General features: G+C 38.0%; 3 protein-coding genes across 14 annotated transcripts in view; 2 read left to right on the forward strand and 1 right to left on the reverse strand.

The window, feature by feature from the left end:
• Positions 1-50,340: 50,340 nt before the first annotated feature.
• Positions 50,341-186,224, forward strand: LOC111148270 (APC, WNT signaling pathway regulator). Of its 10 annotated transcripts, none has more exons than XM_022504738.1 (17): positions 50,341-50,585; positions 103,128-103,280; positions 112,620-112,704; positions 113,764-113,965; positions 124,524-124,632; positions 127,214-127,327; positions 138,810-138,893; positions 146,911-147,015; positions 159,768-159,866; positions 162,333-162,711; positions 164,629-164,724; positions 165,928-165,981; positions 169,634-169,773; positions 170,766-170,843; positions 171,130-171,246; positions 176,047-176,261; positions 178,558-186,224. In XM_022504738.1, the coding sequence occupies exons 2-17, from the start codon at positions 103,146-103,148 to the stop codon at positions 185,132-185,134; spliced, it is 8,589 nt and encodes a 2,862-aa protein (XP_022360446.1). In that variant the 5' UTR covers positions 50,341-50,585; positions 103,128-103,145; the 3' UTR covers positions 185,135-186,224. The 10 variants fall into 10 exon arrangements, with proteins under 10 accessions (XP_022360446.1, XP_022360453.1, XP_022360449.1 ...); XM_022504745.1 differs by having other exon boundaries at positions 162,636-162,711; XM_022504739.1 differs by lacking the exon at positions 50,341-50,585 and adding an exon at positions 96,430-96,443.
• A 10,208-nt stretch (positions 186,225-196,432) lies between these two features.
• On the forward strand, positions 196,433-203,198 carry LOC111148279 (signal recognition particle 19). Of its 3 annotated transcripts, none has more exons than XM_022504754.1 (5): positions 196,433-196,544; positions 197,398-197,473; positions 200,426-200,497; positions 200,598-200,709; positions 202,660-203,198. In XM_022504754.1, the coding sequence occupies exons 1-5, from the start codon at positions 196,504-196,506 to the stop codon at positions 202,791-202,793; spliced, it is 435 nt and encodes a 144-aa protein (XP_022360462.1). In that variant the 5' UTR covers positions 196,433-196,503; the 3' UTR covers positions 202,794-203,198. The 3 variants fall into 3 exon arrangements, with proteins under 3 accessions (XP_022360462.1, XP_022360465.1, XP_022360464.1); XM_022504757.1 differs by lacking the exon at positions 202,660-203,198 and adding an exon at positions 202,628-202,659 and having other exon boundaries at positions 196,447-196,544; XM_022504756.1 differs by lacking the exon at positions 200,426-200,497 and having other exon boundaries at positions 196,447-196,544.
• Positions 203,199-209,540: 6,342 nt separating this feature from the next.
• LOC111148377 (receptor accessory protein 5) overlaps positions 209,541-215,579 on the reverse strand; it is a 31,542-nt gene continuing 25,503 nt past the window's right edge. Inside the window, exon 5 of the mRNA XM_022504881.1 lies at positions 209,541-211,915. Within this exon, the coding sequence (XP_022360589.1) occupies positions 211,866-211,915 (50 nt within the window). The 3' untranslated portion in view covers positions 209,541-211,865. The remainder of the gene's footprint in view (positions 211,916-215,579) is intronic.

A 215,579-nucleotide genomic window follows, 5' to 3' on the forward strand; every position in this document is an offset into this window, starting at 1 on the left:
ATCCTTATATCAGATCAATTAGATTTTAAGCCAAAGACTATAATAAGAGATGAGGAAGGACACTATATCATACTCAAAGGAACTGTCCAACAAGAAGATCTAACAATTTTAAATATCTAAGCCCCTAACGTGGGAGCAGCCAACTATATAAACCAATTAATAACAAAATCAAAGAAACACATCGACAATAATACAATAATAGTAGGGGACTTTAACACTCCCCTCACTGAAATGGACAGATCATCCAAGCAAAAGATCAACAAGGAAATAAAGGCCTTAAATGACACACTGGACCAGATGGACATCACAGATATATTCAGAACATTTCATCCCAAAGCAACAGAATACACATTCTTCTCTAGTGCACATGGAACATTCTCCAGAATAGATCACATTCTTGGTCCTAAATCAGGTCTCAACCGCTATCAAAAGATTGGAATCATTCCCTGCATATTTTCAGACCACAATGCTCTGAAGCTAGAACTCAATCACAAGAGGAAATTTGGAAAGAACCCAAATACATGGAGACTAAACAGCATCCTTCTAAAGAATGAATGGGTCAACCAGGAAATTAAAGAAGAATTGAAAAAATTCATGGAAACAAATGATAATGAAAACACAACAGTTCAAAATCTGTGGGACACAACAAAGGCAGTCCTGAGAGGAAAATATATAGCGGTACAAGCCTTTCTCAAGAAACAAGAAAGGTCTCAGGTACACAACCTAACCCTACACCTAAAAGAGCTAGAGAAAGAACAAGAAACCCTAAACCCAGCAGGAGAAGAGAAATCATAAAGATCAGAGCAGAAATCAATGAAATAGAAACCAAAAAAACAATAGAACAAATCAACGAAACTAGGAGCTGGTTCTTCAAAAGAATTAACAAGATCGATAAACCCCTGGCCAGACTTAGCAAAAAGAAAAGAGAAAGGACCCAAATAAATAAAATCATGAATGAAAGAGGAGAGATCACAACGAACACCAAAGAAATACAGACAATTATAAGAACATACTATGAGCAACTCTACGCCAACAAATTTGACAATCTGGAAGAAATGGATGCATTCCTAGAGACATATAAACTACCACAACTGAACCAGGAAGAAATAGAAAGCCTGAACAGACCCATAACCAGTAAGGAGATTGAAACAGTCATCAAAAATCTCCAAACAAACAAAAGCCCAGGGCCAGATGGCTTCCCGGGGGAATTCTACCAAACATTTAAAGAAGAACTAATTCCTATTCTCCTGAAACTGTTCCAAAAAATAGAAATGGAAGGAAAACTTCCAAACTCATTTTATGAGGCCAGCATCACCTTGATCCCAAAACCAGACAAGGATCCCATCAAAAAAGAGAACTACAGACCAATATCCTTGATGAACACAGATGCAAAAATTCTCGCCAAAATACTAGCCAATAGGATTCAACAGTACATTAAAAGGATTATTCACCACGACCAAGTGGGATTTATTCCAGGGCTGCAAGGTTGGTTCAACATCCGCAAATCAATCAATGTGATACAACACATTAATAAAAGAAAGAACAAGAACCATATGATACTCTCCATAGATGCTGAAAAAGCATTTGACAAAGTACAGCATCCCTTCCTGATCAAAACTCTTCAAAGTGTAGGGATAGAGGGCACATACCTCAATATTATCAAAGCCATCTATGAAAAACCCACCGCAAATATCATTCTCAATGGAGAAAAACTGAAAGCTTTTCCGCTAAGGTCAGGAACACGGCAGGGATGTCCATTATCACCACTGCTATTCAACATAGTACTAGAAGTCCTAGCCTCAGCAATCAGACAACAAAAGGAAATTAAAGGCATCCAAATTGGCAAAGAAGAAGTCAAACTATCACTCTTTGCAGATGATATGATACTATATATGGAAAACCGAAAAGACTCCACTCCAAAACTGCTAGAACTTGTACAGGAATTCAGTAAAGTGTCAGGATATAAAATCAATGCACAGAAATCAGTTGCATTTCTCTACACCAACAACAAGACAGAAGAAAGAGAAATTAAGGAGTCAATCCCATTTACAATTGCACCCAAAACTATAAGATACCTAGGAATAAACCTAACCAAAGAGACTAAGAATCTATACTCAGAAAACTATAAAGTACTCATGAAAGAAATTGAGGAAGACACAAAGAAATGGAAAAATGTTCCATGCTCTTGGATTGGAAGAATAAATATTGTGAAAATGTCTATGCTACCTAAAGCAGTCTACACATTTAATGCAATTCCTATCAAAGTACCACCCATTTTTTTCAAAGAAATGGAACAAATAATCCTAAAATTTATATGGAACCAGAAAAGACCTCGAATAGCCAAAGCAATATTGAAAAAGAAAGCCAAAGTTGGTGGCATCACAATTCCGGACTTCAAGCTCTATTACAAAGCTGTCATCATCAAGACAGCATGGTACTGGCACAAAAACAGACACATAGATCAATGGAACAGAATAGAGAGCCCAGAAATAGACCCTCAACTCTATGGTCAACTAATCTTCGACAAAGCAGGAAAGAATGTCCAATGGAAAAAAGACAGCCTCTTCAATAAATGGTGTTGGGAAAATTGGACAGCCACATGCAGAAAAATGAAATTGGATCATTTCCTTACACCACACACGAAAATAGACTCAAAATGGATGAAGGACCTCAATGTGAGAAAGGAATCCATCAAAATCCTTGAGGAGAACACAGGCAGCAACCTCTTCGACCTCAGCCGCAGCAACATCTTCCTAGGAACATCGCCAAAGGCAAGGGAAGCAAGGGCAAAAATGAACTATTGGGATTTTATCAAGATCAAAAGCTTTTGCACAGCAAAGGAAACAGTTAACAAACCCAAAAGACAACTGACAGAATGGGAGAAGATATTTGCAAATGACATATCGGATAAAGGGCTAGTGTCCAAAATCTATAAAGAACTTAGCAAACTCAACACCCAAAGAACAAATAATCCAATCAAGAAATGGGCAGAGGACATGAACAGACATCTCTGCAAAGAAGACATCCAGATGGCCAACAGACACATGAAAAAGTGCTCCATATCACTCGGCATCAGGGAAATACAAATCAAAACCACAATGAGATACCACCTCACACCAGTCAGAATGGCTAAAATTAACAAGTCAGGAAATGACAGATGCTGGCGAGGATGCGGAGAAAGGGGAACCCTCCTACACTGTTGGTGGGAATGCAAGCTGGTGCAACCACTCTGGAAAACAGCATGGAGGTTCCTCAAAATGTTGAAAATAGAACTACCCTATGACCCAGCAATTGCACTGCTGGGTATTTACCCTAAAGATACAAACGTAGTGATCCGAAGGGGCACGTGCACCCGAATGTTTATAGCAGCAATGTCTACAATAGCCAAACTATGGAAAGAACCTAGATGTCCATCAACAGACGAATGGATAAAGAAGATGTGGTATATATACACAATGGAATACTATGCAGCCATCAAAAGAAATGAAATCTTGCCATTTGCGACGACGTGGATGGAACTAGAGGGTATCATGCTTAGCGAAATAAGTCAATCGGAGAAAGACAACTATCATATGATCTCCCTGATATGAGGGAGAGGAGATGCAACATGGGGGGTTAAGGGGGTAGGAGAAGAGTAAATGAAACAAGATGGGATTGGGAGGGAGACAAACCATAAGTCACTCTTAATCTCATAAAACAAACTGAGGGTTGATGGGGGGAGGGGGGGTTTGGAGGGGGGGTGGGGTTATGGACATTGGGGAGGGTATGTGCTATGGTGAGTGCTGTGAAGTGTGTAAACCTGGCGATTCACAGACCTGTACCCCTGGGGATAAAAATATATTATATGTTTATAAAAAATAAAATTTAATTAAAAAAAAAAAGAGTCATTTTCCTTTGTAGATGGTGCTCTATGTCCCCTGTGCCCTATCTTGTCAGGATATTGCTGAAAGTCACTGGGCCCATATTCTGCTTTATTGTCCATAGCACCAAATACCGGGCCCTCCATGTGTTACCTAGTTAGTAAATACTAGTAACTCAAAAGATAAGCCCATTAGCAAAGAATTTGACAGTTGAAGTGGTCAGAGGTTGTGAAATTGATAGATTGGGGCAATTTAGTTGCAACAATCCCATTAAAAACAAGACTAAGAGAAATGGTAATATAAAAAAAAGATGGGGTGCCTGCGTGGCTTAGAGGGTTAAGCCTCTGTCTTCAGCTCAGGTCATGGTCTCAGGGTCCTGGGATCAAGCCCCACATCAGGCTGTCTGCTCAGCAGGGAGCCTCCTTCCCCTTCTCTCTCTGCCTGCCTCTCTGCCTACTTGTGATCTCTCTCTCTCTCTGTCAAATAAATAAATAAAACACTTAAAAGAAAAAGAAAAAGAAAGGGACAGGACCTCAGGAGGTACTGCCTAGGATGAGAGAGTTAGGATGTGCACTTAATCAGACTTTTTTTTATTGTGGTAAAGTATCCATAACAAAATTGATCATTTGAACTATTTTTTTTTAAGATTTTTTAAAGTAATCTCTACACCCAACCTCACATATTCTAGAGGCTCATACTCTACCGAATGAACCAGCTAGGCACCCCTCATTTTAACTATTTTAAAATGTACAGCTCAGTGATATTAAGTACATTCAATTTGTTGAGCAACCATCACCACAATCCATCTCCAAAACTCTTTTCATCTTGTAAAACTGAAACTCTACACCCATTTAACAATAACTCCCCATTTTCCCCTTTGCCAACTCCTGGAAAAAACCATTCTATTTCCCAGCTCTATAAATTTGACTATTCTAAGAACCTCATATAAGAAGAATCATACAGTGTGATGACTTTTGTGACTGGGTTATTTTACTTAGTGTAATGTCTTCACCGTTCATCCATGTTATAGCCTGTGTCATAATTTCCTTCCTTTTTAAGGCTGAATAATATTCCTTTGTATGTATGTACCACATTTTGTTTATCCATGCATTGTCACTGGACATTTGAGTTGCTCCTACCTTGAGTTATTTTGAACAATGCCTCTATGAACATAGGTGTGTAAATGTCTGTTTGAATCCCTGCTTTTACTTCTTTTAGGTATGTACCCAGAAGTGGATTTGCTGGATCATTTGGTAATTCAATCTTTAATTTTTTAAAAATATTTTATTTATTTATTTATTTATTTGAGAGAGAGAGAGAGAGCACAAATGGGCAGAGGGGCAAAGGGAGAGGGAGAAACAGACACCCTGCTGAGCAGGGAACCCAATGCAGGGCACAGTTGAGGACCCTAATATCGTATCTTGAGCCAAAGGCAGACACTTAAGCTACTGAGCCACCCAGGCATCCCTAATTTTCAATTTTTTTAAAGATTTTTATTTTCTTATTTGAGAAAGAGAGTACAAGTAGAGAAAGGGCAGAGGGAGAGGGAGAAGACTCCCTGATAAGCAGAGATCCCAATGCAGGGCTGGATCCCAGAACCCTGAGATCATGAACTAAGCCAAAGGCAGACGCTTCACTGACTGAGCCCCTCAGGAGCCCCTCAATTTTCAAATTTTTTAGAGATTGCCATCCTGTCAAATGGCTGTACTATTTGACATTCCTACCAACTGTGCACAAGGGTTCCAATTTCTCCACATCCTTGATAACGTATTTTGTTTTCTGTTTTTTTTTATTTTTGTTTTATTAACAGCTATCCTAATGATTGTGAACGGGTGTCCTATTGTGCTTTGACTTGCCCTTCTCGAATGACTCATGATGTTGACCATCTTTGCATGTGCTTATTGGCCGTTTGTGTTTCTTCGTTGGAGAAGTGTCTATTCAAGTCCTTTACCCATTTTTTTAGTCAGGTGGTTTATTTTATTGTTGTTGAGTTGTAGGAGTTCTTTATACATTGTAGATATCAATCTTTTATCAGATACATGATTTGCAAATATTTTCTTACATTCCTTGGGTTACCATTTCACTCTGTTAATAGTGTCCTTTGGTGTACACGTTTTAATTTTGATGTAGTATAACTGATGTATTTTTTCTTTTATTGCTTGTGTTTTAGGGTCATATCCAAAACACTTTTGCCAAACCCAACATCATAAATATTTTCCTCTATATTTTCTTCCAAGAGTTTGCGGTTTTATCTCTCAGCTCTTACATTTAGGTTTTTGATCCATACTGAGTGAATTTTTTGCATATGGAATAAAGTAAGGGCCTGAATTCATTCTTTTGCATATGAATATCCAGTTTTCTCAACAATATTAATTAAGACTGTCCTTCCACGGCGCCTGGGTGGCTCAGTGGGTTAAGCCTCTGCCTTCAGCTCAGGTCATGATCCCAGGGTCCTGGGATCGAGCCCCGCATCAGGCTCTCTGCTCAGCAGGGAGCCTGCTTGCCCCTCTCTCTCTGCCTGCCTCTCTGCATACCTGTGATCTCTGTCAAATAAATAAATAAAATATTAAAAAAAAATACTGTCCTTCATTCATTGGTCTTGGCCTCCTTGTTGAAAATCATTTGACTGTATATGAGAGGGTATATTTCTTTTTTTTTTTAAAAGATTTTATTTATTTGTCAGAGAGAGAGGGAGAGAGAGTGAGCACAGGCAGACAGAATGGCAGGCAGAGGCAGAGGGAGAAGCAGGCTCCCCGCCGAGCAAGGAGCCCAATGTGGGACTCGATCCCAGGACGCTGGGATCATGACCTGAGCCGAAGGCAGCTGCTTAACCAACTGAGCCACCCAGGCGTCCCGAGAGGGTATATTTCTGAGCTCCCTTTTCTATTCCATTGGTTTACATTTCTGTCTTTATGCCACTGCCACACTGTTTTGATTACCGTGGTTTTGTAGTAAGTTTTGAAATCAGAAAGTATGAGAAAGTATGAGACCTTCTTCTTTTCCAAGATTGTTTAGCTAGTTGGGGGTCCCTTGAGATTCCACATGATTTTAGCATGGATTTTTCTATTTATGCAAATAACGTTGTTGGAATTTTGATAGAGGTTGCCTTGAATCTAAAGATTGCCTTGGATAGTACTGACATCTTAATAATATTACATCTTTCCATCCATCAACACTAGATTTCTTTCCATTAATTTGTTTTTCTTTTATTTATTTATTTGTTTGTTTATTTGATAGAGAGAGACACAGCGAGAGAGGGAACACAAACAGGGGCAGTGGGAGAGGGAGAAGCAGGCTTCCTGCTGAGCAGGGAGCCCGATGCAGGGCTCAATCTCAGGACCCTGGGATCATGACCTGAGCTGAAAGCAGACACTTAACCACTGAGCTACACAGGTGCCCTTAATTTGTTTTTCTTTAATTTATTTCAACAAGGTTTTATAGTTTTCAGTCTACAAGTCAATCAGATTCTTTTTTTAAGGAATTTATTTTACGAACAATATAATAACAACAGTATTGCAAATTTGAAAATAGAAGTTACAAAAAAAAAAAAAGAAGTTATTCATCCCAAACCTCACTTCCCAACAGATCATTTGACCTCACTTTTCCTATGTCTTCTTCTAGTCTTATCTGCACGTATGTATAATTTCAACATAATTGCAACCATTGCATGAATCCAATTTTGAACCTTGATTTCTACACTTACTATTATATTCTACTCATTTTCCATGTTGTCACATAGTCACTTCAACAGATGCTGAAGGCCCTGTACCAAAAGTTGATTCTCTCAGGAGGAGGAAGTACCACCAGTGGCCTGAGCTTTGGGTAGGAATAGAAATGGAAATCCCCTTTTTTTTTTCTTGTAATTTTCACAAAGTACTGGAAATAAATACTTAAAAAGCAGAACGAAAACAAGAGTTTTAAAGATTGCTCTAGAAGCCCTGTTTCTGTGCTTGAATGAGAATAGTCACAATTCAAGAAAATACATCGGCTGACTTTCCTGGTGCCTCCTCTAAATATTTTCTAACCCTAATAATTCTAACAAGTAGCATTTACATTTGGAATACATCTTGAAAGACAAGAGTCTCTCAAGAACATTTATTTGCTACACTTACCATGGCAGATGATTGAAATATATGTGCATCTGTAACTTCTAGTTACTCAATTTTCAATAGCTATTCAAGGATTCTATGAAATGGGATAAAACGCAATTAAGTTTTTATATGAAGAACAATTTTAGTGATATTCGATTTTATCACCTTTCTTGGAATGAAAAATTAAGTTGATGGTGTTGAGTGTTGAACTGGGAGGTATGAATTGGTTAAGACAGGTATGGGAAGCCTTGCCATGCCAAAGTTTATAATCAGAGTATGAACATGCCCCTACAGTAAAAGGCAGTCTGTCTCCTAGAATTATCTCTCCTCAAGTAGTTAGAAGGAGCCTGTACATACTTGACTGTACCGATGAAAACTCACAGCTTCACCTTTTCTTTTACAAGTTTATGCCATTTCTTGGATGAATTTGAGGACTGATGAAATGAATCCAAGCATAGGTCTTGGTTTCTTCCTTTTTCCAGCTGCCTACTACCCACCCACCCCCTTTTTTTCTTAATTTCTAGTCAAAAGATATTATGGACAAAAAATCCTACTAGGTATCATCCTCATCCTTCTCCTCCTCCTCCTCCACCTTTTCCTCTTCTTCCTTCTTTTTCTTCTCCTTCTTCTGAGATTATTATGCCAGTTTTAAAGCTCTTTATATAAATGCCCTAAGAAGTCACACTTTTCTACTGTGACCACTTTCTCCAGGTTCAGGAATCGAAACACTGGCAAAGCACTTGTAGTGTTCTTTTTAATTAACTTCTAATGTTTGTTTCCTACTCAGTTTAAAATGAAGTACTTTTTTAAACCAGAATATATTTTTGCAGTCTTGGATTAAAACTTTTTTTGACTCCTAGAGACCAGCCCTGAAAGATCTAAGACCTTACTTAAGAGGTTAAAATAACAAATACCCTTGTGAATAGCTACTGGAGAACTGGTTAGTTTAACATCTTAGGCCGGATGCCCAAGGTGGGCTGCTTCCATCTGTAGTGCACACACACCTTATTGTAGAGTGTAGAAAGCACACATTTTAGCCAGTCACTTTCAACATACACCAGAGAAGTAGATAGCTCCATTAGGCAATGTCAGAGAAGATAAATGTGTCAAATTACTTGCCAAAAATGCTTAGTGAACATCAGAGAGATGGGCTCTGCTTTTCAAATTATTAAGCAGGCTATTCAGAAGTACTGAAACATTCATTTTTCATTGCAGATTGTTGACTAGAAGCCAGAGACAGCTGTCTTCCTGTGATGCCCCATGGTGACGCCCACAGGAACTTTCCCCTTTGGTATTCAACCCGCTAAAAGGTGTGAAAGGATATGCATCATTTAGCAGCCCTGATATCTAGGATTTGACTGAAGAATTTTATGCACAGAAACCTATGGATCCTGGAAGGTCAGTTGTCTACTTTGAGATGAATTTGTTTCAGTAATATCAACTTGTCTGGTTTTCTCTGCACAAAAATCCTGAAAGGGATTATCACAGTCTGTACATGTATGTATGCATTTGTGTATCATAGTCTGTATGTAAACATCTTTCTGGAAGGCAGGGCCTGGATCTAAGCCATGATATACTTAAAATGTAGCATTTTGCTTTGATTCTATATGAGATAGAATGGAGACATTAACCATCTCTCATGAACTATTTTGAAAATGAGGTCCTGGGACACCTGGGTGGCTTAGTCAGGTCATGGGCGGCTGCCTTCAGCTCAGGTCATGATCCTGGGGTCCTGGGATCAAGTCCCACATTGAGCTCCTTGCTCAGTAGAGAGCCTGCTTCTCCCTCTGTCTGCCTCTCCCCCTGCTTGTGCTCTCTCTCTGTCTTTCTCTCTGACAAATAAATAAATAAAAAGAAAGAAGAGAAAAGAAAATGAGGTAGGTCCTAGGACTATCTGCATCAGAATCATCTAGCTTTTAAGAAAAATTCAGATTTCAGGGTCTCATCCCAGGTAGGGCCTGGGAACCTACACTTTGGCAAACACCCCAGGAGATTCTGATGCTGGTGACTCCATCATCTCTCAACTGAGGAACACTGCCTGGGGAGATAGCAGAGCAGCCCTCAGAGTCCTCCTTAGAAGATCTGAGCTCTCTTCTCCTCCTTGGTGTCCTTGGTGAAGGACAGAATTGAGCGTCAACACTGATGCAGTATTTTACACAGAAGTACTCGTTAAAAAAAAGAATTAAGTGCAATTAGTAGCATTATTTTGACCTCTGTCAACTTAGTCCTCTTCTTTTCTTATCCTGGTATTTCTTCAATTTTTTTCCACAATGAAATGAAGCCTTGTGCTCCAGCTGTAGACATGTTACCCTCTTTTATTTTTCACTGAAGACTGGAGAACTCTCTACCATGGCCACTATGTTTAGGAAATGATTCAATTATTATCTGATTATTCCTTTATTAGTAACTAATAGTGAGGGACTAGAACTAGAACTCCAGCCAGCTTTTTCCTTCTGACCACTGAAAACTTTGAAGAGAAAGCATACATACAATAGGAGAATATAGGAGGTATAGGAGTGTTTTCTATTTGAAAACACATCTTAGGAAACTTGGATAAATAGGTGGAGTTCCTCTTCAATAATTTTCTTATTGCTTTGAAACTCCCCACGTTCTCATCAATTTCTTTGCTGAGCAAATGTTAATTGTTGCCTCTGTTAGCTGTCACCCAGGTGCCCTTCATCTCTGCTAAGGGGCCTCCAGCTAAAATTTTCTCCTCCCTCCTATTTGTTCTCTTATAAAGCTTTGCCTGTTCATGTATCAATATAAATGCAGAAATCATATATAAAATATTATCAAACAGAATCCTGCAGCACATCAAAGAAATAACACACCAAGGCCAAGTAGGCTTCATTCCAGAGATGCAAAGGTGAGTCAATTTTAGGAACTCTATTAACTTAGTTCATTTTAAAAGGGAAAAAGCCAACTAAGATCATCTCCACTGACGCTGAAAAAACTCTTGCAAAGAACATCTGTTCTTCAGAAAAACTCTCAATCCTTGACACGATTCTGTATATCTATCTTAGACACAAAGCCACTGTCATATTTAATGGGAGCCACCAGAAACATTTCCACCAAAGTCAGATAAACAAAGGATATTTATTTACTCTTATTTCTCTTAAGAGGCATTTCAGGAAAATGATAAACTTTATGGACTTTGGTATTCAACCACAAGGTTCAAATCCCAACTTTGCTACCTAGGACCCATGTGACTGTGGGCAATTTGCTTAGTATTTCTGTGCTGAGTTTCCCTTTCCATAAATGTAGATAATGGTGAGACTTACTTCTTAAGGCTCCTTGCTATGAGATGTAAATAGCTTTATAGGTATAAAGTACTTATATACTACAAGGCATGTAAATACTCAATAACTTTCTACTATCATGACTATTATTTAACATTATTTTTTTGAGGTACAAGTCAAGGAGACAAACCAAACAGATAGGAGAAAGGAATTAAAAGTTTTAAAAGGAAAGACAAAATTACCTACATTTTCCATTGCTGTAATTATAAAACTGGGAAATCCAAGAGGATCTATTGGAAAAATTACCAAAAACTAAGAAGAAATTTCTATAAATAGTAAGTATAAAATTCACATTTAGAAATGAATAGATGTCATATATATGAAGATGACTTGAATTTTAAAAAAGGCATAGCATGTTCTTAAATAAGACGATTCAGCATCATAAAGATGTTAATCCTCCCTGTGTTAATTTATAAGTCTGACACTACCATTAATAAAATGCAAGGGATTTTTTTTAACTGAATAAGCTGATTCTAAATTTCACATGCAAATAATCATTCAGGAAGTTCCACAGAAATTCTGGAAAAGAAGAGAGTAAGTGACCATTTGTTCCATCAGATATTAAACATTATAAAACCTCAGTTTTTTATTTTTTAAAAAGATTTATTTATTTGACAGAGAGACACAGAGAGAGGGAACACAAGCAGGGGGACTAGGAAAGGGAAAGCAGGCTTTCCGCCGAGGAGGGAGCCCGATGCAGGGCTCAATCCCAGGACATTGGGATCATGACTGAGCCGAAGGCAGACGCTTAACCACTGAGCCACCCAGGTGTCCCTGCCTCAGTTTTCTAAAAGTATATACTAGCTCCTCCCTCGGACTAGGATCCCTGAAGGCAGAACTGTGTCTCCTCCCTCAGATTGGGCTCCCTGAGGCAGGGCTGTGTCTCCCTCTCAGACTGGAGCTTCCTGAGGGCAGGACTGTTTCCCCATTCAGAATGGGGCTCCCTGAGGACAGGGCTATATTTCCCCTCAGACTGGGGCTGCCTAGGGTAGAACTGTGTCTCTCCCCTCAGACTGGGGCTCCCTAAGGACAGGGCTATAACTCCCCTCAGACTGGAGCCCCCTGAGGATCAGCTTTTTCCTCAGATTAGGGATCTTCTAAGGTATAGGGCTATTTCTGTCCCTTGGTCTGGTCTTCCCAAGGGCAGAGGGTGAAGGGCTCCTATTTCATGACTCCATTCCCTTTTCTCTTTTCCTTTCCCACAATTCCCAGGGTGTATGGCCCCAGGAGGGCTTTGGCCCAAATGTACACACTCAGGTCAGCGCTGTCCATTACAGCCACTAAAAGTACCTTTACCCTACCCTTACTGAGTGGCAGCACCGGCCAGTGGGACCACATTATGGCTTTTCTGGGCCATAAGCACTTTTGCCTTTGTGGGCCCCTTCCTCCACAAATACCAAAGTTATGTTTTATAACTGTGTTGGAATAAAGATAAATATATTCATATTATATATGAAAACATTTTATTGGACTTAAAAATTATTTTTTCCTTTCCATTTTAAAATAAATTAAAACATTAGGGTGCCTGGGTGGCTCAGTAGATTAAGCATCTGACTTGGTTTCAGCTCAGGTCATGATCTCAGGGTCATGAGATTAAGCCCCATGTTGGGCTCTTGGCTCAGTATGGAGTCTGCTTGAAATTCTCTCTTTCCCTCTGCCCCTTTCCCTGCTCCAATTCACATGTGCTCTCTCTCTCTCTCTCTCAAGATAAATAAATAAAATCTTTAAAAAAAAATAGGACATTTTTATGGGCCCCTAAAAAACTCTTTTTAATTGAAAAAGTTAAAAGTATATACTAGCACACACATAGATAGATTAGTGAAATAGAATATAAGCCTAGAAATGAGCCTACACACATACAAAAATTTAGTGTATAGCAAAGTTGTCACGTAGAATCACTTGGGAAAGGTGGAACTGCTGATTTTTTTTTTTTAAATGGTGATGTGGTTATACTGTAGCCATCTGGAAAAAAATAGAAATAAATCCTGTCAAGAACTATAACAAGCCAGAGATTTTACCCTGCTTACAAGCCAACAAGTTAGCCTGCTAGGGTTTCAGATGCTCTCAGAAGACAGGAGACTCCTGGGTCAAAGACAAAAGAAGCATGAGCTCCAAAACTGCATCAGTTCCCCTTGCTCCCTAAGTCCCTGAGAGTGATGCAGAGATTCATCCGGGGGCATGCTACACACCACAGTGTCCCAGCTGAGGAACTCTGAGTTGAAGAAACCCTCCATCTTATACAGGGACTGCTAGCAACCCTAACCTAGAGAGAAACATCTTTATTATCTGGGATAGCAAACAAATGTGCCATTTGACCTGTATGGAGATGCTATTCCCATCTCCTGAGGCCAATCACTAAAAAAAATTCCTAAAAAGAGAGTTCAGAAGAAAAGCTATCTGGCATAAGATGCACAGAAACATGAGAGCTCCATGAACAATTGACTCCCAACAGATATGCACCTTTCCCCATCTACCAAGATAAATTCCAAGTGGATCAAAAAATTAAATGTCTACCAAAAAAGGGTGCCTGGCTGACTCAGTCAATAGAGCATGTGATTCCTGATCTCAGGGTTGTGAGTTCAAGCCCCATATTGGGTGTAGAGATTACTTAAAAATTAAATCTTAAAAAAAAAAAAAAAAGGAAACACTTGAAGAACCATAAAAGAGAAAAATAATCAAAAAAAAAAAAAAGAAAGAGAGAAAAAGAATCTTCAGAATAGTAGAGACCTTTCTAAACTATGACACACAAAAAAATTTAACATAATTTAAATGCATGCTAAAATCACAAAAGGAAGTCAAGAAACAAACTTGGAAAGAGAATTTACAGCTCATATCATGAACACAGAGCTAATTAACCTAATAAAACTGTTATAAATAAAATGCTAAGTGAAAAACCAAAACCCAGTAGAAAAATGGACAAAAGAGAAGAACTGTTCACCAGAAAAGAAAATGCAATGTTCTTAAATATATGAAAAGATTTTCAATTTTACCTATAGCAAAAGGGAGAACAGCCAACTAAAATTACAATGACAATATTTTTCACCTATTCAATTGGAAAAAATGTAAAATATTATAATACACTATAGTGTTGGCATGGAGAAATAGACATTCTCAGACATTGCTGGGAGAAGGTGAATTGGGACAATCTCTCGGATGAGAAATTTGGCAATACTATGAAAATTAGAAAGGTGCATATTCCTTACAATTCCATTTCTAGAAATTTACTCTGTAGATATACCAGTACACACGCAAGTGTATACAAATGATATTCATTACAATGTTGTCAGTAATGGAAAACTGTTGGAAGAAAAATCAAGATGGCAGAGGAGCAGGAGACCTAGTTCCTTAGTTCCCAGGAACTCAGATAGATAGCTATCGAATCATTCTGAACACCTGTGAACTCAACTGGAGATCTAAGAAAAGAATAGCTGCAACTCTACAAATAGAAAAGCGACCACTTTCTGCAAGGTAGAAGGTGTGGGGAAGTGAATCCAAGGTGAAATATGGGAAAATAAAACCGTAGGGGAAGGGAGCCTCTGTCAGCCGGCTACTGGAAAGTGGCAGAGCAGCAGACCACAAAATTGGAACTTTTAGAAGTCTGTCCAGGTGAGGGACATCCCTGCATGAAAAGAGCTCAGGTGGTGAAGTGGGGTGAAATCTTAGGTGGGACAATGTGGTCATAGGACCCTCAGGGTCACAGGAAGACTAGGAGTGCCTGAGTGGGGCAGAGTTCCCAGGCATCAGAGTGGGGAAGCCAGATGCAATCAGCAAGCCCAGGAGTGGGCTCTCAGCTCGGGGTTGCCATGAACCAGGAACCATAGCAGGGTCAGCCGATTGCTTTCTGAGCAGGGGCCTAAAAAGCAGCAGAACCAGCAAGTTTCCCCTTCCTCCCCGGGGAGAAGTGGCATAGCAGCATGCCTCCATAGGAGTCTGCAGGATTGGGAGACTTGAGACAGCGTTGTCCGTGTGCTTGAGATGGAAATGCCTTGGTCACAGGCCAGGTGGACATGAAGTACAGACTTGAGAGCAGGGAGACAGGAGTGATTGACTGCTTTTCCCTGAGGGCTCACTAAGGAGGGGGGCCCTGAGTTTTCAGCCCTGGGACCAGAGATTGGGATGCTGCCATTTTCATTCTCATTCTCTAAAGCTGCACGGAAAGCAGTCAGGGAACAAAAGCCACATGGAGCAATCCCAAGCAGATTACTTAGCTTGGCCTTTGGCAAGGGTGGTGCAATCCCACCTCAGGCAAAGACACTTGAAACTCAAAGCAACAGGCCCCTCCCCCAAAAGACCAGCAAGAACGTCCAACTAAGACCAAGTTTGCCAGTCAATGAGAACTGCAAAAGTCCAGCACTAGGGGAATATAACACATAGAATTTATGGGTTTTTTTCCCCATGATTCTTTAGTCTTTCAATTTTAATTTTTTTCTTTCCTTTTTCAACCAATATCTTATGTTATCAACTCTTTTTTAAGTCTTTTTAAATTTTCATTTTACAGTTACATTCTATTCCTTTGTTATATTTCATTTTATTTTTGTATATATGTAAATTTTTCTTTCTTTACAATTTTGGGATGCAGTTTCTTCTAACAGACCAAAAATACACCCAGAATCTAGTGTATGGCACTCAACTCTTCACCTGTCTGATCATATCCTCTTTCTTTTTTGTTTTTCTTCCTTTTTTTGTTTTGTTAAAATTTTTTTAAATTATTATCTTTAAAGTTAGAGTCTATCCTTTCAACTTATTTAATTTCTTTTTTGTATATATATAAATTCTTCTTTCTTTACAATTTTGAGATGTAGTTTCTTCAACAAACTGACCAAAATACACTCAGGATATAGCGTATTGCTCTATTCTGTTCCCCTGTTTATATTCCTTCCTTTTGTTGTTGTTGTTGTTGTTGTTGTTGGTTTCCTCTTTTGTTTTTTCTTGTCTTTAATTTTTATTTTTACAGTTACATTCTATCCTTTCATTATATTTAATTTTATTTTTGTGCGTATACAAATTTTTCTTTCTTTATAATTTTGGGATCTAGTTTTCTAGCAAATGGATCAAAATCCACACAGGATCCAGTGTATTACTCTATTCTGTACACCTGTCTGTTTATATTCTCTTTTTTCTTCATATATATATATATATACGTATATATACATATATATATTTATATTCATATTCGGTTTCAGTCTCTTCTGATTTGTTTAGTGTATATTTCTCTGGGGTCATTGTTGCCATTTTAACATTCTGTTCTCTTATTCATCTATTCTCTGGACAGAATGACAAGAGGGAAAAACTCACTTTAAAAAAGAGAACAAGAGGCTGTGTTGACTGACAGGGACCTAATCAGTATGGACATGAGTATGTCAGAACTAGGGTTTGGAATAATGATTACAAGGATACTAGCTGAGCTTGAGAAAAATATAGAAGACTCTAGGGGATCCCTTTCTGGAGAAATAAAAGAACTAAAGTCTAAGCAAGTCAAAATAAATAAATAAATAAATAAAGAGATGCAATAAAAAAAAATGGGAGGCTCTAACTGCTAAGATAAATGAGGCCAAAGAGAGAATTAGTGATATTAGTGATATAGAAGACAAAATGATGGAGAATAAGGAAGCTGAGAAAAAGAAAGATAAACAACTACTGGATCATAAGGGGAGAATTTGAGAGATAAACGATACCATAAGGCAAAACAATGTTAGAGTAATTGGGATCCAAAAAGAAGAGGAAAGAGAGAGGGAGCAGAAAGTTTACTATTAAAAAATTATGGCTGAGAACTTACCTAATATGGGGAAGGGAACAGGCATTCAAGTCCAGGAGGCACAAAGAACCCCCTTCAAAATCAAGAAAAATAAGTCAACACATATAATAGTGAAGCTTGCAAATCTCAGAGACAATGAGAAAACCCTGTAAGCAGTGCAGGACAAGAGGTCTGTCTTTCTACAAGGGTAGCAACATTAGATTGGCAGCGGACCTATGCACAAAGACCTGGCAGGCCAGAAAGGACTGGCATGATATATTCAGGGTGCTAAATGAGAAAAACATGCAGCCAAGAATGTTTTATCCAGCTAGGATGTCATTCAATGTAGGAGTAGTAAAAATGCTTTCAGGACAAACAGAAACTGAAACAAAAAGAATCTGTGATCACTAGACCAGCCCTACAAGAAATTTTTAAAAGGGATCCCTTAAGTGAAATGAGAGCCCAAAAGTAAAATAGACTAGAAAGGAACAAAGACAATATACAGAAACAGTGACTTTACAGGTAACACAATGGCACTAAATTCATATCTTTCGATAGTTACTCTGAATGTAAAAGGGCTAATTGCCCCAGTCAAAAGACACAGGACATCAGATTGGATAGAAAGGCAAAACCCATCAATATTCTGTCTGCAAGAGACTCATTTTAGATCAAAGGACACCTCCAGATTTAAAGTGAGGAAGTGGAAAACAATTTATCATGCTAATGGACATCAAAAGAAAGCTGGGCTTGTCATCCTTATATCAGACAAATTAAATTTTAAACCAAAGACTGTAAAAAGAGATGAGGAAGGACACTATATTATAATTAAATGATCTGTCCAACAAGAAGATCTAACAATTGTAAATATGTATGCCCCAACATAGGAGCAGCCAGTTATTTAAGCCAATTAATAACAAAATTAAAGAAACACATCAACAATAATACAATAATAGTAGGAGACTTTAACACCCTCCTTGCGGCAATGGACAAATCATATAACCACAAGATCAACAAGGAAACTAGGGCTTTGAATGACACACTGGACCAGAAGGACTTCACAGATATATTCAGAACATTCTGCCCTAAAGCAACAGAATACACATTCTTCTCTAGTGCACATGGAACATTCTCCAGAATAGATCACATCCTGGGTCACAAATCAGGTCTCAACTGGTACCAAAAGATTGGGATCATTCCCTGCATATTTTCAGACCACAATGCTTTGAAACTGGAACTCACTCACAAGAGGAAATTTGGAAAGAACTCAAATACATGGAGGCTAAAAAGCATCCTACTACAGAATGAATGGATCAACCAGAAAATTAAAGAGGAATTTTAAAAACTCATGGAAATAAATGAAAATGAAAACACAACCACTCAAAATCTTTGGGATGCAGCAAAGGTGGTCCTAAGAGGGAAGTATATAAGCAATACAAGCCTTTCTCAAGAAACAAAGAAAGGTCTCAAATACACAACCTAACCTTACACTTAAAGAGCTGGAGAAAGAACAGCAAATAAAGCCTAAACCCAGCAGGAGAAGAAAATTAATAAAGATTAGAGCAGAAATCAATGAAATAGAAACCAAAGGAACAGTAGAACAGATCAGTGAAACTGGGAGCTGATTATTTGAAAGAATTAATAAGATTGATAAGTCCTGGGGCGCCTGGGTGGCTCAGTGGGTTGAGCCGCTGCCTTCGGCTCAGGTCATGATCTCAGGGTCCTGGGATTGAGTCCTGCATCCGGCTCTCTGCTCAGCAGGGAGCCTGCTTCCCTCTCTCTCTCTCTGCCTGCCTCTCGATCTACTTGTGATCTCTGTCAAATAAATAAATAAAATCTTTAAAAAAAAAAAAAGATTGATAAGTCCTTGGCTAGACTTATCAAAAAAGAAAAGAGAAAGGACCCAAATAAATAAAAACATGAATGAAAGAGGAGAGATCATAACCAACACCAAAGAAATACAAATGATTATAAGAACATATTATGGGCAATCTATATGCCAACACATTAAGAAATATGGAAGAAATGGATGCATTCCTAGAGAGGTATAAGCTATGAAAACTGAAATTGGAAGAAATAGAAAAACTGAACAGACCCATAACCAGCAAGAAAATTGAAGCAGTCATCAAAAATCTCCCAACAAACAAGAGCCCAGGGCCAAACGGCTTCCCAGGGGAATTCTACCAAACATTTAAAGAAGAATTGATACCTATTTTTCTGAAGTTGTTTGAAAAAATAGAAATGAAAGGAAAACTTCCAAACTCTATCACATTACCTTGATCTGAAAACCAGATAAAGACCCCACCAAAAAGGAGAATTACAGACCGATATCCCTGATGAACATGAATGCAAAAATTCTCACCAAGATACTAGCCAATAGGATCCAACAGTACACTGAAAGGATTATTCACCACAACCAAGTGGGATTTATTCCTGGGACACAAGGTTGGTTCAATATCCACAAATCAGTTAATGGGATATACTACATAAATAAAAGAAAGGACAAGAACTATATGATCCTCTCAGTAGATCACAGTGTGATCTACTACTACTACTAAAACTCTTCACAGTGTAGGGATAGACGGTACATACATCAATATTACAAAAACCATATACAAAAAGCCCATAGCGCATGTCATTCTCAACAGGGAAAAACTGAGAGCTTTTCCCCTAAGGTCAGGAACATGGCAGGGACTCCCACTTTCACCATTGCTGTTCCACATAATACTAGAAGTCCTAGCCTCAGCAATCAGACAGCAAAAATAAATAAAAGGCGTCTGAATTGGCAAAGAAGTCAAACTTTCACTCTTTGCAGATGACATGATACTCTATGTCTAAAACCCAAAAGATTCCACTGCAAAGTTGCTAGAACTCATATAGGAATTCAGCAAAGTGACAGGATATAAAATCAATGCACAGATCAGTTGCATTTCTATCCACTAACAATGAGACAGAAAAAAGAGAAATTAAGGAGTTGATCCCATTTACAATTGCACCCAAAACCATAAAATACCTAGGAATAAACCTAAACAAAGAGGCAAAGGATCTGTACTCAGGACACTATAGACTACTCAAGAAAGAAATTGAGGAAGACACAAAGAAATGGAAAAATGTCCTGTGGTCATGGATTGAAAGAACAAATATTGTGAAAATGTCTATGCTACCTAGAAATCTACACATTCATTGCAATCCCTATCAAAATACCATCAACTTTTTTCAAAGAAATGGAACAAATAATCCTAAAATTTATATGGAACCAGAAAAGACCCCAAATAGCCAAAGGAGCATTGAAAAAGAAAACCACAGCGGAGGACATCACAATTCCAGACTTCAAGCTCTATTACAAAGTTGTGATCATCAAGACAGTATGGTACTGGCACAAAAACAGACACGTAGATCAATGGAACAGAACAGAGAACCCAGAAATGCATCCCCAACTCCATGGTAAACTAATCTTTGACAAAGCAGGAAAGAACATCCAATGGAAAAAAGACAGTCTCTTCAACAAATGGTGTTGGGAAAATCGGACAGCCACATGCAGAAGAATGAAACTGGACCATTTCCTTATGCCAAACCCAAAAATAGACTCAAAATGGACAAAAGACCTCAATGTGAGATAGGAATCCATCATGATCTTGGCCACAGCAACTTTTTGCTAGACAGGTCTTCAAAGGCAAGGGAAGCAAGGGCAAAAATGAACTACTGGCAATTCAAGATAAAAAGCTTTTGCACCGCAAAGGAAATAGTCAACAAAACCAAAACCGACAGAATGGGAAAAGGTTGTTTGCAAATGAGGTATCAGCTAAAGTGCTAGTATCCAAAATCTATAAAGAACTTATCAAACTCAACACCAAAAGAACAAATATTCCAATCAAGAAATAGGCAGAAGACATGCACAGACATTTCTGCAAAGAAGACATTCGAATGGCCAAGAGACACATGAAAAAATGCTCCACATCACTCAGCATCAGAGAAATCCAAATCAAAACCACAATGAAATACCACCTCACATCAGTCAGAATGGCTAAATTTAACAAGTCAGGAAATAACAGATGGTAGCAAAAATGTGGAGAAAGGGGAACCCTCCTACACTGTTGGTGGGAATGCAGGCTGGTACAGCCACTCTGGAAAACAGAATGGAGGTTCCTCAAAAAAGTTGCAAATAGAGCTACCCGATGACCCAGAAATAGCACTTCTGGGTATTTGCCCCAAATATACAAATGTAGTAATCGAAAGGGGCATGTGCACCCCAGTGTTTATAGCAGCAATGTCCACAATAGCCAAAGGATGGAAAGTGCCCAGATGTCCATTGACAGATGAATGGATAAAGAAAATGTGGTACATATACAATGGAATACTACACAGTCATTAAAAAAATGAAATCTTGCTATTTAGAATGATGTGGATAGAACTAAAGGATATTATGCTAAGTGAAGTAAGTCAATCAGAGAAAGACAGCTATCATATGATTCACTGATATGTGGAATTTAAGAAACAAAACAGAGGATGATAGGAGAAAAGAGGAAAAAATAAAACAAGGGGCACCTGGGTGGCTCAGTGGGTTAAAGCCTCTGCCTTTGGCTCAGGTCATGGTCCTAGTGTCCTGGGATCGAGCCCCACATCGGGCTCTGTGCTCTGCAGGGAGCCTGCTTCCACCTCTCTCTATCTGTCTGCTTCTCTGCCTACTTGTGATCTCTGTCTGTCAAATAAATAAATAAAAATCTTTTTAAAATAAATAAATAAATAAATAAAACAAGACCAAAGTCAGAGAGGGAGACAAACCTTAAGAGATTCTCAATCACAAGAAACAAACTGAGGGTTGCTGGAGGGGAGGGAGGTAGGGGGATGGTGTAAGTGGGTAACAGACGTTAAGGAGTGCATGTAATGTAATGAGCTCTGGGTATTATATAAGACTGATGAATCACTGACATCTACCTCTGAAACTAACAGTACAGTATATGTTAATTAATTGAATTTGAATTTTAAAAATGGAAATCAATCAATCAATCTAGGGGCACCTGGGTGGCTCAGTTGTTAAGCGTCTGCCTTTGGCTCAGGTCATGATTCCAGGGTCCTGGGATGGAGCCCTACAACAGGCTCCCTGCTGGGCAGGAATCCTGCTTCTCCCTCTCCCACCCACCCTGCTTGTGTTCTCTCTCCCACTGTGTCTTTCTCTGTCAAATAAATTTTTAAAATCCTTAAAAATAAATAAGCTAATTTTAAAAAATAAATAAATCTTTTAAAATTTTAAAGACTATTGGAAGTAACAAAATTCCACCAATAAGGGATTTGTTAAATAAATGTTGGTTCATTCATATACATAATGCAATACTCTGCAAATATAAAAGAGAATTAGGAAACTCTATGTGCATATATGGAAAAGATTTCTAAGATATATAATTTTTTAAGTTCATGCAGAAGACTATGTGCTATATGTTACAATTCCTATATTTAAAAAAGGGGAGGGGGCGCCTGGGTGGCTCAGTGGGTTAAAGCCTCTGCCTTCGGCTCAGGTCGTGATCCCAGAGTCCTGGGATCGAGCCCCGCATCGGGCTCTCTGCTCAGCGGGGAGCCTGCTTCCCCCTCTCTCTCTGCCTGCTTCTCTGTGATTTCCGTCTGTCAAATAAATAAATAAAATCTTAAAAAAATAAATAAATAAAATAAATAAAAAAAAATAAAAAATAAAAAAGGGGAGGACAGGGGTTCCTGGGTGGCTCAGTCAGTTAAGCTTCTGCCTTCGGCTCAGGTCATAATCCCAGGGTCCCGGAATCAAGTCCTGCATCAGGATCTCTGCTCAGTGAGGAGTCTGCTTCCCCCTCTGCTCCTCCCTCTGCTTCCCTGCCACTCCTCCTGCTTGTGCTCTCTCTCTCTCTCTCTGACAAATAAATGAATAAAATCTTTTAAAAAGGGGGGGGGACAAATTTATATTTTATTATATTTATATAAAATACACCTAGAAAGATTCATGAGAAAATAACAGTGACTGCCTTTGGAAAGGGGAATAGGGTGGCTGGGAAAGGATATCTTTCCACTGTATATCTCAGTCTGTCAGGATTCAGTTGCAAGTAATAGAAACCCTCTGGCTAGTTTTAACAGAAGTGCCTTTAAGACAAAAATTTATGGGCACCTGGGTGGCTCAGCGGGTTGAGCCTCTGCCTTCAGCTCAGGTCATGATCCCAGAGTCCTGGGATCGAGTCCCACATCGGGCTCTCTGCTCAGCGGGGAGCCTGCTTCCTTCTCTCTCTCAGTCTGCCTGCCCCTCTGCCTACTTGTGATCTCTCTCTCTGTCAAATAAATAAATAAATAAATAATCTTTAAAAAAAAAAAAAGACAAAAATTTATGTTCTTACAAAACCCACTGTTAGTGTTGGAAGAGCAGACTCTAGCATAGGCCCCCTGAAAAAGCTCCCAGATAAACACCAAATGCTCAAGGAAACTGCTAGCTCTTCCACTATCAGAAAACTGGGGTGAGGGCAGTGAGGGAGAGAAATTGATGGACTTGACTTCTGGTTCCAGGTTCATCCCGTTTAGTTTCATACCATAAATCAGAAGCCAGAGTCAGAGCCAGCACTGCTGGCCTGAGGAAAACTGGCTTAGCTGCGGTTCAGGAATCCACGGATACCATCCTCATCAGTAAAATGGGTGACTTCCATGCCATTTCTTTCTGCACATAACTTATTTCCAAATTCAAAATTTAGAAAAGTCTATTTGATTGGTATATCTAATTCATATCTGAAACTCTAGTTTCAAGGATCTATTTAACTGTAGTTTTCACTTTTCAGCCTCTAACTTGAACAAGCCCATCTATTGGACTGACTACAATACGACTTTTTATATCTTTTTTTTTCTAAGATTTTATTTATTTGACAGAGAGAGATCACAAGTAGGCAGAGAGGCAGGCAGAGAGAGAGAGAAAGAGAAAGAGAGCAGGCTCCCCGCCTGCCCCCAGGCTCCCCACTGAGCCACCCAGGCAGACCATGATTTTTTATATCTTTAAGCCACAAAAATGCATTAGCTATTTTAAAAAATTACATTAAAAATTAAAAGCTTACTGGGGTGCCTGTGTGGCTCAGTGGGTTAAAGCCTCTGCCTTCGGCTCCGGTCATGATCCCAGAGTCCTGGGATCGAGCCCCGCATCGGGCGCTCTGCTTGGCAGGGAGCCTGCTTCCTCCTCTCTCTCCGCTTGCCTCTCTCTCTACTTGTGATTTCTATCTGTCAAATAAATAAATAAATCTTTAAAAAAAAATTAAAAGCTTACTAAGTCCGGCTAATAAAACTTATTCATAATCACAAAAATAAAAACAATCCAGATGTCCATGCATTCGTCTGCTCAGGCTGCCATAATATAACAAAATACCTCAGACTAGGTAGCTTAAACAACAGAAATTTATTTTTTCATAGCTTTGGTATCTAGAAAGTCCAAGGTCAAGGTATCAGCCAATTCAGTTTCTGGTGAGGACTCTCTTCTTGCTTTGCAGGCAGCTGCCTTCGCTCTGTGCACCACATGGCTTTTCCTCAGTACCTGTGCTCAGAGAAGAGAGCTCTGGTGTCTCTTCCTCTTCTTATAAAGGCACCAGCCCTACCAGATTAGGGGCCCACTCTTATGACATCATGTAGTCTTAATGACCTCCTGAAGGCCCTAGCTCCAAATACTGTTACGTTGGGGGTTAGGGTTTCAACATACAAATTTTGGAAAGAACAATTCAGTCCATAGCAGTCCTTTAACTAGGGAATAAATACACAAAATCTGTTGTATCCATACAATGGGATACTACTCAACAATAAAAAGGGACAAATTATTGAAACATAAAACAACATGGATGAATTTTAAACGCATTATGCTAAGTGACGAAAGCCAGATTTGAAAGGCTATATGAGCCCATTTATACAATGTTCTGGAAAAAGCCAACGTATAGGAACAGAGAAGATATCAATGATTGTTAAGGAATGGAGAAAGGTTTGACACAAAGGGTTATGAAGGAATTTTTTGGTGTGATGGAATTCTTTTTATATCTTGATTGTTGTGGTAGTTACATGACTGCATTTGTCAACACAGAACTGTACACTAAAAGGGATGAAATTACAAGTTATATTTAATTTTTAAGACCAAAAAAAAAACCCTATTCTGTGTCCTATACCCTATCAACTCATCATCATATTATAAGGTAAGAATGTCTTATATTGATATAAAATAGTTCTTCCCTACCAAGTGTTTCTTATTTTTGCTTTTTGAATTTAACAGAACCTTCTAGGAGAAGATAATGACTTAACTACAGGGTGAATCTCAATAAAAGTTTAGGGAAAGATTTTTTGTTTGTTCGTTAGGATGTCCTTTGTGGTTGAATCCCATTAATAGAAAGTCACTTACATGGTGCTCAAGCCCACTAACTAATAATAAAGTAAGATTCTGTATAAACAGTCCTGAGCTTTCTTCTTTGGAGCCAGTTTTTAAAAGAATAAACAAAGGCATTGAAGGGTTTCAGAGAATATGAACCCAATGTCCTGTGTTCTATAACAACACCTGCTCAGAAGGGAACTAGGTTTCCATTTCTCGGTTGATCTCCTCCCTTCCCTTCCCTCCATTTGCCCGCTATCTGCCCAGTGTCCACATGGCAACCAATTATCATTTCTACCATGTTTTACCACCAATAAAAAAAAAACAAACTGGTGAGCAAAACTTCTGTTATAGCAACATTAGAAAAATTTTTAAACCTCACCAAGCAGGAAATAACAGATGAAAACCATTGTCTCTAATGGAACTTCTCTTAGAGAAAACAAGTAGCACAGCATTGATAGCCTATCACCCTGACGATGGAGAAAACGTGCAGACAAATTTCCGGCACGTGATTCCCTAGAGAGTTTCTCCATTTATTTGATATGCAGTGAAATTTATTTAAAATATTTTGAGGGTATCATCAGATTAAAAATCATCCAACTAGAAAGGTCAACCTGTCCAGTTTGAAAACGAAACTGCTTTGCTCCCAAATAAAATCATCCACCCTGATCCTGTCCACTTAGATTTCTCTCATTAATTCCCTGAGAGTCAGATTTGCACACTCTAGAAGGATTAGTATGAGTCTCTTATCCAAACTTTTGACAAGCTAGAGAATTAGTTTGAAAAGTAGGTGGGAGTGGGGCTATGCAAATATGCAGTTCCTAGAGAGACTGTGGACCTTTGTCCTTCCCCTCAAGGACTAAGCTTTGAGCTCTTACTGTGAGTCCAGGGGCTGTACATACTTGGGTCTGACCTGAACTGCAAGAAAGCCAGGTCACTGCCAGGAATAGCTCTCCAAGATGGCTGGGATTTAGACATGGCTGCTATGCTTGTTGTTCGATTTCTGTAGCTGCACAAAACAACTCTGCATTGCTTTGGTCAGGCCTGGGCTGCCCAGTGAGACCCGTAGAAGCATTCACTCCTCCCTACTGCTCTCAGCTACTCACTCATCCCTTGTTTTAGGATTCCTTAGCTGCTGAGGAACCTGGTATTCCACAGTTCATATTTTGCACTCCTGATTCCATCACCACACTTACGACCCCCCTCCTTCCTTTCCCGCGGATATATGCCGCAGTATTATGTCTGCACGGTCTTCCCCCAGGTGTATGCCCTATCATCCCAGTGAGTTCTCTAGGGACTGGAAAAGTGCATTCATCAGGATCTGCTCTGTGCTGCACAACTCTTGGATTCAAAAGGTTCTTCCTACTCTAAACCCCTTCTTAATGAACTTGAACCCTATTCCTGGCCTTCTATTTACACCAGAGATGAGTACTAGCTCATCAATACTCTGTTTCATTTTACTTAATTAGAAACAAGAAATGCATGGCATATTTAAGAAATCAATTATCTGCTTTTAAAAAAGCCATAGGGCAAGAGAGCTGCTCCTCCCTCAACTTCCCCCCCGCCCCATGGTCTGGTATGGGAGGAGAATTTATTTTTTAAGTTCCTGGGCCTAAGGAATTCTGCCATTTTTGTTGTAAATCACAGAAGCTGTGTGTGTTACTGTTGTAGATGTTATAATATAACCGAGTGGGGGAAATCTCTGTTTTTTTCAACTTAGGATCATTTTTAATCATGCAGTCTTGGCAGCTCCAGTTCTCAGCCATCCCTCCCTCTTACTAACAGCTTGTTCCTATTCCTAGCTTGGTGGGAATGTTGGCCTATGTGATATATTTTGGGAAAATCAGCTAGAGTCATTGAATGTACAAATGAAGCTCAATTTATAGAAATTTAAATTAAGATAATGCTAACCTTAAAAAAACTACCCAATCTTCCATATGTATGGAATACATATTATTTCCAAAATAAAAACCATTTTTAGGCATACCCTGTTTATTATGAACATCTTTCTCTGGTGAAAAGAGATTCTGTTTTTGTTTTACTTGACTTTGCTTGACAATAACCAGTTCTATAGTGAGCTTTCAACAAAGATCAAGGTACTTTCAAGCTGGACAGTATGGGTTCTAGATTCACCGATACAGGCTCTGCTTATGAGCTTCTGTGGCTGCTGGTATGTTCTTGAATTTGTCCTTGGTGGAGCCTGAAGCGGACATTCTTTGGGGCAGGCCCTTCATTTTCTTGCCAATTATTTGAGGCTTTCTCTGCTCAGTGCAAAGCTCCTATCACTCCAGTACTTAATGGCTTGACAAGGTGGGAATGTGGTTAATTGGCCTTAGCAAGGGCTCCAGAGGCCCATGAGTTCTAAACTCTTTTGATACAGATTAGACTACTCCTTGTTTGACGTTAGCTTTAAACCAAATAAACCAAGATAGGAAACTCAAGAAAAATATGATGTGATTCTGAATAGGATAGAGGCACCAACTGGCTCAAAGAGCCAACTTTTTATCCAGGATATCACATGCTTCCTAACAACCCAGTGGAGTAGGTCACTATTACAACTGTTACCCTGGAGATTAAGGTATGTGCACATTTCACACTTTACTCTACAGTTTTACCATCAGAAACTGTCTTTTGGGCATTGTCATTTGCTCTTAGTAAATGCGATGGTTTAATATATTTCTAGCAGCTTTATCCATATGAATATACTTTCCAAAGGAATTATTTTAAATCTCATCTGTACCTATAAAATGATGGAATGATGGTTATTGTTATCTGAGATAAGCCAGAAAGACCACTTTTGCTTCAACCAGCAAAAGTATGTCTGAGCAAAAATACAATTTTGATAGAACTATTTAGACCGTTTCCCTCAATTTTCAGAAACACTTGGATCCAGCTGATGCTTTGGTAGTTTTAGCCAAATGTAGCACCGGATGATCCCACCCACATGGTTCTCCCGGTACCTGGAATCCGAAGGAAAAGCTTGCCGCCGAGGAGCTAGTAGCAGAGATGAAATCCACGCCACGCTGCTGTCCTCCATGACGCCCCATCTGAAGGCTGGCTCCTCTCTTTTGTTTCAGAAAGCACAGGGAAACTCTGTGCCTTTCCTAAATTCCTAGCGTCAGGATTTGGTGGTTCTACGTAACACAGCCCTCACCCCATCTTTCCCTTCGCTGCTGCTTTCCTCCTTCCGCCAGCAGCAGGCAAATGGTGGGCATCGCATTTCTCTAAACTCAGCCCCAAATAAATTAAATTCTGGTACCCGAAGCAGCCATTTGGTCCCCTTGCTGAAGGCAAGTCCAGCATCTTCTTTACTTACCACCTGAAAAGACCATTTGTAATAGGGATCCGCGAGTAATAAAGAAACAATACATGCGAATAGTTTCTTATGGGGAGATTTTGCCAAAAAGTTCTACGTCATTCTTCTAATAACTTCTGTGAGCTAATTTGTGAAATGAGAGTTGGGTTCTAGGCACAATTCTTGGAAGTGAGGACAAAATTTAGGTAAATATTATGCAATTTACTTTGAAGCTTACTACTTGGTATTCCCTTCACTATCAGTTTTAAAAAACTGTTTTAAAAATACCGTGTTTTGAAGGGAGCTTTGTTTTTCTCAGCTCTTTCTCCCATCTGCTACATTTTGTAACAAAGCCATAATCGGGTGTTTATGATATTAGTTGCTGTGGAAATTAATTTAATGTTATGCTATTCCTGTCTTACAGAGACAGCATGGGTCAGCGAAAGAGTTTGAAACATAAGTATTCAACTACAGTAGACATTTGAAAAAAGTAAAACATTTAATAAATAGAATCAATTTTAGAATTAATATGCACTTACCTTTGTACTCACATTATTGCTTAGTTGCAGGGACAATTTTAAAGGATTAGACCAAAGCAAATTCTATTTGAAAAGACCCATTATTGGGGCACCTGGGTGGCTCAGTGGGTTAAGCCACTTCCTTCGGCTCAGGTCATGATCCCAGGTCCTGGGTTCAAGCCCCGCATCGGGCTTTCTGCTCAGCAGGGAGCCTGCTTCCCCCTCTCTCTCTGCCTGCTTGTGATTTCTCTCTGTCAAATAAATAAATAAAATCTTTAAAAAAAAAAAAAAGACCCATTATTTGAAAAATGAAATTGCATACAAATGAAGAGATGAAGCTATTGTATTTTAAAGTGACCTCCATCTCATGTCCCAGCAGCAAGTATTTTTGCAAAGATAACCGCCCTCTCCCTCAGAATAGTAGATTAGTCTCTCTAGGTTGGGGGGAGGGTGACTAAGCATTTAATGCAGGGGAAATGACAGAGCCCTGTGATAGAAGACACTTCTACCTTAAAAAATCATTTTCTTAAAGCCTATTATTCCTTCCACTAGAGTGAAAGGAAATAACGTCTTTCTTTCTTAGCACCTGGCTGTCTTCTCCTTCACTCAGCTAGTTCCTCCTCACCCCCACCCCCCTTCAGGCCTCTAGGCCACATTGACACCACCCTACACCCGCTGTTTCCTCTCCAGGACAGCTTTCACCCAATTGAACTTTCCCACAGGTCGGATGAGACTAGAATCAAAGGAGACTTCTCATTAGCAACACTGTGAATTTTGGCTCATGGTAAAGGAGGAGACCAGACTGAGAAGGAAAAAGTCAGACCAGCAGCTTGCTAGGGCGGATGCTTATACAGTCTTTCTCCATCTTGCAGTTATGACCTTTCTGCTTTGATGCCTCCAACTTCACTCATTGCCTCATTCCTGTCCCAGATTTGGTACCCTGCCCCTTTGCCACCCTTTGTCACTTTGTCCTCTTAGTGGCTGAAGGAGAGGGGAAAGCAATTTGCTATTTGAGAGGTTTGGCTTGGACTGTTTAGCAAATGCTTTTATTAAGATGTATTTGCAGGTCTGACGTCTTATCTCCTTGTTTTCCCCAGTGAGCTTCTCAAAATAAGTTCCTATCTTCCAACATATCATTTACAGGCTGGCACTTAGCATGCCATAAGTGCATAATAAATGTTATTTTTTTGGTCCTATAAAGATAATTAGTGGGATGTATAATGTGTCCTAGCCTCTGAAGAAGCTAGGTCATCATTGAACTACTGTCAACTGGGACAAGTTGAGAAGTTCTGGAGCCTCTGAGCCAGATACTCAGATGGGTGAAATGTGCCCTAGGCCTCCAAGTGTGGACTGCAGGACCCACAGACACTGCTCATACTGTCTAGTGAGCTCACATCTGAGTCATATACCTGTCCACACCAGGTGCATGACTTAAGACTTCAAAGGGAGAATACAATAGTGTAATAGAGTTAAAATTCACAATCAACAAACAACTCAAGTTAGCTTTTTTCTCTATAATTGAATTCATTTTAACTCTAAAACCCCCATTTTCAATGATGGGGAGAGACTCGGTCTTGTCACTCTCATTGCCGTTTCAAAGTTAGTCTCTTGGAGTAAATATTTAGTCAAATTAAAGACTTAAGCTCAGTCCATTTGGAGCTCACATTCAACATAACAGCTGTTCTCCGCTTGCAAAGATTCTCTTCTTCTCCTCCCCCTCTGGATGCAGGGGAAGAACAGCAAGGATGCGTCTGGTTGTGCCCCACATGACTCCGTCCTCTCTCTAGGTGACAATTTTGCTGCTGCATAATTTGTAGTCTGATGTCTTAATAGAATAAAGTCTACCACCCGCACCCTCCTCAGCTCTTCCTGGCTCTAGTGAAGAAGCTTGGAGATGGGGCCTCATCTGGGTCCTTTGGGCTGCCCTCCCAAGATCCTATGCTGTAGGGGCACCCTGCCCCAAGGCAAGATGACCCCTGTCTTGACTGCTGCTGGAAACCATAGGAGAGCTCTCTGTTCAGGCTCTGAGCACTGTCTCCAGCCTTCTCTCTGCTTCACTTACCACACGCCGTCTCCACTCTCGGATCCAAAAAACCAAAGGTCAACCGTCTGCTCTAGGGTTTCCAAGCTTATCGAGAGGTCTACCTCTTACAGGGAAAGGGGAGAGGTGTCTGAAGCTTGGTGGGGGGAGGCAGAAAGAAAGCCTGGGGCAGTGTAAATAGTCTCAGCTAAACTCTCTTGCCCTCTTCTTTCCAGATTTCTTTTCTTGACTCTTTTCTATGACCTGGAGATTTTAAAAAGGCATCCCTTAGCCCAACCTGCTCTTTATTTCAAAATCAAGTAACTTTGTAACTACTTCTTTGAACACAGGCAGCAGATGGGTTGTAGAGCAATCTTATAAATAAAACAAACAATCTAATTGCTATCGGGTACCATATTTTAAAATACTATTATTATTCTTAGAAATAATAGCTAAGGGGTGTCTGGGTGGCTCAGTCGGTTAAGCGTCTGCTTTCAGCTCTGGTCATGATCCCAGGGTCCTGGGATTGAGCCCTGTATCAGGCTTCCTGCTCAGTGGAGAGCCTGCTTCTCCTCTGCCTGCTGCTGTACCTACTTGTGCTCTCTATCTCTCTGTCAAATAAATAAATAAAATCTTTAAAAAAAAGAAAGAAAGAATAGCTAAAATCTAAATTCTAAAATTATTCCTAGAGAAATCTAGTATTTTTTTTCATTGAGCTTGCAGATTTCTTCAAAGCTTCAAATTCTGTCATTTTCACCAGTATCTGATGACTCATGCAGTGACTGGTTCTTGCTGATCTCAGCTTCTTTTCTATGGATGAAGGGGCAGCAATAGACATGTCTTTGATCATTAATAATTTCAGCACCTCTAACCCATCAGTTCCCAAGCAATTTCTTCCCAGGGTGCTTCTGGAATAGAAAGCTATGATCTGGAAACTAGTCCTGAGTACTTCTGGTATGTGGGGATAGAGGCTAGTAGGGAGTATTTGAGGTCTGGAGGATACCCTTTGCTCAACAGTGAATAAGCTAGGTTGCCTGGGGAAATACACAGGCTGTGGTTTGGAAGACCCTCAAGTGTCACCGGGAGCTTTGTTTCCTGGGAGTGGTATCCTGGGAGCCTACACCCACTCACTAGCAGTTTTGTGGGGACCTCAGGAAGTATCTTTGGTCTCCACAGTTGGAGGCACACAACACTTGGGTCTTCTTCTCCCCTTCTCCACTGCCCACTCCCTCCCCCCAGCACCAGCAGCGTCATGCAGGTGACCAGCGATAGCAATGACACCAGCCTTACCACTGGTCTGCTTATCTGCACAGTATCCCAGGACTTCACTGTCATATCTGTGGGGTTTGGTAACACTGGACATGCCCGAGAGAAAGAATTACTGCAAGGATAGGCAGGAACCACTGCATGTGACCCCAGGGACTCTCACCTGAGTAGCTCAAGCATGAAACTTTCCACATCCACCTGGCTGACTGGATTCATTGCATACAAAGAAGAACTAGAAGGTGGCCCCCTACCTCTATGCAGGTATAAAGGCTTTTGTCTGCAAATGGCAACAGAACGCACACCAGCTCCCAAGCTCTGCCAAGAACACAGCATCTAGTGATGCTACTGCTGCTCCAGGAAAAACGACTGTAGATGAGAATGAACAGAAGGAAGCCTGAAGTTCTCAGGCATGAGGTACCGTGCTAGTTATCATTTTATCCACTCTCAGCTCTGAATTCACCCTTCATTGACGGCTTTGTGATATTAGAGATGGACTGTAACTATTTCTCCTCTGCCAGCTAGCATGATGTTTAGTCTGTCTGTGGAAGGGCTCATCATCTAAGAGCTTGTGGTCTAGTGGGGAACTCACGAGCACACACATGCACACATACACACACATACAGACATGCTTCCTACAGGACACAGGGGAGATGGGACAGGGCACGAATCTGGACAGGAGACAATGGGCGGGGGTGGTAGGGGGGTGCAATAGCAGCCCAGCTGTACAAAAAAAGTGATTTTCCAAAGGGAAATAGGAAGGACTTCAAAAGGCACGGTGGGTTGAGGGCGGGGCGGGGGGGGGGGGGAGAGCTTTTCTGGTTCTCTTCAGACTCATGAACAGAGGTACTAAGTTGCCTTCTGTGGAGACATAAGCAAAGAGGTCCACACTCATTGCTTTCCATTTCATAAGGCTATCTGAAGGTCTCCAAGTCAGAGGACAGAAATTAAAGCCCCAGACTTACAAATAAGCCATCAAAATATAAGCCCCTGGACCCGTTCTACTGGTAGCGGATATTGGCTAGACTCTTAATTCTGAATCCAGCTTGCTTCATCAGACAAGGGGCAAAGCCTCCAAGAACCCCCAGGCTGTCCTTATCACGCTATAGCCAAGGACGCTTCACCTTCCTCCTAGAGCTCACACTCGTGCCCCATGAGGATATTCCTGGGAGGTGACTCAACCCCATTTATCAATCTCTGTTCCTCAGTTCCCTATTTGCACAATCCCTACACTGTGAGTCTCAGGGGTTTTAGTGCCTTACTTTTCTGCACTTTTGACCGCCTTCCTGCCTGAAAGAGACACGATAAAATTCCTAGATATATTTTCTTTAAAAAGAAAGCCACTGTAAATAATTATGAGGTAGAACTCACAAATGCACGAGTGCAGAATGGATAAAAATGTCAACTACTGTAATGTTATGCAAATAGGTGCTTGTGGCTTGTGATAAAAATTGCTGAAGACAGCTTCATGCAGAGATGCAAATAGTACTGTATTTCAAATAACATAGAGGTGCCAGTGTGCTCTGAAGAAACTAGGTTAGATGACACAAGAAGTAGTTCTAGTATTGGCAAAGTTTCTGATAAATAGACATGTGCAGAACTTAAGTAAAACTATGTCATGATAAATAAAAGTAAAAAAATAAAGAAACATTCCTAAATGTATATATCATATTATATAATATGGAATTTTTATATATAATTGCTAATTATAACAAAGTTTTAAAAAGGAGATATTTGACTGTTTGACTGTCTTTTTTCTGTATCCCTAGGAGTATATATTACATTCAAGTTGACCTAAAAATGCCTTTAAAATTATTTTATTGGAAAAAAATGGAGGGTTTCCTTATATTCAGGATTGTCTTGTATTCAGACATAGATGATATACAATAAGCAGGGTAGTTAGTAAAGAACCAAAAACTTGTCTCCTCTAGTTCATGGTAAAGCAAAACCAGACCTGAACCTCCCTCCAACCTTCCTGCTTCAAGAATTTACTAAACCCTGAGAAAGTGAGGATAGTGTCTGTGGCCCTCTGAGTTACCCCCTTTTTTCCAGAAAACAGTCATTCATAGTCGCTGACAAAGAAGGTCTTATTTAAAAATTCTAGCATAACCTATAAACATACATGCAGTCAACTGATTTTTCAACAAAGAAGCAAAGACAATTCAATGAAGAAACAATAGTCTTTTCAAAAAATGATGCTAGAGCAATTGGACATACATATGCAAAAAGAAAAAAGAAAGAACCTCTACTTTATTTTGTATCACATGCAAAAATAGATCATAGACAGAAATATAAAACCTGGAACTGTAAAACTTCTAGAAGATATCGTAGAAGAATTGTGTGACCTTGGGTTAGGCAAGATTTCTTTAATACAACACTGAATGGAATTATTCATAATCACTCCAAACTAAAAGCAACCCAAATGTTCTTCAGCCCATGAATGAGAAACAAACTGGGGCATTGTACATTGCAGTCTGATACAGCGATAAAAAGAAATGAATTACTGATACGTACAACAAAAAGATGTGCTCCAGCAAACCATTATATAGTATCTCCACTATACAGATAAAATAGATGGAAACACACCAGGAACATACATAGGTAATAACAAAATGTACTAAAATGATGAAAAAGTGATGAGTTTTGAGTGTTTATTACCTTTGCTTTCAATGTAATTTAATTGTAAGTTTATATCATTTAATTCTTCGTAATGACTGTGTTTAATAACCAGCTCAGGAAATTCCTGAAACTTAACATTTAGACCTCTAGCACTTCTTTGAGCTGGCTCCAGACCAAAAAGGATCTGGGTGCGTCTATGAACCCCTCCTCCACCACCAGTTCCAGGGCAGCAGTAGCAACATGAAGGGAGAGTGGGTGCAAACATATGTTGTTTCCCTGAGCCCCACTACTCTCAAAATGCTGCCGGAACTGCTTCAACCATATGGGATATTTCCCTGAGCTATTCAGATTAGTTGTCAGAGCTGAAATATCAAGGTCAACAGCCACACCATCAATCGTATGAGGAAATGGCTGTGGATTTCAGTAGAATAAACGTCTTGGTGTTCTTCAGTAAATTTCATTCATTAAAACACCCTGTAGGGTTTTTTTTTAAATGAGGATTTGTTGTGAGGGAGAAAAACTGTTTTTCCAAAATGCCTTTTATTTTTATAGAAAAATCTGGAAAGATAGTCATCAAAATGTTAACAGTTATGTTGGATGATGAATTTTTTTTTTCTTCTTGTGATTTTCTGTAGTTTCCAAATTTTCTGCAACAAATATGTAACACTATGGTAACACGAAAAAATTTGAGACAAATCTTTGGTAACTTGATATTTAAAATTGCAGTGGTGCTCTCATTTTAAAGACAGGAAGAATAAATAGCATTTTCGGTAAAAGAATGCCCTGGGAAACAGACATTACTATGTTCAGTTTCATTTAAGAGCCAGATGTCCAGGAATTGGCTATGGCTAATTATCAATTTTCACCCAGATGGAGTGTTCTTTCTTTTTTTTTCTCTGTCATTAGACGGAAAAGCACAGCATCTCTGGCCACTTACTTCATTACATTCAGTTACTTTAGTTGGAAAGCTTTAAGGATAGGTGGAGCTTAGAAAAAGGGCATTTTATTCTATTGTGAATGAAAAGTTGAAGCAGGTACAAGACACAGAAGAAGAAGAATGAAAATGTGTAATTGGTTATGCGATGAAAGATTTTCAAGCCTGCTCTTTGCCCAATTCCAGTAGTGTTAAAAATGGAATTCATACTGTCTTATATCTGTCTTCTTATAGAAAGCAAATGCTGTATAGCAGATCATCGTAAGACTTAGCAGCTTGAAACAAAAAAACAGCTCTTACTTCACAGTTTCCTTAGGTCAAAGAGTTGAGCATGATTTATGTGGCTACCTGTGGCCTGGGATCTCCCACGAAGCAGTTAGCTGCCAAGACTGGGGTATTCTCTAAAGGCTTGACTCGGGAGGGTCCGTTTCTGGGCTGCCTCACGTGAGTGGTGGCAGAATTGCATTCCTGGAGAACCAGTGGAATGAGGACCTCAGTACCTCACTGGCTGTTGGCCTGAGACCTTCTCGGTTCCCTGCCACATGGGCTTCTCAAGAGAGCAGTTCACAACATGGGAACTGGCTTCTTCAGAACAAGCAAGAGAAACATCTAAGACATTCATTCCCTGCCTCTTGGAGCTCATGTTCTTTATTGCCAGGTGCCCAAGGCCTCAAAAACATAGCTTCACATAATTGTGTCTAGTTTGGGGGTTATTTAAAGCATGGGATATATGTGGTACTTGTTTCTCCATCTTAACCGGAAGTAAAAACGTCGGAAACTCTCTTATTAATAATCTTATCGTACTTCTCTGCTAGAAACAAATTTAGTCTATTATATTTTTATGACCAAAAGGCAATGTATTAAAAAATTTATTCTTATTGATTAAAGAAAAATTATTAGCACAAAAAGTAAAATGTATTAGAAATCAGTGTCTTAATTTGCATAATGAGATGGACGGGGGGACATTTATAAGGCACTGGTTAATGTTAAACTATTCCCTTGCTTGGGATCCAGGGTGATAAATCACTGAAGAATGTTTTTCTTGGTGATGTGATGGAAAGCTATTGGAAAACTAGAAATGAGAAAGGAGAATCACTTTGACTCAGGTTGCTGCTTTGGGCAATTCAGTTTTAGAGTCTGGCCATATAGAATTTGGGAGTCTGAAAGCCATTTCCTTAAAACAGTTCCCTTACACATATTCTTATTTTCCATGTGTGCCATGATCTGAAAATGGTTCACCATTTTCAGGGAACACCAGTGTTGACAATACTCAATATCCCATTCCTGTTTCCCTACCTGACTTGCTAACCCCAATCTTTACTGGACTTCTCCAAGAAGAACTAGCAGCCACCGCTGCTGCGAAGATGGTCTTCCTCAATTTCCATTCTGGACTGGAGTGTCTCCTCCACCTTATTTCTTCCATCACTTTCTGCCTTCCTGATATTTGTCAAAATCTTTCCTCAATTGATGGAACACTCTCCCATTCTCAATATTCACGGATGTATTCCCTCCTATGAGCATTTTTTGGCATGGCAGAAGATGCAGGTTTTGTCATGAGTAGGTGTGAGGTTTGGGTCTTGTCAAATGCTTTTCTGCATCAGTTGATATGATCATATGATTTTGCTTCTTTAGACTATTGACGTGTAAATTACAATATAGATTTATATGAATTGATTTTTGAATGTTGAACCTGCCATGCATACCTGGAACAAATCCTGCTTGGTCATGCATTATTTTTAATATAAAATTTATTTAAAAATACAAATAAAAATTTAATTAAAAGGTATTTTTTAATTGTTGGATTTGATTTGCTAATATTTTGTTGATGATATTTGCATCTACATTTATGAGAGATGTTGATCTGTAGTTTTCTTTATCGTACCGTCTTTTTCTAGTTTTCGTATCAGAGTAATGCTGGCCTTACAAAGTTAACTAGAGAAATATTTCCTCCTTTTCTGTTCTCTGCAAGAGATTGTATAGAATTGGTGTTAATGCTTCTCAAATTATTTTATAGAATTCTCCATTTCTTTTTTCCAGGGAATTTTGATGACAAATTCAGTTTTGCTAATGGCTATAGAATGATTCTATTTCCTCTTCTCTGAGCTTTGGTTGCTTATAGTTTTTGAAGAGTTGGTCCATTTCTTCTAAGCTGTTAAATTCGTAAGTTTAAAGGTCTGTTTTCCCTTATTATTCCTTTAAAGGTTGTGGTACTGTGATGATCTACCATTTCGTTACTGATATTGTTAATTTGTTTCTTTCTGTCAGTCTTGCTAGAAGCTATTAGCTAGCTTTTTGTGGTTTTTTAAAAATTGTTTTCCTTTCCAATTTCATTTATTTCTGCTCTTATCTGTATCATTTCCTTCATTCTACTTGCTTTGGGTTTCTTTTGCTCTTATTTTCTCTGGTTTCTTGAGGTTACAGACTTGAGACTTTTTCTAACATGATCTTTCCCTCTTTCCTGAGGTAATCACATAATGCATAAATTTCCTTCCTGACACTACTTTAGCTACAAGCCACAAATTTTGGTATTTTAATTTTACTCGGTTCTGTATGCTTTTTATTTTATTTTTTTAAAAGATTTTATTTAGGTATTTGAGAGAGAGAGAGCACAAGTTGGGGGAGGAGCAGAGGGACAAGCAAATTCTCCAGTGAGCAGGGAGCCTGATGTGGGGCTCAATCCCAGGACCCTAAGATTGTGACGTGAGCCGAAGGCAGATACTTAATCAACTGAGCCACCCAGGCACCCAAGTTCTGTGTGTCTTTTAATTTCCTTTGAGACTTCCTCTTTGACCAGGTATGACTTTAAAGTGTGTTGTTTGTATAATTTTCCTGTGGCCTTTCTCTCATTGATTTCTAATTTGATTTCATAATGGTCTATAAACCTACTTTGTATGATTTCAGTTCTTTTAAATTTGTTAACGTTTGCTTTCTGGCCCAGCATGTGGTCTATTTTTTTTTAATAAAATTTTTTAAAAAGATTTTATTTATTTATTTGACAGAGAGAGAGAGATCACAAGTAGGCAGAGAGGCAGGCAGAGAGAGAGGGGGGAAGCGGGCTCCCTGCTGAGTAGAGAGCCCGATTCGGGACTCGATCCCAGGACCCTGAGATCATGACCTGAGCCGAAGGCAGAGGCTTAACCCACTAAGTCACCCAGGCACCCCTGCATGTGGTCTATTAACCAGCACTCAAAAAAATGAAATGGGCATTCTGCCCTTGTGGATGGAGTGTTCTATAAATGTCAATTAGATCCTGTTGGTTGGTTGTATTGTTCAGGTCTTCTATATCTTTGCTCATTTTCTAACTCTTAGTTCTATCAGTTCCTGAGAGGGGGATGTCAAAGTGCATGATTATGATATCAGAGATCCATGTTTTATGAAAGATCCATTTTGGAGCCATGTTTAGGAGAAAAAAAATAAAATTTGAAGGCAGACTTAGGTAAGAAAAATGAATATTTATTAGAATGAGGAAATAAATCACAACAAATTACAAGTCTTGGAATGCTGATACAAAATCCATAAGCATTATAAAATCAAAAAAACAATATAATGTATTTATTATTCTATTGCCCAACATACTTTTTTTTAAAGCGGGTTCCATGCAGGACTTGAACTAACCACCCCGAGATCGAGACCTGAGCTGAAATCAAGAGTCAGATGCTCAACAGACTGAGCCACCCAGGCTCCCCCTCTCCCACCTGCCATAATTTTTTTTTATTATAGTTGATACACAATGTTATATTAGTTTCAGGTGTTCTGCATAGTGATTCAACAACTCTGTACACTGTGCTATGCTCCCTACAAGTGTAGCTACCATCTGTAACCATATAATGCTATTAAAATATTAATATCTATACCATACACACACACATACACACACAGAGTTTATGCTATACTATACTAATATACTTTTCCTCTGCATTTTGGGTTTTTTTGGTCTGGCTTTTCATATGAAAATGATTTTATTCTATCAAATTTATATAGATTGAACAGAAAGCTAATTCAGTCTTTCTTCAAGCATCATTGATCAAAAAAATTGTTATTACAATGGGTTTTTTTTTTTTTCAGCTTGACAACTTGTTACTAGTAATAGCTTGTAATTCAAAGAAATTGTATCTGAAATACAACTTCTCCTTAGCTGGATCCCAAAAATGACTACAGCCACTCTAATGCTACCTGACACAAGGAAAACTGTGCCAGAGCAGAAATCAGAAGAGACAATGACCTTAACCAATACAATTGAAATATATTGCTTCTGCAGATTTTAGAAAAACTTACAAATACGTGAACATATTGCTAAGGCACCTTCTGGGACCTTGAAAAAGACCTGTGCAAGCAGGGGCCCTTGAAGTTTAACCTCCACTAGTTTCATAGAAAATTAAGCCCTACTGCTGGCATTTTAATAGGATACAGAAAGAAATAAGCTTGTTCCACTGTCTTAAAGCAGAAATTTCTTGGATTTTTAAAAAAAAATTTTATTTATTTATTTATTTGACAGACAGAGATCACAAGTAGGCAGAGAGGCAGGCAGAGGGGGGGGGGAGGCAGGCTCCCCGCTGAGCAGAGAGCCCGATGTGGGGCTCCATCCCAGGACCCCTGGACCATGACCTGAGCCGAAGGCAGCGGCTTAACCCACTGAGCCACTCACGCACCCCAATTTCTTGGATTTTTAAAAAACTTTTTATAATGAGAATTTCCGAACAAACATAAAAGTAATGAGAATAGTAATAATGAGTGTTCATAGTACTCATTATCCAATTTCTAAAATTATCAAATTTCTGTCTGGCTCAGTTGGTGGAATGTGTGTGACTCTTCATCTCAAGGTTGTGGGTTCGAGTCCTATGTTGGGTGTAGAGATTACTTAAAAATAAAATCTTAAAGAAAAGTACCAAATTTTTCTGATCTTGTCTGTTTGGATGCTTCCAGTTCAAGAAAATATGGGGGGATATATACAAAGATGAATGAGGGGCACCTGGGTGACTCAGTCACTTAAGCATCAGGTTCTTGATTTCAGCTTAGGTCATGATCTCAGGGACGTAGGATCCAGCCCTACATCAGGCTCCATACTCAGCGGAGAATCTGCTTGAGATTCTATCTCTCCCTCTGCCACTCCCCGCACTCTCTCAAATAAACAAATACACCTTAAAAAAAAAACAAAAACACAAAGATGAATGACATGTGGCCTCTGCCCTCATGTATGTACCCTATGAAGAGGCTGAGGCATGAATCCAACAATCTGTTTGTCATATTACCCAAAGGGGAGCTCTGGACCATAGAAGGAGAGACTGCCCCTAGCCAGAAATGGCCAGTAATGGCTATAAGGAAGAAATGGGCTACTGAGGAAACAAGTACATATTTTTATTTAAGTTCTTAATTTTCATTCAGTATCGTTAATGTATAGTGCTAAGTTACTTTTAGGTGTCCAATGTAGTGATTCAGCAATTCTGTACATGACTCAGTGCTCATCATGGTTAAGTGCACTCTTAATCCCCTTCACCTATTTCACCCATCCCCCCACCGACCTCCCCTCTGATAACCATCAGTTTGTTCTCCAGAGTTAAAAGTCTGTTTCTTAGTTTGTGTCTTTTTTTTTTCCTTTGTTCGTTGAAACAAGTACATATTTTAACTGGTCCAAACTGAGGCAGAATTGAAATATCTGAAATACATATTTCTAGCTTTTATTCTAGAGTATTCCTCTTGGCTTTGGGGAAATAGTTCAACCTCCTTACTGTTTATCTAAATCTCCAACTAGATATTCAGATTCATTCAGATTCAAGTAACACTTATTGAGTGCTTGCTAGCTGTTGTGCATTTCACATACATTATTTCACTGAATCCTCACAAGCCCAAGAGATAGGTATCATCATCCCCATTTCTGAATGTGAGAAGATTCACAGAGGTAGCTTGCCTAGGACTTCATAGATAAGAAGCCTAACTAAAATCCAGGACTCCTAATCCCAATTCTAGTTTTGTTTTTTTTTTTTTAAGGGTTTTATTTATTTACTTATTTGTCAGAGAGAGAGAGAGAGAGAGCGCACAAGCAGGCAGAGTCAGAGGGAGAAGCAGGCTCCCTGCCGAGTGAGGAGCCCCATGCGGAACTCCATCCCAGGACCCTGGGATCATGACCTGAGCTGAAGGCAGAGGCTTAACCGACTGAGCCACCCAGGCATCCCCAATTCTGGTGTTCTTAAAGTTACATCTACATCCGTGTGGTAACTTTCTTAAACTTTTCTTTCTTTTTTCTTTTTTAAAAGATTTTATTTATTTATTTGACAGAGATCTCAAGTAGGGGGAGAGGCAGGCAGAGAGAGAGAGAGGAGGAAGCAGACTCCCTGCTGAGCAAAGAGATGGATGCGGGGCTCAGTCCCAGGACCCTGGAATCATGACCTGAGCCGAAGGCAGAGGCTTTAACCTACTGAGCCACGTAGTTGCCCCTCTTAATCTTTTCAAAGTACTTCCCCAGTCAGTGGCTCCCAGTCACTACACATTAAAATTAAGTCTTTCATTTTTTTCCTGTAATCCAGTCTTGGTTTTCATTCAAGTGTATCTTTCATCCACAAGATTGCCTCTGAACCCCATTCCTGTGTTAGGGAAATGGCCTTCCTTCTGAAGCAAAACCCACGTCTCACTGTGGAAATCCAAGTCCGTACACTTATTTTGCTGGGTTCCCTATTAAAGCTATACTATCAAATATGATAGCCACTGGCCACGTAGCTATTGAACGCTTGAAATGCAACTAGTGTCACATGTTGAAATGATAATATTTTGGATATATTGGGTTCAATAAAACGTATTATTAAAATTAATTTCATTTCTTTCTATGATTTTATTGATGAGCCTACTAGGAAATTTAGGATTATATATGAGGCTTGCATTACATTTCTATTTCTGTATTTCTATATTTCAACAGCATCCAGCTAGACTGTTAACATATGATTGGGCTGTGTCAATCATTTGCCCCCAGGCTTGGGACTGAAAGCAAGTGTGGTTAAGTCACAGTGACCCTTTTTGTTCTATTGAGAGTAGTGGCAACAATAGAGACTATATCTAGTTTCCAGGTGGGAATGGCATCAGCCAGTGTCAAGGGCAAGTGCTGTTGGTGGTCCTAGTTTTTGTTATCTGTACCTCAGAGTGGCTGCAGGGGTGGTTTCTTGGGACTACTTCTGGGCATAATGTCCAGTATTGTTCCTGAACACCCTGCAGACATCCAGTATTCTTCTAATCAATCCCTTTTTGGCTAAGGTCCTTTATGAAGGCTTTCTTGTCTACCCTAGTCCACAGTGATCCTTCCTCCTTTTGATACCAATAGGGAATCAGGTCCAAAGCACACACTTGGCCCTTGGCCTGTGCTGGTTATCTTATATAGGAAAGGATCTTTCAGCCAGAGTGTGAAATTCCCCATGGCACTCGTGCTGTCTCTTACATTGTTGGTTCTGTGTAGCTGTCAGGCCAACTTTGTCATAGCATCTCTGGTGGAAGACGTGGTAGTTATCACTGCAGATCTCTGAGGTAGACTCAGCAGCTGTCATTATCCCTGTTCACACGGATGAGGAAGCTTGCTCAGTGGGGTGGAGTGACTAGCCTCAGGTCTTGCTGCTGGTCTGCTGCTAAATTGGGACAGTAGCCCAGACCTCACTGCCCCTCCCACCCCTTCCTTGTATTTGGGGCCCCCGCTGTATACATAAGATAATGTATTCATTTCTAGCGCTGCTGTAACAAAGTGCCATGAACCCCGTGGCTTAAAACAATGGAAGTTGATTGTCACAGGACTGGAGGCCATTAGTCTGAAGTCAAGGGGCAGGGCCATCCTCCCTCTGAAACTTGTAGGGAAATTCTTTTTTTTTTTTTTTCCTTGAAGATTTTTTTCATTTATTCCAGAGACGGAGAGAGCACAAGCAGGTAGAATGACAAGCAGAAGGAGAAACAGGCTCCCCACTGAACAGGAAGGCCGGGACCCCAGGATCATGGCCTTAGCTGAAAGTAGATGTTTAACCGACTGAGCCACCCAGGTGCCCCATCCTGTAGGGAAATTCTTGCTGGCCTTTTCCTAAATTCTGGTGGTTTGCCAGCAAGCTGTCCAGTTCCACCTTTGTCACCACACAGCTTTCTCCCTGTGTGTCTCTTCCTTCATATGGCAATCTTCTTAGGAGGACACTATCTATTGGGTTCGGGGTCCATTCTACTCTATTATGACCTCCTTTTAACTTGATTAATAACATAGGCAATGACCCTATTCCCAAATAAGTTCATATTCTTTAATACTGGAGGTTAGGACTTCAACATATCCTTTTTTTCGTGGGGTTGGGGGAGAGCATGTTCAACCCATAACAGATGGTCACCATAAGAGGAGAGGACACCACAGAAACTGAAGACATCGTCTTGTTTCTGGGATTTACTCCAAGGAAGAACTACACTACAGCGAGGTGGAAGGTGAGAGAGTCTTTTCAGGTGTGTATTCCCACCTACTACTGGGTTTGCATATGGACCTGCTGGGTTCACTTGACAAGTGTCTATTGTCATGAGTTATAGTCTATTACTTCCCTCATACGAGGACTGAACGGCCGCAGATGTAAGATAGCAACGCCATCCTTTCCTGTAGTTCTCCCCAGCTGTCCTGAGGCAGCTATCCTGTTTAGAAGAAAATGATGGTGTGTAATTCTGATGAGTAAATGGGATAAGTGATTGTTGGGGTGAGCCTGTCATTCTTTGCCAGAGAACTGTCTTTGATGTCTAAAGTATTACTTGGGACCTAGAAGAGAGAGCTAGCCATACAGAAACAAGCCTAACCAAGGGGATGCAGCTAGCAGTTAGGATATGCACCCATTTTTCTGGTATCTCTCTCTCTCTCTTTTTCCTTTGATGAAATGTAGAGAGCTTATTAATAAAAAGAAAAATAAATATCTAAAAAAACATGAAAAGGAAATGGTAAAATGAGCTCTGCTCTAGTCCAAAAGAAAATAATGACGGCAATTTCCAATCAGGCCCTTTGCGGAGAACCTACGAGAATAGCAATACTACCAGGATTCGTAAATGGCAGTCGCTGCTGTCTCTGAGGAACGCATAAATGATAGAGTCAAATCACCAGACAGGCCCAGCTCCAAATCCAGTTTCTCTAGATGGCCAGAGCATGGGCTTTAGGGTCAGTACCGTCTCTTAATATGTGACTTTGGGCAAGTGACTTAATCTCTGGATTTTTCTATTTATCAAAATGAGGGTTACTACCTAGCAGGACTGTGGTGAGGATTAAGTACCCAGCATAGTACATAGCACATAAAACAGGCACTCCATTAAATCGAAGCCTTCCTTTCCCCAGTCCTGCAAACATAGGCAATACAATCTGCCCACTGCCCCACCATCACTTACTCTTCTCCATCTTATTCTTTCTCCCCCTCCTCCCCTTTAAAGTTCCTATCGTAAATCTAGTTGAGGAGACATAGAAATAGGAAATGACTTGCGTTTCATTTTAAAAACTGCCAAGTGAAAAGCAATATTGAATGCCACTGACTACCTTACCTAAGTGCTGACAAACTTTCATCAATTCAGCGAACATTTATTATTTTTTTAAAGATTTTATTTATTTATTTGGCAGAGAGATAGAGATTACAAGTATGCAGAGAGAGGGAGAGGGAGATGCAGGCTCCCCGCCGAGCAAGGAGCCCGAGGCCGGGCTCCATCCCAGGACCCCGAGACCACGCCCCAAGCGGAAGGCAGAGGCCCAACCCACTGAGCCACCCAGGCGTCCCACAGCGGGCATTTATTGAGTGACCATCCATGCCAGGCATGGTGCTAGGCCCAGGGAGTTCATGGGTAAACAGAACATTGTCACGCCATTGTCATGGAGTTCACACTTTAGTGGGACAGTGAATATATAATTTAACAATATGTTGAATAGAAGTGTTGAGAGTGGACATCTTTGTCTTATTCCTGATTATAGAGGAAAAGCTCTCAGCTTTTCCCCATCAAGATGTTAGCTGTGGGTTTTTCATATAGGGCCTTTATTATATTGAGGTATGTTCCCTCCAGACCTACTCTGATGAGGGTTTGTATCATGAATGAATAGTGTATTTTTTTTTGAGGTGTGTCTGAGTGGCTCAGTTGGTTAAGCCACTGCCTTCGGCTCAGGTCACGACCGGGAGTCCTGGGATCGAGTCCCATATTGGGCTTCTCCTGCTTTGCAGGGAGCCTGGTTCTTCCTCTCCTTCTGCCTCTCCCCCTGCTTGTGCTCTCTCTCTCTCTCTCTCTGTCAAATAAATAAATAAAATCTTAAAAAAAAATAGTGTATTTTTTTCAAATGCTTTTTTTTGCCTCTGTTGAGATGATCACATGGCTTTTAGCCTTTCTCTTGTAAATACGATGTATTACACTGATTGATTTGTGAGTATTGAACCATCCTTATATCTTGGAATAAATCCCACTTGATCATGATGACTGATTTTTTTTCTTTTTAATGTATTGTTGGATTTGGTTTGCTAATATTTTGTTGAGGGTTTTTTGCATCTATGTTCATCAGAGATATTGGTCTGTAGTTTTGTGGTTTTTTTGTAGGGTCTTTATCTGATTTTGGTATCAGGGTAATGCTAGCCTTTTAGAATGAATTTGGAAGTTTTCCTTCCTTTTCTATTTTCTGAAATAGTTTGAGAAGAATAGGTATTAATTCTTCTTTAAATGTTTGATAGAATTTACCTGTGAACCCATCTGGTCCTGGACTTTTGTTTTTTGGGAGATTTTTCATTATTGATTCAATTTCATTGCTGGTAACTGATCTGTTCAAGTTTTCTATTTCTTCCTGATTCAGTTTTGGAAGGTTGTATGTTTCAAGGAGTAAACTCTCACTACTTCTATTCAACTACTTCTATTCTCACTACTTCTAGCAACAGCAATCAGGAAACAACAACAACAAAAATAAAAGACATCCACATTGGTAGGGAAGAAGTAAAACTTTCACTATGTGCACATGACATAATACTACATGCAGAAAACCCTGAAGATTCCACCTAAAACCTCCTAGAGTTGATAAATGAATTCAGTAAAGTCACAGGATGCAAAATTAATATACAGGTATCTGTCACATTTCTATACACTATTAATGAAGTAGCAGAAAGAGAAACTAAGAAAACAATCACTTTACAATTGTACCCAAAATAATAAAATACTTAGGAATAAACTTATTAAGGAGGTGGAAGACTTGTACTCCAAACACAATAAAACACTGAGAAAAGAAACTGAAGATGATACAAACATATGGAAAGATTTTCCATGCTCATTGGAAGAACAAGTATTGTTAAAATGTCCATACTATCCAGAGCAATCTACAGATTTAATGCAATCCTTATCAAAATACCAACAACATTCTTCACAGAACCAGAACAAATAATACTAAAATATGTATGGAACCACTAAAGACCCTGTATACCCAAAGCAATTTTGAGAAAGAACAACAAATTGGAGGTATCACAATTCCAGATTTCAAGTTATACTACAAAGCTGTAGTAATCAAAACACTAGGGTACTGGCACCAAAACAACAGACACATAGATCAATGAAACAGAAGAGAGAGAGAAATAAACCCATATATGGTCAATTAGTCTACAACAAAGAGGACAAGAACATACAATGGGGAAAAAAAGATAGTCTCTTCAACAAATGGTGCTGGGAAAACTGGAGAGTTACATGCAAAAGAATGAAACTGGACCACCTTCTTACACCATCCACAAAAATAAACTCAAAATGGATTGAAGACTTAAGTGTGAGACCTGAAACCATAAAAATCCTAGAAGGAAACCTAGGCAGTGAATTCTTTAACATTAGCTGTAAAAACATTTTTCTAGATATGTCTTCTCAGGCAAGGGAAACAAAAACAAACTATATCAAAAGAAAAGGCTTGTCACAGTGAAGGGAACCATCAACAAAATGAGAAAGCAACCTACTGAATGAGAGGAGATATTTGCAAATGATATATCCAATAAGGGGCTAATATTCAAAATATATAAAGAACTTAGACACTTCAAAAGCAAAAACCCACAAATAATCCATATAAAAAGTGAGGAAGAGGACCTGAATACACATTTTTTCCAACACAAACATACAGATGCCCAACAGACACGTGAAAAGATGGTCAACATCACTAATCATCAGGGAAATGCAAATCCAAACCATAATGGTTTAATGCTATAATGGTATAGCACTTCACACCTGTCAGAATGACTAAAATCAAAAGGAGAAGAGAGAAGTATTGTCAAGGATGTGGAGATATAGGAAACCCTTGCACTATTGGTGGTAATGCAAACTGGTGCAGCCACTGTGAAAATAGCATAGAGGTTCCTCAAAGAATTAAAAATAGAATTACCACCATGTGACCCAGTAATTCCACTACTGGGTATTTACCTCAAGAAAGCAAAAACACTATTTTGAAAAAATACATGCACCCTTATGTTTATTGCAGCATTATTTACAATAGCCAAGATATGGAAGCAGCCCAAATGTTCCTCTATATATGAATGGCTAAAGGTGTGAGATATATATAAAATGGAGTATAACTCTGCTGTTTAAAAAAAAAAGAGAGATCTTGCCCTTTGCAACAACATGGATGGACCTGGTAAGGAAGTTAGAGACAAATACCACATGATTTCACTCATGTAGGATTTAAGAAACAAAACAGTTAAACAAAGAAAAAAAGAGACAAACCAAAAAAAACCCAAAAACAAAAACAAAAAAACCAGCAACAGATTTTTTTTCTTTTAGAGAGAGAGAAAGAGAGATAGTGAGCCTGCTCATGAGCAGAGAGGGAGAGGAAGCAAGATAATTTTAAGCAGGCTCCACACTGAGCACAGAGCGTGATATGGGACTCAGTTGGGGCTTGATCCCACCACCCTGAGATCGTGACCTGAGCTGAAATCAAGAGTTGGATGCTTAACGGATGAAGCCACCCAGACACCTCCCAAACCCAGATTCTTAAATACAGAGAACAAACTAGGTTGCCAGAGAGGTGGATGGGGATGGGTGAAATAGCAAAACAAAAATGTGTAGTGCCATGGAAGAAATGATCAGGTGCAATAGTGGAAACTAACTGGAGAGCAGGAGTGAGAGGTAGTTTAGGAAGGATACGGCCTTTCTGAGCTGACAGTTACACTAAAACCTGAAAGATGACAAGCTAGACATTTACAGAACAATATTAAGGATCTTCAAGACTGTGGGATCAACACATGCAAAGCATAGGCAGTCAGGAAGTATTAGTATTTGGAAAGCAGTTGTGACAGTGTCAACAAGGCAGACAGGGCCCTTGTGGTAAAATCCAACTCCTACCATGGCCTCAGTGCCCTACCTAATTTGACCCCTGACCTTATCTCCTCCCACTGTCCATGCCACCTATTCTCTTTGTCCCTTTTACCTCCTGGTCTCATTCCCACCTCAGGACTCTGCTTTTGCTGTTGCTTCTGCCTGGATGTCTCTGACCCAGATCTTCTCTTGGCTCCTGGCCCCTGTGGTCACCCTCAGATCAGATGTCATCTCCAGAGAGAGACTGCCAATTACCGCCCTTCACTCTCCTTCATCTTTTGGTGGTTTGCTCTCTTCCTATCCCTTATCACTGTCAAACGTTAATTCTGTGATTTGTCTTTTATTGTCCATTCTTTCCCACTAGAATGTAAGTTCCATGAATTTATATTTCTTCCTGCTGGAGCCTAGGACAATATTAAGTATATAATAGAAACACAAATATAATTTGTTGAATTAATGTTGAATGCAATTAAGCTAAAGAGGTAATTAAAGGCAAAGAATAGGTAAAACTGTGTGAGACAAACGAGGACCTCCCAGAATAGGTATGCTTTGAATTAAAATGGGGGTGGGTGAGAGAGAGGAGGTGGTACGTAGCTACAAAAGAAGAATGAGAATTACTCGTTCATCTTCGTCTTTTTCGCTAGACTATGAGCTCCGTTAGGCTGGAACCAGGTTTTATCAATCCATCATCAGCACTTAGCCTAGAACGGTTCACACTATAGGCGCTCGATAGGTGTTTGCTGAATAACTGTGGGTGTGTAGAAAGGTTTTATTAATTGGGCCGCTAACCAGTCAAAGAAAGGCCAGTAGGTCTGGCGACTGAGATTCCGCATCCCAAGTAGCAAGCCCACAAGGGCCAGAACCGCGAAGAACCAAGGGGTCTGAGCGCTGCGGCAAAGCGACTGCGCATTCCAGCTCCTCCTTGCGGGGCTGGAGGACGCCGGCGATCCCCACGCACGCATGCGCGCTGCATTCTTCCCGCCTCCAACAAGATGGCGAAGGCCAAGTAGCAAGGGGGCGGAGTGTGGCCGCCGGAAACCCGGCCGCTGCTGGGGGGAGCTGCGGGCGAAGGCCCGGGAGCAGCGGGCCGAGGCTGGCACGATGCTGTTCCCGGGAGGCGTTGTTAGTTACTGCTGAGGAAGGTAGAGCACCGAGTTGCCTTCCCGGACCCCCGGCGCTCCCTATGTACGCCTCTCTGGGCTCGGGTCCGGTCGGCGCTTTGCCTGCTTCTGCACCACCCTCTACTCTAGGGTCCTGGAGCTCCGGCAGCGGCAGCGGCTGTGTCCCCCAGGAGAGGAAGCGCCCAGGCGGCGTCCGTACTTCTGGCCGCGGGGCGAGCGTCTGGCAGGTGAGTGAAGCGCAAGCTTTGGTGTCTTTGCCTCGCCGTTGCTCCAGACCTTAGTGGTGTCTTTGCCTCGCCGTTGCTCCAGACCTTAGTGGTGCTCGGCAGGACTCTGCCGCTCTCTTGTCTCCACGTCCCACCCTCTCCCCGCCCTGTGCCCCCTTTCAGGCCTCCAGTTGGACCCTGGCTTTGCAAGCCCTCCATTCTCACACAGTGGGTGGGGGTCGCGACGCCTGCTGCCCTCCACACCTTTCCTAGTTCCTGGTGAAGCTTCACCCCTCCAAGCGGTCTTTCCTTTGCTTTAGGTGGGTGGGTCGTTGCCCCTCCTATTTTAGTCGCCTCCCCATCTTCCTGGTTTTGACCCTCTTGCTTCCTTTAAAAGTTTAATTGGGGAGAATACCCGGTAGCCTCGTATGTAGACTTAAAAAGAAAAAGGTTCACCTTGATGAGGGAATCAAGTCCCCAGGAAACGGGTGGTTTGAAGAGTTGGAGACTCCTTGGCCCATTGAACTCCTGCAAAGTAGAGAATGGTGCCTGTGATGCAAATGATTGTTCGTGGAAATTAATCTCTAACTATAGTAAATCTTTGGTCTCCGAACTTTTAAGGCGGGGACTTACGTTTTCTAGATCTAGTGAAAGAATTGGGAAGTGTTCGTTTTAAAAAAGAAGGCTTGTGATTGTAAGATATGTAATAGCACAGGAAAGGTTAAATGATTGATTCTTTTATTCAGTGTTCGCTCAAATTGCCCAGCGAAGCTTTAGAAACCCGTATTGCACACGCTCTTTGTTTTATTTAGAAAGAACTAAAATGGAGAAAAGCTTTTTAAACTCAAAACCTCTCAAATTTCTTGGATTCTCCTTTGTTTCTATTAACAGTCGCTATAGGACTTGGTATTTTCTGCAAAATTTAGGCTGTGCCAGTCTCAGTTCTCCCTCCTTCATTACTGGGGCAAGGGTACTCGGAATTAATGGTGTAAGAAACTGTCCTAAATAACCTGGTATCTTGCCAGAGTTTATAAGGGCAAACTGCAGGATTGAAATGGTAGTGGAGGAAGTTGCCATGGCTGTTTTTCCCATATTTTCTGTCTTTCTGCAGTTATCTCAACTCTTTCCTTCTGTTTGGGCTTCATGCTGGGACTAGCTTCCCTCCTAGTAAAAAGATGGCTATCAGCAACGTTCATGTGATAGCCTTTGTCATTTACTTCCAAAGGGAGAGAGAAGTAGTTGGATAATTTCTCAAGAACCCCAAAATTGTAAAAATGAGATTATAGATGTAATTGATAGCTTCTCCTTTGAGATTGTAAATGGGTGGTCTATTTTATTAACATTAAATTGAGTAGTATCATTTTGTTAAAGCTATGCTAAGTGCCCTCCCAAGTTATTAAACACAGACTATCCTTGCCCTATTGGAATTCTGTCCTAACAATCTTTAATATGTGGGTTGTATAATTGGCCTGACAGATTTGTTTACTTTTCATTCTGCCTCATGACACATAATCTCTTTCCCTTTGCTGTAGACTTAGACCTCTTAATGAATTTCCTTCTTCAAAAAATTTTTTTAATTTCTTAAATTTAGAGATAAAATTGTTTAGTTCAAAAAAATGGGAGATATTCTTATGTTTGATTCCTATGGGCTAGTTCATTCATTTGTTTTTAGCCTTCATTTTTCTACAATCAAGGGCTGTACGTTTTTAGAGGGGGTTATCTCAGTTCTGTGCTTTTGACTGAAGGGATAGTAGGACTGCTGAGCTCCAGTCAATGGCTCTCTACCTCTGGCAAAATAATTTGAAGGATTATGTCAAAACACATCTCTGATTACAAACTGTTATTAAAATCTCTTACTCTTCCTCTCTTAGGGAACCTGTTTTCTCCTTCTCACACACTGTCTTTATGAACCCCTCTTTGTCTCTCTGTTCATCTAACCCATTAGCCTACTGCTGATTTCATTTGCCTCTCTAAACCAGGATCCCACAGTCATCAGATTTTACTAATGATGCCCCAGCATGCTTTCTTTTCTGTGGCTATACCTTTCTAGTCCCCAATCCAGAATGAGCCTCATCACTAGCTCTTTCATTTTGACCCCTGAGCTCCTGAAGGATACAAGAGACAAGTTGTGTGTGGATATTGGTTGGTTTTCATACCAGTTGGTGCTCTGCTCTCTACTGGGTCTTTAGTGTGATTGTGTTCCTTACTGTCTCATTTCCTGAAGGTTTTTAATAGCAAATAACTTGATCTCTTCCTTTCCTGAGAAAAATGTCAGCTGTCTGAGGTATATTCTTTTCTATCCTCAGTATGATTTCCTTATTTACTCCTGTCTCAGAGGAAGAAATGTCCTTCCCCTTTTTCAAGAGTAGTCCCCTCCAGATGTGTCCACAATCATCCCTCCCTGTCTTTCTGTAGAACTGTCCTTTATCACTCCTTCTTCAGTCTCTCCCTCTCTAGCCTATACATATGCTTCCGTGTCAAGGCTGCCAAATACAGTGCTATGTGTAACTCAGTGAAGCCAGTCTGAATTTTGAGCCTGCTGTGCCATTGTATTTTTATTCTTTAATTCCAGAAGTCTGGTGTAGTAGGAAAAACATTGACTTTGGAGCCAGATAAATCTGGGTTTGAAGTCTATTAAAACCACCTAGTGGCTATGTGGCTGTGGGCAAGTTACTACTCACTCCATTCTTTATCTATAAAACAGAATGTTAAACTTGCTTACAGAGTCATAATTGAAGGAGTTTAACACATGTTAAATGTCCACCCAAGTGTTTGGTACATTATGGAGTTCCTAATAAATATTAATTATTCTTTCTTTGCACTCTGTAGTCAGAGTGCTACTTTAAAAGTGACCTATGACTTCCTAATCACCAAATCTAATGGTCTTTCCTCAGTTATCCTTGGTTTCCTAAGATCATTTGTGAAATATACTATACAGGAATAAGATTATCTGATTTCTTGGTTCTTCTGCATTGTATGTCCTGATTCTCTTATGTCTCTGAAAATTTTTTCACATTTCCTGCTCTACTTCCCTCAAAACATAGCAGTTCCTGCATTAGTTAAGATGCAAACTGAATTTAAAAGCAAAAAGAATGTATTGACTTATATAATTGGCATGTGCACAGATAGAATTGCTTTCAAGAATAGGCTTATGTCATCAGGGCTGAAGTTCCATTTTTCTGCTACTATGTCAACTTTGTCCTCCTGGTTGCGCTTTATGCTCAGACTGGCTTCCCTCCTAGTAAGAAAAAAAAAATGGCTATCAGCAATGTTCGTGTGATAGATAGCCTTCTTTATTTCCAAAGGGAGAGAGAAGGATTCTCTTCTAGCCTTTTCCCAAAAGTCCTAACCTCTATTCTGATTGAACAAATGGAGAAGGTCTTGCTGCCAAGTCGGTCATAGTATCTTTGTCAAGAGGAGTGGAATTACTCTACTTGGCCTAACCAGTGGATGAACCTCATCTAAAATGACAGGAGGTAATCAGTGTACTCAAGGATCTCTGTGCTTTTCACTGTGTTCTCTTGGTGGTTGTATCCTGTTTTTAATTATCTAAATCGTCATTTTTGTGTGGATGTTTCTCCATTCTGCAACTTGACTTCCCACATTGCTTGCTGTATATCTCTATCTTAGATGTGCTATCATAAGCTTACCTCATACCAAACAGAATCACATGGAATTTGATTTTAATGCACCTACCCTCACCTTGTGTGTTTACATGTGCATGTGTGTATATGTTTCTCTTCCTTCTAATTTCCCTTTTGTGAACACCTCTCTCCCAGCCAGCCACTCTAACCCTGCAGTCATCTTGGTTCTCCCACATCAGCAGCTGTCAGATCTTGAATATATCTTATATTAGTTTGGCCTCAGGTTACATAACACTGAACAACAGTAAACAGTATTTCACATAAAAAGAAGCGCAGAGTTGGAGGATTGCTGGTCAGTCAGTGACAATGACCTTATATCAAGGGTTGAGGTGCTCTTCATCTTTATCCTTAGTGTGCTGATCTTTGCGCTTAGGTTCATCATCCTACTGCTGCACATTACTCTTTCTGCTCCAGACATCACAGTCTCACATGGCCGCCAAAGAATCCAGTCTCTTGATTAGGCAAATAAACCTTTCACAGAAGCCCTATGTCAGATGTCATGCTGGCATGTTCATGTCCTACTATCAAGGGGGCTGGAAAAACCTTTATCTGGCATTTCAGTGTAGGAGGAAGTTAGGTGAATGGCTAAGGGAAGGTGACCAATAATATCGGTGACATGTCTCTACAGTATTTTGTGGTATTAAGTTTAAATAAATAAGAATTTTCCAACAGTGGTATTAAGTTTAAATAAATAAGAATTTTCCAATAGTAGGAACAAACTTATAGCACCACTTACCCCAACAGTTGATAATAAGCCATGCATAGGATTTTGGCCAAACACTGAGGTAGTCATAAATCACAGATTAAAATTAGATTATGTAAAATTAAGATTATGTAAAATTTCAGTGATACATCCCTGTTCTTCTAAGGTTGATGTTTCTCTTTACTTTTTTTAAAAATTAAATTCAAGGGTCGCCTGGATGGCTCAGTGGGTTAAAGCCTCTGCCTTCGGCTTAGGTCATGATCCCAGGGTCCTAGGATCGAGCCCCGCATCGGGCTCTCTGCTCAGCAGAGAGTCTTCTCTCTCTGCCTGCCTCTCTGCCTGCTTGTGATCTCTGTCTGTCAAATAAAGAAATAAAAATCTTAAAAAAAATTAAATTCAATTAATTAACATATATTATTAGTTTCAGAGTAGAGTTCAATGATACATCAGTCTTTATTTATTTATTTATTTGACAGAGAGAGACACATTGAGAGAGGGAACACAAGCAGGGAGAGTGGTAGAGGGAGTAGCAGGCTCCCCACTAAGCAGGGATCCTGATGCGGGGCTCGATCCCAGGACCCTGGGATCATGACTTAAGCTGAAGGCAGAAGCTTAACGACTGAGCCACCCAGGTGCCCCAATTCATCAGTCTTATATAACACCCAGCACTCATTACATCACTTGCCTTCCTTACTGTCCATCACCCAGTTACTCCTAAGGTTAATGTTAAGTACATTTATGTGTACCTCGTGGAACCACTGAGAGAAATGGGCACATATAAAACCATTAGAAAATAGATTTGTTTTTTTCCCTTAGGCATTTAGAAAATATATAGGGACATTTTTGGTTGTCACAGTGGTTGTAAGGGCCTACTGAGAATTAGTGGGTAGAAATCCCATATACTAAAAGTCCTGTGATGTCTCCCACAAAGCAAGATTCATCCCTTCAAAAATGCCAGTGGTGGCCCTACACCTTGAAATAAGCAAATGCTTTGCTTTTTGAAAGAATTCATAGATACTCATTTGTTTTCTTATATTGCAAGTGACAGAAAACCAAATTCCGACTGCTTAAACAATAGAGGGAATGATTAGATCTTGTAGCTGAACTTTATCTAAGGCTTTATCTAGCCTGAAATCATCAAGGACTTGGCTCAGTTTCTCTGTGATCTGTTCAGCTCTGTCATTCCCCTTGTTTTGGTTTCATTCTGAGGCTAGCTTATCTTATGGTAGCAAATTACTGTAGCACTTTAAGACTTAAAACCCTCGTTTCACATGTAAAGTAAACTGAAGAATACCTTCTGTTACTTGATTTTGTATTTGTTGAGTATCATCACTACTAAAACTTTCCCTAAACACCTACCCCTAAAATGTCAGTCACTTCCCCTGTTGTGCTACAATTTTATAATCTATATTTTTATCTCTAGTATATGTTATATTCTGTAAGTATTATTTTTATATGTCTCAAGGCATTACCTTGTCTTAATTATTTTTGTATTCTTAATGTTAGAATACTCTGGCTAAGAGGTACACAGTAACCATTTATGGAAAGAATTAATGAATGACATAGGAAGGATGTGGGAAGGGATAGAGAATTGTAAGAGAGCCCCATTCCTTAGTTGTTATTGGACCCTGAATTATATACATTGTACTCCTTCTACCACCAAAGCATATATAATGCTTTTGTGATTAATAGAGTGTAAACTCATTTGAAAGCCTTACTGAACTCTAGTATTGTATTTTTCATTATTTTCTCAACAAAACTAAAAGCAATTGCCATCATTCATCCCATAAATATTCTTTTTATTTTATTTATTTTTTTAAGATTTTATTTATTTATTTGACAGAGAGAGATCACAAGTAGAGAGGCAGGCAGAGAGAGAGAGAGAGAGAGAGAAAGAGAGGAAAGCAGGCTCCCTGCCGAGCAGAGAGCCTGATGCAGGACTCGATCCCAGGACCCTGAGATCATGACCTGAGCTGAAGGCAGCGGCTTAACTCACTGAGCCACCCAGGCGCCCTCCAATAAATATTCTTGAAGGTCTCCTGTGTGCACGTAATGTGGCAATAATGGTGAACAAAACCGAGCCTGTGCTCTCTCTGAGCGTAAATATTGGTTAGGGATGACGACAATAAACATTATCCATATGAGCACACACACACACACACACACACACACACACACACACACACACACAGTAGTTAATAGGCTTTGACATAAATAAAAGAGATTCAATGGATAAAGAGTAACAGGATGCTACTTTATTTATTTATTTATTTAAGATTTTATTTATTTACTTGACAGACAGGGATCACAAGTAGACTGTGAGGCAGGCAGCGAGAGAGGAGGAAGCAGGCTCCCTGCTGAGCAGAGAGCCCCAAGCAGGGCTTGATCCCAACACCCTGGGATCATGACCTGAGCCAAAGGCAGAGGGTTTAACCCACTGAGCCACCCAGGTGCCCCAGGATGCTACTTTTGATAGATTGGTGAGGAAAGGGCTTTCTGAGAGGCCCTTTGAACTGAGAGACCTGAAGGAAGTGATGGGAGTAAGCTGCAGAGCTCTCTGAGGGAAAATGTTCAGGGAGAGGGAGCAGTATCTTCTGAAATGGAAGTATTTTGGCATGTTGGAAGAACAAAGGGAGGCTAGTGTGGCTGACGAAGAGTGAGTGAAGGGGAGAGTGGTAAGACAGTTGGTAGGATAGGCAGAGGCTAGATCAAATAGGGCATTGAAGGTCATTTGAAGATTCCATTTTACTCTGAGTGAAATGGAAATCATTATAGTGTTTTAAGCATGGGAATATCCAGATTTGAGTTGGTTTTGTTTTGTTTTGTTTTGGAGGATTATTCCAACTTGTGTTGAAAATTAAAGACAAGAATGGAAGCAGGAAAACCAGTTAGGAAAATCTTACAATAATCTGGTTTGGAAATGTGCTGCTTGGAGAAGGTAGTAGTGATTGGGGAGCAAAGAAGTTGTCAGATTTGTGATATACTCAGGAAGTAGAAAGGCACTTGACTGGCTCAGTCACGTCATGATCTCAGTTTCATGAGCTCAAACCCCATGTCGGGCTCCATACTCAGCCTGGAATCTGCTTGAGATTCTCTCCCTATGCCCCTCCCTCACTCGCACTCTCCCTCGCTCTCTCAAAATAAAAAAATAAAATCTTTAAAGAACAAAAGTAGAATAATTAGGATTTACTGATGGATTAGACGTGGAGTATGAGGGAAAGAAGTAAAGGATGACTCCCAAGTTTTTCAACATGATCAACTGGATGAAAAGTGGCACATTTTACTGAGATGGGCGCTGTTGGGTAGGGGGTAGGTGGAAACAGGTTTAGAGTTGTAAATCAGGAGTTTTGTTTTTGATGTGGCTATGTTTGAGATTTGTATCAAATATTCAAGACTTTGAATAGGCATATCTATTAGGAGTCCAAGGGAGAGGTGAAGCTGGAGGTATATGTTTGAAAGTTATCAGTGTCCAGATGGTATTTAGGGCTATGGGACCAGATGAGATCATCTGAGGAGTGAAAATAAGATTTGTGAAACATCTTGATATTAAAAATGGTTTCTTTTTTTTTTTTTTTAAAGATTTTATTTATTTATTTGACAGAGAGATCACAAGCAGGCAGAGAGGCAGGCAGAGAGAGAGGAGAAGCAGGCTCCCTGCTGAGCAGAGAGCCCGACGCGGGGCTCGATCCCAGGACTCCGAGATCATGACCTGAGCCGAAGGCAGCGGCCTAACCCACTGAGCCACCCAGGCGCCCCTAAAAATGGTTTCTTATATTAAAGGTTGGGAGCCATCATGTTAGATAGTAGTTACAGCATTCAGAATATGGCGAGGGTAATAAGTAATTCTTTGAGAAAGAAGTGGGACTCAACCCGGGCTTCAAAAAATAGAAAAGTCCTTTTCCTTCTCATTCGAAGCACAGTGCCTAGCATGTAGTAAGCGTTCTACAGGTGCTGGTGAATGAACAAAAAGCACTTAGGCTGGGGAGCAGCCTGAACAGAAGTTTGGCAGGAGGGAAGGCTAGAATATTTTAAAAGAACATCAGAGAACTAGAGGAAAAAAGTTTGTGCTGACAAGTAGTGAAAAGTAGGATTGGGTTAGTCTATTAAAAGCTTTAAATTGTAAAATGACAGTTATGTTTAACCCTGTAACTTAAATAATAGTTTTCAGTTCTGTTTCTGTTGTTTGCACAGTGCCTGGCCTCAAATAGATGCTCAGAAAGTATTGAATAAGTGAATGTGGAATTCCCAAGATGTAAGATTTATCTCTATTCTTTTCCTCTCACTAAAGTGTACTGGAGTGCAAACTACGTTAAGTCATATAGGGATGATCTTACGTTTGCTTCAGTTTATTATTATTTCTAATGCTAAGCATTAAACACATCTATACTTTATGATTGATAACAGATTACTTAAGACATACCTCACAACTGGTCAGAAAATACCAGAATATTGGCAAAACTGAGGTTCAAAATGGTTGCACCAGCAAGTGAGGAGCCATAATAATCTTTTTTTCAGAGACTGACGGTTATTTTGCTTTTACAAATAAATTTATTTATGATAAAATTTGTGTCATAAATATATTTATGTCAAAGCAGAAATGACTGCTTGAAGCCTGTTTATAGATCATTTTCTCTTTTAGCTGTTAGGAGCAAACTGGTTTAGAATTTTAGCCAGAAAACTGGAGATGAAATATCCAAATATTTGGAGATTGAATTTTTATTATTTTTATGGTTATATGATTTAGAACACTAAGTATAATTAGAAATCATTATAAATAATTAGCAAATTATAGACTTACACAGTTTAATCATTAGAAAATAGTTTACCTGAATAAAACCATAGTGAGGTAAAAATTGAGATTTTAGTTATATTTTGAAGTAATTAAAATAAGATACATAGGTTTGTGATTATTTTCTTCATTTCTTATATACCCCATTATTAAAGCTTTATATAGTCATTATAGGAAATTCAAGAAATAAAATAAAAAGTACAGATAATATGCAAAAGCTCATCATATAAAAAAACCAGTATAGCTTTTGTCTCCCCCAACCCATCTCTCCCTCCGTCTCATTTTGTCTTTTTTCCATGCCTAAGACATAACCCCCATTAGTTGTAGTATACATGTTTGTGTGTGTATATTTCCAATTTAAAAAAACATTAGGTTATGTACATTTCTTAGACTCCTTTGTAAATCTTATTTTTATTGACTGTATAATAATCCCATTATAAGAATTATTTTTCTTTTCTTTTTTTAAAATTTATTTATTTAAGATTTTATTTATTTGACAGACAGAGATCACAAGTAGTCAGAGAGGCAGGCAGAGAGGGAGGAGGAAGCAGGCTCCCCGGTGAGCAGAGAGCCCGATGCAGGGCTTGATCCCAGGACCCTGAGATCATGACCTGGGCTGAAGGCAGAGGCTTTAACCCACTGAGCCACTCAGGTGCCCCAAGAATTATTTTTCTTAACTACTCCCTGTAGTTGGTTATTTAGTTGTTTTCCATTTTATTTTCATGTGTGATGAACATCTTAGCATGTTATGGATTTCTTTTTTTCTTGGCCTTTTTCCTTAAGATGGGTTCATAGATAATGAAGTCACTGGATGATAGGCTGTAACATCTTTAAGGTTAATAGTTCATGTTGCCAGATAGGCCCAATAAATATTAATTGGTTTGAAATTAATCATAATGGGGGGAAAATTAGGACCTACAGAGTTGCTGAGCTTTAGTGATAGTCTTAATCAACCTTTTGTTCATCTCCAAGTATTTCTTTTTTTCTATAACACATATTCTAGATTGTACATAAAATGAGGAAGTTAATATGTTATTGTAAACACATATGAATTTATTACCCAGGTCAAGAAATAGAATGCTGCATCATCCCAGGGCTGCCCTCCCTGTCTTGTTCCTGATCTCAAAGAGAAAGCTTTTAACATTTCACTCCCAAGTACGTTTGCTGAAGGTTTGTTTTCTGTTTCGTTTTTTGTTAAAACCTTTAATACATTAAAGAAGTTCCCTGCTCAAAATCAATCTACAGAAATCTGTTGCATTTCTTTGTACCATAATGAAGCAGCAGAAAGAGAAATTAAGAAAACCATCCCATTTACAATTGCACCAAAAATAGTAAGACACCTAGAAATAAACCTAACCAAAGAGTTAAAAGACCTGTATTCTGAAAACTATAAAACTCTGAATAAAGGAGTTGAAGACAACACAAAGAAATGGAAAGACATTCCACGCTTATGGATTGGAAGAACAAATATTGTTAAAATGTCTCTACTACCCAAAGCAATCTACACATTTAATGCAATCCCTATCCAAATACCAATGGCATTTTTCACAGAAATGGAACAAACAATCCTAAAATTTGTGTGGAACCAACAAAAGACTTGAATAGCCGAAGTAGTCTTGAAAAGCAAAAGCAAAGCTGGAGGCGTCACAATTCCAGACATCAAGTTATATTACAAAGCTATAGCAATCAAAACAGTTTGATATTGGCACAAAAATAGACATGTAGATTTATGGAACAGAGTAGAAAATCCAGAAATAAACCCACAATTGTGTGGTCAATTAATCTTCAACAAAGCAGAAAAGACTATGCAACAGGAAAAAGTCTCTCCAACAAATGGTGTTGGGAAAATTGGACAGCCACATGCAGAAGAATGAAACTGGACCATTTCCTTATACCACACACAAAAATAGACTCAAAATGGATGAAAGATCTAAATATGAGACCAGAAACCATAAAAATCCTAGAAGACAGCACCGGTAGTAATTTCTCTGACACTGGGTGCAGCAACTTTTTTTCTAGATAGGTCCCCTTGCCTCAAAAGCAAAAGTAAACTATTGGGACTCCATCAAAATAAAAAGCTTCTGCACAGCAAAGGAAATAATCAACAAAACTAAAAAGCAGCCTACTGAATGGGAGAAGATACTTGCAAATGACATGTCCGGTAGAGGGTTGGTATCTGAAATATATAAAGAACTTGCACAACTCAACACCCAAAACCCAATAATACAATGGAAAAAATGGGCAGAAGATATAAACAGACATTTCTTCAAAGAAGACATACAGATGAGCGACAGATACTTGAAAAAATGCTCATCATCACTTACCATCAGGGAAATGCAAATCAAAACTTAACACCTGTCAGAATGGCTAAACTCAAGAACACAAGAAACAACAGGTGTTGTTGAGTTGTGGAGAAAAAGGAACCCTTGTGCATTGTTGTTGGTAGGAATGCAGACTGATGTAGTCAGTGGAAAACAGTATGGAGTTTCCTCAAAAAGTTAAAAATAGAGAAATACCTTACAATCCGGTGGTCACACTACTGGGTATTTACCCAAAGAATACTAAAACGAATTCAAAGGGATACATGCACACCTATGTTTATTGCAGCATTATTTACAATAGCCAAGATATGGAAGCAGCCTAAGTGTCCCTCCATTGATGAAAGGTTAAAGAAGTGGTGCATATATATATATATATATGCATATATATATATACATATATGCATATATATATATACATATATACATATATATATATGAATGATGAACTGTTATTCAGCCATTAAAAAGAATTAAATCTTGCCACTTGTAATGACATGGATGGAGCTAGAGAGTATAATGCTAAGCAAAATAAGTCTGAGAAAGGCAAGTACCATATGATTTCACTCATGTGTAGAATTTAAGAAACAAAACAAATGAGCAAAGGGAGAAAAGAGAGACAAACCAAGAAACAGACTCTTGACTATAGAGAACAAACTGAGGGGAGGTGGGTGGGAGGATGGGTGAAAAATTGTTGGGGATTAAGGAGTGCGCTTGTCATAATGAGCACCAGGTAATTAAAATAAAAACTAAAAAAAAAAGTTCCCTGCTGTATCTCATTTACTAACAATTTTGTGTTTTGTTCTGTTTGAATTTAATGCTTTCCTTTTTTTTTTTTTTTGCAACTTTTCATTGCCATATGAATTTTCTCTTACTTGTTAATATGTTGTATTTTATTTAACTGTTAAACCTAATCTGATTTCTGGGTTACATCTAATTTGGTTTTACTGTATTATCTTCTAAAATTATTCCTGGGTTCAGTTTATTAATATTTTACCCAACAGTTTGTTTTGCATCAGTGTTCATAAATGAGGTGGCCTATATTGTTCTTGTCAAGAAATCAATGTTATGCTAGTTTCATAAGGTAAACTGACCCTTATTTTCTGTTCTGGAAAAGTTTGTGTATGATTAGAATTTCTGTTCCTCAAATTTTTGCTGCAGTCTGGCAGGGAAGCCATCTGTGTTGGGAATTTTTTTGTGTGTGGAAAGGCTTTTAATTAATTGGATTTCTCCTTTCTAAGCCTATTCAGGTTTTCTGTCTCTTACTTATTTTGGTAATTTTTCCTCTAAGAGGTTGTCTTTCTCATCCACACTTTTTAATTTACCTTCACCAAATTATATACTATTGGCTTCAGGAAAGAATTCCTTTCTTATCTCTGATACAGGTATAAGAACCTTCTCTTTTTCCTTTATCAGTCTCAGCAGAGATTTTGTAGTCTTTCAAAAGAACTAAATTTTTGAATCTTGCTGATCTTTTTATTGCATGTTTGTGTTCTAGTGTGCTGATTTCTGCTTTATTTCTTTCCTTCTATTTTTTGGGGGGTTAATTTCTTACAGTTTTTTTGTTAATTTCTTATATAGTTCTCTACTTTTCAGCATTTCTTCCCTTTAACTGCATGCATTTAAGTCCAAATATTTCCTCTTAAGCACTGTTTTAGCTGGCTATATTATTCAAATTATGATATATAGTATTTTTATAATTCACTTAAAATGTTTTCTAATTTTTATTGATATAAAATGTTGACTTTTGGATTAATTGGAAGTATTATATTTCTTAATTTCTAAACACGTGGAGATACTCTAGTTATTTTTTAATTTGTTTTTGTTTTCTAACAACTGTACAAGATAATTAGAGAATACATTCTGTTTCAAGGGTCTGTGATTTCACACTTTTAAAACTTGAGATCTGCATTATGGCCCAGTATATTGTCTTTTTCCTTTGCAGTTGAATGCAGTGTTCCAGATGTTTTCATTGTGTCATGTTTGTTAATCTTGTATTTCATATCTTTAGCATCATTAATGATCTTTTTTTTTTTTTCTTTTCTCAGTTTTAAAGAAGGGTATGTTAAAATATCCCATTCTGATTGTGGATTTGATTTTATTTCCTCTTGTAGTTCTCTCAGTTTTTGTTTAATGTATTTGATGCTGTGCTAGTAGATACATGAAATTGCATAGTAGTCATATCTCCTTAGTGACTTACTATTATGAAGTGTTCCTCATTTATTCGGGTAGTGTTTTTTTGTTTTTTTTTTTTTTGTTTTTGTTTTTGTTTGAATTAAAGTTTAGTTTGTCCGAGATTGCTATAACAACACCAGCTTTTTTTAAATTATTGCTTGTGTGGTATATCGTTTTCTATTCTTTTATGTCCAGTCTTTTTGCATTCTTCTTTTTGGTGTGTCTCTTATGTGACAAGGTTGGATTTAACTCTCCCATCTTACTGTGTACTTTACCTTTGCCCTGTTTATTCCCTTTTCCTGTCTTTCTTGCCATTTAGATAAGTTGACTGTTTTTTCATTTCAGATTTTTTTTCTTACTATTTGGAAGTTACAATCTCTTTTTTTCCTCTTTTACTAGTTACTAGAATTTTTATTTGGTTCTTTTTCATATCTTCTGTGTTACTTTGTATAGTTTTCAGTTCCATGCAAAAATAGTTAAGTTTGACTTTTATCCCCTTGAATGTAGTATTTTTCAGTCTGTATCTTGTAATTCCAACATGTCAACTCTCTGTGGGTCTGATTCTATTGTCTGTTGCAGAAATAATTTGATGTATAAAATGAAGTTAATTTTTCTCTAGAGAAGTTTTCATTTGCCATTGCCAAGTGCCTTGGAATGTGAGACTACCTTAATCCAATTTCAAATCTTTAACTTTTCTGGGCCACCTTCCGGTTCCTTCTTTCTTGTCTTAGGATGCCTCCCTGTGGAGTCCAAGCCCAAAGCCAGTGGTGTTTTTATTACAGTCTTTACCATTGGTGGGTCCCAGATTCTGATCTTTGTTCCCCAGTCCTGGAAGTCAGACACAAATCAGAGTTCGGACTCTTAAATATTTTTGTTGACAAACCCATGGAAGACAAAAGTTGAGCTCACCTTTCTGGGTTTCAACTTTTGGTGGATTTGAGCTGGTTATTCATTCTTCACTATGTTGGTAGTTATTTGATGCTTTTAAGACTATAGTTTTAATATTTCGTCTGGCTTTTTAAATTGACTTCAAAAGGATAACTGTTTGAATTGCATAGTCTGCTATTCCCACAATCAGGAGTCCAAATATTTCTTTGACTAACTTGTTCAAGGAGGACTTGACATTTCTACAGTAGTCATTTCTTTGTGTTCAGGCCCTTTTTATGTCACGAATGAGATATCTGGAAAGGGTAAACGTTAAAGTATGGTTGCCTTTTAATACTTTAGCATTGTTTATCATATTATTCCATTACTTTGCAAAGCCCCAAGGGAAGGAGGCAGAGGATATTTTCTTTGGCTGGAGAAGTCAGAAATGTGTAACAAGGTAGTACATTGTGATAAGTATTGTCCTTTCCATGAGCGAAGAGATAAAATGAGAACATTTTTTTGAAGTGGACATATATGAAGAGGGAAGGAGAATGCACTGAGCTGAGGCAGGACTGCAAACATCTGTCCTTTAGTATTTTTGTTGGAAGTAGGGTTCATTTCCAATAATTGTGACAGCTTTCTTTATGCCATATGGTTGTTGTGATTTCTGTTTTTATTTTCCTAAATATTTTTGGTGTATCTCAGGGACTGAATGTGATTTTTGAACCTTTGAGCCCACATCTTTTAAAAGTATTATATGTATAATTTGCATTTGATTTCAGAAATTGAATCAATTAAATAGGTTAAACACACAAGTTAGAAATTTTACTAGGCAAACTAAACTGTAGTAGTCTTTGGAAGTTGACATTCTGTGGTTGGAGGGGTGTTGAAAATTTTGTGTAACATACCAATATATTTTTATTTTAAAGACATTTAACCTGATATTAATCACAGCTGTTCCCATGAAATGCCGTCTGTCACTTTGTGATTACTTAATAACAAAATATAAAAGCAGTTCTTTTTTAAGGAAACCTAGAATTCTTGTATTTGTTTACTTGATTCTTTTTTCTCTCTGCTAAAAGGAAATACTAAGTTTCTTGTTAATTATAGTTCCCTTCACTTCCCTTCTATGTCAGATTTAAACAGCTTCCTTGTTTTAGATTTGCTCATTTCCGTTCAGTGAACTGACGAATGAAGTGACAGAGAATTTTAGAACTGGAAGAGATTCTAGACAGCGAGTCTTTCATGTGCCGTCTGTTCCTGCCCCTCTCCCATTTTAAACATGTTAAAACAGAAGCCCAGGGAAGTCTGGGTGACTTGATTAGGGTTCCCTAGAGTTATACTGACCTAATATCCATATCTCTTCCTCTTTATAGTTTCTTGAGGTTCTTTTCAACCATATGATACTATAGCTATACCAGACACAGCTAAGATGATGATTTATCACCAACTATTAAGATCTGATAAAATATTAATGCATCTTGAATATCTATATACTTACTACAAATACCATTAATTTTATACTTTCTAAATTTAATTTGTGGAGTGTGGTGTTTAATTCCTTAGTTTACTGGCTATGACTAAATTCAGATATGAATTGGTCTCAGCCATTCAGTCTCAATATTTGTTAATGTCTGTGCTGTTCCTAAATTGGACTTTCATATATGTTTTCTTAAGATTTTTATTTCAATAATATAAAAAAGCAGCTCTTATGTTAGAGTAAGTACCTCCAGACAATGATGAAAGATACCATTCTACCATAAAAATATTTAACATACTTAGCAGTGTGCTTATTAACTCTTGTTTCCAAAATCTTGCAGTGCTTCCACGTGACTATAACACACATTTCCCCTATTATATTCTTTTATGTTCATTAGAGTTGGATTTTATTGCATCTATTTAATTAGGCCCATGACATTCTATTCTTCTTATTCTAGTCTTTTTTTTTATATTCTAGTCTTTCTTTAATTTCTTGTCTTTTTCTTTGTTATAGTTTCATTTCAGAGACTCTATCTTTTCTGATATTTCAGTAGTATTTCTTTGATAGCTCCTTAATTCTAACACCAAAGTTCTTCCCCTGTTTTCTCTAACATCAGTTTACACGTTAGCATCACTGAAAGGTGTAGCTATCAGTTAAGATAATAAACTTGGGGAAAAAGGTCACACTGGACAAAACCTACAAATGTATTTCAATTATTGTGCTCATTTGGTTGAACACTCATATCACATATATCCTAATGAATTACAGAGTGGCCTGAGTTAAAACAAGTTACAAATTTTCACAGGAAGTTAATGCTTACTCAAAAAACACTGAGAAAAATCTGTTCTGTTATACCAATATAATGTATTATGCCAGCTTTAAAATCCAGTTATTGCTTCACTTTAATACAGAATTTATATACTGTCTTTTGGAGGTATGTGTTGGTAGGATTTTCTCCCTACAACTTAAAGATATTTTATGATGAGTTACCACATGCTATGATTTTATATTAGTTTATATTGTACTAATGAGATTTTTGATTTAGTGTAGAATTAGGTCTTTGACAAAAGTTTAGTATCTCAATTCAGATAACTGCCTACTAATTAAATATTATTATTAGCACCATGAAGTCGGACTTAAACCGTGACAATTTTCTTGCCAAAATGTTAAATGTAAGGAACAGAAAAGAGTAACTGAATGGGGGGAAAAAAGCGTTCTCATTTTCTGTGACTACTCTTTGGTATACTGCTTTATACGCCTCAAAAAGCAGATTATTATATTCTATTCCTAATGTATCTCACTGTTATTGAGTTGCGAATTAAAATCTTTCACTTGTTTTTATTGGATGTTGATGAAGTTGTTGAAGGCCCTCTGTAAACCTAGTAGTGGAGGCTTCTGGTTTTATTGTGTTACCTATGTTCATCATTTAATTACCCTAATTTAATTAGGGTATTTTACATGATTTTTACCTAGCACATATGTCCTCATTATATTTGTCCAATTTTTATTGAAATTAAGGCCCAACCAGTGGTATAGGACAATATTTCTCTGTCAAAGATAAACAGATTTCTAAATCAGAAATAACTGACTTTGGTTCAGTGGAGAATGAAACCTGGAGTCAAATATTTGGCACTGTCTTTAGCTAGATCAGGACGAATCACTTAACCTTCTTGTAATTTAACTTATGTGTCTACAGAATGAGGGCATTCTATGTTTCAACTATGTTTTTGTTCCAAATATTTTTCTGAAATGGTGTAAGGAGCAACCATCTCAGGCAGCTTTTCTAAAGCTGATCTACATGTGAAATTTAAAAAATCATATGGTGTTTTTATGTTGTCAAAGCCAGATTGTTTCTTGTCATATTATTTTGGTTTCCAGAGTCATAAAAAGGCAACTTGCTTCTAGGCCTCAAACTTAAATGTAGGCACTATTAGGATACCCAGATAATATCTTACTTAGCAGGCTTTGAAAGAAAGGTATTGAGCATGGTTTTGAATAAATACTAAAGTTCTTTCAGGTGTCTCTTATTTTAAACAAAAAATAGAGCTTCGTTAGGAAAAGAGACTTTTTATTATCTTTGAGCAGTATTGTCTTGGAGTAGATATTACATGCATATAGCACACATTTTAAAAAGTGCAAGAGAGTATGTAGGAAATGAAAATAAATCTTGCCCTGTCCTTCAGCTGCCTGCATCCTCTCTGCAGAGGCAAACACTGTTAACATTTTTTGTTTAGTCTTTCAGATTATAGTCCACAGAAACCCATAATTTCACAAACACTATCTGTGGATATTCTTTAAGAAGACAAATACATATGCTAATATGGTAGAGTGATTTCTGTTTTCATCAAAAATTAACATTCTGGAACATAATACACTTAAGAATTTTAAATCAAAATAACTCTTATTTGAGCTCCAGAAGGATTTTTTACTTTAAAAGGTACTTTTAAAGTACTTTTAAGATACTTTTAAAAGGTACTTTAAAGCTACTTTTTTACTTTAAAAGCAGATACTTTAAGAGGATAAACAACTTTCTTTTAAAATCTGATTATCTGATATTTCAGTGTGAAAATCCTGCTGGTTTAGCGTTTAACAAAAGTGTTCCCAAGATTAAAAGTTAATTTGCGAAAATCTGACTAGAGTAGCTCATTTGCTAACCACACAGAAAGGTGGTTGTTGGGAATTTCCATTGTGGATTACAATTAGATGAGAGAATCTGTATATTCTGCTTATTCCCTCTCCACGTGAGCAACATTTGTTGACTTTACTGGGGCTAGAGGTTCTGCTTCCAAGGTCACTCACTCATTTGGCTGACAGGTTGGTGCTGCTTTGGGCCCCAGGTTGGCCTTTCCATAGGGTTACCTGAGTATCCTCATAGCATGGTGGCTGGCTTCAAAGTGAGTGGTCCAGGAGATCAGGTGGAAGCTGCAATGTCTTTTTTGTGACCTAGCCTCAGAAATCACTTCTACAGTATCTTATTCATGTATAGGTCAGATCTATTAAGCATGGGACAGCAGGTTCCAAAGGCTTGAAGACCAGCATTTTAAAGATTATTGGGGATAATTTTGGAACGGATCGAAGTACTTCCCAACCATAACACCTCACCCCCATTTAAATAAGGATTGGATCAGCACTCTTACATTTGATGTTTGTGGTAATCTCAAGGTGAATTTATACAAAAGAGCCTAAGGCTTTCAGAATGCTGTACCCCTTTCTATTATTTATGTGCTGTTCAGGAAAATGCATGTTTGTTTGCCAAGCTTTTTGTATTTTTTATTATGTTTGATGTTTGATGAGAAGGAAAATCACGTATAATGGGACTATCTAAAGATACTAACACTAGCTTCCTCTTAGAAATTATAGGATATATCCCTTACCTTTAACATATTGCTGAAATCTTTGCTATACCATCTATAGATGTAAATACTTTCATCTAGCCTTTGAATCCAGGTGTTGTCTGGAAATTGGAGTGGATATAGGGCATCTTGCACTCATAAAATAATGAAGCCTGACTATAAAATGCAGAAATTTAAGGTTTTGGCATATTTATGCCACTGGAATGGTATGGAAGAGTAAGGCTGCTACTATAAGATAAAACAGAAGAAAATTTTCCTGTGTGTAATGTTAGAGGAGTGAGAATTTGAAGATTTAAGTGTGGCGGGGTGGGGGCAGCGGGTGGGTGGCAGGGAGATTTGTGGATAAGTGTCTGTCTAGTTTAAATATCTCGGATGGGCACCTGGGTGGCTCAGTTGGTTAATAAACATCTGCCTTCAGCTCAGGTCACGATCCCACAGTCCTGGGATCAAGCCCAATATTGGGCTCCCTGCTCAGTGGGGAATCTGCCTCTTCCTCTCCTTTGCCCCTCCCCTGCTTGTGAGTTCGTGTGTGCTCTCTCTTTTATGAATAAATAAGTAAAATCTTTTAAAAAAATAAAAATGTCTCAGACATCCAAGTGACATATGAGATAGTTGGATATTCAGAGGAGAGGATTAGGATAGAGTTATAAATTTGAGATTTAGCATCATATGAATGTTGGTTAAAACCTTGGGACTAGGTGAGAAAACAACAAAGAGAAAGTAGCCCTAAAATACTCGCTGAGGCATTCCATTTTTTAGAAGACTAGTGAAAAGCAGAACCATTGAAGGAAATTAGAGGAAGGAGAAGCAGGAGAATGTCATACAGGCCAGAAGACATTATTTCAGGTAGAAGAGAGAGATCAAGTTTGTCTCCTGTTACTAAGAGATTGTATTAACAGTGGAATTTGGCTATATGGTGGTCATTGGTGACCTTGACAGTTGAGCTTCAAGATATTTTTTAAGATTAGGGAGGGTTAAAGAGTGAATTAGAGTGAGAAAATAGAGACAGGAAATGACAGTCACTACATCAGGAAGTTTCTCTGTGAGTAGAAAAGAAAAAGGGGCCATATTCAGTGTATGTGTGGTGGACTAAGGTCAAGAGAGGGGTTTTAAAGATAAGTGATACTAGAGCATGTTTGTGTGTTCGTTAGAATGATCAAGTAGAAGAGGAGAAACTGGTTATGCAGGAGAGAGAGGGGTTACTCAAAGACAACTTCTTGGAAACAAAGAGTAGTTGGAATCCATTGCCCAAGTGAAGGTATTGGTCTTTGATAGAAACAGGAGTGCTTTATCCATTTTAATAGGAGGGAAACAGTGTAGACTTGGTAGGGAAATATGAGAGAATTTCTCTCTAATGGAGTGAAGTAGGTCTTCAACTGAAAGTGGCCTGGGTTGGAAAATTTGTGTGTTACAGGTTTAAGGAGAGAAAAAAAGGTTTGAAGAAATTAACTCAGAGTGGGAAAGCAGGCTTTCTAGGAAACCCAGTAATCCTGCCAGGCAGTGTTGAGTATCTTAGCATGTTTAGAGTTGTAAATGTATGTATTGCTTCTCGACCTTTTGGCTAAGATCAAGTGTAGAGTTGTAAATGTAATGTGAAATGAGCCAGCTCCATTATCCCACCACCATCACCCCAAACACCACCCCCCCCAACCCCCACCACTCCACCACCTCAACCCACCCCCACCTAAGGGGATATGAAAGAGGAAAGAATCTCCCCTTGAGAAAGTAGCAAAGAAAGTGGTGTCATCAGATTTAAACTAAGATAATAAACTAAAATAAATGGGTTAAGATGTGCACTGAAAAGCTTGAAGTTTAGGGGAAGTTATTTGGTTAATTTGTTCATATATTTTTGACATAGTAGTATTAAAATATACTGTTAGACTATGTGAGTTAACATAAATTTCTGTGCTGTTATATTAAATATGTTAAACACTATATCAAACCTGCTGTGATGAGATTAAGATTTTTTGTCAGAGGGAGGTGGGGGGAAAATATTAAGAGAAGAGTATCTAGTATTCAAAAATCTAAACCTCCAGTATGGACCCACAGAAATAGTGTTGGCTGTTGTTATGGTTATGTTCCAGCTCTGCACATCACGATTTATTTATTTTTATTTTTATTTTTTTAAGATTTTATTTATTTATTTGACAGAGAGAGATCACAAGTAGGCAGAGAGGCAGACAGAGGGAGAGGAAGGGAAGCAGGCTTCCCGCCAAGCAGAGAGCCTGATGCGGGGCTCAATCCCAGGACGCTGGGATCATGACCTGAGCTGAAGGCAGAGGCTTTAACCCACTGAGCCACCCAGGAGCCTCATGCACATGACTATTTAATCCATAGGCAGTGTTAACTCGCATAACTACCATGGATAACAGTGAGTACCACTATTTCTATAGGAAAATGCCTTCAGCATTTCAATTTGGCATGCCAGCAACACCCTTATATTTTGTTGCCCTGGGGAAAGTTTCTCTCCTTCACTTACCATTCGCACCCCTTCCCCAAGTCTTTGCAAGGCATTTAAAGTGGGACTTTTAGTGGCTGCCTATCCCTAATCATAAGCAAGTGCAAAATGTTTTTAGAGCTTTATCATAAATATGGAGAAATAAAAAATGAGCAGGCCGGGGCACCTGGCTGGCTCATTTGGTTAAGTGTCTGCCTTTGACTCAGGTCTGCTGAGTGGGGAGTCTGCTTCTCCCTTTGCCCCTCATCCCATTCATGCTCGCTCACTCTCTCTCTCTCTCAAATAAATAAATAAAATTTTTTTTAAAAATGAGTAAGCTATCCTATGCTTGTTATTTTTTCACTTGTACTTTTAAGGAATATTCATTTCATTCACTCAACACACATTTGATTTCTGCTAGATACCTGAGACAATGCTTGTATAGTTAGGAAAATGAAAACAGAGATTGTTGTTCAGAAGCTCATGGTCTAATGGGGGAAATAGATCTAATTTTTTTTTTTTAAGATTTTTTTTTTTATTTATTTGTCAGAGAGGCAGAGAGAGTACAGGCAGGCAGAGTGGCAGGCAGAGTCAGAGGGAGATGCAGGCTCCCCGCGGAGCAAGGAGCCCAATGCGGGACTCGATCCCAGGACGCTGGGATCATGACCTGAGCCAAAGGCAGCTGCCCAACCGACTGAGCCACCCAGGCGTCCCGAAATAGATCTAATTTAAGTTGACAATTGATTTAACTTCTACAGGAGTTTAGAGGGAAGAGCATCTGATTATTTGGAATAAAGATAGCTTTACAGAATTGGATCTTGCCATATGAGAGGTAGTTCACTCATATTCCACAAACATTTGAGTAACTACTTTGGACCAGGCTACTGGATATTGAGAACACAGTGTTGAAATACAAGATGAGAGTCTTTTCTTGAAGGAGTTGGATCAGTAAATAAATAATCCCAAGTGTATGGTAAATGAAATAGCTGGTAAACTCAAGAACCTCTGGAAGCATATTGGAGAAGAGGGGATTCGACTCTGATAAGAGAAGGTAGAGAAGGCTTTTGAGAGGTGCCATCTACACTGAGTCCTAAAAATGGGTTAGCATTAGGTAGGTGAAAAAGTGGGGTTGAGTTGGTCATAAGTGCCTAGGAGTCTAGTTGGTTGGAGTATAGCTAGAATAGTTGGGTGCCCTGGAGTGGTATGAAGGGCTCATATCATAAGGGCCTTACACATATGTTGCTGATGAGCTTGAATTTTTATTTTGTCACCAGTTGAATGCTATGAAAGGTTGAAAATAATAATCTTGAAAGGCCTTTATAGAAGCTAACAATTATGGATTTTTGTTGTTGTTAAGTGTAGCTTAGTGCTTTTTTTGTTTGTTCATGTAGAAGTAGTACAGATCACTATTAAAAATTTAAGCAGTAAAGAAGGTGCTAGGCCAGCTCAGTTGGTAGAGCATGTGAGTCTTGATCTTGGAGTTCAAGCCCCATATTAAGTGTAGAGCTTACTTAAAAGAAAAAAAATTAATCAGTAAAAATGAAAGCACCACTCAATTTGACTCCCCAGAGGAACCACTGTTAAGTTTCTTGAGTAGTTTTTAAAACATTTCAAGCAAGATAGTGTTCTTAATACTAGAGTAGTATTAGACGAAAAAAAAAAAACCAAAAAACTGTTTCAAAAGAAGTGTCCAGGGACTGTAGGAAGAGGGTGAGAATCAACTGTCGAAGCTTCCAGGCAAAGAATATTTTATGTAGACTTTGCATAAAATAAATGGTTGATAAATCCAACCAAGATGTCTTACCACCGCGTAGGAGACTTTTTGTAAAGAATTTTGTATTCTTTTTGTAAAAGAGTGAATATCAGAGAGATCTCTTTTCTCTGAATGCAGTGTTTTATTGAGCAGATCTAACTGTTTGAATTAAATTACAGACCTTCAGGAAAAGATAAAGAAAATGCCTTTTCCATATTGTATTAGGTACACACTGGTTTGGGGTCAAGATGCTTATTGATTAATGCTGGTGTCTACTGAGAGAGGTAGTGGAATGTGCAATAAAATTTGGTCCAGTTCTTAAGAAATCTTACTTTTTGCTTTCATAAAAGCTATATGACACTTCAGATAATTCTACCCAATCTTGGAGGACTTGGCAAAGAAAGTTTTAAAAGACTTAACAAAGTGAGTGCCTGGGTGGCTCAGTGGGTTAAGCCTCTGCCTTCAGCTCAGGTCATGATCTCAGGGTCCTGGGATCAAGTCCCGCACTGGGCTCTCTGCTCAGCAGGGAGCCTGCTTCCCTCTCTCTCTTTGCCTGCCTCTCTGCCTACTTGTGATCTCTCTCTGTGTGTCAAATAAATAAATAAATAAATCTTAAAAAAAAAAAAAGACTTCCAAAGTAAATGTGAAGTTCTAGTTTTAAAAACATCATATTGAAGGAGGGGATTACATTTATTCATTTGCCCTGGTTTTCTTTTCTCTCTTTCCTCTTTTTTTTTTATTAGATTTTTTTTATTTGTTTATTTGACAGAGATCACCAGTAGGCAGAGAGGCAGGCAGGCAGAGAGAGAGAGAGAGAGAGAAGAGGACCAGGCTCCCTGCTGAGCAGAGAGCCCGATGTGGGGCTTGATCCCAGGACCCTGAGATCATGACCTGAGCCGAAGGCAGAGGCTTTAACCCACTGAGCCACCCAGGTGCCCATTTTCTCTCTTTCCTCTTAAAACGTAATATTAGGTATTTATTTTGAGTTCTTTTATTAGGTGATTCATTATCCTAAATCTTAAAATGAATCTATATGTTAGGTTCTTTTGGGGGTAGTTTAGGTGACCAGAGATTTCTGACTTGACTGACACAGTCCAGTAATTCTTGGACAATTTTTTTTTTGCTTTACTTAATAATCATATGTTTGGGTTATTTAACCTATAATAGCAAATATTTATCCTCAGGTATCCAGAAGTAAAATAATTTTATAGTCTGTATTTGGCTTTACATGTTTAAGATTCAGCATAAAGCAAGAGGAAGGGAATATTTTCAAAAAGGAAGCAAATTTTCAAAAAGGAAGCAAATTTAAAACTAGGCAATACTAAATGCAGTTGGTATATAAGGTGTTGAAAAGTGATTATTTCTTTATCTAAGGTAAGGATTTGGGGATATTAGTATGAGAATAAAACTCTTGACTCAAGGATTTGGTTTAAGGTTGTAATAAATGAAGTAAGTGCCATTATTAGGCTGTAACTTATTCTTTTATGTACACCAAGTTTTGTTTTTAACATCAATAAAAATTGGGTTTTTCCTTATTGATTCTGATGTATTTCAAGGTCCACTGTGTATATTACAAATTGATAAATGATCCATCAACTAATCTAGGTATTTTATGATAATTTAAATGTTAAAGTGATATTAATTTTTAATTATGTTTCCCTTGGAGAAAGTCTATTTTATTTATTTATTTTAAAGATTTTTATTTATTCATTTGAAAGAGAGTAAGAAATCACAGGAGAGGCAGAATCAGACTTGCCACTGAGCGGAGAGCCACATGTGGCGCTGTATACTGGGACCCTGAGATCATGACTTGAGCTAAAGGCAGACACTTAACTGACTGAACCACCCAGGTGCCCTGAGATTTTTTTTTTTTTTAAAGATTTTATTTATTTGAGAGAGAAAGCATGAGCAGGGAGAGGGGCAAAGGGAGAGAAGGTCAAGCAGACTCCCCACTGAGTACAAATGCTGGAGGGCTAATCTCACAACCTTGAGATCATGACCTGAGCCAAAATCAGGAGTCTGATGCTTAACTGATTGAGCCTCACAGGCACCCTAAAGATTTTTTTTTTTTTTTTAAAGTAATCTCTGCATCCAACATGGGCTTGAACTCATGACACTGAGATCAAAAGTCACATGCTTGACTGACTGAGCCTGCAGGCACCTCATGAAAAGGACTGCTTTAAAAAACTCATTCTGTGTGCTTCTTTTTCTTGAATTCATAGTGATAACCCTAAACATTTGGTGCTGTTTTGGTAACTGAAGCCCCTGAGGTGTTAGTGTTAAAATGTTACCTTTCTGAATAGGGTTTATAAGTTTGTATTTTAAGTTGTATATTGGGGAGCAATCTATAGTTATTTTTGGTTTTTGGTAAAGATCCAAGTTAACAACATTAAATAAGACATACTTTTTTAAGGGGGAAAAAAAAAGAGAAAACATGAAGTCTTATTTTAAACACTTAGTCTTAAAAAATTGATCAGAATTTTTTTTTCCCAAGGTGATAGTTTAAAACATTGGATGCCCTAAACCTGGAACTTTACCTGATTAGGTCATGTTAAGAATTTAGAAAATGGGGTGCCTGGGTGTCTCAGTCAGTTGAGCATCCGACCCTTGGGTTACAGCTCAGCTAGTGATCTCGGGGTTGTGGGATCGAGCTCTCTGTTGGACTATGTTGGGTGAGGAGTCTGCTTGGGATTCTCTCTCTCCCTCTCTGTCCTACCCCCAACCCCAGCCCCACACATGCTGTCTCTCTCTCTCTCTCTCTCTCTCTCTCTCTCTAAAATAATAGATAAATAAATCTTAAAAAGAATTTAGAAAACAAAATATCCCCCACTTATAAGCACATATTTCAGTATTGTATTAGTTGGATAAAATGGTTACTAAAGAATGGTTGCTAAAGATGACTTTGTGGTTTTTTGTTGTTCTGTTAACAACATAAAATTAATAAATAACAGTGCTGTCAAAATTGCTAAAATAATACCAAAAAAGCAAAATTAAATTTCTTGTAGACTATAAAATTTAATGTTTTTCCCTGCCATTATATTTTCCAATTGAAAAAGTCTTCGGTCATTAAATTGAACTATAAGTTAGTAGATATATATATATATATATATATATATAATTTCTGATTATCCTCTTGAGTAAGAACTAAAAACTAGTCTTCTTAATTTTTGTGGCTCTCGCCTCTCATATGTATTGTAATTTATTTGAAACACCTATATTTTTAATTGCCCATAAAGTCTAAATTTTTTAACCTAACAGACAAAATAAAAATCTTTGCCCTGAAGAATCCCTAAACACCTTTCAAAGCTAGTTCTGTTGCTATTTTCTATTTGAAATCTTTCTTGATCACCTAGCCAGAAATCATCTAATCTCTCATCCTTTGATACACTTTGCCTTGTATTAAAACTTTTGTTGTAGGGGCGCCTGGGTGGCTCAGTTGGGTTAAGCCTCTGCCTTCAGCTCAGGTCATGATCTCAGGGATCGAGCCCTGGGATTGGGCTCTCTGCTTGGCGGGGAGCCTGCTTCCCCCCCTCTTTCTCTGCCTGCCTCTCTGCCTACTTGTGATTTCTCTGTCAAATAAATAAATAAAATCTTAAAAAAAAAACCAAAAAACTTTTGTTGTAAATGCTTTAGGTCCCCTACTTGATTCTAAATTGATGTCCCACTCATCTTCATTTCATCTACATTAACACACTCAACAGTATGTATTGAATGTGTACTGTGCACCAAATACTGTTCTAGGTGTGAAGGAAACAGCAGTGCACAAGAATCTAGGTTCCTGTGCTCATGGAATTTATATTCCAGTTTGGCAAGCAATGAGGGAGACAGAAAAATAAATACATAGATACATGGATAGAACCTTTCAGATCTTAAATGATTTGAGGACAAAACAACATGCTGTGGTGGAAAATTTCAGTTCAGTACCCATGTTGATAAGGTAATCATGGAAGGTCTCTTTGAAGATAGGACACTTATGCTAAGATCTGAATGATATGTTGGAGCAGTCATTTGAAGATTTGGGAATAGAGTTCTTGAGGTTGAAAGAAAGGCCACACAAAAGCATAAGACAGAACAACAAGAGGGTGATATAGGGGAGAAGAGTGGGAATGGAAGCGGGAGCTAAGTTACATGATTTTATAAAGCAAGGTAAGGAATTTGAAATTTATTTGAATTTCATTGGGAAGTCATTAACTGCTTTGAGGCTTTTGAGGACCCATTTGATTACATTGGGCCTACTCAGGATCATCTTTTAAGTTTTTTTTTTTTTTTTTAAGATTTTATTTATTTATTTGACAGACAGAGATCACAAGTAGGCAGAGAGGCAGGCAGAGAGAGAGGAGGAAGCAGGTTCCCAGTCGAGCAGAGAGCCCGATATAGGGCCAGATCCCAGGACCCTGAGATCATGACCTGAGCTGAAGGCACAGGCTCTAACCCACTGAGCCACCCAGGCGCCCCATCTTTTAAGTTTTTATTTTAATTTTTTTAAAAGTAATCTCTATACCCAACATGGGGCTCAAACTCACTATCCCAAGATCAAGAGCTGCATACTGTACTGACAGCCAGCCGGGTGCCCCTATGTGTCTGTTTTTATGCCAATACCATACTGTTTTGATTACTATAGCTTTATAATGTTGTTTGAAATCAGGAAGTGTGGTGCCTCCAGCTTTGTTCTTCAAGATCACTTTGGCTATTCAGGGTCTTTTGTGGATTCATACAAATATATTAGCATTGTTTATTCTATTTCTGTGTAAAATGCTGTTGGAATTTTGATGGGGATTTCAATAAATCTATAGATTGCTTTGGGTTGGTAGACATTTTAAAATATCCTTCCAGTCTATAATCATGGACTATCTTGGTATTTGTGTTCTTTAATTTCTTTCATCAGCGTCTTATAGTTTTCAGTGTCCAGATCTTTCATCTGTTCAGTTAAATTTATTCCGAAGTATTTTATGCTTTTTAATGCAATTGTATATCTGACATAATTTTAATCCTCTTTAAGTGTACCACAAGTATAACTAACCTAGTTGTCGTTATCAATCATTGAGGTTGTTTTCTAACATTTCAGTAGTGTAAACAATACTAAGTATCTTTGACTATAACTCTTTGTGCATGCGTGTAATTCTATGTAGGATAATTTGTTTTAACTGGACTTTAGTATAAGCATTTTAAACATTTTAAGGACCTTTGAAACTACTGCCTATTTTCATGTATCCTCACTGACCCACAGTATTATTTTAATTTAAATTTCACCTTTAAAAAAAAAGAAAAACTTTTTCTCCTGTAAGCAGATGTCTCAGGCTGTATAGCACTCTAAATTAAAAGGCATTTCAAAAATGGCCTCCCTCCCATCATGCAGTAGGAACTTTGGCAGCAAAAGCTAAAGTAGTGCTTACTATTTCTCAGTCTTGGTGGCACATATTAATGCCTGGACCTCATTTTTTAGAGATTCTGACTTAATGATGTTTTAAATTCTTCCAGCTCTTAAAGTGATTCTACTGTGTAGTCACCTAACTTTAGAAACTTAGTCCCAGGGCTACATCACATTTTTTCCACCAACAGCGCTCAGGGTTTTTTATTTAAAGTATTCTGTTTCCTCTGTAGAAAGTTATATTTTGCAATAGTATTCATTATTCAGCATTTGCTCTGCTTTTATTCCATGAGAATGGCTGTATTGATGCCTTTTGGAGATTATTTTAAATCATTCCTTATACTAATATTTAGTGAATACCTATAATGCACAAAATATTGTGGTACACACCATGAGACATACAAGATAAAATCCAGTGTGACTCTTCTCTCAAGATTGTTATAGTCAGGAATGGGAAAGGAGATATGCATACAAAGGTGCAAAATGTGTGCCACAAAAGAGATGGTATCAATGGAGGAAGAGGAGGTGAGCTGATTCTAGATGGGATGGTAGATTACTTCATGGAAATATATATTTAACTTTGATTTGGACCATAGAACAATAATAATCCTTTACTTTAAAGTATTTTACAGTTTATAAAATTTGTTCAGAATTACACATTTGATCCTTAAATAGCTCTATATAATAAGCCAAACAGTTATTCTTCATTTTACAGAAGAAAAAGTAGCCACACTTTAGAATAGTTAAATGACTTATCCAAAGTCGTAGAGCTACAAAATGAAAGATTCAGAACTCTGAGACTTAGTCTTCAATCTCTATATACTGGAACCCTCTACTGTATCAGATTAGAATAAAGGCAAAAGTCCTACATGTAAGGTGACAGTATTTAGTTTGATTGAACTATTATTAGGATGCAAGTTCTGAAATAGTTAAAGATTAAGCTGTAGTGTGGTAGACAGAATAATGGATCCCGAGAGATGTCCACCTCTTAATCCCCAGAATTTGTAAATATGTTAGATTACATAACAAAGGGGAATTAAGTTTGCAGATGGAATAAAGTCACTAAAGAGGTAACCAGAAAATAGGGAGATTGTCCTGGATTGTTGAGGTGGACCAGTGTTAAGAGTCCTTGAAGTGAGTCTTTAAAAATGTAAGAGAGAAGTAGAATAAGAGTCAAAGAAAGAAATGACAGCAGCAAGATCAGAGTGCTACAAATTGAGGACTTGATCCACTGTTACTAGCTTTGAAGATGGAGGAAGGAGGCTTTGAACCAAGGAATGTATTTGGTCTCTGAAAGCTGGAAAGGGCAAGAAAACAGATTCTGCCGCAGGCCTCCAGCAAGGAGGACTGCCCTGTAGATACCTTGATTTTAGTTTAGAGTGAGACCCATTTTGAATTTCTGAACTGCAAAAGTGTAAGATAACACATTTGGTTGTTTTAAGCCATGGACTTTGTGGTAATTTGTTATGGCAGCCATAAGAAACAATACAGGTAGGAAGCCTTTTAGTGTAGGAAGTATAGGAAGACTAATTAATGTGCCATTCAGGGCACTCCATGATTAAACTCCAAGCTGTTTCAATGCCACTGTTAGCAGTGGAAAGCCATGAAATGTTCTTTGGGTGTAAAAAACTATTTTGGTATTTGCAGATTAGAAAGGAGAAAGATTAGAGGGAGAAAAACTACTTAAGCTTTAAATATTGGTGCTAGGAAAATTTATTTTGAGAAATTTTTCTCTTGAGGTGACAGAATATACAGATAAGTAGAAGATTTACTCTTACCTCCTACTTATTTTTTACATCACTAAAAATTCCATTGCCATTGTAACAGTTCAGCTCCTTCCCACATCCAGTGAAAAATATAGAAAAGATGGGAGAACTGGTCTTCGTAACCTATTAGGCATTTGAAATCTCATTTTATTCTCTTTTTTTTTTTTTTTAAGATTTTATTTATTTATTTGACAGAGAGAGATCACAAGTAAGCAGAGAGGCAGGCAGAGAGAGCCCGGGAAGCAGGCTCCCTGCTGAGCAGAGAGCGGATGCAGGCCTGGATCCCAGGACTCTGGGATCATGACCTGAGCCAAAGCAGAGGCCTAACCCACTGAGCCACCCAGGCACCCTCATTTTATTCTCTTATGCTTTTTCATTTTACTATAAACCAGTATAAATCTAAAGACCTGAGATTTCTAAATGAATCTGAGCTTTATCTGATTACTTAGCACCTGGAGAACTTAGATTTACACTAGTGTGTGCTTTTTCAATACATAGTTATTATATATTTTTTTTAAAGATTTATTTATTTATTTATTTGACAGATCACAAGTAGGCAGAGAGGCAGGCAGAGAGAGAGAGAGAGAGAGAGAGAGAGGAGGAGGAGGAAGCAGGCTCACCGCTGAGCAGAGAGCCCGATATGGGGCTCGATTCCAGGACTCTGTGCGGGGCTCGATCCCAGGACTCTGGGATCATGACCTGAGCTGAAGGCAGAGGCTTTAACCCACTGAGCCACACAGGCGCCCCATACATAGTTATTATTTTTAAAGGAAAAAAAAAACTTGTGTTAATATCTGCATAGGCATAAATCTGTTCTATTTCAGTATACTTGAGGTCTCCAGTAAAGAGAAAGAGTTAAATATTGATAAAGCACAAGAGTGGATTAAGATAACAGGAAGGAGCACAAATTTTAACTCCTTTATACTAGTTAATAATGTTGCCCATATTATTCTTGTCAGTTTTGGAAATCACAAGTCTTTTTTTTTTTTTTAAGATTTTATTTATTTACTTAACAGAGATCACAAGTAGGCAGAGAGGCAGGCAGAGAGTGGGGGGGGGAAGCAGGCTCCCCGCTGAGCAGAGAGCCCTATGCGGGGCTCGATCCCAGGACCCTGGGATCATGACCTGAGCCAAAGGCAGAAGCTTTAACTCCCTGAGCCACCCAGGTGCCCCTGAAATCATAGGTCTTAAAATTAGGCCAAATGTGTTAAAATGGAGTGCAAGATTTAAGACATTAAGAATCCTATTCATTTATTTAGTCATTAATTTTTTTAAGCTGCAGAAGATTTTCTTTATTTAAGATGAACCCATGTGTTCATATTTATAACATTTACAAAAACAGTCACATCTGATCATAAATGAACAAATACTTGAAATCACGGACATGTTTATCAGTGCATTCTTGCAATAGCCTTAACATACATTTATTTCTGTAGTATTTCACTTTAATCAGTAAATATTTTTAGTGCATACATATATATGTAGTCTTAATGCTAACATGTTTATTTAAATAGGAATGGCAGGAGCTGTATTCTGAGGTACATACAAACAAACTTGGAACACCAATTAATGTTTTAATGATCATTGTATTCAGACTTGGCCCAATACTTTTTGATTGTATATGTTTTTAACTGTTTTTAAAATAGCTAAATACATTTTAAAAATAAAATTCAAATCAGGGGCATCTGGCTATCACAGACGGTTAGGCATCTGTCTTCCACTCAGGTCATAATCCTAGGATCCTGGGATTGAGTCCCACATCTGGCTCCTTGCTCATCTGCTCATTGGGGAGCTTGCTTCTCCCTCTGCCTGCCACTCCCCCTGCTTGTGCTTGCTTTCTTTCTCTCTCTTACAAATAAATAAATAAAATCTTAAAAAAATAAAATTCAAATCAAACTTTTGTGCAATACTTAAAGAGAAAAGCTTACTGAATAATTCAGTTGGCAATAGTGTAAATGTGAAGTTTTTAGATTGGCTTGCTTTTAGATTTGAATTATGATTAATAGACATGTAATGGTCAGAGTTTTCTTTAAAATTTTGTCATTTGAATCACTGATTGACTTGAGCAATACGTAACAGTAAAAATTTAGACAAATATTTTAGCTACAAACTGGCTTACTAAATAACAGCTTGAATCATAGTCTGAGTCAAGAGTAATAGAATTGTTTCTTAGGATACTAAGAAGTTATTTTTAGGAGCTTCTAAAGTATATTCTTTGTTTTGAAGGGTACTTTTTCTTTCCAGAAGTTTAGGCCTTATGAGGAATTATCTATTCTGAATTTGTCACAAATGGTCAGTGACTATATAAATAATTAAGTCTTGTTCAGTGAATCATGCACTTTCAGTAAGAGACTCTTGAAAGCCTTTTGTAAAACTAAGTCATCCTAACGAAAGGACTATTTGAGATAGAGTCAAACTGATTCACATTTCCTTTCTTTCAAATATGAGGGAAATTATTTCTAAATATATTTAAACTTTTAATATATAATTTTTTCTAATTACTAGTAATATGTGGTCAGTGTTTGCTCATGTGTTCATCAAATACTTGGAAGTTATTTGCTATATATATGATAGCAGGATATCAAGATATACAATCAGGCATTATTAGATAGACACAAAGAAAAACTATTGAAAAGCACAAAGGAAAAAGAGAAAACTTGAAAATCCCAATTCCCAAGGATGACCACTGAGCACTGGTTATGCACACATCTATGAGCATTTTGCTATGTCTATTACTAATTCATACATTTTTTAATAAAATGGAATTACTCCAAATAGGCTGTTTAATAGCTTGCTTCTTTTTATGCTATTAGTTTTTAAAAATGAGAAAAGGTTATCATAAATAACATTTCCTTTAAAAACCTGAAGTTAAATATCCTTTTAAATTTGAAATTAGATCACAGACACCCTGGTCTTCCCCCATTTAAACCAGAATTGAAATCTACTTTAAATTCTTGGCAGTTTGAATTTGCCCTTCCAACTTACACATATTAGTAATTTAAGCTTCACATGGTTTGATTTCAATGAAATGTAGAATTTGCACTAAGAAGTTTCAAGTTGGTAGTAGCTGACAACACTTAACTGTGTCAGGGACTGCTCTGAATACTGCATCATTTATATTAACTCCTTTATTCCATATATCTCCCGTTTTGTAGAGGAAATTGAAGTACTGAGCCTTTAACTAAAGTCCACACAACTACTAAGTGGCAGGAGCAAACTGTGTGACTCTATGATTCTGATCTTAGCCACTGTATGCTTTTGTGGTGACTGTATTTTTCGAACATAGTTCAAGTGATTTACCCAACAAATCAGTGACTTGAAATGTAAATTTATTTGTTGTAATGCATTTAATAGAATTTTTTCTCTCTGTGCTGCAAATCTCAACAAATGAGATATAATTTATTAGTCACCCACTGACCTCCAGCATCTCATGCTAAGCTTTCTGCCCTGTAGACCTCCCCCACCCCACCCTATTATACTAGTCAGCTTCCTTGGCTTCGGTGGGTTGCCTAGGGACCCGGGCAGTGAGGGCTCACCCACCGCAGTGGATGCGGGCTGGGGTTCGACTGCTGTGCGGTGGGGCGGGGCTTGGTGCTCTATTGCGGAGTGCGGGTCGGGAAGCCGAGTGTGAAGCAGCTGTGTAATCCACTGGATGCGGACCAGGGCGCTCCCCATTCCCGTCGGGGACCCGCCGATTGGCTGGACGCAGGCACACGTGACTGACATGTGGCTGTATTGGCGCAGCCCGCCTGGGTGTCACTGGAGACGGAATGGAGGTGCTGCTGGGCTCGGAAATGGGGTAGGTGCTGGAGCCACGATGGCCCGGCTTGCTGCGGGGAGGCGGGGAGGCGGGGGGGGGTGGGAGGCGATTTTCCCTCGCACAGTCTGAAACCGGTGGCCTTCCCTTGGCACAGGGTCTGTTGCCACAAGTCAAGCCAGGAGGCAGGGGCGTCTCCCCCCTCCCCGCCTAATGCAGCATAGGAGATGGATTTCCTGTGCTTCTGATCCAGGGTTTTTGACAGAAGAGGAAGAAGGGGGGAGGGGTAGGAGTGTTAAGGGGAGTCTGGTGAGAAAGAGCTGTTTTTGAAGCTAGAAGGAGGTTTTGTTTTTATAATGCCTGTTGACAGAGTGCAATAACAGTATCTAAGGAAACGGGTAGAGGACAACAAAGAATGGAGCATATTCATGGCGAGGAGCAAAAGCTGTAGCCCATTGAAAGGCTTTTTTTCCTCCCTGGCCACAAGGACATATGCATTGGTAGCCAAGAGAGAATACAAAGCTGCTGCTGATGTCTTATGTGAACCTAGTGGACAGGGCTTCTTGGGAGAGGAGGAAGAGGAGGCGGCAGGTACTGCAGAGCTTGAGAGGTGGTTTTGGTTGATTGGAGAAATTTTGGTTACCAGAAGTGCCTGCTTTTGCAACACATCTAAATGAACTGTCTCTGAATAGGGTGGCAAAAAAAATTTACCAGCGTCTTTGTTAGTTACAAGTCGAAATGGTAATGGCTTTTTGTAGATGACTGCAGCAGTGCTCTTCTCCCTCTGTGAGGCTGAAAAGACAACTGCAGAGGAATAAGAAACCTTGCAGCAATGCTGGTGGTAGAAGTCCATTTACAAGAAGCCATGGTATATAACTGCAACCTAGTAGGAGGGAAAAAAAACAAAACATTTTTTTAAAGTAGGAAGAGTACCAGGCTCAAGTGTTTTGACAGTGGAATGTATGGGACACTTTGATTCTGCATCACTAAAGAGATGTTAAAATTCTTTGCTTTAACATAAATCCTATAGGAAATGTTAATAAATTATGTATGAAGCAGTGTGGCTCTTTTCCTTTGTTAGTGTAGCTTTATGCCATCTATTAGGTTATTCAGGAGTAAATCACCATAATGTGAATTACTTTATGAAAAATTAAAAATTATAGCTACAGATTTTTCGTAGGCTTAATATTTAAGATCTATATTAAGTAATTTTATATTGTTCTTTAGTTACTTTTAGATATTATTGAATAAACTCTAAAGCAAATATTTTAAATTAAAGCACCAAGATTTCTTTTTTTAGATACATTTCTGTTTAGTAAATACTCATAAGATATACTCTTGATACAGTGTTTTCATTGCACTTATTTTTTTCTTTTTCTTAAATATCTAAAAACATATGTTTTCAGATTAAACATGGTTTTCAATACTTTATATTTATGCTTATTATTGTAGCCAGCCTGCCACACCTCCCTACTCCCTGAATAGGATGACAGTGGCTTTGTAAAGCCCTCCAGGATCGGTGACAGTGTCTCTTAAATTGTGTTTATATAGTGGAAAGTCTTTAGAGAACCTGGAATTTTGTTTCAGTAATTTTTTTCAACATAATAAGGAATTGATCTTGAATAAATTAGGCTATATAGTGTTTCCACTGATAATTTTATTCTTTATTTAAACAATTATTTCTGCTTTAGGAATTACTTGATCATGGATATCAGGGTAATAGTCCTTAAGATCTCTTTTTAAAATCTGATAGAAACTGAGGCAAGAATTAAAGGTATCACATTAAAATTGCAAATGAAGTTTAATAGCTAATACTATTTAGTTCTTTGACCCTCAAGTTAGGATAGTCTTTGAGAGTTTATGATTATCTTCTTTTACTGTCTAAATAGCTAAGTGTAGCATTATTTTCATTTTAAATGTTAAGAGTATTATTATGTTGTGACTTTATCCAAGGTCATGTATCGCATAAGGATGTAAAGAATATAGGTCTATAAAACTATTTCATAATATATCTCATTACATAATGTACAAAATAGCATATAATAGAAATTATTTGAAAAGCAATATAAGTCATCAACAAATTATTAATTAAATGAAAAATAAATCTTACTTGGTATTGAGTTTTTAACCATGCTATAAGAATGCTTTGTAAAATACCTGATAGCAAGCAATTAGAGAGACAGCAGTTTTCATAATGATGTTTATAACATACTTTTTTAAAGATCATCTTATTAATTATATGCACACTTCTAAGTAGAATAACCCTAGATTGGGATATTTTCTGGAATTAACTAAGAAATAACTAAAATAAGAAAAGTTGATTTCTTTCCCCTTGTGGTATGAAATACCTAATAGAAGACTGAACTATTGGCTTTTATGGTCTTGGAAATTGAACTATTAAGGAATTCAGAAGTTAAATATTCGTAAGTGTGCCTATGAACTGAAAGCTATTTATTGATGTTCTGTGGATTTTTGTCTAACCATTTTTCTCTGTTTTTTTGCTGTCATTAATTACACATAATTTAGTCAGCCTTTTTATATTAAATGTTCTCCTTAATTTCTTAATTTTCACCTTCTCTCTCTCCTTTTTTTTCCCTTTATTTCTCTCTCTCACTCTTTCTCTCTTTTTTGGTATTATGATCTGAGTGAAACATTACATAGTACACAAGATGAGATAGGGCATTTTGGTATAGTACCTGAGGCTGTACATTCACTGTGTATTTGAGTAATTAAATGCCAGACCTATAAATTGTTTTGGAGAGTCAAATAAGACATGGAAATTTACCTCTAAGAAACATAATAGAACTAAGTGAAATGTTATTGCTAGTTAATTGATTGTTCATTGCTTTGGCTACTCCTAGGATCTTTAAAGGTTTGTATCATATAAAATATCTTCTAATTTAGAGGAATGTAGTAGTTTGCTATCTGAAACATGGTGCTTTGTAAAAATCTGCTTAGAATCACAGATAATTCTGAAAAGCAAATTATCTTGAAGGGTCTCGAATGTAAAATGAGAAGATTAGATGAAGTGATTTCTAGATCTTCTAGTGCTCACAGTCAGTTATCTGTGGCTCTTGATTTCTGCAGGGTCAACTTCTAGAAGGAATGTTATACCAGCTCTTTTTTTGGTATTAGTGGCATGTCTCATATTATGTATTAGATATGTTCTTGAAGATTGTTTTTTGTAAATCAAATCATGATGTCATCAGTTCATGTATGGCAAGCCTTATCTCCTTTAGTCTCACACCGTACTCCCACTCCCTTTTTTGGCACTCGTTCAAATGTATTCTTAAATATGAATCAGTTCTGGGGCATCTGGGTGGCTCAGTCACTTAAGCGTCTGCCTTCAGCTCAGGTCATGATCCCAGAGTCCTGGGATCCAGGTCCATGTTGGGCTCCTTGCTCAGCGAGGAGTGTGCTTCTCCCTCTCCCCCCTGCTCATGCTTTCTCTCCCTATCTCTCTGTGTCTCTCTCAAATAAATAAAATCTTTAAAAAATGTATGCATCAGTTCTTATGAAATATTTAGCATCATTTTGTGTGCCTATTTTTTCTGTTAATGAGGATTTTTATTGTGGTAAAATACACGTACATAAAATATACCATCTTAACCTTTTGTGAATATGTAATAGTTCTGTGGCATTAAGTACATTCATATTGTGAATGTACCGCAGTCAATCTCCAGAACTTTTTCATATTCCCCAGCTGAAAGTGGAGCCATTAAACACCAGCTCACCATTTCCCCCTGTTTACAACCCTGGCAACCACCATTTTTCTTCCACTTTCTATAAATTTGACTTCCCAGGAACTTCATAAAAGGGGAATCATACAGTATTTGTCCCTCTGTGACTGGCTTATTTCACTTAGCATGTCTTCAGGGTTCATCCATGTTGTAGCATGTGTCACAACACCCTTCCTTTTTAATGCACATTTCATTTATCTCTTCATCTGTGCATGGAATCTTGGGTCACTTCCACTTTGGCTGTTGTGAATAATGCTGCTGTGAATGTGGGTGTACAGATAATATCTATAAGTCCCTGCTTTCATTTCTTTGGAGAATGTATCCAAATTTGGCTTTTCTTTTTGGGGGGGGCGGGGGGGGAGAGAGAATCTCAAGCAGGCACCACAAACCTGCAATCATGTCCTGAACAGAAATCAAGAGACAGATGCCTAACTGACTGAGCCACCCAGGTGCCCCATCCTAAGTTTTTTTAATTTACATAATTTTAGAACATTTATGACTCAATATTATTTTTAAGGTCCATGTATTTTACTTTATATCTGTCTAGTTTTTGGTACTAACTCTTCTGTGTAGTATTATGTGATATCTGTGACTGTTCCTCTAGTGATGGTCCTAGATTTTTTCCAAACCTCTTTTTACCACAAAGGATAAGGTATACATCCTTCTATGTGACTTTTTTTAGACTATGCTAGTTACAAATCCACATAACAAATTACCTTAAGTCTTAGTGACTCAAAGAACAAATATTTATTATGTTAAAGTTTCTGTGGAGCAGAAATTCAAGACTGTCTTAGTCGTGTGGTCTGGCTCAGAATCTCTGATGAAGTCAACATGTCAGCCAGGGCCGCAGTCATCTAAAGGCTTGACTAAACTGGAGGATCCGCTTCCAAGATGGCTCACTCATGTAGTCTCTTCCCCTTGACTGTTGGCAAGAGGCCTCAGTGCTTTGCCATAGGCCTCTCCATGGAGCTGCTTGAATATCTTCATGACAGGGCCGCTGGCTTCTTCTCCTGATCTCAGAAAGAACAAGAAGTAAGCCATCTATGACATAGTCTCAAAAGCCACACTGCTACCATATTTTCTTTATTAGAAGTGAGTCATTATTAAGTCCAGCCCACAAGAAAGGAGATAAATTAAGCTCTACCTTTGGAAAGAATAGAGTCAAAGAAATTGTGGGTATATTTTTTTTTTAAAGATTTTATTATTTATTTGACAGAGAGAAAGATCACAAGTCGGCAGAGAGGGAGGCAGAGAGAGAGAGGGGGAAGCAGACTCCCCACCAAGCGGAAAGCCGGATGTGGGGCTCGATCCCAGGACCCTGGGATCATGACCTGAGCTGAAGGCAGAGGATTTAACCCACTGAGCCACCCAGGCGCCCCAATTGTGGGTATATTTTAAGATCACTACATGGCCAGTAAGAAGTTTCAGTGGAATTTTTTCCTAGGAAAGAATCACTGGATCATAGGGCATTTTTTCCCATTGCTGTTGTAACAAATTACTACAAACTTGGTAGTTTAACACAGCGCAAGTTTATTTTCTTATAGCCCTAGAGGTCAGAAGTCTGAAATGGGTTTCAGTGGCCTGAAATCAAAATAGCAGCAGTACTACATTTCCTCCAGAGGCTATAGGGGAGAACCTATTTTCTTTTTCTAGCTTCTAGAGGCCACCTGTACTGGCCTGTGGTCCCTTCCTCAGTCTTCAGTGCTAGCAGCATACTAAATCTCTCTCTGACCCTTTGCTTCTGGTTGTTACATATGCTTCTGTGACTCTGACCCTTCCATCTCCTTAGAAGAGCCCTTGTGATTACCTTAGGTCCAGCTATATAATTAAGGAGAATCTCCCCCATGTTAAGACCCTTAACTTAATCACATCTGTGAAGTCCTTTAATCATGTAAAGTAACACATTCAGGGGCTTCAGGGATTAGGATGTGGACATCTTCATGGGGTCATTACTCTGTCTACTATAGGTGTATATATACACAGTTCTTTTTTTTTTAGGCTGAAGTTTTTGAGTTTTGGTTTTGGTTTGGTTTTTTGGTTTGGTTTTTGAGTTAGTTATACTTTGGTGAATAATGTTACTTTTTTTTTTAAGATTTTATTTATCTACTTGACAGAGACCACAAATAGGCAGAGAGGCAGACGGGGCGGGGGGAAGCAGGCTCCCCGCTGAGCAGAGAGCCCGATGCGGGGCTCGATCCCAGGACTCCAGGATCACAACCTGAGCCGAAGGCAGAGACCCTAACCCACTGAGCCACCCAGGCACCCCGAATAATGTTACTTTTTTAGGTAAATTCACATTTTCATTTATCAGATTTTTTTTTTAAAGTATAGTATATAATGTCATTCACATGGTAAATAAATAGAACATTGAAGAATATTAAAATATATTTCCACCAGCTATTTTTAGATTCTTGGTTTTATTATCACTTAATCTGTGTCAGTATATTAACTAGTTCTGAGATAGTTTATAACAGAAAGTGAGAAACTTTAAAGCAACATGGCCTTATACCTTTTAGGCTTGTTGTCATACTATTTCTTTAGCTACTCTATCCAGACCTCCTCTTCCTCACATTGCAAAATCACCTAGCCACAATATGGTTTCAGTCCATATTTATGCTCTTACCCCTCCATATTTTCCCTAATTCCTCTATACAGAATTTCAGCTAAATTAAACTGCCATCTATTCCCCCAAATGTCATTTTTCCAAATTCTGAACTTTGATTTTGCTGTTTTCTGAAATACTATCCTCACATTTATGTTTATTAGCATTTATGCCATCTTTCAAGTCCCTTCTTGTTTTTTTGTTTTTTTTTTTAAAGATTTTATTTATTTATTTGACAGAGATCACAAGTAGGCAGAGAGGCAGGCAGAGAGAGAGGAAGGGAAGCAGGCTCCTCGCCAAGCAGAGAGCCCAATGAGGGACTCGATCCCAGGACTCTGGGATCATGACCTGAGCTGAAGGCAGAGGCTTTAACCCACTGAGCCACCCAGGCACCCCTCAAGTCCCTTAAATGCTTTTACATTCTTAATGCTTTCTCTAATTTTCTCAGGAAGGTGTAACTCCCACAGCATTCTCTCAGATGTTTTTAAATATAGATTTGCCTTTGAGTTATAGGTAATTTGTATCTTAGCCTGTGTCCCCTGTAAGTCAGAATCTTGAGACAAGGCTTTAGGTGAAATACTGTCCTTGGAAAGTGATCCAAGAGTAGAGGACTAGAAGGAATTAAGTAGTGAAGAGGGACAGCCAGCATAAGCATATGTCCTCAAGTTGATCATCACTTTGGACAGCTGTGGCTTCATCTGTCAGGACTTTTTGAGGAACCACATAGAATTGTCCAACTATAGGAAAGAATTAGATATACTAGCTTCCATCTCCTTTTAGTCAAGGATTGCCCCATCAAATGTTCATTCTTTTATAGGTGTGCATCCATGAATGTTGTGGACCCATACTGGGGTATCTTTAGGACAGAATGCAGAAGATACTTGGTGCAGCTAATGTGCCACTAGTTTACATCTGCAGTGAGCTGCTTGATGTACCAATGACTAGAGTTAAAGGAAGCCGAGAGAATGTTAGGTGGGACACAAACATCTGATATATTTGTATACTGACCCAATGTACTCTTGCTACTGTAATATTAGTCCTTTGCTAGATAATAAGATACTTGAGAATAAGGAATGTGACAACTTATCTTTCCCCCTAGTCTTATAAGGCACTTGTGATAGAGTACAGACTGATGGCTTAAAGCTATGGAAATCTAGTTCTGGAGGCTAAAAGCCCAAAACCAAGATTTCCTTAAGGTTGGTTCCTTCTGGAAACATTGAGGGAGAATCCGTTCCATGGCTCTCTCCCGAGCTCTTGGTGGTTGCTGGCAATCTTTGGCATTCCTTTGCTTGCAGCTCTCACACTCCGGTCTTTGTCTCCATTGTCACATGGTATTTTCCCTAGGTCTCTGTGTCCATTTCTTTACATAGCCTTCCTTTAAGGATACCAGTCATTGGATTTAGGGCCCACCCTAATCCAGTAAGACCTTATCTTAACTTGATTACATGTATAAAGCTCCTGTTTACAAATAAGGTAACTTTTCAGAGATATTAGCTACCTGTGACTCAACATACCTTTTTGGGGAACACAATTCATCCTACAGAGTCTCCTTATAATATGCGTATGATGTCTTGTGAATAGTAAGTTCTCAAATGTTTACTGATTTGAATTGTATAGCCACAGAGAGAAATCCATCATCTTACTATTTTAATGGGAAAGTCATCTTAGACATTCTTTGAATTTGTACCCTCATTTTCTCTCCTTTGCCTCCTGTGGCTGATAAAGCACTGCTTCAGTTTATTCTTGCATGTATTTGTCTTTTTGTGGCTGTCACAGAATAAAGCGTTTTGGGAATTACAAAAGCTAAGAATTCAATAATAAACCTTGTCTTAGAGGTGGAGAAATAAAACTCACTAAAGTAAAATGGAATAATTAGAGAATAGGTAAGCCAGGTTTTGTAGTATTTACTGTGTAGTCAACAGAAAGGCTCATTATTGGCTGGAGGGGACAGAAAGGTTTTATATAAGGCAACAGAACGGGGCCTTAAAGGATGGAGATACATTAGCAAAGCAGAGGGGAAAAGGAGGGGGTATTCAAAAAGTTGAATTGTGAACAAAAGTACAAAATAGTCTGCATGGAATAGTGATAAGGGACTTGAGGAGGGACTTTATATTGAGACCTAATAGAAATTAAGTTTGGAAGGTAGACGCTTATCAGGTATAACAGGTCATGAAAGACACATAATGGTAGTGTTATGTTATATTGTCTTTAAAAGCAGGAACATTAGAAACATGTAGGAGTTTGAATTCTGGCTTAGCAATTTGATTCGTGTTCTTAGGAAAGTTATTTAGCATTTTGAAATCCCATCTTCCTTAACTCTAAAATGGTAAGTGAGACCTGCCTCTTTTTTTTTTTTTTTTAAGATTTTATTTATTTGACAGACAGAGATCACAAGTAGGCGGAGAGAGGGAAGCAGGCTCCCCGCTGAGCAGAGAGCCTGACAGGGGGCTTGATCCCAGGACTCTGGGATCATGACCTGAGCCGAAGGCAGAGGCTTTAACCCCCTGAGCCACCCAGGCATCCCGCTGCCTCACACTTTTAAAGAATAAATGAGATATATATATATGACATATATGTGGGACACTTATACTACATAGCATATTGTAAGTATGCAATAAATGGTAGGCTTTCTGAGTTTCACATACCAAATACACAAAAAAAGCACATTATAGAGAATTTAAATGATAAAACTTTTTACACTTTTTCCTTTTTTTAAATTCCAGTGGGATATTTATGAAAATTAATCATGTTCTTGGCTACAAGACAAACCTTAAAAAATTTTTCCAGATAATAGCAGTTTATAGGCAGCAGTTGCCAATCAGTCTAATAAATAAGAAATTAGTAGCAATTAAAAAAATGACTCAAAAGTCATCTTATATACCTAATAATTAAGAAGGATCTTCCATGTACCCCCAGACCAAAGAGGAAATCTATTGAAATTATAAATTATCAAGAAATAAAGAGAAAAATACTTCTATGTAAAATGTGAAAAATGAACAGACTAGTAAAATCATAAAACGTGAACAAGTATGGTTTATTGCAAGAATGGAGGAGGATGGGTCAAAATGAGAAAATCTTATAATTGACAGCAACAAATTAAAAGAAAAAAATGCATAATTCTATGTTATATCAAAAGGTGTTATAAAAGCATTTAGAAACTACTCCTAATAAAAACTTAAAGGAAGGGGCCCTTGAATGGCTCAGGTAGTTAAGCCTCTGCCTTCAGCTTGGGTGTGATCCCAGAGTTCAGCTCCCTGCTCAGTGGGGAGTCTGTTTCCTCCTGTCCTTCTGCTCCTCCCCCTGCTCATGCGCGCGCGCTCTCTCTCTCTCTCAGCCTTTCTCTCAAATAAGTAAATAAAATCTTCAACAAAAAACCAAAAAACAAAACCCAGCACAACTTTGGGGCACCTGGGTGGCTCAGTGGGTTGGGCCTCTGCCTTCGGCTCTGATTGTGATCTCAGGGTCCTGGGATCAAGTCCTGCATCAGGCTCTCTGCTCTTCAGGGAGCCTGCTTTTCACAGCCCCCCCCCCCCCCCCGCCTGCCTCTCTGCCTCCTTGTGATTTCTGTCTGTCAAATAAATAAATAAATCTTAAAAAACCAAACCAAAACAAAAAGGAAAATACCTAAAAAATATTTACAGAAATCTTGAGTAAGACTATAAAATGGTGAAACACTAAACCATTCCTATTAAAATCAGGGATAAGATCACTACTCAACATTATTTTTGAAGTTTCCAGCAAACAATTAAGAAAAAGAAATGAGGTATAAATACTGGGAAAGAAAAGACAAAATATAATTTAATTATAAATTACATGATTATACCCAGAAAATCCACAAGAAAAACTATTAGAATTCATGGGATAATTTGAAAAGGTGGGTACATAAGGAATATGTATTAAATAAAATCAGTAGCTTTTATCTGTACTTAGCATTATCTGGCATGGAATGGTGGTGTTTATTCACAATTTTAAAAACCCAGGAATAAATTTGATAAGAAAAGACATAGAACCTTCTCTTGAAAAAAGCTAGAAAATTTGATTGAAGGACCTGAATTATTTATGACACAGCTAAAATTTAGCATCATAGAAATGTAATCTGTCTCAAATTAATATTAAATGTATACAGTGACTGTTTTAAGTATACATGAGAATATAGCATATGATAAGAATATATTTCTGGGGTGCCTGGGTGGCTCAGGCGGTTAAGCGTTTGCCTTTGGCTCAGGTCATGATCCCAGGGTCCTGGGATCGAGTCCCACATCAGGCCCTGTGCTCCACAGGGAGCCTGTTTCTCTTTTTCTCTCTCTCTCTCTCTCATAAACAAATAAAATCTTCAAAAAAAAATACATTTCTGTTCAATGGAAAATAAATGTTTTGTTTAATAAATAGTGCTGGTGTAATTGGTTATCCATATGAGAGACAATAAAGTTAAAGTACTATAGTCATACCATATATAAAAATAGAAATTCTATATGAATTAAAGATCTTAATGTAAAAATTGAATTTCTGATGCCAGCTAGTATACTAACCACTTGTATTTATCACCTCTTTCTCCTAAGACCCGTTTAACTGGTGGTAAAAAAAAATTTTAAATATATATACTTATAATGTCATAGAGTGAGAGGGAGCCAAATAGAGATTTGCAACAAGTTTCTGAAAGATGAAGAAATCATGGAAATTAAAAATGATTGCTGAAAATTAGTCAAAGACCTAAGACTTCCTAGTTCTCTGTTCTGTCCGCATAGCAGGTTACTTCCTGTTCTTTAAAAGTGAAATACTAATCTTGAAAAATTTTAATAGCCTTTGAAATTGTATTACCTTGGGGTGTTTAAAAGCCAGACTTGGGAATTCATGCTCTGGGCCAGGGCCAAACCATCACTGTTTTTGTAAACTAAGTTTTGTTGGAATGTGGTCATGCCCATTTTTTTAAAAGATTTTATTTATTTATTGAGAGAATGAGAGAGCATGTACTTGAGTAAGGAGAGGGGCAGAGGGAGAGGGAGAGAGAATCTCAAGCAGACTCCCTACTGAGCACAGAGCCCAATGCCAGTCTTGATTTCCAGGACCCCAAGGTCATGACCTGAACCAAAATTATGAGTTGGACACCAAACCAACTGAGCCACCCAGGTGCTCCTGGTCATGCCCATTTATTTATGTATTATCTGTGGCTGCTTTTGTGTTAGAAGCAAAAAGGTAGTTGTGACAGAAATCACTGGGGCCAAAAAGCCCTTTTTATTACCTGACCTTTGCAGAAAATGTTAACCAGCTTCTGTTTCACATAATTTTGGTGGCCATCTAGGAGCTTCATCTCACTTAGGATGGCCTTGGATGGAGCCTAACCAAATTAAGTAGCCATCTACAGAATGTAAGGAGGAAAGAAGTAGGCAAAGAATATAGCAGATAAGAAACTGAACATCATGACTTATTGGGTCTTAGTAGAGAATAGGAAAAGAAGTAGAATTCAGGATAAGAACCTGCATTGGTTGCTAAATAAAGAGAAAAGATTTAAAAATAGGTGAGGGGCTCTGCTTGGAATTAAAATTTTTTTTTGGTATATTGATTTTTTAAACTGACAAACTTGTTAAATTTTTATGTTTAGGATTTTTCAGGGGTGCTTTGGTGGCTCAGTCAGTTAAGCATCTGCCATCAGCTCAGGTCATGATCCCATAATCCTGGGATCATGTCCCATTTTGAGCACCCAGCTTCTCCCTCTCCCTCCGCCACATCCCCCTGCTTGTGTCACTTGCTGGGTCAAATAAATAAAATCTTAAAAAAAAAAAAAAGATTTTTCTGCTTTGTTTCTGCCTTTCTAGTCATTATTCTTTATAATAATTTACTCTGCTGATTAGAATTTCCAGGATTGTGTTGAATAAAAGTGTTTACTAGTAGACATCCTTAACTTGTTCTTGATTGTAAAAAGAATGTCTCAGATGCCTGGGTGGCTCAGTTGGTGAAATGTCTGCCTTCTGGTCAGGTCATGTTCCCAAGGTCCTGGGATGGAGTTCACCATCTGGCTCCCTGCTCAGTGGGGAGCCCACTTTTCCCTCTGCCCCTCCCCCCCACTCGTGTGCTCTCACTCTTACTCTTTCTCTCTCAAGAATAAATAAAATCTTAAAAAAAAAAATAAAAAGGAAAGTAAAAAGAATGTCTCTAACATTTCACTATTAAAAATGTTTACTGTACCTTTTTGGCAGTTTCCTTGTTCGCAGTTTAATATAATTTTTACCTTGAATAGCTAATGACTTTTGTCAAATGTTTTTTCATTGTCTATTGAGATGATCCTGTGATTTTTCTTCTTTCGTGTTTTTTTTAAAGATTTTATTTATTTATTATAGAGTGTGTGCACATGAACAAGCGCAAAGCAGGGGGAGGGGCAGAAGAAGAGGGAGAAGCTTACTCCCTGCTAAGCAGGGAGCCCAAGACAGGCCTCCATCCCAGGACCCCAGCATCATGACCTGAGCCGAAGGTGGACACTTGACCAGCTGAGCCACCCAGGCACCCCTTTTCTTTAGTATTTTAATGTAGTGAATGACACATAAATGATCTAATGTTAAACTATCCTTGCATTTGTAGAATAAACTCAGCTTGCTTCTACTGTAGTTTTTTTACTGTATACTTAATATATGCTGTTTCCTGATACTTCGTTCATGATTTTTATGGCAACATTCATGGTAATATTAGCCCTTAATTATTTTCACAGTACCTTTAACTTTCACATCTTGATTACATTGGCCTCATTGAATGCGTTAGGGAGTATTTCCTATTTGATTCTATTCTATTTAATTCTATTCTAATAATTTCCTATTTAATTCTAGGGAAAGTTTTTAAAGGTCGGAATGATTTGTTTCTCTAAATGTATGTGTTTTTGTGTGTTGGGAGAAGGGAGAAAATATTTAACTATGTTCTAATTTTTCAACAGTTATAGAATTATTAAGATTTTCTATTTCTTTTTAAATCAGCCTCCCACCCCCCACATTTTGTTCAAGTTCTTTGGTCTCTTCTCTCTGTGTAATCATATTTAGCCTTTTCAAAGAACCACCTTTTTGCTTTGATCTTCAAACTACTAAAGAGTAATCAATAAAAAGGAAGGCTGCTTCTCAACAGACCTCAAAACTTTTATTTCTAGAGGCAGTGACTATATTTTTGTATATCTTTTCAATGACATTTTTTATCCTTATATAGTTCTTTTATTTAACAGGATGGAGCATATGAGATGTAGTGACCTACACAGCATGCATGGTTGTATCCTACTTATTATGCTTTTGGTTTTTTGTTTTTTTTAAGATTTTACTTATTTATTTGACAGTGAGAGAGATCACAAGTAAGCAGAGAGGCAGGCAGAGAGAGAGGGGGAAGCAGGCTCCCTGTTGAGCAGAGAGCCCGATGCGGTGCTTGATCCCAGGACCTTGAGATCATGACCTGAGCTGAAGGCGAGGCTTAACCCACTGAGCCACGCAGGCACCCCAAAAGTTGTTATGCTTTTATACCAAGTGAAAACCTTCCCACTTGCTTCAAGTAACCTGTCATAGTAACAGACATCACTTCAGAGAACTCCTTGAAAGAGAGGGTATATTCCATTTAAATATCTTGAAAAACAAAACTGTTTTCATAATTTAAATGCCATGTAGTGTTCTTAAACATTTAACTCTCTTTTCCTTTTGCAGTTTAACTTAGTATGTAGTATGAGGAGTAGATGTAATTTTATCCTGTTTCTTATGGCTGCCCTTTTCCCTAATGTCGTTAATTAAAGTCCATCTTTTCATATGTATTTGCGATGCTACCTTCATTGTGATTAAATTTACATATATTTATTTCTGGATTTGTGTGTGTGTGTGTGCAGGCGTGTGTTCCCATGGTTGATCTATTCATATGACAATATCATAGGTTTTAAAAACTTTAGTAATTTTGAAATAACTTTGGACTTACAAAAGAGTTAGAAAAATAGAACAGTAAGTTTCTTTATATCCTTCACTAAGCTTCCTGGCTTCCCCTAATGTTAACATCTTACACACCCACAGTGCAAGTATCAGGACTAAGAAATTAATTTATTGGTACAATGCAGTTAACTATGTACTGTTTTATTTATAAAGGCTTTGTATAGTATTTTAGTAAGTGATAGGTCTGTTCCTTCTCTTTTCGTACTTTGCCTTTTTTGCTTATTTTTCCAAATGTCTAGCTGCAAAAAACAAATGGAAACAAATCTTACATATCACATTTATTGGGACCGCATAAGATTTATAAATTAACTTGGGGAAATGACATCTTCATGATACTAAATCTTTAGGTACACGAACAAGATATGTTTATAGTTTTCCTCATATATGTTTTGGACTCTTTTTGTTCAGTTTATGCCTAAGTGTTTTATACTTCTAAAAATTATAAATAGGATCTGTCCTTCCATTTCATCTTCTCTTATCTCCTTGCATATAAAGTAAAGATTTCTGTATATTTTGGACTTTGCTAAATTACTCAATTACCTTATTATAGTAATATTTAGTTAATTCTTTCAGATATTCTAGGTATATAATTATGTCATCTGCCGATAGTATTCCTTTCTAACTTCATTCCTTAGTTGTGCTGACTAGTATAATGAATAATAGTGGTAAAAATGGACTTCCCCTGACCTTAGGAGAAGATCTACTGTTTCCACATGTATTTCCAGCTGATATGGATCATATTAAAGAAGAGTCCTTTTAAATTCAGTGTTCTCATCAAGAGTGGGCATTGACTCTGCAAAACATCTTTCACCATCTTTGGCATAATCATTTTTTTTCTGTGTAGATCTATTAGCATGTTGAATGATGTCAATTTTCTAATAGTGATTTTTATTAAAAATTTTGGATTTTCTATATCTTTGGGGTTTTGATAAATTACATTTTCTAGAAAATTTTTACGTTTTCAAGTTTATTTGCATGCAGTTGAACAAAGTTCAACTTTTGCTTCTCTTTCTGTTGATATTTTCCTCTTATTGCCATCTAAAAGTGCTAGCGAATACATATTTTTTAATCCATCAAAACAAAGCAATAAAAACAGTTCCGCTAATTTAAAAAAAAAGATCCCAAACTTCTTACATTATTGATAATAATGATTACTCCAAATTTAATTATAACTGAATATTCTCTTGCCAGCCTAAAACTTTTTTTCCTACTTGCATTAATTTCTTAGGATACTTGTAAATTTGCTTTTCAGTGAACATTTGAATAAAGGTCTAAATAAGAGTCCCTTTGCTTTCTTCTCCCCTGCCCTACTCTTATGGGGTGAGGGTCTCTTTAGTGGACACCTTGACCCTACAGAAAAACAAATTGGGATGTTTCCATACTCTTATTAAAAAGTGAAAGATTCAGGATTGGCCAGTTAGCTCAGGTGGTTAGAGCATGGTGCTAATGAAGTGAAAGATTCAAGTTTTCCCCATTCATGAGTTAAATTTTGATTTTTTTAATGTTGAGTGACTTGCATGAAATTCTAATGATTGCATAAAAGGCTAATGTAAATTTATGATTTCTCAAATTTTGCATAAAGCAGTTTTGAATTAGGGAAGGGTGGTTGCAACACATTTAAAGTATACAAGGAAGTATTACTCCATGAAACATCTTCATTTTCCCATCAAATAATATGAAATACCATGCTTTCTAGAGCAGAAATGACTTAATGCTTGTGATTCTGGAGGGGGGAAAGAAAAAATGTTCAAATGTTTTGTCAATTTGAAGGGTTGGGTTTTTCCCCCTCAATAAAGAGTACTTCGTCTGCTCATTTTGCCCATTTGTGATTGTGTAAGGTAATAACCTACATATCTTAACATACCTGCGTATATCTCTTTCTCTGTGTTATTACCTTTTATATTGTCTTACTGTTTTAGTGTAAAATTGCCTGTTAAAATTTTACTTGAAGTAAGGAATTTCAGGGCTTGGGCCTCCTGGGTGGCTTAGTCTTCAAGCCTAAGCGTCTGCCTTGGGCTCAGGTCGTCCTGGGATGGAGCCCTGCATCAGGCTCCCTGCTCGACGGAAAGCCTGCTTCTCCTTCTCCCACTCCCCCTACTTGTGTTCCCTCTCTCGCTGTGTCCTCTCTCTGTCAAATAAATAAATAAAATCTAAAAAAAAAAAATTTTTTTTTTCAGGACTTTCATTATTAAATTCTGTCAGATTCCCCACTTCTGTTACATAGCTTATAATGTGCTGTGTATTTTCAGAACTGTTTGTTAATGGGATGACTTAAAGAGGATAAATGATCATACCTATGAATTTCTCCTTCATTTTTGAGATGTCTCGGTCCTTCTCAAGTAGCTGAATTACTTCTTTACCTCTTGTGCCTTGGTCAGAGGGCAGAAACTTATAACAATAGATTGACATTAGGTCTTACTAAGGAAGATATGATACATGTGTATTTTTATAACATAATTTATATTTACATAGCACTTTTCAGCCTGCCTTTTCTTCCTTAGTTCTAACAGTATCCCTGTAAATTATATTTGTGCAGGTAGCAGATAACCATTTTACAAACGGTGAAATGAATTAAAATGAAGGGAGAAAGTAAACCATGACCAACCCTGAATTTAAGACCTAATTTAGTTTAAGTACAAATCTAGTTCTCATTGTTTTCAATCATAAAGACTTTTGTGAGTGATTGCCCACCTCCCAGGACTCACTTTCCTCCCCAGATGATAGTGGGTTGCATCAGATTTATCATTAACTCATTGGAGAAGTAGCTAGACCTGAGTCCTTTGATTTTCCCTTGTTAAAAGTTCTTCCAGTTGCTAAGCTCCTATACTGTTGTGACTAGCCAGTAGTGCTAGACCTGTCTGCCTTAGTGTAGTGGATTTTATTACAGAAGCGTTTTCTTATGTCAAGATCTTTAAATATTATTTATAAAAAAACTTTTGTAATGCTTTTTAGTATTTATTCCAAATTGAGTTTGGGATTAAACTAAAAAGAGAATCTGGGTCTTCTGAAATTGTTTAGTCTTAATCTAACTACTAGCATTCTCTAATTCATTCTAAGGACCTCTTACTACCTGGCTATCTTCTCTTTCTTTTCTCCTCTCTTCTTTCACAGTGATGTAGTTAATTGCCAGACTCTGCCTCACATCTCTTTGATAATTTCTGCTTCTAAACTCATCCATTTTCTTTAAGACTCTTCTGGCCTCAGTTCTGAGCACAGTGGGTCCCAAGACCACATATGCTATAGCATGGCCTATTCATCTTTTTGAATAACTGTAATAGAACTTTATATTAGTAATTCTTACCATCTTCCTGTCAAAAAGATTGAAGTCTCAAGTTAATGCTCTCCTTTGTATCCATTTTGTTAAAGGCTGCATTTTTAATGAGGCCTTCTTGGAAGTTCAGAACTACTTTACCATGGATGATATTTAAGACTAGCCTTCTAGCAAAGTGATAGAATGTAATACCCAATCTCATTAATTCATTCTGGCTTTAAAATTTTGTAACTATTGAGCAAAATCCATAAGTAATATTACCAATATGAGCTTCTTATCAATGATTACATTTCGTTACATAAGTTTTACCTGTAAGACCAGTTAAAGTATCTTTAAAAACTTGAAAAAAATTCTAGCCTAACAGACATCTCATGCACCTGTGAAGAAGCAAATGTAGTCAAGCATGACTGAGGGTCTCTTCTATTTTAGTTCTCCTTGTCTTCAGCTTAGACTCTAGTGTTTCATCCTCTTAGAAGGACAATGCTGCTTGAACAATATTGTTATTAAATGTCTCCAGAGTTTTGTTTCTTTATCCCTTTCTTTGTAAACAAGCAGCCACGATATTTTTAGTAGTGAATTTCAAAATCCTTTTTAACCTTATAGGTCCAAGGGTAGCCAAGGATGGCTGCAGCTTCATATGATCAGTTGTTAAAGCAAGTTGAGGCACTGAAGATGGAGAACTCAAATCTTCGACAAGAGCTAGAAGATAATTCCAATCATCTTACAAAACTGGAAACTGAGGCATCTAATATGAAGGTATCAAGACTGTGACTTTTAATTGTAGTTTATCATTTTTATTCAGTATTCCCTCCTGTAAAGTTGGGGTTAGATACTTCACTTACTTAAAAGTGTATTTTAAATTAAGCAGCAGTATGTAAACTCTTTCTTGCAAAGTTAGCGTGTGTATTTTGAACAAAATGTATTAAATTAATCCAGTGAATCATAGAAAGAAAATAATTGTAAAAACCCAATGGCTAGTTAATTTGTTCTTAGTTATTTTTAAGCTTAAAAATAAGAGACCAACTTTAGTATCACTGTACTGAGGCTGGGTGTTCTGCATAGTTCATAGAAACTAGTTTCACAACTTTAGAATATAACTCAGTTATTAAATATAGTCTTCCTCCCAACTCTCCCAAATCTTGTCTCCACTTAAGTGCAGCAGTGATAAATGATCAAGAAAAACAGAATGCCCTACTGGGAGTAGTCCAGAACTGAAAGTCAGTACCTGGTTGTATTCCTTGTTTTGCCACAAGCCGAGATGTATCACCTCTGGGTACCCTTCTGGGCTTAAGATGCCTTATTTGGAAAATATAAAATATAAAATATAAGTGTCACACAAGCCTAGATGATTTCCGTGGCTCTGTCCTGAAATTAGTTTGCCAAATAGCGTTGAAAAGTTGTGATAACCTCCAAGAAAAGTTATAAAATATTCAGTCTGCAGTGGGGAAGATATGTTCTAATTTCAGAATAATTGAGGTTAAAATTTTTGCTGTTTTAATTTCCAGTTACTTAGGCAGATTCCCTTCTCACTGAACTTAACAACTTTATAGATTTGGAGATCATCGACAAAACTGTTAACCTCTTAAAAAGTCTTCCTGCTTTGTGTTGTTCTGCCCCTTGGCTGTTTAGCATCTGGGTGCCTGATGCTGTTTTTGCTGTCTGTTCACTACTCTTATTCCTTATTCGTTGCTATTTTCTTCTTGTTCTTTTTCTATGCATTTTGAGGTCTCTCTTATTCTTCAAGCTTCTGTACATCACTGAGCTATTTTTGCTCTCCTTTTACTCTTTGTTGTCAATATCATAACAGTTCAGTCTTTTACTCATATGTACTATTCTGTCTTTCCATAAAGATTTCCATAAATCTTTTCTACTCTAATTGCCTATTTCTGTGGTTAAAAACTGTCCTCAGTGAGGACAGATCTCCAAGAGATACCTATCTCCAGTCCTTTCGGAAATAAGGTAGACTTTAAGCAAACATGTTTTCTCACCACAACTGTGGGTGACCTTAAAAACAGACAAATCAGTTATCTAATATTAAAAAAGAATAGTTTGCTATTTTAACACTGACCAGCACAGTATATCTAAAATTATTGTACATGGCATGTGGTTTTAAAAGTTTAAAGATACAAAATGTGTAATTCCCAACAGGACTACTCTTTCATCTACTTTGGGAGGTATATTTTGCAAAGAATTCCTCTTGGTGGGCCTATCTGGATGTTTCATAGTGCGTGATTTTGAGATCCCTTTTTAATTTTTGCTTAATTACTTGAGCAAATGCAAAATTTATTTTTGGGAGACATTTTAACCTACCTTAGACCCATCTCCATGCTGAATAGGAATGTCTTGGAGTAAAAATACAAGTCAGACCCTAAAATTTCTACAGTGGAATATCAGGTTGACCACTTATCCATGTGGTGTATCATATTGTACATCATGAATATTGGCACTTAAGATATGTCTGAATTCAACCATGAATTGATAATTACTCAGCAAGTGCTTCTGCAGACATCCTTGAAAAGCCATCCACTTATTTCTTTGGGATTCGACATACGGTTTCATAGCAGTTACACCTTATAATGAAATTTTTTGTGTATCTCTCCTTAAGAGGATTTAAGCTGTTCAAAAGCAGGAACCAGACCATTTGTTTTGTCTTAGAATATTGATTTGGAAAAGATACTTGGAAACTTTGGCAGTTCCCACGTTGGATTAAAGTTAATCCAAACCAGTGGTTATTTATGCAAAATCACTTATTATTCTTTTGGAATACATTATATAATCTTAAATCCTATTTCCTGCTCATTAACCTGTTTACCCCAAAGAAAGGCAAGGAGGGTCCTCTTCAACTGGGTAATTTAAGGATTTCTGAAATTTATGCAGTAGTACCATCTAGTGGCAAAAAAGAATACTGTTTTGCTGTGGATTACAAGGCATTGATAAAAATAAACTATAAAATATTTTGTGTGTGTGACAGGGAAATATGTGTACAACTAATTAGGGAAATATGTACCCTGGCTATGTATTTGAAAACATAAAGGAAATGTTAATTTTTTAGGTATAGTGACGGCATTGCAGTTGTGGTTAGAAAGAATTCCTGTTTAAATATATATCTGAATTCTTTATGGATGAAGTAATACGATGTCTGAGATTTATTCCCAAATGAATTTGAGTCAGGGAAGAGAATAGAGGAAGTGGGTATGAATATACATGAAACAAGATCATGAGTCAATCATTACTATGGTGGGATGTGAGGATACGTGGAAGATTGCTATCATGTTCTCTATACTTATGTTTATATTTAACATTTGCTGTGGTAAAACTGTAGTAAAATAAAATAGAGATTTAATGGAAGTTAAATGACCCGGAATTAGATAAATGCAGAAACTGTAGCTAAATCTAAAAGGAATTACATATTGTACTTTTAATTCGGGGGCTAGAACTCAACTTGATTTACTTTAAAATGCTGAGCATAGCAACAAGATAAATATGGTCATGTATAGATGTTAATCATTTAAACTGAAAGATTGTGGTATTAAAAAAATTATCTGTAGATAAATTATTAATGAACCACTTATGTCTTTGTTGTATTTTTGACAATGAAGTTTTATAAATTGTTCCATAACTGCAAAATCATATACATGTAGAATATCTTCTTTTCAGAGTGTAAGAAGAAAATAGAAATAAAAACTCAGATTGACACATTTCATAATTTATTTCAAAGATTTAATTATCAAATGTATTTGGTAATGAAAAGAATCTATAACTGATGTAATGACAAAAACAGAAGTGGATCAAGTAGCAGCCTCCTTGAAATGAGACAGCTGCTCACTGATATTTTCTTTTCACTGATATCTCCACAGAACATTTCATCTCTAATAAATAATCCTTTAATGTTTCTAGACTCTTAAAATATTTTAAAAAACAATGTGTAGTTATATAATATAAATAATTTTTAAAATCCAAACTTCCAGGTTGTATAAATACAAGTGAATATTCTCTCCTTTAAAATTACATATTAACGTTAAAAGCTGCTGTTTCTCTAAGCATTTTTAAAAATATTTTATTTGGAATTACTTTGCAGTTGTGTTGCATTTTTCTTTTTAAAAACTCTTTGAAATTAAGAACTACTTCTTTTAGATTGTATGCAATACCCAGCCCCAGGCAATCTTTCCTACTGCAACAACTAAAAAACACTAGATAAAATACAAAAATCATACTTTAAAAGACCTTGGAGAACAGAACTGTGGAGTCATCAAGGACTGTATTAACTAAAATTCATAAGAGGAAAGAGCCCTTTCTAGAAAAATTGACACTGCAGGTGATTTTCTTCCCCAGGGGTATTTATTAATTCTGAGCACAGGGGGCTGTTCATTGCTGGCACAAGCAGGACTCCACTGGAGGAAGGAAACCATTGCAGGTTTCAAACATGCGGGTTGACAAACATGTGGCCAGATGTGAAGTATTGACATTTAGAGAAACTCCAAATGCATGGCTAGTTTTTCCATGGAACATTGGTTGAGTCTTGTGAAGGATGCTAGCGACAGAACTAGGAAAGCTAAATGTTACAAGGCAAAGTCCTGCCATGGGAAAGACCCATTACTTTCACACAAGAGGTCTCCTCAAGATATTTGCCAAATTTTTAACTTTGTGGAGCAGGACGTTAAAGACCCAAGCCCTCTATCTCCACGGGACAGAACTTTTAGGGTCTAAGGAGTCAGGCACCACCTGAGAATAAGGCCGAGTGAAAACCTTCTATAGTCTTGCAGTGCTTGAGAGACATGGACCAGAGGGAAGGGGCCTGTTTTTCCTTTCAAGATAAATACCAGATTTGAGGGATGTATAGGGTAGTAGGTTAAGGGCTGAGGAGACAGAAACCTGTATTATTTTCAGTCTAAATTTAGAGGAGAGACACATTCATGGAACTTGGCAAGTCAAATCAAATGTGAATTTTGCTTAAACTACACCTGCAGCCCAGTTTTAGTTCCTGATTGGTTGGAGGACATAAGACCCCAGTGGTGGAAAGGGCAAACTCTAAAGGAAAATATGTCTTTAAGTCTGTCTTGTTCTGTATACATAATGATTGGCATACAGCTGAAATTTTCAAGAAATGCAAGAAACAGGAAAATGAGTGATCATTAAGAAAACAAATAGTTAATAGAAGCAAATCCAAGGGTAATCCAGATATTGAAATTAGCAAAAATTTTAATGTAGTTATTATAAATGTCTTAAAAAAAAGAAAAGATATGAATAAAATGGAGGAAAATCCAGAAAGGGTAGGCAAAGAATTATAGTCTATAATAGTCTAAAACTGATGAATAGTTTTACTAATAACCTATTAGATGGACTCGTAAACACAGAATTAATAAACTAGTGACAAGATAAAAATTAGTGAACATGTAAAAACAGTCTATAGAAAATATCCAAACTGAAGCACAGAAAGATAAAAAATGGGAATGAAAACAGGATGGGGCGCCTGAGTAGCTTAGTTAAGGGTCTGACTTTTGATTTCTTTTTGGCTCAGTAATCTCAGGGTGATGAGATGGAGCCTTGCACTCAGTGGGAAGTCTGCTTGAGATTCTCCCTCTCGCTTTGCCCCTCCCCACCGCTTGTGTAGCGTGGGTGTGTGTGCACATGCGTGCTTTCTCTCTCTGGCTCTAAAATAAATAAATATTATTTACAAACAGTATGTAAGAGTTATCGGGGACACAGGCAAATAGATAGGGCAAATCTGAAGTGTCAGAAGGGACAGGGGAAGAAAATGGAGCAAAAGTAATATTTAAAGAGATAGCGGCTGTGATAATAGATTGGACTAGTCAACTAGCAGAAATAGAGCGGAGAAAAGCTGCACCTAGGTGGTTAGTTGATTTATGACCAAGGCATCCCTGCATTTCGGTGGGGAAAGGGTAGTCTTTTCAGTAAATGGTACAGGGGCAGTTAAATATTTGCATAAAGAAAAAGAAAAAAAGGAGCTCAGAGCCCTACCTCATAATATATGCAAAAATTAATTCAAGATGGATTATAGACATAAGTGTGAAAGACAAAATAGTGGCTTCCAGAAGGAAACAGGGAACAGCTTCATGTTTTTAGAGTAGGCAAAAATTTCTTAAACAGAATGACAAAGCACTAAACATAAAAGAAAAATTGATACATTAAAACCCAGATCTTTTGTAATGCTTTTAAAAGAAGATACAAGATGACATCTTTGTGACCTTGGGGTAGGCAAGATTTCTTAGGACACATAAAGGACTAAACATAAAAGAAAAAAGATATAAAATGGGCTTCGTCAAATTAAAAACTAAATTTAAATTAAAATCTTTTCAAAGGACTTCATTATGAAAATGAAAAAGCAAGTCATAGACTGGAAGAAAATATTTACAATACATATATCCAGCAAAGATCTCAATACAGAATATGTAAAGAATTTTTGTAAACCAATAACCAGAGAAGGTCCAGTTTTTAAAATATGGCCAAAAGCTTATAAAGACAATTCAAAAAGGGAGACAAATGGCCAGTAAACACATAAAAGGGATTCTACATCCTTCAACATCAGGGAAGTACAAATGATATTTCTCTTTACTCAAATCACTAAAATTTAAAAGACTGATGATGTCAGCTGTGGAACATCAGGATGCTCATACATTGCTGGTAGGAGTATAAAATAGTTCAGTCATATTGGAAAACAGGCAGTTTTCTTTTAGAGTTAAATCCTTGACTTAGCATTCGAACTCCCAGATATGTACTCAAGAGAAGTGAATACATATGTTTACTAAAAAATATTTGCAAGAATGTACATAGTAGCATTCTTCATAATGGCCTCTAACATCTGACAACCAAAATGCCCATCAGGTGGATAAAGGATAAATCAGTTGAGGCATATTCTTACAGTGGACTACTACACAGCATTAAAAACAATTAACTGATAACATACAGTAGCATGGATGTATCTCATATTTGGTGAGCAAAAAACGTGGGATACAAAAGACTATATGTTATGTTTTTCCATTTATATGAAATTCACAAACATGCCAAACTAACTTTAAGTCTTAAAAGTCTTAAAAAAATTTTTTAAATCTTAAATTTCAATAATTTTATTTACCATTATGGTTACAACTTTTATCAATAGATTTCTAACAATATGTATAGAAACTTTTTTTAAAAACCCTTATTACTAAGTTGTGCATATTTAATATTTTTAAAAATTGGGAAATAGGGACAAATAAAAAGATACCAAGTCACCCATTAAAAATTCTTTTTTTAAATTCTTTTTAAATCAGAGGTAACCTGTGACAATGTACATATTTTTCTCTCTGCCCATTCTGTGCAGGCATGCATTTGATGGGATTTAGAAATTTAATATATTGTCATAATCTTTTCATATCATTAAATATTTGGTAATATTACAGCTGCATAGTATTCCATTGTATGGCCAATGCTATAAGTTTAATTGATTTTTATTGTTGGATGTCCAAGTTTACATGGCCTTTTAATTTGGTTTTAATGTTATTTTTGTTTTTTTTATTATTTTTAAGTTTTTGAAAAATTAGGTATATGTCATGGATATGCTAAGGATTTCCTTTTGTTGTTTTTGAACTTATACATCTTTGTACCTTTTCTAAAAACAGTACTTTTTGTAATACCCATTGTTGAAAAATTATAAAACAAAACAAAAAAAAATTTCTTGTAACTCCACCTTCTTAGAATACTACTGTTAACATTTTGATGATTGTTTTCAGCATCAGTGTCATTAGGAAATTTGTTGAAAATGAAGTTTTTCAGTCTCCATCCCACACTTAGTGAATGAACAGTCTGTATTGTAACTAGCACTTCAGGTGATTCTGATCCATACTGAAATTTCAACCCCACCCTTGTAGACTTTGGAGAAGAATCTTGTATGGAGACTTGATCAGAGCTATGGTTTAAAAGCCTTACTGTAAAAATAATAATAAAAATAAATAAAGTAAAATAAAATAAAAGTCTTACTCTGAACACAGAAGTCCAATGCAAGGTAGAAACATACAATAAGATTATTTTGGTAGTTTGGAAGATTAATAACCAGTATGGTGGCAGTAAGAATAGAAACGAGATGGTTCTAAGAGAAACACTAGAGGTTGAATACAGAATTTGAAAACTGATTGGTGATAGGAAGGAGTTCATGCTAAGGATTTGCGTGTCTGGGGAAGAAAAGGCTTATTTTTATTTAACTGACAAGATACAAGGCAAAGAACATATTGTAATGGCACAAAATGATAGTTCTGGACATTTACATAGGAAATGCATATCATCCAGATGTAAAGCATGTATCAGTGAAATTGGGAAAGTGAATCTGAAGTTTGCAAGTGAGGTTAGAATTAGAGACATATAATTTGAAGTTATCCGTGGAAGGGTAGTTGTTGAATTGCAAGGCTGGGGAGTATAATTATAGAAATAGAGATAAGATTAAATGATCATTGAAGGACTATAAGTAGTAACAGTGGATGGATGGATGGAAGGAGAATTGGGATCCTGAAAAACACAGATAGCTTAGAATGATAGTTCTCGAACTTTACTGAAGCACTGGTGTCCTGAAGTTTGTAGTAGATGTTGCAGAGTACTCCACATTCATTCAAAGATGGCATCCTGTATAAATTTGTTTCCTGTCCCACAGATGTGATATATTTCAGCCATAATAATCTGAATATGAGTATCAGTCAGTTTCATGTTCCTGTATCTATTTATCGAAGCCTTTCAACCTCCAACACGGTCTGTTATTTGAAGGTCAGATCTTAATACCACAGGCTAACATAGGCATTCTTTTTGTTGTTGTTGTTAAGATTTTTATCTATTTATTTGACAGACAGAGATCACAAGTAGGCAGAGAGGCAGGCGGGGAGGAGGGGGAAGCAGGCTCCCTGCTGAGCAGAGAGCCTGATGCCGGGCTCACGATCCCAGGACCCCGGGATCACGACCCAAGCCAAAGGCAGAGGCCCAGCCCACTGAGCCACCCAGGCGCCCCAAGACATTCTTTTTTTTTTTTTTTTTTTAAAGTTTTTATTTATTTATTTGACAGAGAGAGAGAGACCACAAGTAGACAGAGGCAGGCAGAGAGAGAGGGGAAGCAGGCTCCCCGCTGAGCAGAGAGTCCGATGCGGGGCTTGATCCCAGGACCCTGAGATCATGACCTGAGCCGAAGGCAGAGGCTCAACCCACTGAGCCACCCAGGCGCCCCAACATTCTTTTTTTTTTAATGCCGATCACATCACCGTCAAGATAAACCAGTAAAGTTGTCTTTGCTGCATTCACTCACTTTTTGCCAGATTTCCTTTTCAATCTGTTTATGGTCATTTTTCATTTTGGAGAATACTGCCCATAGTTACAGGTCATAAATGTTCAAGAACATTGTTTCGCATTTGGAAACCTAATTGGCCAATAAGGACTTTGCTGGAAATTTGAATGGAATGCCCCAGAATATGAAGGCTATAACATAAATTATTATTAAGGAACATGCAAAAAAACTGTTAGAAAATGACAGTTTCTAGAGAAGGATTTAGATGGGAAAGGAAATAATGGCATCAGAAGTCAGGAGGCTGTGAGCATAGTTATTTCAATATCTGCTGAATATAAATCAGTATGCTAATAGTATATACTTACATATGGTATATAAAAGCTTGAATATGTATTAGGGTGTTAAATAAAACAGCATATTATAATAGTTAATTTGGTTTTTTTCATGGTCATGGTGGTGCAAGCTTCAGAGACATGGATTCTAAACACATATCTAGCTTTTATAGCTTCTATAGGGCTTTGAGTCTTGATTGACCATATGAAAAATGAGAATAATTCACCTTGTTGTATGTTTTAAAAGTTAGGGATAATGTATCTTATGGAAACTCCCCATAATCTCCATTATCCCAAAATATCACTGTTGTTGGGATATAATTCATTACTCATAATTAATAATAGATAATATATATAAAGTGCTTTACAGATTCAGATATATTTTCAGATTGATCTGAAACTTTTTTCCCCAGCACACCTAAATATCAAGAAACTTAGACTCATTCTATCTAGAATAATTATGTAGAATTTTGTCATGGTAATATATTGTGTTCTTTTTTGCAGGAAGTACTTAAACAACTACAAGGAAGTATTGAAGATGAGGCTATGGCTTCCTCTGGACAGATTGATTTATTAGAGCGTCTCAAAGGTAGATTTTTAAAAGGTGTTTTAAAATAATTTTTAAGCTCCAGTTGTCAGCTTTAGGTGTGTATATCCAAATAGAGGTTCTCTTGATTTGAATGTTACTTTCAGTTTTCTTGGTATAACAGCCTTATCTATTAGGATTTAGTTGTTAAAATACAGATATGTACAATCTGTATTTACTTGTCATTCCTTCAGTTAAACATTTAACTGGCTTTAAATCAACTACTTTAAATTCCTTGTTTGATCATTTTCAGCTCTTTTTAAAGCTCATTGCTATTCTTCCAGTCACTAAATAGGCCTTTAGGAAGTTGTATGCCGTACACTGGGCCTCTTGCCTTTCTTGAAGGAATAGTATCCTTCTCGGTTCCATCCAAGGTAGAATTACTTTATCTTTTCAGTTACATAAGCTGATTATATGCAATTTTTGGTATAATTTTGAAAAAATAACTTTCTCACTTTATTGCTTAAAAATTCAAATACTGAAAAAACAGGGAAAGTGCTTGATTATTATAGTTGGAACTAGACTGAGAAATTATCTTTGAGTCTTCAAATATATTATTCTTTAGCAGGAATCTAAGGAAAGATATTTTGTCTGATTTTCCTTTAACATACTCCTTTTCCCCCTGACTCAAGCTACATTGGAGGGAAAGTTTAGTTATTCTCTTCCTAAATAATTGTTTGTTCAATCATGTGTATTTGTGTCTTCCTCTGTTAGAAATTCAAGTTGCAGTGAACATTTTTTTTTTTTAATGATTGGATATTTGTATTTATTGCAATTCTATCTGGAACCAGGAGTCACTGAAAATCTCACAGCCTTAGCATTTGTGATAAGGATTCTCTGTTCCCTACATAAATTTGCTGCTCTATAGGTGCCATAATTTAGTACTTCCACAGGCTTTATAATGTATATTTATAATGTATATTAAATTATAAAATGAGTTCAAATTTAGAAGACTAAAATGTGAATCTGATATTTTATTTTTAAGACAATATAATTGCCTTAGCAATATTTTAAACCACATAAAGCAACTGTTATATAAAAACTTGTCTCTCTTTCATTTAGAACTTAACTTAGATAGCAGTAATTTCCCTGGAGTGAAACTACGGTCAAAAATGTCCCTCCGTTCTTATGGGAGCCGTGAAGGATCTGTATCTAGTCGTTCAGGAGAGTGCAGTCCTGTTCCTATGGGTTCGTTTCCAAGAAGAGGGTTTGTAAACGGAAGCAGAGAAAATACCGGTTATTTAGAAGAACTTGAGAAAGAGAGGTAACTTTTCTTCATTAACTTGTAAACTCCTATGTTTACTATCATTTTGTCATTTTGAAGCATGTGTGGCAAATAATCAGTAATACATAAGAGCGAATTTTGTATTTATTTATTCAAAGATAGTAGGTTACTGATCATACTTATGTTAAATCTAAAGATGTAAAGAGGCAATATTAAATATGCAAATGTAAAGTAGACAATTCTTGGGCTTCTAAGAAACTTGTACTTTGTTATTTAAATACTTCAGATGCCCTATACATTGACTAAGTAAGCATGTGATCACAATAGTTATGTCACATTAAACACATAACTGATTTTTTTTTTAAAGATTTTATTTATTTATTTGTCAGAGAGAGAGAGAGAGAGAGAGAGAGCACACACAAGCAGGCAGAGTGGTAGGCAGAGGCAGCAAGAGAGGTAGGCTCCTCACAGAGCAAGAAGCCCGATGCAGGACTGGATGCCAGGACCCTGGGATCATGACCTGAGCGGAAGGCAGTGGCTTATCAACTGAGCCACCCAGGTGTCCCCACGAAACTGATTTTTTTTTTTTTTAAGATTTTATTTATTTATTTGACAGAGAGAAATCACAAGTAAGCAGAGAGGCAGGCAGAGAGAGAGGAGGAAGCAGGCTCCCTGCTGAGCAGAAAGCCCGATGTGGGGCTCGAACCCAGGACCTGGGATCATGACCTGAGCCGAAGGCAGCGGCTTAACCCACTGAGCCACCCAGGCGCCCACGAAACTGATTTTTAATTGAGCTTCTTGTTACCTTTTGGAATAAATTCAGTAACTAGAGAGCCAGTATGAGGTAACTGTTTCCGTTAGGGAAAGCCTATTACAAGTGGCCACAGATGTAACATTTCTTAATTTATCAGTTTCAGTGTTTTAAAAAACATTGCTTAATATATATTATCTGGTTTCTCGCAGCTTATTTATTAATTCTTCTCTTACTGAAGTTAAAATGATCTCACTACAAATACCAGAATATGTATCATTTTCAAGAACTTTGTCAAGTGTTGTGTAGAAGATTATGAATTCCTTAATGCGTGAATAATGTTTTTTAATACTCCTAAAATTCTATTAAACATTCAAGAATATTAAAATGTATAAACATTACATATTAGCTCTGGGACCTTGGTCATGTCATTAAATTTTCTGTCAGTTTCTTCTATAAAATAGGGATATGGTTCTACCTTGCCCAGTTGTACAAAGTGGTTATTAGTATAAAAAATGTCCAGCATATCTAAGTAAAAGGCAAAAGACCTTTTACTACTTTCTGGTTTTAGATGTGTCCATCTGTAAAAATGGGTAATCTTCTGGACCAGGAGTAATGTAAAGCTTTCTTTCATCTTGAGTTTACTGAGTCTCTGTATCATACCTTGAAGCAGGACTGTTTCTGTCTGACAGTATAGGAAACACTATTGTGAATAATAAGAAGCTAACTGGGTTCTACAGTCCATCTCTGTCCTATTTGAGCTCTATAAAGACACAAAGGATATGTGAGGGTACCCCCTTTTCCTAGAAACTTGCTTTGCTTCGTGTAGATAAAGTCCCAAGTTTATTAGCAGAGAGAGAAGAGAGTGTGTGTGTGTATAGTTCTGATACATCTTGGGACCTCTTGGTTCTCACTGTGTTGGAGAGAGGTAAATTGAGTCCTTGCATATACAACAGAATCATTACTTTGCTCTCATGCTCGATTGATAGTTTAGATAGGTCTAGGCTCAAACTTATTTTCCTTCTTCGTTGTCAATGTGTTTGATGAGAAATTTAATACCAATCTGATTCTCATTCCTTTGAAGGTTGCCATTTTTCTTCTTTAGAAGCCTTTAGAATGCCTCAGTATATGAGTTTTCTTCATTCATTGTACTGGGTACTCACGGTGTCCTTTTAATCTGGAAGTTTATTTTCTTCAGCTTTTGAAAATTCTGTTATGTTATTTCTTTGACGATTTTCTCCTCTGTTTTTTCACTCTTTCTTTCCCTCTCTTAAGTCAAAGATACACTCTCTGTCTCTCTCTTTTTTTTTTTTCTTGTTATCTGTATTGCCCGAGATAAGTGTTAGGAAGTAGTCAAGCCAGGGTTCAAACCCAGCTGCACAGCTTTATAACCATTTTGAACCTCAGTTTTCCAGTCCAAAGAGTGAGCCTAAGAATAACTACCTCAAAGGATGTAGTGAAGATTAAATTAGGTTTAAAAAAAAAATACTTAGCAGTATGTCTAATACTTAGAACATTCAATAAATGTAAACTATTATCATGTTAGCTATTTGCTCATTTAACAAGTATTTATTAAATGCTTAGTACATATGTGCCATGCTTTTTTAGGTGACCCTAAGTTAGCTCGAGGGCTAAGACAACACAAAACTTACATTTTAAAGAAGACTCTTAACAATCACTAAAAAAAGTCCAAACCCTAAAGACCTACCTGCCTCGGGATTTAGACCTGTTTTCATTTCTGAACCTTAAACACTGTGGCCAACCACTATCATCTAACCACTTGTTAACATTATGTCTCAAAACACTGTAACCTTGACTTCCCCAGAGCATTTTACCATAGTTCCACTTTAAACATGACAGTAACAGCTTGTCCCTGGTCTCAGCAGCCTCCCTATCACTCTTTAAACCACCACTAACATTGGCCTATCTGTTTAAGCACTTATGACACCCAGCTCTTACTTAATGAGCCTGTTTATTGGAGAATAATCAGAGGAAATAGTAGCATCACCATTTGTTCCCCACCTAAGTCCTGGTAGGTCCTGCTGGTTCTCACCAGGGAGCGCTGAAAAATAGAATCAGAGCACATCTTTGTGCCAGCTTGTGAAAGGGGTTTAGGCATCCTGTAGTGCGTTCTCCTGCTTCTATTGTCAGAAATGGGAGAGAAGAGGCAGCTTCCCATTGGTCTGCACTCCCCCCAAGGTTGCTATATCATAAGAGGGACTTACTGTCTTCCCATGGATCCCTCACTGCTGGAGTTGCCACATCAAAAATGAAGTCTTCTTTCTTTCTTTTTTTTTTTTTTTATTGTTTCTCAGTAAAGGAAAGGGAATTTTAGCAAGACTATAACCTTCCACATACTCACATGAATACATATTTTGCAAAACAATAAGATCAAACAGAATTTTAAAGTAACAGTATTAGAGTGGGGATCATCTCTGTAAATGAGCAAACTCCAGAGGCAATAGTAGAAAATATCCACAAATTTGACTACAAAAAAAATCAAAATTTTTTACATGACAGAAACATTATAAACAAAGTTAAAAGACAAGTGATAAACAGAGAAAATATATACCAACAAAGCAGAATCTTTTTTTTTTTTTTTTTTTTGAGTGAAAATTTAGGGCCTTGCTCTTTTTTTTTTTTAAGTGTTTTATGTTATCTTAATCACCATACAGTACATCATTAGTTTTTGATGTAGTGTTCTATGATTCATTGTTTGCATATAACACCCAGTGCTCCATGCAGTATGTGCCTTCCTTAATACACTTCACTGGGCTCACCCATCCCTCCATCCCCCTCCCCTCTAAAACCTTCAGTTTGTTTCTCAGAGTCCACGGTCTCTCATGGTTTGTCTCCCCTTCTGATCCCCCCGGCTTCATTTTTCCCTTCCTTCTCCTAATTTTCTCCATGCTATTATGTTCTACAAGTAAGTAAAACCATATGATAACTGTCTTTCACTATTTGACTGATTTCACTCAGCATAATCTCCTCCAGTCCCATCCATGTTGATGCAGATGTTGGGTATTCATCCTTTCTGATGGCTGAGTAATATTCCATTGTATATAGGGACCACATCTTCTTTATCCATTTGTCTGTTGAGGGGCATCTTGGCTTCTTCCACAGTTTGGCTACTATGGACATTGCTGCTATGAACACTGGGGTGCATATGGCCCTACATCTGTATCTTTGGGGTAAATACCCAGTAGTGCAATTGCTGGGTTATAGGGTAGCTCTATTTTTAACTTTTTGAGGAAACTTCACGTTGTTTTCCAAAGTGGCTGTACCAACCTGCTTTCTCACCAAAAGTGTAAGAGGGTTCCCTTTCTGCACAACCTCTCCAACATTTGTTGTTTCTTGTCTTGTCAATTTTTGCCATTCTAACTGGTGTAAGGTGGTATCTCAATATGGTTTTGATTTTAATTTTCCTGATGGCTAATGATGTTCAACATTTTTTCATGTGTCTGTTAGCCGTCTGTATGTCTTCTATGGAGAAGTGTCTGTTCATGTGTTCTGCCCATTTTTTGAGGTAATTATCTGTTTTGTGTGTGTTGAGTTTGAGAAGTTCTTTATAGATCTTGGATTCCAGCCCTTTATCTGTAGAATCATTTGCAAATATCTTCTCCCATTCCACAGGTTGCCTCTTTGTTTCATTGACTGTTTTCTTTGCTGTGCAGAAGCTTTTTATCTTGAAGTCCCAAAAGTTCATTGTTGCTTTTGTTTCCCTTGCCTTTGGAGATGTATTTTGAATGAAGTTGCTGTTCCTGATGTCGAAGAGGTTACTCCCTATGTTTTTCTCTAGGATTTTGATGCTTTCCTGTCTCACATTGAAATCTTTCATCCATTTAGAGTTTATCTTTGTGTATGCTGTAAGAGAATGGTCATGTTTCATTCTTCTGTATACAGCTGTCCAGTATTCCCAGCAGCATTTATTGAAGAGACTGTCTTTTTGCCATTGGATAATTTTTCCTGCTTTATCGAAGATTAGTTGACCCTAGAGTTGAGAGTCCATATCTGGGCTCTCTGTTGTTTTCCATTGATTAATGAGTCTGTTTTTGTGCCAGTACCATGCTGTCTTGGTGATCACAGCTTTGTAATATAGCTTGAAATAAGGCAACCTGATGCCCCCAGCTTTGTTTTTCTTTTTCAACATTTCCTTGGCGATTTGGAGTCTTTTCTGGTTCCATACGAATTTTAGGATTGTTTGTTCCAGCACTTTGAAAAATGCCATTGGTATTTTGATCAGGATGGCATTGAAAGTATAGATTGCTCTGGGCAGCATAGACATTGTAAGTGTTTTCCCATCTTTTTGTGTCTTCTTCAACTTCCTTCATAAGTGTTCTGTAGTTTGTAGAGTATAGATCCTTTACTTCTTTGGTTAGGTTTATTCTAAGGTGTCTTAAGGTTTTTGGTGCTATTGTAAATGGAACCCATTCTCTAATTTCTCTGTCTACAGTTACATTGTTAGTGTGTGTATAGGAAAGCAACTGATTTCTGTGCATTGATTTTGTATCCTGCCACATTACTGAATTGCTATATGAGTTCTAGTAATTTGGAGATGAAGTCTTTTGGGTTTCCACATAAAATATCATGTCATCTGTGAAGAGAGAGTTTACTTCTTCTTTGCCAATTTGAATACCTTTTATTTCTTTTGTTGTCTGATTGCTGTTGCCAGGATTTCCAGTACTACGTTGAACGGTAGGGGCGAGAGGGGGCATCCTTGTCCTGTTTCTGATCTTAAGGGAAAGGCTCTCAGCTTTTCCTCATTGAGAATGATACTCACTGTGTGTTTTTTATAGATGATTTTTATGAAATTGAAGAATCTTGCCTCTCTCCCTACACTCTGCAGAGTTTTAATCAGGAAAGGATGATATATTTTGTCAGATGCTTTTTCTGCATCAATTGAGAGGACCATGTGGTTCTTGTCTTTTCTCTTATTTTTATGTGTTCTATCACATTGATTTACAAATGTTGAACCACCCTTGCATCCCAGGGATAAATCCCACCTGGTCCTGATGGTAATCCTTTTAATGTAATCCTTTAATGTACTGTTGGATCCTCTTAGCTAGGATCTTGTTGAGAGTTTTGGCACCCATATTCATCTGTGATATTGGTCTGTAATTCTCCTTTTTCATGTTGTCTTTGCCTGGTTTGGGGATCAAGGTAATGCTGGCCTCATAGAATGAGTTTGGAAGTTTTCCTTCTGTTTCTATTTTTTGAAACAACTTCAGGAGAATGGGTATTATTTGGTAGAATTCCCCAGGGAATCCATCAGACCGTGGGCTCTTGTTTTTTGGGAGATTTTTGATCACTGCTTCAATCCCATTACTGGTTATTGGTCTATTTAGGTTGTCAGTTTCTTCCTGATTCAGTCTTGGTAGTTTATAGGTTTCCAGGAAGGCATGCATTTCTTCCAGGTTGCTTAATTTATTGGCATTAGTTGTTGATAATAATTTCTCATAATTGTTTCTGTTTCCTTGGTGTTAGTCATGATCTCTCCCCTTTCATTCATAATTTCACCAATTTGGTCCTTTCTCTTCTTTTGGATAAGTCTGACCAGTGGTTTATCACTCTTACTAATTCTTTCAAAGAACCAGCTTCTGGTTTTGTTGATCTGCTCTACTATATTTCTGGTTTCTAATTCATTGATCTCTGTTCTAATCTCAACTATTTCTCTTCTTATGCATGGCTTGGGCTTTATTTGTTGTTCTTTTTCCAGTTCTTTAAGGTATAAAGTTAATTTGTATATTTTGGATTTTTCTATTTTTTTGAGTGAGGCTTGGATGGCTATATATTTCCCCCTTAGGAGCTGCCTTTGCAGTCTTGGACCAGTGTGTTTTCGTTCTCAGTGGTTTCTGTGAATTGTTTAAGTTCTTTGATTTCCTGGTTGACCCAAACATTCTTAAGCGGGATGGTATTTAGCTTCCATGGGGTTGAATTTCTTTCACATTTTCTTGTGATTGAGTTCTAGTTTCAAAGCATTGTGGTCTGAGAATATGCAGGGAATAATCTCTGTCTTTTGATATCGGTTGAGACATGATTTGTGACCCAGTATGGGGTCTGTTCTGGAGAAAGTTCCATGTGCATTCGAGAAGAATGAGTATTCTGTTATTTAGGGTGGAATGTTCTGATATATCTATGAGGTCCATCTAGTCCAGTTTGTCATTCAAAGCTCTTGTTTCTTTGTTGATTTTCTGCTTAGATGATCTGTCTGTTGCTGAGAGTGGAGTGTTGAGGTCTCCTACTATTAGCATGTTTTTGTCAATATGTCTTTATTTTGGATGAGTTGGCTTATGTAGTTGGCTGCTCCCATGTTGGGGGCATAGAAATTCACAATTGTTAGAGTCTCTTGTTGGATAGACCCTTTAAGCATGACATAGTGTTCTTCTGTATCTCTAACTACAATCTTTAGCTTAAAATCTAATTTGTCTGTTTGGGGATTGCTACCCCAGCTTTCTTTTGAGATCTGTTGGCATGAAAGATGGTTCTCCATCCCTTTACTTTCAGTCTGGACGTATCTTGGGGTTCAAAATTAATCTCTTGTAGACAAATATGGATGGGTCATGTCTTTTTATCCATTCTGCAACCCTGTACCGTTTCATGGGAGCATTTAGGCCATTCATGCTGAGAGTGATTCTTGAAAGATATGATTTTATTGTCATCATGTTGCCTGTGAAGTCCTTGTTTCTATAGGTTGTCTCTGTAAATTTCAGTTCTTTATCACTCTTGGGGTCTTTCTCCTTTTATAGAACTCCCCCTTAGTATTTCTTGCAGGGCCAGCTTGGTGGTCACATATTTCAAGATCAAAATTATTGTACAGATGGAGGAGCATCAGAATAATGTCAGACCTAGGGACGCCTGGGTGGCTCAGTTGGTTAAGCAGCTGCCTTCGGCTCAGGTCATGATCCTAGCGTCCTGGGATCGAGTCCCACATCGGGCTCCTTGCTCGGCGGGGAGCCTGCTTCTCCCTCTGCCTCTGCCTGCCTTTCTGTCTGCCTGTGCTCACTTTCTCTCCCTCTCTCTCTGACAAATAAATAATAAAATCTTAAAAAAAAAAAAAAAAAGAATAATGTCAGACCTATCCTAATAATGCCAGAGACCTAGCAAGCCAGAAAGATCTGGCAAGACATATTCAGGATACTAAATGTGAAGAGCATGTAGCCAAGGATACTTTATCCAGGAAGGCTGTCATTCAGAATGGATGGAGAGACCAGGAGCTTCCAAAACCAACAGAAACTGAAAGAATATGTGACCACCAAGCCAGCCCTGCAAGAAATATTAGGGGGGTTCTTTTAGTGTATCATTATCCATGGCATTTTACTCCCAATATAATAGTGCATCACTTTATATGCTCTTATTTTCAAATGACTTATATATTTATATACAGTTGAGCCTTAAACAACATGAGGGTTAGGGACACCAATCCCCACCCCTCCTTTATACCTCAGGACCAACTGCTGGAGATACTCTGTCTGTAGAGATCCAGATATATCTTCTTACATCTCAGGCTGATTTTGTGGGTGTTCAGAATGGTCTGGTAGATATCCAGCTCACTTTAGGGGACTAGTTGAAATAGGGTCCCCTACTCCTCCACCATCTTTTCTCCTCCAGTACAGTCATTCTTAATATAGTTGAGATTCTATAAATAAGTAAGAAAAAATTATAGACAAGGAACACAAATGACATTTAAAGTTGAAAAAAATGCTTAACCTTACACTAAAAGAAATAAAATTAAAACCATATGATATACTGTTTTAAAAAACTGGATATGCAAAAATAAATTGATGAAACATTTATATTGGTGAAAATGGTAGGGGCATAAATTGGTACAATATCTAATAAGAGCAATAAGTTAAAAATGTACATACCCTAGGAGTTTATCTTACGTACATGCTTGCACATTTGTGAAATGGGGTTATGTATAAGCAGATGTAGTGCAGCATTGTTGATAACAGCAAAGGATTAGAAAGACCCTGAATGCCCTCTAAAATGAAACTAGTCATAGTGTATCCCATTATGGATTCGTGCACACTGTACAGCTATCAAAAATATGTAGGACCTTTTTATGTTCTGGCACAGAATAATCTCCCAAGATAGACTTTTTAAGTGAAAAACAATAGGATAATACATAGAGTAATATGCTACTGTTCCTGTTTAAAAATGTACATGTAAGTATACACATAGATCTTTGCCATTTTAATAGAATCTCTCTGGAATATACACAATAAAATAATAGGGGTCACTGTGGGAAAGAACCACATGATAGGAAATCATAGACTTTTTGTACCTACCGAGTCTTATCCCATGAACACTTCTATTTTGCATTTATATTTAAAATGGTAAGATATAGAGTAACTTGATATAGAATGTTATTGAGGACATTGATTGGGTTGTTTAGGAGTTACATAGCAAATCCATCTTCAAATTCCAAACTAAAAAAATTTCTCTCTCTCAGAATAACTTCTTATTAGTACACAGTGACAATACATTTTTTAAAGTTTCTGCAACTAATCTTTTCTTTTTTTTTTTTTAAATTCTAATATAGTTAACATATAGTGTTATGTTAGTTTCAGGTCTACAATATATAGTGGTTTGCCAATTCTGTACATTAGTCAGTGCTCATCAGGATAGATGTGCTGTTAATCTCCTTCACCTATTCCACCCATCCCCCTACCAGCTTTCCTTCTGGTAACCATCAGTTAATTCGCTACTATTTGTTTGATTTCTGTCTTTGTATGTTGTGTTCCTTAAATTCCACGTGAGTGAAATCATATGGTATTTTTCTTTTTTGACCAACTTATTTCACTTAGCATTATATTCTCTAGATCCAGCCATGTTGTTGCAAGTGGCAAGATTTCATTCCTTTTTATAGCTGAGTAGTATTCCATAGTAGTTATATGTGTGTGTGTGTGTGTGTGTGTGTGTGTGTGTGTGTGTGTGTGTATTTGGGTATGCCTTTATGTATCTATAAAGAAGGTGTGGGTGCATATACATATATATCTATTCTTCTTTATCCATTCATCTATTGATGGACACATGGATTGCCTCCATGATTTGGCTATCATAAATAATGCTGCAGTAAACATAGGAGTGCATATATCTTTTTTAATTAGCGTTTTCATATTCTTAACTTTTTGAGGAAACTCCATTCTGTTTTCCACAGTGGCTGTGCGATTTTGCATTCCCCCCAGCAGTGTACAAGGATTCCTTTTTCTCCCCATCCTCACCAACACTTGTTTCTTGTGTTTTTGACTTTAGCCATTCTGACACATGTGAGGTGATATCTTATTGTAGTTTTGATTTGCATTTCCTTGATGATGAGTGATGTTGAGCATCTTTTCATGTGTCTCTCGGCCATCTGGATGTCTTCTTTGAAGAAGTGCACAGTGACAAAGTATTTCTTATTATTTTGGCTCTGAGAAGTTGAAAGCCACATCTGTGTCCAGTGCAGTGATACCCTATACTCTAGGTTTATTTTTTGTGTAATTACTGCTTTTCCTTACTCCTCTATTACATTTTTTATTCTTATATTAATTTTATGTTTTGTTATATCTGTACTTTTTTCTGTAAACCATCATCATATTTTTAGACTGCAAATACAGTGAAGAAAGCCTTTGGTTGAAATGTAAATATTCTAGAAAGGATATTGAATATCTTAGGTAAAAAAGTAAAAATTTTTTGATATTCAAATTTTATTGATTATAATATTCTAAGTAGTACCTTCAAAAATCCACTTATTCATTATTAATACTTTGGTTTAAATAGAGAACAAGACAATTACAACTGTAAAGAATTACTGTTATGTACTCTATTAGCGTTGCATAAACTTACCTTTTTTTTAAAAAACAGATCATTACTTCTTGCTGATCTTGACAAAGAAGAAAAGGAAAAAGACTGGTATTACGCTCAACTTCAGAATCTCACCAAAAGAATAGATAGTCTCCCTTTAACCGAAAATGTAAGTAACTTAGCATTATGACCTATTTTAGGGCTTTAATAACTTCAGTCTTTTAAAAGTATCTGTTACTCATTAAAAATTCAGGATGATTACATTTTTTACTTATTTGTAAACTCTAATATGCTTTATCTTTATCTTAACTTTAAACTCAAATATATAATAAATAATTAATGAATTTTTGTTTGTAAAGGTGATAAAACTTCATTATGCTCAAGCAAATATTTATTTTAAGCCCCCAATTAAGAAAATCTGTTAAGATTGAATTCTGTAGGACTCAGGATTCAACTAGGCAGCTGGTTTTTTATTCTGTCCGTTGAATTACCAAACATACTCTGTAGAAATGTTTATTACCATCTATCTTTTGAACCACATTATATGCCATATAGTTTTGCAATAAAAGTGTCTTTGAGGATAATTTGAGTGCTGTTCTAGTTATTATAAATGACAAGATCTTTTGGGACTTAGGACTTTTTGTAAGTACTAAAATGTGTTTGTTTTGCTAATATAACTATGTGAAAAAGAATTTAGTCTTGGCAGCCTTTCCTTCCCCACCCAAACTCTCATGTCAGCCATTTTATTCATGGGGTGACACATGTAAGAACATTTCTGAATGTTCTGGAATACATTAATAATTTTAAACACAATTGTATTTTAACTGATTGTTGTTGATAAATATTTCTTAAAAATTTTAAAAAGAGAAAAAGTAGGGTAATTAAAATATATTGTACTCTGTTAGATGTTTCATTTTCTAATACACTTTTGAGAGGACATAATAAATGAAAAACAAAAGTAGAAAGAAGGAATACTTTGAAAACATGTACTTAGCCAGATTTCCTGAATGGGCATTGTCTGGCAGAACTAGAACCAGAAGCTTATATGCATAGTCTCCTAGAACAATCAGAAAAGGTTTTGGGAGGAAAAGAAAGGATCCCTTTTCCGACAATGTCCTTGACATCTTCCTGGGAGTTAAAGAGACCCAGATAGTGAAAGAACAGTTAATGAAGAGTTCTTGGATTAGGAAAATATAAAGATTAGGAACCCAAGAAGGTTTGGTGGGATTTATACTCTTAAATTTAAAAAATACTTAAGCATAGTTTTGCTCCCATTCACATTGATAACTAGAATATACAAAATTTAGAGTTCAATTGTCTGCATGCAATCAGGTTTAGGAAAGAGCTCAGATGTATGTGATAGCTTGAGAGCAGTTGGTTAATAATCTGAAACAAAGATCAGTTGTCAAATAAATTGTTCCCATATTTATTACATAATCACATTTCTTTAATAGGATGTATAAGACATTATAGCCCATTTGGCAACATTACCAAGTATAAACTGTTGTGTGTCATAAATATTTTTTAATTTCATGAATTTTGCATTTATATTGGGAAGCAAGTTTCCATATGGAAATATTATCAAGATATTAGACATTACTTTTAAAACATCAGATCTAAACCACATTATTACAATATACTTTGTCACATTCAACTTTTTTTTTTGCAGGGGTTTTGGGAAGTGAAGGGTAAATAAGTGGAGTTAAAGCTGGCTCACTGGGAATTAGAAATAACATACAGACTATTTCATCTGTGTTGCAACCATAATTTGGGTATGCCTATAGAAATACATTATCTGCAGGATGTCATCTGCATTATTGCAAGGGGAAAGGGTTAGAAACCCCCTGACTTAACTGACAGTGCAGTTTGGAATCCTTGGACCTACAGAATGTTACTCTGAGTCAGACACATATCTCACACAGCTGAGTTATATAGAGCATAAAAAATCTATTGATTGCACTTTCTCATTTCCTTCATGGCCCATTATAATTTAATCAGACTTTTAGGTATTATTACCTCTTGGTGCATGTGTTTATAAGTCTCATTACCTTGTCCTTTTCATCCTTTTGTATGCCTAGCGGTTATCTCAGTGCCTGGAATTTTAATTAGAGTGTTAATTGATTTTTGAATGAATTAACACCCCCTGCAGGAAGAAGTACTTCTTTTTGTTTATTTCAGCTTTGTTTCACTTTTGGATTTTTACCAAAAAGTTTATGTTGTTTTGCAATTTATGATTATCTGTATTAAATAAAAACTTTTCCTTATCCTATTTTCTTCATCTTACAAATGGAGAGGTTTTCTCTGTTTAGTCTTCACATTTATAACAACCCTTAAACTGAGTTATAAACTTAAGGATAATGGATTGTTTCTTGATTTTTCTATGTTGTCCACATTAATGTGCTAATTTTTAATAGAGTGGTACCTCTTCAGTGCAGAAGATGGGAACTGAGGAAGGCTTACCCTAACTGGACCAATTACATATTTTAAGTGTATCAGTACAATTTAAACGTATTTGTGAGTATGGGGCAATAAAAATGTTTCAGCTCAGCATTTCACATCAGGGACCCAGACTGAGCCCAACACCTATCATCAAATTTTAGGACTCCTTGAAGCAAAAAATAATCTTGTTATGCTCAATAACTTACATATTTGACATTCATTTCCTTTATTGGTATTTATATGCTTTTTTGCTTTTGCTGATAAATACATAACATGAGGTATTAACATTTCAATTTAATTTGTGGTTTTAGTTTTCCTTACAAACAGATATGACCAGAAGACAATTAGAATATGAAGCAAGGCAAATCAGAGTTGCAATGGAAGAACAACTAGGTACTTGCCAGGATATGGAAAAAAGAGCACAGGTAAATTATTTATTATTAAACTATAAAACAGGGGCACCTGGGTGGCTCAGTGGGTTAAAGTGTCTGCCTTCGGCTCAGGTCATGATCCCAGGGTCCTGGAATCGAGCCCCGCATCGGGCTCTCTGCTCAGCGGGGAGCCTGCTTCCTGCTCTCTCTCTCTGCCTGCCTCTCCGCCTACTGTGATCTCTGTCTGTCAAATAAATAAATAAAATCTTATAAACTATAAAACAGTACAGGCTAGAGAAGAGCTATTAAGAATGTAATGAATTATAGCTCTGTTAACACTGATTAAATTTTATTATTAAAGATATAAGTCTACCTTCACTTTGGCACTATTTCAAAATAATAATTTATCCTGGCTTCTGGGCAACATAATCAATGTTCACTTAATTCTGCCTCTACTATATTTCATTTCCCTGATATTGTTCTGCTCTGCAATGGAATTGTAAGAGATGAAAAGGGTTAGATGCTGGTCATCTGGTAGCTGATAGCTAACTTCACTTCTCCTTGAGATTTTTACTTCTTAAAATTTAAGTATGTGTAGTGACATTCAGAATATTTCACTGCTCTTTAAGTTGTATGCCAAAAAGGGAAGTCTTTATTTAAGGAAAGTAGAAAGGGAACATAGAAAATAGTCGGAAAGGTGAAATGAGTTGGATGGAGAACATTCCTGTATTCCTGCCCTCAGCTGATGTCAAGAAGGAATATTAAATAGCTTTGGTATTTGCTAAGCATTTTCATACATTATTGAATTTAGTGCTTTGTATTTACATAAGTATAATACTTGCTGATATTTTTAAGCCCCAAGGAGGCTTTGCTGTTTACCTTGTCTATTTCAGAGCAAGTGTAAGCATTTAAAAAAAAAAAAAAAAGGAAAACTTTAGGACAAATTGGTAAGAAAATATTATTTGGAAGATTTTATTTAAGGGAATGGTAAATAAAAGGGACTACATACATTTCATCTGTGTGCTATAAATACATTTTGTGTTATAAAATTTTTTTGTAGTTTTAAAATCACTAATACAAGACATTTTATATCCCCAAAGTATAGTCTTCACCTTTCATATGGTAGCTTCCTAAACATCATGTATATTCATTTTATGCTACAGTATGTTGGTAGACTAAGGAGATACTTAAACACAAGTACCATGGTACCTTTTATAGTCCATACCTGTTAGTTTCACGGTGGAGCTAGAGGCTCAAATAATATATCCATGTTAGTTAGTTATAATTCGTATATATAATACACATTTTGTTAATATCCTCTCACTCCCATTCCATTCATATTAACGTCTTAAATGCCAAAAGTAAAACTTTAAAAACAAACCTTTTGGGGGGCCTGGGCAGTTCAGTTGGTTAAGTATCCTGCTCTTGGTTTCAGCTCAGGTCATGATCTCAGGGTCTTGGGATAGAACCATATCATGCTCCATGCTCATCAGGGAGTTTGCTTGAGGTTCTTTCTCCCCATCTCCCTCTGCTCCTCTCCTATACCCACTCCTCTTTTTCTCTAAAATAAATAAATCTTCAAAAAAAATAAGCCTTTCAATAGAAAATATACATGAGTATCTTTCTAATATCGGGATAAAAAGAGATTTCTTAAGTCATAAAACACTTTTTTAAAATTTCACTGTATGAGAATTCAGGATATATCTTTATCATGTACCTTAAAAATATGTGAATTTGGGGAAGAATGGTAAATAATTCAGTAAATACATAGGTACAACTAGCAACCTATTTGGGAGAAATTAAATTAGATCCCTAATTCACATCTTGTACAAGAAAAATTACAAATGGATTAAATATCTAAATTTGAAAAATAAACCTAAAATTAATGGAAGAAAATAGAGGACAACAAATGTAAATTGTCATAAAATTTTAAAACATTCTGCAGAAGATAAACCAAGGGGAAAAAAAATTTTAAGATTTTATTTATTTATTTGAGAGAGAGGATAAGGTGGGGGGAAGGGCAGAGGCAAAGGGAAAAGCAGACTCTCCACTGAGCAGGGAGCCCAATGGGGAGCTCCATCCCTGGACCCTGGGATCATGACCTAAGCCAAAGGCTTATCTGACTGAGCCACCCAGGTGTGCCTAGGGAAAAAATTTTTAACGCATAAAAGGAAAAAGGTTACTATCCCTATAATGTAAGAATTCCTACAACTAATAAGGAAAAGACAATTTTCTTTAATGGGTAGAGGTTGTAATCTACTCATTGAAAAAAAAATGCAGATGATTAGTAAACACATACAAATGACTGGTAAACAATTTAGGGAAATTCAAAATAAAATCCATTCTTACCCATCCCTGTGTGAGATTTTCCATCTTCAGCTATTTTTGCTAACAGTTTGTTTATTGATTTTTTTTTTTATTTGTTCAGCACATATTTGGGCATCTAGTATGGTGGCCCCTACTTTCCTGTATACATGCAAGCAAAGGCTAGGAAAATGTACACCAAGTAGTTAATAGAGCTTACTTTTGGGGACTGGGGATTTGTAAGGTGAAAGTTCCTTACACTTCCATTTTACCATAATTTTTTGTAGTTATATGGATAATAGAGTTTATAGGTTTCCTAGTTGATGGACTTTTAGGTTGAGGGTAATTTTTCACTGTTAAAACAACTGATAAACATACTTATTCATATCTTGTAAATATGTGTAAACATCTTTTTCAGTTAAGAGTCACAATCTTCTTCTTAATTATTCATAAAAAAATAAATATATTATTCTTTGTGGGCCATATGGTCTCCGTCACAGCCACTCAACTCTGCCTATGTAGCAAGAAAGCAACTGTAGATCATATGTAAGCAAATCGGCATGGTTGTGTTTCAGTAAGACTTAATTCACAAAACAGATGGCTCATAGGCCCTAATCTGCCAACTTCAGCTCCAGGGTATATATCTACAAGCATCATTGCTGGCCATAAGGTATGAGTGTTTTTAACTAGTGTTGGCCAAATTGCACTCAAAATGATTTTAACGATTTACATTTCTACTAGTAGTATGTGAGAATCCTGTTTCTTCTGTATGTCTCCAGCCCTTGTGAGTCAGACTTCATAATTAACAGTTGGTGGGCAATGAAACATTAGCTTGTCATTTAATTTATATTTTCTTGAATACTACTGAAGTTGAATATTCTTTCATGTATTTATTAGACTTTTGGACTTTCTGTTATTCATCTTTTTCCCATTTTCTATTATGTTAAATGTCTTACTCTTAAATATTTGAGAAATGTATTAATATCCTCTTGATACCACTTTGTTATAGATAATACATATCACAACCCCTCCCTGCAAAATCCATTGCCTATTTTAGCTTTGTGATAACAAAAATTGAGTTTTTGTTATAGAGCTAAATTAAGTATATTACCATAGTTGTGCTTTCTATGAATTATACATCTTTTCCTATGTTACAATGTTTTATTTTTACAATTAAGTCTTGCATTCTTCTCTTAACATGCCATTATGTATGTTTTGGAGGTAGGGATCTAATTTTACATAGATATGCACAACTGTATGTGATTTTTATATGTGTGTATATGTAATTAGTTAATATATGACATATTTTAAATAATATTTTGGTTTTTATTAATATATGATCAATTATCTCTAACACCATATACACAGATATGTGCATATTTATGTTTTTAACTAAATTACTTGTTATCTTTATTTGATACTCGACTATCTCCCCATTGATTAGTAATGCCATCTCTGGCATATGGGAAGTTTATATTTGCTGGATATTTATAGATTCTATTCCACTAGTTTTTTTAAGTTTTCTCTGTGCCTGCACTGATACCACATTTGTTTTATTTGCAGTAGTTTTCTAAATCTTGGTACCTGATAGAGTGTGTTCTCCTATTTTTATTTGTAAAATTGTGGTTATATTCTTCTGTCTGAGGTTTAGTTTGTTTCTCTAATTCAAAGAAAAGCCTGATATATTTTTTATTAGAATCACATTGAATTTATAAATTAATTTGAAGAGAATTCCTATCTTTGCAATATAAAGATTGGTTCTTGGTTGAAGGATGGACTCTGGAGCCAGACCTCCTGAGTTCTAATTTCAGACCTGCTATTTATCAGCACTGGTTTTGGGGAAATTTTCTGCCTCAGTTTTCTCATTGGTAAAATAGAATGCTAAACTGAAATGTGAGGATTAAATGAGTTAATACATGTAAAAGCATTTAGAATCTGACACATAGTAAATACTCAATTTATATTAGGCGTTATTAATTTTGTATCTCCATTCATTTAGGGGTAATATTATGTCCCTCAATAAACTTTTGTAGTATCCTCTATAAAGATTTTATATATCTTTTTTATTATTCCTAGGTACATAATTTTTGTTACTATTATGAATGATTTGCTATAATTACTAAATTACATTTAAGCAGTAAGTATCTAGTGACCTTCCAGAACAGTTTTATTAAATCATCTCAGTAGTTTAAGATTTTCTTGCATTTTTCTTGCATTTTCTATATAAACTGTCAAATGGTAATTTTTTTTGCCCTTTACTGTTTTTTGTTTCTCTCTTTATATTGCATAAGAACTCAAATTCATCTTTGAATAAGAAGCAGTGATACTGGCCTTCTGTCTTATTATGACTAAAGGGACAACTCCTAAAATTTCAGTGTTAAGTGTGTTGTTTACTCAGTTTTTGATAGATACTGTTCCTCAAGTTAAGGAATTTACCTTCTATTCCCAGTTTGTTGAGAGTTATCCTGAATCTGTATTCAACTGTATTACTCTTACAGTTTTTTTTAAACAGATTTTCAAAAGTTACACCAACTACATTGCCCTGAACTGTTAAGCACTTGTTACTAAGCATAGTTTTGCCAATATTCAATGTTATCATGTAAAAAAAGGAAAGAAATGTTACTAGTTTCTTCCGTTTTCTTTCCTTTTTTAATTTTTAATATTTTATTTATTTATTTGACAGATAGGCAGTGAGAAAGGGAACACAAGCAGGGGGAGTGGGAAAGGGAGAAGCAGGCTTCCCGCAGAGCAGGGAGCCAGATGCGGGGCTTGATCCCAGGACCCTGGGATCATGACCTGAGCCAAAGGCAGATACATAACCAAATGAGCCACCCAGGCGCCCCAAGGCTTCTTCCATTTTCATTTTGAGAAACAGAAGCACAAAGATAGTGTTGTTAGAAATCCTCTACCACAGTGGGTATTAAAACACAGAAAGACTTCAAGATTTAGTGACATATTGGCAATACAGAAACCAAGAGGAATATTAAATACAGTTTCCTACTTTCATTTTTTTTTAAAGATTTTATTTATTTATTTGACAGATCACAAGTAGGCAGAGAGGCAGGCAGAGAGAGAGAAGGAAGCAGGCTTCCTGCTGAGCAGAGAGCCAAATGTGGGGCTCGATCCCAGGACCCTGAGATCATGACCTGAGTTGAAGGCAGAGGCTTAACCCACTGAGCCACCCAGGAACCCCCTTACTTTCATATTTTAAATATTAAAATTTTTAATGTAAGATTTTATTGGTGGACCCCCGCCCCCCAACCCCCAGCTCCTGGGCTGTGCTTCTAAGGAACCCATCAAGCAGCTTTAGTCCCAGCGCTCTAGGGCCCCTCCCATAGAAGACTAGGACACAAAAAGCTTGCTGGTGCTGCTCCCCGGCTCTGCGCTATGGGGACACCTGCCCTCTCCAGTACTCTCTTAGCTAGAGCCCATATGAGGCAGTGCCAGAGGACTGTTTGTGTGCAGGCAGTCCCTACAGTGGCCAGCACTACTCCACAGTGACTCCTACCCCAAAGAAAGGGAAAGATAACCACACATACAAGTCAGAGGAGACCCCAGCAGTGGACTGGAAGCAGGCAGGTGGTTTGACAACACAGAGGAAGGACACAGCAGTCTGGTGCTACTGCATCTCTAGCAAATAGCTGGTCTGGCTCAAGTCAAGTCCAAGGCATCCCAGACTGGCCCCTACCACTACAGAAACCAGACTCTGCCTACAACTGGTAGAGAGCCATTGCAGCTGGCTGGACTGAAGGAAAAGGCAGCTCAGCCACAACAGCAGGGCATACGCATCTCACATAGGAGATACCCCTAAAGTACCAGGCTCTGGTGAACAGGGGACACAGTGGAGCACTGCAGGACCTCTTCTTCATAAGACCATTTAGTTTCAGGTGCAGGAAACAGGGCTGTCTTTCCTAACACAGAGAAACAGATACAGAGAGTAAGACAAAATTAGATAGAAGACTATGTCTTAAATGAAACAATAGGATAAAAATCACAGCTAAAGGCCTAAGCAAAACAGAGATACATAATATGCCTGAGAATTCAAAGAAATTATCATTAATATACTCACTGTACTTGATGAGAAAAGAGTGGAGGACATCAGTGAGACCCTTAACAATGAGATAAAAAAAGAACCAGTCAGAGATGAAGAACACATTAAATGAAATAAAAATACTCTAGATGGAATACATAGTAGAAGCAGAAGAATGAATCAGTGACTTGCAGAACAGAGTAGTGGAAAGTAATCAAGCTGAGCAGATGAGAGAAAAAATTACACAAAATGAGAATAGACTCAAGGAACTCATTGATACCATCAAGTATAATAACATTTGCATTATGGAGATCCCAGAAGGAGAAGAGAGAGAAAAGGGGGGCAGAAAATTTATTTGAAGAGAAAATAGCTGAAAACTAACTGAGTGGGGAAGGAAACAAATCTACATCCAGCAGGCACAGAGATCCCCCAACTAAATCAGCCCAGCAAGGTCCACACCAAGACACATAGTAAGTAAGATGGCAAAGAGTAGTGATGATGAGAGAATTTTAAAAGCAGCAAGAGAGAAGAAACCGGTTACATAGGAGAGAAACCCTATAAAGCTATCAGTGGATTTTTCAGCAGAATTTTTTTAGGACAGAGAGGAGTAGCATGATATATTCAAAGTAGTGGGGAAAAAAATCCTGCAACCAAGAATATCCAGCAAGCCTATCACTCAGAATAGAAGGAGAAATAATTTCCCAGACAAACAAAAGTAAAGGAATTCATTACCACTAAACCAGCCCTACAAGAAAAGTTTAAAGGGGACTTTTCAAGTGGAACGGAAAGACCAAGCAGAAAGGAAAAAGTAAGGAAAGTAGGAAGCACAAAAGTAGTAAAAATAAGTATATCTATCAGTCAAAGGGGGATGCCTGAGTGGCTTAGTTGGTTAAGCATCTGCCTTTGGCTTAGGTCTGGATCCCAGGGTCCTGGGATGGAGTCCCACATCGGGCTCCTTGATTAGCAGGGAGCCTTCTCCCTCTGCCTGCTGTTCCCCCTGCTTGTGTGTCCTCTCTCTCTCTCTCTCTTTCTCTCTGGTGAATAAATAAAATCTTTTTTAAAATATCAGTCAAAGGACTCACAAAATAAAAGGATATAAAGTATGATATCATATACCTAAAATATAGAAAAGAGAGGAGTAAAGAATGGGTTCAACCTTAAGTGGCCATCATCTTAATATAGACTTCTCTGTATATGAGATGATGCATACAAACCAAATGGTAACTACCAATCAAAAACCAGTAATATTCAAAAATAAAGAGAAAGGAATCCAAGTATATTACTCAAAAAAGTCAACTAGTTTTGAGAAGAGAGCAAGACAAGAAAGGAATGGAGAAAAACTACACAAACAACCATAAAACAAGTAACAAAATGACAATAAATACATACCTATCAATAATTACTTGGAATGTAAATGGACTAAATGCTCCAAAAATAAGATAGGGTGACAGAATGGATTAAAAAAAAAAAAAAAAAAAAAAACCAAGACCCATCTATATGCTGCCTACAAGAGACTCTTTTCAGACCTAAAGACATAACGCAGATTGAAAGTGAAGGGCTAGAGAAGCATTCATCATGTAAATGGATGTGAAAGGGAAACTGATGAGATAGCAATACTTCTATCTGACAAAATAGACTTTGAAATAAAGACTGTAACAAAAGACAGAGAAGGACACTATATAATCATTAAGTAGATAATCCAGCAGGGAAATCTAACAATTGTAAATATTTATGGATTCAATATGGGAGCACCCAAGTATTTAAAGGAGTTAAAAACAAACATAAAGAAAGTGATAGATGGTAATGCAATAATAGTAAGGGATTTTGAAACCCCACTTATATTCAATGGGGAGATCATCCAAACAGAAAATGAAGAAGAAACAGAGGCTTTGAATGACACATTGGACTCGGAGGATTCAACAGATAAATTCAGAACATTCCATCCTAAAACAGCAAAATACGCATTCTTCTCAAGTATAGATGGAACATTCTCCAGAATAGATCACATATTAGGCTACAAAAAAGTCTCAGCAAAGTCAAAAAGATCAAAGTCAACCCATGTATCATTTCTGACCACAACACTAGGAGAGTAGAAATGAACCACAAGAAAAAATCTGGAAGGACCACAAATACATGGAGGCTAAATAACATGCTACTAAACAATGAATGGGGTCCACTAAGAAATAAAAGAGAAAACCAATACATGAAAACAAATAAAAATGAAAAAATGATGGTCCAAAATCTTTGGGATGCAGCAAAAGCTATTCTAAAAGGGAAGTTTATAGCAATACAGGCCTACCTCAAGATGCATGAGAAATCTTAAAAAAAAAAACTGACCTTACACCTAAAGGAGGTAAAACAGAAGAACAAACAAACCCAGTGTCAGTAGAAGGAAGGAAATAACAAAAATTAGAGTAGAAATAAACAAAATAGAAATTTAAACAAGGAGTAGAACAGATTGATGAAACCAGGAGCTGGTTCTTTGAAAAGATCAACAAAATGCACAAACCTTAAGCTAGACTCATTGAAGAAAGAGAGAGAGAGGTGATTCAAGTAAAATCAGAAATGAAAGAGGAGAGATAACAGCTGACACCACAGAAATACAAAGGATTATAAGAATGTTATGAAAAATTATATGCCAACAAGTTGGACAACCTAAAAGAAATGGATAAATTCCTAGAAATACAGTTTTCCAAAATTGAATCAGGAAGAAATAGAAAATTGGAACAGACAGGTTACCAGCAATGAAATTGAATTAGTAATCAAAAGACTCCCAGCAAACAAGTCCAGACGAGATGACTTCATAGCAAAATTCTACCAAATATTTAAAGAAAAATTTAATACCTCTTCTCAAACTATTCCAAATGACAGAAAAGGAAGGAAAACTTCTAAATTTATTCTACAAGGAATGCATTACCCTGATACCAAAACCAGATAAAGACACTACAGAAAGAACTACAGGCCGGTAACTGTGGTGGACATAGATGCAGAATTCCCCAACATAATATTAGCAAATTGAATTCAAGTTTAAAAAAACTATTCACCACTATCAAGTGGGATTTATTTCCAGGATGCAAAGGTGGTTGGATATTCATAAATCAATCAGTGCGATGCATCACATTAATAAGATTAAGAATAAAAACCATATGATCATTTCAATAGATGTAAAAACAAAAAAAGCATTTGACAAAGTACAACATTCATGATAACCCTCCACAAAGTAGATCTAGGGGGAACATACCTCAACATAATAAAGCCCTTATATGAAAAATCCAGAGTTAACATCATTCTCCATGGGGAAAAACTGAGAGTTTTTCCCCCTAAGATCAAGAACAAGACAAGGATATCCACTCTCACTTTTATTAACATAATACTGGAAGTCCTAGCCATAGCAATGGAACAAGAAAAAGGGATAAAAGGCATTTAGATTGTTAAGGAAGAAGTAAAACGTTCAGTGTTTGCAGGTGACATGATACTAAATATAGAAAACCCTAAAGACTCCACCAAAAAACCACTAGAATTAATAAACAAATTCAGAAAGGTCCCAGGATACAAAATCACTGTATAGAAATTAGTTGCATTTCTATACACTAATAATGAAGCAACAGAAAGAGAAATTAAGAAAGCAATTCCATGGGGCGCCTGGGTGGCTCAGTGGGTTAAAGCCTCTGCTTTCTGCTGGGGTGGTGATCTCAGGGTCCTGGGATCGAGTCCCGTGTCGGGCTCTCTGCTCGGCAGGGAGCCTGCTTCCTCCTCTCTCTCTCTGCCTGCCTCTCTGCCTACTTGTGATCTCTGTCAAATAAATAAATTAAAAAAAAAAAAAAAGCAATCCCATTACATTTGCAGCAAAGATAATAAAATACCTAGGAATAAACTTAACTTATAAACTCAGCTTAAGGATGTGAAAGACCTGTACTCTGAAAACTATAGAACATTGATGAAAGAAACTGAAGATGACACAAAAAAATGGAAAGACATTCCATGCTTGTGGATTGAGAGGACAAATATTGTTAAGATATCCATACTACCCAAAGTGAAGTACACATTTAATGTAATGGCTATCCAAATACCAATAGCATTTTTCACAGAACTAGAACAAACAGTTATAAAATGTGTATGGAACCGCAAAAGACCTGAATAGCCAAAACGATCTTGAAAAAGAAAAAACTGGAAGTATCACAATTCCAGATTTCAAGTTATACTACAAAGCTGTAGTAATCAGAACAGTAGGGCACTGGCACAAAAAGAGACAGATCGGTGGAACGGGATAGAAAGCCCAGAAACAAATCCACAATTAGACGGTCAATTAATTTTCAACAAAAGAGGCAAGAATATGCAATGGGAAAAAGACAGTCTCTTCAACAAATGGTATTGGGAAAACTGGACCACTTTCTTACACCATACACAAAACTGAATTCAAAATGGATTAAAGACTTAAATGTGAGACTCATAACCATAAAAATCCTAAAAGAGCATAGGCAGTAATTTCTCTGACTGTAGCAACTTTCTTTTTTAATTAAAGATATTTATTTATTTATTTAACAGAGCAAGAGATACTTTCTCACTTCCACTTATGTTCATGAAATTAAAGCAAAATCTTGGTTTTAACATCATTGTGATCCTAGGTTTGGGAATAAAAATAATGTTTAGCTGCAGAAGGTATTTGGGAAAGGTACAGCTGAAAGGTACTAATTGATGTCTTGTAATAGGAATAACTCTTGAACAGGCTAATGCTACTGTTTAAACCCCGATATCTACTAAAACAAATCAGATGCTCCTCCCCTTCACGCATATGCTTCCGTGTGTACATGAGTCTACACATTACCATGCTTTCTATAAATCTGTTACATTATACTGGCATCTGGATTAGGATAAAGATCAAGTTTAGGTGTAATTTTCAATTTCTTGAACTGTTTTTTGAGAATAACTTAAATACAAATTTTTTTACCATCTGCATCATGCAATTTGATGTATGACTTATATATTTACCATTTTCCTAAACAAATCTATCATATAAAATTATACTTATTAAAAAATTGAACTGCCACGATATGTCACCAGTGTGTGAATAAATGTACAAACTGCTTTTATAAGAATGATTTAGCGTAACCCTGAGCTGTTAAATGATAGCCATAGTATGACTGTTTATACTAATGTTTTTAATAAAATTAGATCTTGATTTGGTCACTTACTTTCTTTTAGCGAAGAGTAACCAGAATTCAACAAATAGAGAAGGATATACTTCGTATACGACAACTTTTACAGTCCCAAGCAACAGAAGCAGAGGTTAGTAAACTGTTTTTTTGTTTGTTTGTTTGTTTGTTTGTTTATAGATATAAATATAGTTGTTTTAAGATAATAAAATATGTCTAATTAATGTGGCATCATTGAAATATAGATGTTCTAGAGAATTGAGACACTTCATAAGGTTGTTCATGAAATTAAGTGAATTATCAAGAACCTTGACTATGTTGATCTTTTAATAACTCCTACCCAGTTAAAATCTATAGAGCCATAAATACAAATGCTTTACTTAAGTCATCAGATTACATATAATCAGATAACTAACTTAATTTGGCTATTATCAACTACTAAATAAGCTATTATCTCTCTGTAATTCATGATTAAAATTGATCATACAAATTTATTTATGCTTGCTCTACAATCCTCATTAAAATTACAATAAAAGGATAAAATGAAAAAGACATAAAGACAGGGAAGGTAACAATAAAATTGGGGGAGCTGGAAAGCAGGTAAATAAATGCATGATTTTAGTATATGGTAGTGAATTAAATCCCTAAGTCAGCAGTAGGGGGTCTTGAAGCAACTTGTTTTATACTATAGAGTCCTAAAGGGTTCCAAAATAGGTACCTCTGTATGTGAGGCTAAAATTTTAGTTAGAGGATGATTGAAAATTTGTTAAGAAGCAGGTGGAGCCTCCAGAGGCTGTCTTGAACTCTCAGTAGTGGGTATCTACTTTCCAATCCCAGCAAAAGAAGAGGAAGGGTCTTTAGATAGGGGTAACCCTAGTGTAACTGAAGTTGGGATATCATACTAAAAACTGAAATAAGTAAAAATTTTCTCACTGAATGTTGAAACCCTCACTGGCATCCAGGCTTATAATATAGGCAAGTTCCTAGCAACTGCTTCTCTAAGAAATGTGACTAACCCAAGAAAATAGACCTAAAGGTACTGATACTGGAAGATTCCCCAATAAAACAACCCAGCCGGACCACCCTATAGAGTAGCTGTAGTTGCCAGGTTGCCAGTCTTCATCCCTCATGCATAGAACATCACTTAACCTTTTCATAAGTAGCCCATTCTGAAGTAGGGATGGACAATTAAAGACTACCAGACTAATGGAAAAAAACAGTATGCAGAGAGAACACTTTAAAACCTAAAACTAACATTAATATTCTCATAAAAGGAAATGCATCCACAATGGTAGGAAACAATAGTACATAAAAAGAACATTCAGAGAATTCAAGAAGTTGTTCTTGGGAATTAAAAGTATGGTGTTAGCAGAAATGAAAGACAGACTTCTCAGAAAATAGACCAGAAAGGTATGAGATGGAAAACAGAGAAGGTGAGAAAATCAAAGGATCATTCCTGGAGGGTTCACTAGCCAAATAAAAAGGAGTTCCAGAAAGAGAATGGAGGAGCTAGAGGGGGGAAATAATCACAGAAATAAAATACCCTAGAATTGAGGGGCATAGTGTTCCAAATAAAATGGTCTTTTCAGTATCCAATACCACAGATAAAAAGAATCCCACAGCAGGCACATGGCACAGTTTCATTTCACTAGGAATAAAAAGAAAGTCCTAAAACATTCTAGAGAAGGAGAGGAAAACAAACAAGAAAAAGAAAACAGGAATGTAAATGTCTTTAGTTACATAAACAGCAACACTGGAAGCTGGGAAGCACATACCAATTTCTTAAGATTTCTGAAAGAAAATTATTTCCAGCTATATTCTAACACCTGTTCTCTGACACCGCGCGGTGTCCCGTAATTCTGTTCAGTTCTGACACTGACTACCCAGAGAGCAGAGTGCAGACCCCCCATTTAAGAATAAAGTCATTCACAAGACTGACGTTACTGCAGACACCAGCTGCAAGTGTCAGCTGTCCCCAAGCCACCTGTACTCTGCCCAGCTTGCTGTAAATTCTACTGCAACTGGGTATATTCTAATACAATTCAATTCTGACACTTAACTACCTGGAGTGAACATAGCCTATACAGGTTAACGGCAGAGTGCTTCAGAAGACTACCCCTCCACAAGCTACCCATACTTCTGCCCAACTGGCTACAAATTAGGGGTTTCCCACATCCCCCTAGGTTTATTAATTTACTGGAGTGACTCAGAACTCACTGGAATTACTACACATACAATTGCAGTTTTATTATAGAGGATACAGATCAGGAACAGCCAAATGATGAGACCAATGTAGGGTAAGATCTGGGGAAAGGGAGGGATAAAGAATGCAGAGCTTCTGTGCTCTCATAGACTCTCAACAGGTCATTCTCCCAGCACATCAGTATATTCATCAATCAGGAAGCTCCACTGAGCTTTAGCATCCACAGTTTTATTGGGGTTTCATTATGTAGGCGTGCTTGATTAAATAGGTGGCTATGTGATGGACCTCAGTTTCCAGACCCTCTCTTACTCCTTTCTGGAAGTCAGTCTGGCCCGGAGTTCCCACCTTCTAGTCACAGGGTTGGTTGTTTTCCTATATGCCTTAATCTTAATATCATAGGAACTTTGACTTTAGTACATCCGAATCTGAAATATGCAGAAACATGTATTTGCTAAGTAGGCATTTTAAGTACAAGTACTATGAAATCATATTCCTAAAAGCAGTTTAACTTGGCTCTCTTAAGCCAATAAAAACTAGATATTTGTAATATAAGGAATAAATGTCCATTTTGCAATGTTGACTCTTAAGGACTGGAGGGGAAAAAGAACAATATCTCTGCTCCTTTTTCAGTCTCATGGGTATTGTTGTTTGTCAGTATTCTGGTTGTTGCCACTCCTTTGACTTATCAGTGTAGTTTATCTTTTTTTCCCCCCTTGATTAAATGTATTACGCTCTATTTTTTGAATTATTTTTAAAGAGGCAAGCTTTTGTTTTTATTGAGCAGCACTACATTTTATATTTTCAAATTATTTTCTCAAATTAATTTCCAATAATTTCTCCACCATGAAGCGTATTGCATATAGCATTGTCTTTGTCCTACCTGTTGACAACTCTGGTTTAGGGTCTAGATGCAGTATGTAATTCAGGTGATGTAATTATTGCACATGATTCAAATATCAAAAATTACAAAAAGATACGTGAAACAGCCAGTTCTACCCCTTTCTTGTGTATCTCTTCAGAAAAGCTGGATTACTTATCGACAAGCAAATACACTTAGGGAGATCAAAAAGATGGGATCTGTGGGGAGAATTGTAGGGTGGTTGTAAAATCTTTAGAAAATAGCCAGTGAGAAAGCCAGGTGACTCAATCAGTTGAGCATCTGTCCTCGTTTCAGCTCAGGTCCTGAGATCGAAGCCCGTCTCAGGCTCTGCTTTCTGCAGGGCATCTGCTAGAAGATTCTCTGTCTTGTTCTTGCTCTCAAATAAATAAGTAAATAACTCTTTAAAAAAAAAAAAAGAAAGAAAGAAAGAAAATAACCAGTGAGAAATATTTATTAAAATCCTATACAAAGTATTTTTATAACTATTAGTAAGGAGACAGCTCAATTTAAAAATGGGCAAAAGATTTTAATAGACATTTCACCAGAAAAGGTACAGCAATGGCTGGTAAGCACATGAAACTATGCTTACCGTCATTAGTCATTCAGGAAATGCAAATCAAAACCACAGTGAGATACCAGTTTATACCCATTAGGATGGCTATAATCATAAAGACAGTTAATAAGCATTGGAAAGGATGTGAATAAATAGAAGCTGTCATACTTTGCTATTGGGAATGGAAAATGTACAGCCACTTGGAAAACAGTTTGGCAGTTACTTAAAATACTAAACACACATAGAGTTACCATGTGATCCAGCAATTCCACTTCAAGGTACCTATCCAAGAGACATGAAAACATACATTCACACACAGACTCTAACTTGAATGTTCATAGCAGTATTATTCATAGTAACCCCCAAAGTAGAAACACTGCAAACGGGGATCAGCTGGTGAATGATTAACACGATGTGGTATATCTTTACAACTGAATACTGTTCTGCAAGAAAAAAGAACAGATTGGTGATACATGCTGTAACATGGATCAAGCTCAAAAACATGCTAAGTAAAAGAAACCGGACATGTAAGTCTGCATGTTTCATTTGTAAGAAATGTCCAGAATAGTCAAATTTATAAAGACAGGAAGTAGTTCAGCCAGGGACATGGGTGGGAATGAGGATTAACTAAAACGAGCACCAGGGATTCTATTAGAATGATCAAAATGTTCTAAAACTGGATTATGGTGATCCTTGGTACATTTAGAAAAAATGGTACCCTTGGGGTGCCTGGGTGGCTCAGTGGGTTAAGCCTCTGCCTTCGGCTCAGGTCATGATCTCAGGGTCCTGGGATCGAGCCCCGAGTTGGGCTTTCTGCTCAGTGGGGAGCCTGCTTCCCCCCTCTCTCCCTGCCTGCCTCTCTGCCTACTTGTGATCTCTCTCTGTCAAGTAAATACATAAAATCTTTTTTTTAAAAAATGGTACCCTTAAATGGTGGGTGAATGTTGTGGTGTGCAAATATCTCAACAATTTTTTTTTAACTTTTTTCAAGCCCTAGGGTAGAAAAATTAGGGGAAGTTTGTCCAGCGACTCTAGAAATGAGGATGCTAGTTAGGATTATTCTTTCATAGGAATCAGCAACAGTTTCTTTGCCTTCAATGTTGGACAATGGTAAAGAGTGTTCACTTCAATATACTGAAATTGGACCATGGTAAAGAGTGCAGGCAGGCCTAGGACCAGTTAAAGAATAAAAGGAAGTAAATAACAAATAAGGAAAGAAAATAAAGATAGTAAGTGTTAAATACTAGTTTGCGTCCTGGAGTCAGGCTTGTGATCCCAGCTCTGACTCTGCCATTACTAGGTATGAGACCTAAAGCCAGGTACTAATCTTCTCTGTGCCTCAGTTTCTTTATCTGTAAACTGGGGATAATAATAATACCTACCTCACAGAGTTGGTATGAGGCTTAAATAAATCAGTAGATGCCAAGTGATTAGTGCAGAGTAAACATTAGACTTTTTTTTTAACTTGATCATATTCATCATTCTATCATCGGATGGACCTCTTAACTTCAGGACTACTGTGTTTCTGTGGATCCCCCATTCTCCTTTTCTTGGAAGTGACTTTACTAATCTCCCTCAATAATTACATCTCCTCCTTCATAGAGAAAACATTTCCTGTTGTCAGAACTGCCTGTTCTTCCTGTCAGGAGACGTTCTGCCTTCTTGTATGTGCTTTGGATTTTCAACTCCTGTCTTTTAAGAACTTCTTACTCATCTCTTTTCTCTCACATATTTATCTTCTTTCTCTTCTGTGACAGCTTTGCATTGACGTTTAAACACGCTCAGATTTTATCTTTCAAAATATAAAATGAACCTTCCTCAATTCTGCCTTTCCCTGAAACCACCTTCCTTTGTGGGTCCCCTTACCTCCCTCATTGTCTTTTCCCATTCCCCCACTGCACAGGTGTTTCTGGACTCCCAAGTCTGTATTTCCTCCCCACGGTTCACTCTTAAAACACACCAATCTAGCTAGTCTCTACTCCCATCAGCGACTTCTATATTATTAACTAACTTGATATTTTCAGTCTTCATCTTGACATTTCTACATTATTAAACATTTCCCATTCCTTGAAATATTCTCTTGGCATTTATGGCAACACTGTTTTGTTTTTTTTCTCCCGCCTCTTTGGCTTTTTGTATGTATTCCTTAAGTCATTATTTCTTTTATCTGTGTTATCTTTCCCTTAGACCATCTGTATGCTTATAGCTTTACTTACCTTTTATACACTATTGGCTCTTAAATTCATTTTTCTAGTCCTGAGTTCCAGACTCCTAAATCTGTGTGCCTTCTTTGCATCTCCACTTAAATGTCTCAAAGACACCTTAAATCCAACATACTCAAAATGTAATTAATGATCTTCTCCTGCTAAGTCCTTCTTACCATGCCACTTCCTCCAAAAAACCCTCACTCTATTAGTATTAACTTCTGTGCAAGTGACACCATCATTATTCAGTTGTGTGAGCTAAGGAATATAGGAATAACTCTTGACACAAGATCTCTTCTATTCCATATCTATTAGTATCGAGTTCTTCAGATTTACCCCTCTGTCCCTACTTCTTTTATCCATGTCACTGCTTGCCTGGTATCAGGTACCATCATCTCACACTTAAATTTAATACATTAGCTTCCAAACTGGTCTCCTCTAAGTTTCCTACCTATTTAGACCATTTAAAATTAAAATTTGACCTTATAAAACCAATTTATATTAACTTTTCCCATTAATAGCCTCATATCAGTTATTTGAGGGTAGAAGTGATATATGAGAATCACACTAAAATTCAACAAAATGAGCAAGATTTTTTTTTTTTTACCATCTTTTGTTCTACCTTCTGCACCATGATTTTTCTAATGTACTTGAACAGACCACCTCCTCCCTCCACCACGGGTCCTTTGCATATGATCTGTTTACCTAAAACCTTCCCCTACCTCTGTCCCTTTCCCCAGAACTCCTTTAGATCGCAGTTCAAGCAGCACTTTTTAAGATGGCTCCTTCCCAAACTGTTAGACCATGTGATATCCCTCTGCTTGTTTATTCTCACAGCGCCTATACTCTCTTCAGTGTGCTTGTCAAAGTTTTCACTTTATTGTTAGTTCTCTCATTATGGCCCTGATGAGACTTTGAGCTTGAGGAGTATGTAGAACAGTGTCTTATTTTGCCAGCACTATATTCTGTGGCACCTCGTACAAGTAACTAACATAAGTAGATGCTCAGTAATTACTTTTACATTGACATCTTTAATTATGTTAGTGTCAAATCTTTGTGTTTTTTGTTTGTTTGTTTGTTTTTTAAGATTTTTATTTATTTATTTGATAGAGAGAGAACACAAGTAGGCAGAGAGGCAGGCAGAGAGAGGGGAAGGGAAGCAGGCTCCCTGCTGAGCAGAGAGCCCAACGTGGGGCTCGATCCCAGCACCCTGGGATCATGACCTGAGCCGAAGGCAGAGGCTTAACCCACTGAGCCACCCAGGCGCCCCAAATCTTTGTGTTTTTAATGGGTTTTTTATTCATTTTGTCTCTCGATTTGACTTTGTAATGTTTCTACTTTTATTGAATTTGTTGAATTTTATAGTGGTATTTTCATATGATACTATTTTTTCTTCTATTTCTGATTGAGCTACCTCATTTTTGCCTATATATAACTTGACTAGTTTATTGATGGAAATATTTCATGTAAATTAACTTTTAAGTCACATTTAAATGGTCTAGGAAAGCTTGATGTTTAAGGAAATTACAGTGGAAGCCATTTTGTAATATAATTATCCACTATTAAATACAGCAAGTTTTTAAAAATGTAATTTTTATTTTTGAGTATCATTTTCCTAGAGCCAGCAAGCACATTTGTGCTTCTATAAAAGATAATGGAAAAATTATTTTACTTCTTTGATTCTGCAGTGGTATTTTCACAGAGTGATTGCTTTATCCTGGATATAACCTATCCTGAGATGACTGCTTTTACTGGATATAATCTGTCATTTTCATTTCATATAACAGATGGTGGTTACATTAGAAAATGTTTTTGGTTTTATTCATATCAGAATCTAAGAGCTTACTGATTTCATGACTTTTTTATTAGCAGAAGATATATATGTGTGTGTGTGTGTGTGTATAAATATACAGTATGTATTTGTAAGCTTAGGTAATAGTTTGTTATATTTGCAGCTCCATTAAATGCCAGAACCATGTGACCTTGAAGAAGAGACAATTATTTGTTCTAGTTGGGTTATATCCCTGATAGTGATGTGAGCACAGCTGGTGGAGGATGGTGTTTCTGTGAGTCTCAGAAAATCCTTTGTCTTGTGCGGCTCTAATGCTCAAGGGACACACTTCACTTTCCTCTTGCTGCAATAGTCATGAAACCGTGCTGGAGGTTATGAAGTATAAAGTGTAGTTCCATGCTTTTGTAAACCTGTATAACTGATGCATTTAAAGCTCTAATAAAGGAAAGAAAAAAAGCTGTGGGGTAAGAGAGCATTCACCATTTTTGTATGTAATGATGTTAACTCCATATTAACAGAGGTCATCTCAGAACAAGCATGAAGCTGGCTCACATGAAGCTGAGCGGCAGAATGAAGGTCAAGGAGTGGCAGAAATCAACATGGCAACTTCTGGAAGTGGTCAGGTAAATAATTTATTTTATTTTATTGTTTTTCCTTTTAATTAGCTATGTAAATATTTTTTAAAGGAATGTGGAATGAGTGTGTCCTCAGAATGATCTGTAAATCTTACTGATACCTCCAGAAGAATTCAGTGCCAAAATGCTCTGTCATTTTTCTTTATTATATCTAACAATAATGCTTTCAAAATTTCTAGGTATATTTTATAGCTCTAAATTGTGTATTTCTGTTTTAGTCTAAAATGATTAGCGTTGGGGGAGGAGGTTTTGTTTTTTTTTTAAATAAATGCTAAACTGCATTTTGGTTATATATGATTTGACCTAGTTATTATTGCTTGCATTGAACAGATTTACTCTCTCTCTAAGGTGTTGTTTGCAAAGACATTTTTGTGTTTTTAAAAGTGATAAGGACTTTGTTATAATTCTTGTTTTCTGTTGTACTTCAAGTTTACATAAATCTAGAAATCCAAGTTTTATAATTGGAAAAAAATGATACTAATGCTGCTAAAAAGAGACGTAGCCTAGTCATGTTTAACCATTATCACATCATTTTTAGCAAAATTGTGGAAGTCAACTTGATTTTTTTTTTTAATGTAGCACTGTTAATTTGTTATTCTGCCATTAATTTTCTATTACAGTTTTAACAGAATGCATCATAATATGACAGAATTTTGTTTGGGGTATTTGGTCATCTCCACATTTTTTTCAATGAATATTTTTATGTTGTAAATGGGTGTTGTTTTAAAATAGAATTTCACAAAGTTTTTAAAGATAATTTCCCCACTATTGATATAGAATATTCCTGTAGTGTCTGTAGGTTATTTTTGATTAAAATTTGAAGTTTAAAATGTCTCATATTTTAGGGGCTCCTGGGTGGCTCAGTTGGTTAAGTGTCTGTCTTCGGCTCAGGTCATGATCCCAGGGTCCTGGAATCAAGTCCAACTCAGCAGGGAGCCTGCTTCTCCCTCTCCCTCTCCCTCTGCCTACTTGTGCTCTTTCTCTCTCTCTGTTAAATAAATAAAGTCTTTAAAAAAAAAAAAAAAAAAAGGAAAAAATAAAGATTGGGGCACCCAGGTAGCTTAGTCAGTTAAGCGTCTGTCTGCCTTTGGCTTGGGTTGTGATATTAGGGTCCTGGGATCGAGTCCAGGATCAGGCCCTGGCAGGGAGCTTACTTCTCCCTCTGCCTGCTGCTCCCCCTGCTTGTGCTCTTTCTCTCTCTCTGACAAATAAACAAAATCTTAAAAAATATATTTAAAAATTGTTTTAAAGATTTTGTAAATGTCTCATTTAAGTATTTAAATTCATTTTACAGGGGGGCACCTGGGTGGCTCAGTGGGTTAAAGCTTCTGCCTTCAGCTCAGGTCATGATCCCAGGGTCCTGGGATCGAGCCCCTCATCAGGGTTTCTGCTCAGCTGGGAGCCTGCATCCTCCTCTCTTGACAGAAAAAACTGTTTGTTTAGGATTAGACCAACTGTTACTGCTTTGGGTCATATTCCTGTTATTATGTGTTTTAAAGTCTCACCTATCCAGTAAGCTGGCTCTCCATTTAAAAAATAATAATTGAATCCTTATCACATTTTTTACATTGGAATTAATTCTAAGATTGGATTTAATGTCAAAATGAAAGCTATTAAAAATATAAAAAGAGTGGGCGCTTGGGTGGCTCAGTTGGTTAAGTGACTGCCTTCAGCTCAGGGCATGATCCTGGAGTCCCTGGATCGAGTCCCATGTTTGACTCCCTGCTTGGCAGGGAGTCTACTTCTCCCACTGACCTCGCTCCTCTCATGCTCTCTCTCTTTCTCTCTCTCACTCTCTCCCCCTTTCAAATAAATAAAGAAAATCTATTAAAAATACATATATAAAGAGGTGCTAGGTGGCTCAGTGGGTTTATAAGCCTCTGCCTTCTGCTTGGGTCATGATCTCAGGGTCCTGAAATCAAGCCCCGCATCAGGCTCTCTGCTTTGAGGGGATCCTGCTTCCCTCTCTCTCTCTGCCTGCCTCTCTGCCTACTTGTGATCCCTCTCTCTCTGTCAAATAAACAAATAAAATCTTTTTAAAAAACACATACATAAAAAATTCTTAAAATGTGGGTAGAATTTTTATAATCATGAGGTAAATGGTAAAGCTTAAAAAAAAAAAATTAGTAGCTCTCACATAAAAATGTAAAACTTAAGTACACCCTAAAATCTTGGCAAGGTTACAAGACAAACATTAAGATCTCATTTTTTACAAATATTTATAATAAGGAAAAAGTTGCATTTCCAGATACATGAAGAGTATAAATTAACTAAAAATCATTAAAACATAAACAAATGACATGACAAGAACAGGAACTAAAAGGAAAAATAAAATGACTTTTAAACATATGTAAAGGTAATAGTTTTGTTAGTAATGATTTGTGAATATAGACTATAGCCAAAATGAGGTGTTTTGTTTTGGGTTTTTTGTTTTTGTTTTTTTTTTTTTTTTTGGATGCCAAGGGGTAAGCGGAGATCAGTAACGCTCAGTAATGGTAGGTTGACATGCATTCTTATCTTCTGCTTTTAGTTGTATGAAATGGAACAACCTTTCTGCAGAGGAACTTTATGATAAGTATCTAAATTTATAGCTGTACCTGCCTTGTGGCTCATCATGCAATATCTAAGATTTTATGCTATGAGGTAATAGGTGAAGAGTGTTCAGACATGTTTGAAGAGATTCATCGTATTATTTGTAATAGCAAAAATTAGAAATAACTTGAATGCACATTAATCAGTAATTGGTTAAATTATTAGTCATTTGAGTGGGATAAGTGGTTAAGTGGCTCTGGGGTCAGCAGACCCAGGATTAAACCTGGTCCCCTGCTAACTAGTTAAGAAACTAATCTTGGACAAGTTTAAACTCTGAGCTTTCGTGTTTGTTCTTTAGCAAAATAAGATGGTATAGTTGTAAGAACTAAATGCGATACGCACTTAGTACAGTTCTTGGTGTATAGTAGATACTCATTAAACATAATAGCTTATTGTTATTACTAGCTAATAATAATTATTTCTTAAGTTAATAAATATTATGTGCTAGATGCTGTATTTGACTCTGGAGATAGAGAATTGAAGAAGACAGATGGTCCCAGGCCTCACAGAACCTGCATGGTACATTCATACAAATGTTAGAAATGATCAATTATATCTCTGCTTATATAGAGATCTAACTTTTATTTCAGCCTTGCCTTTTCTAGTATATTTTTCATATTATAATCAGAGTGATCCTTCCAAGACACCATTATCACTTATTTGTTTAAACTTTTCAGTGACAACCCCACTTGCCCATAAAATACAATCTAGATTCTCTGTTGCCTGCTCTTTCAGCATTATCTCTGATGATTTGCCGCCATTTCTCCATACTCCCTCAACTTCAGTTTCTTCAGATGTGCACTGCCTGGAACTCTGCTTTGTTTCACTTCACTGTTATGTGTTCTACCCATCCTTCCCCTTCAGTTTAAATGGCACTTCTTCTAGGACATTTTCCTTTTTCCTACCTCCTAGAACTGATAAAGTGCTCTCAGGTAATCTCTATTTCTGTTCTCATAGAATTTAGCACACTTTATTGTAGGTTTAATTGTCTGTCTTCCTTTTAAAATCCTTAAGCTGGGGGCACTTGGGTGGCTCAGTTGGTTAAGCGTCCGACTCTTGATCTCAGCTCACGTCTTGATCTTGGTGTGAGTTCAAGCCCCACATTGAACTCCACACTGGGCGTGGAGCCTACTTTAAAAAAAGTCCTTTAAGCTGAACTATATTGCCATTGCTCACCATTGTACCCCAAACAACTAGCATAGTAAGCGTTTAAATGCTTGCTGAATATTAATACATGCTATTGACTTAGAAAAATAGTCATAACATTTTTTTCTTTAAAAAAGCAAATATTCTTTCATATTACACATATGTGTACATGCATAGAGAAATGTCTGGAGAATGTTTTCCAGAATGTTACCAATGATATCTCCAAATTTGGGGATTTATGTTGTTTTACTTTCATATTTACATTTTTATGTATTGTTTGAATTTTTTATAATGAGTGTGAGATCTTTGAAAAATAGTGAATCAGAGGCAAATATTCATTCATTCTGCAAATGGTCAATTTGGTAGTTCTATAGATTCAGTGGTAAACATGACACACACATTCGTTTGGCAATATTAGCAATACACCTTTGCCACCAAATCGGTATTTGTATGGCACTAATACTACTCATGCCATTTATTTGGTTACTTTTAGTCACTGTTTAAAACAGTACTACAGCTGCTCCAAATTCTGATGTAGCCAAGTGATATATACCTGTGGGACTGTGATTCAATTAGCCAAGATTCCTTTAAACTATCTTAATAGGCTCTATACACATGATAACCTCTTCGGATTTGTTCATTTGTTTTATTATATTGTTTGCTCCAGAAATAAAAGCCATTGACAATAACTGAAAATGAAAATCAGTCTCTGACTTTCTTAGGATCTAAGTAACGTGATCCAGCAAATCTCCTATCCTGGTGCATTTACCATTACCACTGCATGCAAATTCATTGTAAATCCTTTCTCACCTGGTTTTCTCCCCCCACCACTCTGCCAGAATGGTCTTTGCAAAGAGTAAGTCACCCTCTTTAAAACCCTTTATTGGCTTCCCTTGGTTCTTAGAATAAGATAACCCTGTATTATGACCTGTATGACCTGGCTCCTGCCTAACTCGTCAGCTTTACGTCATACTTTGCGCTCACTGCTATAGCCACCTGGCCTTTCAGTACCTCATATTTATTGGGTCTCCTTTTTCCACAGCCTGTGCATAACCTCTACCCCTTCTTTTTTTTTTTTTTTTTTTTTTTTTTTTTTTAAGATTTTGATTGTTTATTTGACAGACAGAGACCACAAGTAGGCAGAGTGGCAGGCAGGGGGAGGGTGGAGCAGGCTCCCTGCTGAGCAGAGAGCCCGATGTGGGGCTCCATCCCAGGACCCTGGAATCATGACCTGAGCCGAAGGCAGAGGCTTTAACCCACTGAGCCACCCAGGTGCCCCTCTATACCCTTTCTTTTCAGTGCTCTTCTCATCCCATTTCACTCCATTAACATCAGTTCATGTGTCTTTGCACTAAGCATGACTTTCTCAAAGGGCTTGAACAGTTCAAATCCCATTGTTATAGGCTGTCCTAGAACATTCCTCTCTTTTGGAGACTATCAGATTTTCAGTTTTACATTGATTTGTGTGATTATTTGATTAATACTGATTTCCCCCACTAGACTCTAAGTTCCAGAAGGGCAGAGATTTTATCTAGTTTTGTCCATTTTTATATTCTCACAGTCCATGGTAAATAGTGGATAATAGTAAATATATATTGGTGGGAGGGAAGATCTGGCATCCCTTCTGGAAATAATGTTTTTCTTGATCTGTGATTAATCTCCCCTTGAAGTTAAATGGAAAGAGAAAGCCTGAAGTAAATTATACAGGTCAGATCCCTGCTTGCTTAGTGTATAACTACGTGTGTAATTCATTTATTAATTGGTTCTCAGCTTTTCTATTTAAAGTTTAGAACCAGATCTCTAGTGATAGCCAGTAGTAGTGATGAAATTCAGCCAAGAGTGGGAAAGAAATGAAATGATGAGAGAATGCTTTGCTGCTAATAAGCATTTTAAGACTTTCTACTACGGAAATGTATATATGTTTGCAAATACATACAAAGGCAAATAAAACAATATAGTAATCCACATGTACCCTATTCCACTTTGCCCTCCCATTTTATTTTTGAAGAAGATCCGACATCATTTCTTCCATAAATATTTCACTATTTGGTGGGGTGGTTGTGGGGGTGCCTGGCTGGCTCAGCTGGCAGAACATCCAACTCTTGATCTCAGGATTATAAGTTCAAGCCCCCATATTGGGTTTCGTGCTTACTTTTAAGAAAAGGACTGAAGGTATATAACTACACTGTCATCATTACACTCCCAAAGGAATAAACAGTAATAGCATTGATATCTAGTCAGTATTCAGATCTGCAGTTGTTTCATAAATGTCATAATTTTTCATAGTTTATTTGACTCTTTCTAGGTAAAGTACATGCTTTGGGATTAGTTAATAAGTCTCCAAAATTTTTTTGTTTTGTTTTTTTAAGGATTTCACCTATTTATTTGACACAAACACACATAGAGAGAGAGCAAGGAATCACAAGCAAGGGGAGGGAGAGGAAGAATCTGCCTCCCCGCCGAGAAGGGAGCCTGATGCGGGACTTGATCCTACGACCCTGGGATCATGACCTGAGCTGAGGGCAGACACTGAGCCAACTGAGCCACCCAGGCACTCCTCCAAAATTTCATTTAATCTTTTAATAAGTTCCTTTTTTGTCTCTTGTTTTTCTGGATGTTTATTTTTTGAAGAACCAAAGTTATTTGTTTAATACAGTTTTGCATAGTCTGGATTTTGCTAATAACATCTCCATGGTATGTAGCTTGACATTCTTCTCTGTCCCCTATATTTCCTGTAACTTGGTATTTGGATCTAGAGATGTGATCAGCTTTGGATTTTCATTTCTTGTTTTTTGTTTTATTATTTTTGCAAGTCTTTTGAGAGTAGCATTGTGTTCTTCTGGTCTTTGGTCAGGAAGTACATAATGTTTGGTTGTCTTTTTGTGATATTAACAGTAACTGATACCTTATGCCCAGCTTCCTTAATTCATTAGGGGATACAAAATTAGCTGGGAAGCTTCTATAAGGAGGAATTCTTGTGTACTATTTGACTATATTTCCATGTACAATTTGTATAGGAGGAAAAGGGGGTAAATGCTTGCTTCTTCCTTCCCTCAGGCCAGGTGTCACAGTGACTTAGAGACTCTTGCTACTTGTGAAATAGAAACCCTGGAGTCTCTTTCTAAAGTGAGTAAGGTAGAAGAGAGAAGAGGGGTTCCGACCCAGGAGGAAACTGACTGTATCCCAGTTCTGCTAAGTGCAGCCATCAGGCATATACTTTCTAGGCCCTCTCGGTGAACTTCTGAGTGCCTGTCTCTATTGGCAGTGGCTATTTAAGGATGAATTAAGGAAAAGCAGAAAATAAAGAGATGCTTGATTCTAAGACATAGTGATTAAAAGAAATTATAGTTACTTGGAATGGTTCCCTCCAGCCATTCATCTTATCTCCACCTCTGTGTTCCCCATCCCATTTTTCACTTTACTGTTCACCTTTTCCCCTACTCCTTTCCTCTGAAAGATAATATAAAATGCATTCATCAGTGTTCAGCATCTGTTTACTAAGCATCTGCATTATGCCAAGACTGTTCTCAACCCCAGGATATGGGAGTGAGCTAGGTACATGCTACCTTTTCCTTAAGAAACTTACAATCTAGAAGTAAGACAGATGAGCAGTTTCCACAAAGTGTGTAAGTATTATGAGAGTATTATGAGAGGGCAAGTACATAGTGTTACAGGAACACATATTTGAAGCACTTAACTAGTGTTAGGATGATGTTGGTCCTAGAGAAGGTTATAAATTAATTTATTTGACACCTCACAAATGATTCGGTAAATTAGGTACCATATCTAGATGAAAGATGTTGATGGCCTTAGGATTAGGGAACAATTGATAGATTTGAGAGAGTCAGTTAGTCAGTAGATATCTCAGTATCTGAGAATATTTAGGAAATAGAAACCTTAGACATAAGGTTTGGTGTTGGATATGACAGATAAGGGGAAAGAAGTCAAGAATGACTTCCAGTTTTTTGTCATAGGCAGCTAGGAGGATGGTGATACAATTCAGTGTTAACTCTAAATGAGGGAGGAGGCTTGTGGAGGAAAATAATCTAGTTTCAGAAATGTTAAAATTAAGGTTAACTTTGAAGGTGTTAAATATGAGACATTGAAATAGAAATGTCAGGTAGGCTGTTAGATATTTGAGTTTGGAATTGAAGGAAAGGGTGATGAATGTGATAACTCAAGGTATGGAAGATTTTTATATCCCCCATGATTATAGAGTGAGAAGATGCAGACCTGGGCTAACATCCTAAAGCAAGGGAATCACATTGTTCCAAAAAAGAGGAAACAGTTAACATTATTCACCATTGACTCATAAGAACTAAGAAATCTGCATTGGGTTTTACCAAAAAAAATTCAGTGTTGATCTTAGCAAGAGCAATTTCATTGGCTTTCTTCCCTGCCGTATTATATTGAAGTGAGTTGAGGCTTAAATGCAAGGCTAAAAAGCAGAAAGATAAGGGTGCCTGGTGGACTTAGTAGAGTGTGCGATCTTGGTCTCAGGATTGTGAGTTTGAGCCCCACACGGGATGTAGAGATGACTTAAAAAATAAAGTAGAAGAAAATAATTCTAGCTAATTCAAAAGCCATTAACCAATGCAGGATACAGATTCAAGAGAAAATTTGCAGATTTTTAAAATTTTTTAAGGTAGAAGAAATGAGTATGCTTGAACAGCAATGGCAAGGAATGAGTAGAGGGAAAGGATCCAGAGCACGCATGAAGGGAGGGGCCATGGATAGAAGAGGTGTCTCTGATTCAGCAGCAGAAGGTGGAGATGGGTATGGTGGCAGGTTATTTTGTTGGTTTGGTAGCAAACCATGGAATAACCATGAAGTAAGTGTTGAAAACTGGCAAGTCAATGGAAGTGATATACTGCAAGAAATTCAAGCTGGAATATGTAGAGAGATCCACACACTTGCTATTCCAGTCATTTCGAAGCAGCTTTCTTGGGGAGGGTTAAAGAAGATTGCTGGAAGACTAGGCTATCAGGATAACTAAATGTGTTATCGAGAGATGGTGCATTTTGGGGTAATGAAATAGTCCAGGAAAGAGTCATTGATGTCAGTGGCTAAAATGGAGTAGAGGAGAAAAATATCATTGAAGATGATATCAGAGAACTGAGGGGCCAAGGTTTTGAATGGGGTATATGCATGGGTGTTGAAGTTACCGAGAATGGTGCAGCAGTTAAAGTGGAAGGAAGTCAGTGACCCTTGTACCAAAGTAACAATTGGGTACAGTGATTGGGAGGTCAGGTATTACGACAGCACTGGGAAAGGGGGAAAAGGTGATTATAACACAAAGAGATTTGGATGTTACAGGGTTTCAAAATGATTTAAAGAGTGAGGAAAACATAGACTTACACTGCCTCCTGACTCTGCGAAGTACATGTCTCGTAGGAGACAAGGCAGCAGGGAGAAGGGATTTCCCGTGAGAGCCAGGTTTCGGATAAGGCTACTGGAGTAACACGAGCAGTAAGTGAAAAGTTGAGAATTCATGCAGCATGGAATCTGGATTCCCCAAGGAAGGGTGGATAGGAAAGAAAACAGGAGGAAAATGAGCTCACACACTTCAGGACTGAAAGTTAAGAACACCCCACCACCAACAACAACGCGATTTCTTTCCTATCCACCCTTCCTTGGGAAATCCACATTCTATGCTCTTGTATCTTTGCAAAGTGAACAAGGCCAATTTCAGAGATATGCAACATGACTGCTTTAACAGGTCTTGAGTTTGTGAGAGAGTTAATCACACTCAGTGTCTTCAGAATTTGCTCAAGAGTTAGGTAGAAAACACTTCTTAGGAAGTTACCATTTCTTGTGAGTTATCATTTCTCTAAGTCCCTCTAAAGGATGTTGCCACAGGTCTAGTCATAACAAAAGGGCCCAGGAAAGATTCTCAAGGCCCAAGTGCTGTAGGTCGTGTGAGTACAGGAGTGTTTTCTTGGTATCTCCTTACAATAAATGCATCTGAGTTTCTAGCTAGATAGATTGGAAGAAGTGTTCCAAAATCAAGGAGCTGATTTCTTTCAGTACAGGAAGATAATAAGATTGAAGCTTAAAGATAATTTAATGTCTACACTGAAATGAATGTCAGGAACACGTTTTATTGTAGGAAATAGGTTTTCTCTTGTTTCATAATTTAGCCCCTGTTTCTCTTTTGTTTCAGAGAGTGTATTAGTTATCTGTTGCTACTTAACAAGTATAGCAGCTTAAAACACCAAACATTTATTATTGTTTCTGTAGGTCAGGAATCTTGCTGCAGCCTAGTTGAGTGCCTCTGATTCAGGGTCTCTCATAAGGCTATAGTCATAGTGTTGTCTGGGACAACAGTCATTTTAAGGCTTGACTAGGAGAAGGTGTGCTCCTGAGCTCATCCACATGGCTGTTGGCAGACCTCGTGTCGTCACTGACTGTTGGCCAGAGAAATCAGTTCCTTGCCACCTGGGCCAGGCTATAGAGCAGTTCACAACATAGCATCTGGCTTCTCTCAGAGAAAACGAGAGGGTACCCATGGTGGAAGCCATGGTCTTTGTAGCCTTATCTTGGAGGTGACTTATCACCTCTGCAGCATTCTTTTCATTGGAATCCAGTCCCTAAATCTAGCGCATACTCAACATGAGGGGATTACATTACATAAGGGCATGACAGCCAGGATCACCGGGGTTGCCTTACAGCCTACGAACATAGGCTCAAGGAGTCCTCAAGGAAAGTATGTTTGCTTCACCTCCTGTAGACCAAGAAAGGCCCCTTGCCTGAGTTTACTTAAAAGGAAAACCCTATCTTGTACCCTGAATCTTGGTTCCTCAAACCCATCCTCCTTATTACAACCGGAATAAGCTCTTTATGTCTAAATTTATTTGCAGTTTTGTCCCCCCTTCTACCCCCAACACCACACACCATATTCTTTCTTACCTTTGCTTAATGCTTCTGCCTCATTGGGTTGCCCTGTGGCTAATGCACAAAGGAAATTACAAGGTCTGCTGGTTCCACAATTTAGGGATATGGGGTACATTCAGAGATTGTGACTTATGCCAACTCATTGTACCCTCTGGAGTGGAGGTAAACAATTCACAATCCTCAAACTTGTTTTTCCCGTCATGGGAAAAGCACCCCTTTGCCACACCCTCTTCTCCAATTAGTGAGATCATCTATATGTGAAAGAACCAGTAAAGGTGTCCTCTGCCCAGATATTCTTTCAGATTTTACTACTAGCTCCCCTTTCTTTCATAACAAATATTTTGTGGATGCCTGCTACACTTGGTACTGAGAATACAACAATGAACAGAATAAAGTTTCTGCCCTCAAAGAGTTTATATTCTAGCTTTTTCTTTTGAAAGATTAAGAACTGTAACAGGATACCTGCCAATATTGCTTTCTAATTGGATATTATTCTTATAATCATTATTCTTAACCCTTAATGAACGGGCTTTAGCTGTAGCCAATATTTTGATAGGTCCCACATATTTATCTGTAGCCTCTACTCCTGTTCAGAGTTGGATTGTGTGTTTTCAGATGCCCATTGAGCATTTTTACTATATGTTTAATATATGTATAGAATGGTGATATCAGGTCCCACACTGAAGCCCATTATCTCTTCCTGGGTTTCATGTATTAACACTGCCTGCACTATCTGCCCATTTATCCAAGCTCAGCACTTCCGAGTTGTCCTTGGTTCCCAGCATCTCCTTATTCACATCTAGTCAGTTAGCAAACCGATTGATTCTGTACTCTAAATACAGGGTATCCTCAACTCCCTACACTCACTTCCTTACTTTGTGCCCTCATGACCACTCAACTATTGAAAGTACTCTTTTCCTGATTTCCCACCTGTGATCTCTCTATCCTGTCTTTTATACTCTTTTAAAGATGTAATTCTGGGGGTGCCTGGCTGGCTCAGTCAGAAGAGCATGCGGCTCTTGATCTCAGTCAGGGTCATGAGTTCAAGCCCCATACTGGGTATAGAGATCACAAAATAAAACTTAAAAAATAAGTAAGGATATAATTCTCGTTGTGCTGTCCTCCTGCCGAAAGTCTAGTGGCTCTGTAACATTCTCAGCTTGACTCATGACTCCTGAGACACTTAATAACTTAACCCAACCTTTATCTCACACCATACACCTTGTGTTCTGTCCACATAAAGCAAATACTCCATATTTATACCTTTATACAGACTTGGATTTGTCTTCTACCCCAGAATTCAAGACCTACCTTTTTTTTTTTTTTTTAAAGATTTTATTTTATTTGACAGAGAGAGATCACAAGTAGGCAGAGAGGCAGGCAGAGAGAGAGAGAGGAGGAAGCAGGCTCCCTGCCGAGCAGAGAGCCTGATGCTGGGCTCGATCCCAGGACCCTGGGATCATGACCCGAGCCAAAGGCAGAGGCCTCAACCCACTGAGCCACCCAGGCGCCCCATGGGCCTACCTTTAATGTTACTTATTTTATGCAGCCTTTAATAGTTCCTTATAGCAAGTAGTTGTTTTTCTTCCTGTTTTCCTTCAATATTTTATTATTTTTCCCCTTGGTATTTTTATACATTTTTCTACTATGGTGCTTATCCTATCACAGTGCAACTATTTATTTTTTCATGGCTTTTTCTAATTAAGTTTTAAGCAGTCCTTTCTGTGCTGTGAGTTCCTGGAGAACATGGACTGTAACAAATTCTAAGTTATGTAATGTAATAATGTAATTGTGGTAATTTAGAGCATTTCATCAATTAATAAAGCTTTTTATCAATAAATTTATCTTTAACTGGGTGTGGTTTCATGTCTTTTGATCTGTAAAAAAATACCACTCTTAGAATTTCTTCAGTGTTTAGTTATTTCCACACTGTATTTAACTGTCTTTTGCAACAAATCTTTTCTTCAGTTTTTCTCTAAAATCTAAAATCATCTTGAGCCGTTAAAATGTCCGCACTTTTCATGCTGTATTTAGCTATTTACCCTAAAGACAGTTCATTTGGTATCTATAATCTAAATTATACTATCCATAATTTGCTTAATTTCTAGGGTTCAACTACACGAATGGATCATGAAACAGCCAGTGTTTTGAGTTCTAGTAGCACACACTCTGCTCCTCGAAGGTTGACAAGTCACCTGGGAACCAAGGTAACAGAAGATTGTAAACTCTGGCCACTAATACTGAGAGTGCTTTGCTAAAACATTCTTCATTCATCTTTTAAATTCAACTAGAGAATTCTGGTTCCATCACCACAGTCTCTTAAAGAAAAATCTTTATACAAAAGAGCACAAAGGAAAAATGAGGATTATAAAAAGTGCCAATTTAGCTATTTTTAAATTCTTTCTTAGCCTTATCATCCACTTCTCTACAAGTATCCTAAGCTCCAGCCACTCTGGCTTCCTTACTTGCTGCTTCCCAAGCACTCCCTGGGATTTTCTGCCTCCCTGCCTTTGCCTGCAGTAGCACCACCTCCCCTTTCTACCCCACCACAAAATGGCGGTCAGAATCCGAATCAGCCCTCGGCACTCTGCTTGGGCTTTACTTCTTTACAAAACATTTTCTGATTCCCGGTGTCCTCTCATCTCTCCCATGAGGTCTGTCTGCTCCCTTTGAGTCACTGCAATTTGTATGAAATTCTCTTTGGGAATAGGGACTTTTTTTTTTTTTTTTAATTTTTTGCAGCATCTAGCACAAGAGCCTGTACATAATGAGTGTTTAATAAATTTATTTAAATGGATGGAAAAGTTACTGAAATGGAATGTTACCCAGTGCTGATAAGTGAGTTTTCTTAAGTCTGTCCAATATTAGCAAATATTTTAGGACTTGAGAAAGGTGTGTTTAAAAAGAAAATAATTATTTTATTACTGTTTTAAAGCCAGAGTCTTTAATACTATATTGACAAAGAGGACATTCTAATATTACTAAACAGTATATTTTTAGTTAGATCTTAAATCCATTAACTGTTTTCACAGCATACTCTACCTATTCTTTCTTTACTTTAACAATATAATGGATCTTATGAAAAGCATTACTGAAATAACTAATGTGATTTAATAAATGAATTTAGAATAACCAATGATATTGTTAATATGAGACTTAATCCTTTTAATAACTCACAATAGCTGCTAATTAGGACCTCTTATATGCCAATAACTGTGCTAGAAGTTGTGTGTACATTTTCTCTGATCATCTTAAAAACACTGTATTCTTGTTCCTCTTTTTTAAAAGAGAAAACTGAAGCAAAAAAAGTTTCAGGCAGCTGTTGTATATTTAAATTGGACTTCAACCCCAGGTCTGTCCAACATCAACGTGTAGTTCTTACTATAAAGAAAATCTAATATTCACCAGTACTGTTGCATGAAAACTGCCAGCTAGAATTCATTGCCTTTTGAAGTGACTTATGAATGATAACATTAAGACCTTACTATATTTTTGAATGCCAGCTACTATCCTATACATGTATTATTTCATTTAATCTTCACAGAGCAAACCTTGTTAGGTAAATTTCTCCATTTTGCAACTGAGAAAACTGGGGCTTAGAGGAATCAAATAACGTGGTGGTGTCACACAGTTCATTCATAAGTGGTGGAGCCAGAATTTGAAAGCCCAATTTACCCACAGTTCTATATTACCTTCCCAAAACATTAATATCTAGGAATAGTGTGTATTTATATAGAGTTTCTCAGCCTCAACATTGTTGACTGGATAATTCTTTATTGTACGATGTTTAGCAGTATCCCTGGTCTTTACCTAGTAGATGCCCATAGCACTTCCTCTCACAGTTGTGGCCACCAAAAGTGTCCTGGGAGGGCCAAAATCGCCACTGACTAAGAACCACTGATTTATAGAGATGATACATTCTTTATATAATAGCCTCTACTTCTATGTAATCACTCTGGCTTTGAAATGAGGCTAATTACAGTCCAGGATAACTGGGTACTGTTTCCAGTTTCTAATCTGCTTCTGAGTAAACCTTTAGAACTTATTGTCAGAGAGTAACTGATGCTTACTGGATGCTTTAAAAAAAGGAAATTGATTAAGAGTCCTTGAACTCCCTATGTGATCATGGCGTTCTTTTTATGACATTCTTCTTTTTATATGTTTAAGGGAGAAATCATACACTTTTAACAGTATTATAATCTGGTAACGGTTAGTGATTGTCAAGAACTGGTACTCAGTACATATAATTGTTGAAAAATGTTTTATATTTATTAATTATAGTTGTAAATTAAAAGAAGTAAAATTTTTAAATTGTGTAAAATATTTAAATACATCACATTCCTCATTTGTGTGTGTGTGTGTGTGTGTGTGTGTGAAATCAATTGCCATTCACTATAATCAGCTGATCCAGACAAACAGCAATTTAAGTGTGTGAGAACCTACCTTCTCTTTCAACACTGTATGCCACCACTACTTCTATTTACTCATATAAACAAATTAATGGTGATTATATGGATTTTGAAATAATGCTCATTACTTCATCCTAGAAAGGGGTTTTGAGTTTTGTTTTTCTTTTTAATGACTTACAATAAGTATCCCATTCATCACATCATTGGTGTTAGCGTTTGGATATTAAAGTCATAATTTTGTTTCTAAACTCATTTGGCCCACAGGTGGAAATGGTGTATTCATTGTTGTCAATGCTTGGTACTCATGATAAGGATGATATGTCACGAACTTTGCTAGCTATGTCTAGCTCCCAAGACAGCTGTATATCCATGCGACAGTCTGGATGTCTTCCTCTCCTCATCCAGCTTTTACATGGCAATGACAAAGACTCTGTGTTGTTGGGAAATTCCCGGGGCAGTAAAGAGGCTCGGGCCAGGGCCAGTGCAGCACTTCACAACATCATTCACTCACAGCCTGATGACAAGAGAGGCAGGCGTGAAATCCGAGTCCTTCATCTTTTGGAACAGATACGAGCTTACTGTGAAACCTGTTGGGAGTGGCAGGAAGCCCATGAACAAGGCATGGACCAGGACAAAAATCCAAGTATGTTCCCTATAGTGCATGTTACCAAAGCAAATGTAAACCTTTTTTAAATGAAAACTTTTTTAGTTAGTATGTTGTCTTTATGAGTAGGAATGGGAAATTTATAGTAGCCATCTACACTGCTAACATAGTTTAAAACTTAAGTCTGTATTTTTCTAGAAAAAAAATAGTAAAGGAAAACACTACATGCAGTACTATGTAACCAAAAAAGAACGAGGTCAAGAGAGATTTATAGTCATGGTATAGTAGATTTAGAAAGAACTTGAGCAATTATGTTTCCATCTCTTCCATTTTATAGATGAAGCTCAAGAAAGTGACTAGTTCCTTCAGCTGTTAGTGACCAAGCTATTATCTTAACATTTGCACAACACTCTAGTTAGTGGATACAGAGCTGTGTTATATCTGTTATGTTATTTGAGCCTCACAACAAACTCCTGAAGTAGGAAGGGAAGGTATTATCATCTCCATTTTACAGATGAAGAAACTGAGGTTCAGAGACAAAAGACTTGCCTGTTAGCCTCTTAGCTAGTAAGTGGTAGAGCCAGGAACAGAGGCCAGATCTTCTGACTGTCAACCCAGTCCTCTTCCTGCTGCACCTTCCTGATTCAGGCAATGGGTCCCAGTTGCTGGGGGTGATCAGCCATCCAGCTCTTTGCTGAGGGAGAAACCCTGGGCTACCAACCCCTCTCCATCAGGAGCAGGGAAGTTAAGAATTGGGACCCTTGGGGACATAACTTACTTCATTCCCGTAGCAAGAACCAAAAGCAGTAAGTATATAAGGTAAGACCTTCCTTTTACCTGATAAGAAAACACACACACACACACAGAGGAGAGGGGACAGTTGTATCAACCGTTGATTCAAGGGGCAGTAGAAGGCTGATGGTGACAACACCTTCTATGAAGCTCTAGCAGATTTTTTTTTTTTAAGATTTTATTTATTTATTTATTTGACATAGAGAGAGATCACAAATAGGCAGAGAGGCAGGCAAAGGGAGAAGCAGGCTCCCCGCTGAGCAGAGAGCCCAATGCAGGACTCGATTCTAAGACCCTGAGATCATGAAGGCAGGGGCTTAACCCATTGATCCACCCAGGTGCCCCTCTAGCAGATTTTTTTTAGCTTAGATATAAAGGTGAATTTATTTAAAATTTACAAATTCTCAAGAATAAGAAAATAGTAGAAATAGTCCTTTATATCTTTTTGTCCTAAGGGTGAAGAAGACTACTAAGATACTTTACTGAGAAAACAATGTGTTTTCTGGATTTTTTTTCTGTGGTATCCACAATTACATAATAACTGGTATTTTTTTATCTTAATAACAGTTCTCAAAATGCTTAAATAAAATAAATGAATATTACTTCTGAAAAATAGACTTTTTAAATTTTTATTTCAAATAATGAGCTTTGAAACTGTACATGGTATTAAATGTGGAGGTACATTTCCTTGGACACTTCTTCTTTAGATTCTTGTTTACTGTCTGTGTGGTAAGCTTTCTCCACAGGTTTGTGCTAGATTTCTTGACTATATTTGTACACAAATAAGTGCTTTTAACCCACACTCATGACAATAGTTTAAATAGAAATCATAACAAAATGGTTTTATACCAAAGTGTTTTTATTCTTTTACATAGTCATTATAATTTTAAATTATTATTTGTTATAGTATAAACCTACAAGGAATTTATTCTGACAGAGTTAGTTAAAAGCATATAAGTAGTAAACATTTTTCTGGAACCAAGAAAAGCCCTTTTCTCATATTTTCTTTTCCATGTTGGTAGTATTTATTTGTTGATCTACTAAACTACTAAGCATTAGGGAAATATTAATGACCCCTGCTTTTTTTTTTTTTTTTAAGTATAATAAACATTGTTGCTTCTGAAAAAACAAAGCATTATGGTTTATGTCAATTTTATTTTCCAGTGCCAGCTCCTGTTGAACATCAGATCTGTCCTGCTGTGTGTGTTTTAATGAAACTTTCATTTGATGAAGAACATAGACATGCGATGAATGAACTTGGTAAGACAAAAATGTTTCTTAATGCCATAGAAGAGTACTGAAGATTTTTCGTCATCGTTGAATTGGGCATAAGGCCACTAATTTCTGTTACCACCTGTTTCCTCCTTGTAGCGAATCATTATGCTCTGGTTTCCAGAGAAGAAAAGGTTCTTAATGATAGAAACTGCTACCTTGTATAAAGTAACTTGGCTTTTCAAACTCTTAGCCAACAATTAGAAAAATTACTAAGTGGGTCACTCCTTGCCCCTGTTTCCACAGTAGACGCTATGTGATAGTTGATGGGGAGATAGTTCATGGGTATTAGTACTTACTGGATTTTCATGATAAGCAGCATGGTATCTTTGAAACTAGTTAATGAAGAAAAGAATTTGCTGTAACTTAAGTTAGAAATATTCCACGAATTTTTGGAAGTATTACTCTTTTATGTATGTGTTTTCACACACTCTAAACCTTTTATGACCTGCATTTTTGTGCATCCCATTTGTCATGTAACGGTTTTTCTTTGATTTCTAGGTTCATTTTGCGTATGTGGTATTTATAATTGCATCATGCTGAGCCATCTCATGTGAACTGGATCTGTTTAGTTGTACCACAAGCAAGAACCATACACTGAGTTCCCATCTTAGTGTGGCTGTGCCCTTGCTTTTTGTGCTGTTTATTTTACATTACATCCCAGCCCCCACTTTATATTCCTACCACCCTCATCATTGTCATTCATCATTTATCTGAAAAGTCACAAAATCAGGAGACTCTTAAACACAGAGAACCTGCACGGCCAACAATGAGTGTTGTCTCCTTCAGAGTCATCACTTTGGGGGGCTGTGTACTTTGTGATCTCAGGCCTGACCTCCAGCAATGCTTTTCCTCCCACAGGCCCTTGCAGTTGGCCCATCCGATTCTCTTTTCTTCCCCCCACCTCCCAGCCTCCAGTGGAACTGAGTGTGATCTTATGAGCTATCCCCTCCTCAGTAGTCTCAGCATTTGTGAGAATTTTATGTTTGGTGGTTTTTTAATGTTAGTAATAATGGGAAGCAGATAAAAATCTTGAATAAATAAGAAAACTAATCTAATTTTAAACTACTGCAAAGGTTTTTCTGTAAATATCCCTGTGTTCCAATGAACTGTAGACTAGGACTGACACATTAATCATCTGAATTTCAAAGTAAAACCTAGACTCAGTATTTGTTCCTCTTCCTTCTTCAGGTAGGAAGGCTACCCGGGGCATTTCATCACAGGAGCTAGGGCAGGGGCTTTCAGGTGAGGAGCAGGATGGGGCCTCTGGGGGTGTGACTGTTGGGAACAGAGCACAGGGGATTCCTTTCTTCTCATTCCTAGCCTCTAAATTTGCACAAAGCAAAAGAAAAATCAAGGTTTGTGGATTATGGGGAGATGGAGTAAGGAAGCACAAAGTATCTGACAGTGAGGGAGAAGGAGGAATAAAGTCCCAAACAGATGAAGGGAAATTCCTAAACCTAGTCAGCTGGGACTGTCATTTGTACATACAAGAGGATTCTATAACTTTTCAAGGTCATTTAGGTGTACCTGTTAGAACTACAGGTTGTAGGCTGTGCTCTCAGGGGTGTATACATTGATTAAGTCCCAGCTCTGTCCCAGAAACTGTGCCTTGAAAAATGGTGAAGATGTGGTTCTGACTTTCAAGGAACTCATGATTTATTTGTATTAGTATTTCCAAACTAGATCATAATAATCACAGAGATACTTGTCAGACCGTATAGATTGTCTGGCCTTGTAGCACACAGGCTTAGTATAGCAGAATCTCCAGAGGGGTACCTAGGAATCATTTAATTAGTGGCCCAGGTGATTCTTATGATCAGTAAATTTTGTGAAACACCAATATATAGAATATTTACGTTGGGCCCCTAATGTTTATTTTAGAATGATAATGGTGACTAACCCAAGTAAAAGGAAAATAATATACTCTTTAAAAAACTAAGTGTCATCTTTCTGTCATCTGTTTTATATACATAGTTTAAATTAAGGGTTCTGTTGAAACCATTGGTCCTCTACTAGCTTTAAGGTCATGAGATCACATATTGGATAATATCTGGTCCATGTGGACCACTTTTTTTAAACATAGACACTGAGCAAAATGTGAAAGAATGTGCTTATCATCTTTGCATTACCTTGAGACAGGCTAACTTTTCTAAGGGCAACCTATTTTTTTATTCTATCAGTCATGAATTCACATCATATTTTTGTGAATCCATTTGTAGTTTTGACACAGATTTTATTTATTGCCTTAAAATTTACAGAAAGTCTTCTTTATTTGTCCAAAGTCATTAAAAGCTCTCTTTTATCTGAATCCTAAATTTTATCAAATGTTCTTTTTTCTTCATGCTTTTGTTGATATAGACCATATCCTTCTTTAATCTTTGTTTTCAGAAGCAAGTCCTGAGTGTTTCAGTTTTTCTGTTGGAAAAAAGGTCTTTCTTCTTTTAGTGCTTTCTTGAGACCTTCTTTATTAAATCATTTCACCTTTCTTAGGAAAGTATCACAGCTATTACCACACCACGCAGGCACAAAGCACAGGATGTTTGTTTTGGCATCAATAGGCTGCTCTGCAATGCTCAGCATCTTGGTGATCTTATCAGTATACAGGGCCATGGTCTTTAGGTCATCGGTCATTCCCAAGTCAATTTCCTGAGTCAGAACCTCAGTTCTTTTACTGGCTCCTTCTCTTCTACTCAAGTATTAAACAGTGGGAATTCCTCAAAGCTCTGTCCTAGGTTTTCTTCATCTCTCTCTAAACAATATCCTCCAATCTGTGGCTTCCATTACAATGTTTTGCCGATTTACATCTTAATCCACTTTGCCACTCCTGAGTTTTAGACACATTATCAAACTCCTCATCTGACATCTTCACTTAGATGGTTTTTCAGACATTTTTAACTCAACTGCCCCAACTGAACTGGTTGTCTCCTTCAGCCCCACATCCCTTTCTCTTCCAAGGTTCTTTTTCTCAGAAAATGGCATGACAGTCAGCCCAGTTCCTCAGGCCAGAATCTCGGAAGACATCCCATAACCCTACCCTAATTAAAGTACCATACTTTAATTCTGCTTCTTAAATTTATCTCTAATCACTGCTCTCCTTTCCATCCCCAGTTTGGGCCACTATCATCTCTCCTGCTCTGCAGGAAGTACAGTACTTACTTGGCTCCCCACTTCCAGTTATCCATTCTGCATCCTACAGATCACAGGAATCTATTTAGAATATACATTAAATTATTCCTTCCCCTGTCAGAAAGCCTTAGTGTGATATATAAAGTCTTGCATGATACGGCCTCTACCCATTTCGTAGCCTCATCTTGAGACCTTCCCCTTATTGCTGTGTATTTCAGGCTCAGGGGCTCTTGCACATACTGTTTCAGCTGCCTAAAATGTTTTTCTATTATTCCCGCCCCACCCGTTTTAGATACTCATCCTTTAAGTCTTTCTTAACCTAAACATTATTTCCTCAGCCTTTTTCTTGATACTCTCAATCTAGGTGAAGTCACCTGTTACCTCTCCCTGAGCTTCTACACTGTCTGTTATGCCTAAATTAGTTGTTTAGGGTCTGCTTTTGCTCTAATGTATAAGCTCCTTAAAGATAGTCACTGTATTGTGTTCACTGGCTATGTATTTTTCCATTATCCTGGGTAGATGGAAAAAAATACTTCTAAGTATGGTTTGGGTTTTCCTTAACCAAATTAATTTTCATTTATCTACATTCAAACTCATCTCATTGCTGCTAGTCATAAAGATTTGCACCAGTCTTCGTACAGTTAATTCTCCTGGCTTGGAATTCTTTACCCAAGTTAAAACTTTGTTTTACATATTTGCAGTCTCCTCTACATACTGACCCTTCTAGATGATTTACAAAAATACCAAACATACAGGTCCTCTTCCAAATTGATAACCTGCTGTTTAGACTAAGAATTTCCAAAAATCACCTATTTATGTTCATCTTCCTTTTTTCTGTCTAAGCCACTTCTCTGTGACAAAACAATATCCCCAGTCCCATGATGATTAATATTAATGATGAATATTTTGAATAGCTTCCATATGCATTTTTATTTTTATTCACTTGCTCACCATTTTGCTTTCCTTTTTTTTGTTTTCGTTTTTGGGGGGTTTTTTGGATTTTTTTCTTCTGTTTTGTTACTACCCTTTCCTTTCTGTCTTTCCCTTTCCTTTTCCTTCATTTTTCTCTTTGCCTTCTCAGTGTTGACCACTGTGGCCATTATCAGGCATACCCAGTGGTGAGAATCAAGGGGAAGGAAAATACTAAATCCTAGCATAGTTGGTATTTGACACTTGTGAGTACCAAAGAAAAGTAAGAAATTTTTAAAAATATATACATAATAAGTGGTTTTATAGAACTTAGTAATAAATTGAACAGATAATTCTTTTTTATAAGAAAATAATCTTTGCTTCATGCACAGTTTCATTTAAAAGTCTCAGGATTCCTAAGGCTAATTATTTGGCAAATAAAAAAAATTAATTAGGCCACAGTGTATAACATTGAAGAATGTTTGTAAAGTTGTAATAATAAAAATAAGTTACCTTTTTCTGCCTTCATGCAGGAAGACCTAGTGTTAGAACATAGCCTTCTTCATCAATGACAAGATATAGTATACATGCGGTAAATAAGACTATAATGCCCACTTCACTCAGTAAGGCAAGGGTCTGGAGGGTGGAGAAAACTGGCAGAAAATGAGTCATTATCAGTTGTACTTTGAGTATTACATAGAAGTTCTTTGTAACAATTTTTGTAGCTTGTGATCTAGAGATGTACTCAAACCATATATTCTCCTTCTTTGAGATGTTTTCCTAAAAGTAATTTTTAAACTTGGTGCCACTTGTTTTATTTTAGATTATTGTCTTTTTCCTCTTGCCCTTTTTAAATTAGGGGGACTACAGGCCATTGCAGAATTATTGCAAGTGGACTGTGAAATGTATGGGCTAACTAATGACCACTACAGTATTACATTAAGACGGTATGCTGGAATGGCTTTGACAAACTTGACTTTTGGAGATGTGGCCAACAAGGTATGTTTTATAAAAAGATCCACTTCTTAAGATATCACTGGTATGAGTTAGTTTCATACAAACTACTTTTCAGATTTCCTTTATTCACTCTCCTCATTAAACACTGATTTAAAAAAAAAAAAAAAAAAATGAACTTCACACACTGGTGCATAGTTTTACTCGTTAGGTTGTCTTATGCCTAAACAAAGGCAAAAGATAGAACACAGTAGTGAGTTTATGTAATTGCATTTAAAATACTATTCCCAGGAATAAGAGTAAAGGTCTAAAAATTCTGATGACAGATGTGAGTGTTATACATATATCGCTTCTGTGCAAAGAAGAGACTTTACTTTAAAACCCTTTGCTTGGGGAACCTGGGTGGCTCAGTGGGTTAAGCCTCTGCCTTCAGCTCAGGTCATGATCTCCGGGGTCCTGGGAATGAACCCCGAGTCCGGCTCTCTGCTCAGCGGGGAGCCTGCTTCCTCCTCTCTCTCTCTCTCTCTCTCTCTCTCTGCTTGCTTCTCTATGTACTTGTGATCTCTGTCTGTCAAATAAATAAATAAAATCTTTTTTAAATAAATAAAACCCGTTGCTTATCGTTTCTTTTTTTTTTTTTTTTTTTTTTTTTTAAAGATTTTATTTATTTGAGAGGGGACAAGGTCAGAGGGAGAAGCAGACTCCCCATGTTGCTGGGAGCCTGATGTGGGACTCGATCCTGGGACCCCAAGATCATGACCTGAGCCGAAGACAATCGCCCAACCAACTGAGCCACCCAGGCACCCCTGCTTATCATTTCTTATCACTTACTCTTTTTATTTTTCCAGTTTACTAGGAGAGGAACAGATCACAAAAAACTTACTTTCTGTAATTTGGCTCTGGGGCTTCTATGGGTAAAATATTAGGATGATTAAAATGAGACAGCTAAAACTGGATTTGAAATTTATTAGTCCAAAATAAAGCACAGCTTCAGGTTGCCTTGTTATTGACCCTCTGTTCCATTTCTAATTTTACAGGCTACACTCTGCTCTATGAAAGGCTGCATGAGAGCGCTTGTGGCCCAACTAAAATCTGAAAGTGAGGACTTACAGCAGGTACTAGTTAGAATTTCAAGTGTTTTTCTTGGATATTAGTGGGTTAATATCCTGATTTGGATTAATTTAAACTGTGGTTCAGTATTTAGTGTCTCATGTTTCAATTGTGGTTACATTAAAACCAGAATAAAGGAAAATTATATTGTAGGAATCCTTTTGGCACTGTATTAGCATTTAGGAGGAATTTCTCTACTAGTAGGTTTCTACTCTTACCGCTAGCATTAAAAACAAAATAACTATAAATTATTTTATATTCAAGTTATTTTATAATTAATTTCATTTGCAGGTTATTGCAAGTGTTTTGAGGAATTTGTCTTGGCGAGCAGATGTAAATAGTAAAAAGACATTGCGTGAAGTTGGAAGTGTGAAAGCATTGATGGAATGTGCTCTAGAAGTTAAAAAGGTACCTTTGAAAACATTTAATATTCTAATTTGGATTTCATTTTGGTTACTTTTTTGCTACCTTTTCCCACCCTTGAGATTCCCTAATTTTTTTTTTTAAAGCAGCATGCTTAATTTTGTATTTTATTGGACGGATTTCACCATTTGAGATATAAAGCTAGCATAGGACTAAAAATGTAGAACAGCAAAAGGGGAGAGAAGCCACCCAAATTTGGGTCAGCTAGAAAGGCACATCTTTGGAATTGAGGGAAAAAATTGTTCAGAGCTGAAGGAAGGTCCTGGGTTTTAACAAAAATCTCCTAAAAGCTAATGCCAGAATCAGTTTATGGAAAAACTCCAAAATTGCACATGAGGCAGAAGAAATGGGCAGGACAAAAGGACATGGGCTGTGGGGACAGCTGGCTGGGCTGGAGGCCACGGGTCAGGCCCCGGACCTGGAAGTAGGAGGCTGGAGGAAGTGTAGAAGCCAAGTTGAGTGCATTCACCCAAAGCCTTGCTTCTAGTCGGTCTTGAGAATGTGGCTGCTTTCCTCAGACAAAGGATTTTACTTAATTTCTGACCTGCTTATCTCACCAGTTCTTAGTCTTAGACTACTCCAAAGTCGGAAAGTATTAAGATGGAAAAAATTGCACAAAGCAGGCTAGGTTAAGTCGGGTTTTTTCAGATTTGACACTATTGGCATCTTGGACCAGATAATTGTTTCAAGGGACTGACCTGTGCTTTGTAGGATGTTTAGCAGCATTTTTGGCCTTTGCCCACTAGATACCAACATACTTCCCCTCCATCATGACCATCAAAAATGTCTCCAGTATTACCAGAGGTGTCCCAAAGGGGCGAAGGGAGAAAATCACCCCCAGTGGAGAATCACTGTGTATGTGGGGTCATTGTTACCTCTGTGCTCTCCAGAGTCCTCAGTGTTGATAGTCACTGTATCAAGAGGTGATCAGATCCAAGGGTAAGGAATGCCTCAAATAATAATTTGTTTACAAAAGGAAATAGCACCAGGTGGCATATCTACTTCAGAAACTAAGCTAATTTAAAAAGAAAAACATCAAGCTTGAAATTTGGGAGGGACTAAGCAGGTCTTCTTAGCTAATTTGGGCTTCCTTTCACCCAGCAAGTCCCGCTAGACCTACAGCCTACATTTTTTCCTTCAAAATTTCCTTTTTAGAGAAGACAAAGAATTTTTGGTTTTTATTTGTTTATGTATTTTTGTGAAGTTATTTTATACCTGGAAACCCCAAGAAAATCCACTGAAAAATAATGAGAAACAAGAAAAATATTCAACTAAAAAAATGGTTATAATTATAATATTCAAATATACTTAGGATCTGCACAAAAATACCTTCAAAATGTTCATGAATCAGCAGAACACTTGTATTTCTTGCAGGTAAGAAGATAGATAAAAGGCTCATAAGCGCTTGAAAGGATACTCAGCATCATTAGTCATGAGGGAAATACAAATTAAAACTACAGTGAGATACCATTACATATATTGGTTAAAATGTAAAAGATTAACCAAGTGTTGTCAAGGATGTTAAACAACTGGAATTCTCAGGCACTGCTGGTGGGAATGTAAGATGGTATATCATCTTGAAGAACATTTGGCAGTGTTTTAAAGTTAAATATATACCAACCACACAATCCAGCCATTCCAGTCCTAAGTATTTACCTAAGAGAAAAAATTCCTGTTTGCGCAAAGTCTTAAACACAGATGTTCATAGCAATACTGTTTGATAGCCAAAAACTAGAAGTAATTCTAAAGCCCATCGACAGGTGAATGGGTAAACAAATTATGGGATGTCCACACTGCAATACTATTTGGGTATTTGAAAAATGAACTATTGGTACAAACAATAGTCTATAATGACAGAAAACATGAGAGTGGATTACAAGAGGGTACTAGAAAACTTGGGGAGATGATATAAATGTTTGTTTTTTTTAATGTAGTGATGGTTTCATGGATATGCTCATACATGAAAAGTGATCATATTGCACATTTGAAAGATGTGCAGTTTATTGTTCTTCAACTATACCGCAATAAAATTATACCAAAAAATTAGTGTCCACATTTTAAGACTCCTCATCAAGTGTGTCTATTTTCAAAAAGATTTAATGTGTTTGTATGTGTTACGGGAACTTGTATTGTTGCTAAGAGTTCATGACTTTGTCTTTCAAGGACTGCAAAGATCCTTTTATACAAATAGTTGCTACAAACTGAGAAAGCTAAATTAAAAGACTCCTCCTACTGAGAAATGCAAAAGAAGACCATAATAAATGGAAAGGCATACCCTGTTCTTATAAAGGAAGAGTAATATTTTATAGACCATCATCCATAAATTCACCTATAAATTTTTTTTTCCTCTATAAATTTTTAGTGTAAGCCCAGTCTTGGAAAAACTGGCTCAGCAGAAATTTATTGTGTCCAATTCTGGTTTGGGTCTACTTCTGGCTAACAGTGTTAGAATTTACTTTTTTCCTCTTTTTCTACATTCAGTGCAATAGTCATTCTGAACATTCTTTTATAATTCATCATCTCTTCCTTTTCAGCTTTACTGCTAATGATCAGGAGAGTCAGAAATACTTCCATATTCATGCATTGCCTCATTTTACCTTCATTGAGCAGGCTCCTACTTTTCTACACAGAACCTTTCCGTCCTCCCAGTCTGTGCCCCAAGCATTGGTGTTTACTCAAAGTTGTTAGTCCCTGGGTTCCTCAGTGGCTCTGTTGGTTAAGTATCTGCTTTGGGTCAGGTCATGATCCTAGGGTTCTGGGATGGAGTCCCAGATCAGGGGCTCTCTGCTTAACAGGGAGTCTGCTTCTCTCTCAACCTCCCCCCAGTATTTGTGATCTCTCTCTCTCTCATTCTCTCGCTCTCAAATACAAAAAATCTTAAGGGGAAAAATAAAAGCTATCAGTTCGTTACTCCTATCTTCTGTATCTTCTCTACTGAGTATAGAGATGGCTTTTTTGTTTCAAGTTATCTCTATAAGAAACCCAATGTTTTGAAAATTAAGAAAACAAGCAAAAAAACCTTTTCTTTTGCTTCTTGTAACTCCTGCAGTGTTGCTCTTTTTCCTCTAGCAACCAAAACGCTGAACAAATCACTGGCTCCATTTCTTCACTGGCCATAACTTCTTCTGTTCCTTTTAATTTTGCTTCTAACAAAATCTAGGTTTATAGTTTAACTGGGGTTTCTTTTCTACCTGCACCTATATTTGATACTTTTGGATCACACACCTTTTTGAAATTCCTTTGTTTTTACCATCTATACCTACAACTTCTAATCATTTCTCCTCTAAGTCTAACTATAAAACTTTTTTGAATCAAAACCCTTTCCTCTACATGTAATCTCGTAGAGAACTTCTGTTTTCCCATCTTTACCTCTCACCTCTGACCTCTGGGCCATCTGTAGTTGAACTCACTATACATCTAAACTGTTGCTGTTTTCTCTGTTCCTGGGATACTTTGAATATCCCACCTTTACCTCAGTCACAGTGTAATTAAAATTGAGCTCTTAACCTTCTCACATCTCCCTGCCTCCTGAATAAATAGTATTTGCTCCTAGATTCTCTTAATTTCCTGATGAAGAGAACATGGTGGCTAGCTATTTATTGGGTCAGGCCCAGAGTGTTTGCCCTGACTTTCAAGGTTTTTGTGTGTGTGTGTGTGTTTTGTTTGTTTGTTTGTTTGTTTGTTTGTTTGTTTGTTTGTTTTACCATCTCACCTGACTTAACACTGCTCCCCAGCATGGACTTGGATCTCCTCTGTGTCTTCTTTCTATTCCTCAGTCCTCCCTTGCTGATTGCCTCTTCTATGCCAGGAGCACCTGTCTTCTTTCTGAAGGTACAGGTCTTATCTTCTACAAAGCTGCTATCCTCCATGAAATATTTCATTTATTTAATTAAATTCAGGTAGCAGTGATCTTTCCTTTGTTCATGTATGTTTTTGTTTCTTTTTTTCCCCTAAGTAAACTATTAGCAGTTATCTGCTTACCATATTGGTATCCTCTGGAGTGCCTCTAATTGTGATAGACACAGAGTAGATTTTTAATGAATGTTTGTTCCTTAGTTGATTTTAGTAGGAAGAAAAACTGACATCAGGATTATGGCAGGTTTTAACCAAATATCCTGAATTATATACTCAGTGTTTTGTTCTTGCAGCAATTACAGTTTGCTATGATGTTATATACCAAGGAAGTTCTGGTTTTTGGAATTACCTTGTTTCTTTGGGAGTTTTAAGAAATTGGAGTTTTTTCAGTATGCTTATTTTTTAACAAATTATATTGTTACCTTTGAATCAACCACTTATAAGTATATATGTGTGCTTTTTATACAAACCGAATATTTGTACATCCTGCTCTGCAACTTTCTCTTTTTATTTAATAATATGTCTTAGATATCCTTCATATCAGCATATAGAGGGGTTTGGTGTTCTTGTTTTTTTTTCTGGTTTCTATTACCATGCAAGTGTTCTTTTCAGAATGCACATCAGTTCTGTTTCATATTCTTATACGAGCTCTCGATACATGTGTACTTCTAAGCACTTAGAATAAAGTTCAAAAAGGTCATTAGTTAAGTATTGTGTTCTGCTTGTGCTATGGGGATATCACTACTTAAGTTCCAGTTGGTATTTTATCAGTTTTTCTAAATGGAGAGTGCCCATACTTTGCCCTTGAGGGGTGAGCAGCAGGGGAGATAAGTAATGACAATAACAACTTACTCAATAGAATTAAACACAGAAATTGTAAGAGGCATATTCCAACTCAAATTAGATGACACATGTTCTGTTTCTTAATAGGAATCAACCCTCAAAAGCGTATTGAGTGCCTTATGGAACTTGTCTGCACACTGCACTGAGAATAAAGCTGACATATGTGCTGTAGATGGTGCGCTAGCATTTCTGGTCGGCACTCTCACTTACCGAAGCCAGGCAAATACGTTAGCCATTATTGAAAGTGGAGGTGGGATACTACGGAACGTGTCCAGCTTGATAGCTACAAATGAGGACCACAGGTAAATGCAGCATTTTTATATCACTTTTAAATGAATTCGTGTAGAATTCATATCCTCAAAAAGAATCTCTTGTAAGCAGTATTTTGTGTAATTGTGCAAGTGCTAAAGTAAATTAGATTACAGTGAAAAGATAACTATTAGTTCCTAACTTGTTAGTATATTTATTCTAATAAAAGTTTATAGTATGAAGATGTGTAGAGGCAAACAAATGATGATCAAGAGGTATAACCCATATGAAGGGGAAAAAATTAAAGACACAAATACTACAGAGAACAAAATCCCATTGTGTGTTAATATGGCATAAGGGAACGAAACGTTTATAAAAAACAAAATCTGTGGATATGTTCCAGAGAATCCAGTAGTTCATTTTTTCTTTAAGATTTATTTATTTATTTGAGAGAGTAAGCTGGGGGAGGGATGAGTGAGAAGAAGAGACTCTCAAGCAGACTTCCTGCCAAGTGTGGAGCCGAGGGTGGGGTTTGCTCCCAGGACCCTGAGATCATGACCTGAGTTGAAATCAGGAATCAGACATTTAACTAAACCGAGACACCCATACACCCCCAATGGTTCACATTTTTTTAGTGGTGTCTTATCAATAATCTTAATATTATTTAGCCAACAGCCATTTATCTAGGGCTATGAAACCTAAGAAAGCATCTCATTTACAAGGCACAAATTTTCATAACTTAGGCTCTGGATTTTGTCAGCAAAAATAGGGATATCTTGGGATGCCTGGGTGGCTCATTTGGTTAAGCATCTGACTTGATTTTGGCTCAGTTCATCGTGTCAGGGTCACAAGGTTGAGCCCCTCGTTGGACTCCATGATGGGTGTGGAGCCTGCTTAGGATTCTTTCTCTCCCCCTTCCCTCCTCCCACTCTCAAAAAATATATACATATGCATCCTTTCACAGCTTATTTTTTAATTTTTTATCCAGTAGTGCTTCTTGTTTTCAGAAACCCCATAAGGTACTTCTAGTAACAGAACTTGTAAAGAATGTGAACATCTTCTCTTTAGGTTTTTGATGCACAAACAAGCCTTAGAGCCCTCTCTGCTATGCAAAGAAGACCTCTTAAACTCAGTAAGCACTCAGGTGTCTGCTGGACTGCTCAGAGAAGATTGTCACGTTAAAGCTCATTGTACACCCTTGCCAATCAGTTTTAAAGACCTCTAAAGTTGAATGTTCTATCATTAAAATTAAGTTTACCATGCATTAAACAAGCTGTTGCTCTTTCAAGTCCAAAGTTCATTATGCTAACTCTCAATCCTTGTTTTTATAGTTAACCTTTAAATTTTTGAAACCTTTCACTAGAAGTAATAACTCCACACACAGTTTGACAGAGCACACTTCTAAGGGGGATAGCATTATCACAAAATCAATCCAGGAGGATAGAGGTTATTCTAAAAAGTCACTTTGCCAGTCTAGGCGCTTACAGTGTGCTCCCTGTAAAGACTGATTGATCGATTTTTCTACCTCTTCCAAGATTTCTTGTAGTTAACATTGTGGAACCCATCTATAGATTAAGTTACCACAAAGTCCCTGTTCAGGATAAGATTTTATAATACATTCATTGAGGAACTCTGTCACCATGTAGATAAAGCAAGTGTTTCTGCTCAGGAATTAAAGAGAGCATGTGAGTGTGGGGGAGGGGAAAGGGAGAGAGGGAGAATCCTCGAGCAGACTCCCCACTGAGTGGGGAGCCTGACACAGGCTCTATCCCAAGACCTTGAGATCACGACCTGAGCTGAAATCAAGAGTTGGATGCTCAACTTACTGAGCCACCCAGGTACCCCAGGAAAAATTTTAAAAGCTATGGAGTCAGGGGCACCTGGGTGGTTCAGTCCATTAAGCGTCTGCTTTTGCCTCAGGTCATGATCCCAGAGTCCGGGAATCGATCCCCACATATTCTCTGCAGAGCAGAGAGCCTGCTGCTCCCCCTGCTTGTCCTCTCTCTCTGCCAAATAAATAAATAAAATCTTTAAAAAAAAAAAAAAAAAAAAAGGAAGTAGCAGCAGCTATTGGGTCAGAATAGGAAATGCAGAACAGATTAAAGTGAACACTTTCACTTCTTTTAGTGTGACAGATGAGTATTTTTAAACAGTAAACATTAAATGAAGTAGGAACAAAAGGAGATGTGAAATGCTTGAGATTTATAGTATAATTTGGGACAGTTTTATTTTGCCTATTAATAAGTTTTAGTAGTTATCTTTAGATTTAAGTTTGTTTTCTAACCTTTTATTTGTTGTTACAATAAGGAGATTGTTACTTTAATTTTGGGATCTCTTATTTTATTTCAGGCAAATCCTAAGAGAGAACAACTGCCTGCAAACCTTATTACAACACTTGAAATCTCACAGTTTGACAATAGTCAGTAATGCATGTGGAACCTTGTGGAATCTCTCAGCAAGAAATCCTAAAGACCAAGAAGCATTATGGGACATGGGGGCAGTCAGCATGCTCAAAAACCTCATACATTCAAAGCACAAAATGATTGCTATGGGAAGCGCTGCAGCTTTAAGGAATCTCATGGCAAATAGACCTGCAAAATATAAGGATGCCAATATTATGTCTCCTGGTTCAAGCTTGCCATCTCTTCATGTCAGAAAACAAAAAGCCCTAGAAGCAGAATTAGATGCTCAGCATTTATCAGAAACTTTTGACAATATTGACAATTTAAGTCCCAAGGCATCTCATCGTAATAAGCAACGACACAAGCAAAGTCTCTATAATGACTATGTTTTTGACACCAATCGACATGATGATAATAGGTCAGACAATTTTAATACTGGAAATATGACTGTCCTTTCACCATATTTAAATACCACAGTGTTGCCTAGCTCTTCTTCCTCAAGAGGAAGTTTAGACAGTTCTCGTTCTGAAAAAGATAGAAGTTTGGAGAGAGAACGAGGAATCAGCCTAGGCAACTACCACCCAGCAACAGAAAATTCAGGCACTTCTTCAAAGCGAGGTTTGCAAATTTCCACCACTGCAGCCCAGATTGCCAAAGTCATGGAAGAAGTATCAGCCATTCACACCTCCCAGGAAGACAGAAGTTCTGGGTCTACCACCGAGTTACATTGTGGGACAGATGAGAGGAATGCACTAAGAAGAAGCTCTACTGCCCACACACATGCAAACACTTACAACTTCAGCAAGTCAGAAGGTTCAAATAGGACATGTCCTGTGACTTATGCTAACTTGGAATATAAGAGATCTTCAAATGATAGTTTAAACAGTGTCAGTAGTAGTGATGGTTATGGTAAAAGAGGTCAGATGAAGCCTTCCATTGAATCCTATTCTGAAGACGATGAAAGTAAATTTTGCAGCTATGGTCAATATCCAGCTGACCTGGCCCATAAAATACATAGCGCAAATCACATGGATGACAATGACGGAGAACTAGATACACCCATAAATTATAGTCTTAAATATTCAGATGAGCAGTTAAACTCCGGAAGGCAAAGCCCTTCACAGAATGAAAGATGGGCAAGACCCAAACATATAATAGAAGATGAAATAAAACAAAGCGAGCAGAGACAATCAAGAAGTCAAAGCACAACTTACCCCGTATATACCGAGAGCACTGACGATAAACACCTCAAGTTCCAACCACATTTTGGACAGCAGGAATGTGTTTCCCCATATAGGTCAAGAGGAGCCAGTGGTTCAGAAACAAATCGAGTAGGTTCTAATCATGGAATTAATCAAAATGTAAACCAGTCTTTGTGTCAGGAAGACGACTATGAAGATGATAAGCCAACCAACTACAGTGAACGTTACTCCGAGGGAGAGCAGCATGAGGAAGAAGAAAGACCAACAAATTATAGCATAAAATACAACGAAGAAAAACATCATGTGGATCAGCCTATTGATTATAGTTTAAAATATGCCACAGACATTTCTTCTTCCCAGAAACCACCATTTTCATTCTCAAAGAATTCATCTGGACAGAGCACTAAAACTGAACACCTCTCTTCAAGCAGTGAGAATACGTCCACACCTTCAGCTAATGCCAAGAGGCAGAATCAGCACCACCCAAGTTCAGCACAAAGCAGAAATGGTCAGACCCCCAAAGCCACCTCCTGCAAAGTTCCCTCCATCAACCAAGAAACAATACAGACTTACTGTGTAGAGGATACCCCGATTTGTTTTTCACGCTGCAGTTCATTATCATCTTTGTCATCAGCTGAAGATGAAATAGGATGTGATCAGGCAACCCAGGAAACAGATTCTGCTAATACTCTACAAATAGCAGAAATCAAAGAAAACAGTGGGACTAGAACAACAGAAGATTCTGTGAGTGAAGTTCCAACCGTGTCACAGCATATTCGAACCAAATCCAGCAGACTTCAGGCTTCTGGTTTATCTGCAGAATCAACCAGGCACAAAGCTGTTGAATTTTCTTCAGGGGCCAAATCCCCATCAAAAAGTGGTGCTCAGACACCTAAAAGTCCACCGGAGCACTATGTTCAGGAGACTCCACTCATGTTTAGCCGATGTACCTCAGTCAGTTCACTCGATAGCTTTGAGAGTCGTTCGATTGCCAGCTCTGTTCAGAGTGAACCCTGCAGTGGAATGGTAAGTGGCATTATAAGCCCCAGTGACCTTCCAGATAGCCCCGGACAAACCATGCCACCAAGCAGAAGTAAGACCCCTCCCCCTCCGCCTCAGACAGTTCAGACCAAGCGAGAGGTGCCTAAAAACAAAGCCCCTGCTGTGGAAAAGAGGGAGAGTGGACCTAAGCAAGCTGCTGTAAACGCTGCCGTACAGAGAGTCCAGGTTCTTCCAGATGCTGACACTCTGTTACATTTTGCCACAGAAAGTACTCCAGATGGATTTTCTTGTTCCTCTAGCCTGAGTGCTCTGAGCCTCGACGAGCCATTTATACAGAAAGATGTGGAATTAAGAATAATGCCTCCAGTTCAGGAAAATGACAATGGGAATGAAACTGAATCTGAGCAGCCTGAAGAAGCAAATGAAAACCAGGAAAAAGAGACGGAAAAACCTACCGACTCCGAAAAAGACCTCTTAGATGACTCAGATGATGATGATATTGAAATACTAGAAGAATGTATTATTTCTGCCATGCCAACAAAATCTTCACGCAAAGCCAAAAAACCGGCCCAGACTGCTTCAAAATTACCTCCCCCTGTGGCAAGGAAACCAAGTCAACTTCCTGTGTACAAACTTCTTCCATCACAAAACAGGTTACAAGCACAAAAGCATGTTAGTTTTACACCAGGAGATGATATGCCACGGGTATATTGTGTAGAAGGGACACCTATAAACTTTTCTACAGCTACATCTTTAAGTGATCTAACGATAGAATCTCCTCCCAATGAGTTAGCTGCTGGGGAAGGGGTTAGACCAGGGGCACAGTCAAGTGAATTCGAAAAACGAGATACCATTCCTACAGAAGGCAGAAGTACAGATGAGGCTCAAAGAGGAAAAACCCCATCTGTAACAATACCTGAACTGGATGATAGTAAAACAGAAGAAGGTGATATTCTTGCAGAATGCATTAATTCTGCTATGCCCAAAGGAAAAAGTCACAAGCCCTTCCGTGTGAAAAAGATAATGGACCAAGTCCAGCAAGCATCTATGTCTTCATCTGGAGCTAACAAAAATCAATTAGATGGTAAGAAAAAGAAACCTACTTCACCAGTAAAACCTATACCACAAAATACTGAGTATAGGACACGTGTAAGAAAAAATGCAGACTCAAAAAATAATTTAAATGCTGAAAGAACTTTCTCAGACAACAAAGATTCAAAGAAACAGAACTTGAAAAATAATTCCAAGGACTTCAATGATAAGCTACCAAATAACGAAGATCGAGTCAGAGGAAGTTTTACTTTTGATTCACCTCATCACTACACACCTATTGAAGGAACTCCATACTGTTTTTCACGAAATGATTCTTTGAGTTCTCTAGATTTTGATGATGATGATGTTGACCTTTCCAGAGAAAAGGCTGAATTAAGAAAGGGGAAAGAAAATAAGGAATCAGAAGCTAAAGTTACCAGCCACACAGAACTAACCACTAACCAACAGTCAGCTAATAAGACACAGGCTGTTACAAAACATCCAATAAATCGAGGTCAGTCTAAATCCTTGCTGCAGAAGCAGTCCACTTTTCCACAGTCATCCAAAGACATACCAGACAGAGGGGCAGCAACTGACGAAAAATTACAAAACTTTGCTATTGAAAATACACCAGTATGCTTTTCTCGAAACTCCTCTCTAAGTTCCCTTAGTGACATTGATCAAGAAAACAACAATAACAAAGAAAATGAACCTATCAAAGAGACAGAGCCCCCTAACTCACAGGGAGAACCAAGTAAACCTCAGGCATCAGGTTACGCTCCTAAATCATTTCACGTTGAAGATACCCCTGTTTGTTTCTCGAGAAACAGTTCTCTCAGTTCTCTTAGTATTGATTCTGAAGACGACCTGTTGCAAGAATGTATAAGTTCTGCAATGCCAAAAAAGAAAAAGCCTTCAAGACTCAAGGGTGATAATGAAAAGCATAGCCCCAGAAATATGAGTGGCATATTAGCAGAAGATTTGACACTCGATTTGAAAGATATACAGAGACCAGATTCAGAACATGGTTTATCCCCAGATTCAGAAAATTTTGATTGGAAAGCTATTCAGGAAGGTGCAAATTCCATAGTAAGTAGTTTACATCAAGCTGCTGCTGCTGCCTGTTTATCTAGACAAGCTTCATCTGACTCAGATTCCATCCTTTCACTGAAATCAGGAATCTCTCTGGGATCACCATTTCATCTTACACCTGATCAAGAGGAAAAACCATTTACAAGTAATAAGGGCCCACGAATACTAAAACCTGGGGAGAAGAGCACATTGGAAACTAAAAAGATAGAATCCGAAAATAAAGGAATCAAAGGAGGGAAAAAAGTTTATAGAAGTTTACTTACTGGAAAAGTTCGATCTAATTCAGAGATTTCAAACCAAATGAAACAGTCCCTTCAAGCAAACATGCCTTCCATCTCTCGAGGCCGGACAATGATTCATATTCCAGGAGTTCGAAATAGCTCTTCAAGTACAAGTCCAGTTTCTAAGAAAGGCCCACCTCTTAAGACTCCAGCCTCCAAAAGCCCTAGCGAAGGTCAGACAGCCACCACTTCTCCTAGAGGACCCAAGCCATCAGTGAAGTCAGAATTAAGCCCTGTAACCAGGCAGACATCCCAACCAGCTGTGGCAAATAAAGGGCCTTCTAGATCAGGATCTAGAGATTCCACTCCTTCAAGACCTGCCCAACAACCATTAAGTAGACCTATGCAGTCTCCAGGGCGAAACTCAATTTCTCCTGGTAGAAATGGAATAAGTCCTCCTAACAAATTATCTCAGTTGCCAAGGACTTCATCCCCTAGTACTGCTTCGACTAAGTCCTCAGGTTCTGGGAAGATGTCTTATACATCTCCAGGCAGACAGATGAGCCAACAGAACCTTACCAAACAAACAGGTTTATCCAAGAATGGCAGTAGTATCCCAAGAAGTGAGTCTGCCTCCAAAGGACTAAATCAGATGAATAATAGCAATGGATCCAATAAAAAGGTGGAACTTTCTAGAATGTCTTCAACAAAGTCAAGTGGAAGTGAATCTGATAGGTCAGAGAGACCCGTATTAGTACGCCAGTCAACTTTCATTAAAGAAGCTCCAAGCCCAACCCTAAGGAGAAAACTGGAGGAGTCTGCTTCATTTGAATCTCTTTCTCCATCTTCTAGACCAGATTCTCCCACTAGGTCCCAGGCACAGACTCCGGTTTTAAGTCCTTCCCTTCCTGATATGTCTTTGTCCACACATTCGTCTGTTCAGTCTGGTGGATGGCGAAAACTCCCTCCTAATCTCAGTCCCACCATAGAGTATAATGATGGAAGACCAGTAAAGCGCCATGATATAGCACGCTCCCATTCTGAAAGTCCTTCTAGACTTCCGATTAATAGATCAGGGACCTGGAAACGTGAGCACAGCAAGCATTCATCATCCCTTCCTCGAGTAAGCACTTGGAGAAGAACTGGAAGTTCATCCTCAATTCTTTCTGCTTCATCAGAGTCCAGTGAAAAAGCAAAAAGTGAGGATGAAAAACATGTGAACTCAATTTCAGGAGCCAAACAAACTAAAGAAAACCAAGTATCCACAAAAGGAACATGGAGAAAAATAAAAGAAAGTGAGATTTCTCCCACAAATAGTACCTCTCAGACCACTTCCTCAGGTGCTGCAAATGGTGCTGAATCAAAGACTCTAATTTATCAAATGGCACCTGCTGTTTCTAAAACAGAGGATGTTTGGGTGAGAATTGAGGACTGTCCGATTAACAACCCTAGATCCGGAAGATCTCCAACAGGAAATACTCCCCCTGTGATTGACACTGTTTCAGAAAAGGGAAATCCAAATGCTAAAGATGCAAAAGATAATCAGGGAAAGCAAAATGTGGGTAATGGCAGTGCTCCCGTACGCACCATGGGTTTGGAAAACCGCCTGAACTCCTTTATTCAAGTAGATGCCCCAGACCAAAAAGGAACTGAGGCAAAACCGGGACAAAGTAATCCTGTCCCTGCATCAGAGACAAATGAGAGCTCTGTTGCTGAGCGTACACCATTCAGTTCTAGCAGCTCGAGCAAGCACAGTTCACCTAGTGGGACTGTGGCTGCCAGAGTGACTCCTTTCAATTATAATCCGAGCCCTAGGAAAAGCAGCGCAGATAGCACTTCAGCCCGGCCGTCTCAGATCCCGACGCCAGTGAATAACAACACGAAGAAACGAGATTCAAAAACTGACAGCACAGAATCCAGTGGAACTCAAAGTCCTAAGCGCCATTCTGGGTCTTACCTTGTGACATCTGTGTAAAAGAGCTGGAATGATGAAACTCAGAAAATTACGTGTTAATTACAACTGCTATGTAGAAATTTTGTTTCAAATGAAACTTTAAGACTGAAAAATTGTGTAAATAGGTTTGATTGTTAGAGAGTTTTTGTTCTGGAAGCCATATTTGATAGTATACTTTGTCTTCACTGGTCATATTTTGGGAGGCACTCTTGATAGTTAGGAAGAAAATGGTAAAGCCAAGTATATTTGTACAGTATGTTTTACATGTATTTAAGTAGCATCCCATCCCATCATCCTTTAATTATTGCTTGTCTTAAAATAATGAACACTACAGATAGAGGATATGATATATTGCTGTTCTCAATCATTTCTAGATTATAAACTGACTAAACTTACATCAGGGAGAAATTGGTATTTATGCAAAAAACCATTCCGTTTTAGTCCTTGTGAGTCCATCTAACATCATAATTAATCATGTGGCTGTGAAATTCACAGTAATATGGTTCCCAATGAACAAGTTTACCCAGCCTGCTTTGCTTTACTGCATGAATGAAACTGATGGTTCAATTTCAGAAGTAATGATTAACAGTACTGTGGTCACATTATGTGCATATAGATAGCTATGGTGTAACAATTTACACTATTTTGTGCTCAAAACAAAAAAAAACAAAAACAAAAAATCTGTGTAATCGTAAAACATTGAATGAAACTATTTTACCTGAACTAGATTTTATCTGAAAGTAGATAGAATTTTGCTATGCTGTAACTTGTTGTATATTCTGGTATTTGAGGTGAGATGGCTGCTCTTTTATTAATGAGACATGAATCGTGTCTCAACAGAAACTAAATGAACATTTCAGAATAAATTATTGCTGTATGTAAACTATTACTGAAATTGTTATTTGTTTGAAGGGTCTTATTTCACGTTTGTATTAATAATTTTCAAAAAAGCCTCTTAAAAGCTTATATAAATTTTTTCTTCAAATTCTATGCATTAAGAGTAAAATTCCTCTTACTGTAATAAAAACAATTGAAGCTAACTGTTGGCATTTAACCATTCCATGCATTGGCACTTAACCATTCCTGAAACTTACATTTCTTAAATGAGATTAGCTTAGAAACTCCCGATGTTTAATATTTTTTCTTACTCCACTGGAGTTGATTTAAAATAAATTCATGTAATAGCAATGTGAACTACCTAGCACAGGACTGGACATTGAACAAAATAGACCCACGTAGAATATTTCCTTTTTCTTAATAGAATGCTCTACTTGAAAAATTAATTGATTATTGTTAGGTGTAAGTAGTCTCTTCCAAGCCTGTCTTGGAATGTTAACTGTCTTGTCCCTTCATCTACCCTCTGTTGCTACTGGATCCAGAGTGAACAGATTTTATCACCCTATATGTTAGGGCAAAATTCCAGCAGCCAGTTGTAATCAGCATTTTGCCATGCTCAGAAAATGCAAATCACGTGGAACTTCAAAGGTAGATTTAATACTATTAAGATATTCAAAAGACTATTTAAAGCCCCTGCCCGTTAAGGAAAACTTTGTTTTTGGTGGATAGAGTTGAGAGGTACATGTTCAAGTGCCCCTTTCCTCTCAGAGCAGGGAGCTCCTCCTTGAAGGAAGGAAAGATAAACCGATATACATATTAACAGGTAGTCTAATGTATCTTCTCAGAATTTGTCCTAAATGATGAGGGGGTGAGAATGATAAATGCTCACGTGTTTGTTGAGTAAAGGTAACTACTTTTAATGATAAAATTCATGCGCTCTGCATTTAGGGAAGGGAAAAGATACTTAGATACAATGGGGCTCTGGGAAAAAGGATTGAGAAGGAGTAAGCATATCTATTTGATGCCCTTGAAATCACACGTGGCTATCTACCCCTTACCTGTGTTTATCAATGCCAGTAAATATTCCAAAGCCCATATTCTTTCCACTGTACCATTTTGCAAACACCTCAATTTACTGATCTTTGGAATATATCAACATGTTTTTCTTTTTTATTAATTATTTTTATTAACATATAATGTATTATTTGCCCCAGGGGTTCAGGTCTGTGAATTGTCAAGCTTACACATTTCGTAGCACTCACCATATCCCATACCCTCCCCAATGTCCATAACCCAACCACCCTCTCCCTTCCCCACCAACCCTCAGTTTGTTTTGTGAGATTAAGAGTCTCATAGTTTGTCTCCTCCCGATCCCATGTTGTTTCATTTTTTCCTTACCTACCCCTCAAACCCCCTGCCCAGCCTCTCAAATTCCTCATATCAGAGATGGAATATATCAACACTTAAATTTTTGTCATTTTATCTGAATGAAATCATTTGTGAATAATAATAGTTTATCTTTTTCTCAAAGGCAGCTTTCTCTAACAATAATACGTGGGCATATAAGTTGTATTTCTTTCCTCTTTTGGTCCTGATTTTTCTGTTTTTCTGAATTACTGCTTGCCAGTTATTATGAGCACTTCCAGGTACTTTTATGGAGATGGGATGTTAGTCAACTAGAATAAAACTGCCTTTTTCCAAGGAAGGAAAAAAAAAAACCACTATCAAGGCTGGAAATGAAAAGAGGGTGCCTTCCACACACAGAAAACTCAGGAATTACTGTAGGCAACGCCTCCTATGAGAATGTCAAATCAGTCTACATTGCACATTGAGGAAAAAGTTGTTGTATGAGACTCTTCTGTTAAAATAGCTCTGAATTAGGAAAGGGGCAAATTTCATTTCTACTTTTAGAAGTTCACAGGGTGCTGTCATAACTGATAGGCCAAATATTCCCAGTTTATGCTTGTTGAAAATCGTATACTGAGCCAAGTGTTGGGAATTAGTTATGATACCTGTTAAGAGAGGCAGTGCTCTATCTAGCTTTAGACTGCAGCAAAGCAGTGGTTTCCAAATTAGATTGGATTTGGGTCACCAGAAGTGCTTATTAAGACGTAGCTGGGCCAATCCCCAAAGTTTCTGATTCTGAGTAGGGCCCAAGAATTCGCAGTTCTAACAAGTTCTCAGGTGATGCTTGATGCTGCTGGTCTGAGAAGCACACTTGGAGATTGATTGCCCTAAATTATAATGAAGCTCCTTGAGTGATTGCCTTAGGTCGTAGCTCTTCCTCTCAACCCGGGCCTTTTAATCTGACAAAGTATTCCAACAAAGAAACTGTCCCCTACTTTAGGCACAAATACGAAGCTATACAATCCGATAAGAGCCCATCCATCTCAACTCCCAATAGTGGACAAATTTAGCAGACATGAAATCTAAAGACAATGACTTTTTGAGAGATTGGCTTGTGTTCCCTTTGCAACAGTCTTTGAAAAGGCAAAGTTCAGCAAATCCCTAATCTGGATCTGCAGTAAGATCAGAAGAGACTATCAGAAGATATCAGAAAGACTAATAATTCTGTCCTCAGAATTATTTCAGAGGAAAATGTGCCCTATTTGCTAATACACAGTAGGAGCGATTAACAAACAACTGGCAGATTGGTATTTGAGAACAAACTTTCCAAATTACGTGGGTAGTAAAAGGAAGGTTAATGAGAGAGGAATAATAAAATGAAAGATTAAGCCCAACTGGAACAAATAGCACTATAAGTCAAGATATTTTTTCCATAAAATAAAGACCATGTTACCACAAGTTTAAGTGAAGATGAAGCTTTTTCTGAGGATGAGAGCCAATTGCACTATATCTGAATTCATGTTATCACATAGTTGCTTTGTATCTAAAATAGGGAAAAAAAGTGCTAGAAATGCAAAAAGGAAATTACCAAGAGGTGAAGAATATGTGAGTACTCAGATCATCAAAATTTACCAAATAAAAGTCATGGTGGCTGAAATAGAGTATATAAATTATTTTTTAACTTCTAATTCCCTCATACTATGCTGACATTAAAATACTATGTAGTGTTAAAAACTATGGACTTTAACTCCTGTAACACCAGGTCATTTTCCTGCCATTCTCTTAACTGTTCTGTGGTCTATAAAACTATATCCTGGTTTTTGTTGGGCCATTGATGTTTCTTTCAACCTGTATGTTCTATGTGTATTATATTGTTCTTGGTGCTAAATACACTTTCTTTTCTCTGATATTCAGGATAATTCTTTCTCTACATTTGTGACTATTCAATTACCATTCAATTACTTTCCTAAATTATGTGATTGTTACTTCTTCGTAATTAAAAATATTCAACATAGTGAAAACTGGTGAAGGTAACCATTGAATATAAAGCAGCATTAGTTAAAAATAACTCTTGACGGTAAGACCAAGCATTACCTGGCCCATCTACACTACCTATTGGATTCTAAACACTTAGGCCCACTGCTGGTCGCTGAACCATGTACCCAGTCTTTTCCCCTGAGCATGGCTGTTTGCACCAACAGTGGATACTCGACCAAAGAGAGAATCATCATCAACTAGCTAGTGACCAAAGACTTTCCTTGCTTAAAAAAAATTTTTTTTTAAAAAGACAGAGCCAATCAACTTGAAATAAAAGTCACAAAGGAAATTTCTTGTTGGTGATTGAGTGCTGGAACTGAAATATCCTGTACCATTAGGCTGAGTTAACTTGAAATAACAGAAAACCACATTTAGACCCACCTTAGTTTTTTAATTTCAAAAATAGCACTTTCTTAAAACAGCTATGGGGAGGGAGGAATAGGCTGCCTACCAAAAAAAAAAAAAAAAATAGGTTGGTATCAGATTTCTCTGCAATACTAAATGCCAAAAAAGAAAAAAAAAATAACAACAATGGAACAATGTGTGCAGTATTTGGAGGGGAATGGAAATATTACCTCAGAATTTTGAAACCAGCTAAACTAACATTTAATTTATCTGAAATAGTTGTATGATGCAGGATTCTTACAGCTGTTAACAAGACCTCTTAAAGATAAGATAATCAATCATTTAAAGAATATTAGGTAGCTCTCGGGATCTGTATGAGGGCTAGAAAAATCATTCTTGGAAGCCAAACAGCAGAAAGGATACCCAACCATCTGCGAGACTGCTTCAATAACGATTTTCCCCTTGTTTCCCCGAAAGGCCAGAACCATCTGACACCATCCTCGGCATAAAGTAAGATTACTTGCAGCACTTGCTTCCTTCGCTGTTCACGTCTGGATTGAAGTCTTGCTTGAGTGGACATGATTGGCAGAGGCTGTCACATGCCTATAGAGTCTGGGAAAGTTCAAATTTTGGTCTCCCCATTGAGGAAGCTGGATTCCTAAAACATGAACTCTCCAAATCCATGAGGGGCATTTTGGAAGCTCTGGGCAACCAGAAACCATGATATGTTTTACCATAGTATTCCTGCTGCCCAAACAATTAAAATACATGGAAAAGTATTAAGGAAACAAAATTGAGCAATAAAACATCTAAAAGTGAATAAATGTTAATAATTGTGGTTAATCTGGTAATCTTAGTATGAATGTCTACATAACTCAAAACTGAAAAGATGAAATGTTTAATAATTTTCATAATCTTAAATTCCAGATTATTCTAACCCAAATTGGGAAATGAGTTACAAGGGGAGAGAAGATGTAAAAGCATGCTAAATTTCTAGTTTTATGGAAACAGTATCAATAGATATTATTTTACTTTTAACTTAGACAAATACAAATTCAATTTTTTAGTTTAATGGTAACCCCAATGTTAAAAAATAAAATTTTCCACCTAAATTACTAACCAGAGAGAACAATTCAGAATACTTGATCAAGATATCAAAGAAAGGGAGAGATGGAGAATTGGCCACAAAGAAGCATAAAATGACTGTGTAAGACCACAGCAATAAATGGATTAAACATATATAATAAACTAATGACTCTCAGGTTGGAGTCAAGTAAAAAAAAAAGTCCTCCAACTTAATGCCATTAATAAAAGACACTAAGGGGCACCTGGGTGGCTCAGTGGGTTAAAGCCTCTGCCTTCAGCTCAGGTCATGATCTCAGGGTCCTGGGATCGAGCCTCGCATCGGGCTCTCTGCTCAGCAGGAAGCCTGCTTCCTCCTCTCTCTCTCTCTCTGTCTGCCTCTCTGTCTACTTGTGATTTCTGTCTGTCAAATAAATAAATAAAATCTTTAAAAAAAAATAAAAGACACTAAAATGATCAAGAATGGGTAAAATTAAAAGTACAACCACACTTACACAGGCAAATACAAAGAAAGCAGTTAAGGCAAATTTATGTCACACAGTATAATTCTGGATACAAGGCATCAAACATAATGATAAAAGGGATGTGTAGGTGGCTCAGTCGGTTAAGCTTCTGCCTTTGGCTCAGGTCATGATCCCAGAGTCCTGGGATTGAGCCCCACATTGGGCTCCTTGCTCAGCTGGTAGCCTGCTTCTCCCTCTGCCTGCTGCTCCCCCTGCTTGTGCTCTCTCCCTCTGAAAAATAAATAAATAAGTAAGTAAATAAATAAAATCTTTTAAAAAAAATAATGAAAAAGGATTAACATCATTTATGACTTTCTTTAAATTTCAAATGATTTAACATCAATGGATGAATCAAAGTTACAAAATATTAGCCAAAACCATAGAACAAGTAAGACTCAGTGTTTGACAGATGACTTGGTATTTATAGAACAAAAGGAACTGTTTTTATTTAAAATTACAACTTCCTTCCAGACAGGGTGCATTTTGTTAAAGGAAGGTTCTGAGAGGTCCTTTTCCTGAGCTGAGGACCTTGATGGTTTGGGGATCAGTAAAGCCAAGCCTGGAATTTAGGTGGGAGGAGGGTTAGAGAAAATTTAACAGATTTGCCTAAGAGGTAAGAATTTGGGATTCTCGAGGTACCCAGGCAATGGGGGGCTGAGGAGTAGAGATAGGGGAGCACAAAAAGAATGAGGAGGCAGCAAAATGAGAAGTCGGGGTCTTATGAAAGCCCTGGTGGTGCAGCAGCTAAAACGATTTTAGAAACTCACTATTTCAGCTGGAACCCTAAGTTCTTCGCAAATTCTCTGTTCCAATATTAACAAGTCCCACTTGTTATTAATTTTCAGAATCTTTTTTAACAATTGCAGTTGGCTTCACCATCACATTATCAATAATTATTTGAATTTAAATATCAATTAGATGTAAGTGTTCACCACTGTTTCCTCTATGTTACATGCCTTTCACTTTCTTCACTTTAATTATGTTAATATAATTTGGCTTGACTGGACTATGTCCTTAGTTATTGTTTTCTAGAAAAGCCAAATTGGGGATATACTTTCTAAATCCTAGCTTGTATAAAACTGTTTTGGGGGGGTGCCTGGGTGGCTCAGTCAGTTAAGGATCTGCCTTCAGCTCAGGTCATGATCTCAGCGTACTGGGATCTAGGCAGAGTTGGGCTCCCTGCTCAGCGAGGAGCCTGCTTGTCCTTCTACCTCTCTGCCTGCTCATGTACGCAAGCTCTCTCTCTCTCTCATAAATAAAATCTTTTGAAACTTTTGTTTTCTTTTACCATCACATAAAGGATAATCTGGGTCACAACTTTGGTCACAATTCTTTCTCCTCAGAAAACTCCTATTGTTTACTAAGAAGTTCAACTATCAGTCTAGTTTTGTTTCCATTATATATAACTTTAATTTCCTATCTTGGTGTCCGTAGGGTTTTGTTTTTATCCTTGAAATAAAGAAATTGTACTGGCACAAGTCCAGCTGTGTGTCTTTTTTCCACAACTCTGTCTTTTGATATTGAATCTTTTTTATCTTGAGTCTTCAATAAACGTTCTCAGTAAATGTTATCTCTGTTCTTACTCCTGCTCCTGAATCACTTCCTTTCTCTCACTTTGCAGGAGCAGAACCAAGCCATAATACTGTTAGAACACCAACTTCAGATCAACCATATCTACCAAAATGCCCCTCTCCACCAGAGACCAGTCAGAATCTTGGTGGTGCCTACATGAGGACTGTACTGTCAGTTTCTGTTGTCTAGACATTGCATTATGATCCTCTAGAAAAGGAAAGAGCATCTATCTTCCACTTTGGTATCAACATTTTCCCATAAGAGTGCCAAAGCAGTACTGCTTGCGTTCAAGTGCATTAGAGGATTTTTAATGAAATAGTTTCATTAAAACAGATTTTACTTATAGTCTACTCTCCCATCCCAAGATACAGATGCAAATCCAACAGAGACAGGATATGGCATGTAGACAAATCTTACTCACAAACGCCATGCTGTACTCTGTATTTTCCCCTGGACAGTGAAAGCTCTGTCATGAGGTCAAGTTGGTGTACTTAACTTTTAGTTTTCCTAAATTCTGTCTTCTGTAGAAATTGACTTTTTGGGGTGCGTGGTGGCTCAACTGATTAAGGGTCTGACTCTTGATTTTAGCTCAGGTCTTGATTTCAGGGTTGTGAGTTCAAGCCCTTCATTGGGCTCAGTGCTGGGCATGGAGAGAGACAGGAAGAAGAAAGAAAGAAAGGAAAGAGGGAAAGAGAGAGGAAGGAAGGAAGGAGAAAAGAAAGAGGAAAAAAGGGAGAAAGAGAAAGAAGAGAGAGAGGAAGAGAAGGGGAGAAAAAGGGAGAGAAAGAAAGGAAAGAAGAAAAAGAGAAATGGAGGGAGGAAGGACGGAAGCAGGGAAGGAAAAAAGAAAAAAAGAAAGGAAAAGAAAAATTGACTTCTGACATTACGGTAGATATTTTCAAAGATGGCATGGTATCTGCCATTCCACATGCTTTTTCCCCAATATGAGTCTGTTACTGAGCTGGCCCTGTGACTGCTTTGACCAACAAAATATAGAGGAAGTTTCAAGACCAGGAATTAAAAAGGCCTGGTAGCTTCTACTGTGTGGTCTGCAGGAACCAACCAACATGTAAGAAGTCCTGAAACTACCATGCTTTGAAGAAGTTGCTAAAGAAAAAGTTATTCCGACACTTGGTTGAATGGTAAGAGGGACTTTATTCAAGACTGTTGCAATACAGATATTGCAGCAGAGGAGAGGGATCAGCTCAACTCCAAATGTAGCAAAGACAGTTGGAGATTTATAACCAAAGAACAGAATGAAGGCATCAGGAAACAGAAAATTACTCAGGGTAAATTCTTGTTGAAGACAGCCAAGGACTTAACATATGAGAGATGGGGAATGAGGAATTTGATCAGGTATTTGATCAGGGTGATCAGATAACAAGGGTAAAGGGGACATTCACCACACTTACTGTGATGGTTAATTTTCTATGGAAAATTAATTGCGCTAAAGGATGTCCAGATAGCGTTAAAACATTTCAGGATGTGTCTGTGAATGTGTTTCTTTCTTTTTTTAAAAAAAAAAAAGATTTTATTTATTTATTTGACAGAGATCACAAGTAGGCAGAGAGGCAGGCAGAGAGAGAGAGAGAGAGAGGGAAGCAGGCTCCCTGCTGAGCAGAGAACCCAATGTGGGGCTTGATCCCAGGACCCTGAGATCATGACCTGAGCCAAAGGCAGCGGCTTAACCCACTGAGCCACCCAGGCGCCCCTGTGAATGTGTTTCTGAAAGAGATTAGCATTTAATCAGAAGACTGAGTAAAGAATATCTGCCTTCACCAATATGGTCAGGCATCATCTAATCTGTTCAGAGTTCAAATAGAACCAAAAGGTGAAGGAAGGGCAAATTTTTCTCTCTTTTCTTGTACTGGGACCTCCATCTCTCTTTTCTTGTACTGGGACCTCCATCTCCTAGCCTCCAATATCTGATCTCCTGGTTCTCAGATATATTAACTCTGGGACTTAAACCATCAGCTCTCCTGGTTCTCAGGCTTTTGGACTCTGATTTATACCATCAACTTCCCTGGTTTTCCAGTTTTCAGATAGCATATCGTGGTATATCACAGCCTCCATTATGGTGTGAGTCAGTTCCTATAATAATCTCATAGATCTATATAAATCTTTTAGTTCTGCCTCTCTGGAGAACCCTAACAAATATACTTAATGTAGCAGGATTCTTGTTAAAACAGGGCTAGCAGGAAGAAGATAGAACAGGGGCTACCGCATACATTAAACCTCAGACTACGTTGTTCACGTCCCACTGTTTCCATATGTATATGTAAAATGCTGATTTTCTGAAAAGAAGTATTTGAGTTTTTATGATGAAGCTAAAGTATAAAAGCAAAATCCTAAAGCAGGCAAACTAGGTATTCTAAAGCTTGGTTTCATTTCATCCCTGTTCTGTTTTATTGGTCACTGCATGAAGCTCTTTTTACAGGAATCATGTATACTTTAAGGAAGAAGTAAGACTTAGTATTTACATCAGCACCAAACTAATCCCCTACTGCGGAACTGCAAGGATGACTGAGAGGCAGAGATTGAAGTGATGGAGAAAAGTCAGGGGTTTCCAGACGGACCAGCTGGGTATCTACCTTCATCCATCATTAGCCTGAATTGGCAAATTACCTAACTTCAATAAGACTCAAGCTTTCTGTGGGGGGTAAGAGCGGTGGAGAGATTTTTTTTTTTTTTTTTTTTCCATTTGTAATAGAAAACACTTGGGGCGCCTGGGTGGCTCAGTGTGTTAAAGCCTCTGCCTAAGGCTCAGGTCATGATCCCAGAGTTCTGGGATCAAGCCCCGCATCAGGTTCTCTGCTCAGCAGGGAGCCTGCTTCCCCACCCCCTCCTCTCTGCCTACTTGTGATCTCTGTCAAATAAATAAATAAAAATCTTAAAAAAGAAAACACTTATCTTATCTTGCCCGGTTTTATGAAAAGTGCTTTTGCTGGTGTGGAATAAGCAGCCGCTACTAAAAGAGGACTGAAGGTGTGTTCTGTTGAAGAAAGGAAATGCTGAAATAGTGCTTTGCAATTAACCTAAGGTATGCAAAAAATAATGAATTGTAGAGTAGAAGGTGTTCTTCTGAAGTTTAAAAAGGTGTATGGCCACATTTCTAACGTTTATACACCTCACTGAAACAGTGAGGTTGTTTTGCTTGTTTCACCACTATAAAAATCCGTATTTGCCAAGTTGAAAGCAATCTGTGGGGCCCAGGCGCGGATAAAGATTAAACATAAAATACATGTCCTTGCCTGCTCGGATCTGTGTAGACAGATGACTCAGTGGTACAGAGCCTTCACCTAAGGTGAGGGTAGCTAACACCATTCAATCTCAGTGTGACCCTGGAAGTGAAGGATCGTAAAAACGTTACTTCGGCGACAGCAAAAGCTCTTAAAACCCCGTTCTGACAAGATTTAAGAAGCAACTGGACGCTTTCGCGGATTCTCTCGCGAGAGGAGAGATTCTAAGGCCACGTCAGAAACTAGAGACGCTGGCGCCCAGCGACAGATGCCGGAACAATGATCGGTGAAAGCCAGGGACGCGAAGGCTGGTCGGTGGGCGGGACTTCCGCCGGAATCCGGCGTGGTCCGGAAACTCTCAGAACCGAGTTCCGGCCCGTCTTTCCCCTGGAGGCCCTCGGTGGGCGCTCTGTGGGCCTGGGTGAAGATGGCCTGTGCAGCCGCACGGTCCCCGGCCGACCAAGACAGGTGGGTCTTGAGAAAGGGTGCTGCACCGCCCTCCCCATCCCTGAGAAAGGCTGGTGGGTGGGGCTTGTCTCCGGCCCCAGGCTGCGGGCCTCTTCCCAGGTGTTGGTTCTTCCGGGACGCCAGCGGCGCCTGGCTCTTCGTAGTATCCCCGAAATTCCGACCCTGGTAGTTCAGTGTCTGCCTGCGCCGGAGACGAAGGACTTTGGGTGCTACGTGGACAGAACATTAAGTAACAGACTCACAGAGTGAGAAATGTGTTCTTTTCATTGTTACGTTCAGAAAGGCACGTTTGGGTTTTTCAAAGTCTTCTAATACCTCTGCTGGTGTGGTTTCTGTTTGAGAGCAGGCCCCAGCCTCAGGAAGTTTTTTTAAAATATTTTTATTTTATTTATTTGACAGAGATCACAAGTCTGCAGAGAGGCAGGCAGAGAGAGAGAGAGAAGGGAAGCAGGCTCCCTGCTGAGCAGAGAGCCCGATGCGGGGCTCGATCCCAGGACTGTGGGATCATGACCTGAGCCTTAGGCAGAGGCTTGAACCCACTGAGCCACCCAGGCGCCCCCGCCCCCCCCCACCCCGCCTCAGGAAGTTTTGATAGCCGGCTGTATGTTAACTGACCGGTGAAGGCATTGTTTTGGTTTGGTTTTAAACCTTCTCTAACAACTGATTTTTTTTTTCCAGCTAAGGTAGTAAACTAACATTAGCTTTTTAAGTAACGTAAGTAAAAGGGAGGCAATTTCAAGAAAAAAAATACTAAGCAAGTAATAGGCATGCTGGCAATCTTGATGATGAAAGAATGAATGAAATTTTGGAAATCCTGCTCTAGTGATACTAGCTGTGCTTCCTTCTGTGGCAGGTTCATTTGTATCTATCCTGCTTATTTAAATAACAAGAAGACCATCGCGGAGGGGAGGCGAATCCCCATAAGTAAGGTAAATGGGCTGGCACCTCTGTCCTTGAGGGGTGGGGGGAGGTTGTACTGTTACGGCTTCAAGGGCTTCTTTTACTATACCCTATTGTTTGGGGCCTGAGGTGAACAGCTTCCAGGAATTGGGGTGCTTTTCTTAACAGTGGTGAAACCAGAAAGGCACTAATACCTGGCTGGGGGAGTTATTTTAAATGGTTCTTCATGAGCTTATGCTTTAAAGAAGTTGGGTGGCGGTAGGGTTTGCATGTTGTTGTTTTTTAAGCCAAGGTTATGATACTCTTGCCCTTAATTTGTCAGGGAGAGAGTAAGCACAAGCAGGGGGAGTGTCAGAGGCAGAGGGAGAAGCAGGCTCCCCACTGAGCAGAGAGCCCAATGCAGGACTGCATCCCAGGACCCTGGGATCAAGACCAGAGCTGAAGGCAGAGGCTTTAACCCACTGAGCCACCTAGGTGCTTCTACTCTTGCCCTTAATAAAGGAAATCAAACTATGGCATTATATGATGTCCAGAATGCAGTTGAGTTATTAAACAAGACTTGAAGAAAAAAAAATTTTTTTTTTAAGATTTATTTATTTGAGAGTAAGAGGGGAGTTGGGATGGGGGGAGGGGGAAAGAGAGAATCCCAAGCACTCCCGGAATTGAGCAGCTGGATCCACCACCAAGAGTCTGACGCTTGGGCACCTGAGTGGCAGTTAAGCATCTGCCTTTGGCTCAGGTCATGATCCCAGGGTCCTGGGATCCAGTCCCACATCGGGCTCCCTGCCTCGCAGTCAGTCTGCTTCTCCCTCTGCCCCCCCCCCACCCCCCAGTGAGTAAATAAATAAAATCTTAAAAAAAAAGAAAGAGTCTAACATGTAAGACACTGAACCACCCAGGTGCCCCAGGTGTTACGGAGAATTTAGATGTGTGGAGTTTTTTAGTTTTATGTCCGTTATCTTTTTCGGGGGGGGGGTAAAGTTTAAAATTAATACTTCTAAAAAGGGTGTTAGAGTTTTAAAAAAAATGATTTCTCCCTTGTGCTGTTTGAATGGGAAACTTCAAGTTCTCAGTTGGCCTGGTGGCATGTTTGGAAAGTGCCTTAATCCCAAGTGAAGGGTCTTTGTAGCTTTTTTTTTTTTTTTTTTTAAAGATTTTATTTATTTGTTTATTTGACGGAGAGAGACAGTGAGAGGGGGAATACAAGTTAGGGAGAGGAAGAAGCAGGCTTCCCGTTGAGCAGGGAGCCTGATGCGGGGCTCGATCCCAGGACCATGGGATCATGACCTGAGCTGAAGGCAGACGCTTAACAACTGAGCCATCCAGGTGCCTCTCTTTATAACTTTTTATTTTGAAAATTGATGTCATATTCTGTTTTTTTTTTTTTAAAGAGTTATTTATATTTTGTAATCTAACAACAGATTCAGGATAACTTGGTCTGAAGCAATGCATTATTTTTGTGTTATTTAATGTCTCCCATTTTGCTGTTTAAATATGTCTAAAGGAAAGTCTGCTCTGCTGTCCCAGGTAAAAGAGACTACCAAAGCACTGATTCAGGAAAATGCCTGCCATCAAGTCACTGTGACAGAGGCCTCTGGTAGCAGCTCTCACACAATTTGGAGAATAATTGAATTGTTTTTAACTTTATTTGTGTACAACATACACACAAAAATATACATAAGTCTTAAGTGTCTATCTTGATTCACTTTTACAAACAGAATATACATGGGTAACCCAGCACCCGAATTAAAAAAAGAAGGTGTGGGCACCTGCGTGGCTCAGTGGGTTAAACCTCTGCCTTCGGCTCTGTCATGATCTCAGGGTCTTGGGATCGAGTCCCGCATCGGGCTCTCTGCTCAGCAGGGAGCCTGCTTCCTCCTCTCTCTCTGCCTGCCTCTCTGCCTACTTGTGATCAGTTTGTCAAATAAATAAATAAAATCTTAAAAAAAAGAAGGTGTGATCAGCACCCAGGAAGATTCCTTTGTCTCCTCACAGTCACTTCCCCCACCGCATATACTCATATACAAGGATAACCATATCCTGACTTCTGACGCAATATATTACTTTTGCTTGTTCTTAAGCTTTATTTAAAAGGCGTTATACACTATGTACTTTTGTATCTGTCTTTTTTTCACTGAACTTTAAGCTTAAATTTATTCACATTTTTTAGTGTAGTTTGTTAATTCTCATTGCTCTGTAGCAGGGTTTCTCAACAGCAGCACCATTGACATTTTGAGCCAGATGATTTTGAGCCAGGTAATTCTGTAATCAGGGCTGGTCTGTGCTTTTTAGTTGTTTAGCAGCATCTTTGGCCTCTACCCACGAGATGCCAGTGCCTTACCTGAATCCTCTGACAATTAGAAATGTCTCCTAGCATTGCTAAATGTCAGGGGGCAGAATTGCCTTGCTGAAAACCACTGCTGTGTAGTTTTGAATTGTATAAATAAATCACAGGCCATCGTACCATTGATGGATAATTGGTTTCTAGTTTAAGGCTATTTTACATGCTACTGCTGTCAACGTTCTTGAGTTTGTCTTCTAGGAAACATTTTTGCATTGTTCTTGGGTATGTACTTAGAAGTGGAATTGCAGAGCCAGGAAGAATGCATATGTTTAGCTTTAGTAGATACTACCAAACAATTTTGTAATTTTTGATCTGTAATAGTTGTTTAACCAGTATTCATTGAGCACCTACTATGTTCCAAGCATCATTCCAGATACTTGGGAATTTATGGATAAACAGAACAGTCCCTGCCTTTGTGAAGTGTATGTTCTGTTGGAAGGGAGATGGACACACAGGTATAAATTAGTGTTATTCCTGTACTTTTAAAAATTACAGTGGAAACAACCATACCTAGTGAAAAAGAAAATCTAAGGTTTTGATAACTGTTGTGATCCTCATATTTGAAATGATTCACACAACGGTGTAGCAGTATCTGCTTAAGGTAAGCTGTTTAGTGTTTTTGTTTTTAACTGTTCAGGCTGTTGAAAATCCTACAGCTACTGAGATTCAAGATGTGTGCTCAGCAGTTGGACTTAATGTATTCCTTGAGGTAAGAGGTGGTTCTTTCTTCACTATTTTTCCTACTCAATCTCATTGATGTGACAACTTTTTAAAGCCTGTTTTATATGTTGGGTTTTTTTTTATGTTAGAAAAATAAAATGTACTCTAGAGAGTGGAATCGTGATGTTCAGTACAGGGGCAGAGTCCGGGTCCAGCTGAAACAGGAAGACGGCAGCCTCTGTCTTGTACAGTTCCCATCACGTAAGCTTTTTTTTTTTTTTTTAAATGAACAAATAAAGTTTGGCAACAGGTCGTTCCTCTACAAAAAAAGTTCTAAAACTGACCCCTTTGAAAGGTAAAATTCATAATTTGCATGTTGCAGATGAATTTAAGAAAGGCTACTGCTGAGGAAGGGAAGAAAACAGTGGTTCTCACTTCTTTTAAGTTAAGGACCTCTAGGAATGTGGTGAAACCTAATCATTTATTTAAAAATTTTGTTTTGTGAACTTTTTATAAACCTCTGGAAATCCGTCATTATTCCCAGGTTAAGAGTGTAGAATTATTGAGTGGTCAGATGTTAATTGGCATTTCAGACCCTAGAGGCCTGTGAGGTCTGTTAATAGTTTCTATCATTAATTTAAAAGCCATACTGAGTGAAAACTGCAAAAGGAATGCATAGTGTGATACCACTTTGGTACATTTAAATACAAAATGTTACTATTTATTGGTGTATATGTAATATTGTTTATTGACATTTATGTATGTAAACTTTTTTTAATGGACTAGAGGAAAACCCCAGTCTTAAAATAGTAGGTAACCTAATGATGAACAGGGCATGGGAAGTAGGGACACAGGATTGGTGCTCACAGAAGACCAGCATTATCTCTAGTGTTTTATTTCTTAAAAAAACAACAGTAACCAATTATCAGTATTCCAAAATAATTCATTCTGGCTCTGGGGAAGTTGAATTTTTTTGTACATGATTCTTTTCTGAATTCTTTATTTCTAAAAACTATAATTTTTTAAATCGAGCTGTTATTTTTTTTTCTTGTCACAATAACCCCAAGCTGACAACTAAATGGTATTTATTTATTTGTTTGCCAGAAAGAGAGAGAGAGAGCACAAGCAGAGGGAATGGCAGGCAGAGGGAGAAGCAGGCTCCCTAAAGGAGCCCAGTGTGGAACTCTGTCGCACTACCCTAGGATCATGACCCAAGCCGGAGGCAGATGCTTAACCAACTGAGCCACCCAGGTGTCCCTAGATTGGTTTCTCTATGCTAAAACCTTTCCAGGTTGGTAGATAATTCTAGAAACAAGATTTTTACTTGGATTACAGGTAGTATATTACAGTGTATTTATTCTTCTCTTTGACATCTTCTTTTACTATCTGTTAAAAGTCAAAAGACAGGGAAGCGTGGGTGGCTTAGTGGCTAAGCATCTTCCTTCCGCCCAGGTCTTGATCCCAGGATCCTGTGATCGAGCCCTGTCTTGGGCTTCCTGTTTTGGGGGGGGGAGTCTTATTTCTCTCTCTCTCTCCCCGTGTCCTCTACCTGTGTTGGCTCTTGCTCTCTCACTCTCTCTCTCAACTAAGTAAATAAAATCTCAAAAAAAGTCAAAAGACAAAAAAAAAAAAAAAAAAAAAATCAAGAGACAAGAAACTTTTGACTTGACCAGTAAATAAAATGTAAGTAAAAATTACAGTTGAAAAATGTTGCTCCCAGGTACCAAAAAGAAAAAAGAAAGGGAAAAACTGAGGGGCTCCATGCATTGGAAGTAGCTACTAGATCTGGAGGGAGGTAATTGGTGTACAGATCAGGGTACCTGTACACATGAAATCATCTGGGCATATGAGTAACATCTTTCATACCCTGATAACATTAGGTTTTTGTTACAAGACTGTGTGGCCCTCTGTTTCTTTAGCTTAAGGTACAGTGATATCCTGACTCTCTTTCCAGATTGTTGTATTTCGACTTACTCCCCTTTGATCTTCAAGTCAGTTACTAGAACCAGGACCAAAATAGGTGTTTCAAATAAATATTTCAGTATCGTTCTTAGTACATTTTCTCCAGGAAGGCTCCCACTTGAGCAAGTCATGTCTTTATAGTCATTTATTTTTTTTAATCTTTGTCATTTTCCTGATGTGATCTCAAGTTAATGAGCTTGTATGTCTTATTCCTTAGATTATACACTAAGCCTAACTTCTTGTTCCTAGGTAAGTCAGTAATGTTGTATGTAGCAGAAATGATACCTAAACTAAAAACAAGGACACAAAAAACAGGAGGTGGTGACCAAAGTCTTCAGCAAGGAGAGGGAAGTAAAAAAGGGAAAGGAAAGAAGAAGAAGTGACCAGATTTGAGAGTCAAGTCTGTGGTGCTACTGTGAGAGATAGTGAATGAAGGCTTCTAACTTATCTTAGAGAAATGGAAGCTTTTTATTTGCATCATTTAACCGAACTGTGGACATCTCTGCCTCCCAGCTTCAGCATCAGAGTTGACAATGAAATAAATTTACATCAGAAGTTTGCATCTAGCTCTTATGCAGTTTAAAAGAAAATTTTTTTGCTTTTCAACACACAGTTTTTGTGGAAGAAAGAAGCATATTTTTAAATGGACAGTGGACTCTGCCGTAAGTTACATGAAATCCTGTATCTGCCCTGTGTGGAAACATGTTTCAGATAAATGAGTTTAAATAAAGATTTGAAATACACATTTTCTTCAGCTTTTAAGTTAATGAAATAAAATTTGAAACTGACTATTTTAGCTTTTGCTCTTTTGCTTATGAACTAAATGCTAGTAGAGGAGATAATTGAAATCAATAAAATGGGTAGTGGAGGCTTAGTGTGAGCTTAAAACTAGAAGAAAATGGTTAAATCCTCTTGGACATCTATAGATGATATTATTTCAGTTACTGTAACTGAATGTTCAATTACTAGTTTTTTGATGTATGGAAAGTCTTGGACTTTAAGCTTTAGATTCGCTTATTTTGTTGGCTTAAGAACATCATTTTAATTGGAGTTTTAAAATTACCCGTGCTTTAACACCTTGAGATGTACTTTTTTTCAAGAAACTAAACTGGATTGAAGATTCTGACTTTATTTCAAAGCACTGTTCTGAAAGTGGCAATTCTGTGTCAGATCTAAGGGAACCCCTGTCCAGCCATTTGTTTTTGCCCTTGAGCATCATTTGGGGAGCCGCCTTCTCCGACTCCATGTGCTTCTGGAAGGGCTTCTAATTACAGGACTGCCTCTTTACCACAGGGTATGACCCAAGCCAGGCCAGTGGTTTATTTCTCAGGAATTCTAATCTGGAACAGAAACACAGATATACAGATGATGGGAGCTAAGATACATAATGGGCTACAAATCTGAGTTATCCGATCCTGGTTTTTTGCGGCTGGGTTTGGCTCTTCTATGACTTCTATCAGCTGTGCTTTTATATCCTTCTAGTAAATCCCATTTTCTTTAAGTTTTTATTGCTTGAAAGAAGAAATTCCACTTCATTACAAAATAAGTGAACCCAGCATTTCAGAGTGTTAGGTGTACTTAGACACCCAAGCTGTATGAAGATGATTCATGGGTGTACAGGAAGAGGTATTAGAATCTTTACTTTTTTCTCCAATAATTTCTGTTGTTAACATGTCTTATAGTGAATGTTAACAGTATAGCAGTTTATATATTTGACTTGTAAGTAAATATTGGGGCAGTATATACAAAACAAAATTTAGAGCAAAATTTAAAACAAAAATTAACCTTCTGGGAAATTGTATCACTTAGGAATGTGTGTAACAAAACAATGAGGAACTTAAGCAGGAATTTTCTTTTTTTGAAGTAACATCAAATCCAAAATTTATTATAGGTGTAAGTTCAGCTGCTCAGTGACACCCTCTTTTATCTTTCCATTCCACTATCCATGGTTTCTAACACCCCTTGGATTGTTGTCTCAAGCTTACAAAAGGGCTGATAGACTATCAAATGTCACATCAGAGTTTAAGGTAGAATGAAGAGATAGCTGTGCCAGCCACTTCTGTCCACCCTTAAAAACAAAGCTAAAGATTTCTCAAAATTCTTCCCAGCCAACTTTCATTTAAGTCTCCTTGCTGAACACTGTGGCACATGTCCATGTTCAGCTGTATGACAGGCTAGGAAAGTGACTATATAGCTCTCTCAGTAATCAAAATAGCCAAAGAAGAAAGTTGACACTGGATATTGGGGCAGTCAGATTAAATAATTTGCCACAGAAAGATGACCAGAGTCTAAAATTACTTTGGTTATGGAGCAATAAAGATTGTTGGAAATCTTACTGTAACACTGTACTGCTGTTTCTCCACATTGCTGCAATCAATGCATAATTGAACCTTTCTTTGCCAATCAAGTAGAAAACAGAATTTTTCTAGTGAGCAAGACAGATCACTTATTGATATGTTGAAAATGCCCTTTGTATTTATCTCATTGATTTCTGTTCACATCCTTTGCCCCTTTCTAAGGATTTTATTACCATCAGTGTTACACATAATTTAAAGAGCCAGCTAGTTTTAATAGTTTGAGTTTTAGGCATTAACTTTCATCTGTAGAAGAGGATGATTTAGTTTTCCTTCTTCACCCCCAAAGTATGCTTCCCATCCTCACTTCTACCAATATATTTCTTGATTTTAATCACTATTCATAGTTTACGTTACTATCCTATATTTCATTCATAGCTGAATCATGTAGTACTTTGCTACTCAAAAGTGTGGTCCGGGGTCTAGCAGCACTGCTCTTCCCTGGGAACTTGTGAAAAATGCAGAAACTGACCCAGCCCAGAATGTTAAAGATCCCCAAGGTATTCTTCTGCACATGAAAGTGAGAAACACTGGAGTATGCTGTTGTTACTTTTGTTTTCTGGATTTGTGTGTTCTTAATATTTTTTCTTTTATTTGCTTAGGTTTTTGAATATTCATCATTAACTCAACCAGAAATTACCAGTTGTCAAAATGTCCTTTCAAAAAGTTTGTTCGGGGCAAGCATCTACTCTTAATCTCAGCTCAGGTCATGATCTCAGGGTTGTGGGATTGAGCCCCGATTTGGGCTGTGTGCTCAGCATGGAGTCTGCCTGAGATTCTCACTCTCCCTCTGCCCTTCCCTCTTGTGCCCTCCCTCTCTCTAAAATAAATCTTTAAAAGAAAAAGTTTGTTCAGGGGTGCCTGGGTGGCTCAGTCCGTTGGGCACCTGACTCTTGATCTCAGCGCAGGTCTTGAGTTCAAGCCCTGTGTTGGGCTCCACGCTGGGTGTGGAGTAAAGTAAATAAATATGTATGTTAAGTACATAAGTTCCTATCAGGTAGTTTAATTTCATCTTTCCAAAGAAGTCTCTTCGGGAGCCTTTTACCTTCTCCACTTACTACCCTTTAGGCCTAGTGCACAGCTTCACTTTGGCATCTCTTCATCATCCAGAGTGACTTGCCTCACTTTTTTGCTGTTTTGTATATCCTTATTATCGTATCCTATGCATTCTTTCTTGGGTTACTTCTTTGTTGGTAGCCCATCTTCAGGATCTTCCTGGGGAAAATGCCACTTCTGTGGGAGGATGGGAGGTAAATGTTCTTACACCATGTATGAAAGCGTCATCATTCTACCCTCACATATTCAAACCCTCACACAATTTGGCTGAGTATAGAATTAGAATTGAAAATTGTTTTATTTCAGAAGTTCAAGTATATTGTTTCATGGTCTCCTGGCTAATGTTATAGCTGTAGGGAAGTCCACACCATTGTAGTTCATGATTTTTTTTTAATTTGAGAGAGAGAGCATGAGTGGGGAGGAAGGACAGAGGGAGAAGGAGAAGCAGACTCCCTACTGAGCAGGGAGCCTGACAGTGGGGCTCTATCCAGGACCCCAGGTATCATGACCTGAGTCAAAGGCAGACGCTTAACTGACTGAGCCACCCAAGTGTCCCAGTTCATGATCTTTTGTCACCTACATTTTTCTTGTTGAAACACAGAATTCTAAAATATCACAATAGTGTGCTTTGTGTGAGAACTTTTTTGTCTATTGTGCTGGGTACCTAATGGGCCCTTTCAATTTGGAAACTTGTGTTCAAATCTGGGAATTTTCTTGAAAATTTCATCGATGGTTTTTCTACCCTTTCTGATCCTGGAACTCCTTATTCTGGATATTGGACATGCCGGACAAGTTCTCAAGTTTTCTTATCTTTTTTCCCCCTTATTTCCATTTCTTTGCCTTTATGTTCTATTTCCTAGAATTCCTTAGCACTGTCTTCCAACCCTTTTGTTGAACTTTTCATTTTTCTTGTATTTTCAACTCACACTCTCTTGTCATCTGAGTATTTCCTTTTTCTAGCGTTTTTAAAAAGATTTTTATTTTTGCATTTGAGAGAGAGACAGCACGAGGTTGGGGTGAGGGGAGCCAAGGTGGAGGGTGACACAGAGACTCTCTCAAGCCCACTCCACACACTGAGCACAGAGCCAACATGGGGCTCAATCCCACAACCCTGAGATCATGACTTGAGCTGAAACCAAGAGTCAGACTCTCAACCGACTGAGCTACCCAGGCCTGCATTCTGTTCTTAATTCATTAAGTGTCATTCTTACTTCTCAGGGGGTATGGTTTATATGTTTTTGCTTCCAATTTCCTTTTTTGTTTTTATTTTGATCCCTTGTATGTTCAGCGGATTTCTTAGATTGACAGCTTTTGAAGAGTAAAAAACCCATTAAGTTGATTGGAAGTTCTAGGCACATAGGAAGGGCTTGTAGACTGTTTCACTAAAAAGGGATATCTGGCTCAAATATCCTTTTAGGGGAAATTTCCAACATCAATAATGTTTTAGGCTGATCTGTTCCCTAGAGGGAGTCCAATAAGCTTCCAGGAGGATAAAGGTCTGGGAGCCCAGTGGGAGAAGGTGGAGTGAGAGAAATGGGTCTCAGCATTGAGTCACTCAATCCTGTTTTGTTGCTTGTTTTTAAAGATTTTATTTATTTGAGAGAGACAGAGATAGCTAGAGAGTGCATGAGCAGAGAAGAGAGGGAGAAGAGGCTCTCCGCTGAGCAAGGAGCCCATTGGGGAACTAAATCCCAGGACCCTGGAATTACGACCTGAGCCGAAGGCAGCCACTTAACTGAGCCACCCAGGCGCCCCTCAATCCTTTTAATAAAACTTCCGTCCCTCAATTCTGCCTGTGTCCTCCCCACTCCAAAGATCCTCTTACTATATCTGGAGGACAGACTGCCAGTCTTTCACTTGGAAGAGGATAAGGTATTCCTTTACCATTTCTTTCTTTTTTTTTTTTTTTTTAAGTTTCTTCCCAACAGTAAGATTGCTCTTTGCAGTTATTTTGGTATTGGGGGTGACTTTATAATCAAATCTCTATACCAAGGAGATGAGGTATGGTAGACAGAATAATGTGCACCCTCCTCCCCCACAAAAAACCGTTATGAGTATTACCTTACATGGCAAAAGGCCTTGCAGGTGTGATTAAGTATCTTCAGCTGGAGAAAGTGGCCTGTATTATCCAGGTGGACCCAACGTCATCAAAAGGAGCCTTCTAAAAGGGAAGCGGAAGTAGGAATGCTAAGGGGCCACAGGCCAATGAATGCAAGCAGCTTCCAGCTGAAAGAAGTAAGGATTCTCCCCTACAGCCTCCAGGAGAAATGCAGCCCTGCAGACCCGTTTGAATGTCTGATCTCCAGAACTGTAAGCTACTAAAATTTATACTGTTTTGGGCATCAAGTTTGTGGCGATGTGTTGCAGCAGCATTAGGAAGCACACACGTGGTGAACCAATGAGCTAAGACAAACTCTCTCCAAACGTTGGGATTCTTATGCCGCTAGTAGTTTCTAGGTGTTCTCAACCCCAGCTACATATTAGAATCACCCTAGAGTTTTAAAAGCATACTGGTGGCCTGTTGGGGCGCCTGGGTGGCTCAGTCGGTTAAACGTCTGTCTGCCTTCCGCTCAGGTCATGATCCCCGGGTTCTGGGATCGAGCCCCACATCTGGCTCCCTGCTCGGTGGGAAGCCTGCTTCTCCCTCTCTTGCTCCCCCTGCTTGTGTTCTCTCTCTAGCTGTCACCCCCTATCAAATAAATAAATAAAATCTTTAAAAAAAAAAAAGAAAAGCATACTGGTGGCCTGTAGATTAATGTCAGAATTTCTGGTAGTGGAGGCAGATAACCAGCATTTTTGGCAAGCTTCTCAGGTAATGGTAATATGCAGCCAGATCTAAAATCCAATGTATACTAAGTGTAAGGATAGCATTTACCTAACCTGATGGTTTTACCTCAAAGTGTGGTTCCTGGACCATCAGCATCACCTAGGAATTTACTGGAAATGCAATTTTTTCAGTCCCACCCCAGACTTACTGAATCAGACACTCTGGATTCAGATGGGACTAGCAGTCTATTTTAACAGTCCCCTCCCCCCACAGAGAAAATCCAATAAACACTGAAGTCTGAAAATCAGCAATCTAACCAAAGAACCTCCTTATTGCTCTTAATCCTCTATGACACTTGTGTTATACAGGGATTTTACAAGCTAATATTGTAGTAAAGAGCCAGAAAACGTTTAATTAAGGTCATTCTCAAATATATTTACTTTCCTACTACACTACATAGAACTTAGTATCTGATGGCTAAGGATGTGAACTCTTACTCCAGACACTGTGATTCTAGGTAAACAGACACATAAAAGCAGATGTAGAAGATACAGCTGACCAAAACACACCCTCCAGAAGCAGGTATTTTTAATAAAATACTCACATTCTCCTTCCTTGGTCTCTTAAGTACAGAGTAATTTGGATGTACATACAAATACACTTAGAAGCAACCAACTTCTCTGAGACTATGTGTAACACGATATGTGGTAGAAAGCAGTTTAGGTTTCCTTTAAACCTAATTACTGCTAGAAACTTTGCATGATTGGTATGTTCTCCTTCTGGAGTCCTTCCTCTGACAGGTCATGGCCGCCAGGGTAAAACCTCAGGCCAGGTGAGGAATGCGGTTATAAACAGCCATGTTTCAGGTTCATTTATCTGGATTTACTTCAGACTTCGCTTAAATGATCCTAGATTTGTTTAAAGCCCCAGAAAATAAAATGAAACAACAGTTTAATGAGATAACGGAATTTTATTTACATCCATTTCCATTTAATATATCACATCTTCAGGATAGGTGGCAACCTATTTGAAAGCTATGCTCATTGCCTTCAGGCTGTGGGTAGAAGCTTCTCCCAGAGCAGCAGTAACTATTGGTCTGAAAGCTTTCAAGTAGGGGAAGAATTGTGGAGATTCTCAGACTTTACTTTCCCCAAAACACCATCTACCAATAAATGCTTATCTTCTAGCTATACACAGACTCAATCAGTTTTCCAAACACTCTAGCCATGGCAATGTGTTCTTTGGGAAATCTAAACTGGGACAGGATTGCTCAACTCATTCATTAACTTCTCCTGTCATTAATATGTACACCCTGACTGCCAAAAATAGTAACTTAAGTTTCTTACAGAATACACTACAGGGAAAAGCCAGAAAGACAAAGAAAAATTGCATTCACAATATATTTTCTTACTGTAGTAGTTTTTATGCTGGTATCAGCCTGTAAGAAGTTATGAGCAAGAGTAACGTTTGTATTTCCCCAACTTGCATGATAAATGTTTTGTATACTGAAAGTTACATATTCTGTATGATAGAAGTTGCTGATTTTCATTCTTCTGCCACCAAGAGAAGTGTAATTTCCTAAGGGAAAGGGATTTGAATACTCCTGGAGGTTTTTGGCTTTTTTTAAATCTAAGGCTTGATTTTTCTCCCAATAACCATTAGTTTCTTGTTTTTCTAAAAGTTTTTCTTTTCTTAAAGGTAAGTTTAATAAAATGCCTTATGATTACCATGGTTTTGCAAGGAAGAATAAATGCTCTAATCTATATTATCATATTTAGGTGATAGTGTCCCTAATTTTTGATGTCTTTGATATATTTTACATCAAGAGATTTCATTACGGTCTTACCTGTTATCCAAAAGAGAACTAATCCTCTCTTTTTGCCTTAAAGGGTATTTTACAGGCTGGATATTTAAACTTGTTCATGTTGTTACACTCAGTTTTATTTTAGTCAGTGTACTCTAATTCAGAAGGATCCTAGCAATATTGTTGGTGTGAAGCTCGGGTTTTCTCATCCAGACAAGTCGTCCAGGTTCCTATAAGCTGGCTGATCAAGCTGGAAATCTTAGTTTTAACTTTTTGTTCTATACTTAAACTACATAGTTATCTGCAGTTTATCAAAACGAAGTGTAAAGATGAAAGCATTCAAATGGACCACAAATGATTCGGACTTGTAAACTGGGGAGGCCTCTAGCGCTGGACCTTAAAGGCCAGAGAAAGAAGGTGAAGGCAGTCTGACTTCACTGCTAACTGGACAACAGGCTCTATCATCCTTCATTTTCCCAGAATTGCTCTCAGAGCCTGGTGTCATTAGCACGTAACTGCTCATGATACAAAGAACATACATGTAATCAAAGGTGGGCAAGTCTAGGGATTCTTTAAACTGGTTTTAAAAAAGACTAGGTAAAAAAACAAGACAAAACCAACACGTTACTCAGCTCTGAAGGAGAAACCAGGGATGGTTTCCATTATAGCGTCTTAAAAACAGACAAATCTAAAGCCCATAAACAAATTTTTTGAAAGGCCACAAGACACTATTACTAGTTCTACAGGGAGTTGGGAGCTGTGTATTCTGGTGTATGGGTACCTTTCCCCCATTTATCACTAAAGTGACTGCTAAACACAGCTCTTCTGATATTCAGCTGCTGCAGTGTTCGAACAACCCGGCCAGCCCCCAGTCAATTTCACTGATCACTTAACTATTCATTGGAAATATCGGTCATTTGCCTTAATTTTCTGAAGACTTACTTATCAGATCACACCAGCACACCGGAGCCTTTAGCTTGTGGCAGGTGCTCCCCATGAGCATTATACCTGTCACAATCAGACAGTACCGTTTCCCTACATATATGTATGCACAAATACATTAAAAACATTTAATACAAAATTGTACATTACATGAAGTAGAACCTTAAAGATTATCCTAAAATGGAAGTACAGAGAAAATGCATGCAGAGAGGGCCTGTTGAAGCACAAAGCCAATGGAATATATAATTTCAAGTCTGTATTTCCTGCAGAATGGTAACCTATCTTTTTCTACCCAGAGGCAAAATATATTTTCCAAAAATGTGGACACTGCCCATTGCATTAAATTTAAGTGCTCCCTATCTATGTAGACAAAAGCAAAAAAAAAAAAAAAACAACACATTCCTTTTTTTAATATATCAAAAATGTTTCCAAGGCAACATTATTAAAATGATTATACCACAGTCCCTAATGTAACACCAAGCGCTAACAGGAAGATACAGCGAGGGCAGAAACGTTTCATCCAGTCAGTGGTTTAGGTGCTCTTCTTTTCTTCACCTAGTAAATTCACCGCTGCCTTCTTGGCTGAGGAGGAAAGAAAATTGTGTCAAGGCAACTTGCAGTACAGGCTCTGTGCCAACTGTAGTGACTAGTTGGCCACTTGTGTGACTCCTACACAGACAACAGCACACTGAGGTTTGCGGCCGGGCTAGGAGTTTCCAGGAGATGGACGCGAGACCTCTTCAGAGCACAGACCCTGAGTACTCCAGCAAAGTTCTTCAGGGTCCTCTGGCCCAGCCCCCTCATGGTAGCAGTGTCATCTAAGCCATCTGCCCCCCTTGCAGGAGCACAAGAAGCAAAGATTCCTGATGCGTCAGGCCTTCCCCTGTACAACCACAAAATTCTCATTGGCGTCTGGATGCTCACCTGTATACTGGACTATGTCCCACTTGGACGACAACTAGGTCGTCTATCCCATGGTGACAAAAAAATCAGAGAAAGTCCTCCCTCCCACAACCCAGAAATTAGAGAATATTTATACACATTTATATTCTCTTCACTGTGCCACCATTTCCCCCTATGATGGGAAGAGTTTGCTGTAAGTGTTTGAGTTGGTGGCAAGATGCCACATTCATCAAGAAAATATTCTTATATCTGTGGGAGACTAAACTCTCTTCCTAATTACCATGTGACTTGGAACAAGCTAAGAATTAGTGTTGTGTGTGTGATGGGAGCGGGGGGTTCTGGAAGCCTCCAGAGCCTCCTGGGAGGATCTACAAATCTGCCTTTGACGGCGCCTGGAGTTCAGCGATGCCAGTCGCGCCCTGTTCACCAGCAGCCTGAGGGCTGTTCTCACTTCCTTAATTAAAGTCGCTGAACAGAGTTAACAAGAAATTGCAGCCTTTCTCTTAAGTAGCCCATTGTAAAAATTTACTAACTTGAGAATCCAGAAGTTGTGAGAAAAGTCTGGAATGTGTCAGCATGTTAAGTCCATCCTAATTTATTTTCATTCTTACACTCCTGTTTAGGAATGGATCCTATCAAAGTAAAATTGGATTTTAGAGTATTGAGTTCTAAGAGGACCAAGGGACTAAGAAATATGAGTTGAACTAGACAGAAGTGATGTCACAGGAGGCTGCCAGTTAGGCTGAGGGGAGGAATAGAAAGGAAATCTCTTAAAAAGAAACTGGCAATCCCCACATGGGACGACATGAAGGCTACAGGTCAAAAAACACTTAAAATTGTAGGAAAATGAATGCAAGTAGACTGGAGCGGTGGGCCCAGGAAGTCTGGCAGAGAGCGAGGCGTGTGAGGGGGAAGAGCAAGAACATATACGTGCTGCTGGAAAGCTGTCCTGGGGAACTCACTTGCCCTGGAGTCAAGCCAATTCTCAACCTCCACTTTCTAATTACTATAGAGCTCTCAAAACAAAACAGTAATTCTATGTCTCTTGCCACTTTTCTCCAACTTCTAAAACCCTTCCTGTGCCCTCTGGAATTTAAGACCCAATGAAGCATCAGCAAAACCTCCTCTATCTCCATCCAACTGTCCGAATGTTTCTTTTGCGTTCTTGCTTTTACAGAAATCTGGCTGTCCCCTGAGACACTGCTTTTCTCAAGTGAGGGCTGGTTTGTTGTTTTGTTTTGAGTGCAATTTAATGAACATATAGTGTATTGTTAGTTTCAGAGGGAGAATTTAGAGATTCCTCAGTTGCCTACAACACCTGGTGCTCATTCCATCACGTGCCCTCCTTAATGCCCATCACCCAGTTACCCCACCCGCGGTGGTGACTGGTTTTTTTCTTCCTTCCTTGACCCTACTACAAGTGGTTCTGGAGGGTTGGGTAGGCAGTCTCGGTTCTTCACCGCCATGTCCAGAATCTCATGTCATCAGATTGTATCTCCCACCAGGCTTTCTCTTCCCAATCCCCTCTGACTCTTGGGCTATGCTGCCTCATTTCTTTAAGATTTTAGCTCTAAAATTAGTATCACTTTCATATTCTTCCAATACCGTGGCCTCCCAGCTACCCCCTCCAATAACCTTTCATTCCATCCTACGGACCCCAGCCTCTCTACCTACCCCGGCACTCACTCCATGATCCTCATCACTTCCGGTGACCGCAGTCCCTCTGCAGTCTCAGTGTCAAGCATGCCACTGGCCCCCACCACCTCCGCCCTTCGAGGCTCACACCCTCTGCTATCCGGATCCAGAGTTCTCCCCACCACCTGCTTTTATAACCCATTGGTCTTACCCCCTCTTCTCCACTGTTCCGCACTCCCTTTGTGTCCTCCCGTCCCTCCTCGGCCAGTTTAAGTGCAACTGTCAGACACTAACCACTCCCTGGTCCCACTCGCACTTCACAGTTCCTGACGCGGCCCTCCACTGAGTTCTGCAGCCAAATGTGGCTGAAGGAACACCTCGGCAAGCCAGCCTCACTGTAAATTCCTGAACACAAAACTCCAGTGAGCCGCTAATCCTCCTGGCAGCCCCGTGACACTGCCCTGGTCTGCCCACTCTCCCACGGCCTGGGCCGTCCCACTCATGCTCATGCGGTCCTTGTCGCCGGCAGCTGTCACACTCTTGTGGCAGAGGGGAGCAGCTGCAAGACAGAGCTAAGGACCCACAGAAACGAACTGTTGTTACCTGACCCCGTCCGAGGCAATGATTTCATATCGTCTCTTCCTGTCCCTTCCTCTCTCCGCTGAACTTTCCTGCTCCTTTCCTGAGAAAGGTGGAGCAGTCAGGGGGTGACTTCTGTAAGCTCCACCATCACATAAACTCCCCTGCCAGCATCTCTACTCCAGTTAGAAACCGATGTGCCCCTGGGAACGCCAAGTGCCTCGGCCACTCTGGAGAGCAGGAAGGAGGTTTCTCAAAAAGTTAGCAATAGAGCGAGCCAGCAAGTGCACTAGTAGGTGTTTACCCAAAGGATACAAAAACACAGATTTGAAGGGGCATGTGCACCCCAATGTTTACAGCAGCACTGTCAAGGATAGCCAAAGTATGGAGAGAGCTCAAATGTCCATCAAGAGATGAATAAACAAAGAAGATGGGTGTGTGTGTGTCTATATATATCTAAGTGAAATAAATCAGAGAAAGACAAGCACCATATGATCTCACTCACATGGAATTGAAGAAGGAAAACAGATGAACATATGGGAAGGGGGAAAAGAAAAAAAGGAGGGAGGGAAACAAACCATAAAAGACTCTTAACGACAGAGAACAAACAAAGGGTTCCGGGAAGGGGGGGGGGGGGGGGGGTAGGTGGGCGATGGTTATTCAGGAGGGCGCTTGTGATGAGCCCTGGGTATTGTATGTAAGTGAGGAATTCTACCCCAGAAACCAACACTGCACTGTATGTTAACTATGCAAAATTTGAATAAAATAAATCATAAACTGTTGTGCCCCTGTAACCAATCCTGTTTGGAACCTAGATCCTAGTTCCTCTGGGCTAACTAAGGTCGGAGCTCCAATAGTTTTCCCCTCACTTGTATCAGTTTTTTTGCTCTCTAATGGATCATTCCCACTAATCTTCAAACATATGTTGTTCCTGCTACTTTAAGAAGAAAAATACACCCTCAGGACCCTAGTTCCTCCTCCCACCTGGCAGTCCCATGCTTCTCCTTTTTCAGGAAATTTCCCAAAAGACTCGCCTATCTTTTTTTTTTTTTTTTTAAAAGATTTATTTATTTATTTATTTGACAGAGAGAGATCACAAGTAGATGGAGAGGCAGGCAGAGAGAGAGAG

The sequence above is a fragment of the Enhydra lutris genome, unplaced genomic scaffold (assembly GCF_002288905.1).
Source record: "Enhydra lutris kenyoni isolate GAN:26980312 unplaced genomic scaffold, ASM228890v2 scaffoldscaffold19, whole genome shotgun sequence".
Classification (NCBI taxonomy): Eukaryota; Metazoa; Chordata; class Mammalia; order Carnivora; family Mustelidae; genus Enhydra; species Enhydra lutris.

Coding starts and splice junctions, on each gene's coding strand:
- LOC111148270 (XM_022504737.1), top strand. CDS start 50,421: ATGTACGCCTCTCTGGGCTCGGGTCCGGTCGGCGCTTTGCCTGCTTCT. Junction 138,894..146,910: donor CCCAAGCAACAGAAGCAGAG/GTTAGTAAACTG, acceptor CCATATTAACAG/AGGTCATCTCAGAACAAGCA. Junction 147,016..159,767: donor CAACTTCTGGAAGTGGTCAG/GTAAATAATTTA, acceptor CTTAATTTCTAG/GGTTCAACTACACGAATGGA.
- LOC111148279 (XM_022504754.1), top strand. CDS start 196,504: ATGGCCTGTGCAGCCGCACGGTCCCCGGCCGACCAAGACAG. Junction 196,545..197,397: donor TCCCCGGCCGACCAAGACAG/GTGGGTCTTGAG, acceptor CTTCTGTGGCAG/GTTCATTTGTATCTATCCTG. Junction 200,710..202,659: donor TCTTGTACAGTTCCCATCAC/GTAAGCTTTTTT, acceptor TCTTGTTCCTAG/GTAAGTCAGTAATGTTGTAT.